This window comes from Dasypus novemcinctus, chromosome 9, assembly GCF_030445035.2.
Source record: "Dasypus novemcinctus isolate mDasNov1 chromosome 9, mDasNov1.1.hap2, whole genome shotgun sequence".
NCBI classification, from domain to species: Eukaryota; Metazoa; Chordata; class Mammalia; order Cingulata; family Dasypodidae; genus Dasypus; species Dasypus novemcinctus.
Genome location: NC_080681.1, coordinates 21,558,912 through 21,847,269, shown reverse-complemented (window position 1 = coordinate 21,847,269; position 288,358 = coordinate 21,558,912). Strand labels below are relative to the sequence as shown.

The 288,358-nt window shown below is 34.1% G+C and overlaps 1 protein-coding gene across 2 annotated transcripts; it reads right to left on the bottom strand.

The window, feature by feature from the left end:
• Positions 1–67,844: 67,844 nt before the first annotated feature.
• On the bottom strand, positions 67,845–274,156 carry COL11A1 (collagen type XI alpha 1 chain). 2 transcript variants are annotated; one of them, XM_004481221.4, is made up of 67 exons: positions 273,612–274,156; positions 254,395–254,562; positions 250,773–250,986; positions 247,044–247,206; positions 216,905–217,033; positions 211,336–211,452; positions 210,639–210,731; positions 208,402–208,656; positions 207,741–207,803; positions 205,706–205,747; positions 204,748–204,810; positions 203,211–203,285; positions 200,103–200,186; positions 197,982–198,038; positions 194,340–194,393; positions 191,806–191,859; positions 191,636–191,689; positions 191,067–191,120; positions 189,834–189,887; positions 189,675–189,719; positions 188,481–188,534; positions 188,009–188,053; positions 187,751–187,804; positions 187,239–187,283; positions 180,968–181,021; positions 179,794–179,838; positions 178,586–178,639; positions 178,461–178,505; positions 174,934–174,987; positions 173,399–173,506; positions 170,718–170,771; positions 165,380–165,433; positions 165,214–165,258; positions 165,032–165,085; positions 164,875–164,919; positions 161,051–161,104; positions 156,107–156,160; positions 153,863–153,916; positions 150,953–151,060; positions 150,462–150,551; positions 150,024–150,077; positions 139,891–139,998; positions 137,482–137,589; positions 136,499–136,552; positions 132,950–133,003; positions 132,338–132,445; positions 114,940–114,993; positions 113,269–113,322; positions 112,022–112,075; positions 106,775–106,828; positions 106,052–106,159; positions 105,728–105,781; positions 104,742–104,795; positions 103,655–103,708; positions 91,925–91,978; positions 91,686–91,793; positions 91,170–91,223; positions 80,862–80,915; positions 79,920–80,027; positions 79,345–79,398; positions 79,214–79,249; positions 79,064–79,117; positions 77,661–77,910; positions 75,030–75,142; positions 73,643–73,711; positions 71,081–71,314; positions 67,845–69,512 (listed from the first exon to the last, which is right to left on the bottom strand). In XM_004481221.4, exons 1-67 carry the CDS (start codon positions 273,715–273,717, stop codon positions 69,366–69,368), a joined length of 5,421 nt encoding a protein of 1,806 aa, XP_004481278.2. In that variant the 5' UTR covers positions 273,718–274,156; the 3' UTR covers positions 67,845–69,365. The 2 variants fall into 2 exon arrangements, with proteins under 2 accessions (XP_004481278.2, XP_058159093.1); XM_058303110.2 differs by lacking the exon at positions 211,336–211,452.
• Between the last annotated feature and the right edge of the window lie 14,202 nt (positions 274,157–288,358).

The window sequence follows — 288,358 nt, the reverse complement described above, 5'->3', positions numbered from 1 at the left end:
CCTCTTATTTCTAGTTTTTGTGTGTTGGACATTTGGTCCTGAAGGGTATCAGGAATGAGAGAAAGAAAAAAAGGAGAGCGAAAGAAAGAGAAAGAAAGAACAAAAAAGAAAGAATGAGAGAGCTGGGATCAGAGGGTCTGTGAGTAGAGATTCATTAGACAACTTTATTGTTTACAAGGGGCTCTCTATATACCCCAGTCTATGTGACAAGAAGCAGCAACATGCAGTTAACTATTAGCATTACTAAGGAACTCTAAATAACTCAAAAAATCTTATCTCAAGGTACACCCAAGTCTAAGTGTTCTATTTACTACAAAAGGTATGTGCTCATCTTTTCTTTTAGCCTTTAGCAGCTTCATCCTGTTTGCCGGGAACTCTTAATTACTGCAATTCCTTAGGTTGCCAGCGTAGCTATGGAAACCACAGGTCTCTCCTTGTGAGGTCGCTGTGCCTCAGTTTCCAACATTTCTGGAGTCCTGGGGTTGCAAGAGTTTGTAAGAAATTAATGGAAATTGATGAAGGGATCTCAGTAATTGCTACTTACCACCCAAAGGCTGTTTTAGCTTCCTGGCTGCTAAAATAATAACCTCCCAATGGGTTCACTTAAAGCAGGAATTTATTGTATCATCATTTCAGAGGTAGAAGGATTGCTTCTCCCCGGGGGTAGGTATCTTCTGGTTGGCTGGCAATCTTTGGGGTTTTGGCTTTTCCTTCACATGGCAATGCACATGGTGCAGTCTTCCTTTTTCTTGCCTGGGTTCTGTTGATGTCCACCTTCTGGTTGCTCCCATGGCTTTCTCTCTCTCTGTCCAATTTCTTCTGCTTATGAAGACTTCAGTCTTATCGGATTAAGGCCCACCCTCATTCAATTTGGGTACACTTTAACTAATAACATCTCCAGAGGTCCTATTTACAAATGGGTTCACACCCACAGGGCCCGGGGTTAAGACCTAAATATGCCTTTTTTGGAGGGTTATGATTCAATCTCCAACAGAGGCTTAAGGCATGTACATTTCAGACACTTGAGAATTTCCTTTCTGTTATTTAAAGTACAGCTATATATATTAAATTACTTTGGGTTTTATTTTATTCTGTTTTCCATATTGTGACAGGAGAATTTTTGGCATTATTTCATCTACCATATTTCTCAAACAGAATCCCCAGATATTAATACATTCTCTTCCAGTCTATTTTCAATGCAAGAATAAACACACACATTGTGGATTTTATTTATAAAAGCATTTTCCTGTATGATTGTAGATTTTTTATCCATTATCTTGAATAACTACAGAAAAACTTTGTCTCAAGTCAGATTCCTTAGAAGCAAAACCCTGAAATAGGATACGTATATAAGAATTTATTGAAACCATGCATCCAGAAGAAATTGCTAAAGAAATGGGCAAAGCAGTAAAAGGAAGAAAAAATTCCAAGCAAGTGTGATATGTCAAGCAAAATCCCAGCTTGGGCTTATCCCACGGTGAAGTATAGAGCATAAATTATACCACAATGTTTGACTTGCCCAGAGAAAAAAAGCTGTGTTTCGTATTCACTCACTAGTCAGTCACTGATTGAGGGTCACCCAGAGGAAGATAAACTTCCAAACTCCCAGACAGTTCTGGCTTTCAGTGTAATACAAGACCAGCACTATGGAGGAAGTTACAGATGCAAGCTTAGAAAGAAAGCACACGGAAGCTGAGAGAAAGGCTTATGTACCAAAATATACTGTGGCCCATGTTTTCTAAAGATACTTTTAGATTTCTTAAACTGATGAAAGTGAAAATTGTGGATTATTATCTATGTAATACAAATTGCAAAATTTTTTTGATATTTGTAAGATATAATAAAATTAACATGCACTGTAAATATGATCACTTGTTCTCCAAATGATGGGAGTGATGTGAACTGCAGAATATTTTGGAGATGAGGGTACAGCAGTAATTTGAGGATCTTGTTTGCAGAGTGCCTAAGGAGAGGATAAGCACTAGCACTAATTGCTCGGGAGGATTCGAATAAAAAGAAATTGTGATTTCAGACACAAAGTGGTAGGTTTATCAGTACATAATTGACTGACAGCAGACTTTGCTGGGAGTCCAAAATCATAGGTGACTAGTTAGTTACTTTGCTTTCTCTACTAAGCTAACTGAAGGTCCATATGTATCTGCACACATAATAGAAGTTAGGGGATTTGCTCTTTCAATTTTCATAACTCAACTAAATCAACAGCAATTAATTTTGATGCTGAGAACTTTTTCTTCTCATGTATATCTGTAGACAGTTAAATAAAAGATGATAAGATGGAGGAAAATGAATGCTATTTGCTAGCAACACCGATTTAGAATTAAAATGGTGTCATTACACACAAACTCACAAACGTGAGCTTGATAATTTGATGAAGTTTAAAATTAACAAATGCTATTGGACAAATACCCCTGGTGGTTATGATTTATATTTGTTTTGGAAAAATATTTTAAAGAAAATTTTCCCTTATTAACTTTATATTGAGAATAAGGACTATTTGGGTCTTAATTCAGTATCTTCCATTATGTTCTAATGAGACCAAAGATATGGAATTTTCTTCTATAAAACTAAGCATAGTATTGACATTTAAATTAATAGTTGAAATTATCAAAGTTTCAAAAGGAAACTATTAACTTTAAATCTCTGGGGTTTTTTTCTAGTAGTAATACATATGGTCTCAAATAGATTAAATGGCATAGAAAATTAGAATTCTAAACTTGTTTTCAGTTCCTCCAGGGTTCCAGAGAATCAGACCTTTAACTAATAATAAGAAAGAGGGGAGAAGAACACACCCATAATTTGCTTCTTGATTTCTAAATGTCTAAGTATTTAAAAGGAGAACAATGTTTTGAAATGGGACAACTGATAAAAAGTCTGAATTGATTTTTAACTATAAACTTTTATTAGGTCATTTATTCCAAGGTTACTCAAAATTATATCTTGGAATATTAAGTATCATATTTAATCTCTTAAGAAGTCTCAGACCACAGCTAACATCATACTCAATGTTAAAAGACTGAAAGCTTTCCCTCTGAGATCCAGACCAAGACAATAATGCCCACTGTCACCATTCTTATTTAACATTGGGTTAGAAGTTCTTGCTTGAGCAATTAGGCAAGAAGAGGAAATAAAAGACATCCAAATTGGAAAGGAGGAAGTAAAATTTTCACTATTTGCAGATGACATGATCAAATATAGAGAAAGTCCTGAAAAAATCTGCAGTAAAGGTACCAGAGCTAATAAACAAGTTCAGCAAAATTATAGAACATAAGATCAACATGCAAAAATCAGTAGTGTTTCTATACACTACAAAAGAAGTAATCTGCAGAGGAAATCAAGAAAAAAATTCCATTTACAATAGCAACTGAAAAATCCAATATCTAGGAATAAATTTAGTTAAGGTTGTTGTCCTGGATTGAGACATTTGTGGATGCCAGAAAATCTTGTTCCTTAAATTAACTCATTCTGTGCCTTTGCACCCATGTGGATGGGGCCTTTTGATTAGAATAGATCTCTTTTGATTAGATTGTTTTGGTAAAGGGCCTTTGATTAGATTGTGGGACCTAGGGTGGGTCTTAATCCCTTATTGGAATCCTATATAAACAGAAGATAGAGGAGAGGAAACACTTCCATTTTACCCTGCTATGTGAGAGGGACTCTAGGATCATGGGCAGCTGCAGAAAGAGAAAAAACCAAGAGAGTCTGAGGGAAAGGCTGGAGGGGCTGGGCCCACTAAACAATTCATAGCTGAAAGAGACAAGCCCAGAGAGCAGAGAGGAACAAGTCAACATTATGCCTTGCCATATGCTTGAACACCCATAGCTGAGCCCTGACAGAAAGCATCTTTACATCAGGAATTCTTAACCATTTTTGTTCCATGGACCCCTTTGTCAGTCAGATGAAAACCATGGACTCTAAGCCAAATTCAGCAAATAAACTCACTACCTTTCCCCTAATATGGGACATGACTCCCAGAGATAAACCTCCCTGGCACTGAGGGATTATTACGAAGTAATAATCAGCAATGCATTTGGAGATAGCCTTGACCATAAGTGGGAAATATTAAATAGAGTTTCTATGGTTAAGAGATTTCAAAGTGGGCTGGGAAGTCATTCTTGAGTTACACTTATGCAGATCTCAGGCAGACTTCACAAAATGCCACAGAAAACAAAGTCTCAAAAGTGCTTCTGAGAGCCCTAGGGATGTTCAGATACCATAGGCAAGTCACATGGCCTCATCAAATCAGCACTCCCTCAGTGCACCCTATCTGGGAATATATGAAAATCTATTTCCCCAATATAACAGAGTCATATTCAATTATAAATCCCCTAATCATGATTCTTCTACTTCCTTTATCAGACAGTATAATTTTCAATTTATCTGTTAAGTGTATTTCTTAGAGTCTTAAAGTCTTCAGATAGCTCATATGCCACTTGAACCTTGAAACCCAGCAGACATGAAGCCAACTCCTATTCTCCTGTTAGTCAGGGTTGCCCTGGAAAACTAACAATATGATGATGATGGACTAGTCCCACCCTAAAAGCAAGAAGTATCTTCAATTGCAATCAAAACACTTCCCTTCCACTGCCCTATAATATCTTCATCCTTTCTCAGCCTGAAGCAGTTACGGCAGACATAAATCCAAACTCCTCAAGATTGAGGAATGAACAAAAATCTGACCAAAGCAGATTGATTGTAATTGTAGTTATCTTGTGTTAACTGTATACCTTGTACATTGATGGAAAGAATATAATTTTTATATTACAAAAAATAAGAAAAGAAATCTCAGAGCAGATCCTTGTTATTGCCTTTGAGGTAATTTCTTAAAGCTGCAGTACCCCATGGTTGAAATTGGTCTACCCTTTCTGGTCAGCTTCTGCAGGAAGTTTTGTGCCTTCTGCTGTCAGTTTTTAAATACCTAATTCTGCATTTCAAAGTATCTTCCTTAAACCAAATTTGTTATGTTGGAATGCACACATTTAATTTATAAATATTTTATAAGTTGGCAATAGTCTAATCATAATAAAGTTATAGTTAGCAATTGCTGGTTCCTTGCTTTCCTGTTATCTCCCATTTTTAATTATCTTATTGATACTCACTGGCTTTGAAATTTTTTATCTCAGAAATAAACAACTTCCCATTATTTATGATTTCCATATTGATGAGTATGGATTATTGTAAATTTTGGACACAATGAAGACACAGTAGTTATCAGAATAATTCATTTCTTTTTTTTTTCAGCACATTTCTATATTCCTTGAAAACATGAAAGATAAACATAATAAAAAATGACTGATGATATGAAAAATTACCATTTTTAAAAGTTGTGCATTAAATAGTTGCTTTACCAAACAAATAAAATAATGTCACTGATAAAGCAAACAAGGAAAAAGCAGGCTATTAATATGAATAAGCAGTCAATTGGAAGAATTTTAAATGAATATGACTATAAAACTTATCTAAAAATGTATTAATTAATCATATCCATTCAGAGAATGGAATTACTGAAGAAAGATACCAGATGGAATAGTGTTTATTTTTAACAAATAAAACAGAATTTTGCATATTAACATCTTAAATAATATCAAAAATAGGGCAAAGATAATTTTAGAAGGTTTTAGGAAAACATAAAATGAATAAGGAATCTGGGCAAATCTAAAATTAACACTATTCTCTCCACTATCATCAGTAATCAGTACCTGACAGGTAAAATGGAACTGTGGATCACTGTTACAAGGGAACCTACTTGAAATTTGAAATGTTCCTTTTGAAAATGTGTACCTAACCAAATCAGAATATCTCTAGTTTTCCTTTTTGATATCAGAAATTATTACAATAATTATACCAAACCTGTTAAAGAAAGTATAAAATCAACCCTCTATTCAACATGATTTTTTGAGGATCTTAATTTCTACACCAAAATAAATGAAGAAAATTCATTTCTAAAAAGATTACCACATTTTCAGTCAACACACAAACTAAAATCCTAGCCAACATATCATGATTTAATTCAATAATTTATACTACAGGGGCTGTAAACCATTTTATTGAAATATCTTCAATTAATTAAAACTCATACCAAAGATATTGGTTAGAAATATTAATGACAATAGGACACACGCAGAAATTCCTAAATTAAAAATGTATAGATCAGTAGTTATGAAAGTAAATGATTCTAGAATGAAATAATTAAATACAAATGAATGAATTCATTAAAAATCTAGAAACCATGACTTCTGTGTACAACTTGAAGAAATTTAAAGTGAATCTTATAAACAAATTTTACTATGTTCACTTAACATTAAAAAAATAAAACATCCCACTTGAAGCATCAATTAATTAATATTCAAATCCTATTCCTGAATGTTGTATTTTTCCTCAGGGTTCCCTTAGGATGAACAGGCAGTTGTTATACAAAAATGCTAACAAAGTATTATGATAAACCCATCTGTGAGAATTCCTCAGTTGCTAGTACAAGAACAATTAGAAGAGCTCATGTGAGCAACTCTGCATCATTTCTTGGCTTAGACAAGTAGCAGTGCTCACAACATTTCAACAATATCCTCAGAGGGAGTCATCTCAGGAACAACTGGGAAATACCAAAGATGAAAGTCTGGCAAGAAAGTAATCCAACTCATGAACTTACTGTTTTGAACTTTGGGACACGAAAAATTATAGTACTTGTTTAACACTATAGCATTAATGAACATTTAAAGCTAGGGGGTGGGGTGGGGAATGCACAATCTCTGATTAATTTAGTTTTCATGTTAAGTTGTAAATTATTTATTTTAAAATACATACAATAATAAGTAGAGAAAAGTATGTCAATAAAGAGCTTTTCCTAAAAATCAAACTCAAATTGTGATAGAGGTGTAAACAATAGTCTTTATGAGTAGGAATAATGCATGACATAAGAGTGAAAAAAGAAATGAAACAATACTTACAAACAAAATGTGTTTATGGGATGATTTGGAAGAGGTAAATGAATAATTTTCCTTAATCTGAATTATTTCCGCTGATTTTTTAAAAACATTCAATAAAGTTGCTAATCTTCCCCCCACCCCTACCCAGTTTTCTATGCTCTGGAGTTTGCATTTTACTAGCATCAAGAAAATCATCACCACAATCTTGAGATAACAGTAATTTTACTCTGGAGTATAAAATAACATATGTATTTCATAGAGGATAAAGAACAGGATCAATTTTGTACTATATCAAGAAGACAAAGAATCATAGACTCCTAGATGTTTAGTTTGAAGGTCAATAGTAGCATTAATGAATAAGACAAGAGGTACTAAAATGAGCTCTCAGGAGGGTGACAAGGAATATTATGCTTGCCAAATTGTCTTATCTAGGTTTTCAGAAACCACCTTAGTCAAAAAACAGTATTACAGAGGAGGAAATAGCAAATTTTTTAAATCATGGGTTTTCCCTAGTTAGTCTCGCATGAGTGGCTTCCTGAAATGTTCTATATGAAATAGTTCATTTTGTTTTCCACCTGAAAATTTTAATGAAACCAATTTTTATCTTTTATTTGCATTTTTCATTTCCAATGAGACCAACTTTTATCTTTTATTTGCATTTTTCATTTCCATGGTATCTTCTTCCATATTTTTTATGCATTTTATCTCCTTGGCCTCCACACTGACTCTTCCTGATCTCTTTTAATAGTGGATTAAGGTAGCCTACATTCTTTTTAACAGTAATGTGTGCTAAAGGCATTTAAATAGAGCTTTAAATGAAGATAGAGAACCTGTGAGAAAGGCAGTGTTTATATACTCTGCAAAAGCAAAAGACTGTCTTAATGGTTCAAATTGAAATAAGGAAGCTTAGATAATTTCTCTGCAATCCAGAGAAAGGAGAACTGACTGATTCATTTTAGAGTTTAAAGTATATATAATTATCCTTTGAGTTAGGATGACATCCTCAAAGGTTCATTGCATCCAATATCTATATAACACTCATGTCTGTAAATCTAATCTAATCTCTGGATATTAATTTATTTCCAGTAGCATATGTTCAGTAAAGGAAATACATATATCATATATTTGGTTTATAACTACTTTTGCATTAAATTAAATCTCTCAAAACTACTGTAAAATGTATCAGTCAGATAGCAAATAGCATCCAAAATTATTTTCAGTACCATCTAATATTGCAGTATTTTCATTAAATCAAAATGGAATTCCAGCTGTTGTGTATTCCTCAATTTCACTACTTAAAACACTAGTAATTCAACAGACTAAGACATGAAAAAATATGGGTTTGATTTATATTACATATTTTTAAAGAAATTCATTATGGAGATCTATAGTAAAATGCAAAAACTAGAGGCAATATTCCTGCCAATCTACAGGGTAGGAAAATACAAGCCGAACATTTGCCAATTACTTAGCTGATATTTGGGGAGAAGGATAGGAAGAGTTTACTCTGGAGATTAGCACCCTAACAAAGATAAAATATAAAATAAATCAGAATGGAAAGCAAATTTCCAGCAGTAAAAATGCTGATATATTGCTATCTTTGGTATGATCAAAACTGCCAACTTAAAAGGTGCAATAATTGATAAATATACATTAAATATTTTGGTTATATGCAGTATTACAAGTTATTACAGTGCTTAATGGTAATAACTTTTAATGTATTTCTCAAACTTCATTTTGAAAATGATCTCATTACAGGTAGATATTATTGTATATACCATGTCATTTGTTGGATATGATAGTTTTTCAAACCATAAAGAGTCATTTATCTCTCTTAGGAAATAATAAATTTAAGAGATTTTCCAGATTGCTGAAGAGGTAGAAAAACAAGATATAGTCATGCAGCTAAGGCAGAGAGGTATGCTATCATCAAAAATTTAAAGTAAATCCGGAAAGCAGATGGATATTTAGAATTTAGGTGAGGAGATCTTGAAGAGTATGAGTGGGATTATATTTTTCACAATATACAGAAATGATTTTTCAGTGTGTAGTTTCCAAATGTTGATTAACTGTATCTAGTCTGCACCATGTCAGCTCAGCTGGAAATGGTTTAAAAATTCTGAAGCTACTTAATATATATTATAGGATTAGGAAAATTAATAAATACATTGTGCATATTTAGAGGTAGATTCTCAATATTGGGGAAGAGAATTGCAGATATGGGAAGGAAAATGTCTAGAATCTTGTACTATTGGATATGAATTAGAGGTATCAGTATGAACTTCTGGTTATAGATATAAATATAGAGATAGAGAGAGGGAGCTAGAACTAGAGCTAGAACTAGATCTAGAAATAGATGAATATTATCCCTTTAAAATAAATAGATTTTATTTAAAAATGGCTGATTCCAGGCCTGGGGAGAGAGAAGATGTACCTGAAACATCTTGTGGTTTCAGAAAGCAAGGAAATGCTCAAAATAGGATGTCAAAATGACACAGAAACCAACTTGAAGGGGATACCATTGCCAAATCTGAAAATATGAGCAATGAATATAAAAAATTTTAGTGGCATTTTATAATCTGAGGAATAAAATAAGTATCTGTGAGTCAGTATTAGTAGAAAAATAAATGGGGCATAGGGAAAACTCTTGTAGAAGGTATGGAAATAGAAAATTGCCATTTGGAAACCACTAAAGCAATCAATAAATTTTTTCATTTAAGGGAATATGATGCTAAAATTTGTGGGGGAAAAAAAACTATGCTAATAACAAAATATTTGCATAGTCTCAAAGTATCAGCACACAAAAATCATCTAATTATAATGGGAAACTAGCAGTTTTACACTGGAGACAGCAATCAGACACTGTAACCAAGTGATCAGATTTAATATTTACCAGTAACGGAGCAAATCAACCCAATGTGCTTCCAGACATGAGGCACCAGAAAACAGATACACTACATTGCTTCTTTGGTATTCCTGGAAAATATGCAACAACTGAAACATCAAACAAACCCAAATTGATATTCTACAAAATGCCTGCACTGAACTCTTCAAAAATGTAAGTTCATTAAACACAAAGCAGTGAAGAATAACTGTTTAGGATTTAAAGATACTAAAAACACAAGATACCTAATGTAATATATTATAATGTTTTGGGTTTTGAAATAATTTGCCTGTAGATAACAGTAATGTATCACTGATAATTTCTGGATTTTATAATTTTGCTGTCGTTAGGTTAGAAAATATTATTTTTTTAAGGAAATCTATAATGAAGTATATAGAGGTAAACATGTTTGTTTGCAAATTAAACAATTAAACTAAAATTTTTCAGAGAAAAAAAGCAATATCTACACAGAAAGCTGGAGAATGAATGATAAATCAAGCATAGTGTTATTAGCAAATCTGGGTGACATACATCCATGGATTCTTTGTATTATTTTTCTAACTTGAAATTAGTTCAAAATAAAAAAATTAAAATAAATCACAATCCTGAGAAAGTGGAAAAGGTATACATTGGGCCATGTTCCCTTTGCAGAGCGGTGAGGATAAGGTTGGGAGAGACAGTTGGGCTGTCTCTGCAAAGCCACATCAAATGAGGAAGGTATAGTTTCTGATGGAACATACATGGTCTATCATCAATGAGAGGAAAGTGAGATTTTTTTCCAGGTCAAATGGAAAGAGTTTCTTGATTTCAGATATTTGATAACATTCTCAAGGTAAACTTATAGACCAGATAAAGAAATGTAGTTACCAATCACAACTGTATATCTATAGCTAATGAAAAATGTAGTTGTGTGTCAATTCTTAGAACAAATTTTAATCTAAATTTATAAAGATATTCTTGTAGTGTCACAGAAAACTCTGAGTTTGACATAGAGCAGTTCAAACATGTTTACCATGATTTTGGTATCGAGAATGAAGATATGACTATCACAATTGTTGCTGACAAAATTTGGTTGAGGTTCCTAATATCTCTGATAACACAACAAATTTGAAAGGATCACCAAAGATTGACATGTTGAATGAAAAAATATAAAGAGTTATGATTATGGAGATAAGTACAGCTTTTATATTTAGGCTTGCAATAAGAATTAAGGAGTAAAGAAATAAGGATACACTCAGACCCATGCTGTAAAAATGACTCAGGGGGAGAAAGAGGTTTTGAAGAAATTAAGTATGCACATATGTCATTTTACACAGGTACAAAAGAATATTGCCTCTTAATTTCTCTTATGTGTACCTAAGACCCTCCTGGGTTCCTAGAATAGCTAGAGGGGAGGAAATGGCCAGTTGGTTTGCTGATGTGAGAAGATTTTCTTATTCTTAGCATTTCTACTGACCTCATGGAAAGAAGATATTTCAGAATGCGTCTGTTTACATCAGAGTTCAGATGGAGCAAACTTAAAACCCTCAGTTCTCATTTCCTCTTCACCATTCCCGGGACTGCTAATTTAAGACCTTCTGTCACTGACTGTCAAAGCAAGGGGTTACAAATTCAGATGCAATATATGAAATAGAAAACAGGTTGTGTAATTTTCTTCCTCCTATCTTATTTCTGGGCCTTAGCCCAGTATTTCCAAGATTTATAAATATTTCTGAGGTAAGAAGGGTGGATGGGTGATATACAACAGAATAAGCACTCTCCAAATATTTGTTTGGAGAAATTATTGATGAGCAGACTTGGCTCTCAGCAGGAACAATGGGATGATCAAGGATTCCCTTTACCCCATCAATCAGCATGGGAGATTTATGCTTCAGATGCATATTTCTTGATCTCAGAAGAGACAGTATGAAAGACAAACTGGAGTTGAGTTTGCAGACTGCAGCATTTTGTCCAGGACACCAAATTTTGCTGCAAGAAAGGAAGCCACAGTGAAAGTAGATTCAGGGTTCTAGGGATGGCAAATAATTTTTTATAGATATAGAAAGAAATTTGGCTTGATTTCTATTGATTGGATGAGGGCATGTGGGCTTTATTTTTTATTGTGTCAAAGGTAATAATCTAAGGACTTGTGGTAGTTTGAGATTGTATGTAACCCAGAAAATCATGTTCTTAAGGCTAATCTGTTCCTTTGGTTATGAACTTATTGTGGGTGGGACATTTGGAACAAGTTACTTAGGTTAAGGATCTTTCAATTAAGTTACTTCAATTAAGGCATGGCCCAGGGTGAGTCTTAATCCTTTCACTAGATGAAGTAAATGGATGAATATGGAGAATAAGACAGAGAGAGAGTTAGGGAACTGAGAAGCTGAAAGCAACATCTCAGAAGAGAAGAGTGAGTCCAGCAAACATTGCCATGTGCCTTGTTGTGTGACAAAGTTCAGGATCACTGGCAGCTGGTCTTTGGGGAGAAATCATTGCCAGATGATGTCTTGAATTTGACATTTTTCTCAGTCTACAAACTAATCAATCCCTATTGTAAAAGCCAGCCCATTTCTGGTATATTGCTTTTGGCAATAAAGAGGGCTTGATTAGCTATCTGGGTCAATTACTTTGTAGGGATTACAAATTTCATCTGCCTTGGTGGGGAATTCAAATCTCAAAAGATAAAAAGGAAACTCAAGAGGGCATGAGATTGTGTGTGTGTGTGTGTGTGTGTGTGTGTGTCTCTGAGGTGTCCCCAGGGCTTTCTGTATGTAATTTTATCAAGGAGTGATGTAATACAAGACATGAATTTTTAAATTCGCTTAACTGTTAGCTGTCTTTGTTCATCTTCAAGTTTGTGTGAAAATATGGCCCTATGTATTTAGCAATTAAAACATCCTCAGACTTTGAATAATATTGTCCAGATTGGTATTTTCAAAGATAGTAATGCTGATTAGGTCAGTCCAACATGTTAGTACACTATGGTTTGTTAGCATTACACTATGCCTTTTCAATGTACATTTATTCCTAAAATATTCATAAAGTTAAATTTAAAAAATATACAAATACAGATCCCAAATAATAGGATCTTGGAAAGAAACATGGTTCCAAGATGGTTTTTTAAAGAATATAGGGCATGATCCTGAAAATCTGAAAAAAGAAAAGTTTACAAAGGCATTCCACTTAACAACAATTCACTCCATCCTCCTCTCTCACCATTCACCAAAATAAGCAGAGGGATATTATCAGAAGAGAAGGAAAGAGTAAGCCTGAAAATATGATCTTCAAACTCAATTTAGAAATAACTGTCCTTGGAGAATACATCTGTGGATATTGGCATCCTTTTTTGGTTCTCGGACCCTATACTTCTCAGCATCAAATGGGTACCTGAGTAGATATGACTGCACATTGATTACATCTATGTTGGCCCATAGACCAGCCAATACCCAAGTCGCTTACAGGGACATGAGTCTAATCCAAGAGATCAGCTTAAACATTTCTCATCCAGTTTACATAACAGCATTTTCAGGGGAAAGAACATTCAGACTATACATGCCTTTCCACAGGAATTGAGAAGCTATCCCAGAGGCCAGACTTTCCTTCCAACACAGTTAACAGACCTACTGCTTTTCCATAAAGAGATGGTTGTCCTGCAATAGATGGAATTCTGTAAGTCATTTGACACAGAATTAACCACCCCAAAGTTTCTACAATTAAAAAATGTGGGAACAGACTTTGGCCCAGTGGTTAGGGCGTCCGTCTACCACATGGGAGGTCCGCGGTTCAAGCCCCGGGCCTCCTTGACCCGTGTGGAGCTGGCCCGTGCGCAGTGCTGATGCGCGCAAGGAGTGCCTGTGCTACACAGGGGTGTCCCCCGCGTGGGGGAGCCCCATGCGCAAGGAGTGCACCCATAAGGAGAGCCGCACAGCACAAAGGAGGGAGCAACCTGCCGAGGAATGGCGCCGCCCACACTTCCCGTGCCGCTGACGACAACAGAAGCGGACAAAGAAACAAGACGCAGCAAAAAGACACAGAAAACAGACAACCGGGGGAGGGGAGGGGAATTAAATAAATAAAAATAAATCTTTAAAAAAAAAAATGTGGGAACTGTGACTTGAAAATAGGCAACGCCTGAAGAACCTTTGACCTGAAGCAGGATGTTCAATACAATTCACTCTATCTAGGTTTAACTATTTCTCTGTTAAAGCCTGTGTAAATGCACTCAACTGCATGAATGCACGCATACACAGAAACACACACACACACTGCAAACATGGAAAGAAAAACTTTTCTAGAGCAAAGAAAACGTTCTTCTATCACACTGAGACCAGACATACCATCTGCCACAACAGGCCTCTTTAAAGGCAAAAATCTGCTTCAGGCTACCTGCACTGGAAATAGTCGCACGGGTCCTGCCATTATCAGTCTTTAGAAGCAAACATCTGTCAGCATACTTTAAGCATTTGGGAAATACGTTAGCTATTAATTTCTTTCCTTTATTTTTTTCTTCTGCAATGCCAGTTGTAGCATCTGATATATATTATCCTATCAGGCAATGTTCTTTGCCAAGCTAGTGTTTATTTTATTCAAATTAGATAGAATAAAGAGACGAATTATTTCTAACTCCTTATACCCATGAGGGACCAGGTTACAACCATGTTGGAGAAATGAAGGCCTGTTAGAGCCAGCCCTGATCTAGCATGTTGGCAAATGTTCGCTGACCCCTGAGACCTGCAGGCATCCTGGTAAATGATTACCAATTGCCATTTTGAATTTTCTCTGCTAAATCCTAACCTATATTTTTTTGCATTTCCTAAAAATTTAATGTTCTCCTTCCCCTTCTTTTATACTTTAAGTTCAATTGGAAACTAAGATTCTAACAGTCATCTTCTTTCTCTCAGCTGATGAGGTGTCTAAGGTAAGAGAGTATGACTCAAAAGTAAACATTGAAGAACTCATAAAGCAAATTTCTATATTTTTTCCAAAAGGCATGCTGCACCTGGGTGTATTAGAATATGATGGAGTTCGTCCTTAGAACATCAATCGTTGTACAGCACATTTGGTAACATTCTACCTGATTTCAACCAAGCATCCGTAGAGATGGAACATGGAGCACAGACTATGTATGACAGTCAGAAAATGGTACAGAAGATATACCTCTTCATATATCATCTATTGTCTGCTAAGAGCCCGTTAGATTCTAAAGAGTATTATTAATGTTCTCAGTTTTGAAGGAATGTGGTGAATTCAATTTCAAGGTATTTGAATTCTGCAAATTAGAGGTATTTGATTCTGCAGTTTGTTGTCCAATGGATGAGATTTTTAAAAATCTATTGTCTGACCATTTATAGACATTAACATTTTGTGAACATTCAATAAATAAATACCTGGTTTAGATCTGAAAAGGGCTCACCATTGGAAACATAATTTATGCACACATTGCAAGTATTGAAACCTACTTGTTTATCTAGGAACTAATTAACAGAAGTAATATAAGTGAGACTAAAAAAAAAACTATATTATTTTAATATAATGCAATACAGGGGTCCACTCAAATCCATTATAATTTTTTCCACACTAAGAAAATACAATCACAAAATAACACAAGTAAAATAATTATGAGGAAAAGTTATTTCTGGGATTACATAACAATATATTCTTGTTTTGCTTGTAAATAAAAGATAATATGGCCCAGTTGATGCTTGTTTAAATTTTGCATACAAATACGCATGATGCCAACTGGATTCAATTTATCCTGTCTTAATTTGAATTAACTTGACGGGTCTTTTGACACATGCTGAGCAGACTAATTGTTGCTTATTTGGGTGCAGTGAATCAGTGAACATGGCAATCAGAATCCAAGCAGATGTTCATAGTTTCTTTGATTGCCCAGAGTCTGAGGTTGGAAGAAGAGAAGGGAGAATAATTTTGCTGATTTACTTTTGTTAGTATATGTCAAGGCACTGACTGCATTACAAATACAACTGTTAAAATGAGCAGGCTCTTTGCTAAAGAGTTGTGAAGAAGAGATATGAATACTAATTATAATTTTAAGTTTTGACACATTTGAACTTGCAGAGTTCCTGTAATCAGGTAAAATTGCAGCAGCATATTTATCTTCTAGCTTTATTTTTTTAAAGTGTCTTTATTTACTTTCATGTTGCTATTAATTTATAATGATCTAGAGTATTATATCACCATCCCAGAAACCTCAGGATTGGGGAATGAACTATGGACTAGAGTGGACAAACTGATATTGTACTGTAGACTTATTGTGACTCTAGCAGTGGAAGAACTTATGTCATTGATGTGGAGACATTAGTCACTGGAGGTTCTGAGGTCAGGGAGAGGGAAAACAGGTGTAATTTGGGGGCATTTTCAGGACTTGGAATTATCCTGAATGGCATTGCAACGACAGATACAGGCCATTATATATCTTGCCATAACCTACAAAATTGTGTGGGAGAGAGTGTAAACTACAACGTTAACTAGAATCCATGCTTAGTGGCCATGCTCCAAATGTGTTCATCAATTGCAGTGATGCACCCACTAATGAGGGATGTTGTTAATGTGGATAAACGTAAGCAATATGGGGAGCGGGACATATGGAAATCCTCTATATTTTTTGTGTAACATTTATGTAATCTAAATATCTTTTGGAAATGAACATTTGGAAATGCTACTACAACAGAAACACCAATGAATCTCACTTATTTCAAAGATGCCAAACAGAAGAAGAGTTTATATATTTCATTTCATTAATATAAAGTTCAAAACTGGCGATGGAACTAAGAATAACGATTATGTGGTGGGAGTGTAGGGGTTAATAACTGAGACTTGGAATGGTGTGGTTTTCTCAGTACAAGTGTGGTTTTACTCTTTACTGTGGTTGCTGGTTTTTCCAGTGTTTGCCCATTGTAAAAATTCATTGCAGCGATATCTATGAGTACAGAATAGTTATTTATAGATATGCACTTTTATAGACTTTATCACAGAACGTTTTTATTTTTATAAATATTAAGAAAGGTGACACATAATACTTTCACAATTGTCTAGAACAAGGGTATATTAATTTTTTAAATGCCTACTGTTCTTTGACATCAATATTATGAGTATGTGTGTTTGTGTGTGTGTGTGTGTGTGTGTGTGTATATATATATATATATATATATATATACTGAAGGTGAAAATTTGTTGATGCCAGATGATCTAGTTCTTGGTAAATCTTAATACTTTGATTTCCCATAAATAATAAGAGAAAAAGAGAAGATAATTATATTATGCTACCTATTTCCAGGTAAACTATAAGAGAAGGCAAAATTATTTTCCATCGAATTCCTATGTGTCAGCATCAAATCTGATAAGTCTTTTTCTTTTAAAACAGTACTACTGTTTTAATTCTCCCTTGGGATTAGAAAACAAAGCCTTTGACCTATATGAATTGGAGCCCTTGGAATGCTGTGAAAGTACACTATTAAAAGTTGACCTACTGGCTGAAGAAAGCCACAAACACAACTTCTCTATCTTGATTTGGGCTCTGGAAAGTTGACCAAAAGAAAAAAACAAACAAAACTCTATGAAACTTTTTAACCATGAATTTCTTACTACAAATTCATTAATATCAAGTTGTTCTAGATCAATGATTCAGCTATCCTGGCATAAGTAAAAGCAAAAACAAATATAGTACTTGATTGGTAGGAAACATTTACAACTCAAGAACTACATGACTTTCACAGGCAGTGAGTCCAAAGTCAGAAAAAAATCTTGGAATAAATCAAGATGAGTAAGGATGAGTAAGACGCAGAAAGTAAATATCAAAAATTAACTCAACAGGAAATGCATTATATAATATTTTAATTATATACAACAAGGGTAAATAAATTTAAGATATGCTATATCAATTCCTACATTATAGAGCAAATATAATAATCATGTAATATAGAAAATATTTGTTGTATTCTTAATAAATACTATAGATAATAACATATATATTATTTTACATAGATATATTCAGAAAACTTTATGTACCTGTTTTGTAGGTATATGTATATTATATATCTAAAGTATAGACATATCTATAATGTTGACTTTCAAATTTTCTCGAAATAGTTAAAATTTTTCATTACATTGAATCTACCACTCACATAACAAAATTAGGGAGAAACTCATTATTTCAATAAATAACAAAAAAATGTTCCAAATATTTAAAATGTATTCATGATTAAACCTCTTATCAATCTATTAACAGAAGATAACAAAATCCTCCAGCAAGATAACAAAATCCAATTAATTACTGAAATATTTAGGATTTTCCCCTTGTGATTGAGAATGTACCTACTCTGACCACTTTATTTCAACATTTGGTAAAGGTTCAAGTTGATATAATAGAAAAGTAAATAAATTTAAAGGATTGGAAATAAGAAATAAGACTCATTATTCAAAAAGTGAGAGTTTGGCTATGGTGTGGAACACGGGACATGGGGTGCAGCAATGCCCGGAGATGTACTCACCAGACACAATGGATGTGACATGATGATGGTGGAGAGTGTTACTGTGGGGGGAGTGGTGGGGTGGGGGTGGTGGGAGTGAATGGGGGCCTCATATTTTTTGAATGTAATATCTTTTTAAAAAATGAATAAATTGAGTAGAATTTGGAAAAAAAAGTGAGAGTGTTGAAAATCTGAAGGATTATACTGAAAAATTCTTAAAATTAGTAAATGAATTTAGACAGGTTACTGAATAAAATCCAATACATAAAAATAAATTGTGTATCTATATTAAGGTAACAGGCAAAACAACAATTAAGATAGCATCTAATATAGCAATAGAAGAAATATATAAAATGAAATGTGCAAGAAATCTGCAAAAATTGCAAGACAACACAAAAAGAAGTCAAAGAAGACTTGATATATATATATATATAATATATGCTTTGCCCATGGATTGTAAAATTTAATTTTAGGGAGAATTGATACATTTCCACAGGAAATAGAGTTGATGGTAAAACATTATAGTGAGTAGCTGCTGATTTATAAATGGGAATGTGGCTGGAAAGGGTAGTCTAGAGATGTAAATGTCATTTGAAAGAACCCTAGAGAATAATCTAGGGAATGAATAACACAGTGAACTCAGAAGTGGGTAAGAATCATGGTTGATGGTACAGATGCAAGTGTCCTTCTGTGAGCTAGAGTGAATGTACATCACTCTTGCAGTGTGGTGGGAATGTGAAGCATGGGAAATATACAACTGGAGTGACCTGTGGACTGCGGTTAACAACAATACTGTAATACTCATGCATCTATGCCAAAGATATACTGTGTTGATAATGGAGAAGTAAGGAAAATTATGCCAAATATATGCTATGGACCATGGTTGGTGGCAATAGTCTGATGATATTATGTTATCTCATAATCTATAGCAAATGTTACAGCATGGTGTGGTGTGTTGGTAAAGGGGTGTTATATATGGGAATTCTCCACATGTGTACCACTGTTTTGTAAGTTCACAACTTCTGTAATAAAAATAAATTTTAAAAATAATAATAGGGTGGGTTGGGGAAAATATTCCTTTAATGGTTATACCTGTGTACCTATGTATTTACCAGTGCTAACAACATATGCCCCCCTGCCGATTAAAGGATATTGTGGCTGCTTTTGCTATGAATATTCTCTTCACATATCTTTTAGTTTCCATATGTGTGTATTTCTGATGAGTATATACCTATGTACATATTTCTGATGAATGTATAACTAGGACAGGAATTACTGGATCTTAGGATATATGAAGCTTTAACTACATCAGTTCAAATGATATTCTGAAGTAGTTGTACAGTTTATATTCCCACCAGCGATGTAAGAATTTGATCAACATCCTCGCCAACAATTGATATTGTCGGCTTTAAAAAAATAATCAGCTATTCTAATTAGTGTTCACAAGTATTTCATCATGATTTTAATTTGCAGTTCAGTTGTGATAAAAAGTTAGCCATATTTTGTTGTTTATTGGTTATTTGCGTATCTTTTTAAGTACCTTTATAAAGGCTTTTGCTTATTTCAAAATTGGGTTTTCTGTCAGTGTCTTATTGATTTACAGGAGATCTTCATATATTCTCAAAATGAGTAGTTTGTCAGGTATTAGAGATACCTTCTTCCAGGGTGTTTCCTATTCATTTCTTAATGATTTTTATTATTATTATTGAACAGACACCTTACTTTTAATAAAATCTAATTTACCAATCTTTGTCTAAATATATTTTAGGTCTTTGTATCATGCTCAAGAAAATCTTTGCCTAATACAAAAACAAGTCCACAAAGATAGTCTCCATTGTTATATTTCACACTATCTAAATACCAGAGCAGTTTGTGTTTCCAAACCTACCAAATGCCAGATTTCAGAACTCTGTGCAATCCTTTTCATTGCTGCTTGCAAACTAGACATTTCTTGCCTGAGCTATTGTCTCTCTTATAATTCTTTGTTAAAAGCAATAAGGATCTTCCAAATTATATTATTATTCTGGCTCTTTCAAGTGGGAAAACACTTATGTCTTTTGGAAGCACTTGGTTAGGTTTTCAGGTTATTTCAGACAGCATTTTATAAAACAAGTTTTCACTGTATAATACAGATCGCCAGCCTTCAGCTTGTTAGATTGTAGGCATCACCATGCACGAAACAATTACAATGTCATAGACTCATACTATTAGTATTTGTTTCTCCGCTCTTCATTCTGTTAACAGTGTTTGGAATTGTTTAGGGTAAGGATAGCTTCCAAAACAGACCTCAAACAGCATAATGAGTCAAATGGAAATTTCCTCCTTATTATTAGTCCCAGGCAAGTTGGTAGAACCTTTCCCCACTTGCTGATTTACCGATTCAGGCTTCTCTCTTGTGGCAAAGTTATCTTCTAGGAACTTGTCATTTTATGCATCCAGTCTGCAAAAGACAAGGACAGTATGGAGGGTGTACAACATTTGTTAAATGTAAGTCCATAATTGACATACATCAATTTTGTTCATATACCATTGGTAAGAACTGGTCACAGAGTCACAGCTAAATTCAGAAAAGACCGAAAAATAGAGACTGTATGCCCAGAAAGAAGAAATGAATTTTATATGAATGGTAATTTCTTCCACAGCTATCGTAAAGGAATTTATTGTAGAGTTGGTCCTTTGCCACTATTTTGCAATACCTCATTTGTCCTATATAAAGTATTTATACATAGATAGGCCAGCTTCATGGATCCTCCTTTATTTATATATTTGTTCATATCTGAGCCAAAATCACATTATCCTTGTCATTATACTATTTATTAGAAGTCTTGATATCTAGTAGGGTACATTTCTCTATTTCATCAAATTCTGGGTACTCACATATCATTTGTTATGTAAATTTAGAAAGATATTTTCAACTTACACATAAATAGAATTGAGATTTTAATTGGGGTCACACTGAAACTCTAGATTATTTCTAGAGAGTTGAGAAACTTAAATTTTGAATCTTTCTTGAGTAAGCATGTTATAATTTTCAATTTCTTTAGGCTTAATTTCTTTTATTTGAATAAACTTCTATAACATTTTTCCATAGAGATCTTGCACCTCTGTTGTTCCCTTTCTGTCTAGGAATTTCTAAATAAAAATTATTTTATTCTCTAATTGTTACCAAAATCTGAAATGAAACATTTTGAAAGTTATTTTGTATAAAATAACTTATCATAATAATTTAACTGTGAGTTCATTTGCTTTTTCTAAGAAAAAATCATATCATTTGAGATAATGAATTTTATGTCTTACTTATTGTCTGTCATTCCTCTGTCTATTGATTCATTTGTTCATTTATTAATTCAGTTATTCATTTAATTTATCATTACTGCTGTACAAAATAAATTTTATTGTATACACCCTTTGATAAATTAAGCAATATCATTCTTATTTTGAGATAATTATTATAAATTGATTGTGAATTTACATTAAATTATTTTTATCTAGTGAGGAAATGAATTTATATGAGCTTAACACTGAATATGTTAATGTTGTAGATAGATATAGATATTAATAGACAGATTGATAGATGATGATAGAGTATTCTAATATATTCTTAAGGATTTTGCATTTATATTCATAAGTAAGTTTTATATATGGTTGTCACTTTAACAGTATTTTTGTTGAGTGGTGGTATCAAAATAATTCTAGCAGTTTTTACTAAAATTAGAATATTACTTCCTTGTGTTTTGGATGATTACTCTGAAGGTTTTTGATTATTTGGACTCTTGACTCAGTTTATTTAATGGTTACTAGACTATTTTGCTTTTCTATTCTTATTGCATCACACAAATGTATGCATTCATAATTATTTTGGAATTTAGTTATTTTAAAATTTATTGGCATAAAGTGTTTCATAGTATTCTATCACTGAAAACTGCAACTTTTTTTTTTTGGTCCTGCCCACTCTTTCCTGATATTGCTACCTGAGGTTTCTTTCATTTTCTTGATCAAAACAACGATGTAGTGATTGCTCAATTTTATTCATCATTTAAAAGATCCAACTTTTGCTTTCATTGAGACTTTTAAAAAATTAAATTGTTTCTACATTTTTATGCTCTTTTTCTAACTACTTAGATATGTAGTTCATTAATTTTCAATATGTTTTCAAATATGCCTACTTAAGACTATAAATGTCTCTCTAAACACAGCACTACGTGCATCTCACATGTTTTTCTATGTAATATTTTAATTATGACTCAATTCAAAATTATAATTTTGATTTCCTTATTAAATTTTTATTTTGTTCAATAGGTTATTTAGAGGTATGCTCTGTTCCCAAATTTATCTTTTACTAGATGTCCTTTGTTTTTCATTCCCACCCAAATTGCATTTTAGTAAGAGAGTATGCTCCTATGCTCTGAAAAAATTACACCCTTTTTCCTTTTTTGAGAACTATTTTATGGCCCGATATATTAGTAATTTCTATAAATGTGATAAATGTGCTTGAAAATGAGTATTCTGAAAATATTGCCTAGGTATTTTATAAATACTCATTAGATCAAATTTTGAATCAGGTTGTTCAAATGAATGTATCCTGAACTTATGTTTTAAGAGAGGTCTTCAGAGTATAATTATGGATTTGCCTAATTTTATTCTTTCTCAACTTTTTCTTGATAAATATGTCTTACCAAAACTGACATAGGTGAGAACCCAAACTGAGAAAATTCCTTAGACTTATCATCTAGAGTAATTCCTATCTATCTTACTCTGGGCCCTGGATGATTTTTCTCTCATAAGACTTAAATTTTAAGCAAAAATTAGAGTATTCTGTTTTCTCACTGATATTCAAACATTTTTTATACATAATGTATATTTCCTACAAGTGGAATTGCAATAAAGTGCAATTTCTTATAAGCACTTTCTATTTTCAGAGCACCTCAAGTTGAATTCTTATTGCTTTGTAATCTCTGCACAACCTAGCACCCATCCAACTGGTAGTCATCTTAGACAGAGGTGTTTCCTCAAAAACTTCATGAGTAAGAACATAAGTCTGGGAGTAAGTCAATAGGAACTGGTTTCTTGTAACTAAAACATCAGGAACTCATGATTTAGAAGATTGACCAGGGAATAAAAGTCCTATTTTATTTAAGGTAAGAGCTTGCAGTTCCAAGGTTGTGAAATATCCAAATCAAGGGATCAGCAGAGATGCTTTCTCAGGGTCCTGTCGCAAAGCAAGATGACCACTGATCTCTGTTAAGAATCTATGCCTTTCCCTCCAGAATCTACTGTCTCCCAGAGTCAGCTGTGGGAAAACAGGTATAGGGCCTAGTTAATCAGCCTTGATCTGCTCCATGGTCCTAGGACCTTGGAGGCCTCTTTCCATGCCTCTGTGCTCTGCTGGCTCCAGACCCCAGGACTCTCTAGGTCTCTCAGGGTTTCTCTGTTTTCCTGCAGTCCTGTTCCATGGCAGGACCAAATATGGCAGCTCCCTTTCTCTGTTCCTATTTCTTTCTCTCTGTCTCCATTTATACCAGACCCAGCAAAATAGAGACCCAAGGCATTTCACAAAGGTAGTACAATTAAACACAATCTAATCAAGTGATCTAAAGTGATTTTTAGAAGCCAAGGAGCATGTTCCCTGAGGAAAGTCATCCTCATGAACCCTTCAGATCTCTCTACTGCTCTTCCCCCAGCCCTAGTGGCCCCAGTCAGCTTTGTGCAGACTTGACTTTACTACCTTGTCCCTCCAAGATATCACTGCTATTTGCCCAGAGCCTCTGCGGAGGTGTGAAAATACAAAGGGGTCTGGAGTTGATGGATAATTGCTGACCCCTTCTGGTCCCAGAGTGGTTGTAGGCTCCTCAGAAGGTCCCATGACATAGAGAATGATAGAAGCCAATTTAATATCCCTCCTTGGGTTAGCTTGCCATCTTCCCTGTTTCTCTCCCTTATTCCTCCCTCCTGCTCTCAGAATCACTCCCTAAATAACTTACCTACACACATCTAATTTATATGGAAAATTAAGGAGTTCCAAATGGCTGAAGCCATTCTGAAAGAGAAGTATGAAGTTGGAGAGCTTACACTTCCAATCATAAAACTTACTACAAAGTCACAGTAATTAAAACAACATGGTACTGGAACAAAAACAGGAATACAGACCAATAGAATAGAATAGTGAGCTCAGACATCAACCCTCTGAGTTTTGGCCAATAGATTTTTGACAAGGTTTCTAAGACATCTCAATTGCGAAAGAAGAGTATCTTTAACTAATGATTCTGTGGAAAGAAGATCTCCGTTAGGAAAAAAAAAAAAAAAAAAGGAGGAAGAAGACCCCTACCACACACCATATAAAAAATCAACTCAAAATGGATCAAAGACCTTACGATAAGAGGTAGTACTATCAAACTCCTAGAAGAAAACTGAAGGAAACATCTTCAGGAACTTGTTTTAAGCAATGGTTTCTTAGAACTTATACCCAAAGCACAAGTGACAAAGAAAAAATAAATAGATGGGATCTCATCAAAATTAAAAACGTTGGTTTCTCAAATGATTTTACCATGAAAGTAAATCATCAACCTATGCAATAGAAGAAAATATTTGGAAATATATTGGAAATATATATATATATATAGTATACCATATATGCCAATATATGATAGAGGATGAATATCCAGAATATATAAAGAAATACTTCAACTTAGCAACAAAAAGACAAACAACCACCCACAAATGGGCAAAATATCTGAACAGAAAGCTCTCCAAAGAAGATATATAAATGGCCAGATAAAAAACATGAGATTCAGAACTATACTACCCATCAGGAAAATTCAAATCAAAACCTCAATGAGATACCAATTTATATCCATTAGAATAACTGCTATCAAAGATGGAAAATAATAAGTGTTGGATAGCATGTAGAGAAATATGAGCACTCATTCATTTCTGGAAGTAATGTAAAATGGTGCAGCTGCAGTGGAAGACAGTTTGGAGCTTCCTCAGAATGTTAAGTATAGTACTTATAGAACTCTACTAGCTATATACACCAAAGAATTGAAAGCAGAGGGTCAAAAAGTTATTTGCCCACCAATGTTCATACCATTAGTTTTAACAATTGCCAGAAGATGGAAGCAACCCAAGTGTCTATCAACTGATGAATGGATAGATAAAATGCAGTATATACATACAATGGAATATCATTTAACCATAAAAAATAATTAGGTGACAACATGGATGAACCTTGAAGAGAGCTTGTTGTGAGAAATAAGCCAGACACAAAAGGGAAAATATTGTCTTATCTTACTGACCTCATAGAGTCAGAATCTAGAGAGTAGATTGGCAGGGAACTGGGTGGGAATAGGGAATGGGATATTAAAGCTTAAATGTTCAAGGTTGATATTTGGAATGATGAAAAGATTTTGGTAATGGATGGTGTTGATGGTAACACAACACTGTGACACCAAGGGAAGGCCAGACTCCACTGAGAAGAGATAGGGGCACAGGAAAAGAATCTCAATGCTAAGATTTTGAGTTAAAGCTGCAGCTGCTTGTACTTTTCCACACACATACACACACACACACACACCCTGAAAATAGATAGCTTTGAATTCTCCAGTCTCTGGCCAGTAACTATAGACAGAGGGGGCTATAGAGGAACAAATGAAATATCCTAAAGAGATACAGGATTTAAGACAATGATAATCACACAACTCTCATAAATCAATTTAAGAGTAGAAAGAAAATGTGACTAAAGAGATAAAGGATATTAAAAAGACATTGGGTAAACATAAAGAACAATTTGAAAGCCTGCAAAGAAAAGTAACAGATCTTATGGGAATGAAAGACACAATAGATGAGATTAAAAATACTTTGGAGGTGATAAGAGCAGATTTGAGTTACTCAAAGACAGAATTAGTGCTTTCAGAGACAGAACATCTGAATTGGAAAAGACATGAGAACAGAAAGAGAAGAGAATGGGAAAAAAAAATGGAGCAGGTTCTCAGGGAATTGAATGACAATGCAAAATGCAAAAATGTACACATTATTGGTGTCCCAGAAAGAGAAGAGAATGCAAAAGTGTGAGAAAGAATATTTGAGGTAATAATGACTGAAAACTTCCCAATCCTTATGGAAGATATAAATATCACTATCCAAGAAGGACAATGCACCCAAACAAAATAAATTGGAATAGACCTACCCCCAGAGACCTACTATTCTGAATAACAAATATCATAGATAAAGAGAGGATTCTGAAAGAAGCAAGAGAACTGCAAATTATCACATACAAGGGAACCTTGATAAGATTAAATGCTGACCCCTCATCAGAAACAATGGAGGTGAAGAGCATAGTATGATGTATTTACAGGGCTGATGGAGAAAAATTGTCAGCCAAGAATTCTGTATCTGGAAAAATTGTCCTTCAAAAATGAGGGTGAGTTCAAAGCCTTCAACAACAGAAAATAAACAGAGAGAGTATATGACCAAAAGACCAGAATTACAAAAGACATTAAAGGGAGTGCTGCAGCCTGAAAGGAAAAAAAAGAAAACGAGGATGAGAGACTCGGAGAAGAGTGTAGAAATGAAGATTATTAAGAAGGGTAAATTAAAGACTATAAGAAGAATGTAAGATATGACAACAAAAAAACAAAGGGCAGAATGGATGAAGTAAGTAATGTCTTTACAATAATAACATTGAACGTTAATGGCTTAAACTCCTCAATCAAAAGACATAGACTGATAGAATGGATAAAAAAAAATAAGGGGCATCTATATTCTGTCTACATGAGACTCACCACAGACATAAGGGCACAACCAGGTTAAAAGTGAATGGTTGGGGGAAGTGGCTGTGGCTCAATCAGTTGGACTCCCATCTACATGGGAGGCCTTGGGTTCACGTCCCAGGATCTCCTTGTGAAAGCAGGCTCACCCACACACCATGGAGCATTGCTCGGCCTACAAGCACCACTGAGTGCCACCTGACCCACAGATGCCGCAGAGCACTGCCCACCTGCAAGTACCACCCAACCCACAGACTCCATGGAGAGACAACTCAGCAAGGTGACACAACAAAAAAGGGAGAAAAGAAGAAACACAAAGGAGTGCACAGTGAATGGACACAGAGAGCAGAGAGCAAGCAAGCTGCAAGGGGGAAGGGGATATATAAAATAAAATAAATACAGACACAGAAGAATGTACAGTGAATGGAAACAGAGGGCAGACAGCACACAAAAAGCCACAAAGAGTGGGGAGGATAAAAAAAAAAAAAAGCAAATGGTTGGAAAAAGAAATTCGATGCAAGTAGTAACCAAGAAAGAACTGAAGGAGCAATATTAATATTGCAAAATATATTTTAAATGGGAAACTGTTATAAGGGTGAAGTTCATTATATATTAATAAAAGGGGCAGTTCATCAATAAGAAATAACTATACCAAATATTTATGCATTTAAGCTGAGTGCCCCCACATACATGAGGTACACACAGGCAAAACTGAAAGGAAAAATAGATGTCTCTACAATAATAGTTGAAGAATTTAATACACCAGTCTCAGTATGAGATAGAACATCTGAACAGAGGACTAATAAAGAAATAGAGAGCTCGAATAATATGATAAATGAACTAGACCTATCAGATATCTATAAAGCATTGGACCCCAAAACAGCAGGCTATGCTTTCATTTCAAGCACTCCTGGATCCTTCTCCAGGATAGACCATATGTTGGGCCACAAGACAAGACTCAATAAATTTAAAATGATTGAAATTATACAAAATACTTTCTCTGATCATACTGGAAGGAAACTGGAAATCAATAATGAATGAGAAGATGGAAAATTAATAAATATATGTAGATTAAACAACACATTCTTAAATAATCAGTGGTCCAAAAAAATTGCATGAGAATTCAGCAAATATCTTGAGATGAATGAAAATGAGAACACAACATATCAAAACCTATGGGACACTGCAAAGGCAGTACTGAAAGTGAAATTTATAGCCCTAAATGCTAATATTAAAAAAGAAGAAAGAGCTAAAAGATCTAACTGTGCACCAGGAGGAACTAGTAAAATAGAAAATTAATCCCAAACCAAACCAAAGGAAAGAAATACAAAAGATCAAAGCATAAATAAATAAAATGGAGAACAAATAAAAACCACAGCAGAATCAACAAAACCAAGAGTTGATTCTTTGAGAAGATCAACAAAATTGACAAACCCACAGCTAGACTAACGAAGAAAAAAGAGAGTAGATGCAAATAAATAAAATCAGAAATGAAGGGTGGGAAGTTACAACTGATCCCCTAGGAAAAAAAAGGATAATAAGAGGATATTTTGAGAAACTGTGTGCCAACAAACTAGACAGCCTAGATGAAATGGACAAATCCTTAGAAATGCACAACCTACATTAACTCTACAAGAAATGTAAGAACTCAACAAACTCAGTCAAATTTAATGAGATTGAAACAGCCATCAAAAATTTCCCAACAAAGGAAAGTCCAAAACCAGACAGCTTCACAGCTTAATTCCAAGAAGCATTTAGAGAAGAATTAACACCAATCTTGTTAAAACTCTTCCAAAAATTGAAGAGGAGGGAAAATTAGCCAACACATTTTATGAAGCCAACATCACCCGAATACCAAAGCCACATAAAGATATTACAAGTAAAGAAAATTAGCAACCTATCTCTCTAATGAACCTAGATGTAAAATTTTCAACAAAATACTTGCAAAAAGAATTCAACAGCATGTCAAAAGAATTATATACCATGACCAAGTGGTATTAATTCCTGGTATGTAAGGGAGATTCAATACAAGAAAATCAATTACTATAATATACCACATTAACAAATTTAAAGGAAAAAAACATTATCACCACAATTGATGCAGAAAAGGCATTCAATAAATTCCTACATCCTTTCTTTTTTTTTTTTTGCTTCTTTTTTCTTTATTTTATTTTTAAAGGAACCTTAGATTGCACAAATGTCACATCAAAAATATAGGGAATTTCCATATACCCCTCTCCCTCTCCCACCCTTTCCACCATTAACAACATCTTTCATTAGGGTGGCGCATTTGTTATAATAGAACACATCGTGAAGCATTGCTACCAAGCACAGTCTATAGTTTACATTATGGTTTACACTTTACACCACACCATTTTATAGGTTTTGACAAAATGTATAATGTCTTATATACACCACTGTAAAATCACGGAGAACAATTACAATGCCCAAAAAATGCCCCTTGTTACACATATTCTTCCCTCTTCCTCCCCTCAGAACCTCTGGTGGCCATTGCCTTTATATCAATGATACAAGTTCATCTATTGCTAGAATAATGATAAGTCTACTTTAGTCCATATTTGCATTCCTCCCTTATGTTTGTTCATTCCTCAGTCTTCAGGATTTTAGGATGATGATGCCTACTCTGTTTCTGATTGAGAGAGGACTTAGATCCCATGGAGCAAATAGATGGAACTGTCTTTACTGCAGTTGTACATACTCTCCGTTTTTTGGGATGAACATTGTCAGTCATCATCCTTTTGTTAATTGTCCTTGGTGAGTCTGATGAATTGGAGAGTAGGAGTTCATTGCATCTCTACTGAAATTCAGGGTTCAAATAGCATATGAACAGAACAAAGATTTAAGTCTCTTGGACTTATGTACAATGGGTATAGTGCTAACTATACACTAAATGATATATAGGAAAATTATGATTGACTCTAACTCTGATACATTAGGGAGATAGGTTATCATATTTTCAAGGTAAGGCCTACTGACAGGTTGCTGATTTCCTGGGGTTGTCTGCCCTACCTATAGTGTCTAGATGTCCCTAGAGCTTCAGGAGCACCCCTCCTTGAGACATTGTTTACTGTGGCAGTCAGTGAGAGCCTCTTGAGACATGCATAAGCCTAACTTCTGTAATTACCTGCTGACTCACTTTGAAATCTCTTAGTCATAGAAACACATTTGTATTTAATATTTTCCTTTTGGGTCTAGATCTTTTTCCAAATGCATTGCTAGTTGACATTAGTAATAATCCCTTGGTACCAGGGAGGCTCATCCGTAGGAGTCTTGACCCATGACAGGGAGAAATGTAGTGAATTTCTATGCAGAGTTTGGCTTAGAGAGAAGCCACATAGCAACAAGGAAGCATTCAGGAGATAATTCTTAGGCAATATATATTACTAGGCTAAGTTTCAATTTCACAAGAACAAGGTTTATAAGCACAAGTATCAATATAAAGGGCCTGACATGTTGGTCTGTCCTACTTCACTTGGTACTGTCCATGTACTCTAGAGATTCTTACCACTCTATGAAAGAATGTAGCAGGACTCACCAGAATGGGAATTAAATATTCTGTTGGTTATTTTGTGAGTCTCCACCCACCAAGACAATACCCCATGAACATATAAACACATTCATATTCTATAGAGGTATGTCCCAGGTGTACCCTTCCCCACACATCTTTTCTTGATGAAAACACTTGAAAAGAAAGGAATAGAAGGAAAATGTTTCAGTATGATAAAGGACATAGATGAAAAACCCACAGCCAACATCAACCCAATGTAGAAAGATAAAAAGATTTACCTCTAAGATCAGGAACAAGACACAGATGCCTATTGTCACCACTGGTTTTCAACATTGTGCTAGAAGTTCTAGCTAGAGCAATCAAATATCAAAAAATAAAAATAAAAGTCATCCAAATAGGAAAAGAGGAAATAAATCTCTCACTCTTCATGATAACAAAATTCTATATTTTAAAAACTATGAAATGTCAATGACAAACTACTGGAGCTAATAAATGAGTTCAGTAAAGTGGAAAGATAAGAGATCAACATGCAAAAATCAGTACTGTTTCTATATGGAACAATCTAAGGAGCAAATCAGGAAGAAAAATTTCATTTACAATAGCAACAAAAAGTTTCATATACCTAGGAATCAATTTAAACAAAGATATACAGGACCTATATTCAGAAAACTACAAAACAATGCTAAAAGTAATCAAAGAAGACCTAAACAAATGGAAAGACATTCTATGTTCATGGTTTGGAAGACTAAATATTGTGAGGATGTCAGTCCTACCCAAACTGATTTACAGTTTCAATGCAATACCAATCAAAGTTCCAACAGTCTACTTTACAGAAATAGAAAAGGCAATGACCAATTTTATTTGAAAGGGAAAGTCACCTGAATAACAAAAGCATCCTAAAAAAGAAGAGCAATATGGAGGACTTGCACTGCCTACCTTGAAGCTTATTATGAAGTTACAGTGGTCAAAACAGCATGATATTGTCATAAAGAAAGACACATTGATAAGTGGAATAGAATTGAGAGTCCAGAAATAAACCCTCTACCTCTTTGGACAATTGTGTTTGTGTGGTGTGTGTGTGTTTATTTGATGACTTTTCATTTTATTTTGTTTTATTGAAGTATCATTCGTACATGAACATGTATAAACAGTATGTGCATAGTAAAAGTTGTGTACTTACAAAATAAACATGAATGATATCACACAGGGGTCCCGTACATCACCTCACCACCAAAACTTTTCAATGTTGTAAAACATTTGTTACAAACTATGCAAGAGCATCATCAAAATATTACTACTAAGTAGAGCTCATATCTTATATTCGGTGTATTTTCCCCCAACCCACCCTATTATTTTTTATTATATTTTTATTACTGTTTTTTGACAAATCTACCAAGTCTATGTTACCGGGGAAAAACAGTTTCTTCAACAAATGGTGCTGGGAGAACTGGATATCCATAACCAAAAGAATGAAAGTGGATCCTTATATCACTCCCTATACAAGAATCAACTCAAAACTGATAAAAGACAAATATAAAAGCCAGGACCCTAAAACTACTAGAGGAAAATGTAGGAGAATATCTTGAAGACCTTATGGTAGGTGGTGGTTTCTTGGCTCTTACATTCAAAGTATGAGCAACAAAAGAAAAATAGAAAAATGGGAACTCTTCAAAATTAAACACTTTTGCAACTCAAAGGACTTTCACAAAAGGGTGAAAAAGCCTACTGAATGGGAGAAAATATTTTGAAGTTACATATCCGGTAAGGGTTTAATATCCATGATATATAAAGAGATGGTACGACTCAATAATACAAAGACAAATGGCCCGATTAAAAAATAGGCAAGAGACTTGAATAGACATTTGTCCAAAGAAGAAATACAAATGGTGAAAAAACACATGAAAAAATGTTCAGCATCACTAGCAATTAGGGAAATGCAAATCAAAGCTACAATTAGATATTATTTCACACCTATTAGAATGACCACTACTAAAAAGTCAGAAAGCTGCAAGTGCTGGAGAGGATGTGGAGAGGTAAGAAAGCTTATTCACTATTGGTGAGAATGTAGAATTGTACAGCCACTGTGGAGGACTGTTTCATAGTTACTAAGGAAGTTGAATATAAACTTTCCATGTGACCCAACAATACCACTACTAGGCAAATACCCAGAAGAACTGAGAGTAGTGACCCGAACAGACTTCTGCACACCAATGTTCATAGCAGCATTATTCACAATTGTCAAAAATGGAATCAAGATATACATCAACCAATGAATGGATAAAAAATTGTGGTGTAGACACATGATGGAATATTATGCAGCTGTGAAGAAATGAAGTCTTGAAACATATGACAACATGGGTGAACCTGTAGGACACTATGTTGAGTGAAGCATGCCAGACAGAAAAGGACAAATACTGCATGATTACATTATTAGGAACTCAACAAGTTGTGTAAACTCATGGAGTTAATAATGAGAATATAGCTCACCAGAAAATAGAATGAGGTCATAGAATGGAAAGCTGAGGGTTAATCCATGCAGAATTGGTAAAAAGATTGTTTGTTAATCTTTGGAAATGAATAGAAAAGATGAAAGTACATTATAGTGTTTGTAACTAACAGTGCTATTATATGGGTATGACAGTGTTAAAAGGGAATTTCTAAGGTCATGTGTATTACTAGAAGGAAAGCAAAAAAATATATAACATGGGATTGTATAGCATAGTGAAACCTCATGAGAAATACAAATATGGATAGTTGCATATATGACTGTTTTCCTTTGAAATTGAACAAATGTATGTTAATGTTAGAAAATGTTAATACCAGGCAAAACACAACCAAAACAAACTATGGACAGTAGTATATAGTAATATATTAATAATCTTCCAGTCATGGTAAAAAAAAAAAAAAGAAATATACTAAGGGAATGAAACTAGACATAAGGTACTACATTTTGCTTCACTCTATCCATACAAAATGTAAATACAAATAAACTAGAAAGATAGAAATAGAATAGTAGCTATGTACAGCAGGGGAAGCATAGAGAAACTGAGTGGTTGATGAGTTTTTGTCTGCTTGCTTGTTTTATTGTATATTATTATTATTGGAATAATGAAATACTCTAATAATGATTGAATTGATGACTGCACAACTATGTGATTATACCAAATACGATTGATTTTACACTTTGGATGATTTGTGTGCTTTATTAATTTGTATCAATAAAATGGATTTGAATAAATAAATAAATAAATAAGAAATGAAACTAATGATCAAACCCGAGGAGCACTGATTATTTTATATTTCCACAAGAATTTCTGTTAGGAATTAGATTTCAACCCTTTAAAGGGTATTTCTGATTCTGTATGCAACTGAGACCTAGAATGTACTAAAAAATTAAAAGTTGCTTACCAATGTCCATGCATATTAGAAATTGGGAAGAGGAGAAGAAATAAATATCCCTCCCCAATAGACCACAGTATGTGTCATCATATTCTTTCCAGGACTAAATGGAATGACTGTAAAATATTGTCAAATTTTTATAAAAACACTAATTTTCCATGCATTGCTTGGATTCTTGGCTTATTATCTCAAGGAAGGGTCTTACTCCTCTATAACTCTTTATGTACAGAATTTTAACATTATATTTAATGTTATATTACATTACTCCTTTTAGAAAGGGACCACATCTTGCTCATAATTGGAGTTACCCCCACTCCACAATACTTATTTTAGTACTGGCAGAAAGCAAGTACCAAATAAGAGTGTTGTTTGAATGGGGAATTAAAGAAACAGGGAGAGGTAGAGAATAGTGTCTGAAAGTCTAGCGAAAAGGACAAATAACTTTCAAGGTAGAGATCACTGTTTGCAAAGGCAAGTATATATTTTCATTGATTCAACAAATATTTTGGGGGCCTATCATACCACTAGACAATTGGCACACAATGAGGTGCAAAAAACATATACAACTCCAACTCTCATGGAGCTTACAGTTTATGAAGGAAGACATGAAGCAAATAAATCATTCAAAAATGTATTTCTATAAACTGATATAAGTGCTATAAATCAAAATATGTGTATATAATGAAAATTCTTGCATTTTCCTGAATTAATTGAACATTTTTATAATGCTAATTTATCCTCACTAAAGACTTATTATTTATATATATATATGTTTAAATTGTGGTTTCCCTAGTGTTTAAAATACATATCTTTAAGAAATCAGTGTATACATATAAATAAAGTGATATCACTTAACATGTAAACTGCTTACAATTGATTATACCAATTCTATCCTCCCATCCTTTGTGCTATTGTCACACATTTTTACTTGAACATATGCTTTGAGCTTTAAATACCACTACCATTTTTCCTTAGCAGACTGTTGTCTATTAGAGCAATTAAAAGTAAGAAAATACTAATCTTCATTTGTTCCACCTTCAGCACTCTTCCTTCTTTGTTGAATATCCAAGTTTTTGTCTGTTATCTTTCTTTTTGAGGAACTTCCCTTAATACCATTTGCAGTACAGGTATACTGGCTGTAAATTATATTAGTTTGTGTGTGTGTCCTCCTAAGAAAGTAATTTCTCTTTCACTTTAGAGAGATATTTTTGGAGACTTAGAATTCTGTTAGTATTTTTTTTTCTTTCAGCACTTTAAATGTAACAGTACATTGCATTCTAGATTGTGTGATTTCCAATAAGTCTGCTGTAGTTTTCTTATCCTTAGTCTTATCTATGTATTGTGTCTTTTTCTCTGAATGCCTTCAAGTTTTACTCTTTTTCACTTATTTTCAGAAGTTTGAATATGATAGATCTCAAAGTATATGTATGTATGTGTGTGCATGTTGTGTTTGGTATCTGTCACTAGTTTTGGAAAATGCATGGCCATTATTTCTTCAAATATTTCTTCTCCTCATTGTCTCTCTCTTATCCTTCTGAGATTTCAAGGTTAAGTTTATTAGAGCATTTTATATTGTCCCACAGCCCTTGGATTCTCTGTTCTATGTCTTTACTCTGGTTTTGTTTTTGACTTATCTTTGAGGTCAATGAATCTCTGTTGAGTCAATTAGTCAATTAATGAATGTGGTGAAGACATTAATTATCTTCACTACTGGTTTTTGTCTTTTATTAGGAGGTACTGGGGATTGAAACTGGGAACTCATACATGCAAAGTGGGTACTCAACCACTGAGCTAAACCTCCTCTGTACTACTGTTTTATATTTGTTTTTTTTTAGCATTTTCATTAGTTTTTCTTAAATATTCCATTCTTCTTCTGAAATTACCCATCTGACCGTGCATGCTGTCTACATTTTCCATTAGAGTTTCTTAGAATTTTTATCATATTAATTATACTTATTTTAACATTCTACTTTGACTTTCCAAAGTATATGTGGGCCTGGCTTATTGATTTTTTTTCTTAGCTATATTTTGTTTACTTCCTACTTGTTCATAAGCTTTGGAATATTTTGTTAAAAGAAACCAGACACCCTATGTAAGATGGTAGAGACTGAGCTACACAAATTTTTTTTATTAGCTTATTTTCCTTCAACTAGACATCTAGTGCAGGTGTTTGCAATCAGCTAAACAGCTTTTAAGCTTCCTTTATATTGTTTTGTTGCTATTGGTACCCTCAGCATGTGATGGTCACCAAATTCCTCTAGCAATAGCTTATGTTTTGAGCAATAGCTTATGTTACAGGATTTTTATCATTTCTATTCTTTCCTTTGTGTCTTCCTTAGTCAAAAGCTGCCAATGCAAACTATCAGAAATGGGTTGATTTCTATAATTGGAAATTAATTAATGGTTAAAAACTTGCAGTTCCAAGTCTGCAAAAATGTCCAAATCTAGGCACCATTAGAGATGCTTTTTCAGCATGGTGAGGCAAGATGGCAGCTGTTCTCAGCAGAGGTCCCTGCCTTCTCCTCAAGGCTCACTGTCTTCAGAAGCTCAACTATGGGTGATCAGGCATATGGCTTGCCTCTTTTCCAGCCTCTTCTCTGGGCTGCTCTGCTTTCTACCTGATCCCAGTTCTGGGCAATCAGGCATATGGGGCATCTCTTCAGCCTTGGGCTTCTCCATGGGCCAAGTGTCTTGGGAGCTTCATGCTTCAGCTTTAGCTCCTATTTATCTTTGAGTCCTCTCACATGGCCAGGCCAAAATGGCAGAGCTCCCTTTTCTGTGTATTTCTGTTTTCAGTTCTCAGTTTATATAAGGAGACCCAACCTGAGTCAGGCCTCTCTGAGGTAGTCCAATCAAAATTAATAATTTAGTGCAATCTAATGCAATCAAAGCATCTCACATCCACAGGAATAGATTAGTTCAAAGACGTAATCATTTTTTAGAATTCACCAAATTCAGACTGCCATACTTTGTAATGTGCATTAGACAGTGTTCCTCTCCACAGTCTCATTTTTACATTGTTCTTTTCCCAGGAGTAGTACTCTGCTACAAATATTAATATTACTCATTAATTTTTAGTCTGGTAGTAGAATATAGAAGGGCATTCTCTGTTATTTTTTTAAGCCTCTTTCCTAGACAGTCCTATACAGAGACTGTATCCCGGGCCTCACTAGTTGGATATTCTCAGTGTCCCAACCCCTACCCAACCTGTAGTTCTGGCACAGCATGCAGTTCCTACCCTTCCCCAAAAGGGTCTCTTTATCAGTTTTCACTAAGCTCCTAAAAGGCTTTATTGCCCTCCCCCCACAGTGGGATCTGTAGGGAGATAGTACAGAAGCCCAGCATCTGAAGGCACAAGGCCCCTCCTGCATCAACTACTGTTGCCCTCTCACAGGCCTGACACTTTCTCAAGTTATTCACCAATCTTTTAGCATTATCTTGTGAGAACCACATCGAAAAGCCTTCAATTAGAAAAATATGTGAAGCCTACAAAGTCTCCAAACTCTCCCACTAATGCAGCCTCCACCAGTTTTAGTCACCCAAGGTAAATTCTTCTTACAGGTGTCAGCTGATTCATCCCAGGTAAGGATGTGTTCATGTTCTCTTTCCCTGCAAGTTACAGTCTTTATTTATATTTTAGATTAGTTGGTTGTAACGACCGTCGTTCTCTGGTTTATAAAAAGTCATGACCATTCAGTTTGTTTGTTTTGTTGTTGTATGGTAGCAGTGCTCTTTCAGTTTCTCTGCATTCCAATCAGAAATCAAAAGTCCATAGGTCTTTTGTTTTTTTTTTTTGAGGTCCCAGGGCTGGATCTCATATGTGGGAAGCTGGCACTCAACCACTGAGGCACACTGGCTCCCCTGAGTTTTTTTTTTTCATTTGTTTGCTGGTTGCTTATTTTTATTTTGTTTTTAGGAGACACCAGGGGACTGAACCCAGAACCTCCCATATGGAAAGCAAGCGCTCAGTGGCTTGAGCCACATCCACTCACCCAAAGCTATAATTTTTGCATTGATTGTTGAAAGATAAATAAGAGTCAACTAGATAAAGCAGGTAGGATGGAAGAATATTCCAATTAGATGAAACATCATGATAATGGTATTATGAGAGAGCATGATATTTTCAACAAAGTGTAAAAGGATCAGTGGAAACAGTGCAGCTGAACATAGATAATGAGGATAAAGATGGAACTAGGTGAGACTACATATTAGGGCAGGTCACATCATACCATGACCTTTGTTGATCTTTAACATATGAGCAATTAGAATTCTTTAGTGTATTATAAGCAATTTTGAGATATTTCCTTTGAAATGTTTACCTTGACTGCACTGTGAAACTAATGGAAGAGCCAATGGGTAAAACAATTGGAAGCTTCTGCAGTAGCCCCAGTAGAATAAGATGGACCCTCATAATATGGAAAGAGCAGTGGAGAGAATGGCAGATCCCTTGTTTGAAATTTCTGAGACAACAAGAGAAAAAGTGCAGAGTGACATTTATACTGGTTAAAGATATCAAATTTAGTATATTAGGCAAAAATGGGTTAGGTAAAAGGCCACACAAAAAGCCTATAATTATTTACTCCAGACATAATCATGGCACACAATAGGTTTTAAGGTGACCATGACATGATTGTATTTGATTTAGGAAGAAATAATTTAAGTCATTAAAATATGATATGTAGATGGGATATTGTTATAGTTTTAAGCTTATGTTAGAATCAATATATATTAATATTGTAAAACTAGGCAAAATTGTCTTCAAAATGGAAATAAACTATTAAGACAAGGAAATTTTTGTTTCATTGCCAACTCCTACAGTAATTTCTTTGTAAAGTATATTAGCCATGCAGTAGGAATCATAGTCCAAATAAAACTTCATTTGAAGATGATGAAAATGAAATCATTGAATGATGCAAAAGAAGTCACATTGACAGTTTATCTTTTTCTTTTGTGGTATAATAAAACTGCAAATGAAAATATTATATATTTCATAATACAGCAAATTTAGAAATCCTGGTTTACAGGTAACCATGCATTTCATGTGCTTTTCATAAAATTTCAAATGTATGTTCCTAAATAGACTCAACTATTCTACCACTTGTTTTTTCAAGTCATCACTGAGAAAACTGGGTACTGCATTTTGTGCTAGCTACTGAGAGTGCAGGGATTTCAAAAGATTCAGTGGCACATTGTGTCCTCTGAGAGTGTTCACAAATGAAACAAAGACTACGCAATGCAGCAAGGTTATAGGCAAAAGAAGGTAAAGTTAGACTGGAGGTAGCAATGTGAGGGGGCAGAGAGGCAGTGCAACAAAGTAAGTAAAGCTACATTTCTTGATATGATGTGTGATGCATTTATATGAAATCAATTCATCAAAGCATTAATATATACCATGTACCAGTGCCTATGTTCATTGCTTAGGGTACTGATTGATAAGATACAATTGCTGATTCCTTGAAACAAATAATCTCTGAGAAAAACAGTCATATTCACAGCCAACTGTAATACCAAATTCTAATAACAGCATAACCCAGTTGGAATTGAAATCCAAAATCAATCAGATCACACATGAATTCACCAATAATATAATTAGGAATAAGATTTGAAGGATGACTAAAACTTCACCAGGTGTGTGATGGTGGAACAATACTTCCTAGAAGAAAAAAACACGTGAAAAAGGACACCAGAATTATCCAATACTCTGTGTTCATTGGAGTTAGACACTTGAATAGGTGCTCAACATAGGCTACCACAATTCTAGGGCATAAGCTATACTGCTGCCTTTCAGAGATGTGAATCTTTGGCCCAAAGAGGGTATGTAACTTTTCCTAGACTTCTCAGGCTAACTACCTAAGGCTAGCTTGGCTAAACACCCATGCTCTTATTGTGACTCATATAGCATATCAGGAAACTGTAAGTAGCTTAGCATGCATGAATTGTATTCAAGTATATGCATATCTCTCTTTTCTTCATATCATATCAGCCTCAGGAAAAACCCAACATTTAGAGTTTTTTGTTTCAGCATCTCACCACTTCCCTTCCTTCAAGCTTGCCTTTGAAACTCTATCTCCACAAACTGATAGGTCGCAAACCTTACATATCTGCCTTCCTCAGAGATATAATGAATTTGGTTAAAATGCCCCAACAGGACTGTCTTAATAATTGCAAGTGGCCACATTATTGCTTTTGGTGCACCTGGAAGTTGCCTCCTCTGTTATTGATGAAGCTTTACTTCTTAGCTAGCTCAGGTACTGGGACCCATTTTGTTACTCTTTCTATATTCAGATCATTTCCTCACTAATCTACTCTGGTGGCATCCATTATCTACTACAACTGGAAAAAGATTCCTCCTCTAATTCTGATATTTCAGTAAGGACAAAGAAAAAATTCCATGTCTTTAAGCCATGATTTGATGTTGATCAATCCAATTCATCATTTTCTTTATTATCTTCTCTTTTATTCATATACAAATCACACTTTGGTCAGTAGTTTTAATATCTCATCAACTATATATTATGAAGGTAAAGAGCATTTTTGAGTTACAATTTGCCCAAAGAGTGATGTTATCAACATAGTAACATAAAACATTTTCTGGAAAATTCTTCCCTCAGAATCAACAAATAAAAAGTCACATACCATTTTCCTTGGAACTCTGGAGGATGATAGAGACTGTAGAAGGGCTCCACAAATGCTGAACTGATAAAAAAAAATACTCTCCAATAGCAGATAGGAGGTTTCTGAACTAGATCCACCAGTCCTGAACCATCCTTCTCACTCAGTTGCATGCAGTTTAGGAGATGTACAGAGGCTATGGAGCCACTTCCAGCCCTGAGTTAGAACCTCATGCATATCCAGGCAAAAGGACCGATGACCTCAGAGACCAAGGGAAGAATATAAGCCTTTTAAAGGGGCTGCATACCAAAGGGCTCCTAGGGGGAAAAAAAGAGATACTGTGGTAGAACTGTTAACAAGAGTTGTGCACACTCAGTCAGGATCTGTTGAATGACCCACCTGAATGTGAAACAGACATTTCTGGCTTGGCCCACCTTTTTAAATGACCCAATCTGGGTCTTCAGGTGTCTTAGTTTGCCAAAGGCTGCCAATGTAATATATCAGAAATGGGTTTGCTTTTATAATGGGATTTTTATTAAGGTAAAACATTACTGTTCTGAGGCTATAAAAATATCCAAATCAAGGCATTATCAGAGATGCTTTCACACCAGATGGTGGCTGTTAACAGACCCTGAAGTTGTGTCATGTGGCAAGGCAAGATGGTGGGTCTGCCAGTTTCTCTCTACTTTCTCCTCAGTTCAGCTGTGAATAATCAAACATCTATCTCTCCATGGACCTTACCTCTCTGCCATTCTTAAGTTGTAGGTGAAACTGGAATTTTCCCTCTTACATGGCAGGGTCACAATGGCAGAACTCCCTTTTCATGTGTTTCTTCTTTCTCTCTGTATGTTCTCAGTTTATATAAGAGCCAGCAAGAGAGCAGAGACCCTGGATAATGCCTCACTGATGTAGTCCAATCAAGAGTCCTAAAGCAATCTAATCGAATGATCGAATCAAGGGTCCCTAATTGAATTTAATGCAGTCAAAGCGTTCCACACCCAAAGGAATGAATTCTTTCAAGAACATAGTCATTTCTTGAATTTACAAAATTAAAGCTGTCACATCAGGTCAGGATACCCTAAAGGGAAAAAAGAAACCAGAGATTAAAAAAAAAAAAGTCTCAAGGGAAAATAAAAAGAAGGAGAGCTGAACTTCTTTAAGACAAGAGAGTTCTCAGGCTGCAAAGCACAAGGAAAAGTGGGCATAGTGTGAGAGACAGAATTTAAACAATCATAGGAGCTGACAGAAATGTCTGCACAAAAACAAACAGAAGAGATTGAGATTCTCAGAGAAGGAATAAAGTTTTCTCATGGAGGTGAAGCCATTGCACAAAAATGCAATCTTAATAATTGTACCACATATCCAGAGAAAGAATCAAATGAAGTAGAGCTAAGAAAATCTGAATAATTAAATATGTACTACTTTAAAGGTCTGTATTAAGTTGGACTAAGCATCAAAGAAGAGCCTTAAGACAAAGCCAATCAACAATAAAACTGTAGATAATAGAGAGGAACTGATCTTCTCAGTTAACACATCAAAATAATCAGATGCCCAGACATCAGCAAAAATTACAAGCCACACTAAGAAACAGGAAGTTATAGCTCAGCCAAGGGGAAAAATAAAATTTCAGAGGAGACAAAGAATTTGGAACTAATTAATGAAAAGCAAACAAATCCCCTAAAGTGATTCAAGAAGATGAAGGAAAATGTGCATATAGAGCTAATATATATTAAGAAAACAATGTGGGAAGTAGACTTGGCCCAATGGATAGGGCATCCACCTACCACATGGGGGGTCTGTGGTTCAAACTCTGGGCCTCCTTGGCCCATGTGGAGCTGGCCCATGTGCAGTGCTGATGCACACAAGGAGTGCCCTGCCATGCAGGGGTGTCCCTGGCATAGGGGAGCCCCACATGCATGGAGTGCACCCTGTAAGGAGAGCTGCCCAGCGCAAAAGAAAGTGCAGCCTGCCCAAGAATGCTGCACACATGGAGAGCTGACACAACAAGATGATGCAACAAAAAGAAACACAGATTCCCAGTGCCGCTTATAAGTATAGAAGTGATCACAGAAGAACACACAGGAATGGACACAGAGAGCAGGCAACTAGGGGGGGAGGGGAGAGAAAAAAAAGAAAACAATGAGTGAGCATAAAGAAGAATACATAGGTAATATGGGAATGAAAGACATAGTAATATAGATAAAGGCATACAACAGTAAATTTGAACAGGCAGAAAAAAGATTTAGCAAACTAAAAGATACGATAACCTAAATTTTAAAGTCAGAAGACCAAGAAAATAATAGGAAAAAATTGAGCAGTGTCTCAGGGATTTGAATGACTTTGTGAAATGTACAAATATATGCATCATAAGTGTCCCAGAAGAAGAGATGGGAAAATGAGCAGAAAAAGAATGGCCAAAAAATTGCCAATTCTTATGGAAAATATAAATGTACATGTCTAAGAAATAGAACATACTTCAAACTGAATAAGCCCTAATAGACCTACTCTGAGACACATACTAAACAGAATGACAAATGCCAACAATAAAGAGAGATTTATGAAATCAGCAAGAGAAAAGTGGTCTGTCACATACAAGGGATCTTCAAGTAAACTAAGTGCTGATTTCTCATCAGAAAACATAGAGGAAGCAAATTAGTGGTATGAAATATTTAAGGTACTGAAAGGGAAAAACTGCCAGTCCAAAATTATTTACTTGGCAAAATGTTCTTTCAAAAATGAAGAGCTTAAAACATTCACAAATAAACAGAAATGGAGAGTTCATAATCAAAAGACCTATCCTACAAGAAAGACTAAAGGGAATCCTGTAAGCTGAAAGGAAAATACAGAGAGAGTAGCTTGGAGTAGTGTGAAGGAATGAAGGTCTTCAGAAAGTTAACTAAAGGGTAAATGAAGTGTATCCTCAGTATAAAACTCTAAGAGTTAGAATACTATTAAACAGGAAAAAGTCGTATTTCCTGATAATGGGCATGTGAACTATAAAGAGGTAATGCAGGGGGAAAAAACCAACATAGGTAGTATAATACAAACCCCAGGGTAACCACAAAGAAAGTATTTAAAATATATACAGAAACAAAATGAGAAAATATGCCAATCATATACATGACAAAAGACCAACTGTATAGAAAAGGAGGTTGCCATAAAGGAAAAGAAAGACAAAGATATGACCTATAAAACCCAAAGGACAAAATGGCTGAAGTAAGCATTGCCTTTACAGTAATAGCAATGGCACGCTAATGGATTAAACTGCCCAATCAAAGTTACAGATTTGGCAAATGGATAAAAAAAATCCTGATTCAACTATACATTATTTACAAGTAACTCACCTTAGACACAAAGAAACAAAAAGGCTGAAAGTGAAAGGATGGACAAAGATATTCCATGCAAAGAGTAACTAGAAAAAAGCTGGGGTGGCTGTACCAATATTGAACAAAATAGACTTTAAGTCAAAAACTGTTAGAAGACATAAAGATGGACACTGTATATTAACAAAAGCAATGATCCCCGTGAAGAAGAATCATACATATTTATGCACCTAACCACAGTGCCCCCAAATACATGAGGCAAACATTTGCAAAACTGAAAGGAGAAATTGACAACTCTACAATAATAGTTGGAGAATTCAATACACCATTCTCACCAATACAAAGAACAACTAGACAGAAGATCAATAAGGAAACAGAGAATTTGAATAATATGATATATTAAAGAGACCTATAGAGAACATTTTATCCCAAAACAGCAGGATGTACATTCTTCTCAGATTCTTCAGGATAGATCACATGGGCTATAAAGCAAGTGTCAAAAAATTTTAAAATATTAAAAATATTGAAAATATACAATGCTTCCTCTCTGGCAAAGATGGAATAAAGTTGGAAATCAATAATGGGCAGAGAACTAGAAAATCCACAAATGTATGGAAGTTAAATAATAGACTCAATCAGTGACCCAAAGAATAAATAAAAAGGTGTATCAGTAAATATCTTGAAACAAATAATAAAAAAAAGAACCCAACATATCAAAACTTATGAGATGCAGCAAGGGTAGTGATGATAGGGAAATTCATAACCCTAAAGCTTATAAGAAAAGAAAGAAAGAGAGAAAGAGAAAAAGAGAGAGAGAAAGAGAGAAAGAGAGGGAAAGAAAGAAAGAAAGAAAGAAAGAAAGAAAGAAAGAAAGAAAGAAAGAAAGAAAGAAAGAAAGAAAGAAGAAAGGGGGGAGGGAGGGAGGGAGGAGAGAAAGAAAGAACTAAAACCAAAGACCTAACTTCACACTTGGAGTAACTAGAAAACAAATAAACAAACAAAAAACTAGTAAACTAAACCCAAAGCAAACAGAAGGAAAGAAATAATAAAGATTAAATCAGAAATAAATGAAACAGAGTTAAAAAAAAAAAAACAATGGAAAGCATTAACAATACTAAAAGCTGACTCTTTGAAAAGATCAATAAAATCAACCAAACTTTAGCTAGATTGAGAAAGGAAAAAGAAGAGAAGCAAATAAAACCAGATATGAGAGGAAGAACATTACTATTGATCCCACAGAAATAAAAAGGATCATAAAAGGACATTATGAACAACTGTATGCCAGCAAATTAAAAATCCTAGATGAAATGGACAAACTACATTGACACACAACCTACATTGACTCTAAATAAACAGAAGATCTCAACAGACTAATTAAAAATAAACAGATAGAATCAGACATCAGAAACCTCCCAACAAAGAAAAGCCCAGGACCAGATGGCTTCACAGGTGAATTCTACCAAACATCCCAAGAAGAATTATTACCAGTTGTGAAGGTTAGGTTAATGTGTCAACTTGGCCAGGTAATTGTGCCCAGTTGTTTGGTTAAGCAGGCATGGGACTAATTATAATACAAGGACATTTATGTGCTTTAATTATCAGAGAGTTGATTGCACAGATGGCTGATTTCATCTACAATAAACCAAACAGATTGCTGTCAGCAATGAGTGACATTTTACCCAATCAGTTGAATGCCTTAAAAGGGAAAGTGATTTCAGCATGCAGAGAGACTTCCCAGCTTGACTTCGGACAGCCAACATCTCCTGGAAATTCATCAAGGATCTGCATTGGAGCCGCTGATTTGCAGGCTGCCTGTGGAATTTGGACTTGTGCATCCCCACAGTAATGTGAGAAAATTTTATACGATCTCATACTACTTATAGATAGTCCTGTTGATTCTGTTTCCCTAAGAAACCCTGACTAATACACCAGTCTTGCTCAAAAACTTCCAAAAAAAGAGCAAGAGAGAACACTAAGTCATTCCATGGCGCCAACATCACCTTAATACTAAGAAAGATAAAGAAACTACAAGAGAAGAAAATTATAGATAAATTTCTCTTATGAATAAAGATGCAAAATCTTCAACAAAATATAAGCAATTTTAATCCAACAGCATATGTGAAAGAAATATACACCATGATCAAGTGGGTTGTATCCCAAGAATGCAAGGATGGTTGAACAAAAGAAAATCAATGAATGTAATATACCTATACTAACATAATAAAGGTAACAAAACCTTTCAAGATCATCTCAACTGTCACATTGAAGGCATTTGACAAAATCTAGCATTCTTTCTTGATAAAACACTTAGAAAACTAGGAATAGAAGAAAGTTTCCTCAACATGATAAGGGGCATATATCGCATTCAAATAGTGAAAGACTGAAATCTTCTCTCTAAGATCTGGAACAAGACAAGGATGCCCACTATCATCACTGTTATTCACATTGTGCTGGAAGAAGTAGCCAGAGCAGTTAGGCAAGAAAAAGAAATAAAAGGTATCCAAATTGGAAAAGAAGAAGTAAACCTTTCATTATTTGCAGATTACATTATCCTATATATAGAAAGTTCTGAAAATCTACATCAAAGTTACTAGACATATTAAACAAATTCAACATAGTGCCAAGGTATAAGATGAACATGCAAAAATCAGGAGTGTTTCTCTTCACTAGTGTATTACTCAGATGAAGAGGTGCTGATGCAAAGTACCAGAAATCTATTGGCTTTTATAAAGTGTATTCATTTGGGGTAAAAGCTTTCAGTCATAAGGCCCTAAACAATCCAACTCAAGGTTACTTCCTTACCAAACTCTGTTGCCACATGTTGAAGCAAGAGAAAGGGCAGCATCGGCAAGCGTTCAGCCTTCCTCTTTCTCTTAAGCCTCCATGGTCCAAGCTATTTCCTGATCTCAGCAGTAGGCTAGCATAAGGCTTGTCTCTCTTCCCAGGGCTTGTTACTTTCTGGGCTCAGCTGCCCTGTTCTCTTCATAAGATCATCTGTAGTCTATCAGACTCATCTCTTCCTGGGCCTCTGTCATCTCTAATAAACTGTCTTTCTTCCTCTTTCTTCTTCTTCTCTATGTATCTACTTCCATGTGAGATTCTGTTTTATCAGTCCACCAAGAGGTTGGAGGACTTAACCCTGAATGCCCTAATCATAACATAATTTAATCAAAGACATCTCAGCTGAATCTAATACAATCAAAGAGTATCACCCCAGAGGAACAGAACAGTTTACAAACATGATCAAATATCTTTTTTGGAATTCATAAATAATATCAAAACACCACAACTAATAATGGGCAATCTGAGGAGGAAATCAAGAAAGAAAAATACATTTACAGTAGCAACTAAAAGAATCAAATATCTAAGAATAAATTTAATCAATGATATAAAAGACCACCTGGAAACTACAAAATTTTTGCCAAAAGAAATCAGAGGAGGTCAAAATAAATAGAAGTATATTCCATGTTCAGAGATTGGAAGATTAAATATTTTTAAGATATTAATTATATCCAAAATGAATTACTGAGTCAATGCAATCCCAATCAAAATTCCCACAGCCTACTTTGCAGAAATGGAAGAGCCAATTATCTTATTTATTTGGAAGGAGGGACCTCAAATAGCCATAATCAACTCAAAAAAGAAGAACAAAATTGGAGGACTCATACTTCTTGACTTTATTACAAAACTACAGTGGGAAAAAGAGCATGATACTGGCACACGGATAGATATACAGCAATGGAATGGAATTGACAGTTCAGAAATAGACCCTCATATCTATAGCGAATTTATTTTTGACAATGCTACCAAGTCCATTCGATTGGGAAACAATAATCTCTTCAAAAAATGGTGAAAAGGGACTAGATATCCATATGCAAAAGAATGAAGGATGATTCCTATCTCATTCCATATATAAAAATTAACTCAAAATGGATCAAAGACCTACCTAAATTTAAGAACCAAGACAGTAAAACTCCTAGAATAAATTGTACAGAAGCATAATTATGTTAGGCGATGGTTTCTTAGACTTTATACCCAGAGCAGAAGCAAAAGAAAAACTAGGTAAATGGTACCTCATCAAAATTAAAAACTTTTATGCATCTAAGGATTTATCATGAGAGTGAAAAGACAACCTATTAAATGGGTGAAAATATTTGGAAACCACATATCTGATAAAGGTTTAATATGCAGAATATATAAAGAAATTATATAAATCAACAATAAAAAGACAACGAAATTAGAAAATGGGGAGGGAGTGTGTGTAACTCAATGCATATTTCCTATGTTTTATGTCCTGGGTCCAATCCCTGGAACATCCTAAAAAAAATGGGGAAACACTTGAATAGGTATTTCTCCAAAAAGGACATTTGGCTAAAAAGGACATTTAAAACATGCTAAACATCATTAGTTATTAAGGAAACACAAATCAAAATCTCCACGTGATACAATTGCAAACCCACCAAAATAGCTACTGTTCAAAACAATACAAAACAAAGCTCAGAAAATTACAAGTGTTAGAAAGAATGCAGAGAAATAGGAATACTCATTCTTTGCTGGTAGGTATGTAAAATGTTGCAGCTTTTGTGGGAAAAAATTTGATGGTTTTTCTGAAAGCTACATATAGAATTACCATATGATCTGTACTAGGTATATACCCAAAAGAATTGAAAGCAGGGACTCAAACAGAATTTGCACACTGGTGTTCATAGCACCATTATCCCCAATTGTCAAAGATAGTAGCAATCTGAGTATCTATCAACTGATGAATGGATAAACAAAATGTGTTATATACGTACCACAGAATATTATTCAGCATTAAAAAGGAATGAAATTCTGTTTCATGCAACAAATGTTGTATGATCTCACTGATATGAAATAAGTAGAATAAGCAAAATCCTAGAGTGAGAATCTAGAATATAGGTTAACAGGGGCTGAGTTGGGGGTAGAGAGTGAGGAGTTAATGCTTAATTTTTACAGAATTTCTATTTGAGATTGTTGTAAAATTTTGGTCCTTTGATGGTGGCTAGTAAAGGGTGCTTTTTGAAAGGTCAAAGGGCAGAAAGAGAGAAAGAGAAAAACAGAGAGAGGGAGAGAAAGAGAGAGAGAGAGATTGAAAAATATCTGCCATGAGGACAAGAGTTTTGGGCATAAGTTGAGTCACAAAAGGATATCTGATATGGTAAATGTATGTATATTTTTTAAGTCCTCAAAACAATATTATACATTTGCCTATGGACCAGGGCTGATGGCTATTGACTGCAAAAGGGCCAAAGAATTTTGTGCAATGATGGGTATATCTTGACTGGACTGGTGGTTGCATAGATTTATTTATTTATCAAAGCTTAAAATGAGTGTATCCTTAAAACGAGTGTATTTTATTGTATGAATCTTATGCCTCACCAAAGTTAATTAAACAAACAATATATAAAATAAACAATAGTTTGTGGTTATCTATATTTGTAAGCATATGTATTCACACGTGTATCAGAAAGATATCACCAACTTAGAAAGAGAAATGTTAGGGTTATGCATTTTGCTATATCTGCTGTTTTTTATTTCTCTATCGTATGAAATTATTTTAACATGTTAAATCTTGTTATTAGACATGAGTATCTTATTTTCTATAATATTCTTTTCATGAAATATTTAAAAATTTGATTTTTCTCTTTTTATTTTGAAATAACTATAGATTCATATGCAATGTTAAGAAATTATACAAAAGATCTTGTGTACAGATGGCTCTGGAGTTCAGCGCCTTTCCAGTGGGCCCTACTTTGAAATTTTTGCTCCTGAGTGTAATGGAGTTGGACTCAGATGTGACTTCTCTACACATGCCTCTTCTGTTATTTTTACTGAACCTATGGTTGGCACAGGGGATGGTGTATGCTCAGCAGACTTGAATCTCTGGCCTGTCTATATGCCAGCTGGGCCCTGAGCCTCAGCAGAGTTGCAACACCTACTCTCCGGTTCTTTGGACTTACCTGGTCAGCTAAAAGGGAGGTGAGGATGGTCAACCACCACACCATGGAACAGAGAGAGTCAACATCTGCAAGCAGGAGAATTCCATCCATCAGCCTTGTGGGATCTAAGCCCCTCTAATTTAGAGGTGGAGTTGGCATCGCCATCCCAGAGTCCTCAGGATGGAGGAAAAAAATATGGATTAGAGTGGACTTACTGGTATTTTACTATAGAATTATTGTGACTCTAGCAAAGGAAGAAATTGTATCATTGATGTGGAGACGGTGGCCATGGAAGTTGCTGAAGGCAGGGAAAGGAAAAAGAGGTGTGATATGGGGGTATTTTTGGGACTTGGAGTTGTCCTGAATGAGATTGCAGGGGCAGATGCAGGACATTATATATCCTGCCATAACCTACTGATTGGGCTGGAAGAGAATGTAAACTACAATGTAAACTATAATCCATGCTGTGTAGCATTACTCCAAAATGTACTTATCAAATGCAATGAATGTACCACACTAATGAAAGAAGTTGTCAATGTGGGAGAAATGGAGGGTATGGGGAGTGGAGTATATGGGAACCTCCTATATTTTTTATTGTAACATTTTGTGTGATTTATGTATCTGTTAAAAAAAGATAATAAAAAATAATAAAATGCCTTCAAATGATAAAAAAAAAAAAAGGACTTGCACATACTCTTTATTCAATTTCCCCCAATGGTAACATTTTGCAAAACTATCATACAATATCACAATCTGGATATTGATGCTAAAACAACACAGATACAGAACATTTCTACCACCACAAGGATCTCTCATGTTGTCCTTTTATAGTAACAACTATTTCCTTCCTGCTCTCAACCCTTCTCAACTTCTGACAAACACTAGTATTATTTTCCATTTTTGTCATTTTAATACTGTTATATAAATAGAGTCATACACTATGTAACAATTTGGGATTGGCTTTTTTTTTCACTTAGTTTAAGTCTCTGAAGATTTATACAGGTTGTTTTGAGGATGAATGGTTAATTTCTTTGTTTTTGCTATACTACCAATGCACTCCAGTTTGTTTAAACCTTCATCTGGTGAAGGACATCTTGGTTGTTTCCAGTTTCGCCTATTTGAATAAAGCTGGATAAACATCTTTGTATGGGTTTTTGTGTGGGCATAAGTCTTCATTTCTCTTTGATAATGCCTAGTACTATAATTACTGGATTGTATTGTTATTGTATATTAGTTGTTTTGTTTTTGTTTTTGTTTTTAATGAAACTGCCAACCTGTTTTCCAGAGTAACTATAATCAATAAGTATAACCAGTTGTTCTGAGTCCTTGGCAGGGTTTGGTGTTGCCACTACTTTTTATTTAAACCATTCAGAGAGATGTGTCTTTCTTTCTATCTTTTTTCTTTGTAAGTTTTGCAAGAGATTATTGTTATTAATCTTTTGAAAAAACAAGCTCGCTGTTTCATTTATCTGCTTTCATGTTTTACTGCCTTCATTGCCATTGACTTCTGTTCTTATCTCTACTCTCTCCTTTCTGTTTCTTTTGGGTTTATTTTATTCTTCCTTTTCTAGGTTCTTGAGGTAGGAGCTGAGATTATTACTTTGCAAATTTTTGAATTCCTAATGTAAGCATTTTGTCTATAAAGTGTTCTCTCAACACTGCTTCAGTGTTCAGTGGGCAACACAAATTTAGATATGCTGTGGTTTCATTTTCATTCCATTCAGTATATGGATTTTCCCTCAGACTTCTTCTTTGATCCATGGATTATTTAGAAGTATGCAGTTCAGTTTCCAAATGATTATAGATTTTTCCATTATATTTCTGTTATGATTTCTAGTATGATTCCTTTGTGGTTAGAGAATATACTCAGTGGTTTAAATTATTTTACATTGGTTGGGGTACATTTTATGGCCTGAGATATGATCCATATAGCTATATGTTCTTTGACAGCTTGTAAAGAATAATATTCTGTTGCAACTTGTTGGAATGTCCTATAATGTTTAAATCCTGTTTTTGTTAATGGAGTTGAATTCTCCTGTACCCTGGCTGATTTTTTGTCTAGTTATTCTATCCATTTTTATGTGATAGAAAGGTGTTGAAGTCTTCAACTACAATTCTGGGTTTATCTAGTTCTTCTTTCAACCTTATCAGATTTTGCTTTACACATTTTGCAGTTCTGTTGTTTGATGCATGCACATTTAGACTTGCTGTCTTCTTGGTAGGTTGACCTTTTATCATATAGAATGTCACTCTCTGTATCTGGTAATTTTATTTACTCTTAAGTCTATTTTGTTCTATATTAATATAGTCACCCTTGCTTTCCTTTGACTTATGTTAGCCTCATATGTCTTTCCATTTCTTACTTTGCTTATATGATTGTGCTTGAAATGAGTTTCTTTTAGACATCATATAATTGAATCATATATTTGACTCCACCCTGCCAATCTCTCTCTTTTCATTGGTGTATTTATAAATTTACATTTAATATGTTTATCAATGTATTGCAATTTAATCTGTCAATTTGTCTTTTATTTATTCTTTCTGAGTTTCATTTATCTGTGCCCCCTTCACTTTTAATATCAAACTTTCAGGAAGGTTGTATTTCCAATAGGTGATGAACAGTTTTTAGAATTCCATTTTGATTAATCTATAGTTTGTGAGTTTATCATCTCAGAATGTCTTGATTTGTCCTTCCTTTCTGAAAGATATTTTCATTGAGAATTGAATTCTGGGCTGACAGTTCTTTGGCTTCCACATCTGAAAAATATTGTGCCATTACATTCTGGCGCTCATGTTTTCTGATGAGAAATTCAGTGTTATTTTAATTGTTTATTTTTTTCCCATATAAGCAAGATATCACTTTATTCTCACTGGTTTCAAGATTTTTTCTTCTTCTTTGGTTTTCAGAAGTTTAATTACGAAGTGTTGGTTTAGATTTCTTTGGGTTTATTTTGTTTTGTGTATGCTCAGTTTGAGCCTGTAGGTTTTTGCCAATTACCAAATTCGGAAAGATTTTAGCCATTAATTCCTCAAGTACTCTTTTAGCCTTGCCCTCTTTCTCCTCACTTTCCAATACTCTGAAGACATGAACATTAGATATTTTATTATAATCCCATAGCTCCATTTTATAAGTCTATTTTCTCTCCGCTTTACCTGCTAGGTATTTTCTATTGTTCTATCTTCCAGTTCACTGATTTATTTTCTTCTTCCCCCTCCATTCTACTGTACTTTATAGTTCTGAAATGACCATTTGGTTCTTTTTATAGCTTTTATATCTTTTCTGAACTTTTCTTGCTGAGGCTTTCAATTTTGTTTTTACTTGTTTCAAGCTTGTACTTATTGCTCATTCAATCATTTTTATCCTGGTTTCTTTAAAACCTTTGTCTGATTATTTGAACATCTCAATCATCTTGGTGTTGGCATATATCGATTGTCTTTTTTCATTCAGTTTTACATTTTCCTGGCTCTTGATATGGTCAATATTTGTTATTAAAAAACCTAGAGTATTTTGTTATGTCATATGACTTTGGATCTTATTTAAATTTATCTATTTTATTTTTCTAAATAAGTATTTAGTTGTCTTTCTCTTATGATGCCACTCTGACAGGGCAATGAGAAGATGCTGCCTCATTACTACCAGCTGCAGGTAGAAGTCTAGGCTCCCCATTCTGCTTCTTTTGACATCCAAATGGGGGTTCCTAGCTACAGCTGGATGTACTTAAAGTTTAGGCTCCCCACATGGTCTACACTGACCACCCAATGGGGATGGCTTCATTATTGATGGTTGATGCTGACAGTCTTGACTTTCCTGTAAGCCTCTTCTGGCACCATTACTGCATGGAGGGAAATGGGTGCCTTTTTTGAAAACATTTTTTAAAAATAATTTCAAACTTACAGGAAAGTTGCAAAAAACCCATAGAGAGAAATCCAACATACCACCCCAACCAAGGTACCAGATCCACAAACTTTTAACATTTTGCCACATTCCCTTCCTTCCTTCCTTCCTTCCTTCCTTCCTTCCTTCCTTCCTTCCTTCCTTCCTTCCTTCCTTCCTTCCTTCCTTCCATCTTCCTCCCTCCCTTCCCTCCTTCCTTCCTTCCTTCCTTCCTTCTTTCCTTTCTTCCTTCCTTCCTTCCTTCCTTCTTCCTCCCTCCCTTCCCTCCTTCCTTCCTTCCTTCCTCATCTCTATGTCTACCCATCTATTTTCTAAACACTTGTAGGTAGTGCTCCTTGAACACGTAATACTTCCATGTACTTTTTTAATGCCAAGAGGGGCTAGAAATCCAGGCTTCCCATGTAATCTCCACAGATGCTGCAAAAATAAAGGGGAAAGGAGAGTTTATTAATGGTGTTGAAGGTTCCCAGCTCCCTACTTGGGCCTTGTCTGAAATTACTCCAGCAAGGGTGTTGGGGCACCTCATTATAGCCTCATGAAGATAGATTTGAAGCTGCTCATTCAACCTTTCCTCTGGCAATAGGGATAGGGTCTTAAATTTTTTGATAAAGTAAGGAAGTTACTGTCTACAGTTTTATGTCTTGCTAAGTACCCTATTCCTGGTTCTTTGGGTGAAGAGAAAAGTGTTTTTTTGGGACATTTTTTTTTTTGCCTGCAGCTATTGGTGTTTTGGGACTGCCAGTTTCCTCTGTACCAAGTCTGTGATAAATATGGCAAAAAGAAAGCACAAATAACTCATTTCCATGTATTCTGTCAGGTACTGAGGTTTCTAGCTGGTCTGCCTTCTTCCTTCCACCTCTCATATTCTTTGTATGTTTGTTAATAAATATCATACAGAGTTTTTCAATTGCACGCAGCAGCAGGAAGAGGGAAACATATCTACTTCATCTTCCCAGTAGCAGAAGTCCTACAAAATTTAATCAAGAGGAGTTTAAGACAGTTTGCCATTTAAGTTCCTATTTCAACATCCTCAAGAAATCTTTAAGAAAGATATGTTTTTAAAAATAACAGTTGATGGCAACATTATAGTGAGTAGCAGCTGGTTTATAAATGAGATTGTGACTGGAAAGGGTAGTTTAGGGATGGAAATGTCAATTGAAAGAAAGATAAAGAATAATCCTGGACTGAATAACACAATGAACCCAGAGGTGGGTGAGAATTGTGGTTAATGGTACAGAGTATCCTTCTGTGAGTAGAGAAGATGTACATCACTATTGCATGAGAATGTGAAGAACCATGGAAAGAATATAGTTGGCGTGACCTATGGACTGTGGTTAACAATACTGTAATATCCTTGCATTAATGACAAAGATGCACCGTGTTAATAATGGAGGGGTATGGAAAAAGTGTGCCAAATGTACACTATGGACCCTGGTTGGTGATAATAGTCTCATGATATTATCTTATAATCTGTAGCAAATATTCCACCATGATGTGATGTGGTGGTGAAGGGATGTTGTATGGGAACTCTACAAATGTGTGTGATTGTTTTGTAAGTTCACAACCTCTGTAATAAAAATATATTTTAAAACATAATAGGGTGGATTGGGGGAAAAATACACCAAATAAAATATGGACTATAGTTAGTAGTAGGATTTTGACAATTCTCTTATATAGTTTATAACAAATATTTCACAACATTTGATGGAAGGGTGGTATATGGGACTCTTGTAAGATGTTATACATGTTAATTTTATAAGTTCACAACTTTTACAATACACTTATTGTGTATGCAGGTACGAATGATATATTTAATTTTAAAAATGAAAAAATATAACAATATAGTGAACTGAATGCCAAACTCTTTCCAGACCTTTAGCACAGGCGATCAAGTGGAACACTGTTCCAGTCCAGCTACATAATCATCAGTGTCAAGCACTGGAGCTCAGTTTCTACCATTGTAGGAAAGGTCAGTTTATATACTACACATTGTCTGTGCTCTTTCCTTCTTGGGCAGCTCAGTCTTCCAGGATGATGAGTGTTTCAAGCAATTTGCTCTGGTTTTCTTCAAAATCCCCATGAGATCCTATGAGAGTGAGTATCTCTCTGCTTTCTTACGGGCCAGAGTTCCAGGATTCCAAGGATTTTTTCAAATTGGAGTTTGTATTAAACAAGTTTAGAATGTGAGGCAGCATTCATGGGCAAACATTTGATTTCCTTTTTACACTGACTTTACTGAAGGAATAGCTGCCATTCAGCAGTACCACTCTCAAGTACAGTGGCTCAGGTGAGCCCTGTCATACGTAGTCATATTTCCCCTTCAAGATGTCAGTTTTGCTTCTGCCTCCAAGACCTCCCAAATTCTTATTCAGATGTTTGATGTGGAGTTAACTAAACCAGGAAGGCCCAAACTCTAATTACTCTTCATTTCATTTGCAAAATGTGGAACCTTACGGTACTATTAGTACATGGGGAAACCGGAGAGAAGATTGTAGGTATAGAGTAGCTTTTATGGAGACCTTTACTTTGACAGATTCCTTCTCAAATCTTCACTGCCTTTATTACAGTGACTAGCAGAATGCAAACATTCCCTAAATAGAGCCTATTTTGTTTCTTACTTCTCATGAGATATAACTCCCTTTCCTAGATAATTGACTGATTTGCACAGTTCCTTCTTTTAGGACTTTGCCTTTTTCTAGACAAATAACTCCTTCTCTGATCAATATTTCTTAATCTTCATCCTCTTGGCCTCTTATTTTGTTGAAGGTATCAGTCCTGCATTTACTACCCAAATACCTACAAGAACCAACCAACATGAAGCAGAGTAGATATGAACAAATCAAGAGAGAGTGCTTAAGGGCATACATTTGTTTCTCTTTTCAAGACGCCAGAAATGTGGGTTTTTAAAGGTTAGCAACTAATTAAAAAGAGCGGGGAATAAAAAGATTCTGTGTGAGCCAACATTATTCAGGACAAACAACATTGGTCTGAGGGTCAGATTTGGTTCTTTGGTTCCCAGTTTATGACTTCTTCTGTAATTGTGTTAATGATTACTCCCAGGAGTGTGAGGGATTATTATGCAAATAGCCTTCCTATTTCTTAGGTGGCTATGGAGAGCAGACCAATTTAAGGCCTACTTATGTTGGAATTACATCTCAGGTCTTTATTCAGCTCCACTGGGCCAACAGCTCCCCCTGGCTCATGGAGTAACTACCCAGCTGACTGCTGGCAGTTAGGGCAGTGCTCTTCCAAAGTACAAGACCAGGGATAATTACCCAAAGCCCTCTGTCCTGAGAATGAGTGTCTATTCTCACTAGTTTATTATGCCACAAGCCGGTATACAACTCTGCAGTCACCTCTGCTGTGGCAGCTGTGTGCATCTGTCAGGCAAAATCTGCAAACATTAATGCTATTGTTATCTTAAACCCTGGGATTTTATTTTCCTCAATATTTTACTTCATTGAACAATATCGAACGTTCTTCTTCTTGAGTTGAGTTGTGGGTGTAGATTACCAGCAGGTGCTTTAAACTGCTCTCTTGATGATTGCTTGTTTCTATTTTAGGTTTATCTCTGAAGCACTGCTTTGGATTTTCAGTTTTGGTGATCAAACATGTGTTTCTTTTCACTGAAGCAGTTTAAACAAGTCTCTGTGGCATGCCTTACTATCTTATTCTTTGTTTCTAATGTGGAGCTGCAGCCTGTTTGACAGAAAGTTTCAGAACTACTCTGTAAAGCTTAGTTGTGTGCTATGATATGAAAAGGCTGAGGAAAACAGGCAGTCTTTTAATAATACTCCAAGAGAAAAAGAATGGTACTCAGTCTTTTTGTTTTCCAAGATTTTTTTTTTTTTTTGGTCCAGATCCATTTCCATTATCTAACACACATTTTCTCTCTCACTATCATTATGTTGGAAATAAATGTTCTGGGACAGGATTTTTGAAAGTCATGATTCCATAATTTGTTAATCTACCTTTTGCCTGTTATTTTATATTTTGAAGTTGAAATAAAGTTTAAAAAATAACAATGTGTACTGGTGCACCTGAGACAAGTCAGATTTCAATAAAATTATAATTTGGATAGATAAAAAGATGTAAGATATATAAGGTAGAGGATATGGTTGATAGCACAAAAGCAAGAATAATTAAAAATTCAAGCTGTATACATGTCAGAGATAAGAACATGATATGACTCAGGTAGAGGAAGTATATTAAGGGAAAGTAGAAAAGAAGGTTAAGTTAGATGGGAAATGAAGGTTAGGTTAGATAGAACCAGTTTGGGGGTTTGAAATCTTGATAGCAGTATTTAAACATGACCACAATATAAAGTAGGTACTCACTGACTGTTTCAAGTTGGAGATTACCCGTGATTATGGTAGTAAGAAAAAATTAACACAATCTTTCACTCTTTGCCATGAAAATGCATGTTGTAACATGACTTTACAGTTCTTCCCATTATAATTGGAGAATATTTACTGAATCCAATGAATCTGGGTGACCTATGACTTGCTTTGGATAAGATTAGCAGACTAGTTAATAGTCTAGCAGTTATGATTCTTGGCTTAAAATGCCTGTGCACAGTTCCTTTCTTCAGATCTCTGTCTCTCTCTCTGTCTGCCTCTTTCTTTGTATCTCCTGTGAACACTACTTGAATAATCCTGCTGGTGGATGAAAGACAAAGTGGAGAAAATCTATCCAACACAAGGGCATTCTAGACCACCAGGTCCCAGCCAACCCTCTAATTTCCTGCAGGCACATGCACAAGTTCAGCTAAGATGAGCCTGAACTGGCCCAGAACATAACAACTGCTCCCTAACCCATAGATTCCTGAGCGATAATAAATTGTGTGGTTGATTGTTAGGTGGCATTAATATGGAAACAATAACCTAAACTGAGACATTTCGATAATTAAAGATAAACCTGGCAGCAGTACTGGATTGGAGTTTCTGTGTATGCATGTGGGAAGATGGGAGCGACTGTAATAAGGAGAGACAGTTAGGAAATTGGTATAAGAAAGAGCTCATACTAGGATTTTAGTGATTGATTTACAAAGAAGGGGGCTGGCCTGACAGACAGGATGGCCGAAATACAACATGGCCGACAGACCACAGGGTCTGCTGAGGCCTTGGCCTTGACCTTGAGGACACAGTTCCGACTCTTTCCAGGCTGAGGGGAAGCCCTAGATATTCCAAACAGGCATCACCGTCGACCTCCACCATTGGTGAGGTAACCAGTAACACCTGGGGCCCCTCCCCTTAGCATTAGCAGAGGGAAGGGATAACCAATAGTTTAAAAAGTGACCACACAAGCCAAAACTCACTCTCTCTGTCTAGAGGCGCCTGCGATGAATCGTGGTACAATTTCCGTCCTTCTCTCTGATTTCTCAGCAAGCTCAGCTCTTTTCCTCCATTTCCCATAAATTTGTTTTACTGGCCCAACTAAACTGGCATGTTCTTAAATTCTTTTATGCATTTCCTCTAGCCAAGAACCTAGAAGAATCCAACAGTTTCCCAGATTCATAAGAGAATATGTATAAATATCACAAGGATTTTTTTTTTCATTAAATTTAATGACAATGACTTACAGGAAATGAAGATAAAATTTTGAATATTTTAACAGTTTAATAGTTATGGATATATGTTTGTTAAGTATAAGAGAGCTGCACTCTTTATTTTACTTAGGTTTACGTTAGTGTGCATACCGTAATCAACAAGTTTTCATAGAGAAATGTCGTTTGGTTATAAAGAGCTCCTCTCAGACAAAGCACCCAGTGAAACAGAACATATCAATTTTAGGTAGAAATTAGTGAGTAATGAGGAATGGATAAAAAATAAATGGCATCTTCTTTCTTGGGATTCTCCAAAGACTTGTACATCAGCTTTCCTTTTGTTGAACAGATGAGTTACTTAAAAATGACATGGAGACTCTAGGAACTCTAATGCTTCAGATGACAAATAGATTTGCATCGTTGTGAAAGATTCTTACTGAGAAGTCTTGCATAACTGACACCTGCATACAATACTAACCTGTCAGTGTTTCTGCCCCCAGCTGCTTTTTTTGACTGAAGTTACTCAATTGGCTTAACAATCTTCTGTTTTAATACATTTTTGATGCTTATTTTTTTAATTCATCTCTTCCTTTTTGTTAAAGTTGAGAATTTTATATGGACAATAACTAATTGGCATGCCTGTTACTGATGACAGAACTAATATTTCTGCAGCTTGTTCCTGAAATGATTTTTTTCAAAATTTGGAGCAAAACCTATGCAAAGTTACTTATAAAACTAAGTGTTTTCTAATATTTAGACCTCTTTCTACTTAAAAATAAATTAGGCATAACATGTCATGTCATTAAAACATCTTCTGAAGCTGATTTTTAACAACTTTAGCACTCAATTTATAGATGTACATATCATTTTTAAAAAACAGTTTATAAACAGCAAATATTTAGGTTGTTTGTATTTTTTAAGACATTGGATAGAGTATTGCAATGAACATGCTTTTAGGCAAAATCTTTGTGCATGTAATAGAGTCATAAAATTTAACTCATATTGCAATATCAAGTCACAGTGTATTAACCATGCATGTGAACTGAGAGAATTAGCTGTGGATAGACCTCAGTTATTTGTTCTCCCTGTACTCTCAGATGGCAGAACTTTGCTCTTTAGTGTGAATTTATTCAAGAATGAGTGGAGAAAGTAGTCAGGAAACTATCTACAAGGACATTACTCAAAAAATTTAAGATTTTTGACCTTTATTCTGTAGGCCAATATTTATAAGGGTGAGTTATTTTTCAGTTTAGGGAGTACAATTAAACTTTTCTAAAGTGAAATACAGTGTCATAGAATGGAATGTAAAATATCAGGATGCTTCACAATCAATATGAGTTTGCAGAATTTTGTTTCAATTTTGTGTGAATTGCCAGTGGATGAAAGAGAGAAGGGGAAGACATTGTGAAGTGTATTTCTAACATGTGGTAAAACAACCAAATTAAAGCTAAAGTTGTAGGTGATGGTGTAACCAATAGGCAAGCATTAACAAATAATTAGTGTCATTATACAAATGCCTTTTTACTTTCAGTATATTATAAAATAGCTAAAGTTTGCTATCTGAAATTGCTGAAACTGACTGGACTGAGCTCCCCCTTTGTAAATGGTTGTTTCCAACAAAAAACCTGCCATTATGATGATTATTCCAGAAGGCTCTCACCTTTGTATATAGTCATTTCTATTATACCTGCTATTATGATGATTATTCCAGATGGATCTTACCCTTGCATGTGAACTCTTCTAATGAAATGTTAACTGCTCTGCTCTCCTCTGTTTGAAATCCATAAGAACCTTGTGGCTGACTCCCTTTCTGTCCCTAGTTACCTTGATTTCTGATTGCAATAACCTTGTGATTCAAGGTTACCCACCCCCATCCTCTTCAGCCCCTTAATTTTTATTAATGAAAGAACCTGAGCCAGGCCCACCCTAATTGCTCATTATCATAAACTGCTAAACCTGGATATTATAAAGTATTAGGATTACTGAAGTTCTGAGAAGCAGTTTTGGTGCTGTTAAGATGACTGTTTTCCCTTGCTTGTGCAGAAAAATAAACTTTCTTTGAAACTATGGTGTCTCAGGAAATGATCTTTCGCTCAGTATCAGTGGGAAGTCACTGGAGAATTTTATATATGGGAATAAACTATTTGCATCTGCATTTCTTTTGGACAAGTCTTTCCTCACTATGGAGGTTAGATTTGGGGATAAAAGCATCTGAAGTTTGAAAATAATACAGGACTCTATTAAAATTGTTGAAAAAAATCATTACAACCCGAAGTAGAGTAGTGATAATGAAGATTAAAAAGGAAGGAGGAGGTGTGAAAGATACTTAAGGAGTAATGATGGAAATGGATTTGAAAGACAATGAAAATTTGGTAATTACTATAAATATATTTGGACCAAGGCAAAACTGTGTTTGGGGTGCCAATAACTAATATAAGTTGGACAGAAATGTGAAAAAAATTTTAACACAATGAGTTCTTTGTGGAATGCTTAATTTGAAGTGCTGATGGGACATCCTACTTAGATATTCAATTAATAAATAGCTGGCTATAAAGATCTAGGACTCAGTACAATATTGTTCATAATATTTTATGCCAAGTTCAGAACAATATTATACTGTGGAAGGAGTAATAGAAGGAGTTGTATGATATCTGGATTAACGCAGGAAACATGCATTAACTAAGAAGAAAACGTCTTGAGTAATTAACACTGAATGGGGGCATGGCAAAAGAAAAGCCTATGCTTATGAGTCTGTGTGCTTGAAATTTGGCCTAGAGCTTCTGGGTGCCGAAGAAGAGTTACCTCCTGAGAGCCTCCATGTTGCTCAAATGTGGCCACTCTCTAAGTCAAATTCAGTATATAAATGCATTACCTTCCTGCCATATGACTCCCGGGGATGAGCCTCCCTGGCACTGAGGCATTACTACAATACACTGGCTGGTGATGCAATGAGAAAAAGACCTTGAATAAAGGGGGAAATGGTAAAGACAAATGAGTTTATATAACTAAGAGACTTCAAAATGAATCGGGAGATCACAAGAGGGGTTGTGCTTATGCATGTCTCAGCAGAATCTCAGAGACAGCCAAAGTAGATACAACCCCAGGTAGTGGTGCTCCTGAGGGCTACAGAGACACAGGTTCTACAGTCATGGTGGATGGATCCAGAGTTCAGTGCCTTGCCAGTGGGCCCTACATTGGAATTAATGTTTCTGGATGTGATGGAGTTGGACTCAGATATGACTTCTCTACACATGCCTCTTCTGTCATTTTTACTGAACCCATGTTTGCTGCTGAGGTTGGTGTAAGCCCAGGAGACATGAATGTCTGGACTGTCCATGTGCCAGCTGGGCCCTGAGCATCAGCAGAGTTGCAACACCTACTCTCCAGTTCGTTGGACTTACTAACAAGGAGGTGAGGATGGTCGACTGCCACACCAAGGAATCAAGTCTACAGCTGCAAGCAGGAGAATCCCATCCATCATTTATATGGGATCGAAGCCGCCTCTCAATTTAGAGGTGGAGTGGGCATCTACATCCCAGGTCCTTGGGATGGAGGAATAAAGTATGGATTAGAGTGAACTTACTGGTATTCTACTACAGAATTATTGTGACTCTAGTACTGGAAGAAATTGTATCATTGATGAGGAAACAGTGGTCACAGGAGTTGCTGAAGGCAGGGAGAGGAAAAACAAGATGTAATATGGGGCATTTTTGTTACTTGGAATTGTCCTGAATGATATTGCAAGGAAAGATGCAGTACATTATATATCCTTCCATAACCCCCTGAGTGGAGTGGGAGAGAGTGTAAACTACAATGTAAACTATAATCCATGCTGTGGCTCTTTGGAAATGCTCCAAAATGTGTTCATCAATTGCAATGAATATATCACACTAATGAAAGAAGTTGTTAATGCAGGAAAAGTGGAACCCCCTATATTTTTTTATGTAACATTTCATGTAATCTAGAAATCTTTTAAAAATAAATAAAAATTATATTTAAAAAATGAAATTTTAGCAGTTATTTGTTTTTAAATGTATGCTTTCTGTGGTTGGTAATACATAAGAATCTTTTTTTATACAGGAGACAGGCACTTTACTCATTTTTATAAACTTGAATTGTTAAGCACTCATAATTTATTTTTCTATCTAATCTTTATAGAAGAATATGAGATACAATAAGAGATACAAAGCCTACTGTAGAGTTGTGACAAATTTTATTCACTGAGACTTGGCAGATCTTTAGATTTCAGTAAAAATAAGATTTCATTTATGCAGTGTTTTGATATATACTCATAATGGCTAGAAAACTATAACCCATTTTAAGATACATCCAGTCCTTGTCTTTGAAATATTTTTAAATGGTAGAGGTATTTCTTTTATCAAATTGTTTTATTCTTGTCCCTTCCTCTTAAGTCATGTCATGTAGCTATTATACCCCTAATACAAATCCATATTATCTCCTACTTAAAATTTTTCGATAACCTCTTAGCACTTGGTTTCCCATTATCTAACCCGTCTCAAAGATCCGTTCAGGATAAACTGCCTATTATGTTGGTTCTGAGGACGCTGCCAAAAGCCATTCTAAGCATGAGTTTCATCGTGACTTTGCCTTACTTAAAAATCAAAATCCATTCCTTAATTATTATCTGTTGTATTTTACTCAGACTTCTTTGCCTGATTCAAGTCATTATAACCCAACCCTAAACACGAGCCTTGGCAATATTGCCAACCCGTGATTCCACTAATGGTTCTTCATCAGATCCTTGTCCTCTTCAGGTCATGTCCACATATGCCTTCTGAATTATTTCATGGGTTTCCTATTTAAAGAAGTCTTGTTTCCTTCTTCCAAACACACACACACACACACACACACACACACACACACCCCTAAGCTCCATTAATTCTTAGAGACCTACTCCAGTTCCATCTTCTTCATGAAACATTCTTATAAACAGCACATACTGCTTTCAATCCTCTGTGCTGCTATACAATTAGAATTTTGACAATAAGCTGTTTTTCAGATGTGATAACTTTATCTCTTCTACTGGATTCTAAAGCAGAGCATAGTGCTTACACCCCTTATAGTAATTCTTGTGAAATACTAACTTACTTTTTGGTAGAAACCAGTTCTCATGATGGTGCTAAACCACAAACTTGATCGAACTTTTATTTAAATGGTCATCAAGTTTTCTGGCATTGACATTATATGATTCAATGTATCTTCACATTGAGTTTTAATCTCATTAGCTCAATCTAAACATCTCAATATCTCAATTTAAATATCTTTAGAAGATCTTCATTAAAAATTGAGATGAGATTCTTAATTTAACCAAAAATCTAAAATCAGAATTCTACTTACACTAGTTATGTTGCTTTCTCACTTCTTGCTAATCAGTTAATATTTTCATGTTTTGTTGTTATTCTTTATTTTTTTCCACTTATTTTTTTCAACAATGATGTAAAAATCTCTACAGTTTTGCAGGGGTGACTAGATATTTATGTTATTTAACAAATCAATTTAGTTTCTTCCTATTTAGTTGAGACACTACAAAGCTGCATTAAAACATATTTCAGTAATTTTATATACATTTTATCTTATAGAATGGTTACTATAACAGCAATTTTTATTCAGTATATTTATTTTTCCTGAAATAGGTAAGATGTCCAAATCCTTAAGGAATTGGCTTTTGTTATGTGTTGCCCTGAGGGATCTACAAATGTGTTTTTGCATATTTTTTTGGTAATCTGTTTGTTCCACTTAATTCAAACTCTGGTCATGTCATATAGAATTGGGCACAGATTACATTTCAGGTGAATTTTCCTTTGTGCCTGGAAAATACTCATTTCCCTCTGTGAGAAAAAATAAAGCAGCAAAACATTTCTTTACACCAGAAGGGCCATCATATGATGGTGAATTAAGCTGCGAGACTCTATGGACTTACTTTTTCCTAGGTTGTAATTGGAATCAGACTTGCTACAGGGACCAAAGTGTTTCCTTTTTAATTTTGTCAAGAGGCAAATCTTCCCATTGTGGAATAAAGACCTACTTCATTATTTTCTTATAGACATAGAGGAAATGTAAAAATAGGATTTAAAAAATTTTTGACTTTATGTAAATAGTATTATAAGCATGTCATTATAAAATTATTATAGGCTAAGTTTCAGTTCCTGTTGCATAAAATGCTTCTAAAATTATTTTAGTTTATATTTGCAGAGGCAAAGGGTTAACAGTGGGTCTATAACTCTTTTCTCTTTCTGTTTTGACCTTTCCCAATCTCCTTAGAAATACTGACTGATGGATTTACTAGATAGAGTTGAGTAGAGATCATGAAGGGGTTGCAACATACTGATTATTGAACTTAGAATGCTTTTAGCATAATATTTTGCTAGGAGATTTTTATTGTAAATATTCATGCAATCTATGGATTTATGGGTTGCAGCTCCACTCAAGAATGGAAATTAGTCATATAGCCATTTATGGGACTATCAAGGCAGAAAAGTTGAAAGATTCCCAAAACTACTAAACTCATCTTTATGAAAGCACAACACATTCCGATACATGGTAGGGGACTTGAAAAGCTGTATCTGATAAATTCTAGGATCTCCAGATATTATATATGCTATTATGCTTTGTTTTTTCCTTTGCAAATCATTCATAAAGCTTATTTTATGTCCCTGACTATACGGGCCTTTGCGATCACGCAATTTGTTAGTGTTTTATTTTTTAAAAATTAAATCGTTAAGATAGGTAACATATGTGTTATTATCTTCAATTTAGAATGGAAGGAACTTTCACTATGGGGATAATAGTGACAGGAATCTAAAGCAGTAGCAACTATATATTTAGTTCATAGTATATACCAGACAGTGTGCTAGGCCCTTAAGTAACTCATTTATTTTGCAATTAATCATCTACCATGCAGAAGACAATTTAATGTGAAACTAATAAAGCTTAAACTTTAGGACCCTTCATTGCATGTGCTCCATCTAAGACTTTGAGAGAGTTCCTAGAATTATGATTACATGATCATATGATTTGAAAATATTCTCAAAGTAAGATATGTTGACCATGATCAATTAAGCACATTGTTTTGCCACTCCAAATTCTCTTTGGCATTCTTCTTGTTTTGGGGGGTGCTAAATGAGACAGCAAGGGGGAAATTCAATTAGAAATGCAGTAATCTTGGGTTTGAGGGGTATATTTGAATGTTGGGATATATAATTTTATGTCTTGCAGCCAATTTTGCATATAATTATCGCCAGCAATCCCAGTGTAGGAATGGCTTTCTGGAATACGCCCATCACCCATAAGCAACGATGACAAAAAGGTACAAGGACATAGTTTGTGTCACAACATGCACATGTCTTAACAGTGCCCACAACCTGAAATCCATCAGCATTAGAGGAGAAACAAGATTTGAACTAATGCTTGCTAATGAAACAATATGAAACCGAAACATCTTTAAGCTACTAAGAAACATTTCTATTTAGTTTGTTAAGAAACTTATTCTTTCTACAGAAAATTAAATTATAAAACTTTCATATGCAAAGTCACTCAAAGAGATTTTCAGGCAAAACAATATAGGATCCAAATATCACAAAGGCCCTTGCAAAAGTTAGTAAAACCAATGTTATTTTCCTAGATTTTTGCTATTTTTGGTACTGGTATATTTTATAAATTAATAATTTTTTGTCATGGATTTACCCATTTTAATTAGGTATTCCTGTATTTTATTTTTGAAATTTTGCATTATTTTCTTAAATGGAGTTACAACAAATTTTATGAAAATTCAGGCCTAAGACCCACCCCTAATTGTAAGGTCAATATTATTGTCCATATTTTATACTTGAATAACTTATATATACATTGGACAGGCCTAGAATGTCTTCTACTGGCTTCTACTCAATTCCATAGAGCTGCCCTTGCCCAAATTAAATCAATTATAAGGGATTGAGAAAATATCAAATGCTATAAAGTAAACCATATCCACATGTTAAAAGAATTGAAAAGGATAGTTCATTACATTATTTGTCCATTCTTCCTATTGAATGCCAAATTTAATGTTATTTTATTTAAAAGCCCACATAACACTGCTTTCCAAAAAAAAACTAATTGCTTTATGGAAAATATTACTCCTTGTTGACATACTTTTACTAAAGTAAATTATCCAATGAATAGAATCCCTTTAGATGAAAAATACTGTTGTATGTATAATTTACAGCCTATAATTCAAATAAAATTTCTAGGACTATTTTTACTTCTGAAATTATGAAGCAGATGTTTGAGACTTTTTAAAACGTTTAATTATAAAAATATCTTTTTGAAATTTTAAATAAAATTTACATTTGTTTAGTATTTCCATAAGGTGTTTACTATTTTACACATGTGGGGAATTAAAACAACTTATCATTGAAGGGTAAAATATAAAACTTTTCTAATCTGGATGGTCAAGAAACAGAATTGAAAGCCTTTTCTGAAATAGAGAATAATTTGGTATTAGTTAAGAAAGAGAATGACCAATCCAGGTAGACAGATTTGAGTTTATTTATACGATTCATATCTTCTTTTTGGAAAGGACATTTACAAACGTGATTTCAAAAATAAAAGAAATTCTGAATGACAACTGTTCACTTTTTAATTTCAATATTACAAGCTTGCTCTTTTGTGATAAAGGTTCCAGTGGAATCTGTTATCAATTAATTTAACACTTTATATAAGAAATTATAAAACACAATTATTTTCCAGTCTTACATATATTACTTAAAAATAGATACAATGGTTAGGTTGTAATTTTAAAATTTTACTTCTATTTCAAGCTACCTGAAAGAAAAGACCTTAGTTGAAAAAACTGCTTTGTCTTGAAAAAGTATGCCTTTTAAAACAAGCACTGTTAGTAACAGTACACCCATATGTTATTTAGCAATTAGGTAGGTTAAAAGATGTATGAAATTATCTTGAAAGAAAAGAAGTAATATTTATGCGGTTCATAAGATAATATTTGAAACTATTATTATATGCAGCTTATTACCAAATTCAAGTTGATTAAAAATCTGACATTGCACAAATTCATAAATAATTAGTTTCCATTTTTAATATTAATCTCCATTATCGAAGCGCACTAAAAACACTGAGATGAGATAAGGCAGAGAAAAATTTTCACATCTGTTTGTTTGCTTGATGGAGGCACTGATTTGTTAAAATAGCTTCTCATTCACATTTTCCTGTCCAAAAATATAAAGTTGCTTATTTTCCACATATACAATTATTCTGCAAAATCCTGGATTCTGGGAAGAAAAAGTTTGAGGTATAGCATTGAAAAAAGCAATATAAGATATGATACTTTGGCTGATGACTGTCAGCAGTGAAGAGTTTCTCTGAGTGTGCTTCTGAAAGTCTTCAGGTTTTTGCCCTCTGAGATTTTTGTTGGCGAATTCAAATAACTGAACTCTTCAACATCAATATATACAAAGGCATTTTATTATAAATCAAAGAAAGGAAATTAGAAGTCTTCAGAAATTACAACTTTATTTTTTCATAGTACATATATTTATTGCCATCATAGTTCTGTCAATTTCATAAAATTAGAGTCAGATGGAATTTAGAGACACGTGCAAGTTTTGGAAATGGACACATAGATAACAGTATAGAACTGTACATAAAATAATTACAATTTATTAAACACAATGTTTTAGCACATCCTTAATGGATGGTAGTGAGCACCATATCTTTTATGAATATATACTTTTCTCTTATATTTTTCCTACAGCACCAAAGAAATCCAAATAGAAAAGGAGAGATGAGAACTGGGGAATCATTAATCAGCCCTGTTTTCTAGTTCAGCCACACTATCTTATAAACTTTATGATTTTCATAGCCTTAGTCATGTGTTTCTTCCCCTGCAAGGGCATAAACATTTCCTAAGTGGTACATATGTACCAGGTTGCTTTCTATACCATCCTTACTCAAAACTTGCATGTGGCATAAAATGGGTCGGTGGCACCAAGGTAAATTTTTTGTTGGTTTTATATGTTCTTTGTACTAATCTTAGCCAAGAAAACAAGCAGCGCCAACTTCAAATCCAAACTTCTGATTCTGATCACCAAAGTCATTGATCATTACATCAACGACAGGTACTTGATCAATTTTTGGTGTATTGATTTCAATCACAGTCTTTCCATATCCTTTTCTGGACTGTAAAATTAAGCAGAAATAAAAAATTACACACACGGCCATTTCACATTTTTTAAACACATTTTTTTTTTTCTAAATCCTCTAGGCAGATGAGGGAGAAGAGAGTTAAATTTTCCATCATCAACCTATTTAACTCTAGTTATAAAACTGATGTTACAAGCATTTTAAAATGTTGAGTAACAATTACATTTAAAACTTAACTGTAATTATTTAGGGTTTTTTTTTTTAAGATTTATTTTTATTTATTTAATTCCCCTCCCCTCCCCGTTTGTCTGTTCTCTGTGTCTCTTTGCTGCATCTTGTTTCTTTGTCCGCTTCTGTTGTCGTCAGCGGCATGGGAAGTGTGGGCGGCGCCATTCCTCGGCAGGCTGCTCCCTCCTTCGTGCTGGGCAGCTCTCCTTATGGGTGCACTCCTTGTGTGTGGGGCTCCCCTACGTGGGGGACACCCCTGTGTGGCACGGCACTCCTTGCACGCATCAGCACTGCGCATGGGCCAGCTCCACACGGGTCAAGGAGGCCCGGGGCTTGAACCGCAGACCTCCCATGTGGTAGAAGGACGCCCTAACCACTGGGCCAAAGTCCATTTCCCTATTTAGGTATTATACTTGAATGTTGTCCACAACTGAAAAGAATTCTATTTGGTTGATAATATATTTTAATATGATAATTGATATTGTACTGGACCATACCCTAAAGTAAATACTTACCATCATAATTATAACTAAGATATGATGCATTCAAATTTTTACAACAAAAAATGAATACAGTATAGGAATTATAATTGAGGAGTTCAAAAGTCAAAACATTTCTGCTATATATTAACTTTAAGAATATTTATCAATACATTAATATTAGCAAATTCTTCAAAAACGCTTGACCCTTTAATACTTTATTTTCTTTGTTCTACTTGTATTCCACTCATTTTGTTGAAAGCATGAGCCTCCTTATTTGTAAGTGTAACTTTTATTCAGCCCTCTATATTCATCTGAAGGAATAAGCTTTTTAGGGTATAATGTGTCATTTTCTTATATGAGTCATCTTCACATATGTGTGAAGAAGGTAGACTAAAAATTACAAAACAATAATAGTAGCTCCCCAAAACTGATACAAAATATTACCAATTCTACAAACTCCTTATAAACAAAGTTCAGGGATGAAAATTATCTATGGTATAACATTGATCCCTTTATTTTTCAGTTCAGCATCTTAGATTAAGGTGGCAAATGAAGTAGAGTTTTTGTTTTCAGTACTGTTTCTTTACATTTCAAAAATAAGTAGTTATAATAGTATTAAAGGCTAGAACAAACTCCATAAAATAACACATGATCTAAAATTCCCTTGTATTAAAAATGTGTCTGCATATGCATTTCAGAATTTGTTTGTGTGTGTGTGTATGCACGTGTGTGTGAATACTGGTAGTTTCTAATATGTTAATTTAGCAATTAATGTCATCAAATCTTAACAACTGGTTCATTTCATGAAAGAAATATGGCTTAAACTAAACTGAGATGGTCACATGCTACTGTAACTCTCTGTGAAAGGAGAAAGCAAGCAGAGATTAAACTCACCGCACAGCCATCATATAGTGCTTTGATGTAAGGGTTGTTGTCATAAGACATCTCCTCATCATTTGATCCCAGGAACCGAAGTGCTTTGTCATAACTTCCAGATGACATATCATACCACGCTGCTGACTGATGACAGTGGTAGGTGAAATTTTGCCTAGCAGAGGCAGTCAGCAGTTTCAGGAATGTCATTTGCACCATATTAATAGAATTGCCTTCAACATCTAAATATGAAAGCTAGGAATAAATGAATAAAAAAGCATGTAAAAATTCTTTTCCTTTTTTATACTATAAAAGAATTAAATCACTGCTGGCAGTGAACTGTGATCCCAGAAGCATGTATAGACCCAGAATCAATAGACCCATTTTTACTTAAGGGGAAAAAATGTGCATTTGAGGTCAGAAAACCCAGAGATACAATTACATGAAATCAGGATTGTCTCCCCAACAGTTACATAAGTGCTGTTTCTATTTGGAAAAGTCACTTTATCTCTTCCTAACTCATAAAAATTGGAAAACCTGTTTTTATTTTCAAAACAATGTTTCATTATAATTGTGTCTTAAAAAATATAGTGGTAAAATAGTGAAACAATGAAAACTGGATCTCAGAACAATGCAAAGGCTGTTTGTGTTTTTGTTGTTGCTTTTTCCTATTTTTTTGAAACTGCATAACTTACCTATTCTAACCATTTTTTTACCTATTTTTTTTTTTGGTGGGAGGAAGGGGACAATGGTGGGTTGAATGTGGTCCTCACAAATGTTATGTACACGTATGTCCTAATCCCCGGGTGTAAATGCTACTTTATTTGGAAATAGGGTCACTGCAGATGCAATTAAGTTAAGGATCTTGAGATGGGGATATTATCATCGATTATCAGGGTGGATTCTGAATTCAATGACAGGTATCCTTATTAGAGAAAGGCAGAGGGAGATCTGAGACAGAAGAATTTAAGACATAGGCACAGAAAAGAGAAAGTGATGCAAGGATGAAACAGGATATTGGAAGGATGTGGCTGCAAGCCAAGGAATGCTAGTGGCCACCAGAGGCTGGAAGGCAAAGTATAGGTTCTCCTCTAGAGCTCTGAAGTGAGTATGGAACTTGTGACACCTGGATTTGGGCTGAATGGCCTCCAGACCTGAAAGAATTAATTTATTTTGTTTTAAGCTAAGAAGTTTGTGGTAATCTGTAATAGTGGCCATAGGAAACTAATACAGGGGCCATGGTCATCTAAGGTCTTTTTGATCTTCTGAATTTCAGGACAGACTCTGCTTATTTGCCTTCCCCTCTTAGACAGTGAGTTTATTCATCACCAAACCACTGGCACCAGGCATAATGTCTGAGACAACACTAGCTAATATTTCTTGACCTAATCAAAAATTATTCTTACTCATAGCAGAAAAACAGCCTGAATTGTAAATTATTAAAAATATGTCTCATTCCACCCTTTTCATAAATTGTTTTAATTGGGTATGACAAACATCTGGAATTAGCTAAAACATATGAACCCAAATTTTAAAAGGAAAAAATTCACCTAGTTATAAATTTAGTCAATATAAAGGTTGTTATCTGTGACTTTCTTCCTTAAAAATGATTTTACTTAGTCCTTACAGATTAACAGATCATATGATGAGGATTTTGTGAGACTGGATGATAAAATCTATTTGGAAAATGCATTCTAAGGAAAACAATACAAAATTTAAAAATAATTAAAACACACACAGTTCTATCTTTTTATGCATTTCTATTTCATGCACAGATAAAACAAACATAGCTATTTAATATGCAACTAGAAGACTGAACTTGAAAATTATAGGTCAAACAGAAATTCAACAAAACACAGCAAAACATTAACTAATGTAAGTAGGTTCATGTAAGAATAATAACTGGATAAATAGTTGTTAATGGAAATGAAAATTGACTTTTAAAGAAAACTGACTTCCTCTAATAAAAATATTTTATATTTTAAACACATGGATCTTTTTAATAGCTTTTAAATATTAATTTATTTTTGGCATATAATCTTAATATATGTCTAGATAATTATTGAGAGTGAACAGGCAATTATTTAGAAATAGCTAAGCAAAAGTGCTGGGAATACAAATAAAAGGTCAATAAATTCACTGTATTTCCATATCTAACAATAAGCAAAAACACAGCACATTACCAAATTCTTCATTGAAATGGCGAACTAAGGTTAAATTAGGTTTCAAGTAGACAGAAAATAAAATAGTTGGAGTTAGAGATCCTAAATGGATATTATTTCTTCCACATCTGATATTTCTAACAAAATCCTTTTTATGATTTGTATTTCAGAAACTTAATGAACTGCATACTTGAGCATATTTTTTTCCAGTAAATTTAACAAATTTGCATTTACTTGATAGAAAAATTTTAGCCTGTTCTAAAATACCACAGTAGTTTAAGAGATATAGATGGCGCAAACTTCAGAACATATGGAATCTTGCTTAGTACAATTTAGACATTCACAGAATCTAGAGATTAGTAATATGAGTTTCATTTATGAAGTACAAGGTAAACCATTTCATGTTCAGGTAATAACATACCAGTTTTCCTCTCTTAAATTCACTAAACCAGCTTCCTGGTTTCTCTTTTGGCCAAGATGAAATCCTTACCTGTCACGAAGGAACAGGAAAATTAGGAAGTTAAGTAAACATTCTGAATAGTAATGCTTATGTGCATATTAGAAAATTTCATGAGACTGAGAAGATGAAGTGTTTTTATGATGATATCTATCCTGGATTACACAAAATGAGATAACAAAATCTGAGATAGATTGTGTAAATTCCACTTAGTGAAGCTTGAGGCCTTTCTTTCCTATTTTCACAAGTGGTTCAAAAAGGAGGATGAGAAAATAAAACCAAGCTGGTCGACATATCCCAAGGGCATGGTGGAATTCCTTGCCAAAGGAACCCTCACAGTGCCAATCCTCTTCATCCAGCAAGGCTGGCACCCTCAGCATCCATGGCCAAGGGAGGCATTCTGGGAGTATCTAGCCAGTTGTTAAGGGTAGGATGCTATGGAAAAGACATTTTCAGGGAGCATGACTCACTATTCCCTGCTGGGCAGAACAGTTAGGAATTTTTAAATAGATCTGCACTTATTTTGACTTACAACAACCAGCAAAAAATAAGGTCCATAAGGCCTCATTGTGGGGAATTATAGTAATCAGTGTAAGGGGAGGTGTTTTCCATTTCCCCACACTCCTTCAGGGGTCCTTCGCACACTTAATTTGATTCCTAAAAAGATTAGCTACACAAAAAGCAATCTTGCTTTGCCTGAAGGCGTTTCTATGGCTCTGAATGCCCAGAGCATTTACTAAGAAGAATGACATTTATTATAATAAAAAAGACAAGATTCCCTACCTATAGTATGTTTGGATAACATAATTATACTAGTGAAAAATCTTTTATTTTAATAATTTACATTTAACTTTCAAGGTAGAGCTCAAGTATATTGATACTGCTTGCTGGTAATCAAGTAATCTATTTGAAAATACCAGCACATTTAAAAAACATGCAAGCATGGTGAATATTATTATTTTAGATAAAAGACCACTTATTTATAAAATTATATATTATGATCATAATATGCAGCTGTGATCTCTACCATGTGGTATTTGGGCAGAATACTATACATGCACTAAAATTTAAGATTTAGTTGTGCTGTGCCGTGGAAAGCCATAGAATTTTGAAGAGCAAGCAGGTGCATAACAAACACATCTGAGTAAAAAAATAAAGGAGATGAGTATTTGTTAACTCTGTGCATCACATTGGTGCCTTATTCATGTTTATGCAGATGAAATGCTCTAATTACCCTGTAAGAAAAGCAGATAAATGAAAATATGACAGTATAATTTTCTCGTTTAGCTCAATATTGCAAAAACATGGCAGGAACTGTCAACAGTTACCACCAAAACAGATTGGTACTTACTCCTTCAGATTTTTTGTCTGGATAAATGCAAGTTTCACCACCAGATGTAAAATTACAATAAACTTTGAAGGAATCTCCTGAGCAACCTTGGTTAGGATCAATCCAATATTCACCTAAAAGGCAGGAAAAATATGCTATATACAAATTCAATTCTATCAAAAACCGAATGCATTAGATATCAACTTTCATTACAAAAAGAAAATCAAGAAAATTAATGTTCATAGATTTTTTTTCCCCACACAAATCCCTTTTGTGTCTTTGGGCATACTGGAATATATGATGGCTAAATTCATATATTAACTTGGCTAAGTTACAGTGCCCAGTTATTAGGTTAAGAGAGCTCTGGATTGACTACTCCTGGGAGGGTCATAAATGGCTCTGCATCTATAACCAGGTAATTGCATTTACAGCTGACTGCATCTGCAATCAACAAAGGGGACTGCCCTTGGCAATGAGGGGAGTCTCAATCTGAGATTACTACTCTTAATTTTTGATATTTTATATGGTATTAGGAATATATAATTTTGAAGCACATGATAAGCATCATTTTTATCATTCTTTATTCAGTACCAATGTCATTAAATATTTTTTCAGACAATATATTGATATATTAATTATCATACACAAAACTTGGAAGGATATCTTTGTTCAATAAAGTGTTTCAACATTTTATGGATATTATCTCTAATTCATCCCTCTCCCATTCCTGCTGCCATATCCCTAATTTAGTCCATAATCATCTCTTGCCTAGATTTGTTCCATAACTTCCTAAACCTGTTTCCTGGTTCCATCTTGCAACTTTCCAGATCATTTCAAGTCATTATCTAGTTTGTTCACTACTGTTCAATCACAGCAACCTTTTTTTCAGTTCCTTAAAAACACCAACATCTAATCTGCTTCCAAGCTTTGCAAATGCCTCATAATCTTTGCCTGGAATACGCTTTGGATTCTTACTGTGTATGACAAACTTTCTAAGGTGTCAGCTTAATTGTCCCCTCCTTAGATAGTAACATACTATTTATCCAAAATGGACTTACACCCTAATTATCCATGTAACCAGTGACTTTCATATTATCTGTCATAACATACTATTATTATTTTTGATTGATTGTATTTTTTCTTGTCTGAACCATTATATCATAAACAACTTGAGAGCATTCATCCTCTGTTCATCCATGAATCTCTGCATGAAAAGCAATGCCTGGCAAATGTTCAGTGAATAATTATTTAATTATTAATAATTGATGGCATAATCAATTAACACATTAAATAATTAATGAACTAGTTATTGTCCTGAGAAGCACTGGGAACTATAGTTCACAGCGCAACCAATTCCATGGTTCACTGTCTTTTTTTCATGACTGCTATATTCCAATTAATCATATGTTGTTTCATAACTCAGCACATGTGGTCATCTTTTACATTTGATTTTTAATTATGAATGATTCCCTTTCTCATCTGGACCAGAAGTTTAGAAGGTATATAATATAGATATAACATATTCTTTGTATTTTTTTCTGAAATCCATATAAATTCAATAAGAATTAGTGGATTGATCAAGTATATTTAAATTTGTGGTGACTAGAAGGAAAAATTTTCTGGCACAGGCTTACACTAAATTATCTAAATCCTGTGCACACCAGTGTCAGTTAAAAGTAAGATTTTCCATATATATGACTGAGTTAATATAAAAAAATGTATATTCATAAAACATATTATCAATTCAAATACCTTGTATATTAGTTTGCATAGACCTTTAATAATTGCCATGTTTTAGTTTTAACAAGCTTTGCCTGATAAAGATAATGAAATTATTGACATTCTTCAGTTATGGTGGATGTTTCTGATTTGCACTAAACTTTCCTGTCTGTACTGAGTTATTTAGCCCTTAATTCTATCATTCAAATAAGTATTCAGCAGATTATCCTGATTACTATTAGTAAGCAAGCTGCTCAGTTTTTCTGTTTATTTGTGGATCCAGGAAAGGCAAATTTTTGCCCCAAATTATTCCAATTCTTAAATAATTCTTTTCACCAAAAATCATAGCTAAACTGATGGGTGAAACATGATTCGGTTATGCTATTTAATCATGTGAATTTTACTCATATCAAGTTAAAATGAGTTTGGATGTAAATAATAATTACATGGTAATATACGCATAGGTGAGTACACATGATACCCGTTCTGTGGAAGTTACTCGGCAAAATACATTTCTGTAAATTACAATCATCTAAAAATTATCTTGTCATAGTTTGATGAAAATTTACTTATCTAATATTTTCCAGAGAATATCTTGACTCATGCAGAATGTAAATATTTTTTTCTATGAGGCTGGAATTAATAATTATTTGTTTTAATTTTATTTAGACTATATTAAGCATTTTAACTAGAATTAATGAGCTGACAATGTACATTAGTAACTTAGAGGTTTAGAATATTTCTTTTTTTTTTTTTTAATCTTTCTGAAGGACGAGGGCTGTTGGAGGGGCAAAACTACAGGCACCTCTATAGATTTCAGGCCACTAAACCTCTCTCAGGAAACTTCTCTGACTCCTGACCTCGCTAATTCTTCCCCAGCTGTGAGAGGACTCTTCCCCAGTACATTTGTTTTCTTGTGTACTAATAACATACCATCTGGGAAGTCAGGATGGCTAAGTTGCAGATCTTTGCAAGTTCGGGCTGGATTGGTCTGAGTACCCATTGGGAACTTCATATGCTCAATATCTTGTTTCAGAGAATTGAGAGAACCAAATATTTCCTCCATTCCATCCGAATAATCAAGAATATTGTCACCTGCATCTGCTAGCATGCTTTCAGCATGCCTTCTTGTTTTTTTGGGTGACAAGATTGGCAAAGGTTGAATGACTTCACCAGGTGGACCCTGTAAAAGAGATAATGTATGCAAACTTGTTTCCTAAAGTAAAATATTCTGCAGATTTTAGTTGTTTTGAGTTAATCATTGTTCTTAGAAATCAAAGTTGGTTTATCTTTGTGATGTTTTCCTTAATACCTATAAACTCTATGTATAAGACATGTGCACATAGTTTATGTGCGTGTCTATTCTTTATAAGGAACCTACTGGGAAATTTTGAGGTAGTTACACAAATAGATGATTTCTAGCCATGTATCTATACAAGCAATATAGCACAGAGTTGTAAAGTGCAGATATTATAATGTTACTCTCTTATTTATTAATTAGTCATTATTTACACGTTCTGTCTCTGCAACTAGATTTTGAAATCTCTGAGAATTAATACATTTTAGACTTACCCTTTCAACCACTGTCATACCCACACAATAGCTCTGCTATTTACAAACACTATGATATGCTTTCACCATTTCTATTCATTTCCAAAGATTTACAAACAACATTTTTGCCAATTCTGCACAGATTAACCTTCAGCTTTCCATTCTTTACACTCATTCTACAAATATTTATAACTTAATGGACTTAAAGGCAATACAGACTTGAATTTATACTTGTGCAATAATAGAGCTAATCTAAATAATTAAACCATATAGCTGGAAACACTTAAAGAAAGGAGACTGACATTTCTTTACATACAGATCAGTATTTTAATTCTACCAATTAGTAGTTATGTAATCGAGGAAACATGTAAAATGTCTGTATTAATAATTGGAGGTTATTATTATCACTATGTGCAATAGGATATAAATGTCAAACACCTGAACTTTTGTCTTTATTCCTATTATCAGATATAAATATATCTTTGTGGGCTACAATCATTTAGCTTCATTAAAGAATGACATACAATTATATGATTCTTTTGAAAAACCAATACACAAGACTATTATATAATTATGGTATCTTCTAATTTAAAGGGTGAAAACAATGAAAACATAAGTATTGGCTGGGCAACCTGATCTCTTGATAGATGGAGTTATCATTTCCTACAAAGTTAGCACTCTTGACTGAATGAACTTTTTTTATTCCATCCAGGAAATTCAGAGAAAGCCTCGGCAGTATCAGGATGCTATTTGTTAGAACATCACATTGGTTAACATGCACTTACTGGAGGCCCAGGAGGCCCTGGAAGACCACCGTCACCCTTCTGGCCAGCAGGTCCCTGCCAAAAAGAGAAAGAAACAAGACTTAACTCATGAAAAAAGCCTTTGACTAGATGTCATCGAAAAATTAAAATGCCAATGGGTGATGTACTTACACTAGAACCTTTGTTACCCTTTGGACCTTGAGGACCCTAGAAAATGCAAAGAAAGAGGTACAGATAAAAATCTGTAAATGTGCATCTCTTCGGTATATTTGTAAGTGGACTCTCTCTTGTCTTGTACTTACTGGTAAGCCTGGAGGACCAGGTGGGCCCAAGGGACCAGCAGGACCTGGAATTCCCTAAAGAAAAAATTGTCCAATTAAAGATTTCATTACCACGACAGCTTTTTCAGGTTTTACATAAGACAATAACACACACTGCAAAATTCAGAGAACTAAAGAATATGTGGAATAGCCTAAGAACTTTCCATTATGAATCTGAAAAGCAACTTTTGCATAGTAAAGAGAATTGTGTTTTTCCCAGTTTGCTGCAAAGCTTTTTTGTTTTATATATCCTTATGTCCCTTCATTCCTCAGAATAATGACTTATATGTGATGGGAGTCAATAAATGGTTGTATAATGATTTATTGAACTGCAATTTTTATGACTACCACTTTAAATCTTATTTTTCATTTACTCTAATGTTAAATAAAATTCCCTTTTTGAAAAATCCACTCACTTAACAAGATCAGAATAGAAACCCTCAGAATTACAACCTTTTTCATGCCTCAAGTAATATGTGCTGTGTGCATGTGTGCGTGTGTTTGTGCGTGTGAATTACTGGAAAGGAGTAGGAAACAACAGCTATGTTGTTGCTCACCCCATCCCCCTTTGCTCCGGGAGATCCTTGCGATCCGGGGAGTCCTCTGTCACCCTTTTCACCTTGTTCTCCCGGAGGGCCAATGAGGCCAATTAAACCAGGATGACCCTTTGGGAAGGCAGAGAAAATGTCGTAATAACATATAAAAATAACCATGCCATTAAGATCCAGTCATCAAATTTCTGTGCATTAAATCCTTGAGACATAACATTTTTAAAACCATAAATAAGAAATGTTTGAAATAAGTCCTTCCTGAATGGAAGGGACGGTTAAGAACCTCACACTTCCCTTCAGCAGTAGCATATCCTGCTATTATTCAGTGAGGCCTTGAATTTGGGTTCAGGGTATGATGGATCAAAATGCTTTTCCAAAAATATTATCTTCAGTTTTGCAGTTACTTAATTAGAACTCCCTCAACTAATAAACCAATAAGGAGCATATGCAATATTGGTGACATAAACAACCAAATATTCATTATTTTAATAAACATTATACTTCATATGAAATGATTTCTAATTTTCAGAGACTCTGCAATCCTCATAGACTTTTGAGATTTAAAAATAATCCAAACAATATTAATACCATTCTGAAAATGGCTTATTTTCTTTATTTTGTTGAACTCAGCATACATTCTGGGAGATCATATTTATTTTCATGTTTAAAAATGTAAAAATGGGCATTTTGTTTTCCCATCTGCTTATTTGCTGAAGTTATTTTAGTATAAACATATGCTATCTCCATATGGTTCCTATGTGGAAACATTGACAAGATGGTACATTTTTACCTATTATTTTGCATATTTTCCCCTTGAATACATCTGGGACTCTGAAGATTGGCAGCTTTTTTCATCATTTGAAATTTCCTTTTCAGCGATTCTGATCTGCAAAAATCCTTGCCTCTGCTACCAGAAAATCAAAATCATAATACATTTTTTTCTCTCACCTTTTCACCCTTGGAACCAGGATCACCTTTGAGACCAGGTAAGCCAGGAGGTCCCTAAATGATGACAAAAACAAACATATAATAGAGCAGGTATGAATTAGAGAATTATCTTGTTATTCATGGGGCTATTTTGTTTTTGGAAATCTGGCAATGTTAAAAAATAGTAATGATCAGCATTAATTTATTTTTCAGGATTCTAAATAACATTATACATTAAAACACTCAGGTTTAATCTATCTGTAACCAAATATTTGTACCCATATTTGCATGTCTGTGGATTTTGTAGAATAAGAATATAACATCTGTGCATACTAATTTGAAACTGGGGCTCTGTAAGGCTGCTAGTCTGTGATCATTTTTTTTCCACATTCTGATCTCAGTTCCTAATGCCTGTTCAATGGAAAATAGCTTTTACTATTATTCCATGAAAGAGTACACAATAATCAAAACAATGTTTTAAATATATGGTGTGCCTCACAGTCTGCAAGATTATTTTAATGATGCATCATCAATATTCACAGTAATGTTGATGAACTAGCTATTTATGTCCTTTCTACTTGTGAGAAATTTACTCATTTAATTTCCAAGGGGCATGGCTGGGATGGAAACCTGGTCTCTGGTTTCAAGTCCAAAAATTCTTTCATGGTATGATATTGAACTCCTTAGAATGACAGAGTAGACCAAAGAGAAAATGGTGCTACTCAGAGAGGCAACTCAAAGGACATTCCAGAATAGCAGTAAGGCAATTAAGCAAAAGACTAAACATGATGCATCTCAGAGGTTATGGGTTGATTGAGATGCTAAAAGATTTGAGGGGGAAATGATTCTATGCAGAAAACAGGAGAAATCACAATACACATAGTTTAACTTGGTTAGCAGAAGAGTTGGGGACAAAAGAGACTGTCAAAATTTCTAGAATTTTTAACCCAAATCCCTACACAAGAGTCAAAAATGACCTCACTAACTGATACGATGGAGGCTTTTGATTATCATTATGTAAATATTTCAGAACATGTCATTTGTTGATTTTCTTTCTTAATAATTATTGCTTGAATGTCAAGGATGCCAGAAAGATCAAGCAGACCAAATAATTAGGTTTCCAAGTAGATAGTAAGAACCAAAAGGACTGGGAGAAACAATTCATGCTATAGATTACCATATAATTATAGATTACCATATAGACTGGGCTCATTACCTAACATTGACTAGGCTTTTTCAGTAAAAGGAATGTGACATCATTCCTTTTATTGAAAAGAAGCAGAAATCCAGAAATTTATTAACTTTTTAAGATCACAAATCTTGCCAAAGGAAAAGCCAAGAATTTTAAGCCAAGTTTCATGAATTGGCCCAAGGCTCTTTCATCATATTACAAAATTAAGCACATTAAAAGGTGGTTTTTATCTGATTAATCTTGTGTGGTGTTCCTTCCTGGCTGCTCACTGGACTTTTAAACAAAAATTCTTAAGTTTTAGAAAACCTTGTAATAGTTGGAGCTTTTTAGTCTTTTCCTAATTAAACTCCCAACATGGTATTTTTGGCCATAATGTCTGAACAAGATTTCTTATCTAAATGATTCAAAAATTTAACAATAAGCCCTCTTACTTTTTTCATGTAAATGAAAACTCTATTTTAATAGTTTAACTGTTGTTATATAATCTAAGGTAAAGGCATTTAGCCTTTTATATAAATTATATTTTTGTGAAAAACATAACACGATGTAACAACTAATTCCTAACGCCACCCCCACCATAGAAATATCCATGTTAATGACTTTTTAATAAACATTTTCACCTACAACTTAGCGCGACCCAACTTTTCTGAAGGTAATACAAAATTAGGTCCCTGTTCTGAAATTATACTGAGTAAAACTATGTATGCAACAGCTTTCAGAAGAAGTGTAACTGACATTAAAAGATGATTTTTAAATATGTGGTTCATGGAATTAGGGGGAAGAAAATGTTACAAAATGTAAGCGACTATTGCCTGCAATATGTAATGCACTAAGCAACAAAGGCAAAATATTCATACAGTTTCTCTGTGAGTTACAATATATGAATTAAAATTTCAACAATACATTTGAACATATCATTTGGAAAGCAAATTGCTTTAAAATCTGAGAAACACTGCTCTGTGGCACAGCGTACCAAATCGGTAAAACTATTCAGTAAATTAGAAGAGCAAACAGAATCTCATTTGTGTTAAAATAAAACATTACCTACAGAGTACTATTAGCTTAATAAATTTGCAATTAAGGAAATACATTTTGCATCTACATTTTTCGGGTATCTTCAGAATGCCTTGTATCATCATTTGGAAAATGATGTTTCTCAATAGCATATATGTAGTGGAAAATAAAAATGAGTAATGGAAACAATCAAATAATTTCTTGAAGTCATATCACCACCAGTGTTGAAAAAAGCATGAAAAATATTTCATATAAAATGTAATTGAATTAAAGGACCATATCTTATACAGGTAGCAGAAACCATTCTAGAATATTGATTAAAATGGACATATGTCCTAAAAAATAAATACATTTTCTAGATTAAAAATATGAAACTATTTAAAGAGGCTGGCCTTATTCTTTCTTCACTTGTTGTATTATTCAACCTCTCGGGCAAATTATAACATTTTATGGAATTTTTGTTATAAGTGGGAGAACTGACAGGGATGTTGCTTGCAGGGTATCAATATATCAATCACTATTTCACTCAGACTCTCAAGTCTACCACTCACAGGTTGGATAATCTTGCATGTATTACTTATAATCTCTGAGCCTTATCTATAAAAGTACTCTAACAATAATGTCTCTGTCATAATATCGTTAGAATGATAAGAAACCATCAATATAAAAACACTGCATAATCAACAAAGCATAATACAAAGGTTATTATTGCCTTTACTTTTAGATATGCTGCAGAGAAATAACTATCAACTTTCTTATCTCATTCTAATAGTATATGCTAAAATGGCAAAAATAGAAGAAAGACTCTAATTGCTCTGGCTTAATAAGATATATACTAGACATCATTTACGTTGGTAATGCATTCTAAAATTGTCTCTGTAAGTATAATTCATGAAGGAGTTAGAGGAAATAAGTAGTTAATTTCTCTAAAATAACAATCTCATGATATTACAAACTATTTCTAAGAAAGAATTAGCCAAGCAGAATCAGTTTCTTAGCATTTTCTTAAGCTGGAAATAGAAATTGGTATAGTAATGATATTGATAGCTGTTATAAATAATTTTTTGAACTGGGAACAGATCAAAAGCATCAACTCTGCATATAAAAAATTGTTATTCCAGGTATAGTTATTTTCTATATCCTTTTTAGGATATTGTAAATTGAAAAACTCTAGGGAAATACATAATTCATAAGTCATAAAGTGAAAAGGAAAACTGGGATGTTGCATTCTTAAGTGTCTAGAATACACAATCAAACATTTTCCTCTGCGGCATTAGACTATAGACTATTTTCTCTGATATACACCTCAAAACTTTAGTGCTTGAAGTTTAAAAAGAGTAGAAGAGCTGCATTTTATTTAGAATGAAAATTGAGAAATAATGTTTAATTTTGTGAAAAGCAAAGGTTCTGTGGTTGAAACTAGTTTAATCATTGAGAAATTCTACTTTTTACAATTATGTTTAGAGAAAGTTTAAAAGTCCATTAAAGAAGAATACAAAACTGCAATTCAATAACTCATCTTATTTTTTATTCAAGTTTTTATGGTTTCAAAACTAATGCTATCAGGTATTTCATTTATCGGTCTGAAAATACGTATGATAAGACTAAAGAAAAGTTGCCCAAGATAAGTGCCGATTAACTTTTCAGTGATATTGGAACAAAAAGAGTCTTAAAAGAATGTTGATCAAAAGAATATGAAAGTTTACAAACTTTAAAAGTATTAAATCATGTTAATTTTGGATTTGCAGCAGAGGGCAGAATTTAGCCACGATTACTATTCCTTAATACTTTAAAACACTCAGTCGTATTTCCATTTAATATGTGTTGACTATCTACTCAAAAAAACAGCAATTTAACTGAAAAAGAAAAACTCTAATAAAACTCTTCATATAGTCTTATCGTTGCCTCAGATTTCCTTTAGCTCCCACATGCACTGTTTATCTATGCTCAGTTCCATAAACTGATTCTGATTCATATTTGTGTGTGTGTGTTGAAAGAATGCATATATAAAGTTTAAACTAATTTTTTGCATGGAATATATTCAATTTTTAAAAATAAAAAATACTGTATCATATCTAAACTTTCAAAGAGCTGATAATATAGGCAGATACCAAGAAGAGATAATTTCAAAAGTTTTAAAAGGTCTGTTTGGGAACTGCTATGGCTCAATCAGCTGGGCTCCTGTTTACCATATGGGAGGTCCTGGGTTCGTGTCCCAGGGTCTCCTTATGAAGGCAGGCTGGCCCACGCGCCGTGGAGAGCTGACGGCCCGCACACTGCAGATAACTGATGCAGCACGATGACGCAATAAAGGGATACAAGCAGTCACAGAAAAATGCACAGCGAATGGACACAGAGAACAGACAGAAAACAAGCCACAAGGGGGGGGGAATAAATAAATAAATAAATAAATAAATAAATAAATAAATAAATCTTAAAAAAAAAAGATCTGTTTGTTTCACTCTACCCAAAGAACGGCTTCTCCAGAAGGTGCCTATCAAATTGTTAAACTCTTACCTGTGTGGGTAAATGGGTCCTCTGTTAGAAAAAGTTCAATCTGCCAAGCTAGAAGGATGAGGGCAGGATAAATTGTATTTATTGAACAATTGTATTGTATTTGAAAGTTGGGGAAAAAAGGAATGTCTCAGTGGCTCTTACTGTCCAGTGGAACTTTGCAGAAAGGTACAGGCTTCTATCCAGTTATAAACCAGCTTTAGCCTGTGCAGACTTGTGTGCAGGTGTAAATACATTTATAATATGTATTAGTCAGCCAAAGGGGTGCTGATACAAAATACCAAAAGTCTGCTGGCTTTTATAAAGGGTATTTATTTGGGGAAGCAAAATGGCTGCTGATGTCTGCCAGGGTTCAGGCTTCCTGGATTCCTCTCTTCCAGGGGCTTGCTTCTCTCCTCTGTGAGCTAACTTCCCGGGGTTCTAGCTTAAGGCTTCAGCATCAAACTCCAACATCAAAACTCCAACATCAAAATCCTGTGCCATGCCTTTTAACTGTGAGTCCCCACCTGCCAACGGATGGGAACTCAACACCCTACTGACATGGCCCAATGAAAGCCCTAATCATAATTGAATCACATCCAGGTACAGACCAGTTTACAAACATAATCCAGTATCTTTTTTTGGAATTTATAACTAAATAAACTGTTACACTCCACCCTCTGAATTCCACAAAAACATTATATATTTTAAGAAAACAAAACCTTAAATCAGTAACAATGCAAGTACTAAATCACATCACAATCAGTTTAAAGAAATACAGTTTGTCTTCGGGCAAAGTCCCATCTGCTGCAGACCTCTGAAACTTAAAAAACAATTTATCTGCTTCCAATATACAAATGGACAGACAAAGGATAAGCATTTTTTTTACCATATGGGGAATCTGGGAGAGAAACATGAGTCATGGGTCCTCTACAGTTCGGTAAACCTGCAGGGCATTCTCCATTCGATTTCAAAGTCTGAGAGTAATTCTTAAGACTATAGTTTCTTCGCCTTGGGGCTTTATGGGAGCCCAACCTTTCCACAAGCTTGCCCAATGTCATTTTCTTGGATCATGCTCATCAAGCATCTGGGTGTTGACCAAGCTCCAGACATCATCCTCAAAGAACATTGGGGTGATTGTCACCCCTTACCCAATATTTGGGTTAGAGCCTTAGCACCGCTGGTACAGTATGGTTAAGGCAACATCCTTCCTAACCTTTGGCATATAGGCTCAACCCTCTCAGAGCCATGAGTTAACCATTTGGCCTTCCCTAATCCATGGGGGAAAGGCCCGCCCCTCTCAGGCCTATGGGGCTTCAACCTCAACCTCCCTAATCTTTGAGGAATGTGCTCCACCCTCTCTGTACCCTGGGATGACATAACCTCCCCAAACATCAGGGTGGGAACATCCACCCTCTTCAACTGTTGGGGCAAACTCACCCTCTCTGTACATATGAGTGGGGTCCCTCTCTTGGCTCAAGGCAATGTCTTAATTCCAGATCTCAGCTTCCATGGTTTTCGTCTTAAAACTGCTTCTCTTTTAATCTCTCCTTTCCATGTTCCTTTTAGTCCAGGCTGACTGTTTTTTTTCATACAGCTCTCTCAGAAAGCTTGTTGGTTTAGCGTGCAAGAGGCAGGGATCTAAGCCATCAGACAGTAAGACTTTCCACAAGTCTTTCTGAGATAACTCCATCTACAAGTGCCAAGTTTCGTTAAGTCCTCCAAGGGGGCCTTGTCATCTGGGAGCTTGATTTCCAGAGGCTTGGACTTTCCAGAATCAGTTTCTTTTTTCTTTGTTCCGAACAGTTCTGTCCTGATCTTATCTCTCTCATCTAGCATTTTGCTATAAGCTCTAAGCAAAAGCCAAGCTGCATTCTCCGGCTATACTTTGGAAAGTTCTTCAGCTAAATGACCGGTCTCACCATTTTCAGATTTGCCTTCCATACAACACCAGGAGATAATCTTGCTAAAATCTCTGCAATTTTAAAACATGGATTGCCTTTCCTTCAGTTTCCACTAATAGTTTCATCATTTACTTCTAAGCCATCATAAAAAGTCTCGTTAGGATCTATATTGCTATCAACAGTCTTTTCAAAGTGATCTAGGCCTTTTCCATCAAGCATTTCACAATTCCTCCAAAAAAAACCTCCTTACTCATTTAAAAAACCATTCCAGCATTTTGGTAATTGCAAAAACACTAACCTACTCTCCAATACCAAATTCTGTACTAGTCAGCCAAAGGGATGCTGATACACTATACCAGAAGTCTGTTGGCTTTTAGAAAGGGTGTTTATTTGGGGTAGGAGCTTACAGATACCTAGTCATAAAGAATAAGTTACTCCCCTCACCAAAGTCTATTTCCATGTGTTGAAGCAAGATGGCTGTTGACATCTGCCAGGGTTCAGGCTTCCTGGGTTTCTCTCTTCCCAGGGCTTGCCTGTCTCTGAGCTCAGGGTTCCTTTCTCCCAGGGGCTTACTGCTCTTTCCTCTGTGTGCTTACTTCCAGGGGCTCCAGCTCAAGACTCCAGCATCAAACTCCAACTTCAAAACTCCAACATCAAAATCCTCTGCCATGCTTTTTATCTCTGAGTCCCCACCCACCAAGGGGCAGGGACTCAATGCCCTACTGACGTGGCCCAATCAAAGCCCCAATCATAATTTAATTACATACAGGTACAGACTAGTTTACAAACATAATCCTATACCTATTTTTGGAATTCATAACTATATCAAAATGCTCCATAATATAATGTAGGAAATGCATTATGGACAAGATATTATTCAGATGAACTTCATACAGATTAATTTCAGAGATTAATGCAGATTCTAATGAGTTTTCAAATCTCTGTTAATCAATTTCACTTCCTAATTTTTATAATCATGTAAGCCTCTCTTTCACTTCCTTAATAATCTTACCATATTTCTAATCAGGGAAAGCTCCAGAGGAGATGACATTTAAACAGTTTTCCTCTGAGCATACCTAGTACTGTCTGCTTGATTCCATTACAATATTTATGCTCTATTCTAAGTGCTATAAGTAAGATAATTATGGTTGCCCATCTTTTTCATTCACTTTAACAGTCAGTGATTTGTAATCAGTTTTATTCATGGTATATATGTATAAGTGAGGTCAAATTCAACTACTTTTCACTATGAACATGAAATTTTTTATTTTTCAAAATATTTATCATTATTTATTCATTCAGTTAATAATTTTGTATATGGCCCTGCTATGTGTCAAACAATGTTTTGAACTCATTGTAAATATTAAATAATTCAATTAACATAAGAACCTCATAGGCTAGAGGATATTAATATCTGCATTTACCTCATTTAATTTTTGCAATGCCCTATGCGACAGATATTATTAATATTCCCATTTTATGGATGAGGAATCTGAAGCTAAAGAAATTAGGGAACTTTTCTAAAATCAACCAACAAATAAGTGGTTGTACTTATTTTGTACTAATAGGTTTGGTCCTATAGTGGATGCCCTTAACTAGTAACCATGATATCTACTTCTTGCTCGGGAACAACTGCCTACTAAAATAAATGTTTTATAGCCTAGTTGAAGAGCCCATTAAATTGCCATAGAAGACATTCTGGACATGACTTAACTGCAGAAATGACATCACTGGCTTCAGACCCTCACCTCTTGAGGACAAAGTAGCAATTTCACTGAGATTATATATCACAGTCAAAATGAATGGGAGCTACAAAAAAGCTACACTCCATTCATATTATAAGTGTTCCCCAATAAAACAAGCTACCCAGAGAATAGAATGAGACCCTGGCTACTCAGCTGCACAATTCTGATGCCTACTGTTTGTTCAGCACTCTCACTATAAACTCACACTTATCTAAGAGTCAGAAATACAAACATCTGCAAGCTGGAAGTCAGTGATACATCTGATGGTTTTACTTTTAATATTAACTGGAGGAAACCTCTAGCATGGTGCTTTTTATTCTATTTGGAGAAAGGTCAGAATAGTCATTGGAAAATATGAAATAACAAGGAAAATATATCTAGCAAATTTTCGGGTTATATTAAGGCAAACAATTTTTTTTCTGTCAGCTTCTGTCTTCATGCAGTTAAGGGTTTACCAAATCTAAGGAGAAAATTCTCTAAAAATAGGTCTACACATGGAGCAGATGCTGGCACCTGTCCAGATGGGATAATGTGCAGACTTTGTGATTTGTTAACTTTTATCCAAGTATTAAAATAAATGATCCTTAACTCCTTGAGTGGAAGTTTAAAAAAGATGGTCTCCTTAGGAATGCTAAGCAGTGTGGAGTCTTCTTTTTGGAGTAAAGAAATCATTCTAAAATTTTTGAGATGATGAATGTACAACATTGTGATTATACTAAAAGCCATTGATTATACTCTTTGGATAGAGTAGCCAGAAACAGCAGCTATGTACAGTGGGGGAAGTATAGAAGGATTGAGAAGTGCAGAATATTCTTGTTTGTCTCTTTTTTGTTATTATTATTACTGAAATAATGAAAATGGTCTAATTCATTGAAGTGATGAATGCACAACTATGTGATTACAGCAAAAATGATTGTACATTTTGGATGAATTGTATTTGTTTGTTTATTAATATGTATCAATAAAATTGATTTGCTAAAAAATGGTCTCCTTAACATTTATGAAATTTTGGAGAGGAATAGTACAACGAATTATTACGGCATTTTTACTTAAGGAATGGCTAACTTTCTTGTTGAATAATTAATAATGTGAATCCCAGTTTTGATGACTTTCTGAGTAGGCATATATCTCTGAGATTACTAATATATTCATGAAAAGAGATATTTTATCATGACTAAAGTTCAAATTACTATAGGGAAGCATTTGACTATTTAAAACATGATGCACCTCACTTGCACAGTTCTATATATCTTTACTCTTACTAGTTTTGGACAATGATGTTATATCTCTACCAAGAAATGGAATCTGTTTATAAAATGAACAAATCTCTTGGGATGCAATGATTTTAAAAAGCCAAAGTTTTATTCTTTCCACTCAATTTTTATAGCAAGGAGAGCCTCTGACCCTGTAATAACCTATATTGTATCTCTGAAAAGTATACTGGTCAACTAAAATGCTTTATTATATTTCTCAGGCATGTTGTCTGCACATAAAATTTATGATAGTGACTAAGTTACGGTGTTGTGGTAATCATACCTTTCCTCACTAATGGGGTTTAGTGTTTTATCTTTTGGCCTGTTTGACTCATGAAGAGAATATTTTGTCAAGGAATCACCGTATGTCTCTGCCAACATTACTCCTTTAAATGAGAGGCCATGAGGCTTAGTGTAATTGCATGCATTGTGGGGAAATGTCCATGCTCACGAAACAAATGACAGAGCAATTCATGGCATTTTATTCGTAGTGGAATTATTTTTTCCATCCAATGGATGTAAGAAACAAAAGAGCCCCTAACCACGTGGGGCTTATTTTCCAAATTACCTAGGTTGGATTCTTTTCTTCTGAGTAGGTCTGAGTATCCATCGAATACTGCACAAAATATAAACTAATTTCTACACTGAAGTTTCAGGAATTCTATCTTAGAAACAGTTTCATTTCAGGAATTCTCCTTTGGTTAAACAGTGGAAAGGATGCTACTCACCATAGGACCAGGTGGTCCATCCTGGCCTGCAGCCCCAGGAAGACCTTGTTCTCCCTAAGGAGAAAAAAAAAACAAGATTGATTTTTTTTTTTTAGCTAAAGAAGAATGCAGATTACTTTTCTTATGTTTTGAAAATGCAGAAAGGAAGAAAGCAAATATCCCATATGAGTTCCACCACTGGGGAGCATCTACAATTGTTGTAAACTTTCTTAAGTTTTTTTATACTTACGTCTGTGTCCACAGGTATGTATTTACGTATAGATGTGAGAATACACATTTTACATCATTGAGATCTTAAGGTCAAGTTTTCTATCTTGCCTTCATAAGTTAGAATTTCACCCTCCCCTTATTAAATAACGATACACTTCAATATTTTGAGAGTATCTTATATTTGCGTGATATTTACCATTAAAAACCTCTAAATTGTAATTTATGAAATATCAGTATGCTGACATAAAAATTTTCATTCATGACTTTTTAGAAATAAAATATAATTTTCAAATTATATATGCTCACCACAGGGCCAGGAATTCCCCGAAGACCTTCTGGACCAGGCTTTCCGGCCGGTCCTTGAGGACCAACTGGGCCAGTTTTCCCAGGAGGCCCTTCTGCACCTGCTTCTCCCTGTTAGAAAATAAAATACAGGAATACACACTAATAGTGAGAAAGTACATCTTATTATATAAAATACTGAAATAAATGTTCAATGTATCTATGAACTTTTCAAAACATAATCTCTCTCGTCTATCTTTTACCTTAGCACCTTTTTCACCTTGTCTTCCCTCTGCACCTGCAACTCCAGGAGGGCCCTATAAACACAAAATTGCATTTGAAATATCTATTGCATTGACAAATAATGTCTTTAAGAACTTATTTATAAATATCCCAAATTAACCTTTAACAGACTCAAAGTGTGGTTTTGTATAGCTGTCTGGTTTAAAGCAAGAGGGGAAAAATAAAAATCGTTTTGGTGTACAAACTGCCCATTAGAATATTAAAAATAAATGAAGCACAGATTGAGCAGAATACTGATAATCACATCACACTGATGTAAGGAAATAAAAGAAAAAATGTAGAGGATCACAAGAGGGAGATATTTTAAAGTAACGTTGATGACTTGAAATAATCACCCTTAATGTATAGAATACTCAGATATAATTATGTTGTGATATTAGATATTAATTTAATGTATCAGAGTTCACCTCCATCCTTATATGTATTATAATAGTGATCTCTTTCTTAATCTTAGAATATCTATATGTTCATGCATTCTCATAGGATCATGTTCAAAACAGGGAAAAAATATATTTAAAATCTTGACAACAGATGTAGTCTTTGTATTTTCTGGAACCATGTAATTTACATAAATAGGAGGCATCAAAAAGACTATCACTTTTTAAAACCTAGTAATAGAGAAAAAGCATAGAAAAATATTTGCAGGCAAGATGTGATCCAAGAACAGAGATATTCTGGTATTTGTATAACTTTTGTATAACTGCATGAATACAGAGAAATGTTAATTATATTTATAAATACATTAATAATGCTGTACCCTTTTTATATAAATTGTGCCTCTTTATAAGGTATTGGTTTACCTAGTTCCCAGTCTTTAGCTCTTTTTTAAAAATTTTTTATTGAAGTATATCATTTATACATAAACACACATAAACAATAAGTGTATAGTAAAGATTGTGAACTTACAAAATAAACATACATAACATCACACAAGAGTCTCATACATCACCCCTCCATCAACTCTTTATATTGGTGTGAAAAATTTGTTACAAACTATGCTAGAGCATTGTCAAAATATTACTACCAACTATATTCCTTATTGTATATTTGGTGTATTTTTCCCCCAACCCATACTATTTTTTTTAATGCATTTTTGTTACAGACATTATGAACTTACAAAACAATCATACAGATGTGTAGATTTTCCATACAACTCCACACACACCCTGGTGGAACAATTTTAATTAACTGCATGACTTGAACAAATTACTTAGATATATCTGAACTTCAGCTCTTTCATCTATAAAGTGCTTTCAATAACAATTCACTTGCTATAGAATTATTAAATTTAAAGGATACAAGGCATTTAATATATTTTGTGAACTTTTCAGTGTAGCAGTATCAAGTAAAGGTATGGGATATAGTGCTTAATGGCACAGAGACTGCCTAGGTTAGTGTAGCTGACACTAACAGGATGTATGATCTTGGACAAATTTAACACTCTGTAATGGGGATAATAATAGTAGCTACCTCCCAGAGTTATTATGGGAATTCAATGAGTTGACAAATGTAAAGTGTTTCGAATAGTGCCCAGGACATAGAAAATAGAAAATACTTTAACTATTAGCTATTGCCAATATCTTTGCTAAAATTATTAGCTATTATTGTTCTACATTAAAGTATTTTATCTATACATTTCACCATGTCAGCAGCCTGAGTCAGGTCAATCAAAATAGGCCTTCTAAATATATTTTTATATACCACATCAACAAATTACTTTTCTGTGTATGATGTTTATGTTTATATTGTCTTAAAAATATTATTTGTGACTTTGAAACCACTTGTTTTAAAATTTTAAGCAACCTAAAATATTCTATGATATAACCCTGTAATCTATAATGAGATCTTGATGTCTGATATACACATTTATTTCACACATTGAAGTAGTCATCACTGAATTATGACACTTGACAATTCCACCCTAATAACAACATTATGTAAAAAAACGATTTATATTATATAATACTTGATATTTGAGAAAGCATAACAGTTTTTCAGGCTATAAATAATATATAATCCTACGATATGTAAATTTTGTTCCTTTTATATTCCATTGAATCCTTTATATTTCCACTTATGGCATTTCATAGAAAACAAACCTAAAGAAAATAAAGGTACTTTCTGCCTACAGAGTTTTACTATTCATGTTCATGGGTAATTTACTTTCAGATATATAAAATTTAAAATTTTACCATTAAAATTTATTTCATCTTCTATTAATTAATTGGATTTTTATTATTAGTTAACAAACACTAAGATTCAATTCCGTGTTAAGCATATTTGGCAGGTGTTAAGATATAAGAAAAAAAATTTAAAAATAAACTTATAGATCTCTAAAAAATTGCTCTTCTTTTCTTCAGACTCTCTATTACCATTTGTTTACTCCTATTTTATCAGTGAATTGTACCCAGAGTCATTAACTGAGATTTAGGTTTGGTAGTTGAGGAGGATATTAAGGTGTTTTTGAAAGATGAACATAAGGTAGTTGAAGCAGGAGGGTAAAAAAAAGGAATACATGCCAGCCTTTATATGGTCTTTTAAATCCATATTGAAAATGCATATCATGCACTCATCAAATTTAGGAAGTTCCATGAACTCATTTAAATTTGAGAAAATCAATAAAGACACTACTAGTAATCATTGCAACTTTATCTATTATTAGACATTCATTGTACCTCAAACCGAAGGTAAGTAAATTTATATCTACAAATTCTATAAGCAGTCTCTTGAGGTGGCAGCAATATGCTAATAATTATACATACTTTGAAACATCAATGTATGATTTTTTAAATTTCATGATATTTAGACAAGAGGATTTGTGTATTGAAACATAAAATTCAAAATTTTCCTCCTTTTAAATGGTGAGTCATAAATTTTTTGCTTACTGATAAAATATTATACTATGCAGATTAGATTATATATTTGAAGCAAGCATAATGGCTATTATTTTGGAAATATAAATTATGAAAGCCAACTTAATAATGGGCTTTTCCTTATACTATTAAGGCTTTTCATTAAACTAGTAAAATAGAGTTATAGGATGTTTATCTCAAAATATATTTATGCACATTAACCTTATAGTAGAAAAGATTTATGAGAATCCATTTTTTAAAACATGGTCTAAAAACATAACTGTCTAAAAACAAAAGAAAATTTTGCCTCTTCTCTAAGAGATATAAAAATTTCAGTTTGAAAAGGTTAGAGAATTTGACCACAACTGAACTACAACACAGTTGGAAAATTATAATTAAGTATTTTTCTACCTCAAAGTTTTTCTTCCCTCTTTGTATAAATGCCTAATATCTGATACGCTGGAAATCCTTATTAAGTGGTTTTGTTTTGTTCTTCATGTCATATGAAAGAAAAAACATTCACTGTTTATAAAAGACTAGGAATTTCCTTTGAACAACCTCAAAACACCTATGGACAGGTTTTTGCCAATCATTCATTTCTCCTATGTTCGCAAAAAAGAGAGAAGTAATTAATCCAGTGAGCTGTGCTTGCTATACAAACGTGAGATAATAAGTGTTCTGACTGGGACATACCTCATTAGAATATGATACTATAAAACAAACCCTAATTAACTTTCCATCAGTACTCACTGTTATAACAGATTTTCTTCCCTATAAGAAATATACCTCATATACAATATCCAGTATTATATGTCCACTGTTGACACTTTACAATATGATTGTATAATTTAGCCATTCTTTGTTTCATTTTGCAAACTTTTCTTTTTAAAGTATTTCCTAGGTGCTAGAAGTATGCTATGCATGGAGAATATAAAAGAAAAAATACAGTTGAAGACTTAAGGAATTCATGCAGTTTAGTTGAAAAGACAAATATAAAAATCAACAAGCAGTATATACTGTCAAATACAAGATGAGGGATATGTACAAATAGGTACATCAAACCAGTTCTTTGACTTTCCAAAGGACCTAATCTGTCATCGGAATTATATAGTATGGGTAAACCTAGGAGGGATGTTTCCTCCCAACATTTTATCTCTGACCATTCACATGCATGCCTACAGACATAACAATGGAAAGAATGTGACAATTCAGCGAACTACTCTGAGTTCAGTCTGGCTCTGCATGTGTGTATTGGTGTAATAAGGTAAATGATTATGTGATGGGTTGAATGGTGTGGAGGAAAGAAGTTATGGCTGAAAAGGAAGAAAGAGGCCAAGAGCTTGGTGAGAAAGGCTTCTGTTTTAATATTAGGAAAATAAACTATGAGAAATTTAGCTCATAAATATTTGGGCAAACATTTTAAAATACATTAAATGAAAAATTCTTCTAATTTTGCCCACTTAAAAATTTCTGACCAGTTTTGATTAAACAGTTTTGAAAGAACACTAATATTTAGAATACTTTAAAAAGAAAATTCATCAAATTTAATTCAGGATTTTTCAGAACCTTTAATATCCTTCTTAGACCATATTTCTCCAAAAGGTCACTAATCTATAATAGTGCCAACTTAAATCCAGATCTTAATTTTTCATACTGTAACATTCATTACAATCTTGATGGATGCTAATGTTCCATCAAATTTAAGTGGAAATAAACTATATTGCCACAATGTATTTTCTGTACATACATTTATATAAGATAGAAATTTTTTCAAGGGCCTTAGTAAAAGCAAATGTCTCTTTGAAATTTGAATTATTAGAATATATATATATAGTATATTTTGTGCATATATATAAAATACTAGGCAGGCACCTGTATGGTAAATTTATATACTATATTGTATGCAGAGTGTATATGAAATATAAAAAGTTAAAAATTCCTCTTTCTTTGTAGGTAATAATATCAGTTATGTTTTAATACTTTATTGTGAATTTTCTTTGGGAACATGTGCTAGACTCTTCAAAATTCCATTTTATTATATGCATTTTCAGGTTATAATATTTAAATTATTTTAGGCACTCCAGAATTTTTTTTCAATAAAAGTACATGGAACTAACACTTGGTTTTAAACAACTATGATAATTTGAGTATTAAAATTTCATGGCTTATTGACCCAAGATGCACAATCTTCTATTGCCTTTAGGAAATATATATTTATTCACAAGTATTATAAATGTATGACAGAATGCATATTTACTACGAATGACAACTTCATTTTCCTACTTGTCCAATAACTGTTAAAATACTGTTTCTCAGTATCACTGCCACTAACAACATGTTGAGCTATATTCTATTCTCAAAGTTTTATTATCTTTCATTAGTAGAAGTCATTCATTGAAAAAAAAGTAACACTTTTAAATATAATTGTGGTGATTACTACATCTGCTAATAAATGCTACAGCAAAATGTTTATTGGTCTCCTTTTCTGTTGCCTCTAATGTGGGGAAAATAAGCACAGGAGAAATGTTAACTATCACAAAAATACAGAAAACTTTCTGAAGACTACAAGTTTATACATGTATGCAAGGAAATAGATATTAAGGCAATTCTGGATTCTACCAAATCATAAGCCTAAGATCAACCAAACACATCGCAATGTAGGAATATGTTCCTGATGTTTCTGCAAAGGTAATTTTAAATACACTATGGCCTCAAAGATATTGCTGCCTTCTGCCTAAACCAGAGGTTGGTAGAGAAAGAATTCTCCCCGTCAGTTCTAATTCACAGACTTCTACACCATATTCCTGTATGTTAAGGTGATTTTTGTTCACCGAATATATAAACAGTTACTTCACATTTGTACAATATTTTTCAACTCCAAAGCACTTGTTTCTCAACACATTTTAATTACATTATTTCTCAATTCCTGTTGTTTGGAGAAAATCTATTTTATTAAAAATACATGCAGTTATCATGAGTTTTGGAAATAGTTCTCCTAAGAAACTTCTTTAGCATTTATGTTACATGAATTTACATGAAGGAATAAATAATACAAATGAGTATCAACTTCAAAATAATAACTATACTGTAGTTTGAACATGCAGTTAATTTAGATCCTATATACTGTTCTTTTATGTATCATCCAGCTAGAACACTGCTTATCATGGTAAAGCTATAATGACAAAGCAAAACTCAATGATAAACAAAATTAAGTTTTCTGTGGAGGTATTTTGAGTTTATGGCTAACAAATTTTCCTCTTATTTATACAACTGGTTTATTGGAAGAAAATGTCTTAATCTTGATTTTTCTTCCTATATGCTTTATTACAATAAGTTTATTACATTTATAAATAATGCTACAATTTGAAACCTTTATTCACATCACTAATAACAGCATTCATTGCTTGAGCTCCTGATAAAATCCAGCCATTACAATTGCTGTTTTAAATATACATATTATTGGTGGCAGACTTGTCCCAGTGGTTAGGGTGTCTGTCTACCACATGGGAGGTCCGCAGTTCAAACCCCAGGCCCCGTGTGGAGCTGGCCCATGCGCAGTGCTGATGCGCACAAGGAGTGCCGTGCCCCGCAGGGGTGTCCCCCGCGTAGGGGAGCCCCATGCGCAAGGAGTACACCCCATAAGGAAAGCGGCCCAACGTGAAAGAAAGGTCAGCCTGCCCAGGAATGGTTCCGGACACACAGAGAGCTGATACAACAAGATGACACAACAAAAAGAAACACAGATTCCTGTGTCGCTGACGACAACAGAAGCGGACAAAGAAGACTGCAGCAAATAGACACAGAGAACAGACAACTGGGGTGGGAGGGGAAGGGGAGAGAAATAAATAGATAAATAAATCTTTAAAAAAAATTCAAAAAATAAATATACATATTAATTAATGGAGTCCCCATTTGAGCCATGAAAATTAGTTATCATACCCATTTTATAAATAATAAAACTGAAGTTCAAAGAAATTAATGGGTCCCAGCCCATACTTCTTAAGTAGCAAAACAAAGATTTGAAACCTGTTCTGTTTGATTATAATGTAATAGTATTTTGGCCTACTTTGTCTTGATGTTAAGCTTATGGAGTACATTAACTTAAAGGTTGTGAAAAACCAAAGTAATGAACTTCTCTTTACAATTTTTTTCAACTTAAATACCAATTTGCTTGGGTTAAGGTACAGCTATTGAATAAATTAAACTAGTTTGGTTGCAATTTGGAAAAATGTAAACGTTAATTGCTAGTGCTAAATCAGAGCAAAGTGTAATATAGTAATAAGATTGTTCACACTAGAGTAATCTTTCACACCATTATAAATATACTTACTCTGATGTAGAAAATATATTATTGTGCTATATTAAAATGGATGTGAATAGCTTTGCTAGCGATGCACTCATAACAATTCTCATCACATTAATAATTCATGAATTCAGTCTTCTATTTTTGTTTACAAAGTCATTAGAATAGATTAAAATAATTGAACCTGTTTGTTTAAGTTGTTATTTTAAGTAGGCTAGAACATCCCCAAATTTTTATGAAAGTATTTACTTTTAAATAATTCATCAAAAATCAAAGTGGGAGAATTGCAGTTTGACCCTATTTAACTATACCAAAGAAAAATAAAGATGGGATAACTCTTAAGTATTTTAATATCTTAGGCTCTCAACATATAAACATATTACATAATGCAGTGCAAATAATACTATTAAATGAGAACCATGTGTTCATCATGTACCTTCAGCAAATGAATACTACCAGTAATTTTAAAATTTCCTATGTGTCCCTTTCAACTATTGCAACCCCCACCCACCTCCCTCAGGAAAAACGACCATCCTAATTTTTTTGTTCATCAGTATCTTACCTGATTTCATAATTTTTACCAATTATATATGAATCCTGAATAATACGTTATTTTCTTGTTTTTGCATATTATATAAACAGAATCATGCAATCTATATATTCTCCAGCTCAACACTATACGTATTTTTGTTTAACATTAGTTTTTGAGGGTTCATTTTCATTGCCATACAGTTTTTTAGTTAATGAATATACCTGAATTAGTGGTTGTAGCAATCCCTTTGTTTCTTGAAAACATCCTTTGTAACACTTCCTATGTCAGTTTTCTAAATTTTGGTAAAATGATGGAAATAGTTATCTTCATGGGCTCTTTACATGCATTTCCTAATTTTTACAGATAACTTTTTATGCATTTGTGGGTCACTTTTGTCAAATGCCTTTCATATCTTTTCCTGATTTTTTACTGGATTGTTTGAGCTTTTCATTTTAATTTGTAGGAAATATTTAGATATACCGGAAAATCATTCTTCTAAGTTTTATCTATGTTGGAAATATTTATTTCTTATAATTGGGTATTTTCTTTTCAATATCTTTTCATTTGGATAAACAGACACTCTTAATTTTGGTGTATTTGACACATCAATCTTTTCATTTCTAGTCACACTCATGTGATTAGAATTTATGTTTAGAGGTCATAAAGTTATTTTCCAATAATTCATACAAAAGTATTAAAAGTTTCCTTTCACATTAAAGATTGCCATCTAACTGGAATTGAATTTTGTAAATGGAGAGAGGTAAGATCCAATTTCATTTTTTTCTTATAATCAATTGTCTCAGCGCAACTTATTAGTCTGTTTTTTATCCATTGATCTGCAATGTCCATTTTGTTGTAAATGAAATTTCTATATATTCACGGGCCTTTTCTGGGCTCTCTGTTCAATTCCATTGGTCTATATAGTTAATTCTGTTCCATTATAACTATGCTAACACATTACATTCATTCCTTAATTTTTTTCCATCTCATTGACTCTTTAAACCTATTTTTGTTTTTAATTCATCAAGATGTATTTCTCTTTTTTATCAAGAATGTTGATTGTATTGTCTAATTAGAAATGCTGGCCTAAACGGGACCAACATGAGTTTTCTATTCTTTTACTTATCTGATATTTAAATGTATGAGAGAAATTTACCAATTGCTTTTTAATTTGCCACAACTGCTTAATATTAAATTTTAGATTGAAAACAGACATTCATTTAGTTTCAAGTTCTTAAAGCAATAACAAGTAGCTAATACTTTCTGAGTGCTCCTTAAGTTCTCATTAATACACTAAATATTTCAAGTACCTACTATCTCTCTCTTAAAAAATACATTATTTTCATCTTATAATCATTCTCTTTATATTGAAAGAAATTACAAATCAATTGGTTTTCTTAAGTTACACCACATTTAAATAGCAGATATAGAGCTCAAACCCAAGTGTGAATGAATGAGAAGGCAAATATGTGGGCTTTCCAGTACATGACACTACCTCAGTACTGTAGAATAGAAGTATAAGTTAATCTTTATATTTGTTCCTATCTTTCCATGACATTTTCTTAATTATAGAATTACGTGTAGACCTTTCTAGAAATCTGTTTGAGTTATCCATTAAAATTATAATTTTTGGTAATCATCCATCCCAAATTATTCAACACAAAACATTTTAAAAACCTCTGCTATTAAAAAAATGGAACACTTGTTATATTGTATCAGCAGATTTAAAAGTAGTCAATCTGAATTTAAATATTTTGAAAGTTTACAGTTGTGCCAGTTGTCTCAATATTACCTACTTGCTCCACATATATACGTTTTCGCATGGTAGCCTGACAGTTTTAAAATTATATTTTTCTCTATAAAATATATTTTTAAATATATTTCTAAATTTTTGGTCATATTGTTAACACAAAAGAAGCATGGAATAAATTGATCCACACCTATGTTTCCTAATTTTTTTCTGTTACATATTTCCACTGATACTCTAATAAATTGTTTTCATTCACTTACTTTTTTAAAAATTTCAAAATCATTCACTGGTTTTCAAAATAAATAATTCACATGAATCACCATTGTATGACTAAAGAAATGAATTCATTCCCTTTCCAAAATTCTGTCACCAACTTAAAAGTATTCACTTCAAATATTAAATGGTGATTAATTGAAAAAAGATTGCAAAACTGAGCAATTTGTTGAAAATATATTTTTTAATTGAAACTAAACCAGATAACATTTGCTGAGAGTGTGCCTTGAGTAAAGGAATGAGCTGTAAAGCTGCCAATTTATATAAATATACAAACGTTCATGATTATTTCTACAAATAGAATTTGATGTAGCCTATCCTCTAGTGGCTACCATACCTTGAAGGGAGGTGAAATTTCATCTGTATATAAAGTAACATAATTTAAACCCATGTAATGATCATACTTGTGCTCATAAATATTAAATAACCATTTCATAACTAAAGAACTAACACTTTAAACAGTTTCTATACCAATATTTACTTTGGTATTCCTCATATTATTTTTTATATTACATTTTCAGCACAACCCTATGAGGTAAGTAGAACCTCTCTAAAAAACAGAGCCAGCAAGTATGTTGCCAAAGGTAACACATAGGTAAATAAGTGGAACCGCTGGGTTAAGAGCCTAGTCTGAATTTCATTGCCCTATTAACCACTACATTGTATAGGATCTCATGATTTCAGTTTGGAGGAATTTTTTTTTAATGGTTTCATGTTTTCTTCAGTAAAGATGTCAATGCATTCTCAAGGATATTTTATAGGATTTCTGCCCATAGCACCAAATAAGATTATGATTTATCTTCCAGAAGTTCAGAAATAACAGAATAGATTATTGAAGGGCACTCAGGCAGCATGTAGCAATAGGCAACAGATCTCAGTAAAAGAGAAATCTTGCTCTCTTTGTAAATACTACCTAAGAATAACTGTCTACTGGTTGTTTGGGGATAAATTAATTTTTTTAAGACCATGCTTTGGGTCTACACACTAAAGAATATATTTAATATAATATAAGGTAAAAAGTCACTTGATCAATGAAGTAAAATTGTATTCAGAGAAAGTATTTACTATTAACAAAATTCATTTATGGTGAAGAGAAATATTTGCTTATATATATTGACTCAAATTTATATTGTTCAAAGTCAGAACCGAAGTCCTTATATACCCTATGTTCAATATAAAAAGTCTCCCTAAAATAAAACTAACATTGGAATCAACAGTGGCTCCCACTTTTCTGTGCCTCTTGCATACTGACAGGAGGATTGGCCTAAGAAACACATTTTGATATTTACTACATATTTTGTTCATGGATAAATTGTAAAATATAATAAAGGAAGCACACAGAACATTGTAAATCAATATACGTGTTGCAAGAGACATGCCAGTAGAGATTGTTTCATTAGGAAAATAGTGCAACAGTAAGAAAAGGAGGAGGGTAAAGTTAAGCTCCTAAGGTGTACTTCAGTCAGTACTTTAAACAAGTTCTCTATTTATATTTTTCTATAGTCCTCTGGTGAAATTGGGCCATTGTTTCTAAGGCAGAAAAAGTCTGACAAATAAAGCAGGCTTACAATATATACTGATTCCTGAGCTCATTCTTTTGATGCTGCATTCAAGTTTTTTCAATTTTGTAATCTTTCTTTGGGTGTTTTATCTCTCATCCTCCCGTAACATGCTATGAATTGATGTTCAGGTAAGAGCTGGAGTCTATCAGTGTTTGCAGGGACAACTAATTACAGAGAAGGAGGAAACTCAATGAGTAGAGATTCTTTTGCATATTCTCATTATGACAGTGAAATGGTTAAATCTAGTCTCATTTAGCAAGAATTTTGACACTTTTAAGAATTGAATCATTTTCTAGGATTTAGGATTTTTTTCAGTAATCCTTATAACATGCTGCCAACAATTTAGATATATTCTATTAATTTATACATATGGTAGATAATGAATAGATGCTTTAAAAAAGTAACTTAAGAAACTTACTCTTTTCCCAGGAGGACCTGGTGGGCCGGCCTCACCAGATGGACCAGGAGGACCCTATAAATTGTGAAAAATGCATTTTAAGGAATTGGGTATTATTTTAAGGTCAACAACATTTTTTTTTCAAAATTTGGACTGAAACCAGCCTTCTTTCTTCATTTTCCTATGTCTATCTTTCCTGGAAAATCTAAATCTTATTTTATATACATAAACCTCTTTTAGAGCTGGTAAATTCATATGGAAAACTTTCTTTATAGCTAGAAGAAAGTGAATCAAATTCACTCTATGCCATAAAACCATGTTCCTTTTAAAAGTGCTGACTTATATCTGGCAAGCATCCCAATAGACATAGTAATTAATAGAATCATATGGTTAATAGTTTTACTCACCTTACATAAATTTAAGAAACCATATAGTTATTACCTCTTAATTTCTTCTTATGTAACATTAATATTTTTATCTCAAAGTGTAGGCATCATTCTGGAATGTGAACAAGTCTTATCTATACACAATGAGCTTAAATCTATTTGACTGAAAATATCCTGTAGGGATGGCTCTAGAAACAAAATTAGATTATAGGTGCAGTTTGTCTTTGGTTTTACTTAATTTGCTGATGTTCCTTACATCCTCTTTAAATAAGCATATTTGGCCAAATCATGCTGCTGTGCAATTAGCTAATAAAAAAAGTCATACACTATGCAGATCTCATTTAGGTGAGTAATTAAAGTAATTCACGCTAATATATATAGGCTAATAACCTGGCTTTCTTCCACTCAAACATATTTGTGCCTTCCAATTAATTTTTCATTTAATACAAATAGATAGATAATTGAGGTTGATACGGTATGACAAAATGATAGGTATGCTATGACTACGTTTTTTATTATGAAGGCTTTGCTTACATTTCTTAAGGTCCTTCAGTCTGAAACATTCTCTTCCTGTAAGACTATCAACTGGAATTCAAATATTGCAGATAATCCTTTTAGTAATGTATGTGGGCTTTCGAAATGCTCATCCTTTCCAATTATTTCTTTAAAATTGTCTTGAAACTATGTAAAGATTAAATAAAATAGTAAGAGTTCTTACTTACCGGTTGACCAGGATCTCCATCTTCACCCTTGTCACCACCAACACCATCTTGACCCTATTAAGGGCCACAGGAGATGAACCCAGAGATTTGTTACTACTGATTAACTTTTATCAGATATAAAAAAGATAAGGTAGACTATCTGAGCAGGTTCTTGAGACAAACTATTATAAGACGGTTAAATAACATAATGATATTCTCCCAGGTTATTTTATAGATTGTGGGGACTCTCACCCTCTCCATAGAGATTTGACAAATTACGACAGTAGCAGATTTATAATACTATCTATTTTAGTGGAGGGAAATTTAGGTTGTATATATCATACCAGAGTAAAAATTTAAAAACAAACATAGGACTATTCAACACAAAGAGTGAACCTTAGTGTAAACTATGGCCTCCAGCTAATCAAATAATAATAATAATATTATTACTTCATCAGTTATACCAAGGTACCACACTAAGGAAAAGGGAGAGTAGTAGGGATAACTGTGTGTTTGGAGCAGGAGTATAAGAGAATTCTGTATTTTCTTCATGATTTTTCTGTAAGTCTACAACTTCTCTAAGAAACATACACTATAAATATACTTTATATAAGAAAAAGAAGAGGATGTAATGAGCAGTCTAAGCCAGTGTACCCTTCCTCTATGTACAAAGGAGTTACACAGTTGAGATAGGATTTGCATTCTAGAAGAGAATGAGAGAGAAGCAAAGGGCCTGCAACTTTGAACTAAGAATAATGCTGCCACTTAGATCATTTATGTTTGTACAATCCAGCAAAATGTATAAAACTCACCCAAATAAAGAGAATAATCATGTCCTAAGTCTTATAGAGTCCATGCAATTGTTGTGACTTTGGTTTATGGGTTTTTTTTTTTTCTTTGACTTTTAGGGATCTAATTGAAGTAATTAATCATTTTATTTCATTATTAACAAAAGAGACTATGGGAACATTTGAAAAAACATTCCTGTCTTTTCCCATGATACTTACTGCAGGGCCAGGTTCCCCAGAAGGACCAGGATCTCCAGGAAAACCAACAGGTCCCTAGAATGAGGGTTTTTTTAAAAAGGAAAAGACATAACTTAAAAATGGATTTTGGTTAAGTCAAGATATTCTGATGTTTAAGAGGTGAAAGTCATTGCAGAAAATCACGTGAGAATGTTTTACTTCTCATGTTTTAAAAGAAACAAATTGAGGATGCTTATGAATATACGAAATGGTGAAATGTCAGTTTCACCAGCTGTGGCCCTCCCTGAAAAGCTCCAAAGAGAGTTTGGCATAGACGTCACTTTAAAGGGGAACAAGCTCACTTACCGGGTTACCCTTAGGGCCATCGTCACCTGGTGGCCCCTTTGCACCTGGAGGTCCTGCAGCACCAGGAGGGCCTGCTTCTCCTTTCTCTCCTCTCTCTCCTTTGGGGCCCTACACAATGTAAGAAAGATGGTGATTGTTTGACAAGCTTTAAATCAGAGTTTCTCAGCCTTGGCACTGATGACATTGGGGCCAGATAATTCTCTGCTATGAGGGGGCTACCCTGTGCATTATAGGATGTTTAGCAACATCCTGGCCTCTCTACCAGCTAGAGGCCAGTAACCCATGCTCCCCCAGTTTGGCAATCAAAAATAACTTCAAGAATTAACAAATTTTTTGGAAGGGCAAATTCACTCCTGGTTTAAACCAATCTATGTTAGAATGATATTAACTAACACCATTCATAAGTATTTATTTGATGTGGCATGATTTGTTTCTTTCTTTCATGGACGGCCCACCAAGGAGAATGTATGCAATAAATGGTTTGTGGTTTTAATGCTCTCAGTTATGCAACTGTGACTTTTAGTCAGTTTGTGAATAAAAATATTCAGAAGATATGCAAAGATAGTAAACAATAGGGTACTATATTTGCAATTATTCTTAATGGGTTGGAAAAGGAAAGCAAACAAGTGAATTAGACCTAAGAGCTAAGTGACATATTTGAAATGGTCTTCAAGTAACCCCTGAATCAGTCACACTCTATATTAACAATAAGAATCCACTTACCCCTGGGCCTGCTTCCCCAGGAGGCCCTGGGTTCCCTGCTTCTCCAGGTTCACCCTGTAAAGAAAAGAATAAATGAGCATTAGAGCATAGAAATGATGTTTTACACGTATAAAATAAAACAGTCTTCAATTACGGCCTTGCAATTTTAGACTAGCCCTTAAGTCATTATATTGTTTAAAAGACACTGGGGAACTTTAAGAAGAAGGAACATTATGTGTTCCTAAGCTCAGTATGTTTATTTCTCAGGTGAAGTTTCAGTATATATGTTTGGTACTAGAATTTTCACTGATTAGTTAATAGCACATTAACCCAATAGGTTACTCTCTCCACAAAACAACACATAAGAGACATTGGCATGTTTTCCAACAAATTTTTTGAATTTGTACTGTATCAATATTCATAATATAATCATGTTTATTGAATTAAACAAATTCAGCTTGATTTTTATTAAAATATGAATTCACCTTCTCTTTACTATAACAGATAATAAATAATTACTAGTACTAGGACTTTTCTAGAATATGTTTGTGGAGGTCTAAAGAATATGGACAAAATGCTCTATATCTATACTTGTAAGAAGGTACTGCTTTTGTAAGAAGGTACTGATTTTAAAAAGATCTATACATTGTAAGATAGCTTAAGACACTTGCAATACTAATTAAAATTGGTCTTTGAGGATATACATGTTATCAATTTGATAACCTTTGTCATTCGTCTTCTTAGCTATGGCTGGCCATTTTCTAACTCAGGGGACTAATAAACAAATCTCCAAGACTGGTAACCTGTAGTTATGAAAATATGCTGCTTTCTCACACATAGAAATGCATAAGCATATAACATCTTATTCGAATAATAATTCAAGTGTAAAAATAGAATAGATTCCGAAAACATGTTTGCACTCAAAATCAGTAGTACAAGCAATTATGAAACCAGTGGTACTTACAATTCTAAAATGAGTGGTACTAATAATTCTGAAATGGAAACTGCTCTTCTAAATTGAAAAATAAATAATGTGTGGCCTGAATTTTTTTTCATTTTTAACTCTTTTATTTCTAACAGATGTTATAGACCTGGAATAAAGACTGTGCTGCTCCAAAATTTGTTTGAAATTTATCATATTAAACATAAACATAACTCAGGGGTAGAGACTATTTTGTGCACATAGTTTTTCTGCACATAAAATACAGACATATTTTAACTTCCTGAATTTTCCTCATAATAGTCTAAGACATCAAGAATAGTCTACAAATTGATTAGTATATAGTATTATTACTTGTAAATTATCTCCCTCAAAATGAAGAGTAAATATTTCCAGTATTTTGGAAAAAGAATACAATAAATATTGTATTTATGTTATTTACATAGTGGTGAAACATTCAGCTATCTCAGCAGCATGGAATGGTATATAAGTATTATTTTCACGAGCTCTTATATCTTTTAAGTAAAACTATGCATTTGGTTATTCAACTGAATTCTAAACTATCCACAGTAAGTGCTTTATATGATGTATATCTACTATTAATTTAGCATTACAGGAAATCTGTGTACAAAATGTTTTCTTTTTTTACCACTTTAATCCATGGTGATGTCATAGAAAATTAGAACAGAGAAGAAATAGCAACATTTCAATCACCCTATTTATGTTTTGTTTTTCCCTGTTCATCTTCCAACTACCAGTTAAATTTAAGGAGATTCAGAAAAAGTTATTTCCATTTTTATTGTTTTTTAATGGGAGAAAGATAGCTGGGAAAAAGAAGGGAATAAATCATTGTCAAAATCTGATGAAGAGCAGTTAACTACAGTCATTTCTTTTTAAGAATAGTGCATTAATACTCATTTGTCCAAAAATACATATGAAAATTACCTGTTTGCATATTAGAGTGTCCAATAAAATAGCAACTATGTCAGATGAAATTAATATTATCAGAATCTCACATTTCAAATCTTTTAGAAGATAGGGCAGATATTAAATAAATTGAAAATCAAATATTTCAGAATAATTATACTTGAAACTGTATTATGTAAATTAAGTCTGCATCACTAGTATCATTAAGACTATGCTATATTCATTCTGAAGAAGAATAATTGACATAAAAATAATATACACTGTGTGACAGAGCACTGGAATATGAAGGCAGAGCTATATTATAACATTATTATTACATATTTTGTAATTGTTTTATTCCATTCTATGACACACTTGTTCAGGTCAAAGTTTGCTTCATAAGGGACAAATTATTCTGTATGTCCAAAATACAAAAGTGATGTAAAGCAAATATACATTACATGGATACTACTTGGTTAAATATATTTTAGCCAAGTGCAGAATGACTAAAGGATATTTGTTATGTTCTTTTTTTGTTGTTGAATTTGGGGCTGGGGATACATTTTCCACAATGGGAATGGGGATGCAATCATTCTGAATCAAACTGATGACAGAAATCTGTAATCCACAGCAAATGATAATATTACAAAGATTTTAAAGGAAAATTTAAGATGAGAACTCTATTTCTACCTTGCCCTCTGTTAATAGAAAATGCCAAAACAAAATAGAGCAAAATAAAATTCATTTGTTTTTCAGTATAATAAATCTAGAAGCAGATACATTTTAAATGTAAAAGAACCAATTCACCAACCTTGCTTGATTGTATCATTCTCAGAAGCCTCAAATTTTACAAAGTGTGACTACTTTAATAGGTAGACATTCAAGGAATATATACAATTTCTTTCACTGCATAATATTTTATGGTGTGAAATTTAACGATCCCCTTAAGACTGGTAACTAATTTATTTTTCAAAACAAAGCAAATATAAAGGCTTTAATCAAAATGGAAACAGTATGGAAAAGGAGTTTCCCAAAACTCCAAACATCTGGCATCCATGTCTATCTTCAGGAGTAACATAAAACAAAAGCATTAAAGAAACCGAAGTATTAAAAACCGTTTCCTGTACATGCAAAGGCTTTATGAAACAAATATGATGAAGTGAAAAGGCTATTAAAAGGTTTTGCTATTTGTTACATGGAGAAAATTAAACCTAAGAGAATAGTTCTCAGGATTCTCTACTCAGTAGTGATGCAAAGGGAATGGAAAAAGGTGTGTGATGTCATCTGTCTAATACAGTTAAACCATCAGACACAGAGTTGTCTTATGCTACTCATTGTGTGGAACTGATCTCAAAGAAAAATGTTCTCAATTCCAATCCCAGCCCAACCACACCATAGCAAAATATAACTTTAAAATTAAGTATGTTGGGAGTGGACTTGGCCCAATGAATAGGGCGTTCGCCTACCACGTGGAAGGTCCGTGGTTCAAACCCCAGACCTCCTTGACCCATGTGGGGCTGGCCCATGGGCAGTGCTGATGCGCTCAGGGAGTGCCATGTCATGCAGGGGTGTCCCTGCGTAGGGGAGCCCCACATGCAAGGAGTGCATCACATAAGGAGAGCCGGCCAGCCTGAAAGAAAGTGCAGCCTGCCCAGGAATGGCGCTGCACACATGGAGAGCTGACAGCAAGATGACACAACAAAAAGAAACACAGAGTCCTGGTGCGCTGATAAGGATAGAAGAGGTCACAGAAGAGCACACAGCAAATGGACACAGAGAACAGACAAGTGGAGGGGAGGGAAGGGGAGAAAAATAAATAAATAAATAAATAAAATTAAGACTGTGAAAAAGATATTCATTAGAAGAAACAAAAACTTTCTGCAGTAACAACTAGATATAAACTTTTAAAATTTTCTAAATCGGCAATGACTAAATTATTTTGAATACTTAAATATATAGGATAAATTGTAATCAATATAAAAGAATGGGGGAGTCAAAGGGAAGTAAACATCAGAATGATACATTTTAGGAGATGTTTCCTTTTCTGAGGGTTAAATCCTCTAATTAAAATAAATTTAAGTACAAGATATAGTATATTAAAAAAGACTAGAGAAATACAGTATTTTTAAGATTAGTTTTAAGAATACACATCTGATATTCATTAGTAACTGGCAAATTTAGGAAATTTTTACATGTTTTTTGCTGCATAATATTTTATGGTATGAATTTTTATTATATTCTCAAAACCGGTAAATCATTTATTTTTTTTTAAGCAAAGCAAATATAAATAATGATTTCCTTGAACATTCTAATAAGTAAGGATGACTGCATAAGAAATCAGAGAAGCATTTTGACATTTTCATAAAAAGGAACTGTAAATTTATTAAATTAAATCATGTTCATGAAAAAAGAAGCTACTCTGAGCCCTCATGTTATGGCATGTGTCAATCATTTTAAAATATACCAAAGACAGGTCAAATTATTAGCACCGAGAGGTAAAGATTGTACAACACATGGGCTTTATAACACATTGACACTTGTGGTGGAAGATGGAGTGTTTTAATAGAACAAATACAAGAACTTTCTCTCATTAACAGTAACAAATATATAATATTAATACAAGGTGTTAACAGTAGGGTGGGTTACGGGAAAATACACAGAATGTAAGAGATGGACTATAGTTAATAGGAATATTTTGGTGATGCTCTTTCATAGTTTGTAACAAACGTTTCACAATGCAAGGTGTTGGTGGAGGGGTGATATATGGAACCCCTGTATGATGTTATGCATGTTTGCTTTGTAAGTTCACAACATTTACTATGTACTTATTGTTTATGCATGTTCCCGTATGAATGATATACTTCAATAATTTTTAAATAAAAAATTAAGTCAAAATATGACCAAAGTAATGATTAATTTTCATATGGTTTGAGATTTCCTTTTTTCCCTTCTAAGTCAGTTATATCAATGGATCTCTCCTCTTGTCAGGAATAAGCAATAGAGAGACACTAAGTCAAGTCAGATATACATGTGTTGGAGTGGATCCTGGCCTTTGTTGCTTGCTAATGACAAAACTTTGATGCAATTACTGAAATTCTCTAAGCCTCAGCTTCCTCAACTTAAAAACATGAAACATAATGATACAAAAATTATGAGGTGGTTGTGATGATTCAAATGATATAGTTCATGAATATAATTATACACAGTACCTGGAATAATGAATGACATCTTAAAGTAATTTTAACCTCATTCTTTCACTACTGAGCAGATTAGTATACGGCACATGTTAAAAAGTGAAGATAGAAAAATACAAGTTAAATTCTTAGAAGAAAATAATCTTAGAAGCATTTCAAACATTAGCCAATATTATAAAAAGTCCATAATTCTTGCTGGTTCAAACTGTGATTCACTAAGCTACTTACCTTTTCACCAACACCCCCAACTGAACCAATGGACCCTGAAGGTCCTTGTGGGCCCTGCAGTACAGAAAAAGTAATAATAGTTATCTTTTTATTCCTGTAACAAAATAAAAGTTCATTAGATACATATTTGCTTTTTTTTAAGACATAGAGAAATATATGCAAGAATATTCTGAGTCATTTGAAGTCTGGGACAAACTACGCTCTTTGTTGAATTCCCAAATTTACTGAGTAGCAAATAATTGAAGTTATTACAGTGATTTAAAAATTCACCAGTATTTTGAAGATAAAATAAGAGACTTTCCAGCTCCAGTCATGCCAGTTGACACCTGGGACATAATTTCAATCTTTCTGCCCATGTACTTGTCATAATTTTATAGAGTGTGCAGTGGATTAAAAATATGACTCAAGAATTATACCATTTATGCCATATCACAGCCTTTCCATTATTTAAGAGAAATTGAAACCTAAATGTTCTTTTAGATCAGTAACTGGTGTGTTTTACCCAGTTTGGGTCTTCCAGAATTGCAAGAAGGCTTAACAGAAGAGCAACAAAGAAGGGCCAGAAGAATGAGATTTTAGTCTTCTTTATCGTGAAAAGGTGAAGTCAGAAAGAGGGATATGCTCAAAGCCATTCATTCAGGTTTACAGTTAGAAATATGGCATTGCATTTTGAAATCCTATAATGGAACGAGGAGACAATTTTCAAGCTTAGTAGAAGCAACGGAAAGGAAACATTTTATAAAATAAGAGGTACATTTATCATTCATGTCATGCTGTAATATATTTTATAGACTGAAAACATAAAATATAAAGCTTTTACATAAAAGCCACTGATGGCAGATGAATAAACAAAGGATTTTGGAGTACAGATGGAGGCCAACTACAGACCTTCTCTTCCTGCCATTGACAGTTAGAGAGCTTACATTTGAACAATTCAGCAACTATTTATTGGATAGCTGTTATACACAAACATATTGATCTGAAAATGCAGTTTACTATATAATACAGCTAAAATTTCTCACTAATCAATAAATATGTATTTGTTGGCTTGTTCCTACAAAGCCAGTTTCTTTCCCCGTAAGTGAAAGGGGAGTGTGCAGATGATCCTTGACCTGGTTTCCATCTACCTCTAACACGGGACAACAGAGTAATTATTATCTTCATTGTAACTCAGACAGCTTCTACCCTTAAGCAACACAGACACCTACACAGCTTCAAAATAGTTAAACATATTTCCCAATTCTTACATCAGCTCCATTGGGACCTTGAGGGCCTCTTGGGCCTGGAGGACCAGGTGGACCCTGTAGGAGACAAATAATAATTTTTATGAAGACCAAACTCAATGAATTTCTAACATTTTCATTTTGTGATGAAGAAAATTTTAAAAAAGCATAACCTGAAAAATCATAGTGAGTGAAGCCTATCAAAGTTACATGCCATTCTTTCAGGAAAAAAACATTGTTTAACCACTGACCCTTTAAACATAGCTATGGGGAACTTCAGGACTGCAAGAGAAACAATTTGATTAGAAAAAGTGTCATAAAGGTCTATGGCTACTCTCTGGTACACTGTACTCATAACACAACCAGAAATACATGCTAGAATAGGAGGGAAACTTAAAATTGGAACAAGAAATGAATAGATTTAGAACTCAACTCAAAATGTTTTTTGTTTTTTGATTACTTGTATATTTGGTTTAATAGCAACTGTCATGTTCTTTGTATTAGAATCACAAATAATAACTAGTTGTCCTCCTAAAACAAATTTTCTCTCTCCTGGTTGTGCATTAAAATCACCAGTGGGCACATTTTATAAATTACTGGTGGTCACAGGCTACCCTCTATGTTCCTAATAATTTAGTATATAGTGAATTCCAGGGCATTAGTACTCTTTTTAAAGGTCACAGTTTATTTTTTTTTTTTGCCATGGTTGAAAAGTGTCTCTACTATTAGCTATTACCATAAGGTCGAAGAGAATGTATCAATGCTTCAGATAACAACCACAATCATATCTAGAAAAGTATGTGCCATTTATCTGATGCTGCTTGGAAGTATGAATCAATTATTTGAATCAGCAATGTTTATTATGCATACCTTGCATTTAAGTTTTACTCTGATGATATGAATGTTTAAACAAATTTAATAGATCTGTACTTGGTACTTGAGAATAAAATCTAACGTGAACACGTAAAAATATCAAAATATATATTCTGAAGGAAGCAAAAATTGGGCATAATGTTTACTGAAGGGAAGGAGCAAGTAGGAAATATACTAACTACATTTCAGTATTGATTTCAATTACCTTGGCTAATTAATTCCTTATCTAAGGCAGTGCTTAATAAACAAATATAAATATTTCAAATTTTTGGTTGAGGAATTGGCCCTATCCTTAGAGCAGAAAATCAGAATTAATAAATACAAATAATTATAAGTCACAGTATTCTGATTAAGACATAATTCCTAATTAAATTAAAAATATGTTTAAAATATTACAATTAAGAATTTAATACTGTGTTTAAATTTGTTCATTATTAAATCCTGGATGAATATTATGCATTCATTACCTATTCCACATTAAAGCCTGAAGATTATATCCAAGAAATAACTAATGCATACAAATTTATTATATACATTTCAATAATATGAACAAATAGAAATGAATAATATATAATAATATGCAGGCTAGTGAATACTGCTTTACATGCATGCACGTAAGTCCAAAGTGTGAAAGAAAAGATAGATATTCAAGATGAGACTTCAGTGGTTACAGATGGCAACTGGGCAGTGGGGGAAGGAAGTGTCAACCTGGGAAGTATCGTAGCTGTAGGACTACTCTGTGCATACTAATAAACCTGAAGAAAAATAATAATAATGTGGTTGTACACAGTATCTATCAAACACTAAAAAATAAAAACTTACCATGGGACCAACATCCCCATTTTCACCTTTTTCACCAGGTGGACCTGGCAGACCCTAAGGAAATATAATAGAAAAACAATAGAAGTCACTCAGCTATTTAAAAACATACTTTTAGGCGGCGGACTTGGCCCAGTGGTTAGGGCGTCTGTCTACCATATGGGAGGTCCGCGGTTCAAACCCCAGGCCTCCTGGACCCGTGTGGAGCTGGCCCATGCACAGTGCTGATGCGCAAAGAGTGCCCTGCCACGCAGTGGTGTACCCCATGTAGGGGAGCCCCACTTGCAAGGAGTGCACCCCTTAAGGAGAGCCACCCAGTGCAAAAGAAAGTGCAGTCTGCCCAGGAATGGTGCTGCACACATGGAGAGCTGACACAACGACACAACAAGATGATGCTACAAAAAGAAACACAAATTCCCGTGCCACTGACAACAAAAGAAGTGGACAAAGAAGACTCAGCAAATAGACACAGAGAACAGACAACTGGGGTGGGGGGAGGAAGGGGAGAGAAATAAACAAATAAATAAAAATGATTTTTAAAAAAAGAGTAATAACCTTAAAATACTCTATAAAAAATAAAAACATACTTTGTCATTTCTAATATAATACCAATAATTAAATATACAGTTAGATATGTAAATTAAGATTCAGAAAACAACATTTGTAAAATACACTAACAACATTGCCTACATATGATAAAAACCTTATACCTAAATTTACAAGTAAAAATTGTGCTATGTATAATATTAGGCTGTTGGATTTTTAGGTAAAATAAGTAAATACATATTTGTTCTGGGAATTTATGAACATCATAGTATTATATATTTTATGACCAGTATATAGGACTGACATGGTAAGATTTTGTTAAAAATCTTGTCTTAAATTGTTTTAGACCAACCTGTCCAGGTGAGCTTTTTTGTTTTGTTTTGTATTATAATTAGCTACTCCATTTATCAATACTCTCAAAAACAAATATTTCAAAACCTTAGGAGGGTCATACATATCTTCTGAACTTTGGATCCAGTAATTCCACTTATGAATCTTAAAAATTAAAAAAGCTATGTAACCTATCAAATCCTTTTCCATATATCTAGTCACACCACAATGGGCATGGAGGGGTTCCACGTTGCAGCATAATGTCAGAACCGGCTGTGCTGAAATTTCACCTGATTAAGTCTTTGTGGGGAAATTACTACCTCTTGTTCACTTATTTGAGTTCTCAAATTAGTTTCCCCATGGTTTATATTTCTTCCTTTGTATCACAGTACACTGCACAAGCTTGAATTGTAGATTTAATAAATAATATTATAACACATATTTATATGCTTATAATTATGAGTACTTTGCCAAAGTGGTCTTTTAGTTGTCAATTTTGTATCTGTCTCAAATAGCAGAAGTCAAGGCAAAACCTAAGATCTCAATAAAATGTTCGTTGAATGAACCCTAAAATATAAGACAACAGACAAAGCTGCATACAGCAAAATATGCAACAATAGTTTATTTTTATTGCAACAATATTTATAATAGTGAAAACTATCAATGATTCTAAATGTTTAATCATAGAAAAACTAGCTAAATTAATTTTGTTTTGTTTAAATGACAAGGAAATCTCATGGAGTTATTAATGTGTTATTTACTAATATGTAAATGTGGACAGTGCTTATGATAAGTAATAAAATCCAAATACAAATGAATATGAATGGTATGAATGTAACTTTAAAATATATATGTAATCTGCATCATAATTATTAGACAGATAATAAAAAAGGAAATAGTTTTTAAATCCGGTAACATTATGGGCTGTTTTAATTTTTTAATAACCATTAATGTTAATCATATACATCTTATATACTCTACACATATTTTATCATTAATTTTGTCCAATAGTATTTCAGATACAATTTATTTAGGAAATAAAAATGCAAATAATACAAAACCTCTATAGTTCTGCTGGTACTTTAGTAAAATTATTGATTTCCTGTCACTACACTGTAGCAGCTGCAAATTATTTACTATGACCAGAGCAAGTACATTTTAGTTATTATCTGCTAATCATACACATGTAAAACAGCTACAACATGTTTCATGAAATAATATGTACCTTTTTGCACAAATGATATTCTTTTATATTTTAATTTTATTTTAGCTTATCCTGTTCTACTTCATTTTTTAAAACAAAATTGCTTTTATGACCTTTCAGTTTTGAAAGACAGTGATGTACTACGTATTTGTAAAATTTTCCTTTTTATTGGATATGGCATTAAGTCATCTTGATGATGAAATCCTAAGGGAAACTATATATCAAGATTTTTTTTTTCTCCCAAACATCAGTTAGATGTCTGGGAACTTTGCTTCCCAAACAGTTACCATCATGATGGTAGTTTCTAGAATTACAAGAGGCGTTCCTGGGAGGAAATAACCAGCCAGTATTCTCTCAGGTTTTAGTCTCCCTAAATACACTGGGAGATGGCTAAAATTTTAGATTCCAAGATCCTCAGCCTCAGAGATTTTAATTCATTGATGGCGCACATGTATTTAAATTCTTAAACATTCAAAGACATTTTGACACAGATGAAATAAAGATTTTACTTTAAGACCATTTCCATAAGGAGAATGTATTGCAAATAAACATAATTAAGTTCTTGTCAACATCATATAAATTAGTAATCACATTTTTTATCCTTTATCCAGATTTCCATCTTTTTTTAATATAGAGTGAGTACATCTGATTTTGGATCCCTAAACTGATTGTTACATCTAAATTAGATTACAGTTTTCTTTTACTTGGTTTACATGACCAGTTCTACCTGGCTGCTTTATATTTTCCTTTTTTTGTTTATGATTATTACTAATAGTCATAGAAAAAACTGAAATATTTATTTCTTTTTTGATGAACTTTGATTATAGTTTGAGTTGATTAAGACAGAATGTTCTCATTATTATAATTCATAGGGACATAATGAGTCAAATTTTCTTGTTAAGCATGCTTGAAACACACTCCAGTGTTAATCAGTTTTCATATACCCTAAATTCTCTTGAGGAGTAATTTATACATGGAGAGATTCTAAGGTTTGTCAGTTTAAAATCATTTGCCACTTAAGTAGTATATCAAAAATATGAATTTAGCCCAAGAAGTCTCATCAGATACCACTCCTGCATAAGGACATGAAGGGTAAATATTGAGTCAAAAAATCAAGTTATTTAACCCGAATATTAGTTTATTATTATTTATATATATTGTAATTGCTAACATCTATCTGCCATGAAAACTGAATTAAAGGTTGTAAACGCAATTGTTAACATGGTAATTACATTAGCATCTTTTCAGATTCCTGATTTGAAGAGGTAGCTGTGGGAAAATATAATCAATTTTTTTAAATGAACTGATTTCTTGAGTCATCCTCATCAAAGAGAACATTTCTTACTTTGTGGAAATGAAGATAATTTCTAATTGAATATTTTATAAATATAACCTACAAGTCACCTTCTTTAATCATGAGAATTAAGTCCAAAATTACTGCAACCATATAGAATTCAGAGCAATCAGTTAAATGGAAATACAGGAAACAAATAGTAATACAGTAATATATCCATTAGCCATCTATTTTTGGAGGGAGGGGACTTCTATTTAATTAATACTTCAGAAGTTGTGGGTTTAAAGAACAGTCATGCATAAAATACAGTCTCCTATACCACTCTGTTATTAATACATTGCGTTAGTGAGGTAATTTTTTACAATCGATGAAAGCATATTTTATAATAGTGCTATTAACTACCATCCATGATTTAACACTGTTTATGTTGTGCCTTACCATGGATGTTTTTCTATTGCCATGGTTATAACCTAATAGTTACCCCTTTAAACATATTCAGAGATACATTTCAATGCTATCAATTATGTTCACAACTTTGTGCTATCAACATTACCTTCCATAACCTAAAGGTTTCCTTTGTCCCAAATAAACACTCTGTATATTCTATTAACTTAATTTTTCCCTACCTCTATCACATCCTCTAGTAACCTACATTCTAGATTCTGACTCTCAGAGATTGCTTATTCTAATTATTTTCATCTGAGGGAAATCATACAATACGTGTCTTTTTGTCTCTGGCTTATTTCACTCATGGTATCTTCACGGTTTATCCACATTCTTGCAATGAATAATATTCCACTGTGTGTAAATATCATTTTTTAAAAATCCACTTATCTGTTGATGGGCAAGGACTGCTTTTCTTTTTTGTGACTAATGCTGTTATGAACAATGGTGTGTAAATACTTCTTCAATCCTCTGCTTTCAGCTCTTTGGGGTATGTACCAAGGAGTGGGATTGTAGGGTCATACAGTAATTGTGTAATTAACTCTCTGAGGAAATGCCAAACTGTCTTCCAGAGAGACTGCACCATTTCACATTCTCACCAGCAATTAGTGAGTGTTCCTGTTTTTTCTACTTCTGCCCCAATACTTGTAATTTTCAATTTTTTAATAGTGCCATTCTAGTAGCATGAAATGGTGATTTTGATTTGCAGTTCCCTAACGGCTAATGATACTGGGCATCATTTTGTGTGCTTTTTGGCATTTGTTATTCTTCTTTAGAGAAATGTCTAAGTCTTTTGCCCAATATTTAATTGGATTGTCTTTTTTGTTGAGGAGTTGGAGGATTTCTTTAGATATTCTGGATATCAAACCCTTCTCATAAATATGGTTTACATATATTTCCTCCCACCATGTAAGCTGTCATTTTACTTCCATGATAAAGTACTTCGAGGTGCAAAAGTTTTTAATTTTGATAAGGTTCCATTCATCTATTATTTTTTTGTGTTGCTTGTGCTGGAGGTGTAAAATAAAAGAAACCATTGCCTAACACAAGGTCCTAGAGATGCTTGCCTACATTTTCTTCAAAGAGTATGATAGTTCTCTCTTGTATATTAAGGTCCTTGATCAACTTTGAATTAATTTTTAATATGGTGTAGGAATCTACCTTAATACTTTTGCAAATGAAGATCCAATTTTCCTAGCAAAATTTCTTGCAGAGTCTATTCTTTTCCAACAGAGTGGTCTTTGCATCCTTGTTAAAAGTCAGTTGGCCAAAAATGTGAGAGTTGATATATGAGCTCTCAATTCAGTTGCATTGGTCTATATGTCTGTGTTTGTGCCAGGGTGATGGAGTTGTTTTGTTTTTGTTTTGTTTTTCTTTTGTTTTAGGACATACTGCAACTCAAACCTGGGACATGTATATGTGAAACAGGTGCTCAACCACTTGAGCTACATCCGATCCCCAAAGTTTTGATTTTTATGGCTTTCTAATACATTTTAAGATCAGGAAGTATCCATCTTCCAACTTCATTCTTAGTTTTCAAGATGACTGACTACTTGGGGCCCCTAACTGTTTCATTTAAATTTGATGAAAGATTTTTCTATTTCTGCAAAGTTTTTTGGGATTTTGATTGGGATTGCATTGAATCAGTAAATCATTTTGGGTACAACTGAAATCTTAACAATATTTAGTCTTCCAATCCATGAGCACAGATTGTCCTTCCATTTATTTAGGTCCTCTTTGATTCCTTTTAGCAATATTCTGTAGTTTTCTGTGTATAAATCCTTTGTATAATTAGTTAGATTTATTCCTGGCTATTTGATTATTTTAGTTGCTATTGTAAAAGTTTTTTTTATTTAATTTTCTGATTGTTCATTATTAACTTATAGAAACACTACTGATTTTAAGCATTGATATTGCATTCTGCCACTTTGCTGAATTCATTTACTCAGGAGCTTTGTTGTAGATTTTTCAGTATTTTCTGTGTATAGGATTAAGTCATCTGCAAATAGAAAAAGTTTTACTTCTTCCTTCCAATATTTTATTTTATTTTTCTTCCTAAAATGCTCTGGCTAGAACTTCCATACAATGTTAAATAACAATGTTAACAGTGGGCATTCTTGTCTTATTCCTGATCAGGGAGGGAAAACTTTCTGTCTTTCACCATTAAGAATGATGTTAGCAGTAGGCTTTTCATATATGTCCTGAATGATGTTGAGAAGTTCCTTCAGTGCCTAGTTTTCAAATTGTTTATATCAAGAAAGAGTGCTGAATTTTGTCAAATGCCTTTTCTGTGTAAATTGAGAAAATCATATTTTTTCCTGTTTTCCTTCATTCTGTTAATGTGGTGTATTGCATTAACTGAATTTCTTACGTTGAATGACACTTGCATCCCTGGGATAATTCATCATTGTGTATGATTCTTTGAATGTGCTATTGAATTCAGTTTGATAGTATTTTGGTGAAGATTTTTGAAGCTCTATTCATAAGAGATAATGAGCTGTAATTTCCTTTTCTTATGATATCTTTATTTGACTGTAGTATGAGGGTGATATTGGCCTCTTAGAATGAATTAGGGAGTATTCACTCCTCTTCAATTTTGTGGAAGAATTTTGAGCAGGATTGGTATTGATTCTTCTTGGAATGCTTGGTAAAATTCTCCTATGAAGCCATCTAGTCCAGGGCTTTCTTTGTTGGGAGGTTTGTTTTTGATTACTGATTTAATCTCTTTATTAGCTATCAGTTTATTGAAATTTATTTCTTTTTGAGTCAGTGCAGGTCATTTATGCATTTCTAGGAATGTGTGCATTTCACCTAGGTTATTTAATTTATTGGCATATAGTTGTTCATGGTTTCCTCTTATATTCTTTTTTTAAAAAATGGAAATGTTTTATTTTTAAAGAAGTTTTAGATTACATAAATATTACATTAAAAAAATGGGATTCCTTACCTTTGAACACTGTATGTAAAAACCATAGGTTTATTATTACTTTTTAGATTATTTGCATTTTCTCATCTGTAGAAATACATATAAAAAAAATAGAATACAATAGTACTTGAATTTATAATTTCCCAAATGGTTACCTTTACCAGAAGTCTTTTTTCTTTATGCCACTTTGAACCACTGTCTAATGTTCTCTCCTTTCAACGTAAAGAGTTCCCTTAAGCATTGCTTGTAGGACAGCAGTTCTAGTACTCATGAATTCCCTCAGCTTTGGTTAATTAGGGAATGTCTTAATCTCACCCTCATTTTTGAAAGAAAGTATCACCAGATAGAAAAATTCTTGGTTGGCATTTTTTCCCCCCAGCAATTTATTTCAACCCATTGCCTTCTTGCCTCAGTAATTTCTGTGGATAAATTCACACTCAATATAACTGGGAATTCCTTGTGCATAACATGCTTCTTTTCTCTTGCAGTTTCATAACTCTCTTTGTCCTTTTCATGTGACAGTTTGATCAGTATATGATAGGGCACTTTTTTTTTCCTTCAAGTTTATCTTGTTTGTTTGCTATGGTCTTCTCAGATGTTCATGTTCATGTCTTTTGCCAAGTTTGGGAAGTTTTCCTTCATTATTTATTTGACTATTCATTGTTCCACTTGCTCTCTTTCTTATTCTTTTGGGACCTCCATAACACATATATTGGTACATCTGATGGTTTCCCAGAATTGTCTTCAGATATTTTTGCTTTCTTAATTCTTTTTTCTTTCTGTTCCTCAGCCTGACACATTTCAATTTCCTTGTCTTTGAGTTCACTAATTCTTTCCTCTGCCAAGTCAAATCTGCTCTTGAATCCTCCAGAGAATGTTTAATTTCAGTTATTGTGGTCTATAACTCCAAAAGTTTGTTTGGTAACATTTAAAAACTTTTATCTCTTTATTGAGATTCACATACTTTGCTTTCATTGCTTTTCTAATAACCTTTGTTTCTTTCTCTGTTTTGTTCTCCTTGAGCATACTGAATTAAAGCCTTTGGTATGTCACAGTCTGGTCTTTTCCCTGTTGCTTTCTGTATTTCTACCATCTTGGATGGGCCATCATTTCCTATTTCTTTGTTTGTCTTGTAATCTTCTGTTGCACATTGTACATTTTATATTTTAAAATCTTAACTCTGGGGTTTAGTCCCTGAGATGTTTGCTTCCTGAGTTTGTAACCAGCAGCTGATAAAACATATTCTCTTGAGGGCCAGCACTCCTATCATGAAAGTCCACATGAGATGGATATTGCAGTTGGACTTAAATCAGGTAGGCCTTTTCCCCAGGCCATCTGCCTCAATTGCTTCCTACAGTGCTTTCATTTTCTCATGCAGCTTTTGCCTGGACGGCAAATTCTGGAAGGGGATCTTATTGGAGAGGAGTCTCCCAAACCAGTCTTTCCCAGCCTGAACAAAGCCAAGGATCCACAAAGGGACTGCTAGCCAGTTCCAAATTATCCTGGAGAGGGAAAGGGAGAGCTGAGAAGGGCACAAGGATCTTCTTCCACATACTCCAATGCTGTACTTTCCTAACATGCCCAGCAAATACAGCCCTTCAAATATCCTCCACAGCTCTGACAAAGCGCCTGAAATTAAGTCTCCTTACTGCTTTTGTCGGGGGCAGGTTGGAACAATGGCCAAGCTCAGAGCTGGGCCACCATTGATCTGAAATACCTAATCAAAAGCAGTGCTCAGTGATCATTGTTTGCTTTCCTGCCCCAGAAACTCCAAGATCTCAGGAAAGTGGACTTTTATCCCCTTCCCTGATATCAGAGAGCTATGTCAAGGGACAGATCCCACTGCTAACTGCTGCACCTGGGGGATGGGCTCTGGTAACCACTGCTGGGATAGAGCAATTTACTGGTAGTTAACCATAATTTAACACCCCTTTCTTCCTGATCTTCCCTGGATGCTATACAGTGTTTTTCTGGATGCCTGAGTTTTGAAGTAGTTGATTCAGATATTTCCTGGCTGTTTAATAGTTGTTCTGGTGATGTGGGCTATGGGTGGGAGACTCTTTGTCTCTTCAGAGATAACCTAAACTATCTGTGACTTGTGGGTGTGGGATGATGAAAGGTTGCAGTCCTGCCCTTGGTGAGCAGGAAAGAGTTTAACAATGCAAGGTCTATAAACTTTAAGTATTCAGGGGAAATGCAAACCAAATATGCTAAAAGCTTATTGAATGCCTGAGGTCCATGTTAAAAGCTTACCCAAGATGTGGAAATATATGCTAATTCAAGCCTATTGAGAACTGAAACAAAAGGACCATTTGGCCTCTCCTCTCTGTATAAAAGGGACTGAAAAATCTTGTTTGGGGCTCGGGATTGAAACAGAAAGTTCCCGAGTTCGGCCGGCCGTCAATAAACCATTTTTCCTTCTCAAAATCATTCCTGAGTCCTGACCTCTCTATACTCAAATAATTGAACTTCTCTCAAACTCTACAACATTTTTTGGCAACCACGGAGGGATAACAAACGAAGGCCAGAGACGGTGGCACTTTGCTGCCCCTTCCAAATCCCCGAGGAAGCCGGGAGGACTCGGGTGAACCCCAAATCTGGGTGCCCCTGGATTAAATTTAATCCAGAAAAGATGTGGGCTCCACCAGAATCTTCCTGACAAAAATTGAGGGCAAGGGAAGGTCTGAAGAGAAAGATTCTGGGAACGAAAAGAACTCCGAACATAGAAGAAGGTAAGACTCCCCGGGTGAGCACAGTCTGGAAGGCCCTAGCTTTAACTGCTAGGAAGGGGAGGCTGATCATCTCCCGAGAGAACCCTAGTAGCCCCAGAGAGATGGGGGGAAGCCGTTCTCTCTAGGCTTGGGAAAAGGAGAAAAATCGGGGAAAAGCCCTGGTGTTTTGGGTTTGTCTAACTGCATGTTAGAATCTGGTACTGGTCTTATATCCATAAAGGAGTGGAGTCTTGATTTAAAAGGAAGGCTGTTTATAGGTTCGAGTCCTAATATCCTGGAAATTGGTCTAGATTAAAAACAAAACAAAACAAAACTTGTTTACAGGAAAATGAATTGGCTTTTCTGGTGGAGCTTGGTCTGGGTGTAAAGTTTAAACAGTGGAAAAAGTCTAGCTGAAATCTTTTGTTATGGTGCTAAATTGTGAATGAATTCGCTTTATACCAAATGTTAAGTGTTCTGAGGTTTGTGATGGCTGTGGGGGCAGCCATGGTGAAAATATATATATAAACTTGTGGATCAGATTAGTGACCGTTGTGCTTCTGTCTGTGTCAGCTCAATGCTAGGGTTGGAGTTGTGTCCTTATGTAAAGTAGAATTACAGCTGAGCTGGAGCCCTCCCTTGCCATTGGCAAGGGGGTGAAATGATTATGGGGCAAAACTGAGGAGTCTGGATGTTTGCGGAGTCTAGATGTTTGTGCATGCTCTGCTGTCTTGTCTCTGGTCTGGCCCTTTGCTGGCGCTTGGAGGCCATCTGTGTCCATGCCATGCACCCAAGTTTGTTGGGGATGTCCCAGTCAGGGTGGCTGGGTCCCTGGGAGAGTTGCCAAATTTGAGTAGGTTCTGTCTGCCCATTTTGGCTGAAAGCTGGAAAGGGGGGAGCGGCTTGCCCCTTTCCAGTGAGTCCACACCTTCTATTCATAAGCCGCATTCCTGTTTGATTGTTGTGCACCCGACTGCCTGGAAGGGGGGGAGGGGAAGTGAAGGGGGTGAAAAGCAGAATCAGAATAAATGCAGTAAAGTTTCCTCCATAGGGTGTCAAAGCCAAAATACGTTTGCATTCTGCCCAGGTTCTTAGAAGGTACTGTAGTAACTTTAAGTAAGATAATGTGTTCTGTGAAGGTAAAATTTGTCTTAAAGGTATAAATAATTATAAAAGTTTTACAAAGCATTGTTTAAATTAAGGTATTTAAAAGGCTAATTGCAGAAAGTCATTATTAAACAAAAACTGAATTGATAATAATAATAATAAAAGGTAATTTTATAACAATTTATTTGGCAGCCAGCCTTCCCTACCAACTTGCTTCCAAAGAAACTGTTTCTGGTATTACATGCTTCTAAGTATTTAAAGTGAATAAAAGTTCATTATTTTAAAGAGCTTGTTTAGTATTAATGGCAATTATATGTTGTAAGAAGTTTGCCTGGTAACTTAGTATGTGGGATATATGGAATGTGTTTTTATTGTGAAGGAAACAGAAGATGATTTTGTCCTAAGATAAAATGATTGATTATTGGAAAGAGTAGAGTGTGGGACAAAACCTGAATGAATACTGAAAGTGTAGAAGGTTTGTGGAAGGAAAATTTTATGATTAAAATTGAGTAAGATCACTATACAAAGAAAATCTGTTTTATCAAAATAGCTTCTTGTACTTTAACCTCATCATTTCCTCAGTGTTTCAAAAAGAAGGGGTCTTCTCTTTTAAAGAACATTATATTCTAGAGATCAAATTCTGAAAAGTAGCTTTTTATTTCAAACTAACTGCAAGAGATTTATTCTTATACCTTAAAAGAAAAACTAAAGTAATAGTTAAGTTCATTTAATATGTTATAAGTCAAATAAAAGGTGTTTAAAGGTGTAACAAAATTAACAGTTTTTAAAAAAAAATTAATAAAAACTGTAACTAAGTTAAAATTATTTATAAATGCATTTATATTATAAAACAGTGGAAAGATAATAACTGAAATTATAGCTGGGGGAAGTTAGCCTGAAATTATTATTTAAGTGTAAACTCTAAACTTAACCTTTCCTTAGTTTATGGCTACTTCAAGCCTAACCTCACCCCTTGCCTTTGCCTATGGTTATTTCATAATAGCTTCTGTCCCTACAGGCCAGAGAAGAGCTGGGACATCACTGTCTACTGTCCTGGTATTAGTAACCCTTTCTCTCATGAATTCAAGTTTAAACTAAGTAAATTGCTGCCTGATGGAATAAGGTTAAATGACCACTGGAGTTTTATTATCTCCAAAATCAAAAGGGGGGTGGAGGGGGAGAAGCCTCCTGCCTTGACGGTCAGTGTTCCTAAGACTGGCAATTCATGACAGAAACCAGTTTGTCTACCTGAGGCTTCAAATAGCCTCAGTAAATATATATAAAATTAATCTTGTTGCTTATCCAAAATTCTGCTAAATTCAAAGTAAAATATAAAGTTCTGAAACAAAAAAATAGTGCTAAAACATTGAGAACATTTTGGTTACAATCCATTAAGAAAGAAAATTCTTGTGTAAAACTGCATAGTCATAGTATAAAACTGCACAGTCATAGTGCAAATTAAGAAGAGTTTCAGGAGTCTTTGAAATGTTTTGCAGTCACACTTGTTTTTGTAAGAATTAGAAGTTTAAAGTAACTAAAGTTATGTTGTTGTGTCAAACTATTCATGTCTGCCTATTTGCTCAAATTGTTGAGGTTAAATATGCAGTTATAAGTAATATATATTTCAGGACCCCAAATTAACCTAAACAGTATATAAAATAATGCAAATTATATATAATATCAATGAGTTTTGTTTCTGTGTCTAACTCTTTGTGTCTGCCCATTTACTCAGTGTATGTCCTCATACATCAGGATAATATCAAATTAATGAATGAAAATTCTTAAAAGAGCTCTATTCAAATTGTTAATTAAATATGCAGTTATATATGTAAATAAATATTCTTAAAGCCCAAATTAAACTAAGCAGGATGAAAAAGTCATAGAAATCTGATTATAGAAACAATTGGGAAAGGGCCTCCTCTTTGCAAGAGCTTTAAAGGCAAGACTAGGTGTGGCAGATTAAACCTATCTACTAGGCTAGGGAATTAAGAATCAGTTTGCCAGGTAATTTCCCAGTTTAAACCTTTTGTCAGCCATAAAATGTAAAAAAACAAAGATTAGGTTAATTTTCACATAAGAAAAAAAAAATGTTGATGTAACCTGGTGGCCTGCTGCCTCAGTCTCCCACTCCCAGGTTGGACAGCAGTGGAGGAGACCAGTTTAGGCCAGTCCTATGGGCAGTGGAAGGATTCCCAAGAAGGAGCTAAGTTGGTGCCATTTCGGCACTAAATTCTATTCCTTATTTGACAAAGGGGAGCAGGTGAAAACTAAAATGGTTGGAATGTGATAGAGGAAGCAGCTAAATTACAAACTTTTGTGTGGGAAAGTTAGATCTCAGATAAGCTGTAATTCTGAAGTATCCAATCTATGGAAAAACAGAGGAAGAGCTTGCATGCTAGGCTTAGGGGTATAAATTGTGTCATTTTTCTTTGTTCGGGGCACCAGCCATATCTGGCTCTGCGCCCCTTCTTGCAAGATTGAGAATAAATTCTTTTCTTCTCCACAATCTTGTGAGCCTTATTTTCTTCCAGTAGATTTCTTTCCAACAAAATAAAGGTAATTAGTGGCTCTATTAACAAATTTCAGTAAGTAAAGGAAAGTCCATAAAAACTATGGAGAGATCTTTCCTGGGTTATGATTAAACAAATTAAGTAGTTGTGTAATGTGTTTTAAAACCTGGTAGTCAGTATGCTTTTAAATTATTAATTTTCATAACTTAAACAAAGAAAAGAAGTTTTTACCTTCCTGTAAGGGAAAAAGAGAACATTCCTTGCATAAACTATAATGGTTTCAACTTTATTTAACTTGAGAGTAATCTCCCATAGTTAATTTATAAACTAAATTAACATTATGTACGAAATCTTTAGAATAATGAAAATTTTAAGTTCACATTGGTGAAATTAGGCTAAAGGAAAAAGATTATAGATATGCTCTCTTAAATAAATAGAGTAAATTTCTTTGGTAAATGTAATTTAATAAGTTTATTTAAACATGAGGTGTCTAGTCAATGTGGTTATAGTCAATTATAAGGAGATTGTAAAACATCTGCCAAACTGAAAATGTTTAAATAGTTCTAGTTCTAGAAGTCATTGTTAACTAAAACTTAGATTGATATTGGTAGCAGAAATAACTTAATGATAATAAAACCTGTCTGAAGGCCACCGCAAAGTACATATTTAAGTAAATGGTAATAAAAAGTTATATTGATTCTATTGGAAATCTTCTGTTTTCATTTTAACAATGAAAAATAATATTTTTCTTTTACTAAAGTAAAGTACCTACTGTTATCTTCATAGTAAAATTGTGTAAGTAAACAATCATTTGATATATGTGTTGCATTAAGTTGTTTAAAATATATATAAAAACAAGGAATAAACTTTAACATTGTCAAACTCTTGTGCATTCAAACCAGGCCTTGAATACATTACAGGTGGCCTCTCCATGTGAGTTATTGGCTAGGCTGGTCACTGAACCCTCAATTAAAAATATTTGCTATATCAGCCTCTGGTTCTGCTCCTGAAGTCGATGGAAACTATGTTGCAGTTTCCAGCTCCTGCAGTAGCCAATAATGACTCGGTACAGCCAAGTGTACAATGGATATCATCTCCAGACTGGCACTGTTCCATAGTGCCAGAGAGCACTATGCACCAGGCTAGTAGAATACTGGAAAATCTCTCTAAGATCAAGGATGCTGCAACTTGCTCACTGCGTTGAAGAACATGCTAAGTGGAGCCATGATACCAGGATACTGTAAGTGAAACTTAAACACAACTGGCATTATGGCCTGCTCTCATGGAGAGATAACATGTAAAGTATTACAAACCTGAAACTCAAAACTAATAATTGCAACTCTGAATCCTTATGCATTAAGTAATACATTAGTTAATATTAAGTGCTGTACTTTCATCCTGTACTAAATATATGCCTAATAATTATAACGGTATCTTTTCTATTTTGGATCAAGTGCAGAAGTATATTAGACATGTTAAATTCCTGGTAAAATCATTTTCTAAACAGTTAATAAACATGTCTATAGAATAAGGTGGCAGTCTCAGCCAGTCTAGTCAACTTCTATATTCTGCTGTACTCTGCTGTGTAGCAAAGGTGAGGCTTGCTTGCTGATGGTGAGTCACCTATTGAACAAGTCAAAATTGCTAGAAATTGTACAAAGAAAACCAAGGTGTAAAAAAACCTTTATTCTGTAGTTCTGATCACTCCCACAGGTGAAAACTAAGAGAATTTCCATTTTAGTGTTCTAATCCTGAGTGAAGCCAGTTGCCCAAGGAGTGCCAGTTCACCAGGAGCATCTGACAGAGCGAATGAGTGCCAATCATTGAACAGCTTGGAATGTGTCTTCAGACAAAGCTAAGTGTCTGTTGCAATTTCTCTCTGAAGATGAATAACTTAAAAAAGAATATATATGCTGTTCCCACCAGCTTTTAAGGAGTGCCATCTTTATAGGCACCCAACCTTGTCTACCTCTGTAATCCAATGTTCTCTTTTAAAAACGGGTATTCCGAATTTTTAATTAAGTTTGTTTCTTTCAGAGTGAACATCTTATTAACCATATGAAAACTTCATCCAACATCGTACAGAATGCCAGATCCTTCTTCCTCCAGTTAAAATAAATTAAGAGTTTTACACCTTATTAGGCAATGACTACAGCCCATGGCCAGCAGGAAGCAGTTACAGAAAAGAGATCGTCTCCCTTCAGCGCCCCTTTTAAATTAAAGGTGTAAAGTCTTCAAGGGTAAAATAAAATTAATAGATGGATCTGGAACCTGACTGGAAATCCACGTGAGAGCCGGTGGCCGCAGGATGACTGCAGGAGGCCCCCACCCCAGGATTCTGCTGTCCAGAATGAAAACTTCCAAACTTTTAAAAACAGTCCTGGATGCTACACTAAAGATTGATAAATAATCAATCAAAACAACAAACAGCCATCCACCTCATAGCTCCAACAATAATTATGCCAAAGCTTAGCAAGTTAAACTTTGGCAAAGGGGGGAAATGATGTGGGCTATGGGTGGGAGACTCTTTGTCTCTTCAGAGATAACTTAAACTATCTGTGACTTGTGGGTGTGGGATGATAAAAGGTTGCAGTCGTGCCCTTGGTGAGCAGGAAAGAGTTTAACAATGCAAGGTCTATAAACTTTAAGTATTCAGGGGAAATGCAAACCAAATATGCTAAAAGCTTATCGAATGCCTGAGGTCCATGCTAAAAGCTTACCTAAGATGTGGAAATATATGCTAATTCAAGCCTATTGAGAACTGAAACAAAAGGACCATTTGGCCTCTCCTCTCTGTATAAAAGGGACTGAAAAATCTTGTTTGGGGCTCGGGATTGAAACAGAAAGTTCCCGAGTCCGGCCGGCCGTCAATAAACCATTTTTCCTTCTCAAAATCATTCCTAAGTCCTGGCCTCTCTATACTCAAATAATTGAACTTCTCTCAAATTCTACAACACTGGTAGAAGGACTAATTCCAGGTGCTTCCTATTCCACCATCTTCCCACCAGCAATGTATTTTTGTTAATGCCTTACGGTTTTCAAATGTGTGTACTCCTCATACATACGTATACATAATAGTCATGATTGCTTATTTACTAATTTCTAACAAGTAAAAGACTAGGCATAATGAATATGATAGCAAATGTTTTGTAATTTGCAAGCATAAAAAGAATTATTTTATTATGACAATAATGTGAAAACAAAAAAATTAGAATATCATGTTCACTGGTAGACATCATTGGGTATTTATAAAAATAATAATTAGAATAAGATATTCTATTCTATTATGCTTATAACATATCCAATTATGTATAGAAAATATGATATATCTATTTTTAAAACATACATGCATGAGTATTTGATATTTTCATAATTATTTTTCTCAGAAATAAACTACCTCTATTTTTGGTATGTTTGCAACTTTTCTCAAAGTATTTCAATAACTACATCTCATTTTTCAAATTTTGCTAAAAATGTTGTACTTTAAAATATTGGTCCTAAACAATTACATAGTAATTTATAGAATTTTAATGAAGTATTATTTACTATTTTCTGAATTAACCAACAATTTTTGTTGGTCTTATATAATCAAACATCTCTGAAAAAGAATGGCATATTAAAATATTATTTATAATTATTACGTTACTGGAGTAATTTCTGATATAATATTGTAATCACTTTAAATCCTGAGTTTCTATATAATTAATCAGGAGAAAATAAAGATAGCTTTTTATTTAGTAAATGGGAATTTAAAAATTCCATGTTTTTTAGTGTTTAATGTCATTTATATTTTCTCTAAATTTGGGGGTAGATTTGGGAGTGAGTGGTAAAGGAGGAAAAATGATTTTTAAAATCACATTATAATTTTAAAACAATAAACTCTTTTTATTGTTGAATCATTTTTTATTTTACCTATTTTTTTTTTTTTTTTTGGCATTTGCTGTTGGCAGTTGTGGTTGGCAGTTCATTATTTCTTGAAATGCTTTTAATCTTTTTGAGCCATCTGAAGTATTCTCTTTTCCTGCTATGACACCTAAAGAAAATTCTTCTGACATCTTACTTTAATCTTCCAGACTTAAATAAGATTTAGTTCATTTTTCAAATTAAATGCAAACGAAAGACCAGGCACCAGGACTGATACATCTTCAGAGAAATACTAATTGCTAAGAAGCAGTTTGTAGTTCAAATTTACATTTAAACAAAGCAGTCATTGTATGAAACTGTACCATAGCTCCGACATAAAATGGAAAAGCTTTGTTATCTATCTCCAGACAGCTAAGTGTGAGAAGTAGGTGGAAAAGACAGGGTAAATAGGGCAAAGCTTCTCACCTGAAGACCTATGGGACCAGGAGGGCCTGGGAAACCTCTTGCGCCCTCATCACCTTTCTGTCCAAACATGCCCTGCTGTCCTCTGGGACCTGACTCTCCATCACCTCCCTAAAGAAAAACAGTAGAAGTTACCACCAATGATAAACATGATATTATGCTACAAACCATTATAGCAACATAGCAATTTCATTTACTCAAAACTGGTCAATTTGAGAATCGCCAAATAAAAAGTTGACAAAATTCCATTATCTGCAAATAATCTGCCATTCTTTGTTCTGCTTACATTTTTTGCTTTTGAGGTGTTTGATTGGTTTTGATTTTACCATGTATACCAAACAAAGTAAAAGCTGTCTAATAAGGGAAATATAATGTTCAGAATTTATTACATATTAAGGTTGTTCTTGACCAGTTATTAACTACTCCAAAGATACAGTGTTTTTGTTTATAAGGATCAGCTTGATTAGCTACATTAGATAATTTAAATTTGATTCAACATTAAGTATATGAACAAAATGAATTGTTACACATAATCGAATGGTTACTGTGACAGTTCCTGAATTTAATCATGGAGCTGTATGGACTTAGATTTGCTGGTAAGAGTGGAATACTTACAGCTATTCCAGGGGCACCAACTGGCCCTTGAAGACCTGGGGGCCCAGGAGGTCCCTGCAGCGAGATAAAAATCAGTAATTTTGAAACAGAAGCCAGAAGATCATCAACTAAATAAAGCAGAACATTTGCCTTATCAAGCTCTATTAAATATCTCCAAAATCCTTCGGAAAAAGATAAGAAGAATTAATCAAAGTCTTTTGTATTATAACCTTAACTATTATTTATTTCACTCCTTGATATTTGAGTTTGCATACTGGCATAATTGAAACCATTATCATCTGTAATATTGTGGATTTTTAAAAATGGATTTCCATACTAACATAAATCAAGTTGGAAATTTCACATTTGAAAAATTTCAAAATAAGCAAGTATCTTTAATGAGATATATATGACTGGAAGGACACATAAAGGTGAGTCATGCACTTCTATGACACAATATGGATTTAAAAGCAATGTTAAAACACTAAACAATAGAATGTTTTTGCAGGTCACTAAGTGAAACTTTTATTTTAACACTGTATGCCAATAAATGTACAGTAAGATGTTGGAGATTCTATACAGCTAGAGTGCAGTGAGATACAAAAATGAAGAATTTTCTTCATATGTGAACCCACACAAACCCAGTGTTAACTATTAAGGATATATACAGAACCTCTTATTTTTAACAATAGATTTTCAAGAAGCAGTATGAGTCCTATATGCATAAATTTTTCTTCATAATTATATTAAATTTTTACATTAGTAAACAGATTAGATTTTATAGTAGACTTAGGCACTTTTTAAAAAATGATTGTATTGTTCTCTATTATAACCTACCTTATGTTAGGAAAAGTGCTTAAAGCAAAAGTTCTGAAAGTGTGATCCGTGGACCACTAGGGGGACCTGAGATCTTTTTCAAAATTTCCACTAGCTCAGAATTCTTTTCATAATAATACATGACATTATTTTTCTTTTTCACCATGTGGAAATTTGCATTAATGATGCAAAAGCGATGGTGGGTAAAACTGATGGCACGTAAGTACCAAGCATACACGTAGTGACAAGTAATTTCATTGTGTTCTTCACCACCATGTATTCTCAGTTAAAATGGTTGTTTCACTTAAGAATGCCCATGATGAATTATTAAAAATGATTGCATTAAATCTTGACCTAGCATATGTGTCTTAGTGTTCATGTGTCAAAATGGAGAACACATACAATGCACTTCTACTGAGCAGTGGAGTACCATGGTTGTCTCAAAAAGGGCACGTGGGCAATTGTTTTGAGTTGTGAACTGAACTAGCCTATTTTTCATGGAATACCAGTTTTACTTGAAAATAGTCTGTCAGGCAAATTGGGATTACTTGGATTTGGATATTGGGGAAAACATATTTTAGAAAATTAACGAAGGAAACCTGAGATTTGACATAAATACTGAGACTGCAATAACAATTGCCAATGAAAAAACTGAAATTTTCAAGCAAAAATTAGAATTTTGGAACGCCTTTAACTACCACTGCGAGTTCCACAGTTTCTCAAATTTAAAGAATAGTCTGATCATACTGACATTATATTAAAAACACTGTCAATTATTTGAAAACCCTACTAGTGAACCAATAATTTCAAAATGACCAGTCATTGAACAAATAATATCCAAATGATCAATGCAATATGTTATGTTTGAGGAAAAGATTTGTTCAAAGTGCAAGACAGACCAATGGAATTTAATGTAATAGTACTAAGAATTGATTCACCTGATGTCAGATTCTTACTGCAACTGACCTTCAAGAAAAACTACCACTTATTAAGTTTTTATGTAGAATCAAAGAATATCCACAATTACGTGAAAAAGTAATAAAAAATGCTTCCCTTTTCAAATTGCATGTCCGAGTGAACCTGGATTTTCTTCACGTGTTTGAAACAAAACAACATGTCACAACAGAGTGAACTGAGAAGTAGATATGAGAATTCAGATTCTTCTAATAAACTAGGCAAAAAAAAAAAGTCACTCCTCTCACTAATGCTATGGGGGAGGGAATATAACTATTTTTTCATTTAAAATGTTATGACTTTTTAATGAGTCAATAAATATTTTAAATTTTTCAATTTTAATTTAGAGTAAAATAACTCAGATACACAAAACCTTTTTGGAGTTTTCACTTAATTTTAGGAGTGTAAAAGGTTTCTGAGGCCAAAAAACGCTTGAGAACTGCTCACTGAAATGATAGTCACACAGTCATATTTATGTATAGCTTTTAAGGAAGAACTACATTTTTTCAAATACAGCTTCTGTCGAGTGCATAAAATATTCTAATTCAATCAACAGCATGTACCTATTTTCAAGAAATTTTTTCACCAACTGAATCTAGAACAGCAATTTACAAAAATAGACTTGACAAATTTATAATGAATACCAACTGCACAAAACTTATGCTGTTAATTTTCTGCTCACAACAATTGGCATAATTTTACAGCATGGATACAGGGCATCTTTCCACTTATTTGCCGAGTATTTGTTCTACTGGGTAAAAAGGAATTCAGTAGTCTATTCTAAGTTAAACATTTCAATAATTTGTATGCTGTTTCTGTTTTGATTCTGGATTTATCTTTTATTGAGAAACTTTCATCTCACAGGACTCTGGCAACCATTCAGTTTGGGATTCAGTCAATTCTAATAAAACCTCCGTCCAAATGTATGCATTAAGGTATATGATAATTCAAAACCAATAAGCTTAGAATGTCAGCTGGATCATAGGACAGAAACAGAGTAGTATATTAAAATAAAATTCCAGAGATGTTGTATAACACGTTTTCTATTCTAGTTGAACTTAAGAAATGGGGAACACATCTCTGTCCTCACCCAATTTATATTCCTATTGCAAAATAAATACATGTACACTGAAAGACTGTAAAAAATGGAAATAAAAACCCAGATTCCAGTAGATGTTCCCAAAAGAGTATATGAACTAATAAGTGTTGAAGTGAAGTAAATGAGAGTACCATTATCTAATGTATTTAATCAAATAAAGAGGGAAGTTTTCAAAAATATAATTTGAAGATGATGTAAACTGTTAGATAATGAAAAAAAAAGTCATAGAAGAATGAGCATGTCATTTGAGAAACAGAAATTATTGTGACACTTTCATGATTCAGTAAGAGAAACACTTCAAAGAATTTATAAAAGAGCAGATTTATCGATTTTTATAGAAGTAGAAAGTAGTAATCATGTTTATCTCGACATATACACACATTCTTCTCATATTCATATGGATAAGGAGACTATCATTATATGAGATTTTAACTTGCTGTAGAGAATTTAAAATGCACGCATTAGAATAATGACAAGCAAATATCATTCTGGTGTCTTCAACCTTATTTAATCACAGATGTAGAAAATGCCACAGAATTTTATAGAATTGTAGAACTGTAAAATCACAGAGGTTTTAATACTATAATATTGATATTATTATCTTTGGATAGGTAAATAAGTAATAGTATGAAAAAGTACCCATGGTAAAGAGTGAAAACATTAAGTGAATAATGTCCTTTCAATAACAACAGGAAACTCACATTTTCTCCCTTGTCACCCTTGCTGCCTTTTTGTCCTGGTTCACCAATTTCACCCTGTAATTGAATGATCTGAGTTAAAGTTTATCTCCAACATGCCATACTTGTCACTGCATTGCCATCATTATAATCGAGTTATTAAACTTTACCTTTAATATGTGTTGTGTTTAATAATACTGCTTAAAATATAAAAGCCTGGGGTCTTCTGCTTCTAACTTTCTAGTATTGAAAGTTTATAGACAAATACAAGTCAACAGAACTTTGAGAATATCACAAGTGGAACTGAGACCAATTTGTTCTCAGTTATCACCTCTATACACTAACAACAAAAGTACATTAATTCATACAGAAATATAAGTACATATTAATCAACATTTGCTTTATTTTTTTATTCGTTTTCCAAATGTTAAAAGGATGCACATTTTCAGAGGACAGGTTCACAAAATTCTGTAGAGTTTTACAATAATATTAGAAAGTATATTGAATTCAAGCACTTAATACAACCACACATCTGGAATCAAGAACTTAGAATCTTTTCTTATACAACAGTAAAAGAGAAGACCATGGTTACCAAATAATTACATAGTTCATTCTCAAGTCTAACTGTGCAATATCCATAATACATGGGTTAAATATATACAAGTAATAGCTTTTCATTTTACATTTATTTCAGAAACCATATATTTTTAAAAAATTATTAGCCAACTTTGTCAGCCATTATTGTTTCTCATTGTCATTGTTCCTTCATTCCCTTTTCCTGTTAACATGCTGCATATTTCCTGGAATAGATTCTAATTACCTGCCTCTAAAATAGAGCTTTTAAACACACGGAAGGGGTACAAAAGTTTGAAAAAGGTCATCTTTGATCTGGTATACTATATTTGATCTGCTATCTAATTTTAAAAAGCATAAATCCAGAATTCTTGAGAAAAATTAAACTTTTTTCATAGGATGTACAAACATGAATAGAAAAACAGAACACCTACCTTGTCCCCATCTTCTCCAGGTGAGCCAGCAGGACCAGCAGGACCTGGAAGGCCCACAGGACCCTGTACACCATCTCTCCCGGCAGGACCCTGGGGACCTTTCTCTCCCTGTATTGAAAATCCAGCAGATTATTAATGTCCTGTAAGAAATCTAAAAATTAGCCATTTGTTACAATTTTTAAGCACAGTCACAATAGCTATATGTTGGTTTCCACTCGACAAGGAAAATGTTAATGTTTCTAAGAAAAAAAATTCAAGTAGTAAATGATGGCACAAAAGGTCCTTGTTGGGGGCATATATGACTCAAGCAGTTGAGCACCCACCTCCCATAAGGGAGGTCCTGGGTTCGGTACCCGGTGTCTCCTAAAAAAGTAAAAACAAACAACTAACAAATGAAAAAACCAACTTAGGGGAACCGATGTGGCTCTGTGATTGAGCGCTGGCTTCCTACATACAAGGTCCTGGGTTCAATCCCCTGCCCCCAGTACCTCAAAGAAAAAAAAGATCCTTGTATTTTCTGGTGACTTAGAATACTATAGTTATTAACATTTTATGAATCATAGTTTGTAGTCCATAAAGACAATTAAGATGCAATTTAGATTTTTTCTATTAAACACATAGTTTTTAAGCCAGAATTATATATTGATAAATTGAATGTTTATGCTTATTATGAAAATCTTACTGAGCCTTTATTCCTCTTTAGAGACTCTATTGAAATACATGTGCATAAAATTTAAGAACATTTAAATATTCTGCACCAGAAAATCATAACATCTATTTGCTCATGTTCAATTGAAAAATATGTTTTATATACTTTATATGTAACTCTTTTTCATTTTAAACAAACATTGCATGGATTTGCCTTGATTTGGGTATTTTAATTAAGTGCTGCTTTATGACTTGTTTAAATTTTTGAAAATGGCAATTTTCCTGTTTTTTTAAGTTTTCTAAATTATGTAATTTCAAAAAACACTTTTCAATTTATATTTCCCATAAAGATTTCCTTCTAGAGTATAAAATTAAAAATTCTTAAAAGACAAGAATACATCAGTTTTGTACAAGACAGTATTCCTGATTGCCATCAATGAATCTTTTATACTGTTATACAAACTGGGAATCTACAGGTCATTAGGATCTATCTTTGCACTACACCCTTCTCCCTACTTCCCTCATCACCTTCTATCCCTTTATAATGACTAATTTTTTCCTCCTAAAAAATCTATTTCATTTCTATTCTCTTAATACTGTTTAGTATACTATAAAGTTATTTGGGCAAATCTTTAATTTCTGAGATTGAGTGGAGATTATGAAAGCTATGAGAGGGGAGAAAAAGAATTTTCCCCCAATTTTTCATTAGTAACATTTCAGAAAATAATGTATGAAATGCAACATTTTAAAATTTTCAACAAACTTATTTAGCAGGAAATTTATTGTTTTAAAGAAAAATTCTCCTCACATTAAAGATGCTATCCTCAGGCATCATAAATCCTTACCAAAATTGTATCTGTTTTTGAAAAATAATGGTTTTAAGGAAACACTTTTTAATTTGGTGACATTTGCATATCGCAGAGTAATGAAAGAAAATTCATGGGCAAAGAAAACAATGAATTTGGTCACAGAGAAGTCTTAATGACAAAGAAGAATTTTGAAAATCATAAGCTTAAATTGCATTTTATATGTCAAGACTTGCATATATAAAATTATTCAGCTTACATTTTGCTGTATTTATAGTCAGCAATTTTACCTACATTTTCTTAATGAGTTTGTGCTATACTCTTGGAGGAAGGAGAGAATGCATTGCTTTCTTTTAAATTAATATGTTTAAATCAAAAGCAGGGGTAAAAACAAGGGGGGATAATCCTAATAAAGAAACATAAATTTAATGAATAGAACATATTCCATCACTTAAATATAAAAAACAAGTCCAGTAAATATAAGATAATTGGTTAGCTGTTTCCCATCTCACTTACTGTAGATCAAAGTACAAATTACATGGAAGGGCAGCTACTTTCTATGGGTTTCATTGACAGACTATGGAAATGATTAGAAATGAAGTTGTACTACAAGAGGAGTGAAAAGTTCACACATTTCTAATACAAAGCAGCAAGGTATAGTTTTAATCAAAACTCCAATTTTATATGTTAAAAGGAGCAAATTCAAAAGCCTTTTACATTACTAATATCCAGCTCCCTCATAGGTATTAGGGTCTCATAAAGTGTAGGAAAATGTCATCTCCTTTAATTGAATTTGAAATTTTCTCTATTATAAATATAAAAAGACATGTTTATATGCCAGGCACATATGCAGAGAGGAAATGCAGTGGGGTATGAAAAGTTAATATTCTTGAATGAAAAATAATAACTTGTGCAGGGCAGCAGCATAATCTATCGTCTCCTTGAAATTACTTACAGGAGCACCTTTCTCTCCAGCTGGGCCGGGAGGACCCTGTGGTCCCGGACGCCCAGGTAAACCAATTGGGCCGGCTGTACCTGCTGATCCACGTTCTCCTGGCGAGCCCTGGTACAAGGGAAAATAAGTATTTTGTTATTTTTGAAGGAAAGAGTGATACTGGCTTAAGAGTCATTCATTTAATACTGGTATCTTATAGTCTAATAACTAATGTAAAAATAAATTTTGGACAGTTTGAAGGTCCCAAAGAGGAACAGTTGTACTCACTGTTGGAAAGATTCATTTTTAGCACCAAAATTAAGCAGAGATATTAACTTTAGAGAACAAAGATGAGAGGAAACATATTTCAAATTTATTTATCTTTAATATTTTATATATTTTATCTGTTTTTCATTTAAGTGTTCACAGTTGTTCACAGTGCTTAATTATACACACACACACATACACACAATAAATACCTCCCACACAATTTTCTCTCTGTTATTATGGATGTGCAGAATATACTTCATGGAATACTATTTCTCAAAGTGAGTCCTGGGCTTCTCCTTAAGCTTACTGAATCAAATTTCAAAACCCAAAAAATGATTTCAGAAAGAGTCATTGTATTAGGCAACACATGTAATTTTTATATAATAAATTGTGATAATCACTATGCCAGAGTTCAGATTTTTCTATCTAGAGAGTAAGTCCCTAAATTTTTCTTAGTGACCTGCGGCTACCATTAAGTCTTATTTTAAATACTGACAAGATAATTCACATTTGATTAGGTACGTGCAATTGAGTTTCAGAGAAAATGCGGAACATTTTTAATTCATTTGCTTTATACAAAAATCACTAATATGTGAAAATTTCTGAAAATAACAACGTGGATACTGCCTACACATTAATTTTCTAAATCAACAATTTAAGAAAACACTAATTAAAGCAAGACTGAAAGAAATGCAGGCATATATTTACCAAGTGCTATAAAGCTTAAGTACAACATTTACTATTTCTAATTTTGTTTAATAAAAGATAGCAAGGGTGTTGTCTTTGGATAAGATTCCTGGGTGGATGTTTAAGTTATAATTTACAATTTTCTTCCAAGATTGAACTAAATACAGAATATTAAGAAATATGATTATTAGTGCTTTTCCTAGGTAAATAAGATTTTGAGATAACATCATTTCAAAGCTCACAGGGTAATAATTTACAAAAGCTTGGAATAGTTATTCTCTAGCTTAGTTCCCATAGATTTGGGAATCATTTTATTATACAAATGTTAATTATTGAATTTGATAGTGATTTATATTTTATTTGCTAGAAATCTAATTACATGTGACTACAGCCAAAACAATAATAACAACATCTTATATATACCTAGCGCTCTACGATTTACAAAGCTGTTTTACACTCATTTTGTCATTTTCTTCTCAAAAAAATACCATGGGTTTGGTTCTGAAGTTGTAACATTTCAGTTTTAAAGATGAGGAATGTGTGGCTCAAAGAGGTTAATTGTCCTTCCCATAATAGTCAAGGGAGAACCCTGACTTGATACTCTATGTCCATTGCATTCTCCACAATACAAATGACTGCTTCTTTCTAATGAGGACATCAGTGACTCTCCTTACTTGAGATTTCTTTAAATTCTAAACCAATCAATTATATTGAAACAGTCAATCACTGAAAAGAATTACAGGTAAACTTACTACTTAATTTCCTGACCTTTTTCTTTTCTGGCTAAATTTACAAGCTACATTGAATACGTTTTAGTTAGCGAATTATCTACAATTAAAATAATGGGATGGTGGTAGAGATAGCACACTATCGTGAATGTAATCAACAGCCCTGAACTATATTGGTCAATGTAGTTAAAAGGGGAAACTTTAGGTTGTATTTATTACTAGAATAAAAATTAAAAGATAAAATATAGGACTGTACAACACAGTGAACCCTATTGTAGACAACAGACTATTAGCAGTTTTTCAAAGCACTAGTACTAATACATGTTGAATTATACAAATGATGACAACATATTGTATTTCATTATTTCAACACAAAATATTAATCTCTACAGAAATATGAGAATTTTTCTCCTCTTTACTCTAAAGTGAATATTTACTTGCTTTTACTTGGGGTTCTCATTTCTCCATTTAGTTAGAATTTCTTTATTATTACATTAAGTTTATCACCTTCTATAGCCTCTTACCTTTTAAACCTTACAATAGTAATGAAATAAGAAACAAAGTATTGGTTCATGTTCTTAAAGCAATTAAAATAAAGAATATTTCTTTAATTCTAAACACAAAACAAATATGTTCATAGTTTCTTTAGCTGGGTGTTTCATATTCTGAGGAACATTTGTAAATTAAATGAAAGTGATAAACATAGACATCATCTCATCAATGTTCAGTTAAAATGTAATCCACTCGAGAGAAGCAGAAGAACAAAATGTGTTCTTATGAATTAGAGCTGAACAAGTAGAAGGCAAATTTTTTTAAAAAATCTGCCCCTTTTTTAAGGTCAGGCTAACCTTCACGGCAAAACTACCATGAGGTAACTCTTATTTTCCAGATGACATATAGTTTAGATGATACAAATTAAAACTTCTAATGAAATATCAAGCATCACCAGAATTTAAAGCAAAACTCTGAACAACTCAAACTTTAGTATCTCTATATTTATCCAGATTGAATACAATTAAAGTCCACTGAAATTTATCTGGAGCCCAATAAATAAAATGTAATATATCTTTAAAAATGTAATATATGACCCACTAAGTGAGTAGATGCTATCCTTATAAAATCTTCCTATTCCCTTATTTGATGAATTAGTAGAAGCCAGTGTAAAGAAGCATCTCTGGAATATAATAAAGGATATTTTAAAAATAAAAATTATGATAGGAAGGTCATGTGAATTCCTAGGGAAAGAATGACAATAGAAAGAAATAATAGCAATAAGAAAATTATACCAGAAGCACATGGGTATGGTCAAGAGAGAGGAGTCAGAGATAAAGACTGCCCTACTGAACAGTTGGGGCATAGTGTATTTTTATCTTTCAACAGTTATCTGTCTGGCCCCATCTCATACTTTCTCCATATTAAACCCCACCACTCCCAGGAGATAAAATCAAATGTGCTAGAGGGCTTTTACTAAGTACACTGCTGTATTTGTTTCAGTCTCCTCTGGTTCTTAGGCAAATAATTGTTAGCAATGAGATGCTTTCATATCAGAGAAAAATGAGGGGTAATTATTTAGAGAAAACATGTTTCTTAAATTTGTTTTATGAAAACTTACTGGTAGCACAAGCTGAGAATTTGCTTGCATGATATATTTGTATATATGGCACATTTAAATAAACATAACATGTTTACCCAGTTTATGTACAGCATGTAAAAAAAACAATGTATCACCTTCCTCTCTTGCTGTTCAAGCCCTTGGCCCATTCTGCCTTCTGTGTGCATGCATGAAGGCATCCACTTAGTAGTAAACCCCCTGGGATCAGAAAACATGCCTAAAGTTTGACTGGCATCTATTACCTGTTCTTGAATCCAGCATCACACACATAGTAAGTGCTTGGGTTTGCCAGAACATTAAAGGCCTAAAGTCACAGCACTCTCTTGGGTCATTTTGTTTTTCTTAAGTGGGAACACTGAAACGCTCCTCAATTCAAATTCACTCTTAGTAGCAAAACCTTTAAAGAACTATGATATTGAAATACCAATTCTTTACTAAAATGACTAAAACAGTGATGAGTCCTTCAAGACCAAATATAGAGCAAAAATTGTTTTTCATAGATAAAACTAATTTTTCTTTAGAGCTCTGACCCCAATGCAATTTCTTTAGGCAAAAAATATTGTTCTCACATTTATGTTCCTTGTTCTAGCTCTCAATATATCACTTATTAATTTACTATGTTGTTTATCTATTTCTCAGTTGTCTTCTTCAGTAAATGGTTAGTTCTTTGCAGGAAGTATCCATTTTATTAATCTGTATTAATAAAATTCTAATTTAGTAAGTGTCTGGGTAATTTCATATTTATTTATTTATGGTCTTTCCACAAGAAAAGACTTACGGCAGTTTACACAGAATATATAAAATACAAAAGACTATAAATAAGAAATAAGTAGGCAAAAAAATGCATATAACTTTTATTGGCATAAAATGGTGCCAATAATATTACTAATCCAAAATACATACTACAGACCAACATTTTCAGTGATAGTTTACTCATTATTATTAGGTTATAAAATAAATTCAATGAATCCAGTCCAGCATTTAAAAAATTAACTAGAATAGCATACAACAGAGAATATCAGATTACATCATACATAAAACATGTAAATATCATTTATAGTGAGTTGTGTTCAAAGAGTTATGAAAACAGAGCCATAAACCAAATAGTTATCTTTGCTAGTATCACAATTTGATGGTTTCATCCTGCATAATGACTACAGGAATAAAAAGAGTTAACTATGCAAAAAATTACAAATATTTCTATTTATGATTAAGAAGAAATTTCATCTGAGGACCTTTATTAAGAGGCCCCTGCATAGAACAATCTCCTGTATCCTTAAACAGATCCCTTTGGTTTGTACAATTCATCATAGCATAACGTCTCTAAACATAAAGTTCTCTGAAATTTAGTTTTTATTTCTTCTACAAAATGTCATTTCTACAATTATTTGAGAATGTGTACCTATATTTTAAAGAAATTTTATTGAGATATATTCACATACCATACAACCATCTAAAGTTTAGATTCAATGACTTTTGGTACAATCACAGAGTTGTGCATACATCACTGCAATCAATTTTAGAGTATTTTCATTAACTCTAAAAAAAAAAAACCCTAATCCTTAGCAGTCATCTTTCAATCTCTCTGTATCCTTCCCTTGTCACTTATAACTGCATCTACAAGATGGTTCACTATGCCTTAAGCTTTCCTTCTAGTGACATATCCAAGCTTAAACTTTCCCCTTCAACCATAATCACACCCACATATCAACACAGTTAATTACACTCACTATAATATGCTACCATTACCTCCATCTATTTCCAAACATTTACAATTAACCTTATTATAAATTCTGCACAAATTGAGCATCAGCTCCCCATTCTCTACCCTTATTCTATCTTCTGGTAACCTATATTCTAGTTTTTAACTCCGTAAGTTTGCTCATTATATTTAGTTCATATTAGTGAGAACATACAATATTTGTCCTTTTGCATCTGACTTACATCACTCAACATCTGTTTGGAGGGGAAAGGGGCTCTGAATGCCCTTAAACATCTTGAAAAGGAAAACCAAGTTGGAGGACTCACACTACTGACTTGAAAGCATATTACAAAGCTACATTCGTCCAAATAGCATGTTTTTGGCATAAAGATAGACATATTGCTCAATGGAATTGACTTGAGAGTTCAGAAATAGACCCTTACTTCTATGGCCAATTGAATTTTGAAAGTTGCCAAGCCCACTCAGCTGGGACAGAACAGTCTCTTCAACATATGGTGCTTGGGAAAACTGGATAGCCATACCCAAAGAATGAGAGAGGACCCCTATCTCACACCTTACATAAAAATTAACTCTAAACAGATTGAAAAGAAACTAAATACAAAAGTCAGGGCCATAAAACTCCTAGAAGAAAATATAGGAAACAATTTCAAGATCTTGTGATAGAAAGTAGTTTCTTAGACCTTATACCCAAAGCACAAAACAAATGGGATCTCCTCAAAATTGAATACTTTTGAACTCAAAGGACTCTGTCAAGATGATGAAAAGGCAGCCTACTCAATGGAAGAAAATATTTGGGAACCACTTTTCTGATAAGGGTTTAATATCCATGATATATAAAGAGATCCTCCAACTCAATGATAAAAAGAAAATCCAACTTAAAAATGGGAAAAGGCTTGAATAGACATTTTTCCAAAAAGGAAATACAAATGGCTATAAAACTCATGAAAAGATTTTCAATATCACTAGTTATTACGGAAGTACAAATCAAAACTGTAATGAGATATTATTTTTACACCTACTAGATTGGCCACTATTAAAAAAAAAAGAAAACTACAAGTGTTGGAGAGGAAGTGGAGAAATAGGAACACTTATTCACTATTGGTGGAAGTAGAGAATGGCACAACCCCTGTGGAAGACTGGCAATTTCTCAGGAAACTAAATATAGAACCACCATACAATCCAGCAATCCAATCCTGCTATAGACTAAGAATACCTGGAAGGGTCACAACAGACATTTCCACACTGGTGTTCACTGTGGCATTATTCACAGTTGCTAAAAGATGGAAATAACCTAAGTACTCATCAACCAATAGATGTGGTCTATACACAGGAAGGAATATTATTCAGCTGTCAGAAGAAAGAATTTAGCAGATAGTGAGAGATCTACAAAACTGGAAATGAAGTTATGTATGCGTTTTCATGGGTTTTGTCTTCAAAGGATTATGAACTTGGGCTTCAGATCCCTTGTCTTAAAAGTTTAATGATAATAACTATCCTGACAGATTTTGAGAATCAAATAAAATAATGAATATAAAAAGGCATTGCATACAAGTTGAAAGATAAAATCCTCTTAATATTTATTTTCCTTTCTATTTTCTCTACCTTTCACATTCTTTACATTCTCTCCCTCAAAGAACTTATCACTTTCAGTTTTTTCTTAATACAAAAAGTTCTTGAATCTCCATTCTTCCTGTTCCTGTGAATTCCAGTCCTGCACGTGCCATTACTTGGCCAATATTGCGAAGAGGTTAAGTTGGGGTTGCAGTAAACTCAGATTATCTACTCTAGAATCAAGAATAATCTTCTGCATTTTTCCTTAATGCCTTACAATTTCTTGGCCTCTCCTTATCAACCGATCAGGTATTTTCCTCTGATATTTTAATGCCATCGTTGTGATTAATAGTGCAAAAACATAATGTGTTATCTTCCTTGCAAAATAGTCACTACTACTTTTTTTACTTACAAAGTGTAAATGACTTTTTAAATCTTTTGCACTACTAAGGGGTTGTTTTGTTTTTTTTATGTATTTTATTTTGTATTGGTAGTTAATGTTATTCCTGGAAAGGTAAAATTGTTCCAGGCATGGAAGGCTTCACTGAAGTACTATTCCCACAAGGACACAATTTTGGAATTATCATTGTCTCAACTTTCCTCACTGCTCATATCCATCAGTTAATAAATCCTACAGTCCTACCTTCCCAGATGCTATATCCACCCCATCTTTCAACTATCCATTACCCTTATCTTACATTATATGGCATTGTCATGGAACTTTCATGACTTCTAATTGATCCTGTCTTTGTTTGATATTTCATCCTAATGATGGATGTGTTTTCCTCAAACTTCATTTCAATTGTTTTATCCTACTTGCTTCCAAAATTTTGTATCTTCCAGTTACTTCAACTTTCCATTTTAGAGCTTCAATAATCCTATCTCATAATATATTTCCTGCCTTAATTTTACATTATGTACAGCACATCAGTGTGCCTTGTTCCTACCAAGTATTTAGCAAATTTTAGTCCTTCTCACAAGTCTTGTTTCTCTTTAGATTTTTCCCTAAATGCAATTATCTCCCTTTCCTCACATCATTTTCTTGTTCTGAAATAACCATTGTCATCCTCTGTATTCTGTAAAGTTCAAGGACCAGCTCCTACATCACCCTTCCTCTGATTTCTGCTTTTCTACTTTAGAATTAACATTTATTGTTAGTATGCCATTGTTAGTATTATCACCTACTGTCTCACAGTGCTCTTTAGACTTTCATGTTTCTTTTCAGAACTTCTTATCCTATTTCAAATCTCTTAAAGGAATATCTTCTGTGATGCCTAATAGTGCATAGGGAGGTAAGCAGTAATTGTAAAATAGTCATTGAAGCCAAGTGAACCAATAACATTTTAGATTTTGTACCATTTTACGGTTTACAAAATGCTATATAAAATTAAGTATTATTCTTCATGTAACTGGATAATTTTTATTAATATTTTGTTAAATTACATCTCCTTGAAATATTATGCACTCTACGCATAAATTGGTTTCAACTATTTTAAACACCCAGGATAGCAATGCTTGATTGGACCCTAAAAATAACTTAATTCAATCTTTGTAGTCATGATTCATATTTCACTGGGGTGATGACCATTGATCTTAAAATCACCTATTTCTACAATAAGATTACTTTAGAAACTGAAAGCCTGCTTAAATAAATTATATAAATCACATCGTAATTAAAACTTTTTGAATTCTATGCCAAAATAATACCGTTTGTCTTATTCAACTATTTTTTCTGCTAACATATAAGGATGCTAAAAATATTCTATATAATTTTATGAATTCTGTGAATTCAAAACTATTACTAAAATATATTATCTTTCCCTTTTTAAAAATCTTCACCAGATGACCTTCCTTCAGCACTGTGATATGACATTTGAGTGATCTACAGATTAAGTATAGTTTTAATCAACCTGCCAAATATGCTTACTATTTTATGCTATTATTAGCTACACTACCAGATTTTATCAGTACTAGCTATGCTATGCAAACTCTTCTTTAATGTTAGGTTTTATGATATGAATACTAGCTCAATTAATTTAAGTTCAAACAGGTAAGTATATATGGAATTATACTATGCACATATGGAAGATACTATGCTGTGAACAGAACCAAAATATCACAGGGAACTCAATCAAATGAGAGAGACAATCAATTGTAATTTAATATACTTTTTAAATAGAAGTCATATCAAAGAGAAGCAAGGGGAAGGGCAGGAAAATGTGGAGGTGGAAGAGATTTCATTAATAAATGAAATGAAGACAAAGGGTCTAAAGAGAATTTTAGAGTATCAATATTTAATCTGGATTTGTATGGATGAGTAGGATTTTTGTTAAGTAGAGAAAAGAAAAGAGATTCACAGATAAAAGGTAAAAAATGAAGGATATTCTCTGCAAAGTATAAAATACCACTGTGGTTTGAGAAACAAGAAATTCTATGTATTCGAGTGAGTATAATTAGAGAATAGGAATTAAGTAAAATAAAATAGACATGAGTATTGGGATCAGATTTGTGAACAACTCTTTGGCTTTGATAAGTTTGGCTGAAGGTGGTGAAAGGCTATGAGATAAGTAGAAGCTGAAGGATGACAGCAGTAATAGTGGGTTAAAGTTATAATTCTAGAATCAGTGGACAAAACTGATGAAGAAGGTAAGGAAACAGAGTCAAGGAAATGAGTTAAGACAGTATTAATGAATGGGAGAAAATTAAGAGTCACCACAAAGATAGCGACAGTAGAAATGTAGAAAGAGGGACAAATAAAAGAAATGTAATGCAGGCAGAACCAAGGTAACTTATATATGTTGCATGAGGAAGTTGAGAGAGGATTTCAGGCAACTTTAGCTTTTTATGTTGGTGAAATAGGAAGACAAAGGAGATGATCACACTAAAACTGTTACAGTTAACCTTTCAGGGTTAGATGGGAGCAAAGGCGACTTTATGATAATGAAGACTATAAACAATTGTTTTCTGGAGGATCCATATGAATCTCAAGAAAAGGAAGTTAAGGTGAAAATCTGTTGTTTACTTCTTTGCCAATTATTTCATAAGGCTGCACTGATTAAATAAAGCAATCTGGATCATGTTTAAGATAGATATATACCTTTCAGGCCTATGGGAAAATTTTTATACCATTGACAGAAGTCAAGCTTCTTCAATACTTTCAAGCATTTCAGAAATAAGTGAATGATAGCATATAATATATAAGGAAGTAAATTTTTAATTTTAATCTGAGAAGGAATTGATAAATCTACTAAAAACTACCCAAACTACAGTCTCTCCAGGACTTCCAGGACCATGAGTATCTGCTACTAATAATAATGATTCATTTCCTTGGATACTCTAAGATGAAAGATAGTCCCTTTAACTTCCCTACAGCAGTGGTGAAGCAAAATATTTCCAATGCCTGAAGCTTTCTGTTTCTGTACTCATTAGTGCATGTAATTAGTAGAAAACAGACACTGACTGATTTGGATTGACATGTGTTTATTTTCTCTCCCACACACTGTGGAATCACAGCACGTGAGTAATGAAATAAGAGATGTAATTTGCTACTATGGATAGCATGGCTATTTATTATCATACTTACACCTGGACCTGGTGGGCCCTGGGGACCTTCTCCTCCTTTCAGTCCAGGAGCCCCCTGGTAAAAATGAAGAAAGCACAGAAAATGAATAAATGTGAATTTATTAAAAATAATTTATTAAAAATAAGAGGGATTGGGAACAAGTGTAGTTCAGTGGCTGAGTGCCTGCTTCCCATGTACTAAGTCCCGGGTTCATTCCCCAGGACCTCCTAAAAAAAATGAAACACAAAATAAAAAGGAGTAATCGTATGATAAAAAGGAGATGCTAAAAAATGATTTTAGATGCAAATACATATTGGTACATATATATTATAATAATCATTTGCATGCACATGTATATTGCCTCTTACTCATGAATCTTTATTAAGTTAAGATGTGGTAAATATGCTCCTAATTAGTAAGAAATGTCATTCACAAGCTGTATTTATACGTTGATTATACCTGAGCTCCAGGAAGACCTCTTTCACCTGGGAAACCACGTAGTCCTGCTGGTCCATCTTTCCCTGAGATACCTTGAGGACCTGGGTCACCCTAAAGAATATTATATACATCCATCAATGGAGAAGAATTTCTGTGCATGTTTCTGCAAACAAAATTATGATTATCCACCTACCCAGGAAATAAAACCTTAATATTAGTTAATTAAGAGAATATTGCATGGACTGTCACACACATTAGAGTGAACTAATCATCACATTTAAGAGTTCATACAAATTGATGATTTCATAGTCAATGGAGATAACTGGCCTCGTGCTATTGTTCAGTAATGCCTTACAGTACAAAATAGTCACACTGAATATTTTCCTGACATGTTTTTGACACTCATTTAAATACTGTAACCACATTCAGTGAATCCATGGTTGTATACTGAGAAGTTACAGTGGAAGTGAATAGATATTTTCCACCCAGAGAATTCCTTAAGCATGTCTTACCTTTGCACCTTCTTTTCCTGCAGCTCCGGGAAGACCTTGCTCACCAGGGGGTCCAGGAGGTCCCGGATGCCCACGTTCACCTATCGGACCCGTCTCACCAGTCGGACCCTAATTTAGAGAAGTGAAACCTAATTACACTGCTTTTTTATTCTTGGCAAAGATAACACAAATTCTAATTAAATCTTGCTCCTCTCACAAAATGTTTTCTTTCTCATATTGTTTTCATCATTTCCTACAATGTATTTCCTACAAACAATGAAAGCAGAGTTATCTGGCTGGAGTCTGAACAGATATATGGGATGTTAGGTAGAATCTGAGTGTTTAGGGGAAATATCTAGATAAAGTCCAAAGGGATAGTTCCTTCAGTTAATACCATAGTCTTCAGATTGATGTGAGTTCAAGAACTGTTAAAAACTATGTCAGTTACATCTCATCCCTTGTTCTTAGGTGTAAGCAAGCATTGGTACCATAATGGTAGTTACTCAACAACTCACTGCCTAGATTCCTGAAACCAAAATGACCAAACTTGCTTCACCTTGGAATTTCCATGCCTAGAGACCTCCCTACGTTTAATCGACATTTGTTTGACAAAATCCATTGAATGATCTAGGGGGATCTTGAAGGTAGGTATTTGGACTGGCAGTTCCTCCAGGATGAAGGCTATAATAAATAGCTAGCTGCCTTAAATTGCCACAAATGGCAAAATGAAAAATGTTCAGATCATCTATGTATCCCCTGTGTGGTGCTGTTGTGTATTTGAGTTTAATGAGCTTTCACGTATAAATAAAGAATGGTGACAAGTTGCTCTATATCGTCACTTAAGTGAAGGATTTAACTTAAAGACATATAGAGGGAAACTTTCCACATTCTAAGGTTATTAAAGACTGGAATGTTTTACTGAAGTTGCTTACAGAATATAATTTCCTGTCATGTTTTTCTTTTAAGTGCAACCAACCTTACCTCTTAGCGATGGATAAAGAACATACCTGCCCCAAATTTTGGTGTGCATTTCTAGGTCTAAAACCCTTTAGTTATATAATTATCCAAATCCTCAGTTTATCATTAATGTGCAACCTCCCTCCCCCCAAAGAAGTGTTTCTTAAATATGGACACAAAAATTTCAACAGTAAGAAAACTGATCCAAATTGAATGGCTATCAACAGAGAAACAAAAATGAGATTCTCATAACAACACAGTAAAATCAATATTGGTCCCATTAAAGCACATCCTGTGTCCTAACAAGAAAATATGATTACATTTGAAACAGGCAATTGGATTTTTTTTTTCTTAAAAGGAACAATGAAGATTAATAGTTCAATGAAGATACATATACTCAAATAAAACATGTGGTATTTTTGTGCCTTAAAGTACAGGGGGGAAGAGAACACAGGTCTCAGAAGCTGTAGATGCCTGCATTAGACAGATAAATTTTCGAATGTTGGAGATTCTGAAATGCTATGCCCGATGATGTTTACTATCCAGTTGGACTTTATTTCCATTTCTATTCATGGATATTAAATTTTAAAGGAAATATACTTTTTTTTTTCATAGAAAACAGTTTCGGGGTCTTTTGAAACAGAAAAATACTTTTTTTGAGTAAATATTTTTCAAATAAAATCTAATAAGCAATAAAGAGGAGGCCTTCAGCACAAAAAGCATGCATGTTTACATGTTCCTATGTTTCCTTTCTAAAGGAGCAAATAATTAACATTTCCCTTCCCCTTCAGGATACTTCCTCAATAATCAGAACATTTCCTACAGATATATTTTTTCTATTTCAAACAATTTATAATCATTTTCTATGGAAAAATCCCATCAAAAGTATATTTTCATTTAATATCCATGAACAGAAATTAAAACAAAATCCAACGAATTACAAAATATTCTAATTTTTGCTTCTAACATATATTTTTTTTAAAAGATGAAATTTTTGTTTTTCTAGATGTGTATGTTTGGATATGTGTGTGTGAGAGAGAGAGAGAAACTTATATAGAGTTAAATAATTATAGTCTCAGAAATGTCTACTTAAAGCAACTGAAAAATTAAAACACTTACTCAACTGCTCTTTCTCTTTTGCTATAATTTGTTTTTAGAAAGGATAAAATTCCAGATGAATAAACTCAATATGTCTGTCCCCTCTCAACATGCTTTGCCAGGAAATAAAATATTATTTTCTATTCCCATGAATTTCTCTTTACAAGTAATTAATACTTACAATTCAAGGAATTGCACCAATATCTGAAACTCTTTCTGCTACCTATCTTGAAAGTGTGTCTGTCTTTGACATTATTTCACATATACCAAAGAATCAATAATAATGTTTCTTAGGAAAATTGTAATGCATTACAAATATACTTTTAGAATGTTTTGGTATTTAAAGCTTTGTATTATACTTCTAATATCATTATACTTCTAAAGTAATAACAATTAGAGACCCAATTATTCTAAAGTAATAACAATTAGTAATAACAATTACAACTTGAAATTCTCAGAAAATCGATAAAATACTTTGCTTTTTTAGCAGACAGTGCTTTAGTAAGAATTTAGTGTTAAATTCATTGTGAATTCTCTAACTTATTTTCATTATTTATTTCACCTTTCCTTTCTATTAACACAGCTGAGAAATAACTTTAATAATAGCTTGCTGAAGTTCATTTGAGGTAGACAAGCATATATATAAATGTGATCTGTAATATAAAAATGTATCATATGACATCATATTAAAATGAGGGAGTTCTTGTACAACCTAGAGAAGGTTAATACATAAAAATAGAAATATGGGGGGAGAGGGGAGAGAAATAAATAAATAAATAAATCTTTAAAAAAAAATAGAAATAATTCTTGTTACAGAAAATAAAGTAACAATTCTTAAATAGTAATAATTCTTGTTACAGAAAATAAAGAACATACCTGTGGTCCAACAACACCCCCTGGTCCTGGAGGGCCAGTCTTGCCTTGAAATCCCTAAAGAACCAAAACATAATCTGTTGTAGCTACTCAGGACATAAAAATAAACAAAAACCATGAAATGACTAAATAAATCACATTAAAAGGAAGTCACACTTCAGCAAGAAATATTTGTTTTTATATCCTTAAATAGAGTTATTATGTTCCAGTTGTCTTTAAAATTCCAAATTAACCATAATATTCATTTCATTCTGTGGTCCAGTAATTTTATTCAATAAACTTAAATAAGAACATAAAATAACAGGTTGAAGCTGGAGCGAAAATGCCTCCTTAGCCTTGTTGCACTGGACAAACAACAGGCAGAAGTTTGACTTAGCAATGTTCATGAATGAAATAAAATGAGGATTTAAGCAGCCTTTGAAAGAGTCCACCCAATCTGTATCCAGAGATAAATCTTGATATTAAACATTTCTCTTTAATGTGTTCCAATAAGCTCATAAATTAAAACAAGACATAAAATTTATAAAGAGTGTCTTCATGATGAATAAGCATCTCAGCATTTTGTTAGTATGTTCTTTCTTAAGATACACCATGTAAATGATGCAGTCAATAAAATAAAGTCTGGTAGGTACAAGCAGGTTGTATCACTAAACAAAGCCTTTGGACATATATTCTGGTGTCCCCATTTAGTAGGGTCCTGGAATATTCATTTTGCATCACTGTATTCTGGCTCTGGTACAAGTTAATCTTTGGAGTCAGAAATCAGAAATATAATTTTCCAGAAATAATTTGTCCTTTGTCTATGAGAAACTATTAGATGGACACATCCATCTTAGAAGCATTAGTTAATATGCTATTTCCTTTGTTTAAATTCAAATGTAAGAAGCTTTAGATTAAATTAAAGACAAAAAGGATATTATAAAGCTATTCTCTAGGTCTCCCTTCCTCATAGAGAAATATTCTAGATTTAGTCCTAGGAAATTGCACGGTAACTTAGTTAAAACAATGATTGGCTGTGAGACTTGAATGATAATACACATGCATGCTTGAGTGTGCATTCTCTTTTAAGAGAGGTAATTTATGCTTACTTACAGGTGTCATTCCCAAGAGAAAACTCAAACAATTTTACTCTTTGGGTTCAATAAGTCATTCTTGATTCTGTTTTCGAGTAAATCATTCTTGATTCTGTTTTTGAAATCCAATGCCTTAAAATTTCCAATCTGACTAAAACTAAGAATTTGCCATTGGAGAGAAATAGGAACTGGGTTGATACCAACAGATTTTTTTTTTTCCCAGCAGAAAATTTGTCATGTTTTTAGATGTCTTCATATACAGCACTGTAACCCCAAATATGTCAATGTTAGCAGAATGTTCTAAAAATGATTTTTAAACACAGTCATTGGTCGTTTTTGCTATGATTTTCTTAAGAATTCTGGGTAAAATGATCATTGGTGAGGACCTAGAGAATTGCTTCCAAGGAAACATGCCTATCTGGAATGATTTCTGATTAGACTAACAACCTTCTGGGATAACCAGACACAGGTGTTGTTATAGTGGTAAAACAAATAAATAAACTTTCATGATCCTTAAACAGCAGTTGAGTTGCCAGCAGCATGGGTTTCTCATTCTGCCTAAATCAGTGTTATATACTTTTTGCATTCTTTAAGATGTTTAAATAACATTCAAGTACATTTTCCATTTACATTTTCCTACTTGAGGTGAGAGGATACATTTGATATTTGTATCAGACCAGTTATAGCCTAACAGGTCCAACCTCAGCAAATCCTTTATCTTTTGGTTGAGGATGGAAGTATGCTGTATTATCTGTAAGGCTTATTGTAATGTGTTTTTTTTTTTTTTGGACAGCAAGGGTGGGGTGCAGTGACATGGGGTGGAATATATCTGTGAACAAAGACTTCAGTGAAGCAGTTTAAAGGGTCAAGGAGACAAACTTCTGGAGATTTCTAAAAAATAACAGGGTCTTCGCCCTCAATTCATTCCTAAAGTGCTGCTAATAATAAGACTATTCATATCAACTAATATCCTGTACCCTCAAGTATATTTATTTGGGTACAAACATCAGTCCATTTATGTATATATTTATATATTTTAATATAAAGTTAAATGAATTGAATCCCTGTATAATCCTTAACGTGGTAATTGAACTGTTAAAAAGCAAGGAGCTTGCTGTGAATTCATAAGGTGTTAAAGATGGAAATTTTCTATCAGAGGGATGGGGTCACTTACAGTCTCTCCACGTTGCCCAGGGTGCCCTGGCAGTCCATCTTTCCCAGGTGGTCCCTGAAATCAGAAACATTAAATACCACATATCATAAATATTCCCTGCATTATTTTACACACTAAATGTAATAGGTTGGACAATTTTCCGATTTCATTTTATTTAAGCAGACACCGTATTTTGAGGTTCTGTTGATTTTATATATGGTAATACAAACATATATCTCACTGGTATAACTCTACACTTACACATGGGACCAGGAAAATATGGTAGAACTTTATTCTGCGCATTGTATGTTTAAGTCAATTTATTTTATTTGCATCTGTATTTTTAAAAATTATAGTTGTAGAGCTTTAGATTTTCATTTTTGCAAAAATATTAGTCCTTCATTTGATAACAAAAAAATATTTTCCCTTCTCTTTGTGATTGGTTCCTAATTTAGTTTCCTGTGCATCGAGACTTTGATAACAGAGAAAGATAGTGTCCTCTAGTGGTGATTCCAACCCCAGACTGAAAAGAATGGGAAAGAAATACAAACTTTTTATAGAAACAGTGGCACCTTTCCTCTCGATTGTGTCAAGTATAGGAAGCAACAAGTTTTGCTCAATACTAGCAGCCCTCTGGACCAGTCATTCTCAGCAGGTTTTCTTCAATATGTTCTTGGAAGCATAATGTTTATTAGGAACTGGAGAGCAAATCTACTACACTAACAGTATCTTTAAAGCATGTGTTGTCATAATGAAGAAATAAATGAAGCAATTAACCAAGATTTAAAGTAAATAACTTGCATTAACTAATATGTTTTAAATACTTAGTAGAAATAAATTGCTTCTTCAGACTGACTGAAGGAATAGCCATCTTACTCAGAAACTATTAAGTATCCAGTTGAAATTTCAAAACATGTTTAACATTTATAGGCAGAAATAATCTCACCTTTCTGAATAAGTGAACAGAAATAATTAATATAACATTTTAAATAACAATGGATATTCCTCTCAATATTTTTTGTTTAAATAAATCTATTTTCAAATATCAATTATTTTAGATACCTATGTAGATTGAGTTTGAACAAAAAGCTTTGTTTAGCTATAAGATAATTACCACAATAGTTTTGCCCCCCCTCAGGGTAAGATTTTTTCAAGTTGACTGGTATTCATAACAGTATTCTTTTCCATGTAGTCACTATACTATAATGCATACCAGGGTAATTACTAGTTCTAATTTAAAACTCTTATGATATTTCACAAGGTCATTGCTTGCTCAGTGATTCAGTTACATTTTCCATGACCACATCGGTGATCTAATGCCATCCTCCCCAAAAGATCAAAACTGGAGTGTTTTTAACCAAGGGAAGAAAATATTCTGGGAAGTAATTTATTCATTTCCTCTTTCAAAAAATTATATTTTATGTACGTCCATATAGAGCATTAGGTGTACATTATGAATATCACTGCCCTTAGTTCAGTGGTGACACATAGAAATAAGCAGTTAATTGCTTATAGACCACAGCCAAGCCCACTATTTCAAACCAGCAAATAAAAAGAACTTGTTTTTTGATACATATGGAGATAAATGTACAGTTAACTGGGGGCAGTAATAAAAAATTTACAGAAAATCATAGAGAACAGCAGTTAAAAGATAATGGAAGTGAGCTCAGCTTTCTTTCCATCACTAAAGTGTCTTTCAGATGATGTGTTTTGCCATCAATACAAGCTATTTACTCATTTTCTAATATATCTGTAGGTAAAAATTGAATATGTCATTACATTTGTTGATGTGAGATATACAGATTATACTTTTGTTGCACATGTTATAATCCTTTAAAGCAGCGATCTTAGATCTGAATGATGTCACCCTGGGATTAATGCAACATGATTTTTAATAGCATTCCTAGATAGTTTGAGGGAGCAATGTTAACAGACTACATAAAGGATTCGTATCATCATCATTTTTATTTCTTTAAGCATGTACTTGTAACATTAAGCAATTAAACCCAAATTATTTTTAATGGCTCCACACTACTACCCAATAAAATAAAGCCAGTTAATGAAGAATTTTATGGCATTTATTTAAAACTAAAAATGTTATTCATCTAAATAGACTGCCCCTTTGATCTACTTGCTAAAGGGCAATGGAACAAATTCATCTAAATGAGATGTACGTATATGACAGAGCAATTTGTGAAGAGACACATGAATAAATGTTGAGGATGTTTTTCACTTCCCATTGGCACTGACCTTTGAATTTTCCTCTTCTGCAAACAGAATATAGCTCATAATAGGCTATAAATCTTAATCACTTCAATTTACAATTGTATCTTAAATGGTATAGTTATATTCTTTCAAAATATGCTGACATTAGCAAAATACTAACAGAATCTAAATGTTAACATCCCACGCATTAAATCCCTCTAAGTATATGTATCTAGGTGGAGATTTTATATTTCTTTTCCTCATTCCAATTAAGACAAACCAATTAGTTTGTAAGAGGAACCTGTTCTATCCCTCCACCCTTATTTCATCCTTCATTTTCAAAGAGATGAAAGAATTTCTTTCCTAAACTTTGTAAAATGGCATGCCTGAGAAATGAGGGGTATTTTTAACTTCATGCTGTAATGTGTCAATTGTCAGAGAGCTAGAGTATAAAAATCATTTTTTTTGGCAGTGAAAACAATGCTCCTTAATAGTGTCATGTCTCTCCAACTAGAAGGTATGCCTCTCAAGTACAGACATTTGTTATACCCCTCATACGTTGACAAAAATGCATGCACAATCAATGTTTCAGAATTTGTTGAAAGAAATACCTAAGAGAATGGACTGCAAAGTCTGAAGAAAATGGGTCACATGATTTCATTGTCAATAAAATTGTATTATATGAGGAAAACAATTCTTAACAATATTTACAAATATAAATGGTATGATAATGTTGAGGTTATACATATCCCAGGATTTTATGTTTCTACAGAATTATCTAGAATTATCATGACTTCAAAATATTTACAAAAATGCTTATAAAAGGGTCTTAGGTATACAATAATTATTGAAACTGTTTTCATTTCCCTGTGAAACTTTATACAAAATAGACTTATTGTCACATTTGGAAAATTATATGCAGGTATTATCAATATTATTCTATATTTAATACTAGCTATTTTTATTGCTATTTTATAGCACTAATGTAGAAATGATCCTGATATTAAACAGTAATATTTCAAAACTTTTTAGAGTAAAATAATACTTTAAAAACAATAGCTAAAAATTATTGCAAAAGGTAGGCAATTGCCTCAACATTGAACAACACCAATAACGCAGCTACACAATGAAACATGATTTATTCACAATAATTAACTTTGTAATATATGACCTAAAGTCACATTTGAAAATGGACAGTGAAATAAAGTTAATTAATATTAAAAAATGTAATTACTTTTCTGTTATTCAAGAGTTTAAAAGTATAATGTAATCAGACGTAACTTTTACTAAAATGTTAACATATTATTTCAAACTTTCCTGAACTGTTCCTTCATCAAGATGTTTATTGGACCATACTTAGCTAATTATAATTACCCAAAATTAGAAATTAGGCTGCATATATAAAGAGCCTCAAATAATTTCCTCATTCAAGTTGCATGCTTTTATGGTTTTATCAAAAAGGATCAGTTCAAAGTCAGTGTAAAAGCCTCACCTTAAAAATTTATATTAAATGCCTCGAGATAAAAATATTCAGTATGTGAATAAAAATGGTAGTAATGCTTTAATGGAAATGAGTTATTTTTCTTACTGAAATGCAAAAGAATTTTGTTCTCAAAATCATGGACTAAGATTTTAAACTATATCGAGTTTCCTGGAAAATAGATTATATTCAAGCTATGTTGTTTTTATTTCCATCAAGATAGTCTAGAGCTTTGCTACTCAAAATTTGGTGCACGGACTGCCAGCAATGGCATCACCTGGGTACTTGCTAGTAATGTTGAGACACAGGACTCACCCCAAATCTGCAGAATCATAACCTTGCTCTTAAGAAGATATCCAGGTGAACTGTATGCACATATAAGTTTGGGTACCATTGTGTAGTCTCTACTATAGCAGTGGTTCAGAAATTTTAGCGTGCACCAGAATCTCTTGTAGGATTTGTTAAAACAGACTGCTGGGTACCACTCCTAGGGTTCTGATTAGGAAGGCAGGGACAGCTGGGTGAATTTTGCATTTCCAACAATACACCAAGCGCTGTTGATGCAGATGGTTCAGGGACCACACTTAGAGAAAAACTGCCCCTAAGAGATGGGTAATCAAGTCTGACTTACACTAAGAAACTGAATACATTAAAAAAAAAAAAAAATGAGACCATGCCTTCACTATGTTCCCATTAATACTGAATACGAAAATAAAGGATTTCAAATAACGTTGTGAAGATGTTTCATGGAACTACACAAGAGTGTTACTCTGAACAAATTTCGCAAAATGGAGATGATCCAAGAAGGTTAATTACATTGTCTAAGAAGAATACATTGAAGTGACAAAAACAGTTTAAAAAGTATGATGTAATTAATATCAGAATGTCGGAGTGCATTTAGGAAGTGATATTTGAAGAATATATTTGATGACAAAAAAATAAAAGGGAAATTCTAAGACACTGAACCTTTAAGATTGGTCATAATTTTTAATGCAAAAAATAAAATTTACTATAGTCGGAAAATGACTGAGAAAATAATATTCATGTTGTTTGAGTCTGATATACTTTGAAAAAATACTGAATAATAATTTGGAAATATTTTACAATGTTCATAAAGTGAAAATATATATGCAATTTGATATTAATTTGCAATTTTGTTTTTATAAAAGAGGCTTTGCAAATATTTGTAAATAGAAAATATTTACAATACGAAGTAGGACTATGAAAAATTAGAAAAGATTGTTAAGTGAAGAAAGAGAATTAGAAACTATGACACTTACAGGAGGACCTTTTGGTCCAGGAAATCCAACTGGACCCTGAGGTCCTTGAGGTCCCTGAAAAAAAGAAGCAGTGAGAACACTCTAAGAATAAGCCATACAAGATACATCTTTATAGTTTGTAGTCTATTTCTATAGATAAAATACAGCATGGTAGACAGCTTTTGCAACATAGTGCTAGGACTATGGCAATACAACAAAATAATTGTGTGCTAATCTGAAAGCAAAATGGATGATTTTTCATGCTAGTCACTATAACCTCATGCATGTCAATATTCTTAATTCAAGAACACTACACATATTTAGAATTTGTGCTAAAAGTGAATCAAACAAATTTATCAGGAAGTTAGTGGCTTCTCTAACTTTAACACTGGCTAGACATATTTAATTATTTATAGGAGGATATTTCAGTTCCATAATCCAAAAGAAAAATTAAATTCCATAGCCCAAAAAAGAAAACTTATTTTTAAAATTGACTCCATAAATGCTCTAGCTTTCATAATACAGAACAGAAGGGAAGATGTATAACTAATTCAAAAAGACCACAGAGGTGGCTTTTAACTAATCACTGTATTTTTTAAGCTATCAATATCACATTTTATTCAAGAACAAACTTCCTTTGTAGAGGAGATGAAAAGAACCTTATCATTTAATCATTCTTCTTAACATTCAATCCAAATATACATTTATAATATCATTCTGGGCTTGATTCTTAATTAACTGTATTATTCAACTCTCAAATTTACATAAACTTAAAATGCATAAAGTAGACTATTAAAGTTACTGTGTTTATGACAGAACAAATGATTGGTAAAAGATAATCCTTCAAGTCCTAGGAACAGGTTAATTAATTTTAAGAGGAATAAGTACAAAACGGCAGATAATGTAAATAAAATCTTTTAAGTAATACAATTAGGGTAGATTTATCTATTGTTAAACAAAAAAGTAAAGTTCATTGAAGTGGATCTCTAATAGAATTTACTCATTCCAATTTATTAATTCAGCCTTCCAAGGAAATTTATGATCATGCTGTGACCAATGCTAGTTCAGAAATCAGCACAAGTTATTGCTCTTACCAGCACCTTATCTTAAAACTAAAAAGAAACTTTAAGGCTAGTTACATCATTAAAAACACACATATAACATGCAATTATCAAAAGCACTGGGCTATTTTTAGGAAATTGTATTTTTCAATATTCTAACTCTAAAATTATGATTTCTTAGAAATCTAGCATGATAATTTAAGCAAACGATAGACCAAAAAATTAATTTTAAAAGCAAAATTTTAAAAATTATGTTCCTTTAGGTTATGACTACAAAGATTTCCTGCTTTCTCAAAACTTCATTTCCTAGCTTCCTACATTTTTCCTTTTTCAAATAAATAGATGAACTTTTAAAATTTAATTTTGATTGTGACTCTTTTAAGAAAGTTTCGAGAAACTTAAAAATCACAACTATGAAAGGCAAAAAATTTTAAGTGGGTCTTTCCTTATAAAATTCCACAAAAAAATGTTTGATTTATTATCTTTGTATTAATTAAAATAGTTTCCAATTGATGCAGAAAACACAAAAAGATTTAGTGTAAATATGGTGTTAGGGATCAAATTAGGTTTGCCAGATAAAAATAGCAGGTGCTCAGTTAAATTTAAATTTCAGATTACAATGAATACCTTTAATTTGTAACAAATATTGCAAGGGACATACTTATGCTAAGAATTATTCATTGTTTTTCTGTAATTCAAATTTAACTGGGTGTTCTGGGTTTTGTTATTGTATTTGTTTTATTTCTGCTAAATCTGGCAACCCTTGATCCAATCAACATCTGTGCTAATTCTTTAATATTAGGCATCCATGATCTGCAAATCATGAGTTTGAAGGCTCACATTTAACTTATAAGATATCCTTAAAAGTGTTACATATATATGGAGAGAGAGAGAGAGCATTGAAATGGGCAAAGGCAAAAAAAAAAAAAAAAGTATTTCCATTTCTAATCCAATGGTGCCACAAAATACTCTCCCTGGAATTCCCAAATCATATATTTTGAAGAAAGTGTTTTTGTGATATTATATCTGTCTTTTTGTCATTTTTCAACTGTGTGCTTAAGACACAAATTTAAGAATTCACAATCCTTAAAAATTCTTGACAAAAAAACAGAACATATTAGGGGGAAATTGTCTCATCAACTACATAGAATGTACGTAACACATTCTCACTATGTAGAATTTGAAGCACCAGTAGATGTTTATTTAAAATATTTTTTGCTTACTAAAAACAAACACTTTACATTTATTTTCAAGCTGTACTTTTCTCACTCTCAATGAGTAATCACAACTACAAGTAACCCACTAATGGATCAAACAATTGTTCCAAAACAAAATACAATATCAAAAGGGTATTCAGGGAAGCGGATGTGGCTCAACAAATGGGCTCCCGTCTACCATACAGGAGGCCCTGGGTTCACATCCCAGGGCCTCCTTGTGAAGGCAGGCTGGCCTGTGCCCGTGGAGAGCTGATGGCCCATGCCTGTGGAGGGCTGGTGCAGCAAGATGACTCAACAAAAAGGGAGACAAGCAGACACAGAAGAACGTGCAGCAAATGGATACAGAGAGCAGATAGCAAACAAAGCAGCAAGGGGGGGGTGGGTAAATAAATAAAAAATAAATTTTAAAAAAGTGTATTCATATGTAAAGATCATGAAACTTTGGAATGAATAAATGAAATGTATAAAAAGAGTATAGTTTGTGCTTTAAAAACAAAGCTCCTTGTGCTATAATTTGTTAAATGGGTCTACTCTGTGTAATGATTCTGCCATTTTAATTATTTTTAATGCTATCCTATTAAAATTACTTTGACAGTAAAATATTTTAAACTATATTCTACTTATAAACTCAGAATGTACATGACAGATTCTATTTGGGATTAGACTATCAATAGTAGGATTTAATGGAAATTTTTAAGTTAAATAAATACAAGCCAAAGTCTTAAAACAACTTTAATTGAATATTTATCTTGAGTCTTATCACAGATATTTTTGTCACAAATAGAACTTATGTATTACTCATTGTTCTCAGTTTTAAGTTATACATCAAATCGTTTTTCTATTAAGAACACCTAATATAAAATTTGAAACATAATATACAGATGCCTTAATATATAACTGCATAATAAGTAAAATTATAGAAAAATTTAAAATAATTCTAATTTCTTTGACAATAATAAGGATTTTACTTTTTTAATGTTCTTGCAAGAAGATAGCTTTAAAAAAAATTGGCTCTCAAAATGCTATATTTTGCCAAATCAACCCAACAGAAGGCATGCTTGCTCATCTGTACTTTGCTTTATTTTATATCAATTGAAAATCAATTTACTAAATAGTTTTTCTATTTACTGGAATAGATGCTTTATCTTGATTTGAATGAATATTGATTGTGGATTAAAGGCTATGGCTAGTTTACATTTTACCAGCATAATGCTGCTGCCTGCTTCATGGACAAAATGAATATCATTCTGGAACGTGGATGAACGGACACAGGTGTTTTATGCCTATTTAAAGAAAAGAAAATTTTGACTTGAATTTAAGAGTGACATTTTAGGCCAAGTATATGCATTATTACTCTCATTCCTATAATAAAATTAGTAACATAACTGATTAAGCTTTTTCTTCAGATGAGTGAACTACAGAATTAGGATTTGTTATGTAACTCTAACTAGATTTTGTGGATGACTGTTTCCAGTATTTATAGACATATGCATCTGTCCCCATAAATTTCAATATTAACAAAAAATTATTTTTTTATTTTTATATAATGTGACTATAGCATACATACTCTTTCACCTGGAGGGCCTGGAGGGCCATCACCTCCTGATGTGCCCTGGCAACAACAACAAAAGAGAAAAATGAGATTTGATTCCTTCTCATGGCATTCTTTCTCTGTGAGAAGGAACTGACAGCAAAGCTCAGAATGGAATAAGTGCCAACAATACCTTCGCACCAGGCTTCCCAGTGGGACCTCTTGCCCCTCTTGAACCTCGGGGACCCTGTGTATGAGAGCAAAAGATGAAACTTTTTTCAAAGGTACTGAATCAATTTTAATTTTTGAAAAAATAAAAGGTCTTGAACTACCAAATCCAAAATGAAACACATTATTTTAAATCAAGGCACTCACTGTTGGACCACGCTGACCCCGCGGGCCTGGCTTGCCAGCTACACCCTGCCAAAGAAAGTTCAAACAATTTCATTAGGACTGTAAATTATGGGTCTGGTGCTGAGAGATGGATGCTCATACAACATTTATATTAGATAGACCAGAACAAGGTATTGATGTAGCATACCCTTGCACCTTTCTCTCCATTGGCACCCGGGAACCCAGGAAATCCTGTGGAACCCTACAATAATAATAATAAGATAATAATAAATCAATATGACAATTAGTTTTTAGAGAGATAAGCTATAACTCTTTAAGAACAGTAATTCCAACACATCTGATTAATATTTAAATTAAAATATAATTTTTAAGTTACCATGCAACCTCAATTCATGTATTTGAAAATGAACTTACCATATCTGAAATCCTGAAACATTGAAAGCTTGAATTGATAAAACATATTTTAGTTTTAACTTGAAAATTAAAATAATTAAACAAATATTGTACTTTGTACTAATATAAAATAGCAATTAAGGCTATTTTATGCAAAAATATATTTTTCATTTATCATTCTAGATACTTGCTTCAACTCTAAGAAAAATCCTATTTTTTACAAGTGCAAACAATAAAAAATATTTATAAAATGATTTTATAGAATGTTTTTATTGAATTAAAATTATTGTATTTGTATACTTATTACTTTTTAAGATGTTATTTGGATATTCAGGTGTAATACATATAAAATGAAATTTCAAATAGCAAATAAAATATTTACTTTGTTCTTTTCCAAATACCAGTGTGCATGATTATCTTAATTTTGATTATTTACCAAAATAACCACTATTTGAAGGATAATAAAAGGCAAGCATAATTTCACCTATTTCATTAGAAAACTTGTTTTTACTTGAATATTTTTATACATTTAAAATTGGAACAAATCATATGGACTAAAACCTTCTTTAGGCATTTCTGTTTGGTGTTTGAATGTGGTTTGCTTTGGCTAAGTGTCCAAGTCAACCTAGAATTTAAATCCTTTTATTTGGAATTCCAAAGATACAAATTAAAGACTTATGTTTTTCATGCATCAGCTGTGTTAAATTGGGTATGTTATTATCCTCTTTGAAAATAACTTTCTCTTCTGCAAAATTAGGATAATATCTCACAGGTACTTAGAAAATTATGGAGGATTGAGATAAAGGAAGACAGGGTATAAAGTGAAAATGAAAAATAACAATAAATAACGAGTATTTGGAAATGTGGCAAGCATAAGAGGTAGTTCATTTAGTTCAAAAATGGACACATTTTACAGATGGAATGTAATATAATCCCCAATAACTAAATTCCCCTATTTTGCCTTGCGCATATGGCCAGATTTCCATCTGCTTAGAGATTCCTTTGATCATGACTGTGATTGGTTTCTTCATCATTATGTCATGAAACTGAGAATATTAGGATTTAAATTCTTACTCCTCAACTTCAAAACCATGACACCATGGGAGAAAAAACCCAAAACTTCCAAATACTCATTATTCCTATTTAGATCAATGTATGGATTATTAATACATCCAAATAAGTTCAAGATAAACAGCAGAGAGTAGCAAATGTAAAGTTTTATATACTTCCTATGAAGTAAGGGAGACATAACAAAGTTTTCTTTGATTTGAATGGATTCTTTGACTTTTCCTCCATTCAACTGCATTGAACTGCTGCTTCAAGTGATCAATGGTTCCCCTATATCAGAACCACCTGCAGAGATTACTAAAAATATGTGAAGTTCTATTCCAGACTTACTGAAACAGTCTACCTGTGACATCTTTAACAACCCCCCGCCCCCACCAGGTGACATGTATGGTGAAGTTTGAAAAACCAAGAAAGTTCTTAGTTCAAATACCAAATGTAGTCTATTAACTACATACAGGTATTAACTCGCTGGGCCTTGTGGTGGGGAGCTGATGCACCCCATAAAACATGTCCCAAACTTCAACCATTCCTGTGGTTTGTGAACACATCTCATAAGGAGGATCTTGTGATGAGTCACTTCAGTTAAATCATGGCCCTCCTCAATCAGGACAGACTTAATCCTATTACTGGAGTCCTTTATAAACAGAATGAAATGAAGGCAGAGAGAAGGTGACTGGAAGCAAGAAGCTGAAATCCAGTGGAACCCTGAAGATAGCCAGAGGCCAAGAGAAGCAGCAAAGTACATTCCCATTGACAGTGGAGCCAGAGACCATGAATTGCCTGCAGCCTGCCTGAGAACGTGTCTTTGAGACTAAAACATCGCCTTGATGATGCATGATTTGGATTTTTTTTTTTCCCAATCTCAAAACTATGAGCTGAAAAATCCCCATTGTTTAAACCAATCCCTTCCATGGTATTGGCATGAGCAGCCAAGAAATCTAAAACATTCCTATTCTCCCCTTGAGGGTTGTCAACATTACATAACTAGCAGGCTGGCTAGGTGCTTCTAATATAAATTGGTATTAAAGCAGATCAGGAAAATTGTATGTGAAGCCTTATGTCAGCTGATGGCCATAATAATAACCCAGTGTATGCATCACAAAACTTCTTATTATGGTCCATTTCCCTATATAATCTGATTCAAGGCAATTGAACTAACTGGTGATTGACACAAGGATAACTCTTAGGATGCTTATTATTCATTAAATGTCACAGAAATAAACTCTGCATGCTACATTTTTTAAGATGGTTTCAATGCCTCTTCTATTTTTCTACAGAGAAACGGATGGAGTTACATCTGATAGAATATTATTATGTTATTTTTCTAGGAACTAGACAAGTGTGTATAATGCAATATGGAAATAATTTACTTTTACTGTGCTTTACCTGGGAAGAACAAATATTCATTTCTGTCCTGAGAACAATGGATAACTAATCACATTTATAAATGTACTCCATTAAACAAATTTCTCTTGTGCATGAAATTTATGTTTAATAAACTTAATTTTATTATGTAGTTCCTACTCTAAGAAATTGAGGGGGAACAGACAAAAAAGTCCAGTCCATCAATTAAATAGTTTGTAATATAGGGCATAGTATTTTTCTTTTTCCACATAAGCAATTGTCACCAAAATATTCAATTCCATGGAAAGGTAGTACCTGCTTAAATATGGAAAAAGCTAATAAGCACAAAGGCTAAAAAGTCAAAGGTTAATGTGAAATTGGCTTGGTCAATGCATGTGATATTTTCTAAATGATTTTAAATGCTGTTTTAAATATATGAATCTTACTTTAAAATACATTTTAATTTTGAAGTAACCATCATTTTATAGTTCATAAGGTGGTGCTTTCAGATGCCCTTTACGGCTTTTATTACTATTGAAACATTGGATAAATTATAGTGTATAGTTTTGGTCCTAGATTAGCACTAGTCCTAGTGCTAGGAAATGATTAGTTGTCAGATTTCAATTTTAGTATAACAGATTTAAATCTATTAAAAATTCATTGGCTTTCATATAGGAAAAAAATGTGGAACTATCTTTGGTCTTTGATATGTCCATCATTAGAACTTAAGAGTTGAAAAGTTTTTGATCATAGCAAAAAAAGGTTATGAAGAAAAGAAATATGAAAAGTAAAGGCCAATATTTCAGACATTTAGATTAAAAACTAAGGAAAAATGTTTGATTCTTCTAGGAAGAAACATTTATCTTTAGTCATTCTGTTGCATTTTGTTAATAAAGAGAACTCAGTGAATACTGATCAGAGAATGTACCTAAGAAAAATAGAAGAAAATAATGTCAAACAAGCTTATAAAGAATTTTTGGTACGTTTATGTAGTATTATGACAGTTTTCTATGTTTTTAAATCCAAACAACAAAACATCACAATTGCAATTGAAATTAGTAAATGGGTGAAGAATTCATGAAATAATCTATGGATACCTAAGGGTTCTGGGTAGTGCAGCTAATGTTTTTTTTAATTAGAAATATTTGTGAAAATGCTTGAGGTTTGAAAGGAAGGTATCTGGGAGACAGGGCATTTTATTAGACATGAAATTTTAAAATGTCTAATCAGTTTTCTAAATGTAGTCTGAAACATTTAAATGATGCTTGTATTATTTTGAATCATAGACAGCATGAATCTCATTTTGGAAGGGCTCAAAGCATATTTACCTTCTACACAGGGGAATAAGTATTTTCTGGAAAGTCAATGAAAAATTATAAGACAAAACTACATGGCAAGCCTCAAATCATGTCATCAAATGACAATGAGTGGAACACAAATCCTTTGCAATTCTTGTTTGTCTAAAGGGAGAAAAATTGTTTCTTCCTTGAATATCTATGAAACTTATTAATAAATATATGTTCAGGGATATTATATCATCAGGATTGGTCCATATCTACCATAGCTGTGATGCCTGGCTGGGTCACACTTGGGCAGATAGATATTAGACAGACAGATAGATGGATAGTCAGATTATCTTAGGTATATATAATTAAAAGAATGGCATAACTACCCTAAAACTAATAATCAATATTTATATATTAGTTCATTTAGCCATCTTAATGCAACTAGTCAATGCATTAAGTGCAGCATTAACAAAATTTTATGATTAGTTTAAGGAAAAATAGTACAATGTGGTAAACATGCATTTTTTAAATCCATCTGTGTTTATGCTTGAAACATATTTCAAATAGTCAAAAATAGGATTTGGGGAGAGTAGTTGGTTGAACAGTGGCCTCACAATAGATATGTTTACATCCAAATCCCAGACACCTGTGTGTGTTACCTTATTTGAAAAAAAGGGGTCTTTTCAGATATAAGTAAAACAAGGGTCTTGAGATAAGGTTATCCTGGATCCTAACTCCAAAAACAAGCGTCTATGTAAGTGACAGAAGAGATGACACAGGCACACAGAGACAAGTTCACATGAGGGTGAAGTAGAGAATGAAGTAATACAGTCACAAACCAAGGAATGCTTGAGCCACCAGAAGCTGGAAGGAGCAAGGAAAGATTCTCCTTTACCAATTCAGAGGCTGTATAGTCCTACAAACAACGTGATTTCAAACTTCTGACTTCCAAAGTTCTTAGAAAATAAAGTTCTGTTGTTATAAGCCACCAGTTTTGTGGTAATTCACTATGGCAGCCACAGGAACCAATTACAGTGGGAATGAGGGTCAGTAAAAAGGGTATACAATATATTATAATCTTTTTTACAAAAATATGAAATGTTCATTCAAACACTGGGGATTTTAGAAATGAAATAAAAAGCTATTAGCCAGTACTATACATCCACTTTTAAAATACTAGACATATGGATGTTTTTCTCTGGAACGGTCCTTATTCCACTGACTATGACCTTCTTTTATGACCCTATCTTCTAAAATACTCAAGCCCATAATCACCTGGGTCCTCAGAAATTCCTACATTCTAGGCACCCATGCTCCCTATGATTTTCCAGCTGTTTTAACGCTTTGCTACAAACTATAAGGATACATTTATGAACAATTTTGAGTATCTTTACAAAATGTTGATAAACTATAAAATCAAGCAAATTATTTTACCTTTGGACCTTGTCTTCCTGGATATCCTGGTAATCCTGGGACACCAAGTTTCCCCTAAAGTTCAAATAGTAATAATAAACATTTTACATTGAATTAAAATGGCAATGACATTTAATAATTTTTCTAGATGCTAGAACCATTTATTTTCACACTCAAAAGGAATAGAATAATTTGTATAGAAAAAAATGTTGTTTTGGACTATTACTACTACAAGTGCTATCATGTTGGTTAAGTTATCCTCTGTTGTGAAAGTGATGGTGCCAACTTTGGGGACATAGAAACTTAAGCTAAAGAGAACGCCATGCCCCTTTGTGAATCTAAATCATGACTAAAGAAAACCTCTAAGATTTTTCAACATTAAAAATCAAGTTAGTTGATGTAGTTGGAACTACATTTAGACATTACTACAAAACGTTTTGGATACAATCATTTTATTTTTTCCAGTGCTAATGTATTGCAAGTGATCTTGAGTTTAACTTTTTCCATAGGGTAAGTAAAGTTTAAATAACTTTGAACTAAATTTTGAGCAAAATTTCTTTTCATTCAAGTATCCAGGTAAACATGGGTTAATGAATACACTGAATGTTGAGAGCAATAGCTAAATAATGACGATTTTTGTTGAGTATTAATACCTGAAGATGGGTACTTGAATATGCAACTATTTTGTTTCAATTCAATAATGTTACCTCTTAATGTGTAAGTGCTGAAACAAAATGCAGTTTATAACAGATTCCAAAGATGTATACCAAATACCAAGAAGTTCCAAATACTATGCTAACAAAATTAGTCCCCTGAAATTTCTTTCTGAGCAAAGCATGCATAATAAAATTCAGGTAGATGGGGAGATAAATTACTAAATGAATGAACTGAATAAAATATGTTTATGGTATTTTACTTTGTTTCATTTCCTATAAAAGTATACTTCATAGGTAAAATATTTTGTGAAATCTTAAATGTTAGCAAGCACATAGTATCATTAGTTCCAACATACATAAAGAAAATAAAAAGAAAAAGAAAACAATAATTACTATATTCAACCATGAAAGATGGGCAGTACTTTCTGGGTAAAAACAAATATTTTACTGGAAGAAACAAGGCAAGAAATTAAGAACATAGATAGTTTATGACCTTGTTATTAGTCATTGTGACAAATAATTGTATTATTCAAGAATAACACTGCATAGGTAAGTAGTCTTAGGATTGAAAACATTCAAACAAGCTCATAAATGCTTATTTATAATGATGTTCCCTTATATGCATTATGTTATTATAGCTTAGTTTGTGCCATCCATTTCAAGGTTAATGACACTCCCTAAATATGATCATAAAAGTCTTTGTGTTATATGTTAAATTCTACTTTAGAAAGTATATTCAAATTAATTTTAGAGTAATTTAAAAGTAAATCCAGACAGAGCAATCCATTCATATTTATATGCAACTTCAATAAAAGGAAAAAAGTAATGAAATGTTAAATATGAAGAATCGTGAAGTAGTTTTAGATATCTGATGACTCAGAATAGTTTGTGAGATCATCTTTTAAGAATGAAGTGGTGCTCAGATAAGAAGACAATCCCAGAATAACAGTAAACTACTGTCCATTGAGCACTTTTAAGGAGAAGGGTGTAACAGTCATTTAAGCCACTGGTTCCCTCCAATCTTTTAACTCACCATCTCAACACTATAACATTGGTCACAATTCACAAACGGAAGCTGGGATTGTGAATCTATAGAAGAACTGCCACATCAGATGATTCATAATGACTTAAGGTATTTTTTTTTCTTGTTTCCTCACAATCTCTCTATATATTTTCCTTTGGGACTAGGTGGGGATGTCAGGTGATTATGTTCTCCTTAACTAGCAGGAATTTTTTTTCTATTATAAAATAATAGCTTGGTCTTTTAGAAAATTAGGAAACAGACACACATATAAAAATGAAGGAAATCATTCCAAATTACTCCAACAAGAAATAATTATTATTTATATTTTTTTCGTTACACAATGTTTTAACATTTGTCATGGAATCTTCTAGTTTTTCTTTTTTAAATTTAATTTTCACACTATATTATAAAAAGTTTACCTTATCACTAGTCCATTAAGGCATAATTTTAATGTAGCCAATAATTAAATTTAAGTGTAAATGAATTGGTTGAATAATATCTTTAAAATAATACATGAAGTCTAGTGGCTCTCAATCCAAAGAACATTAGAATTAACTAGAGAGATTTTAAAACATTCTGATGCCTGGGTTGATCCCACATCAATTAAAATCTCTTGGATTTGGGAATGATCATCATTAATTTTTAAATACGAAAATATAAAATTATGTTGGAAAAATTAAGAATGTACATTTTGGTTTGAGGGAGAAACTATGATTCTCCTTGTTCCAAAACAAAAACTAGGCCATTTTCATTGATTCTTTCATCTTTCTTTAATCACACTCAAATCTTAACTTCCAATGTGGAAAATGATCCTGCAATGGTCAAGGATAGCTGAGGGGGCTAGAAAATAAAAAAGGGTGGAAAAGTACAAACACAGTCATAAAATGATTGCCCTTATAAACAGTATAAGAATATGCTTGAAGACTCTTCTAGATTTATGACATGGGTCATTAAAAATATTTTAAAATGACAATGCAGCTTCACTTGCAAGAGGAACTGTGAATTTACAGTTTTTTACTGACCTTCTCTCCAGCTTGACCTGAAGGGCCAGGGTCTCCAGTTGGACCTGCTCGACCTTTGGGCCCCTCTGGGCCATCTTCTCCTCTTGGGCCTAGTTGGCCAACTTCTCCCTGAAAAACAGAAAAACAACATACGCATTTGGAGATTGAGTGGCAGAGAATACAGTCTATCAAAAAATCATATTCAACTCTTGGTTTGTTTCCTTATGTTTGTTTATGACAAAGAGGCTTAAAAGTGATAGAGTTTATTCATCAATCCATTACTGAGCAAACAGAGGAATGCTGTCTGACATTTCTGAAAATCTACAAGACATATATTTTCATATATCACATAAAGTTGCTTAAACAAATTCTGTATTACAGAAAGAGATAAACGTCAGACTCAAGATGAGGGAGCAAATTTGGAAATCACTCATTGATTGGAACACAAAAAATGCTCCATTTTGTATTACGTATTCAGCTTTAAGGTATCAGGGTATCAGTTACTGAAATATGTAATTTATTACATCTTTCACTGGCACAAGCTTTACATACACTTTAGGTAAATCAAGGTTGTGGCAGTTTGAAGATATGTGGATCCAAGAAAATTATGTCTTAGGGCTAACCCATTCCTGTGCAGGTAAACATACTGTAGGTGGGAGCTTTGATTAAATTACTTCAGTTGAGGACCTTTGACTAGATTGTGTGACCCAGGGTTAGTTTTAATTCTCTTACTGAAGTCCTTTATAAATGGAGAAATAAAAAGTCTCAGAGAGAGAGAGGACCCCAGTAGCTGAGAGAGAAGGCCCTGGGAGCCAGAGGCTGAAATCAACAGAATACAGAAGCTGAGAGGAAGTCACTTTAGGCAAAAGATGAAAGCAACCAGGCCCAGAGGAGAGGGGAGAGAGGAGCAGAGGCCGCCATGTGCCTGAGGGAACGCAGCTGCAGCTCAGGGAGGAAATATCTCCTGATGTCTAAGATGCCTTGATTTAAACATCTGGTATATTGCTTGGCAGCCTTTAGCAAACTAAAACAAAAGTATTCCACTGTATGCTTTATTAGCTATTATTATATTAGTTATAAAACAATTCTTCCTAATAAAGGAAGAATTTCTTTATGTTCATATTTTCTTTGTTTTTGAGATACCCTTTACCAGTAAAGAAATATGGTATTATTTCACTCAAACACTCAAATCCCCATATAATTAAAATTCATGAAATTCTAGCCATCATAGCTCACTCTATACAGAAAACATTTTAGAACAAACCTATCAAATTATTTCTCTTAACTGAACCATTTTCTAAAACTGTCCAAAAATGATAGGATAAGTTATATATGTGTTATATATGTGTGTATGAGTGTTATGGGGTATAAGGAAATTTAATATAACATATAAAAAGTAACTGATAATAGGTAATTTCCACAAAAATCAATCTTCACATAAAAATCTAGGTGAGCAATATCTCAGTACAAATATATTATTTATCCTGTGCTTCATATACACACACACACACACACATATAATTACATACACTTATGCAAATTTTCTTTGTACTTACTCTGTCACCTTTAAGACCCATGTCACCTTTGAATCCTGGAAAACCATCTTCACCCTAAAAAATATAAGTAATAAATCAGACACTTAATTAGCCATGTGAATGAAACTAAAATATGGCTAAATAAATTATGATTGCTATATACAGAAAAATTATTATGAAAAATGTGAATTCTACTTGTAAAACCTCCTCCCTTCACTCCCTTACTCCAGTCCTCATCGTACCTCACATACTTTTTTATCCGCAGCATCCTCCTATTTTTCCAAAATTATTAGCTAAGGAAATACTTCTTACCAATCTTACTGAAATCTGTACTTTTAATAAGTAGGCTTCAAGAGCAACTTTACTACTTCTCTTAGTTTTAAGAAAAGAGTTAAATTCCTAAGGAATAACCATTCATACACTCAAAAGCATTAATAAAGCAATTACTTTGCTCAAAGTACAATGGGATATTTTGAGAGTTTTGTTTTACCAATATAATGAAAGTAGAAAAATTTCAGTAATGTTGGTACAGTTGAAGTAGAATGTGTGTTCAGAAAATAAAAAGATGATGGTGATAATTGATCATGATGGTAGCAATGTTGGTGGTGATGATTATTTTGATTGATATGTTTGGGGCAAGTAATGTATAAGAGAAAAGTTTGACAGAGGAATTGTTATTTTAGTTGGTAGTTGAGAATGGACATGACTTTCAGACTTAGAGGAAAATATAGACATTTCAGTTTGAGAATGAGAACAGAGCTAAGACAAATAAGCACATGTAATTCCACACTCTGCCTCTAATATTCCACACTCTGCCTCTATAATGACCTCTATAAATACAATACTGATCACATCAATTTGTACTTTAACATACCTTAATGTCTCTAAATTGCTAATGATGAATATAAGACCCAAACGTACCCCCCCCCACCACACCATGACCTTGCTTTTGTTTTTAACATCTGCAGCCTTATCTTTTGTCATTAATCCCTTCCACTGTCTACTCAAGACTCTGGGTTTGAGTTCCAACAAAACTGAATTATTTGCATTTCCATTCATAACTCTTGTGTTGGACACTATCTCCTATGCACACTCAAAAGCCCTTTCTTTGCCCTACTGGCAATATTTTACTCTTCCTCTTTGAAGACTCAGCTCATGATTTTGCTATGAATTTTTCCCTGACCTCAATCCACTTCTCCTAAAATTAACCTGTGTCCTGTCTTTCCCAACAAACATTCATCATTGTAACAATATGGCATACTGCTCTTAGTTGATTACAGTTCTCTTTCTTTCTACTACATGGTAGCGGACAAGGCTGATTCCTAATTCATCTCTGTGTCTCCAGTGTCTAGTACAGGGTTGGCCTTCAATAATCATAAAACTAAAAAAAGCTTTATAAAATGAATATTTGGAAGCTGTCCATGCTTCTGTGTGTGTCTGGCAAGGTATACTGAAGGCCCCAAAATACAAGGTAACTATGGAATTATGAGACTGAATCCTGGAAAGGGGATCCAAACTTATGTTTTGTCTACTCCTAAGAATTCTGACAAGCTTAGAAATATTCATCTTCAAGGAAAAGCATAATCCTTTCAATGGTATGGCCATAAAGTGGTTTTGTAGGAGAGGGCTTTTCTCTATACTGAGTACCACTGGATAAGTTGAAAATGACCACTTAACTTCCTATTAACTATTGTATTCACCACTTTATCCCTAGAGAGAAGGGTAATTACACAGTTGCCAAGTTTAGTTTAAAGAATACTGCACACTTTATCTAAAAATCAGTAACAAGTCTTATAATTGCTTGAGGCAGAGAGTTTTTTTCTTTTAGAGGCAACTCAGTAGACTGAATGCTATTCAAGTCTTTGTTTTCAATATATTAAAATTAAAGAAAAAGACAGCTATCAAATGTACTAGGTATATGCTTACAATAAATAAGACTTTTAACAGACCTAATTATCAGTCTGAATTCATCTTTAAAAAGGAAATAGTTTTAGAAGATGTGAAAAGAGAAATCCATCTACATTTGTTTCATCAGGCTATGTGATTTGAGGTCTAAGTAATAAAAATGAGTCTAAAAAATGGAGAATTAAAATTTTTTTAGAGTATTAACTTGCTATTTTCCTTTAGGTGAAAAAGCTTCAATTCTCTCGTTATTTCTTATAACTTAAGTAATAGATTATAATGCATATGCAGACAAACAAAATAAACAATGCATATTAAAAATTCATAAATGCTTGGTGGGCACTAAGACCAGAGGGGGAAAAAATTGATTCTTAAACATCTTAACAAGAGAATTCCAAAATAAAATAATGCTTTTTAGCATAGTCAACCAACAAAGGATTACAAGTTCAACACTACTCGAACCATCACTGTGTTCAGTTTCATCTCAGCAAGACACTATACCATGAAGTTCATCTGTAATGATCAAGATGAACAGCTATCATCATCAAAGTATCTGAGTTAATTCAAACAGCATGCCTGATTTTCCATACTAATTTCCAAAGTGCATGACAGTATACCTGCATACCTTTACTGTTTCAGTGGTTCACTTTTTTCAGAAAAATATATTACAATGGACATATTAAATCCATAGCTTCTTGTTATTTATTTCTAATTATACCAAATCCACTCAAGGTCCTTTTGGTACCATTATGTCAATGAGAATAAATGGTTGTCCTTGAAATTAATAAAGTTAACATTCTGGATACCTCTCACTAAATCTACCAGCATTTTATAACATAAACTTCTGTGTTGTTTTTATTTTTCTAAAATAATTCTGTAGTAAGAATTAATCTGATACTGATTCTGAATAATGCCATTCCCTTTGCATAATCTTTGAACAATTTGGGGCCTCTATACTCATGTTTAATATTTCCTATGAAGAAATGTGACTTTCATATTGTTCATTCAAAAGCAATTAAACTATAATCTATCCTATAAAAGATACCTTATTCTTACCTAGTATGAGACATTCCTTCATCTATATGCCCCTGGTTCTAATCCTTATCTCCTCCTTATTAATCCTTTTGCTTCGCACACAATATCACAGAGGAAGACTTGTCCTCCAATTGATCAGGGTACTTCTTGCTTTCATGTTTTGCACTGCATTCCATTTATGATTTGGAAGGGAGGGTTGGGGGAATTTCAATAGAGGATAAAGAAAACAAATATTCCTCTGACATACATACAACTGGATATTGTCCAACACCTGCAGTCAAGTCATTCATGAGGAGAACCCCATGATTTACAGAATTTTAACAGATATAAGAAAAAAAGCAGGGCGGGGGGGGGGGGAGTTGAAGGATTTATTCTGTTTATGACATATTCATTTCTGTGCTATAATCCAACCCTCACCCCAAAATACAGGACATTATTATTGTTATAAAAAAGTTTCCATGATACAGGACACAGAATTAGACTAGCACTGTGTGGTTGCAGTCATCACTCAATGTATGTGTGAGAAATGAAATACCTGTTAATAAATTCAAATTTTGTTATGACATTTATACAGTAAATTAAAATCCCCTCAAAGGTTATTAATAGTTTACCTTTTCACCTTTAGAGCCCTTGAGACCTCTGACACCATCAGCTCCCTATGGAAGAAAGTAGAAGGATTAACTGACAATAACATTTGACATTGAAATTAAATAATGAGAGAAAAATTAAGATTTACCTTTACTCCACGGGGCCCAGGGTAGCCAATAGGACCCTGTGGACCTGGAGGACCCTGAAAAAGACCCAGCAGAATTTAAATATATAATACATTGGAAGTGCGACTCATTCACATACTTTAATTTCACCAAGTAATCTGCAAATATATGGTATTTTTTACTACTAATATTTGGTAATTATTTCTTGGATGGTTTATCATTTGTTCATAGGAGCACATATGGTGAATTGGTCATATAACCAGCACTACCCACTTGAAATATTTTACATCATATATTCATGCTAAAAGTAAGATCCCTAGATAGACCAATAAGACAAATGCCAATAAATACATAAAATATGTAGTAAACCATTAGGCAATTAATTACAATTTTCCACACCTGAAAAAATGTGATGTTATAGGCTTAATGTGTGTTATAGGCAGTTATAGATTAACTATCTGGATCAATAATTTCTAATAAAAAAATCTTATGTAAATTCAAAGCAGCCATATCATCAAGAACATGATCAAAATTATATATTTTCTACCCCTGGCTTGATTTCACTATTCTACCCAAAGGAATAAAATCCATCATAAAACAGCGTTTCCAATTCCTATAGTAACACTGAGAATTTTAATACTATATTAATAAGAATGCAAAACTAGCAACTCTAAACATAAATGATCCTACCCCTGCTCCTGCAATCCAAATAGCATGAACATTGAATAAGCTTTTATTTTGGTATTTTATTTAGATATTTTGATAATCATTGTTCTTAAAATGTAAGCTCCTCCTAGTTAAAGGGTTCCAGAAAGAAATATGTACAGATAAAATTAGGGTGACAACATTTTTGTTGAAATTTAATAATTCTTGTACAATTTTATTGTTATTATTTATGATACTATTCCATATATGGTATATATGCAAAATGTGGGTCTTGCCCCGACCATGAGAATATTTTTTAAAAAAGGAAATTTAAATTATAAAACTGCTAAGAAACAATTAAAAGTTACATATCCAAAACATGCCTGCTTATTATACCATAAAGAAAAAAAATAACTAAATGTGTTTGATTTAGATTTAAATGCTAGCACAAATTCTTCAGAAAATAAATATTAACAGGTAGAGATAAACTATTTTCTGGTATTTATTTTCTAATACTCATAACTTTAAATGTATACTTAAATGAGTAGGCACGTTAGAGTGATGACCACTCTACTTTGTAACATACCAGAGCACCTTTATCTCCAGACTGGCCTTCTTTTCCAGGGTGACCCTATATTTAACAAAAATAAATACTGGTTAGATGCAATTTTAATAGTAATTTACACACTACTTTTATTCTTCTTTCCAAACTACTGAGATCTTACTCTTTATGTTTGAGAAAGATTGAACATTTTGCCTCAGTGCACATGGTTTTAAATAATAGTAGAAGCTGTGGCATTTGGAAAGAAACATAATAAGCTTATATTTGACAGACAAAATTTTCATCAAATACATAATACTTATTCTTCATCAAAAATTCGACCCCAGCCTCAAATAAGGTCTTAGTTGAACGTATTTTAAATTTGACTTCACTTTCACATATTCATCGAATAATCATACATGCATCTTCAAAAGGCTTTTGGGGTATGCATATGAGGCATGTAAAAATGTAGCAAGATTAAATAGATAACAATAGTGTTAATAATCAGGTTATTGAGATTCAGTAAATAGATATGTACAGCTACATCACAATTATACTCAATAAAAACAAGCAGAGACAGGATGAGAAATCTCTTACCCTGGCCCTTATAAATCTGAGAAAGTAGTTTGAAGTAAGAAAAAAATCATAAATAACAGAAGTTAATAAAGCAACTGTAGAGATTTCATATTTATTACTTCTTAAGGGGAAATAATAAACAGTATTATGCAACCAGAGAAGAAGGAAATCCCTGAAATCTGGGGAAATTACATGGGAGATGTCTAAGAAAGTTTGTAAATTGTGAGGAACATTAAAAATCATGTAGAATTTGAAAAAGGGGCAAAGATGGAGAAGTGCTTTCTATCAAAATAAAATTATATAATGCATAAGCACAGCTCTAGGGCTAGAAAAGTCTAGAGCCTGCTGAGAAAAAGTGAGTAGAGTTGCTTGCCTAGAGTTGATGGTTCATTAAAAGGTAGGAAAATACAAGGTTCTGCCTGGCAGTATCAGAATGAGTTTATACAAAGGTCAATGTGAGCTCATTAAAGGTTTCACAAAATGGAAGTGACAAGATATCAAAATGGTGTTATATAGAGATCAAGGTTTTATTACTGGATAATTTGCTTTTATTAGTGACTTTAAATATAGTTTCTAAAATACATGTAAAATCAATTTTTGAAGACAATATAGAAATTTTAATGATCAGGTAATTAGTACTTACAGGAGGTCCATCAGCACCAGGAAGGCCACTTAGCCCTGGTTTTCCTTGCGGTCCCTGATCAAATATAGAAAAAGGATATTTTATTTTTAAAAATATGAAAATGATGAAACCTCTGACTTTGTATATAAGAATAATCTACTAATAAATTATTAGCTTGAGTCAATAGATTTTATCTACAAGTAATAAATGTTTATATTATTTTAAACATACTATATGGAGGAAATGTTAAGTAAAGATAAATGAAGACCAAATTTAATAGATAGCAATAACATGCAAATTTTTGACCTGCTTAATAGTCCTGAAGGTCTAAATGAGTTAATAGTTCTAAATGTCATTTCATAATTAACAAAATAACTTTTGCATTCCACAATAAAATAGAGCTTATAGAAATAAAGAGAACGATGTGGTTAGGAATAAAAGGAGGTAAAAAAAAATAAAGTAGTAAACATTGAATATTTTCATCAATAATTAGTGCCAACTCAAATAAAAACTGAGCAACATTGATAAAACTCTAGTAATTATTAAAATATTTAAGAACTATAAGATAAAGTATGAAAGGGATTCTTATGACATGATGAAAAATGCACCTAATACTCTGATGTAAAGTGGACACAATTTAATGTGCATCAAACAAGTAATAAAAACTATTAAACATATTGCTATAATAACTGTGTAACTACTGAAGATTTAAAATCTCATTAAACTTGAACTTAACTAAATTTAGAATATGGGAAGAGTCACACTGCAAGAAGTGGAGCTTTTCTTGAGAAAAAAGAAAGATTCTGCTGAGAATTATTAACTTTATCAAATCTCCAGGCTAAAAGCCATCATGTTTACTTATCACATCATTAGCCAGGATTTGGAAATATTTGAAAGAACAAGATACATCGGCAAGGCAAATACTTGGTGTAGTCTGAGGCTTTTCTCAGAGAATATTAGGATAAGCATCGTGTTCATGTTGACAGGGATTACAGCTTTTAAAAGAAAACCTTACTTACTTAAATCACTAAGGGAACAACAAAAAATAAAGATAACCTTAAAATTGAGGCAGGTTAGTATAGGAAAGGAGGGAAGGGCCGGGAAGGCCGCAGGTCAGAACAAAGCCAGGAGACCCTGCCTGGAAACCCCCTGAGGGGAGGCAGCTGCTGGAGAACACAGCTGTAACCCTACAGCAGAAAAGCTCCCCAAGACCTGGTCAAGAAGTCCCATTTGAAACTCCCAGGCTCAAAAGATGCCCCGGATAAGGGCGAACAGAAAGGCCTCCCTATTGGTTCCCTGAAAGCTGGTAGGTGAAGGTCGAAAGGCAACCGATCAGGACAGCAAGTAGCTGAGATCCCTCCTTAATATGGAGGAAGAGGAAAGGCCTTAAAACACTTTAAAAGTTACCCCGGCGCCCCATGTTACACATCTCACCCTGCAGCACGCTCACGCTCGTGTGTTTATCAATAAACTTTTTACTGGCCTCATTTTTTTTAAAAAGTCGAGTCAGTGATATCCTATAATTGACATTAATTGTTATCTCATTTAAAGGATTTAAAAGTTTCAATTTCTTTCACCACTCTACAAAGTCAGATTCAATCAAGTAATTTAATATTATGTAATAATTATTATAAAGAACAAAGTTTTTTTGGCAATATTCTGCCTGTCACTTAAATGATCTTTTACACTCAAGACAATGGTCTTATTTCTTTAAATCAAAATATATAGCATGAACAGAACTACTACATTAATTATCATCAATATATGTGATATTTCCGTGATAATGATCTTCTGGGGAATTATAAACGAAGTTTTTGGTTGCTATATATCTGAAGGTAGAAGAGAAATATTGAACTCTTACTATAAGATGGTAGTTAAAATCAAGTTAAAAATCAATCCTTTTCTTTTAGAATGGAATCTCTGTGAGAGCAAAATGTGTTTAACTGTTTTTGTAATTGCTTGTTTTCTCAGGGGAAAATAAAGTCAAATGCATAAATGTGACATTGTTCAGATTTTAATACAATATTTATAATTTATTGAGTGTTTGCACCTTAAGCAATTTATATGCATTTGTACTTTAAAGCTCAAGCAATTATATGAAATCAAAGAGTTTGGGTAAATTAACCACTATCAGTACATGACAGAATTGCAATCTAAGTTCAGGTCTGTAACCATGTACCCAAAGTCCTTCCCTTTAAACAATATTTATTATTAATTTGTGTCTTGCTATTACATACTGAGCCCACGGAGTAATATAATACAATTTGTTTTCTGTAAAGCAATTAATATACGAGTGCTATAAATATTGAAATCATACGTAAATTAAATCACAGGAAAGAATATAATTAGGTTACAAAATGTCAAAGAAAACAAAGTTTGTTGTTGTTTTTTTTAGTTAATAAACTTTATAAAATATTTTGGAGCAAATGAAATAAAACCAGAGGTTTTAAAAACTTAGTCTCTGGGACATATACTTAACTAGTATAGTGCTAATTATAGGTTCAAATAAAAGGGGCAGGACAGCCATGAGTAGAGAAACTATAAATGAGTCTAACTCTGTTACAATGAGAAGCATAAATTCCAAAGTAAGGCCCACGAACAGGATGCTGAATCCCAGAGCTTATCTGTCCAGCCTGGATGTCTGAATGACTCTAGAGCCCTCAGGAGCCCCGCTATTTGAGGCACCCTTACTGTGGCAGCCAATGGTCCACTCATGTGCCAGTTGAGTACTGATTCTCAGCAGAGTTGTAACACCTACTCTCTAGTTCATTGGATTCACTCAGCATAACTGACCAGGAGATGACGATGGACAACCCAGCCCAAGGAACAGAGTGTCTGCAACTGCAAGCAAGATAGTTTCATCCATCTGCCCCATAGAATCTAAGCCCCCTCTCAATTAGAAACAGAGTGGACATCACCACCCCAAAATCCTCAAGACTGGGGAATGAACAATGGACGAAAGTAGTCTTACTATTGTTCTATTGTAGACTTATTATTCTAGCAATAGAGGAACTTTTATCATTGATATAAAGGCAATGGCAAATAAAGGTTCTGAGGGGAGGGAGAAGAACAGGTGCAATATGGGGACATTTTGGGGATACTGGAATTGTCCTGCATGACATTGCAATGATGGATACAGGCCATTATACATTTCACCATAACCTACACAGGATAGAGCATAAACTATAATGTAAATATAGTCCAAGGTTAGTAGCAATGCTTCAATCTATGTTCATCAATTGTAACAAATGTATCACATTAATGGAGGATGTTGTTAATGTGGAAAAGTGTGGGAGGGGAAAGGGATGGGGTATATGGGAATCCCCTATATTTTTAATTTAACATGTATGTAATCTAGAGCTTCTTTAAAAATAAAAATACAAAACTAATTTTAAAAACTTAGACAAACATATTAAATTTCTTGGAAATTAAAATAATATATGACAGTAATCAATCCATATTTAAATATTATAGTATGATCTGACTGAAAAGTCATTATTCACCAAGTTTTTGGGGATAAGTCTGCTGAGCCAAAAGAAATAGATAGCAGTATATCATGAGAAAAAACTTCTGTAGATGCAATATAAAATATATACTAACATAAAAGCAATATAAATGAAATGTGTTTCCCTGGTGTTCTTTGATTTCTCTCTTCTTTTGATAGAAAGAGAGTGCTTCTAAGCCTATGAGTTGATTAAGTGGAAAGTTCAGAGCAGAGACAGAAACAGCAGGTACTTAAGACAGTTCTCTTTTTACCATAAGAAGTGTGGTGAACCAGAACTTACATTTTATTTGGCTCAGCAAAGGAAATTCAGATATGCCAATTTTCCTTAAGAGCATTCTCCTTTTACAAATCAAGAGTACATATAGTAAAATCTTGATAGAACATTTAATAGTAGATGTCTCAAGTGAGATTCTTAATAAATAGAGTATATTTAAAGCAGGACAAACCAAAATTTGATGAGTGGCCCAGATCAGAACCTCTAATATAAACTAAAGAATGAAAATGACATTTGGGACATAACATCCTGAGTCTAAGGGTCATTTTCCAGTAAACACTCCTATACAGGCAAACATATAGAAAATAGTCACAGAAAAAAAGACTTCAAGGCCACTTAAATTTGATATGTTCAATCTTACAACTCAATAATGAGACAAATAACCCAAAATGTCCAAAAGATGTGTACAGGTATTTCACCAAAGAAAATAGAGAAATGTACAATATGCACTTGAAAAGATGCTCAATATTACTAGGGATTAGGGAAATGAAAATTAAAACCACACTGAAACTACTTCAAACCAACAAAAATGACCATAATCAAAAAGACAGACAATAAAAGTATTGATGTGGATGTGGAAAACTTGGAACCCTCAGTCATTGCTGTTGAGAAAGAAAAACCGTGTAACCTCGTGAGAAAACTGTTTGGCATCTTAAAATGTTAACCACAAATGTACCATATGATGTAGAAATTCCACTTCTAGGTATCTGTGGCAGTTTGATATTGTTTATGAATTATAAAAATAGATATTTGATTATGTTTGTAAACTGGTCTGTTCCTCCAGGCATATTAGATTGTATTAAATTCAGAGTTTTCACTTTCACTTGATTAAATTATGATTAGGGCTTTGATTGGGCCAAGTCAGTAGGATGTTGAGTCCCTGCCCCTAGGTGGGCAGGGATTCACAGAGAAAACTATACAGCAGAGGAGGCGAGTTGGAGCTTTGAACCCTGGGAAGTAAACACACAGGAGAAGAACATAGAGGAATAGATAGCTCCATAGACATGGCAGAGGCCCCAAGAAAAGAGAGAGCTGACAGTCTATAGCTGGTTTTTGGAGAGAGAAGAGCAGTTGAGCCCAGACAGAAGCCCCAGGAGAGAGAGAGAGAGGAGACTTCTCTCAGCCTACAGCTGATACTGGAAGAAGCTAGAACCACGGAGTCTTAAGAAGAAGAGAACCTGAACCCTTGCAGATTTCAGTAGCCATCGTGCTTCAACATGTGGCAACAGACTTTGGTGAGGGAAGTAACTTATACTTTATGACCTGGTAAATGTAAGCTTTTACACCATGTAAATACCTTTTATAGAAACCAATAGATTTCTGGTATTTTGCATCAGCACCCCTTTTGGCTGACTAATACAGTATTGACCAAAAAGAAATATGAAAATGTATGTCTACAAAAAAACTGTTTGCAAATATTCATAGCAGCACTCTCCGTAATAGTCCCAGAGTAGAAACAACCTAAATACGTACCAGCCAATAAGAAGATAAACACAAAGTGCTATATCTAATCAATGGAAAACTGTTCAGCAATAAAAAGGAACAGTGTACTGCTATATGCTACAACGTGGATAAACCTCAGAAATATTATCCCAAATGAAAGCAGCCAGGCACAAAAGGCCACATGTTATCTGAGTCCCTACACATGAAATCTTCAGAAAAGGCAAATGTATAGAGACTGAAAGCAGATTAACTGTCTAGGTCTGGGCAGTGACTGCAACTTGACACAAGGTTTCTTTCTGGGTTGCTACAAATGTTCTAAAATTAGATTGTGGCAAAAGTTGCTCAATTCCACAAATTTACTAAAAATCAGTGACATACACTTAAGAGGGATGAATGCTTAGAGTATATAAATTAAATCCAAAGAAAAAAACCTTACGTTTTAAAAAAAATTGATATGCTCAAATAAATAAGAAAAAATAAGAAAAACAAGTGTTAGAATCAGTTCAAAATTGCACTATATCTACAAGGGACAGGAAATATTACTTGGGGAATCTGGCAGAAGAGATTAGGGAAAAAGTCATCTTCTTAATTAATGATTTATTCTTGCTTTAATCCAGACATTGAGTTATTAGGGGAATAGCATTTGTGACTTATACATGAGAGAGGGTGGCAATGACAGCTTCCCAATTTTCCCTTAATCAGATCTTGCTATAAACCTTTTATCACAAGCAAACCTAATTACATTTTTTTTTAATGAGAAAGAAAAGAAGAATCAAAATAAAGAGAAAACATTCACTCATCCCAGTATGTTTCTGAAATTAATATAGCTGATAATGTCACATTTGGAAGCTGTCCCAATGGAAGCTTTGCGAAATTTTATCACACAGTTCAGAAAAGTCTGAATGAAGTCTCTTCCCCATGATTCTCATGACTTAACTCCAGACTAATTCCTTACGTACTGGTGGAATCTAGATATTTTATGAAAAACAAAAAGGCAGACCTTATACCAGCCTAAGGTTGTTAACCCAAACTTGTTGGCCAGGCTTTACTAGAACAATAGAGTAACTTACTTTTTCACCAGGGGGACCAATTGGACCTTGTGGACCTGGAAGTCCCTGTTTTAAAAGAATTTATTTCATAGGTCAGTTATCACATCACAAGATTATTTTTTTAATAATAAATTACTAGTCTCTCTTAGACATTAAGTGAGTTATGAGCATATGCGTGTGCGTATGTGTACTTTCTTCCCCCCCCCCCCCGAAACTGTTGGAGCACAGTAAGGAGTTTTGCACAAGCTACTTTTTTGGCAAGGGGATTGTAATGTGATCCTATTCAGAGCCCTCCTGCAGGTGTGGCAGTTGCTGCTGGCAATCTGTGAACAGTGAATGACTCATTTTTCTCTTGGAAGAAAGAGGCCTCTTCAACTTTGCTCAAATTAAGGGGAAAAAAAAGGAAAATGTTCCTACATTAATATCCTAAACATCTTTAGCTCTGTGAGGAAAATTCTGAGGCTGTGAATTTGCTTGTGGAAAGATACCATCTTACCCTATGATCTCAAAAGAACGGCGATGGTTCGACTTACTTGAGGGCCTGGATTTCCTTGCTGACCTGGCGGTCCAGGCTCCCCTTGGGGACCCTGCATAGGAAAATACAGTCTTTAAAAGGACTGTTTTGTGTAATAGGTTTCCCCCCTTTCTGAAATGAAAAACGGTCCCCAAATCAGCTTCCTTCTTGGGAATCTGGAAAATCTTGCAAAATATTAATGCTAGCAGAAGCTTATTAACTTAGTGTAATATTATAAGGAATCTTTATTTTAGATCTAGTGGTATTTTCTACATACCATGTTCCCTTTTGGACCTTGAGGGCCATCTACCCCAGCGATTCCCTTCAAAGGAGAAAAAAAGAGGTGAGGATATTTAACACATTTGGATTTTACAACAGAAAATGCAAAAGGCTAACCTAAGAGCATGACACTTTGTAACCAAGGATGAGTAAAAATCATTTTTGAACTTAATGGAAAGGCAGAAAAGGCAAAACCTAAACTCTCTATAAATTTCCACCATTAGGGCAACTTTGCATCATTTTTTGTTAAGAAAAGAATAAAACAGATAAACAAAAAAGAAGGGAAAAGAGAGAAAAGGAGGGGTGGGGAAAGACAACTGAAACTGAGAGGCAGCCTCATTAGATCTTAGGCCATAACAAGGTTAGGTAAGTATCTGGCTGTCTGTTGAAAGATTTCATGGACTCTGGGCTCTGTAAAATCTGGCAAAAGTTTTACCTAGAAAGCTCCTAATGTTTCCAACAATACATACAGGCTGCCCTGTAGGTCCTGGAGTTCCTCTTGGTCCCAGCAAACCTCGCGGGCCCTGGGAGGGAATAAAAGCAGGTCTTCAGAAGAAATGCCCTGGAAATAGGCCTCTCCCTCTGAAGAACATGTAACGTAATGTTTAAAACAAAAACACTTGTATTCCCTTCCTTCATCACACAGAAAGTGGAATTTAAAATAGCATTTTTATTAATAGCCGGTGTTTATACTGATCCAAAAGCCAGACAGATAACTGAGTCTTTAATAACAGACACTGTGTATCTTTGATTCTATAAATTTACATATAAATCACTTGGGAAAATTTAAAAATAGGCAATAGTTTAACACTTTACATAAGGTGCTTTTGTATCATTTTCTGATTTGAATGGCTACACCGAATCTTATCATTCAATCAGAGAGACTATACAAATAGAAGAGTCGGATTCTCATTTATTTTTCATTTAGGTAAATTTCATCTTGAGAAAGAGTATTCACTGATGGAAAGAAACAAACAGCTGGATAACTATATGTGTAGAATAGAGGCACCAAGTTTTTTTTACTACTCTTCCTTCTCCTCCCTCTGCTCCTTCCTTCTCTTTCTCAAAAAAGTCAATATAGTCATTTATTTTGTCTCCTCTTTGCTTGAACTATGCCATTTGACTTGACAGACTCTGAAAATGGCAAGGACAGAAATCAGAGGTCTGCTTATAGCCTTTGGTTTACTAGCTTTGGGTAAACCTACCCAGTTCAGTTTCCTCATTTGTAAAATGTGATTGAGAACAGTGATAAAATCTAGCATAGTTTATTCTTATATCTGGTATGTACTAAGTGTCTTCTTTTGTCTTCTGGCTATAAGCTACATTTACCCTAAATACATAAATAAATTATAGAGCTACTGATGATATATAAAAAATAAAACAAAATAAAAGCAATAGGAATAAAAACCGGTTAGATTCGTGGCTGACAAAATGTTATATTCCGTATTTTGTTCTGTTGCATAAGATTTTCTATGTAACAAAAGAATGGCTTGATTTATCCTTTGCTTTTTTTGCTTTTTAATGAAAATTACCTAATTATCTTAGGTAAGATTGTACGAAGATTGTAAATATTTGTCAGAGTTTATTATTGGTTTTATTTATATGTATATACCAGGTGCTATTGTTCAAAAATAAGTTATAAAAACGAAAAGATAGTTGCTTACAGCTTCACCTGGAAGACCCCTTGGTCCTATTTCTCCATCTTCTCCCTGTCATTGACAAAATGAATGGGAGGTTAATGTAACTGGACAATATAGTTCAATGATTTCCTTCCCTTATGCTTTAATATTAAATTTTCTTAAAGAAATGAAATCTTACTATACCCTCATTCCATCTTCACCAGGAGGGCCAGGAGGTCCTTGGGGTCCTCGTTCACCCTATTAGTGAAAATAGGATTAAAATATGAAATAAATCTGAATATTTACACATCTGTAAGATAACCATCCTGACTAATATGATTGGACAAGTTGGCAAGGGCAACATGCATTATTTGCCTTTCTTAGAACACATCACACAGATAAATCACAATTTTATAATTTAATCTGCTTTACATATTAGCATGCTAGGGAAAATGTTTCCTCAATTTTAAATACAAAAGGTTTAAATAAAAACCTAAAATAATTTTTAGACAATAACTATCAGCTAAACTTTTTAGGAAATTATTTTATTAAAGATTGTTTATGAACATGTATTCCCTTTTTTTTTCTTTTTCTTGCTTCTAGCAAGATGTATAATAATACAACACAACTTTGGAGGACTAAAAGGATTTTGGAATTTTTATAAAAATGAAATTATATGTTAATCTTACATGTGTTAGGCTTTCATGAAATATTTTGCTAGACATTCACATGGTTCTGTTTTCTTTCCTTTTCTTTAATTCTCCAATATACCTTCGGTCTGTCCTACCTTAAATCCTCAAAAAATGTAAGGCTCTAAAGCTAATCCATTCTTTGAAAGACCCCTCTTTGCTTAATTTCCCACTGAAAACATCTATCTTTTCAGCAGGGAGGTTTGTTTAGCCTTAGATAATTATAAGCTCTTGAATTGGATTCAAAGCCTGTATCATCTCAAAGATATAATTTGTGGTATCTTTACTTGAACCATCTAATTTATTATAATGAAATATAGTGCCCAGTATACTATTATATTAATGATTTACAGCCTGCAGATGTTTTCTTTTGAGTATGTTTACTCACTCAAAATTTAAGGGGAAATTGAGACAATTTTGGTAAATGGAGAAAAATTAGATCTCCATCATTTGCTCTTCTATTAATCTGATGTTTTTCAGATACATGCACACAAATTTTAAAGTTCAATTTATATTTGTATTCAAGGAGTGTTTTAATGTCTGAAAACAATTAAAAAGTTTACATTGTTGTCATTTGTGTAGTTTTATCTATTTTTCTTAAAATATGTATTGGGCCAAACAATTTACTAAATAGAGTAAAATATTTTATATTAGCTTTCTTTTGATTTCCTAAAATACATCCATTCTAAAATGTTTCATAAAATTCCTATTATTCCTGTATTACAAGTAATAGAATGATATATCTTACCCTGTGACCTTTGTCACCTGGCAAACCTGGAAGTCCATCAAACCCTCGATCTCCCTGTAAAAATCATCATCATCATCATCTGCATTCCCAGCTTAGCTTTTTTTTTAAATATTTTATTTTATTTATTTATTCCCCCACCCCCCTTGTTTGCACTTGCTGTCTGCTCATCTTCTTGCCTTCTCTTTAGGAGGCACTGGGAACCGAACCTGGGATCTTCCATGTGGGAGAGAGGTACTCAATCACTTGAGCCACCTCAACTGCCTGCTTTGTTGTGTCTCTCATTGTCTTTCCTCTTTGTGTCTCCTTGTTGCTTGCTGTGCCTGCCCATTGTGCCAGCTCACTGTCTTGCTTGCCTTCTCCAGGAGAAACTGGGAACTGAACTGGAACCTCCCATGTGGAAGGTGGGAGCTCAATCTCTGGAGGCACATTTGCCTCCCCAAGCTTAGTTCTATACTTAAATTTAAGGTGCAGTATTTTTTTCCTAACAAAATGTTTAATATTAAAATATAAATTTTTCACAGGTGAATTGATATATGAGATTGAAGGTAATAAATACATGAATTCCTGACCTTTGACCCAGGTTCTCCTGGCATTCCTCTTCCCCCATCAGCACCTGGACGACCCTGATAATAACAAGAGCATAATTAAACAAAAGAGATTCCCAACACACAGAACAAAAGGAAAAAAGACACCGATCCATTCAGATACTCTCAAAATACACAATATAAATCAGATATACCCTTTTTCCAGGTTTTCCAGTTGGGCCAGGGGGGCCTTGGACACCTCGAGGGCCCTATAGCAAAACACCATATATAATTAATTCAAATACGCTCAGTCACATTGACATTTTAGGAATTTTAGAAACTGAGGTCTTTTTAGTTTTACCATTGTTTTCATATACATGTAACTATGTATTTCAATACAGAAAACAAGAAAAACAAATTACCTAAATATTTTCTTGGAAAAAAAGCCACATTTTAATTAAATATATATGTAGGCACATGGCTACATGTAAACAAACAAAAAAATATGTTATCTTAAACTTAAAAAAAAGTTCAATTGTTCATTTTATTCTCAGAAGCTTGAGGTTTTACATTTTCTTTTGCTGCCAACACCCTTGATTCATCTACTTCCCTTTCCAATCCATTTTCCTTCACTTTTCCTTTCATTATTTTAATAACCTCTCCTAGGTATTTCTTCTTTCACAGCATTTATTACATTGAACTGCAATTGCTTTACTACAGTTGAATTCCCCATTAGTGTGTTAACTGCTGAGGTCTTGTACCTACCTACCTAATATGTTTTTGTTTGTTTGTTTTTCAACATTAGATTCCTCAAATTTAGCATATTGCCTGGTACCTGTTTCTTCACTATTCCACAAAATGCTGGAGGATGAAGTGGCAAATCCAAAAGCAAAAATATTCAATGGTACCATGTCATGTCAGATTAAAGTTAAAAATTCTTGATATATTTATCTCTAGAAGCAGTACAACATAATGATATTGTCATTTGCGGACATTGATACACATGTTATAAAATAAATAAAATTAACCAGCTAGCAGTTTAAATAAGCCTTTATAGTCAAATAACTACACTCAGTTTTTAGCTAATGTAAGCAATGCACATAAAATGAATATAGCAGAAGTATATAACACACATTTGAAATTTGTAAATAACTTTTATGATCACCTTAAAAGGCAGATTCTATAAATCATGAAATTTAGGAATGTCTGATAACTATAGGTTAAAAGAGCTTAGCTTTCAAAAACACTATTGCAGTGAAAGGGTTCTACCTTGAAACTTCTTCAATACAAGAGATAATAATAACAGGGAAATCTTGCTTGTTTTTAATAAAAATTATCCTGCCCTTGATTTTGTGTTCCTTTGGCCTGAAGTATGTTTTCAGATTGAATTATTTCATTAAGAGGGCAGTTTGACCCAAAAGTTCATAAATGTCACAAAAGACTAATCTCTCCAGATTTCCATGTAGCAATATAATTTTAATATTTTTATGCAATTCCCAGTTAAGCTGCGAATGCTTTCCATCCCTCACAGTGGCATAAAATAAGTTTGAAAGGAAAGGCCACCATGTCCTGAATGACCCAAATGTACTGCTAGTTTTCTTTGGAATTTTTCTCTTTTCAAATTAGCAAATTGGTTGCATCCTACAATCAGAAAACGGCTCTGCAGCCATGAACTATTGATGCTTGCATCAATTCAGCTTAATCTCAAAGGCTGAGGGAAAACGCTCATCTCAAAAGTTATATAATATATGATTTCATTTATATGAAAGTTTTGAAAAGTTAGAACTGTGGTGATGTAGAAAAACTCCGGAGTGAGGCATGGTAGAGGGCGTGACTGTAAAGGGGTAGCTCAAAGGAAGTGTTTGGGGTCATGGAACTCTATCTTGAAGACTGTGGTGGAGGTCACCACGCATGAATATGTACGGGTGTTAAAATTAAATTTTACTTTATAATAATTTAATAAAATTCATTATAAAAGAAAAAACTATAAACAATTTTAATGGATGGCCACTTGGGACTTCCTACAGCCCACTCAAATTTTGTATGTATTGAGTATTCAGAGAGTATTTTCATTTAGAAGTGAGCACATTTTTAAAAATGCAATGTCACTTTTTATTTTGTTGATTTTGAGAATATGTGTATTGCTTAATGTGCTTAAATTTAATGCCCTTATCTACTTATACTAATTAAAGAAAAAATAGTATTTTAATTTGGTACCGTATAAAAATAATCTAAGACCTTTTTAAAAATGTCAGTTTATAGGCTTATAATTTCTCCTAATTTTCCCAATTCCACAAAAGTCTTGAAGTTGGCTTCTTCCATGTGTTTAAATAATCTTCCTGAGAGAATATATTAGATTTACTCTCCATAGGAAACAACATGAGCGAGCATGAGGTAGGACCACAGTAACTACAACTGCAACTGTAATTGCACTACTCTGCCCCAACCTAAGCCAACTGTTAGTAATTATTATCCAGCCTGCTCCCATCCTGGTTTATCTTCTTTTAATATTTTCAAACTAGCCAGCCTTTGGCAATCAACTGAGCATTCAATTAGAAGCGGTGATGTGAGCTTGAAAGTGATGCACTGCTTATTTATGATTGTTCTGTAACCCAGAACTTCTCTAATTACAAAAAAAAAGTGATGCAGTAATATCTTTACTCCTAGAATACAGGGGATACAACTCAATTACCCTGCTAAATAAAATAAAGTAAAAACATAATACATGAAGTAAATTACTTTTCTTTACCTGAGGACCTGGATCGCCACTCTCACCTTTGGCCCCAGATGATCCAGGCCCTCCCTATAGAGAAAAAAACAAGTATATAATTCACTTAAATTAGCAAATCTGTAACCACTTTTATCTTACCATATTCCCACTGAAATAGCAAATATACAAAATGTATTTCATCGAAATTCATATGATGTGATTAACAGTAATATTTCAAGTCCTTTGAATGAAGTGCATCTCTTCTCAGCATACCAGTGGTAATCCAACATGTAAGATATATCTAAATATCTGTATTTTGGATGTGACTGCATAGAGGCAAACCTCATGAAATCAAACTGAAACTTCCTTTAATATGTGCACCATCTGAGAGCTTGCGATGTTACCTAAGGAATTACTCATCACTACACCATAGTGGTGTACAAAAAGCAACATATTTTTACCAAATCTGCTGTGCACTAAATCCATTTACACAACAAGCATTGCTCATTTACTCAGAAATCTCTTTGGTACTAGTTTCTATAGGAAAGGAATGTCATGAACAGATGCTATTGCTATCAGTATAAGAAGCATTTCCCCACCAGATTGGTTTGTCTTTTTCTCATGAGAATAAGTCGTTATGAAAAACACATCCTATAAACATTCACATAATTCAGAGAATGCAACAAAATCCTGGTACATTAACTGTAAAAATAGTATAAGATTGCTTTATAAAGTTGACATTAGTTTAAAAAATAAATACTAGACCATTTTTTCCCTACAAGAGAAGTTTTAAAACATTAAAAATTAAATGTTGCAATGATAGTTACTACATGCTGAAGTACACCTTGTGTGTTTAAGAAGTTTCTGAGTTATTTAATTTAATACATACCCAATTAAATAGTGCATTGAATCAAAATTCAATAAAGATTAAAATCATGCTAAGACTGAAAATGTTAGTTAACTAGAGCCTCCTGGTGGCTCCAAAGTAAAATAACTATAAGACTCCCAAGAAATATGAAAAGTCAAGTAACATGACTATTTCAATCTTGAAAATACAAGAATGATGATTTTCATGCTTCTAATTTAGAATTCTCGCAACTGAATTTCTCCAAGAGAAAACTGAGTTTCTGCAGTAAATCAGATTATTAATCACTGAATTGAATGCAATTATAGAACAGCTAGTTTATTTTTAATTTACTGCATTATCCTCTGAATATAAGCACTAACTACTCAATAGATATAATTACTTTGCTCAAACACTTATTCTAAAAATTGTCACACAATAATTGACACACCAGGACAGGAAAAAGAATTCTCTGTTTCCTGCCGATTTTATAATATAAGCCTCTAGGTAATGCAAGTCAACTATATAAAAGCAATTGTATAAAAATATTTATTGGAAGATTATATGTATTTATGTCATAAAATATGAATGAAGACATCATTTTCTAAATAATAGTGTAAGGGATGCCTCTTTAGACTCACAATTAGCACATACTTGAAAATCTATAACTATGATATTATGAAGCAAAGACAGTAGATAAGAAAATGATGAAAAGGAGCAATTTTTTCCTCTCAGTGCATCCTGGAATACTTCATCAGAACTTGACATTTAGAACTCCAAGAATGTTTAATATTAATAAAATAGGTATGTGTTTCTTTTGCCCTAAAATTCTTAAAACACAACCTAATGATGAATTTCCTCAGTCACGTAAATCTCATTTTCACTAACAAGCCACTAAATGCTAAATTCTATTTCCTCCTTTATTAAGTGTCATAGACCATATAACTTCCATATTCCTTTATTATATTTCGAAAGGCAAACAGTAAAAAAAACATACTAAATATTTGATAATTATGGCAGTTTGAGATTATTTTATCAATCCCAAAAAGAGAAAGATTATGTTTATAAACTAATCTACTCCTCTGGGTGTGATACTCTTTGATTGTATTAAATTTAGTTGAGGGAATTTTTTACCAGTTAAGATTGCTTCTAGGGCTTTTGATTCGACTGTCAGTAAAGCATGACTCAGTCAGGTTGAGTACCCACCCCCTTGTCTGATATAAACAGACAATCACAAAGACATGCTCTGTCATTTTTGATGTCATGTGGCAGAAGGGAGAAGGCTTAAGCAGTCCCAGGTAGAGATGAGCCATTTTACCTGATAGCTTAAAGTTGGAATTGGGAAGAGAGCAGAACTGCTGAGATTGATATAGACGGCCTCAAAAGAAACAAGCCCTAAACCAGAAGAAAGAGGACTACATGAACACTTAAGCACGAAGCCTCAAGAGGCTTGGCCCACCAAACTTACAAGGAAGAGAATGCACTGGGGGAAGGAGGGACCAGGCAGAGATCATCCACCATCTTGCTTCAACACATGGCAGCTGACTTTAGTGAGAAAGCACCTCTTATGGGGCCTTGAGTTGGAATTTCCATGGCCTTGGTACTGTAAATTTTTAACCTGAATAAATACCCTTTATAAAGGCCAACAAATTTCTGGTACTTTTCATTAGCACCCCTTTAGCAGACTAATATAATAATGTATAATACCAGTTCTCTGGAATATATTAACAGAGCATATGTTTCACATGAGATCACATATTTGAATGTATAGTCCTTCAAAATACATCAGGGGTTATGAAATTTCAAGCATGAATTTTAGAGATATATAAATTTATGTAAAACTACATAATGAAATTTTGAATAAAATGCATGAATCAAACTATTTGTTACTAATCTGACCATGGGAACATATTAAAGGATTAGATTAGCAATTACTTTATTCAAATTTGGTTAAAATTGATTTGATATAATTATCTGCTAAGTACATCAAAGATAAGATTTTAACTTTCAGAATTACAAATTCTATAAATAGATTTACTTCAATATAGCATACTGGAAGCATATAAATCATATCGAAGCATATTATAGACAGTTTTTATATTAAAATACTTGAAATAGAACTTATATATTTATTCTGTTAGTTCTAAAATTAATGAGAACTCTGGTTTGGGTCTACAATGTTCTTTTATGTCAAGAAAAATATAATCTGAAAATTATTTTCATGTTTTTCTTAATTGCTACAATGTTTAATATTTATTAACTTTTTAAAATATTTTTAAAAACATTAAAAAACTATTTGAAATATCTTCTTAGCATAATCATACGGGAAAAAATAAAACACTGCTATTTTTCAAGAGTGTCTAAAAGATAAATGATTTTCTATGATATCTGAAGCACCTCATAGAATAATGGAGGCAGTCTGCAGTTTAAACCAAGTACTATGTTCAGTCCTAACATTGTCTAATACTCTTTGCCGGACTCTAGTAATTTTTTTATTTTGTATAATTTAAAATTATTTTCAATGTAGAATTGAATCTCAAGAGTTTAAAGTAAAATTGAATCTTAGTAACTGTGAATATTATGCAAACAAATTATATTTTGAGAAATTAATTGGATATGTGAAATTCATATTTTTTACTTTATATGAAAACTTTTCATCAAAATTGCTCAAGATTCAACTGAAATAGATTTTTTTTCAACAGACACAAAATCAGGCATAAATAGGTACATGTATTCTATTTTCACCATTCAGAAATATGAACAATGCCTGGCAGAAGTTGCCCAGGAAACTGGTAATATGGGAATTTAGACATGCATTATCTCTTTGCATAACCTACCACAGGACCCGGTCTTCCAGTTAGACCCATTGGGCCAGGTGGGCCTCTCAAAGCAATCTAGAAAGTAAGATACATAAAGTTCAGAAATGCTTTCCAGAAAGAGCATGTTAAAATTCAACATTCTTTTGTGCAAGTTACTCCTAAGCAATGTATGATCAACACAGGCATAATAGCTACATGTTAGAAAGAATGCCAGGTTATTGAAGAATTGCAAGTTTCTAGAATGTCAGAAGGTCTGCATAAGTATCAGACACTTTTTAAACAGTTGTAATTATGTACAATCTTGTGCCACGTATTAGTAGGGTTTAGTCAATGATGAAGGTTAAAAATACATTTCAAAACAATAAACTTAATACCTGAATAATTCTCTGCTCTGAAGTGTACTTCAGGATAATGTATAGACTTCTTTTAAATATATAGGTATAATTCCCATTAAAAATACCTTTAGAGGTGAAAATCTGATGTGCTTTAATTAAAACCTTTCTAACAACATTTTAGGAAAAATTATCATTAAAGCCAGAAAGCAAAAAGCAAAATGGATCAGGAAGTACTATGACAATACATTTATTTGAACAAATTTGGAGTTTGAGGGATTTAATGTCACACAAAACATTTATTTTGCATAATCATAGACATATCGGGACTGCTTACATGCACTATTATTGCACTAAATATTAGAAATGTGAAATTAGCATTCTTGAAAAGCTGGATCACTTAAAGTACAAAGAATAAAACTTGATAGATGTTAAATTAGTATGGTGTGCTATTTTTTAATATTAGTGAGTCTGACAAATGAATACTTAGATTTATCACAAAAAAAAACACCAAAGATAATAACAATGTAATAGAAATGAATGCAAAAATCATATTAGAAAAGTGCACGAGACAAAAACTGCAGGATCCCCAAGTTTTACTGCTGACTCACCATGAGATTTTTGACAATATACTTCTTAATCCTTGAGATTAAATATCTGAAAAATTGGAATTATAATGCTTGCTACCTATTTTCAAGAGGTTAAGAGGACTAATAAAAAGGGATTCAATGGCTACTTAAAATATTTAAATGTAAACACTTACCATAAATTTATTTAAGGTAGTATAATTTATAAGATAAATTGTAGGAATCAGTAAATTATTTTGAAAAAATTTTAGATTTGTAGTATCACATCAAAGTAAACAAATATTTAAATTTTTCATTATTTTTACAGAATGACTTACAACCTTCACTTATATTTTCAATTATTTCATACACATGCAAATTTATGATAAATTAAGTTACCATAGAACTTAATTACTTAACTTAGGAAATGGGTAACCATATACATATTAAACATAAGCACTTTATTTTCTTCTTCATTAAAAGGGAAATTTATTACTATTATTAAAAGGACCTATAACTTCCAAGTCTTTCCTGTTCCATTCTCCACATTTCCATGTATATATTTTAATTACATTGTGGCTAATTAAAATATAAATGTAATTATATGTTTTATAAGTCTGAAGATAATGAAAGGTTTCAGGTAACAAAGATTATGAGCTAAAAATGTGACAATATTAAGTAGATTTTGAAAAAATGTTAAAAATTATAAAGATTAAACTTCAGAACACATATTTGAAAGTTCTTTCATATGTTTCTTTCATATAAAAGAATCTCTAAGAAACTTATTTTTCAGGATTATTAGGGATATCAAATAATTTAGAAAATTAAGAGTGTTATTTATTTGATATTTTATCATCTTAATTGAACCCATCAATCACTGTTTATGCCTTATGGAGGAAAACTGGATTTAAAAGAGATGGAGTGCTAAGTGTAAATCCATGAATCCTTTTGAAAAATATATATATAAATTTGTGTGTTATAGTGATAGATAGCTAGAATTATACATGGCCATATTGCAGAGGTCAGTTTTAATATTCAGTTAAAGAAAATGTCACTACTGGAAAAAATACATAATTTTAATATTTTTCTATCTAGATTTAATATACACTTAAGAAGTATATATTCTATTCATTATGTTAGAATCTGCCATAATGCACATGCTCATACAGTCACACACACAGACACAGACACACACTTCACACAGAGTTGGTTTAGGGGAATATGTGAGTATCCTTTCTTACCCGAGCCTGCTGAAGAATTGCCTGAGCCTGAGCTTCCTGAGCAGAGATGGCTGGTCCTTTGGAAGCATCCCCACCGTAACGAAACTAGGAAGAGACAACACAGAGGGACTCAAGTTAGTGTTTGCCAAATAAGTTGAATTAAGTACTTTAATTACAAGATAAAAATGACTTACTTAAAATAGAGTGACTGTACAAAAGTTCAAATAAATTAACTCCAAAAGAAGTCATGACACCCGAATTTTATTCATTTTAACTCTCGTTCTTCCCACGTGGAAGTTCTCCAGAGAAAAATTAACTATTTTTAAGGGGAAACAGTCTAGAGACTCCTTTCCAATTCTAAATTTTATCATCTCTGGTAACTCTGAGATAAACCACCAGGCACTTTTTACATTTGCAAGAAAATATTCATTTGTAAAGAAAAATATTTATTCATTTGTAAAATTTCTAAGTGTTTTAAGTTCATTGGTGATTACAGATCAACAGCTATCTTGTTTTGCAAACTTTTTTTAATCTGCATGTCCAGAGAGATATATCATTTTGCTTACCTGTTCTTAAGTAATTATGCAAGAAGAGTGACTGTCCGCTACACTCACCCATAAAATTCTAAAGATGTTTTAATTTTAACTTAAAATACAGTACGTTAATTTTTCAATCTAATTATTCCTTGAAACTCCATTTGTTACATTTAAGTTGCTAAATATAATTTTTAACAGCACTGGTACAATTAACTTTAAAAATGAATCTTTTGGTAAAGCAAAAGATGATATATAATGACTCTATAGGCTTATCATCATTTAAAATACTCTATATGGCAGTAAATATAATCATACTATTATGTTAAATAACAAATAACATGAAATGCACATTAAAGATAAGAATCAAGACCAGCTATGTGATTGGAACAGTTAAGAAAAATCCCTAAGCTTTGTTGTGACAAACATAGGCATACCTCGTTTTACTGCACTTTCCTTTATTGTGCTTCACAGATAATACATTTTTTCACAAATTGAAGGTTTGTGGCAACCCTGAGTTGAGCAATACTGTGGGTGCCTTTTTTCTAATAACTTGTGGTCACTTTGTGTCTCTGTGTCACATTTCGGTAATTCTCATAATCTTTCAAAGTTTTCCACTATTATTATATCTGTTATGGTGCTCTGTGATCAGTGATCTTTGATGTTCATCCTGTAATTTTTGGGCGCCATGCACCGCACCCCTATCAGACAGCAAACTTAATTGAAAACAGTTATGTGTGTTTGACTGCTCCACCAACTGCCATTCCCTCACCTCTCTCCCTTTCCTCTGGCCTCTCCATTCCTTGAGAGAAAGCAACATTGAAATTAGGCCTGTTAGTAATGCTACAATGGTCTCGAAGTGTTCAAGTGAAAGGAAGAGTCATATGTCTCTCACTTTAAATCAAATCCTAGCCATGATTAAGCTCAGTGAAGAAGGCATGTCAAAAGTCAAGTCAGGCAGAAAGCTAGGCTTCTTTACTAAATCGTTAATCAGATTGTGAATGCAAAGGAAAAGTTCTTGAAGCAAGTTAAAATTGCTACTCCTGCAAATGCTTGAATGATATAAGGTGATACAATGTTATTGCTGATATTGGGAAAGTTTTAGTGGTACCGATAGAAGATAAAACCAACCACAACATGTCCTAACGTCAAAGCATAATCCAGAGCAATGACCTGACTCTCTTCAACTTTATGAAGGCGGAGAAAGATGAGGAAGATGCAGAAGAAGAGAAGAAGGCTATAGCTTGCAGTGATTGGTTAATGAGCATAAGGAAAGAAGCCATCCACATAAAATAAAAGGGCAAGGTGAAACAATAAGTGTTAATGTATAAGCTATAGAAAGTTATCCATAAAATCTAGCTAAGATAATTGATGAAAGTGGCTACTCTAAGCAACAGATTTTCAATGTAGATGAACTAGCCTTCTATTAGAAGAAGATGCCATTTAGGACCTCTGTCGCTAGAGAAGCCTGGCATCAAAGATTCGAAGAACAAACTGACTCGTTTGTTAGGGGCTAACACAGCTGGTGATTTTGAGTTGAAGCCCATGCGTACTGTCCATTCCACAAATCCTTGGAACTTTAAGAATGATGTTAAATCTACTCTGCCTGTGTTATAAATGGGACAGCAAGGCCTGGATGCAAGTACATCTGTTTAACATGGTTTACTTAACCAGGATGTAATGACTATTGATACAGAAATAGCAAGAAAACTAGAATTGGAAGTGAAGTGGGAGGTAGTGGCTGAATTGCTGCAATCTCATCATAAAACTTGAATGGATGAGGGTTCGTTTCATAAGCATGGGCAAAGAAAATGGGAGATAGCTTCAACTCCTGGAGAAGGTGCTGTAAACATTGTTGAAATGACAAAAAAAGGTTTTAAAATATTAATACAATTAGTTGATAAGGCAGTAGCAGGTTTGAGAAGGTGGACTCCAATTTTGAAGGAAGTTCTAAATTTGGATAAAATGCTATCATACAACATCACACGCTACAGAGAAATCTTTCCTGAAAACAAGACTCAACTGATGCATCAAACTTCATTTTTGTCTTATTTTAAGAAATTTTCTCAGCCACCCAAACCTTCAGCAGCCATCACCCTGATCAGTCAACATCAAGGCAAGACCCTGCATCAGCAAAAATTTATGACTTGCTGGAGACTCAGATGATGGTTAGCATGTTTTAGCAATAAAGTATTTTTAATTAAGGTATGTACATTATTGGGGGGGTGCGTTACGCTATTGCACACTCAATAGACTAGAGTATAGTATAAATAGAACTTTTATATACACCGGGAAAACAAAAAATAGAGCAAAGATCCTTATTGAGATCTTTGCTCTATTGTGGTGGTCTGGAACAAAACCTGCAAAATCTCTGAGGTATGCCTGTAATCAACTAATGAATCCTGTTTCTAATGAAGAGCTTAGTATTTACCAGAATTTTAAGGTTTTTAAAAATTTTTTTCTTAATTCTCCAGGATCTTCCTGATTTCAAGTATCTTAAATTCATACTATGGTCCGATTGCTCTGTAAGAGGTTCAGCAATATTTTTCAGCAAAAGATGGTATTAAGTAATCTTTTTAACAATAAAAAGACATACCGGTAACATTAACATGGTTCCAGGAGGACCAGGTAGACCATCAGCCCCTGGCAAACCAGGACGTCCCGGTGGGCCCTAGGAAAGTTAGTAAGATATTCAAAATAAATGAATAAGTAATAAAATAATAATAAAAAAATTATAAGTGGGAATAACTTTTAATAACACAACTAATTTCCTTTTAGTAAATATACTTAGCATATTTCATTACCCTAGTTTTAGATGCTCTTTAATAATGCTTGCTCATTCATGAATAAGCCAATTAAGATGATTTTTGTATAAAATAAAGGTTTCACACATATTTTGCGGGAAATCACAGCAGGAACCAAGTAAGTGAATCAAGTTTGGCTCTTAGAGTTGGATAAGATATAATTAAGTGTTCCTTATCATATGGATAATTACTAATTTACTTTGAATTTTTACTGATGAAATATAACTGATGTTTGTGTTTGCATGTGTGTGAAAGCACACATACACAATGTTGAAATTTATGTGTGACTGGTGCCTGTTTGGAAATACAATACACTTACATGATTATGGAGGATGTTAAATATATAAGCTTCAGGATATGAGTAGGTAACTTTTGGGTACAAGACCTATGTCTATAAGCTTTGATAAAACAAGGCTTATTCTTGACAACCAAGTACCACTTAGGGATGGGTGCAAGTAAATTTTTAAATTAATCAATAATTAGATATAAAAAATACAACTCAAACCGAGAGCCCAATATAAAAAATCCACAGCAGCACATTTCAAATACTAATGTCTTATAAAAAGTTAACAAATCTTGACTATGATATTGACTTTAGAATACAACCTTGACTCTAATTTTAAAGAATTATCTCAGTGGAGACTTTATAGGCTTTAAAGAACTTTCAAAGTAAGGTCTAATAATGGCTTCTATAAACAAATCACTATTTCAAATCCTAGCAAACCTAGCTTCATAGATATACATTTTCCTTAATAAAATATTTTCTAAATTAATTCAATCATTTGCATTTCTGTAGCTTTTAAAGTGTGGTATAATGAAAGAAACTTATAATCTGGAATAGGTTTCTTAGGCCAATAAATTACTGAAATAAAAAAAAGGTCTTGGAAGGCGGTGGACTTGGCCCACTAGTTAGGGCATCCGTCTACCACATGGGAGGTCCATGGTTCAAACCCTGGGCCTCCTTGACCCGTGTGGAGTTGGCCCATGTGCAGTGCTGATGCGCGCAAGGAGTGCCCTGCCACACAAGGGTGTCCCCCACGTAGGGGAGCCCCACGTGCAAGGAGTGTGCCCCGTAAGGGGAGCCGCCCAGTGCGAAAGAAAGTGCAGCCTGCCCAGGAATGGCGCTGCACACACGGAGAGCTGACACAGCAAGATGACGCAACAAAAAGAAACACAGATTCCCATGCCGCTGACAACAACAGAAGTAGACAAAGAAGACACAGCAAATAGACACAGAGAACAGACAATGAGGGTGGGGGCGGAGGGGAGAGAAATAAATAAATAAATATTAAAACAAAAAAAAGGTCTTATGAAAGATATTTCACTTACCCTTTCCCCAGGGTCCCCAGGGGGTCCAGTGGGGCCTTGTAGACCTGGAGGGCCCATAAGACCCTACAGAGAAACAAAGCGTGATTTGAGTCAGGTGCCTAATCCCATTCATATCCAGGCAAATCCATCCTACTAACATCAAAGAAGAGCTCATTTGTATTTCAAAATAAGTACTTGTCTCCAAAACAATTTCCCTACTTATCCTCTTTGGAAAAGACAACATATAGGCAACACTTTGTATTAATAGCAAGTTCCTCTGTTCCTCTAGGAAGCTGCTACCAGGGAAGAGGCAGCATTCCCAGACAGCATAGAGGAAGTACCAATGTAAAGTCCCTGAGGTAGAAGTTGGTTCCTGGTTCTTACTGAAGAAATGGTATATTCATAAAACTAGACCTGAAAAGCATGATAGTGAAGTAGAAATCACTTAGTTTGGGGCCTTTCACATTTACATATATTATTTCAGATGACAAAAATTTAATTAATTCCACAAAGACAGATGATTAGTGCAACTACCTGAGGATAAAAACACAGAGTGTCATCAGTCTTACTGGAAACAACAGGAACTGATAATTACTCCATTCAGGAGTACTTAAGGCAACTCTAGTCTACCTAGAATTATCAATTCCATTCTTTGAGATACTTCTGTACATCTTGAATTTAAAAAGGAATAATTTTCTTTACTTGCATAATTTTCAGTTAGAAAGTTGAAAATGAGTTTAGAAGATGCAGAGATTTGTAGCAATTACAACATTTAAAACAAAATTTAATTACAGATCTTTCAAAAACATCAAGTAGATAGCAAATAAGAAGACAGTTCAAGGCCACCTGCTCCTTGAACAAATGCTTGCCTTTATATTTCAATAGTCAAATTAGTAAGAAATAAAATAAAAAAGGCAATGTAATAGAAGTGTAATAATTTTTTTTAAAAACAAGGAAAAAACTTCAAATATTTACATACCGCAGGTCCTGCTGGCCCTGGTGGGCCTTCTACAAGCATACCCTATAGTAGAAAAGATAGAGAAATGATTACCAGGAAAACACAGCCTTCAACCTCTTAACCAAGTAACTATAAGAAACCACTATATCACTGAATTTTAAAAATAAAAAGATCTCCATCCCTATCATATAGTCATTTACAAACAGCATGGGAAAGGGAAGGAGCTCAAAATGACAGAAGACAGTCCTTGACGTCAAAGAAACTGCAAACTGATTGGAGAGAAAACAAATATATTTAGACAACCAATATTACAAAGAAGAATATGCTAAGTGTTCCAATGGGAGGCACAAAACAGACAATTGATCAAGTTTTCCCTAGCACCTAGAATAATGCCCAGCACAAACAGGAACTGAGTGAAAGAATGAATGGAAGTAAGGTGCACCAAAACATCTTAGTTCAGGAAAGACAAGAAAAGTTCAGGGGAAAGTTATAGGGAAAAATATGAGAAAAGCTCATAAATTAACAAGAGAAGTGAGTTAGTATTTCAGGATAAGAATCTTAAAAAATATGATTCTGCTAAGTTTTGAAACACTAAAATATGTAATCTCATTTAAAAAGCTGGTTGTCATGTGGTTCTAAGCCCCCTCTCGATATAGAGGTGGAGTGGGCATCACCATCCCAGGGTCCACAGGATGGAGGAATAAAATATGGATTAGGGCAAACTTACTTTTATTCTATTATAGAACTATTGTGACTAGTAATGGAAGAAACTGTAGGATTGATCTGGAGAAAGTGACCACGGTAGTTGCTGAGGGCAGGAAGAGGAAAGAAGAGATGTGATGAGGGGGCATTTTCGGGAATTGGAGTTGTCCTGAATGCTATTGCAGGGACAGATGCTGGACATTATATATCCTGCCATAAGCCACTGAATGTATTGGGGGAGAGTGTAAACTATAATCCATGTAATGTAAACTATAATCCATGCGGTGCAGCAGTGCTTCAAAATGTATTCACCAAATGCAATGAATGTACCACGATGATGAAAGAGGTTGTTGATGTGGAAGGAGAGTGGTTGGGTGGGGGGTGGGGTATGTGGGACCCTCATATTTTTTAATGTAACATTTTTCATGATCTATGTATCTTCAAAAAATACAATTAAAAAATAAAATAAAAAGCTGGTTGTGTATTCTTATGAAAAAAAATTGTTTTGAAAAAGTACTTTTAAATCCTTTTCTGGGCATGTGGTATGCTTCTCAGATTTTGGAGCTATGGAGTAGATGGTCAAGTATGTCCTTAAAACTATGTCATTTTAAGTTTTATCATGTTTTGTTTTGTTTTTAATTTTCATTTTCTTGCAGTTTCTGAAATGATATGTATGGCCCTGGGGCAAAGAGTTAAAAATTCTGCCTATAATTCTAAGCATTAGTTCTCCCAAGTTTCTGATTATGGGGAAAAAATGAGTAATTTGCCTTTCAATGAGAATTTGCTCCTTACCAATATCATGAACAGTAGTAACATAAATTCACTTTTGGAATGAATTAAAGCTCTTTTTGCCCTCATGGAAGAAAAGGAAGTGAATTTTAAAAAAAAATATTTTATATTATTACATGACATAATTTGGATATGACAAAATATTTTTCTGAAATAATATATATTCCAAGTCATAGAAATTGGAGGAAAAAACTTTGATTTGGTAACTAGAATAGCAGTGTTCCTATTGTATCTCAACCACCAAAATGTAAAACCTTTGGAAAGTTACTTAAAACTTTGAGACCAGTTTTCTTAGAAGCAAAATGAAAGACTGCAACTAGACAAACTTCAGCTATGTTTAAATTCCAAAATTTCCTATCTCAATACTTTTTTGGTTTACTGAAACTCCACTTGCCAGAAATGGCATTACTAGCTTACCAATTTGTGGTAAAGTAAAATTATCTTGGACAGCAAGATATTCAAGTTTCAAGATTTTCAAAGGTTTTCAATAATTTAAGGTAAATAGCTCATAGTATAAATGAAATAAATGTACCAAACTTTAAAATGTATTCACATCAGTACTCACAGGTTCAACCACAGCTGGTTCTCCTTTTTGTCCTTTTTCTCCATATGCACCATGGCCATTTATCTGTAGAGCAAAAAAAATTCAATGCAGTCAAAATGTCATTAAAGAAATAAGCAATTTCTATTTTAGTGGAACATTATTCATCTAAGTACATTTAAAACAATGTATTTAAAATAGGTTTTCTTAAAAGGAGGCTAATAAAGCTTTAAATAGTTCAAAAACAAAAAAACATAGTAACTATTAATACTGAATCATGAAATGAGTTTGATCTTTGCTTGTTGAAAACATAGAAAGGTAAATTAATTATCCCAAGACATTAATGATGTGTTGTTAAATTTAACAAAATATTAAAAAATCAGAAATCAGACTTACTACTGAGAATAATATGATACTATTTCAATCTTGTATATGGCAAGAAACTTTGGTTACAATTCTATTCAAGATTATATTTTCAAATAAAGTTTCCAGATGTGTGGTGAGCAGACACAACTGCTAAAGGTGCCGAGAAGGAAGAGCCTATCAGGGTGTCCCAGTGGTGGGCTAGTATTATAATTTCCATAAAAACAGAAGCTGTAGTTGAAACTTGAAAAGATATCAAGATGAACATTAAAACAGCCCAGAACTAAGAGAGACAATGACACAGAGCCTAATACCGACTTACGCTTGTTTCTGTGATATCAGTTTCTGCTGGTACACCTGGGCCAAATTCTTCATTAGTGGGGCTTGTTGGTTTATCTTCATATTCCTTATATTCATAAAAATCATATTCGCCTAAATCTCCATCTACCAGAAGATCAGAGTCCCTGCCGTCTATTCCTTTGTTTTCATATTGTGTATCCTCAGAATTTTTCCTCTGGGAATCATAATCCTCTCCAGTTAGATATTCTTCAGTAAATACTTCTTCAACTGGATTTGGCTATTAATTTAAGTTGTAAGGAATTTGAGAACATGAAGTTAACTGTTAGTAAAGCAAGGTAAGCATTTGCAACTACAGTTTGATAGGATGTCATGGAAAGCAATTTGAGAAATACTAAGCAAGTCATTTTATGAACCTGAAGGCCTGGAAAGCTAGCCTTTCAGGATTAATGAAAGAAATATATCTGTACAATGCAATGTACCAAGAAATATTGCTTTCAAGGCATTTTCCCCAATAAACTGCAAATATCCACATGGAGTCAACATGTGTATTTGCTTGCTCCATTTAAAAAAATCTTCTTAGGCAATTTGATTTTTACTTGACAGTTGAAGATTTGAACAAATAAAATATGCATGTAGTTAAAGCTTTGCCTAGTTTAAAAATCTCACAGAACATTTTTATGAAATATAAGTACTCCCTGGATAAGCCATGTAACTTTGACTGTCAATTCAATAAATAAAACATTAATGCCCCAAAGAATCAGGATTTATTACTGCAATGATTATTCAGATTTTTTAATGCAGGGAAGTATTATTTCACCAAGAGTTCTTTAATGCAAATACAATATTAATTGCAGTCTGCAAAATTTAAAAATGAAATAGAAAGTATCACTGCAAAATCTCTTAAAGCACAGAGTATAAATATTCACTTAAAAGTAAAAGTTACATCAATAATACTTCCTCAGAAACAGAAAAATAAACCAGGCATAATTTTCTTTTTCTGGTAAGTAATTTCTCATTAATGACATAAATTTTAATCATATCTATTATAGAATGGTTTGGTTTTAGCAGGTTGTGGTAAGGTTCAAATTAAATATTTTATCTTATAATTTTTGAATTACACTTTTAAGTAACTTATTTTTTCTATAATATCGAATCTCCATGATAGAGTATTAATGGATAGACAAGTAGTATTAAACTGAATCATATAAATGAAAATTTGTGGATAAAAGATCAGTGTAGCGGTTTTTTAACTGAATTAATATGCCCAATCATCCTAATATTTGGAATCACAGACAAGCAGAATATACTGTCTATAGAGCGTGCAAATTATCTAGGGTCAAACTTTCATTATATTCATAGCTGTGAACTAAAAAACTGATTAAATTTGGGTAGGTAAATAAATACCTTGAATCATGACATCTATTTTTAGAAAATGATTATTTGGATTAAAAGCACCTTAAAATCCATTCACTTCCTAAAATTTCATTATCTTAAATTATGTGTGTGCAGGTAAATCACCACTTAGTCTATCTGTCACATTGGACACATGCTATAAATTTTTTAATAGCTAAATTACTCGAGCAATACTCATATCTGTTTTCTGAAAATATAAAGAAAATTTTGTTAGGTATTTGTACAAATTTAAATTGAATTTAAAATTTTCATGATCAGAATGCAAATTTTTAAGATGAAATTCAGGAAGACTGCTTGGTTTATACCTCTATGTATTAAAACACCTTCATTGAAATGAATGGGAAAAGTTAAGATATATAATTGTAACCATAATTAGTATCATATTCTTAAGTTTGAAATGTAAATAGTTATTGAAATGCACTAACATTACATTTTCTCACAACACTGGCTGTCATAAAAATGCATGATTTTTGGTCAGGTGGAAGAAAACTCAAATTGTATCATTTGATGATACAATCATCATTTTAGAGGATTTTAGTCTACACACAGATCATGTTGTGAATATCCATTGCCACAACATGTTGAGGAACTTGCTCAATCCCAGGAGGAATTATGAATATGAAAGCTGCCAATTCAATGTGAACAGTTTAGCACTTGCATGAAGCAAAGTATCATGCAAAATGTGAATTGACATTGTTTTGAAGTGAACTGATTTCAGTGATAGCAAACCAATGCTATTACTTCTCTTACTACAGTGAAAGAATGCAGAGAGAAGTATAACAAGATATACTACACATTTACATTTTTAAAAGTTAGTTTTGATTTAATATTGTCTATATGCATTACCTCATTTGTTCCAGGTACATGCCGAGGAGCTTCCGTCTGATAACTTTCCATTGTTCCATAGTTGTATTCTTGAAAATAATCTATGACATTTGCCTAACGATAAATTTAAAACAAACAACTAGTGAAAATGTAAGGCAACTTCAAATACATGAAAAACATGACTTAACTGGGTTATGGTATTAGCCAAATGGCTATTTATCTAGATGTGTTAGGACTATAACTCATCATCAGAGATCTTCCATCTTATCTAGGATAGATCTTGATTGTTTTTCTTTGCTACCTTTACCCCTATTTTGGCTTTTGCTGCTGCTTGGTAACTTTTCTTCTTCTTGGATGCAATTTTTTCAGATTTGGGGGGTGTAAACTTTTTGGACTTTTCCTTTGACTGAGTGGCCACTGTCCTCGTCTTCTTTTTGAAATTGGATTTCTTTTTCTGTAAAATGTGGTGAAAGATGGAATGGAAAACATAAATAAAGTGAAAGGGAAATAAAGAGTATGAATGACAGGAAGAATAAGCAAAAGCAAAATGAGCATCATTCCTTCTGGACAGCTTCTGTCAAATAAAAAGAACAGTTACTGGTTGGTAGAAATAGGCTGAGGGAAAGGTTTCTGGTAAGGATGAGGAACAGAGGACATGAGAAACCACAGGATGATGGACAGCAGAACGTCACATACAAAGGAACCACTTAGTTTTTACCTCTGTTTGTGCTACTGTCTCCTCAGTTACAGTGGGTCTTTCTGTTACACTTTCAGCCTCTTTATATTCTGCTTCCCCATACTCATAGTCATACTCGATTAAATCCTCAGGTGCATACTACATTGCAAAGGAAGACATATTAGGCCATTTTGTTAGTTGCAAGTAATACTATTAACAAAGTGGGAATATTCTTCTTAACTTTTACTTAGAGTAAAAGTTAAGAGACAAGGGAATACTGTCATCCTTTAAAAGGTATTGTGTGTATAAGATGGAAGTAGCATACTTTCTTATACAGAATACAATAACAGGAGTCTAAAAGCAGGTTTTCTAAGAGCAGGCTACTGGTTAGGATGGTAAGGAAACTAAAAGTTTTGAATACTAATATTAGCAATTATATCCATAGACATAATTGTTAAATATTCACATTACTTTTGATTTATAAAAATTGCTGTGCAGTGTTCCTCAAAAGACTTTTACAGTAATTTGAATGGGTGCACAAAATCTTTTTCATTAAACTACACCTTTAAAAATAAAATACCAAGAGTAATCTTCCAGAATATGAAAGGACCTTCAGGTCTCTTGTGAGACAAGAAAAGGGAGAGGAGGGCAGTGGAATACAAGGAATAAGAAATGAGTCTATAATCTCTCCAGAAAATGATGACTAATGAAATAATAAAATTTTAAAATTATTTAGAAATCTCTGATTTCCGAGGGAATCTTCCAGGATCAAAATGAGCCAAGATATTTGTGAAGTGTAAAAAGATTAAAAATTAGATCTGCTTATAATGAATAAATTATTTCAGTTTTTTAAATTACTGCTTATTTCTCTGTAAAAGCAAGAGTATACATATAAATGTCTTAAACTAATTAAACTGAATTCACATTGGAAAATAGCATTTTAAAGTAAATTCTAAATTAAAAGGATTTAATTGGGAAGTTTCTAATAAAGGGACATCTAAGACACCCATACATACTGAATAACAAGGAAAAGAATGTGCCCATCTCTAAGTCAAAATATCACTATGAAAATTTTAATTTTCAGTCAGGAGTACAGGTATTTTGAAACATATATTAATAAATGGTTTCAATCAAAATAACTGCAAATAAACTAAGACCATCTACACCATGGAAAATTCAACAGAAAACCGAATAAGCTATAGCTCTGATATATATATATATTAGTTAATAGTTATTAATAGAGTTAAATAGATATTAAATATACAGTTAAATATATTAAATACAGGTATTTAATATATTATATATTAAATGCTAATGGAAACCTATTTGGAACACCTTAGGTTTTATTTTTGGTAACATTCCAATTACATCCCAACTGGACCTGTCTTAGCATTTCAATCAATCCCTGTTAGTCTACCAGCAAAAGAGCTATTGACCCAAGTCTGTTAGAGAGCTGTCATCCCTGTGTCCTCTAATGTACTCTATTAGCTATAGCAATTCAAGTGAGTACAAATAAAAATGACATATAATAAAGCACTGATTCCCTAACAGTAACATAAAATCTTGTCCTTATTGAAATACCTTCACTGGAGAGAATCTTTCTAGATGGTCCAATTGAAGACCACAATGTAAATACAAGACCTGCATTTTCTGTTCTTTATCATTGTCAAACCTCCAATTCAATATGATTAACTGAAGCAGATCCATAACTATATCCCTCCAGCAATAATTTCATTATCAATAAATATACACTTGATGCAATTCAATAAAATTTTAGTCTAAAATTTTGAATTTATACAGAATTTGGTAAAATACAAAAAACGCATATATAAACAACACTTTAGACACTTTTGAATTTTCAGGTCACTGCCAGCAAGATGCAATGCCAACTATTTCTAGGAAACTTATTATCAGCCTTATTATTAAAAACATTAAGTAAATAATAAATACCAATTTAGCTCTGTATTAATAGACATGAGTGGAAACTGAAATTATCTACTTAATTTTTCTGCAGTAACCAATACATATTCTGGAATGAGAAATAATTTAAATATTTGATTTTTATACTTACTACATGCCAGCTTGAAGTAAAACATCAAACACAAACAAGCAAAAAAATATTTGCCACTCTATTTTATACTTCAGTTTTTAGAATCATGTGCATCTACAATTAATTGTGAAAGCAAGAAGCAATGCACAAAAAGTATGAAGGGCTAATGTTAAAAATGGACAATTTAGATGCATCTTCAACGAGGCCTTTTATTTAAATCTATACATCAGTCAGTACCAATGAAACCAGGACAATGTATATCATGCTTTTTTATTGTAATAGGAAACCTTTTCAAACTTCCATATTTCTCTCCTCTGTTCGTACTCTTACAAATGGAAACCAACCAGATTCATTGTGGAACAGTGGGGAAATTAGCATGCTCACCTCCTCAGGCCTAATATGCACATTTTCACCTTAGAGATTATTCAGGAGCCAGTCATAATCACTACTTCTGTTCTCCTTATTTCATTGTCTCCACAACACACAACTTTTGGGGGTACTGAGTATATTTATCAACTAGAGACTGCTGTTCTACATGAAGCCTTACAAACTATATTTAAAGAGATGATTCTCCCTTCTCACTTTGGGATTTTGAGGATGCTTTGAAGACAAAGGAGAAAGAACTAATTATAATCATTCAGATTAATATATTTTTAAAAATTTGTTGTGATGGAATGATTTCAACTTTGATCTGTGACTAGCATAGCAGACACTACAGTATATGAAGAGAAAGGGACTTCTGGAAATCTTATGAAGTCTGTTCTTAATTTGTTTAAATTTAGTGGTATCAGTAAAAACCTGTGCATCTGGGAGAACTAGGATATATGAGATATACAGAATCAAAAGAAGATTGAAGTAATAAATCTTACAAAGTGAATTTTTTTAAATTCCTTTATAGAAAAATCTTTTCAATATTTCATTTCCTTTTTCAATCATTTATAAATACAGTATTAATTGTCTACAACATATAAGGCATTTATACTATGTATGTAGTAATATAAAGAGTCTTATACAGATTTAATATCTAACTTCTTGGAAGCTAGGAAGGCAATTTAACTTGATGAAAAAAAAAACAAAGTCATCATAATTTTAATATTTGCAATGCTTCTATGTGGCTTCAAATAAAATTAAAATTTGTATTATTATTCAATTTCAATTGTCCTACATTATGCATCTCTCAGTCTGCCAACTATGATGATGACGATGCAATGTCAAGCCAAGCATGTAATCAATTGAATTTTATGAATGAATTAGCATATGTTATTCAGATATACTAAATAGACACAATTACAGGTTGGAAAATGCATACTCAAGTTAATTAAAAAATGAAATTGATATACTTGTTAATCCAAATTAGAATAATAAATTTGTCATGTCACAAAGTTACTAATAGAAAATTAAGCAATATAAAGTCCAACATGCACGATTAATGGTCCATATTGCACTTTATATTCTCTATTCACTGGAAAATAACATTATATTCCTATTTTGTATAGGTAGCACAACTGTTGATCAGTTACTAAAATAATTAAATGCTATTATTAAGTATATCATTAAAATATTCATGTATTAAAATATAGTATTAAAATAATTGAAATAATTGGTCTACTGACTTTCTACTTACATGATTATTTGTATGTATATTTGTTTATATTTGTTATAGTATGATAAGTAATGCATGCAGTTCAAAAGTAATATGAGGAACTAGATCTCTTTTCCAAACCACTACAGAATGGCTCTCTCATTTGTATGTATATCTGTATATATTGTATGTATGTATGCACATATTGAAGTATCAACTAATTTGAAGTTAAGGAGGAAACCTAGATCTGATTCTTCTTAAAATGAAATAAAACGTTTTATTGTGACACATTCAATTAAAAAATGGGAATCAATGCATTAACCATCCAAATTTTCATACAGTTTCTATTATATCAGTGTGCTATTTTTCTATAAAATGCTTCCAGGAAAAAGCAAGTTTGACATCTCAACTGTATATTAAATATATGCATCAGAAGCTAAAATAGTAAAAGGCAAGTTCACTTTTAAATGAACTTAAAAAAAGAAGATGGATAAAAATGATTACTTTGCTTTAAAATAACTCAGCTTACCTGACAGACTAGCATTAAAACATGGAACTAATCCACCTCAAGGTAATATATTAAGAATGCATACCTTCATTCTTCCAAAAGTCAGGGCCATATCTGTCGCTAAAAAGAATAAGCCTTATCTCTCTTAAAACAGGAATAAAATAAGTTTCATAAATCATGAACATATAGCCTGAAATGCTACAAATTTTAATATTGTCATCACATAACCCCATGGACATATAAGCACAAAACTTGATGAGTATTTTGCCTATCCTTTGAAATTCACAGTAAACTTTGAAGAAATCATGAGGAAACAAAAAGAATGAAACACTTAAGAATTGTGAAAGAAGCAAACACAAATATCCAGGAAATATTCCTTTCCTTTTTCATATTTTCATTCCTCTTAGCTTCTTAAGTATTTATCCTGCTTTACAAAGCACTAACATTAAATCATGCATAGAATTACTATAACATCTTAAAAGTGATATCAAATATTATATTTCAAATATTTGGATCATAAAATCTAGACTGCATTCATATGAAATAATAAAAATGCTATTTGATCTGTGCTCTAACATAAGAACAGTCTTAACATTTTCAAACTTCCACATGCCCTCTTTGAAAATTTAATGAATTCATCATGAAGAAAAAGTCTAAAAAGATAGTTTTGCTATAAACCAAAGTCTTAATCCCTTCCAGTCAGGTTATACTAGAGTTGGGACATATTTATTCTTTGGGATAACCAAGTATAACAAAATGGTGTGTATTATGCTAACTCAGAAAAATGTATATTTGGTCTAAAGTGAAATTTCATTATAATGACTCTTACTGCAAAAACATACCCTGAAAGGATGGGTTCACACTTGAATTTTCAAATAAAGTGACAAAAAATAAAGTGGCTAGTTTTATCTGTTACCATTAGTTCACAGTTTTTCATTTCATCACTCTTTATAAAAATTTTGTGCAAGAAAATGAAAAAGTATATCAATGTTGCATAGCCCTGTAGGAAATAGAAAACTATCTTTCTAAATATTCAACACAACTTGAAACTCCTAAGAAAGCTCTAGTTTACTTTTTTTCATTTGCATGAGCTGTCAAAGGCCTGCGAACTGCCAAGAACACCAGAAAAGTTGTAACCCTAATCTTAAGGCTGCTTTATAATACTTATTTAAATGCTAAGTGCAGAAACATCGTTTTTAGAAATTATTTCTTTCTCATATCCCCCCAAAATGGCATATGCTCATATACATGGAAAACACATGAATAACCTCTACTTAAAGTAGGAAAATATATTTAAACAAGAGGAAAAAAAACAACAAAATTTTTGAATCACTTCTTCCTAGAAAGATTAGGACACTACTAGATAAAAAGACTCTTGAATGAAAACTGGAGAGGTAGGTATGAATCTAAAAAAATGGAGTCTGAGGCCGTATCATTAAATGAGAAAACCTGCCCTGATTTTGCTCCTCACCTCATCTATCTGAGGTTCCTGAGCTTGAGCAGCCCTGGGAGCTGAAGAATCACAGTCTGGACTGTAATGCTCACAGTAGTCATATGCTGCTTTGGGGTCACCTGTGATTAACAACTGTTGAATGTCCCCCTGTAAAGAAACAAACAAGATTGTAGTCAGCATATTCAAAAACACAGAGCCAGAGCAAAATTCATCCAAGACAATGTAAGGCTGATTTTTAGATACCTAAAGAAGAAAAATCAATTATATTTTAATGTTAAGAATAATCTCATTTGATTAAGAGAGCAACTCACATTTATTTTACAAATTACCTGATAATATTAAGCTGCTATTCTATATTATTAAGTGATTTAATCTACACTACATGCATCTATTTGTGAAAACTTGATTCCACTGCATTCCCAGTTTATGCTGCATGGTACAGTTCACATAAAATGTTAAGTAATAGATAAAATAAGCAAATAAACTAAAAAAATCAAAATAAATATACAAATACAGAAATGTTGGTTTAGTGTTAAATAAAGGACTCTAACTGAATTATCATGGTAAAGCAAATTTACATGAGAATTTTTTAAGTGAATGTATACCTCTATCTATTGTGTTCTATTAGAAGAATAAGTATCAAAAGTTTGAAATTCCCACTTACAAAGATGAGTGAAAAATGAAGAGACTAGAAAATAAAATCATATATCAAAAAGTAAGGGTTTGGGAAATTTTCATTAAGGAAAGATCAAGAGAGCTGTGTCTGTAAAGAAGACAAATATCAGAGATAGAGAGAGGACTCTGAAAGCAGCAAGAGAAAAGCAAAGCATCACATATAAAGGAAACTATAACATTAAGTGCTAACCTCTCATTAGAAACCGTGGAGGCAAGAAGAAAGTGGTATGATGTATTTACTGTACTGAAAGAGAAAAACTGCCAGCCAAGAATTCTATATCTGACCAAAAACAGTCCTTCAAAAATGAGGGTGAGTTCGCAGACTAACCAGATTAAAAAAAACCAGAATTACAAGAAATACTAAAGGGAGTACTACAGACTGAAAGAAAAAAAAAAACATTATAAGGGATGAAGACGGTCATTATATATTAATAAAAGGGGCAATTCACCAAGAAGAAATAACTATACTAAATATTTATGCACCTAACCTGAGTGTTGCAAGATACACTGGCAAAACTAAGGGGAGAAATAGATGTCTCTACAGTAATAATAGTAGACTTCAATATTGGATAGAACATCTGGACAGAAGATAAAGAAATAGAGAACTTGAATAATATGATAAATGCACTAGACCTAACAGACATCTATAAAGCATTACACCCCAAAAGAACAGTGTGTTTGTTCTTTTCAAGTGTTCATGGATCCTTCTCTATGATTGAACATACATTGGGTTAAAAAAAAAAGACATAAATTCTGGAGTTGAAAAGTATAATTGAATGAAAAATCCACAAAGAAGCTCAACAGCAGATTTTAACTGCCAGAAGGAAGAACCCATTAACTTGAAGACAGATCAATTGAAATTATCCCATATAAGGAACAGAAAGAAAAAAACAATGAAATAAAAATTGAACAAAGCCTCAGAGACCTATGGTACACCATCAAACATATCAACGTATACATATTGAGAGTACCAGGAGAGGAAAGAAAAGTGCAGAAGGAATGTTCAAAGAAATAATAGTTTCAAACTCCTCTTGAAACACAATAAAATATACATCCAAGAAGCACAACAAACTCTGAGTACAATAAATTCAAAGATACCCCTACTTATAAGCACCATGATGAAATATTCAGGCAACAAGGTTGCCTTTTGTTGATTCTCTCTATGATATTTTGTGCACAATTTCATTTATTTCTGCTCTGATCTTTACTATTTCTTTCCTTTGGCTTGGTTTGGGATTTGTTTGCTGTTATTTTTCTAGTTTCTCCAAGTGTGCCATTAGATATTTAATTTTATCTATTTCTTTTTTTTTTTTTAATGCATGCATTGAGGTCTATATATTTCCCACTCAGCACTGCCTTTGCAGTGTCCCATGGGTTTTATTAGGTTGTGTTCTCCTTTTCACGCAGCCCAGGATATTTTCTGAATTCTCCCACAATTTCTATTTGACTCACTATTATTTAAGAGTGTGTTGTTTAATCTCCATATATTTATGAATTTTCCATTTTTCTGTCCATTATGGAATTCCAGCTTTATTTCATTGTGATCACAGAAAATGTTGTGTATTATTTCGATCATTTTTAATTTATTAAGACTTATCCTGCAACCCAACATCTTTTTTTTAAAATAATTTCTGTCTTTACTGATATTCTTTATTTGGTGAGACATCATTTGCACACTTTCCTTTATTTCTTTAACCATGGTTTCCTTTGTCTTTGAAAATATTCATACTTATTTACTTTAAGTTTTTATCTAGTAAATCTAATGTCTGTGCTTTTTCAGGGACATTATCTATTGATGACTTTTCATTATTTGTCTGGACCATACGTTTCTGTTTCTTTGCATGGCTCTTTTTTTTTGTTGTTAAAAATTGAGCATTTTAATTAATATAATTTATCAACTCTGGGAATCAGATCCCTTCTCCCAATGTTTGTTGTTGTTTCTGTTTGTAGTTGTTACCGCTTATCTAGTGAATTTCCTGAAGAAATTCTGTAACTTCTTATTCCTTGCTGCTTACAGCAACAGAAATCTCTGCTTGGTCAGTTTAGTATTTTGCAAATAATTAGGCAGAGATTTCCACAACTGAACCAAGAAGAATCCCAGAGGTTGTGTACTGGGGCATGTCTGCAACACTCTGACAGTTTACAACTCTGTCTTGGTTTTCATGTCTTGCTTGTGTAAAGGATCAAGATCAGCCAGACATGAAAGATTAGGGCTTTCTCAGGTCTTTCTTAGACACTTGCATAGGCTATCTAGATTCCCATGAAGAATATGTTGAAGCATTTCAAAGCCTCAACAGACATAGCATCTCCAAGCCATTTCATTTTAGATTTTCAGTCCACTTCTCATTTGGCCCGTACCTTGACTTTTACATGAACACTACCAATTCCCTACTAAAGATCTTCATCTAGAAGTTCTCATTATCACCATAGAAACAAAAGATGTCCATAATTAAAACCTTAAAAACACATATCCGCAAATATAAAAAAAAAAACAAGAGCGAGAGATTTGGAGAAGAATTTAGAAATGAAGATTATTAGGGGTAGTAAACTAAAGAATAAGAAGACAGATAATAGAACGATATGACAACAGAGAGCCGAAGGACAAAGTGGATGAAGTAAATAACGAATTTGGAATAATAACATTGAATGTTAATTAATTGAACTCCCTAACGAAAAGACATAGACTGATAGAATGGATAAAAAATATACGAGCCATCTATATTTTCTCTACAAAGACCCACCTCGGATATAAGGGCACAACCAGGTTAAAAATGAAAGGTTGGAAAAAGGTTTTCTATGCAAATAGTAACCAAAAAGAGCTACAATCATGATTCTAATATCAGACAAAATTGATTCCAAATGCCAAACCATTCATTGATGTGAAATTTTGCCCTAGTTTGTCTTCAGTGAGACAGATTTTGTTGAATTCAGAAATGTCTCATAGATTCACAATTTTATTCAGGTTTATTAATTCCTTCCTTCATTTAAAAAGTGCTTAAAAATTGCAAATCACATGCTAATATGATCCATAAGCACCCAAACGAGGAAACACCTACTTTATCTCCCAACAACACAGAGTGATTACAACTGAAAGTGGGAGGATTGCATCCAGCATCCAGGTGGAATCTGAGCCTCCTCTTGACATAGAGGTGCAATGGACACAACCAATCCAATGTCCACATAGAAAAGGTGGCATTGGATTGAGAAAAGTGGACATGATGGCTGATGGGTATGGGGAAAGGCAGGAAGAGAGATGAGAGGTGGAAGCGTCTTTGGGACATGGAGCTGCCCTGGATGGTGCTTCAGGGGCAATCACCGGACATTGTAAATCCTCACAGGGCCCACTGGATGGAATGCAGGAGAGTGTGGGCCATGGTGTGAACCGTTGACCATGGGGTGTGGGGGTGCCCAGAGATGTACTTGCCAAATGCAATGGCTGTGTCATGATGATGGGAGGGAGTGTTGCTGGGGGGGGAGGAGAGGTGGGGTGGGGGTGGTAGGGTTCAACGGGACCTCATATACATATATTTTTAATGTAATATTATTACAAAGTCAATAAAATTAAAAAAAAAACAAAAAAAAAATAAAAAGCAGAAGTAGCAAATATCCATCCAGAAAATTGTCTTAAAATAACCGTAGCATTAGTAGTATTTCCAACTTGAAAAATATAATATACACTTCTCAAATACCAACTTATCAATATAAAACACTTGAATGGCTTCATCTGAGTTATTGTAAAAGTCACCAATAACAAAGAAAAATTAGAATGCCCAATTCTTCATTCTGCAATACTAAAAGGAGCATAATGAGGTATCATTGAGTAAAGGAGAAAACACTCAATTAGAAATCATAACTCCTGAATATTCTTCTGTCTTTGCCATTAACTACCTGGACCTGTGCAAGGAATTTAATCATATTTATTAATTGAAAAATGAAACCATTGAGACATTAAGATCCTTTCTAGAACTAAAAGTTTTTCAGTTCCATTCTTGATTACATAGGGGATATAGTGAACCAGTGAAGATGCTGTTGATACACAAAAAATTTACCTATCTCATATGTGTACTATATTTTTGAAAAGTATATTTTGGAAAAATATATAATGGTTCTTTAAGTATTCATTATTCTAGTTAAGACACTTGGCTGCATTATATGGAATCCTGCCAACCTTTCCACTATCAATTCTTATTTCAAGTGCTTAATATTCAATCCTATAATATACTACTGGAAAGAAACTGAAAAATTCACTAAAAAATCTTACAGTGCTATTTTCCCCAGAAGGCATTTTACAGTGTTTTATGTTAATCATGAGGCATATGTTGTAAGACAGGTGAAGATAAACAAAAGGATCGTGAAAGGTTGAAAAAACTGTAAATATATAGATTCAATAGTGTCATAAAATTTTCCACAGCTAGGACAAGTTTCAATTTCCAAGTAAAGTCGGCACTTGTGGCATGAAAAAGATATCAACCTTCTCTCAAAGCTCTAAAGTCAAGATGAAAGGTAGACGATGCAGTTACTTTGGTATCTACTTGTGCTAGTTGGGTCTATGATATAGTATTTGCCTATAAACAAGTCTAGAGGGTGACAGCAAAGTGAATGTAAGAAAATCAGTAGAAACTGTCTATATAGATAAGCTCTTCTGAATGTCACATTCCTAGCAAAGGATCCTGCTACATATTTATGAAGACCAATTTAAAAAGCTGAAAAGAGAGTACTTGTGCTAGTAATTTGAAACTTTGTTCACTATTATTTTATAGAAAATTATATATGTACATATATATGTATATTTATAAAGTCTCTGTTAGTCCTAGCTATTCTATTTTCTGTGCTATGAACATAAATACATAATTCACAATGAAGTACACAAGTTAAAATAAATTTAGCTTCTTTTGTAAGGAATAATATTTATTTGAGTGTAGTACATGAAATTTGTTTAATATCTTGTCAATGTTAAGTGTCTGAATTTTTAGATTCAACTCCTCACCCTCTATGAAGCAAACCAGTGCTTGCTTAAAGTAAGTTCACAGCCAGATTATCCACTGAATCATACAGCACAGCAGCAGACTCTAGAGAATAAGCAACAGAAAACCAGGCTCTGAGCAGTGGGCAATTTCAACCCTATCTAAGGCAATCATGAGGCATGTGGATGGATTCTGTGCTTGGGAAATAATATCTCAAGAAACGTAGGAGAAATTCTGATAAAACCCAAACATTTAATGCAGCTGTCACTTATAAATGAAAAACAAGGGTCTGTTTTGAATTCCAAGCTAGTAACTAGGAACTGTGGGATCTCATAATGTTTCAATTCCACTCTGAACCTTGGTAAACCTAACTTGGACATATCTAAAAGAACAATTTACTTTTGGTAAAATCTGGAAAAGAAGACTGCAAATACCTGCCCATGTATCTCACTAAGTATCAAAATTTTCTAAAATTAGAAATTTTATCTCCTCCATTGTTGGAAGTAAATCATGCAGCTGAGTTCTGTCCAATAAAGTTATCTAACCTTAAACTTTCTCCTAGCACACATTCCAGTGTCAGTTAACTCGCAGCATGTGCTATCTCAATAGGAATGACTGCATTCATTAAAAGTTTGTTGGGAATATCTTGATGGAATAGTATGAGCAAGAAAAAGTTGCATTGAGAAAAAGGGATGGGAAAGAGCATTTAAAACCTGTACTAGCATCTTTGACAAAACTTTTGAGGCATGAAACTGTATGACAAGGTCAGTTTAAGTGCTGCATAGTTGGAGAGAAGCACAATTATATGGTGATGGTATGAAGTAGAAGTGAGAATGGAAAGAAATAAAAAATAAAACAAAAAATAAGTCAAGAACCAATTTTTGAAAGGCTTGTGTGTGAACTGAACCCTGAAAGTTACTGAGAGCCATTTAAGGACTTTGAGCAATGGAGTAAATTGGTCAATGATGCATTTTACAAAATCACTTTGACAGCATAGTGGAGGATGACTTGGAAGCGGCCAGTTTGAAAGCAAGGGAATTAGTTCGGGTTCTACTGCAATAAAGTGTTGGGAAACTAAACCAAGTCAGAAGTATAAAGAATAGAATAGTGGTGACATTGATTGGGATATTAGGAAAAACTATCTGTAAGATTTGGAAGTGGACTATATGTTGGTGGTAGAGTAGGATGGGGATTACTAGGAAAGATGAAAGAAAGTGTATCAGAGAAGATTATTAAGTAATTCTGCAGCTGCTGAAGTAAGCAATGGTGGGATGGCAAAACTAACTACTCAAATCAGAAATATGATAGAAGTGGTATATTTTGAAATTAATATTTTAAGTCAAAGCAGTGTAATAATTATGGTAGTTTCCACATTAAATAAAATTTTCTTTTTGTTTTTAAGAAAATAACCTTTGTTTATTTTTTAATTGTGTCCTGCCTCTGTCTGTTGGCTGTTAGGTTGCTTTACCAATGCTAAATCAAGTTACAAGAATCAATGAGAATCATTAGAAAATTTCCCTTTAATCTAACAGCCTATACTTCCCTTTCCTGCAGCAGCCTCAGACCATTTTTTCCATTGATAACCAAGGACAAGACGATCTTATAATTTGCTTGGAGTGAACTAACGCTAATTTGTTTTATTTATACCTCTCAAGGATTGTTTTATTGACCGATTAAAGGGCATTGCAAAAAACAAGTAGTTTTGTTTATTTGTAAAATGGATAATGATTGACTTTGTCCAGTGTCTGGTGTTAAGTAGATGTTGTAGAAATACTGGCTAATTTAATTTGGTGTATATCTGGAAAGCAGAGTAATTAGATAATTCACTTAAAAGCAACATTATGTATAAATTGTTCTTGGTTCATTGGAGGTAACAGAAAGTAAGAAGGGATAAGAAATATTTAAACTCCAAGAATAAACAAAGATTTCAAAAGGACTAAATTTAAGTACACCTACCAGATGTTTAAAAACATATCAATTTTTTTTAACCTAGAGTTGATACTGAGTTTAAATAGCAAATTATGTGACTACTTTTTAAATGCATTTATATTCTCCTAGTAAATAAGTTAAGCAACTCTTGGTTCTATCATTGAGTTCATATTGACAAACTTATATTCTAATTCTTCATATAAACAGTGAAAAAGAAGGAAAATAGTAGAAAAATATATCTTTTTAATTACTGATTACCATTTTTCTTCCTTTCTCAGAATTATATATTTTGTGGTATACATTTCATCTGTTTATATTAATACAAATCAAGAGTGAAATAATACATTTAGTTCCTTCTGGATTTAAGAAAACCCCCATGTAAAATTTTCAATTACAAATCTAAAAAACTACTAAAAGATGATTCTCAAATTCTCTTCTTTTGGTACAAGAATAATTCAAAGTTTCTTTAATAATAAACATTTAATATATGTGTCACCACAATTTGATATCCTTCCCCAAATAAATTAATCTGATACATTTTATCTATTGTCTATTGTCAAAAATATCTATTGTCAAAAATAATATGTTTGATATATTTAGAACAGCATTAATAAATCTAAAAGTCTTTAAAAACAAAATTGAAATCATTTTGAGACCTTATTTCTAAAAACTAGTAAGAAAAAGATATTTTCATGAAAGGAAATATTAGGTATTATGTAATACTTTTAACTTGTAATTTAAAACTTGGTCTCAAAGGACAAGTTCATATAGCTAATGTTAGCATGAAAGTCAACTAGGAGCTTCGCATATAGCTGTCACACAAAGTATACAGCAGAATTTGGCATTTACTTTATATTTCATGAACTTTGTCTTGGCAGAAAATTTTGAATTTATTTTTAAATTGTCTTTTGCAATATTAAAAAATTAAGGACAGATTATTTTTTTCTTTTTATACATAGTTTCAAAGTTGAACTTGAACATTTACTCCTCTAACTCAATCAAGTAAACTAGATATTTGAGGATCATTTTTTACATATCAATTTGGCATCATCTGTTTTGCTGCCTATTTTTAAGTCTAGAGAAAATATCTGTTCGAGAATGAAAAGAAACATTATCTTAGCATTTCTATACATTATTATTCTGGTTTTAAAAAATAATTATAGAAATAACAAATCTTTTAAAACTATTTCCTTATTTTTACTGTTTCACTACTATGTAACAATAAATAATACTTTTCCTTTAGTGAAGTGAATCAAAATTGGGCATTTTATGAAGTATATAAGCTTATTTGGATGTAAGAAGGATGCATATGCATAATAAATACTTGATATTTTACTATTTTCGTTTAAAAAAATGTTTTTCTAACAATGGGAGAACCTTTCTGCCCATAACAGAATATGGTCAGTTTGTACATATATCTGTTGAATTGTAAAAGATAAGAGAAATGTTCAAAGTTGAAAGCTTAGAATTTCCTATTGAAATGGAAATATTTGGAAAGAACTTTATTTTTGTTGAAAGCAAAAGCAAACACATTCTCCAACATTCCTCATTTCAGGAGACATCATCATATACCTTACAACTACAGGGCAAGCTACATTTTTCCCCAAATAAAATATCCTCCTTTCTTATATTTTATCACAAGATCTTTTTTTGTTAATAAATACACAAACATTATAAGTCAGATAAAAATTATATTTCTCCTAACATGTTTAATTCTCACTTGAACAAGAAACTGCTTTCCAGAGTCTCTGCTTCTGCCTCTGTTTACCACTCATTTATCTGTTCATTCATTCAACAAATATTTACTAAGGCCAAGCATCATGCTGACATTTTGTAAAGGGGATGAGAAATAAAGCGGTAAATCAGGCCCAGATCCTACTCTTAAGTAACATATAGGTGTATAATGTATAATTATATACAAATGCATAGTAGATAAAAACATATTTCTTTAGTATCTACTGTATGTTGATAATGAGGAAGAAAGAAATTTAGAGGGAATTGGAAAGAACTCTTATCTGGGAATATCAGAGGATTACTCAGAAGGGGATTGGAATAAACGAAATAATTTATGAGAAAGTGCCCAGTTTTTCTTTTAAATATAGTGATGCTGGGCATAATCTGACTGTCCCCAAATCCCATTATTCACATTTTTTTCCTACTACATACCCATAAATTCTGACCCTTGTAGCCTGCTTCACCAGATTCCTCTGCAGTCTAGTTTTCAGTAGAGGTAATGGAAGTTACTATTAGGAGAGGGATGAAAAAGAGTTGGTAGTTTTCCCCATGCTTTCCTGGCTGGCCCCAGTGTTTCTGGCAGTGGCTTTGCCCCCTTTCTTTTGGAACACAACCTCCAACTCCCATTGAGCTCTGAACCACTAATTTTACTGCTTTTACCTGAAGCCCTAGTGAAGGTAATGCTAGTTCCCAGGTTTCTGAGCCTCTGTTAATGATTCCACAAACCCAGATACACCTCTAAAACCATTTAAGTGAGTTTCTGTTTTCTGCCAGAACCCTGAATGAATTCAGAGGGTAGTAAATGTGAGACCTGAGGACCCTAGACTAGCAAAAAGCATCTTCCTTTTCTATATACTAAGTTTAAGGATTCAAATAAATAGTAGCACACAATTTGCCAAGAAAATGTTGTGTCTTTACTAGAAAACACAGGCACAGGTTATAGCGTGGGCTCCTCTGCATAAATAATCTAATTGACTCATTTAAATTCACAAGAATATAAATTTCTTGAGAGCTCAAGAAGCTCCTCTGTTTTGTTTCCTGATGTAGCCACAGTTTCCAGAACTTAGAGGCACACTGCATACGCAACAAATATTTGTTTAGTGAAGGAGTCATCCATACAAATAATTTACCATGGGGAGACTCTACTTCATCATCTGTGAATTAAGAATACTATTTATTACTTATCTGGTCTTCCTTAAAGAGACTCTAAAATACACAATTAAGCAGTTTTTAAATGGTAATATAAGGTATTATTAATATTATATTTTGGGACAATTAAAGAACACAGCTTTGAAGTGTTGACTAGACAACATGCATATCATCACTATAAAATTTAAGAAATGCTGCTGTAGAATTCATTTGCAGTTTTTCCAAAAATAAATTCCAAAATATGTTCAGTTTTAGGACTCTTATAGTCATCATTCCATAAGTGAACTCAATCAGGAAATAATACAGTAGAATAGGAAAAAAAGACATTTAGCTAAGGAATTTCCAGCATATGCTCCTGAAAATCTAATAGTTTTTCAAAATTCTATACTCTTTCCATAAGGTATTCCTTAGACACTAACATGATTTTAATATTTCACATTAAAGCTTTGTTTTAAAAATATGATGGGTCTTAGTAGAGATATTTTGCTGCATAATCAAGCACAAGCCTGACATTAAATATTAAACGTGGCATAAACTTCTCATGAAGTAGCTTCCGTTATCAGAATATTAATAAAAAACCTGTGCTTTCTGTCTACTCAGACAACTGAATTTGCCAAAGCACTCACTCTCATAACAGTTTTTCCAAACATTCCATAAAGTTAATGATCCTTTCTCAACTATTTTGTGTGGTAAAGGAAAGCTGCCAAAATGCTTAGAATGCTAGTTTAATTGAAAAATGCATCAGAGATTGGATTTGATCCATAATTCAAAGGAAAGTATGAGGGAAACCACACAATTACAGAAAGCACTGCTACCCACTTACTCTTATATTTCATTGTATCCCCCAAACCAGCTTAAGCAACCAATTTTAAGAATATGAGAAGTGCTCCCATGTTACTTGAATGTACTACTAATTTAAAAAATATTTAACAAGGGTTATAGAAAACTCCTAAAATTGTATAAAACACTACCAAAAAAGGGCACATTTATCTTACTTTCTAAATTATCAGTGTTAAACAAGGGTTTTCCCTGAAGGGTAACTATTGATCTGGATCTATTCTACGAAAAATAAAATAAAATAATAAGATACAATTTAAGGGTTAGAAAAAATTATAATAGGCCTTTCCTCTAGCTTTTTTTCTGCTATAGATGATCTATACCACTTGAATAAATTAGTGTTAGAAAGTATATTTATTTACTCATTAAGCAATGTTGATTAAGTATCAAAGACTATTTTAGACACTGTAGATAAAGCAGTGGATAAAACACAGAGCCCCTGCCTTTTCTGGGCTTACATTCCAGGGAGAAAGAGAAAATATGTAAAATTTAGTATATCAGAGGCAAAAAGTGTTGGGAAGAAGCAGAATAAGAGACGGGAGTCAGAAAGTCAGGTGTTAAATTACCAAGTATGATCCGGGAAGGTTTCACTGATAAAATGGATGCTGATAACTGAAGGAGCAGAGGAACTGAAAAATGTAGCTATCTGGGGAACAACCTTCCAGCTATCTTCTTCCAGGAGAAGCCCAGGCCCAGAGGTGGTAGCATGCTTGATATGTTTGAGGAAGGGAAGCCTGGCTGGAGCAGTGGGAGCCAGAGGGAGAGGAGCCGAGACAAGATCAAAGAGAAGGGGCAGAGAGTATGGTACAGATGGCATACAAGCCTTCAGACCATTAAAAGAGCTTTGGCTTTTACTCTACACGAGATGAAGAGCCACTAGAAAGTTATGAGCAAAGAAGTGTCATTCTTCTATTCATTCATTAATTCTTTCAACCAAGATACTTCTTGACTGGAATGCCTGCTGCTTAGAGAACAGACCAACAGACAGGAAAGATAGAAGCAAAGAGATCACTTAAAAGGCTCTTGCAACTATCCAAGAAAAATATAGTAATTAATTTGCATTTACTCTAAACTTGCCGTACTTCTAGGAAATTTATATTTTCATAGTGAATGTGTTTTAAAAATATCTAGTTCCTAAAATAGTTTATTTATACCATAAATTAAATAATCTATAACACTGTTATCATACTCATTTGGGCTATTAATAATAATTTCACATTAACTGAGTGATTACTTTGAAACTCTGGAAATGTGGAAAGGCTAGAGAAATAATATAATTTTATCCAGGATAATCCTATGGCCTTTTAGCTGATTATATTCTTTGCTAAAATTACACAGTTTAAGAAACAGAGTTAAGGCCTTCTAAATTTAGCTGCAATACCCAAAAGTTCATGTTCCTGAGAAGTAAACCTCACCTGTTCGGTGCCTTTCTGTCAATGCTAGAAGCCTGTGATCATTAAGTTCCTCTCTGCCTTAACCCCACATACCCAATAAGTTCCCAAGACCTGCCAATTGTACTCTACATTGTCATACAGAAACAAGATCCTTCAATCCATTTCTTCTGCCTAGTCTCTATTCTAAATATCTTTTGTTTGAACTAATGTGTCAATACCAAATGTTTTCTTCTTTTTCATCAGGTTCTTTCATTTCCAGACCAACTGCTTCACTGCCACAAAAATTATTTTTTCAAAAAACGAATCTGAATGTTTAATTCCTCTACATAAATTTCTAAGGACCCAAGGGTTAAAGTTCAGACTCTCAGCATGGTGTAAAGGCTGTTCACAAACAAATGACCCTGACCTGCCAAGCAGGTCATCTCCAGAATGCCTCCAAACCACACTACATTTCTCAAGCCAGCTTTGCTTACTCCGTACTTTTGTACACGTGTCCTTATCTTTAAATGATCTTTTATTTTCATTGTTCTGGATTCAGCTCTTACTCCCTCCTCTGTGTCCCCACTGACCATTTGTATTTCTTTAATATGGAACACAATCATGTTTTATTACAACTATCTATTAATATATATCCCTTATTTAAGCACAAACACAGTGTTTGGCATGATATTTATTCTGCTTCAATAGGCAATAATTACTTAATAAGCACCCAACTTCCAGAGAGCTTTCTTGGCTCTCTGATCCCTCTAACAAAGCCTTAACTACTACTACCAGTTAAAACACACATTGATACAATCAATAATTTTTCCTGGCTATCAGCATTGCCAAACTTTGTGCTTGATGCAACTGCTGGAATACCTAAACAAAAATGGTATGAATCCTGTTATCAAAGAATTTACAATCCAGTGAGAAAACTACACGTTACTAAATAATTATAAAGCAGCATATTAATAGAGATATGAAAACAAGAATGCAAATGCAAATTGATTAACTTCTTTAAAATTTAGGAAAATGGTACCTAAAATAAACCTTAAAAGGGGAAACAAAATAAAGGAGTCAAGTATAAACTTTAACCAGGGTACTCTATCTACATAGAGACAAGATTTATAAAAGGAATGAAATGCAATGTATGATACTTGATTGTGCATTCTTGTCAGCCAGTGGTGCGCTAATAATCGGTGAAAAGGGGAGAAATGAATCAAAAGGGTCAATGCTCCTTTTAGAGGAATAGCAATATTCTATACACAATAGTACTTCGGATCCTCTGTTAAGCTCTGAAATCTGAATTTATCTCAAATGCCACATTGCCTTTCTTGAAAAAGTTACGTTCATAAATCCTGCTAAATATGAAATATACTAAAAGATCACATGCAACAAGGTCCCAAAATATACACTATTTATCTGCATATCACAATACAGTGGGATAGATCTGATCCCATGTAGTCTGAATGGCAAGAGGACATCATATGGCTGTCGATGATAAAGTACAGTGACATCCAGAAAGAACAGAGAAAGTGTCCTACAGAGTCACTAAAGCTTGGTCATAAATAATGTAGCAAATTTTTGTGTGTTGTGCCTCACCACACTTGTCAGACTCAGTATGCAGCGATAAGGAATGCAATTACAAGTCAAACAGCCAAAAAACAGATGCTCTTTTCAGACAAGGCTAATGATAACTCTCAGAAAAGGATTTAACCAATACTGTGACTCAATCTACTTCTGCAGAGATGACTTGCATCTTCACATTTTTTTGTATGATCAGTAATAGAACTTATCTCCTCAAAACAGAAAACTCAAATAAGAAAAATGTATATTTGGTTTTACAAGTTTGTAAATAATTGATGATTAGTCACCAATCTTAAATGGAATCTGACAATTTCTAAACTTGTTACAGTAAGAAAAAAAATGTACGGCTTATAAAACTACTACTACCAGATATTATGTAGATACATTTGACTCTGCCTGAAAGCCATAAGTATGACACATATATTATGTTGTTTTATGGAACAATTCAACAGGCCTGTGCCAGTGAGTCTAATATGCTATTGTTGTTGAGTCCTAATATTACACACTTGAAAGGTGACCCTTAAGATTTTAATACCAATTTTCATTGAACTTGTGTTTGATACACTCCATTTGGATTTGGGCTGTATTTGACCATCAACTCTACCAAATGTGTTCATCATGTGTGGTATCTATGATTTGTTATTCTCTTGCCTTTGTATCATTTAGTGGAATTTTAAAAATAAAAAATTTATGTTAATACATTATACAGAATGTAACCCACTGGTTCCACACCCACAATTCCAATGACTAAAAAAGAAAAAGCTACACTCACATTGCCAAATACATTTGTTAAACAGAAGATTTATGGAACTCTAAAAACTCAAAGCTTGCTTTGTTTTCTGTTTTTTTCCCCAGAATAAGTAATAAAGTCCCAAATCAGAATAAAATTTTACATTTGCTTTCAAGGAATGAAAAATTCTCTAAAATAATAAGCTAAAAGCTTAAGAGTTTTCCATAATCAAATTGAACTACCATGTTAGCCATGTTGTTTTTGCCTACTTTCAGAAATAATCAATGGAAGAAAGTTTTTTTATTGAACACTTATGTAACACTCATTATGTCAAGGCACAAATATAAACGTTTAATAAACATTAATTCATTTAATTCTCGAATGACTCCATGATGTAGGTAGCACTGTTATCTAATTTTATTTTATTTATTTTTTCTATCTGGTTGCATCATCATCTTTTTTTTTTTTAAGATTAATTTTTTTATTTATTTCTCTTCCCTCCTCCCGGTTCCCTCCCCCCAGTTGTCTGCTCTCTGTGTCCATTCGCTGCGTGTTCTTCTGTGACTGCTTCTATCCTTATCAGCAGCACAGGAATCTGTTTCTTTTTGTTGTGTCATCTTGCTGTGTCAGCTCTCCATGTGTGTGGTGCCATTCCTGGGCACCCTGCACTTTCTTTCGAGCTGGGTGGCTCTCTCTCCGGGGCGCACTCCTTGTACGTGGTTCCCCCATGCGGGGGACACCCCTGAGTGGCATGGCACTCCTTGCACACATCAGCACAGCGCATGGGTCAGCTCCACACGGATCAAGGAGGCCTGGGGTTTGAATCGCAGAACTCCCATGCGATAGGCAGATGTCCCATCCATTGGGCCAAGTCTGCTTCCGCATCATCGTCTTTTTGGTGTGTTGCTTTGCTGCATGGTGGTCCTTTGCCTCACTGCACATGTCTAGGATGGCTTTTTACTTTTTTTACCAGGAGGTGCCTGGAATGGAACCCGGGTCCTCCATATGTTAAACAGGAGTTCATTTGCTTGAGACACATCCAATTCCCTGTTATCCCATTTTAAAGATGAGGAAAAGGGCACAGAAAGGCTAGGTATCATGCCTGGGCTCTAAGCTGGTAAATTTCAGAGCCATACATCAAATCCAGCCTGTCTTACTCTACAGTCAATAGTATTAAAAACTATGTGTATGGTTCAAAAAGGCAAAAACAAAAAACAAAAAAACAAACAAAAAAAAACACCTTAGTTATAATCATAATCCTAATCTTTCATGCAATTATTCTTGCACTTGTTAAATGATGATTGATACTTTTGTATTCATATTTCACTTCCCAAGTGAAACAGTGAAAATTATTTTACAATCTGTGCCCACTCTTCCTCCTTTCTTTTCCAAAAATTTCATATTTTATGAAAGACTTCTACCTATTTATAAAGCAGACATAAGATTAAAAATGATAAGTTAATTCAGCTTTCTGTTTTAAATGCTAGATTGAAAGATAACTTTTAAAAATAGCAATAGCATTTTTTTTTTCCTGTTCTTTAAAAGGTTTAAAAAGACCATAGAGAATTCAGGGAAAGAAGTATTTTCAGATCAATTTTGCAATAACATTATCCTAATTTTGAACATTCTGAAAATGAGACTTTGGCCAAGTATCCTAATGATGTGTATAGATGTGTATGTATATACATGTATTATAATAAGGAATTATCATTTTTAAAATGTTTATACCTTGGGAGTTCCTATACTCCCTACGACAGTGTAAACCCAATACAATCTCCTGTTGATCACAAATTCAAACTCTGAGCAAAGTACAACAAACAACAATGTAAGAACTTTCAAAAGTCAACAAATGCGAGCAGAATGTGGAGGAGATTCAAAACAAGAGGGGTAGGTTTCCAGTTTGTTTGTTTTTATCCCCCTCAGAGTTTTAAGATTTTGCCCTGAGGGCAGGACTCATTAGCTGAGCAGTGCCACAGTTGGGGCAGCTTAGACTTTGAATGAGACCCTGTGTTTTTTCTAGACATAAAAACCAAGAAAAAATCAGGCAGGTCAGAGACTGTAAGGAAATCCCAGAGGAGAAGGAGCTGAAGAAGCAGATGCCCTAAGTTTTTATATGAACCAAACAAATCTCATACCATCTCCTGAAACAAGCCTGTGCAACAGACCCAAATCAATATTGGAAAAGTTTAAAGACAAACTTAGATTAAAACTACTCATAGAAGTTCAGAATAACTCCTGAATTTCACTTATTTGGGGAAGAACAAAACCAGAAAAGATATGCTTAGAGAACTGAAATGAGATTTGAACTACAGCCCACAGAAGGCAAGGAAAAAAAAGAAAAACAAGAAATTTATGACCTCAGCTGACCTAGATTAACTGTCCACTAAATCTAAAACAACAATTTTCCAGACGATTATAACAGGACCCTTATTATATATAATATAATACTAAAGATGAACAGGATATAACCCAAAATTATGCTACATAGAAAGAATCAGGAAATTGTGACTAATTGTCAAGTTCAAAGGCAATAAACGATTGCCAACCTCAAAATGACCCAGACTTTAAAATTTTCAGAACAGGGACTTTAAAGCAACTATTATAACTATGCTCCCTGTGGTAAAGGAGCTGTACACTTGAAATGAATGAAAAGACAGGCATTCTTTGCAGAAAAGTAAAAACAACCCCCCCCCCCTCAAAAAAAAGAAAATTTTAGAACTGAGAAATGAAATATCTGAAATAAACAAAACAAACTGTATGATTCAGTAGCAGAAAGGACATGATAGTAGTCAGTGAATTTGAAAATAAATTTTAAAAATCCAATTTGAAAGCAAATAGGAAAAGAAAAAAGAAAATGTCATATGGGACAAAATCAAAATTATAACATGTCTGCAGTTGGAGTAACAGAAGAAGACAAGAAAGAGATTAGGGAAGAAATGTATTTGAAGAAATAGTGGCTGAAATTTATTAAAATTTCTAAATTTCTTGAACAACATTCAGATATTAAAGGAAGTCAATGTATATCAAAGAGAAAAACTCAAACAAAACTAAACCTACATGCCTCATAAGGAAACAGCTAAAAATCAAATATAAACAAAAATTCTTGATAGCAGCTAAAGAAAATGTCACAATAATTGCAGATGAATAATTATTTGGATATGGATTTTGCATCAGAAAGCATGGGGGCCATGAGACAGTGAAACATTTTCAAAGTGCTCAAAGAAAAAAAAAGTCAACTCAGATGTCTAAATTCAGGGAAAATATTCTTCAGTAATTAAGACAAAACAAAAACGGTCTCAGATTTAAGAAAACTAGGAGAATTCATCCCCAGCAGATAAACTGTGTATGAAGAGATAAAGAACATTATTCAGATTGAATGAAAATTATACCACAGGGTGTTTTGGATCTTCAGAAAACAGAGATGAACAGAAAAGACAAATATTTGAGTAAATATAAAAAATATTTTCTTTTAAAAACCTTTAAAATACTTGCAACAGTTTAAAGCAAAAATTATAACATTGTTCATGATAAGGTCTAATAACACTAATTACATCATGAAAGAGACATATATATATATATATATATACAGTAATCCCTGAGGTAATGTCTATATATAGACAGAAAGAGATACAGCAAAACATCCAATAGATAAACTGGAATAAGATGGGATACTAAAAGTTATTGAATCTATCTCCAGGAAAAAAGGCAAGAAAGGGAGACAAAGGATTAGGTTTTAAAAAGTGCACAAAGAAAACACAAATAATAGAATAATGACATTAAACCAACCATATCAATAATTACATTCAATTTACAACATCTAAAATAACTCAGTTAAAAAGAAGAAATTGACAAAGTGGATGAAAAAATAAGACCTTCCAGTAGATTACCGTCAACGGTCACATTTTAAATATAAAGACACAGATAGGTTAAAGGTAAATGGATGGGAAATACATATGCAGGAATACTTCATTTTATTGTGCTTCACATATATTGCATTTCTTTTACAAATTGAAGGTTCCATAACAACCCCGAATCTAGCCAATCTATTGGTGTCATTTTCTCAACAGCATGTGTATATTTCATGACTGAGTCACATTTTGGTAAATCTCTCAATACATCAAACTTTTTCATTATTATTATATCTTTTATGGTGATCTGTGGGCAGAGATCTTTGATGTTAGTATTGTACTTGTTTTAGGGTGTCATAAATCAGGCCCATATAAGATGGTGAACTTAATAAATGTTCCACCAACCAGCCCTTCCCTTATCTCTCTCTCTCTCCTCAAGCCTCCTTATCCCCTGAGGCACAACAATACTGATATTAAGCCAATTAATAACCTTACAATGGCCTCCAGGTGTTCAAGTGAAAGGAAAGGTGTAAGTCTCTCACTTTAAATCAAAAAGTTTGATAACAGCTTAACTCCAATAGCACACCCATATTCTTTTCCTATCCTCTTCTTAATGAGGCTCCCTACCTCACACCATATATAAAAACAACTCAAAATGGATCAAAGACCTAAATATAAGAGCTAGAAATATCAACCTCCTAGAAGAAAACATAGAGAAGCATCTTCAGGACCTTGTGGTAAGCAATGGTTTCTTAGACTTTACACCCAAAGTATAAGCAACAAAAGGAAAAATAGATAAGTTGAATAGATTTAAAAATTTTTGTTAAATGTTGTGCCTTAAAGGACTTAATTATGAAAGCAAAATGATAACCTAGGCAATGGGAGATAACATTTGGAAACTACATATCAGATAAAGGGTTAGTATGTAAAATACGTAAAGAAATCCTTCAAGTTAACAAAAAAAGACAAATAATCCAGTTAAAAAAGGCAAAAAAAAAAAAAAAAACCACAAAAACATGAATATACATCTCTCCAAAGAAGACATACGAGAGGACGAGAGGCTAGAAAGCACATGTAAAGATGTTCAACATCATCACCCATCTCAACCATAATGAGACACCATTTCACACCCATTGGAATAGCTGGTATTAAAAAATAAATAAAATAAACAGAGAATAACAAGTGTTGATGCAGAGAAATAGGAACACTGATTCATTGCTAGTGACAGTGTAAAAAGGTCCAGCTGTTGAGGGAGATAGTTTGGTGGTTCCTCAGAAAGCTAAGTATAGAACTGACATATGGCCTGGCAATCCCACTGCTCAGTATATATCCAAAAGATTTGAAATCATGGACTCCAACAGATGATCACAGTGGCATCACTCATAATTGCCAAAAGACAGAAGTATCCCAAATGTTCATCAACCCATAAATACATAAATAAAATGTGGCATATACATAAAGTGGAATATTATTAAGCTATAAAAAGGACTGCAGTCCTGATACATGTGACAACTTGGATGAATTTTGAAAACACCCTGTTGAATGAAATAAGCCATACACAAAAGGACAAATATTGTACAAGCTCACTGTTTTGAAAATAAACTCGTGGAGTCAGAATCTAGGATATACGTTATCAGGGGATGGGATGGGGAAAGGAATTGAGAAGTTAAGACTTAAAATATACAGGATTCCTATTGGCATGGAAATGTTTATGTAACAGACAGTGGTGACAGTAGCACAACATTGTGAATGGAATCAACAGCACTCAAGTAGACATTTGGATATGATCGAAAGAGAAAATGTTAGCTTATATATATTGTAACAATAAAAATTAATAATCAATCAGTGAACCCTGAAACAATGGACTATAGTTCATAATGTAATTATAAAAATGTGCTATCTTCAATTGTAATGCATATTCCATACCAATGCAAGGTGTTGGTGGTGTGGTGATACATAGGAATCCTGTATTTTATACTTGATTGTTCTGAAAACCTACAACTTCTCAACTAAAGTAGCAAATAATAATCAAAAACTCGAAATAATTAAGCTTCATTAGGAAGGCATGTTGAAAGCTGAGACAGTCTGAAAGTTAGGGCTCTTGAGCCAAACAGTCTACTTGTAAAAGCAAAGAAAAGGTTCCTAGAGGAAATTTAATTGCTACTCCAATGACCACACAAATGATAAGAAAGTGGTAGAAACTTATTGTTGATATGGAAAAAGTTTTATTGATCTGATCTGAATAGAAGACCAAACAAACCACAATTTTCCCTTAACTCACAGTCTAATCAAGGGAAAGGCATAACTTTTTCAGTTCTATGAAGGCTGAGAGAGGTAAGAAAGCAGCAGAGGAATAAAGCATGAGAGGCTGATGCATGAAAATCAAGTAAAGAAGCTGTCTCCTTAACTTAAGTGCAAGATGGAAAAGTGAAACAGTAAGTGCTAATGTAGAAGCTATAGCAAGCTATCCAGAAAACCCAGCTAGAATAATTGATGAAGGCAGTTTTGTAATGTAGATAAAACAGACTTCTTTTGGAAGAAGATGTCATCTTAAATGCCTGGCTTCAATCTTCAAAGGACAGGGTGACCTTTTGTTAGGTGCTAATACAGCTGGTAACTTTAAATGGAAGCCAGTGCTTATTCACCATTCCAAAACTCCTGTAGCCCTTAAGAATTATGTTAACTCTACTTTTCCTGTGTTTGATAAATAGAAACACAAAGCATGGATGATGGCATATCTGTTTATAACATGGTTTACTATATATCTTAAGCCTGCTCTTAAGACCTGTTGCTCAGAAATAAAGATTCCTTTTAAAATATTACTGTTTGTTGACAACAAACTTGGACACCTAAGATCTTTGATGGAAATGTACAATGAGATTAATGCTGTTTTCAAGACTGCTAACACAACATTCACTCTGCAGCCCATTGATCAAGTAGTAATTTCTACTTTCAAGTCTTGTGACTTAAGAAATACATGTTTAAGTCTACCATTGACACAGACAGTGATTGCTGTAATGGATCTGGGAAAAGTGAATTGTAAACCATCTGTAAAGGATTTACGATTCTAAATACCATTAATAACGCTCATGATTCATGGGAGGAGCTCACAGTATTAATATTAACATAAGTTTGAAAGAAGCTAATTCCAGTCCTAACAGATCACTTTGAGGATTTCAAGATTTCAGTGGAGGAAGTAATTGAAGATGTGGCATAAATAGCAAGAAAATTAGAAAAGGGGAGCATGAGGAAGTGATTGAATTGCTGCAATTTCATGATTAAACCTCAAACGATGAGAAGTTTCTCCTTAAACATTAGGAATGAAAGTGATGTGATTCTTGAGATGGAATTTTTCCTCATGCAGATGCTGTGAACACTGGTGAAATGACAACAAAGGATTTAGAATATTACACGAACTTAGTTGATAAAGCAGAAGCAGGGTTTGAGTGGACTGACTCTGGTTTTGAAAGAAGTTCTACTTTGGGTTAAATACTATCAAACAGCATCACATGCTACAGAGAAATCTTTCATGAAAGGAAGAGTCAATTGATGCAGGAAATTTCATTGTTATCTTACTTTAATAAATGGCCACAGGCACCCTATACTTCAGTAAACACCACTGCAATCAGTCAATAGCTATTAACATCGAGACAAGACCCTCCTCCAGCAAAAAATTACAACTTGCTAAAGACTCAGATAATGGTTAGCATTTTTTAGCAATAGTGTATTTTTAATTAAGGCATTGTATTAGTCAGGGTTGTCTAGGGAAACAGAACTGACAGGAGATATTTGTAAATATTATGAGGTTTTACAAAATTATATTATGTGACTGTGGAGGTGCATAAATCCAAATTCTGTAGGCAGACTGCAAGCCAGACTCATCGATTAAGGTTTTCCATGAATTCTCCAGAAGCTGACTGGCTAAAGTACAGATGGAAATTCTCTCTTCAGATTGCTGAAATCAATACTTCTTTGAAGGCCTTCAACTGTTTGTATGAGATGTCTCTCATAGCTGAAAGGCATGACTTCAGTTGATTATAGATTTAATCAGACATCAATGCATTCAATTTACTAATTAGTTACATCCATGAAATGTCCTCACAGTAACAATTAGCCAGTGCTTGCTTGACCAAACAACCAGGTCCATTACATGGCCAAGTTGACACATGAGCATAACTGCTTCAGTTTAATATTATTTATGAATTCTGAAAGGAGATATTATGTTTATAAACTGGTCTGTTCCTCTGGGCATGATACCCTTTGACTGATTTAAATTCAAAAGTTTTAAATTTATTTCATTAAATCAAGATTAGGGCTTTGACTCAACCATGTCATTAGGGCAGGTAGGGTTGAGTCCCTGCCTCCTTGGCAGGCTATATAAATGGACATTCAATCAAAGAGAATAGGAGATACACAGAGGAATAGAGAGAGCACCACAGACACAGAAGAGGAATGAACTTTGATCCTGCAGTACTGGGAAGAGAGATGAGCCATTCCCCTGATAGTCTGCCGCTGATCTTGCGAACAGACCAGAGTGGCTAAGCCCAGAAAGAAATAAGCCCTCCTGCCTACAGCTGAGATTGGAAGAAGCTGGGCACACAGAGCCCTAAGAGGAAGAGGAAGGCTGAACCCCACAGACATTGCCCGCCATCTTGCTTCAACACATGGCAATAGAAATTTGGTAGGAAAATATCCATTATGGTGCCTTTAGTTGGACTCTTTAGAGCCTTATAACTGTAAGCTTCTATCCCAAATAAATATCCTTTATAAAAGCCAACTGATTTCTGGTATTTGTATCAGTACAGCTTTTGGCTAACTAATACAATAACCATCACAAGTATGTACATTTTTTTAGACAAAATGCTGTTGCATATTCAATAGACTATAGTATAGTATAAATATAACCTCTGTATGCACTGGGAAACCAAAAAAATTGTGTGATTCGCTTTATTGCAATATTTACTTTATTGAACCAAACACATATTATCTCCAAGGTATGCCTGCATGAAGATACAATGCTATAGTAAGCAAAGTAAAGCTGAAGTGACTATGCTAATATCTCATAAAATAAAGTGCAAAACAAAGGATATTATCAGAAATAGATATTTCAAAATAATAATAATAATGTGGCAAATAGAAAGGTATAGCAGTTACATACATGGATTCACTTAAGAACAGAATATATGAAGCAGAAATTGCTAAAATGAAAATAGATAATTCCACAATTATAATAGGAGATTTTAACACTAACACCTCATCTCAACAATTGATAGAACAAATAGAAAAATTATCAGAAAAGAAATAGAAAACTAAATTACATTTACAAAACATTGCATCCAACAATTTAATAATGCACTTTATTTTCAATTGCACATGCTACATTCACTAAGACCATATGTTGGGTAATTATACAAGTCTCCATAAATTTAAAGGGACTGAAATCATATCAAATGGATTCTCAGACTATAATAGAATTAAATTACAAATTAGTGATAACAAGCTATCTAAATATTTAAACATTAAATGACACACCTCTAAATAATTCATGGGAAAAATTGAAATAAAAGCTAGAAGATATTTTAACTTAATAATGATACCAAATTGCATATTTAAATTTGTAAGATGTGACTCAAGCAATGCTAATGGATAAATTATTGACTTCAACTTCTTTTACTGGGAAAAAAATATTTCAAAATGTTAACCTACGGCTACAACTTTACAATAGAAATAAATAATAATGAAATACAAAACTATCAGTCAAAGAGAAAATTAACAAAGCCAAAAACTGGTTCCTTAAAAAAAAAATTTACAAACTTCTAGCTCAACTAATAGATTTAGATTCGGGGTTCTTAACCTTTTTGTTCCACGGACCCCTCTGCTAGTCAGTTGAAAATCATGGACCCCTTACTAAGTCCACACCATACTGTATATTATTTAATAAACATACCACAAGACTAATGCTTTTTTGAATTTCAATTCAAGCTCATAGACCCCTTGTTAAGAACTCTTGATTTACATAGTAAAAGAGAGAGTACAGATATTAAAAGCAGGAATGGAAATGTAGTTATCACTAGAAATCCTAAAGACATTCAAGAATATAAGAAAATACTACATACTACCTTATGCCAGCAACTTCTAAAACATGGTTCATCTAGAAAAATTCCTTGAGAAGCAAAACTTTTCAAAATTGAAGAAGAAGAAAATGAAAACCCAAATTGTCCTGTATTTATTAAAGAAATTAAATTTGCTATCAAATTTTCTAGAAAGAAAACTCCACCTCCTATTACTTTCATTGGTGAATTCTGGCCAATATTCAAGAAAGAGTATTTCAGAACCTTTTCAAAAAATAGAGAAGGAAGGATCACACCTGGCTCACTTCACAAGACCAGCATAAATCTAATATCAAAACCTGACAAAGACATAACAAATATTTCTATAGACTAATATTTCTAATTAATACAAACTTAAAATCCTTAAAGACTGTTATAAACTGAATCCAGGAATAGAGAAGTGGTTTAATATATCACACACAAGTGAGGTTTCTGCAAGAAACAAAAGTTTGCTCTTAAATATTTGAAAATCAATCAACATACTTCCACATATTAATAGAAAACAAGGAGAAAGCCACAAGGTAATTTCAATAAATGCATTAAAGTATTTGTCAAAATTCAAGATCCATTTTTGTTAAGAGAATACACAGAAAACTAAGAATAATAGAGCACAGGTTCCAAACTGATCTTTCAAAAACTTAACAGCCATCAGTACACATAAAACTGGAAGACTGAATTTTTCCATATGAGATCAGGTAAGAAAAATGAAAGGTAAGAATTCTGCTTTTACCACTTCAGTTCAACATTGTATTGGAGGTCCTATTCATTGCAATAAGGCAAAATAAATAAATAAAACTCATAAAGATAGAAAAGTAGTAACATATTCCCTAAGTGCAGATGATATAATTCTTGACATTAAAATGAAAATCTACCTGAACTCTTAAGTGAATTTAACAAGATTGTAAGATAAAAGGTTAATATACATAAAGAAATTATATTTCTTATATTTGTTAGCAATAATTAAAAATAAAATTGGAAATAAGTTTTATAGTAGAAACCGAAAAACAATATAAAATATCTTAGAGTAATATAAATTATATAATATTTAATATTTAAATTTAAAAAAATAAAAATATCTAGGAATAAGAGACGTCCAAGACCTCTACACTGGAAACTAAGTAACATTATGAGCAGAACATTTACCCCACTTGATTTCAAAAGTATCTATAAAAACTATAGTAGGGAAACGGACTTGGCCCAGTGGTTAGGGCATCCGTCTACCACATGGGAGGTCCACGGTTCAAACCCCGGGCCTCCTTGACCCGTGTGGAGCTGGCCCATGTGCAGTGCTGATGCGCGCAAGGAGTGCCGTGCCACGCAGGGGTGTCCCCCGCATAGAGGAGCCCCACACGCAAGGAGTGCGCCCCGTAAGGAGAGCTGCCCAGTGCAAAAGAAAGTGCAGCCTGCCCAGGAATGGTGCCGCCCACACTTCCGGTGCCGCTGACGACAACAGAAGCCGACAAAGAAACAAGACGCAGCAAATAGACACAGAGAACTGACGACCGGGGAAGTAGGGGGAATTTAATAAATAAATAAAATCTTTAAAAAAAAAAAAAAAACAATAGTAATCTAGACAGTCTGGTTTTAGTGAATATGTAGACAAATAGAACAGTGAAAAAGATAGACAATTCAGTCATAAATCCCTTCATATAAGGAGCCAAGATAATTAACTGGTTGAAAGGAAAGTCATTTTAATGATGTGTGCTAGAAAAAACTGGATATCCTTATGTAAAACAATGAAATTTTTACCTTTCCCTCATATCATATACAAAATTTAACTTAAAGTTGAGCAGTGTGGCCTATATATAAAATTTAAAACTATCTTGTAAGGTAGGGTAATGTATAAATGTGATTGCACACACTAAACAAATAAGCAACTAAATCTGAATGACACCAAAATTCCAAGTAAATGACCTTTCTATTTTTCAACCTAGTGAATCATTGGTGTTATTATATGATCTTCATCATTTAGAGTTTATGAAACTCTAAAATAGCGTGCATGTGGTACCAGTCCTACCTCCTATAGTTTTTAGATTAATTGTATATATTCATGTGCCTAAATTCAAAGGTCTACATAGGTAACAGAATTTTAACCAAAATGAAAGGAAAAACATATTTGAATAGATCTGGGGGGAAAAGTATAGTAATGTCATATTCAGATAAAGTGAACTATTTACTTGAAAATTGGAATCAGAATTTTTTTTAATTTTCATATAAATTCTGTATGTTTGCATCATTTTTCATGTTTTATTTTCAAATGGGAATAACTGAATTGTTCTAAAAATTTTATATACCCATTCAATAATACAATTTAGGAATAAATTCATATTATTCTGAACCACAGCCCTGAAGTTTATGTATGATGACTGTTGTCATATATACATTAGACAAATACAAAAACCCATCCAAATCAAAGATTCTTCTTCTAAAGCTTCCTCAGTGTTTTATTAATTAAAAATATTTCCCTCTTAACTGGTCAACAATATTAAATGATTAACATGATAGTAAATGCTCCTGCATTCTTACACACTTTTAAAAATAATTACATTTCATATTAAAGAAGTGTTCTATGTGAAGCTTCATACACAGGGTTTCAAGAAACTTCAAGAGGTGGAGGAGTTTATTAGTTATTTCCCACCATTCACTGTCATATTCATCAAAGTGTCACTAAAGGGGCTTTAAAATATATATATATATATATATACATTTAAAAAATATACATATATATTTTTTCTGTAATCTTTAAACAGCTTCTCCACATAAGCAGCTGGAGTCATGCCAGGATTTAGAATGTGGTGTATGGAAATAGAATATTTCTGGAAGCAGACTTGGCCCAATGGATAGGGCATCTGCCTACCACATGGGATGTCCACGTTCAAACTCCTGGCCTCCTTGACCCATGTGGAGCTGGCCCATGCCCAGTGCTGATGGGCGCAAGGAGTGCTCTGCCATGCAGGGGTGTCCCCCGTGTAGGGGACCCCACGCGCAAGGAGTGCACCCTGTAGGGAGAGCCGCCCAGGGCCAAAGAAAGTGCAGCCTGCCCGGGAACGGCACCGCACACATGGAAAGCTGACACAGCAAGATGACTCAACAAAAAGAAACACAGATTCCCCGTGCCGCTGATAAAGATAGAAACAGTCACAGAAGAACACACAGCAAATGGACACAGAGAGAAGACAACTGGGGGGTGGGGGGAAGGGGAGAGAAATAAATAAATAAATAAATCTTAAAAAAAAAATTTCCTTCTAAAACCTCTGTCATTTATGATTTGTTAGAAGCCTCTTAGCCAAGAATATTTTGGTTAATAGTAGGTGAAAATATATGGAAATCTTTGTGGAAAGCAGTTTATATACTGTAACAGCCAACCAGCCTATGATATATATACAAAGACTTTCACTACATATATTTCAATATGTAGCTTCAGGTTTGAATATTTATTTTGCAAAGAATTTAGCGTGATCATTTTATACTACATTCAAAAACTCTAAACTGGAAGACAGTGTGCATCGGTATATTTTACAGGGAGGAAGGTGGAGATTAATGTGTGTGTGTGTGTGTGTGTAAGGAGAGTAACAATCAAAGGACTCTTCATATAGAAGTAAAAATAAAATAACTAAATGTAATCAACATAGAAATTCAATATGTTTAAATTCAGATAAAAATAGAAGTTTCAATGGTGTGACAATATATGAAAGGTTAATCTAACACCCATTCATACGAAATGATATCTTTTAGATCAATACATTTATCAGATTTGAGAATTAATTAATTTCATTTAGATTTGGATTTTTTCCTCTTCTGTTTTTCCTTGTTGCGTAATCTAATCATATATAATGAAAAAAGTCCCTTAATTTCTATTTTTTAAACTTCCACACAATTTCTGAATACCTATAGTTATAGACTCATGTAATATATGAAATGAAATAATACATTAACATTAATCTTCAAATTTATGTTCCTAGAAAATAAGGTTGTAATAAGGTTACAAAAAAAAATTTAGCATGTGAAACAAATGATTAGAAATAGTTTTATTTTAAAATAGGACTTTGAAAAAATACAAATTATATTAATATGTTCCCTTATATTCATTATTCTAATAAATATATATTTATTTTTTAACATCTTTCATGTGCAATCAATGCCCAACATTGGATAATCAGAGAGTAATTATCATATATATTACCTGAATCAGTTTATCATTAACTTTAGTAGGATATAATAGATCAAATTATTTTACTTATAGTCAAAGACATATGTACACACTAGTAGAGGAGATCTGAAACAAATCATTTCCCAAATAGATAACCTCAAAATGTCACAAATGTGATGTATTTTTAAAATTATGCTATAGGTTATATTTGCACAAATGCAAACAGTCTAGCAGATGTTCTGAATTAATGTTCTTCATTTTTTGAGAATATATACTGTGTGTATGTGTGCATATATATATTCACACATCTAAAAAATACATCTCCAATTGAAACATGTATATTAATCTACAATAAATTACACAGCCTTACATTGTTACACTTTGAAAAATCAAATTATTCAGAAATTGCTGGAAAATAGTCACCAAAGTAAGAATATTTGTCAGGAGCGCACCCCTTTTGAGTCAGAACTCAGGTCTGTTTGTTCTGTTAATACTTGGTTAAACAAAAATTAAAGTTTGATTATCAGGTCCACAGATGAAAGGATTAAAAGAAAGAATGTGACTATTTTAATTGGTGAAATATAATTGGAAGGACTCCTTTTACCATGGAAAATTCACATTATTTAAAAAATGTGATTTTAAAAATAAAAGTTATCTTCTGCAATATGATCTTTAATTTGCTTGGAAACATTCACAAAGAGCAGAGAAAGGCAAAATGTCTGACTTCTACATTTCTCTAAATGAATCTCCCAGAGAAGGAAGTGAAGAAAATGTTCTTTTCTCAAAAGAAAATAATACAAAGTACTAGAGAGAAACCATTTCTCCTTCCCAGGAGAAAAGCATGCCTGTGTTCAAATCAGCCAATCTCTGTAAACATTTCCCAGGTGTTACAGTCCCCATTGTCTGGTCATTCTCATATAGAACAATAGAAAACATCACCACTGCACCCACAGAGAAAGAAAGTAGGTCATCCTTTGGAGCTTTTCAACTTTCGTTCATAACATATATTAATTATTACTGTTAATTCATCTGATTTAAAAATATTCAGCTTAAATAAAAGTTTATTTTTACCTCAAAAACTTCTTCATCCAAAATCCTTGTTCCAAATACCGTGATTCCATTGGTGTCAACAATTGCTTTCGCACTTCTATCAAGTGGTTTTGTAGTTTTCTTCTTACAATCAACAATCATTGTCACAGTTTTCTTCTCCACACTGATTGCTAACCGATGCCATCTTAAAAAGTCAAGTAATTCTTTCTGTTAGCCTTAAAGACATTGTCTGTCAAACATTATTTAGATTAAAATACTAGAGAATTTTAAGTTTTAAAAGTGAGCTGAAATAGTAAAAGAATTGTAGGTTCCCTTTATTAATCAAGTAGTTAACAAGTGATCACCTACCGATTACACAGCACAGTGCTACTACTCAAAGGCACACAGGCATCACAAGATGCACAGGAGGATAGGCTGTCTATGCTGATAAGGAAATGCCCATCCTTTGCCTTGCTTTGTATTCTAGCAACAAAGGTTTAATCTCACTGTGTCCTGGTGAGGGTATTTGATAGAGATTAAGGTGGGATAGGGAGTAAGTAATAGTTTCTATGTACGCAAATGCTTTCACCCAAAGTGAAATCCCACTTAAAAAAAATTCTCTTCTGGGGATCCCCTGAGATAGACTCTAAAAGGTTATGTCTACTAACTGAATGACTATTCCACCTGGAGAAACCCAACATCCTAATTGTAAAACACAATATGTGTCTCTGTCTTTATTCACATTGATTTCAAGTGATTCCGTTTTCTTTTGCCACTTTAATTTCAAGACAGTTATAGATCACTACTGTGAGCAGAATCCAAGCCTGAGACACAATATCTCTCCTTCTTTCCAGAGTTGGCAGGAAGTGGGAATACTGAAAGAAAGCATAGTCAAGGCATGTGTGGAGTGACAGTCTGAATTCTCTCTGCAGCTACTCTTCCAGCTAACTCAGGACAGTGATGACAATTTCAGGAAGGAGACATAGCCAGCCCTTTGGAAACATATATACCTTAATCATATATAAAATAGCAGTTTTTATTAACAGTTTCTGGTGCTAAAACAAACTACTAAGCAAAGCTCACTTGGATTTTGCAAACCACTTGCAATTTTTTTTTCCAATTGACAAGTACTAGATTAATATTCCAGAAGATCCATAAAATAAAGTACCCAAAAAGTTGCTGGACTGTTCTAAAATCTCTGTTTCATGTGACTTGGCATGACTATTGATGAGGACCAAGAATATTTCCATATACACTTAATCACTGGTCTTTCCACTAGCACTCTCAACTAGCATGGGCATCTGCTTGGTTTGAAAAATTTATACAAGGAGCACCTAATAGGGTGAGAGTAAAATTTACACATAGTTCTGCCAAGGACCCTGTGCCTTAACTTAAACCAGTTCCAGAACTTCAGGTATGCACTTTTCTTCAGCCAGAAAATAAAAATGATTTAATTATAAAAATGGATGAAAACAAAGTACTAACCTTTATATTTTTGTTGAATTAATTTAAGCACTGATAATAATTTTATGTCATTCTTATGGTATCATATATAATTTTCAAAACACAAAATTAATAAATTTGGAGTCATTCTTAATTATTCTTTCTCTCATACTGTGCATATAGATCATCAGAACTTTTATGCTTTAAGTAAAAACCGAACCTAATCTCTCTCAATTTAGTCTGAGTTGCCATCCCTCTCATCTAGACTCTCATTTAGACACCTAACTGGTCTTTCTACTTCTACTCTTATGTCCCTGTGGTAGATTGACTTATGTACCCCAACAAAGACACATTCTTAATTTTAACCTGCATTCCTGTGGGTGTGAAACTATTTGTAAATAGGACTTTTTGAAAATGTTATTTTTATTTAAGGTATGGCCCAACTAAGTCAGTGTGGGCCTTAATCCAATTACTAGAGTGATTTATAAGCAGAAAAATTTGGACACAGTTAGAAAATGCCACAGAGGAAGAAGTCAGAAGTCAGCAGAAATTGAAAGAGCAGACACAGGAGAGAGAGAGAGATTGCCATATGATGCTATGAGATAGAGATATAAGCCAACAAACCCAAAGGATTGCACCAAACCAGTGCCAGAAAGCTAGACTTCTGGGAGAAAGCATGGGCATGCCAACTCTTTGATTTTCATCATTTAGTACTTCAAACCATGAACCAATAAGTCCTCATTGTTAAGCCAATTTGTGTGGTATTTGCCATAGCAGGTTGGTAAACAAAGGCAATCCCTAAAATCTTTCTCTCCAGAACAAGAAGAATGACCATTTAAAAATATGTCAGATCAACTCTCTGCCCTGCTGAAAACCATCCAATAGTCACCGCGAAAGCCAAAGTCCTTACCCTGTGTCAGAGGGTCATCTCCCCTGCCTCTTTGATCTTTAAGTCCAACATCTTGCCTTCTGACTCCCTGCACCACAGCCACACTTCTGTTCCCTGCTGTTCCTTAAACATGTTCTTCATTCTGCTAGGAATGTTCTTACTCCATATTCTACCATGGCTCACTCCCTTACTTCTTGCAGGTCTTTGTTCAAATAACCTAATTCAAGAGAACTACTCTATCTAAAAGAGTACACCATCCCTTACCCTGTTTTGTTTTCTTTCATAGAACCATCAGCATTTGGCATTTTAAATATTTGTTTATTTACTGTATGTCTCTTCACCCAGACTTTAAGCCTCAGATATGGAGAAACTTCAACCGGGCTAACAGTTTCAACCAGTCCCCTGAAGACTGCCAGCCACATGGTAGGTAGCTGATAAATATTAATGAAATGAGTGCATTGATAATTGTTCTTAAAAATTGAACATACGATTAAATAGTATGTTTTTGTATTTAAATTTAGTTGTTGTGCCATGTATTTGTGCTCCACAAATATGACACATTTTAACAGTCCTATGTGACTGGTACATTGGAGGCACTTGGTAAATTGCTATTAAATTGTTATTACTAAGAAAATTAGAAATCTCTGATATAATTTATATAACCCCTCTCTTTTTAAGAAATGCAAACCCTTTCTCTGCTACTTTCTAAATAGATGACCTTTGCCAAGTTACTTAAACTCTGTGATTCATTTCCCTTACCTATAAATGAGTTTATCACATTAGTTTCCTCAAACATTTTATCATTTTATGGAAAATTGCATTAAATAGGAATACAGAACTTAGAAGGTATATCGCACATATCAAATATTATATCAATTTTCCTGTGATCATCATCATTAAAATTATTGGTTAAAGGTAAATCATTCCTCCACTCAGAAAATCTACAGCAACTTTCTAAAATGCTTACAAGCCTCCCCTCCTTCCCCACAGTGCTTTACATCATCTGGCCTCCTACTGCTTCTCCATCTTCATCTCCCTGCTCTGCTCCTGACATGCTGGCGTTCTTGTGTTGCTTGGAACAAATCAGCCACCCTTTGGCCTCAAAGCCTTTGTATTTGCTTCCCCTCCCCTTGAAATATTATGTTCTCAGACAACAGCAGAGCATGCACCCTATCCTATCCTCTTCACAGCTCTCTTTTTCTCACTTATCACCAACTGACATATTACTTATTAGCGGTTTTATTTTTTCATTGTTTGTATGATCAGACTATAAAGAACACTAAGTTAGGAGGAGGATATATTGTTTTGTTCATTGCTGAATTGCCAACCCCTGGAAAAGTTGGTTCACATATAACGAATATTTGTTGAATGATCAAATGAAAGGATTTCTTTTGGCACAGAGCATTTCACTAACCTACTCTGTTAGTGAAGTTACTTACTTCCCATCGGCGATGTTAACTGTTCTGAACAGGGGATAGTCTTCTGGGGCAGGTTTTCCAGTGTGGTCTTCAAACAGGAAAACAGGTGATCTCCCAACCTCAACACCAATCTGCTGAATACCATGCTCATTATAAATAGATAAAAGGAAAGACTGGATTCCTTTTTTGGGTTTTACTGTAAATAATATTGAAAAATCTCCTGGAAAAGTTCCACCTGAGAAGAGAAGGACAAATTCAGAAATTCAGAATTTCCAAATTGTTTCTGGACCATCGCAGTATTCATGAACTTTCTGTTTGGCTTTAATAAGTCAACTAAGCTCAAGAGGTAAAAAAAAAACAGATTAAAGAACAAATGGGTTGGGGGCTCTATTAAAGTTTCTCTACAATACTGTTTCAAACTATAGTGAAACTTGAAAGCCATGCATTTAAAGCACAATGGTTATGTGAAACTGAATTCAAAGTTAGGAAACAAAAGCATGGTACCAGTACAGTATCAAATACATAGTAAGCACTCTTAAAACACTTGTTTAAGTATGTTTTTGTTGTACAGATTTTATTTCCTGCCTTTGCCTATTTATGGTTATATACCCTCTCTTTAAAGGACATTATAATGACACAATATATGAAGCCATTATTCAAAACATAAGGAGTTTTTTAAGTTTTTCTTATCACAGTTTCTTTAATAAGAAGTCTATGTAATTATAAATCAGAACTAATTAGATACTTTGCCAACTAGATTCTAAGTTCAAGAGGTCAGACTGGGTTAAGTTTAATTTTTTTTTCTTTCCTCCTCACTATCATGATTCACTCTGAGCATATCCAATTTCAATGATTTTTAAAATTCAGTCTTTTAAAATCAATAGATATTGCAACCAAGAATAAATGTGATGTGGAAAAGGCACAATAACTTTTGTTATTTGATTTTAATTTTTAAGTCAAGAACTTCCCATGTAGAATATATCTCTCCTAAACTAAAATCTCTCTCTGATTTTAGTGTTGCAGTAGGATTTTTAAACTAGGGGAAAAGCCCTCAACAAATCGTGTTTAAATATTCCCCTTTTCAGATGTTTATGAAGATAAATATTTACACAGAGTACCTTGAATAGACTGTCCTACAATAGGTGTTCTAAACAGGGCAAGTACTATTAAGATAGAATTTGCAAATTACAGTTTCTATTTTGTACATTTGCACAAAGTTTTCAGACATTTAAATTAAAGGTCTCAAATTGGGAGTGTGGAGGACACATAGCTTAAATTCTACCAGAATATTATAGTGACTGTATTTAAATTACAACCCCCCTCCTGTTACTACCAAGTGATTACTGTTGGAATTTCCAAGGCTACTGTCTACTTCCTTCATTAGGAGAGGTTGCTTTTATGTCTTTCCACATGGGAAGAAAAGATACTCCAAATGCATTTTTCAAAGTTCTTTTTAAAATTATTTTTCAAAAGAATATTCACTGTTTGGATTTTTTAATGGTAGACTTCACATTACAATTTTGTAATGGTATTTCACAATATTTCACATGAAGCTCTACCTTGTAGGAAGGCAAGCTTATAAGTATTTATGGGGGAAAATATCAGGTTATCTATCATAGGTTTCTCTTCCTACCTGAAATAAATATTTATTAATAGAAACAAATGTATTAGATACAATGATGTGAGGGGGAGGGAAATTTTGATATAAATGATTTTTGTTGAGGGGAAGAAGATCATAGAGGCCTCCACTGTAGTCTCTCTCCATGAATAAAACAGCAAAAATAACCAAATTTAGTGAATTAACTAAATACCACATTTGAAGGCACAATAAAATGATCCTGAGATGATGAGCCAAACTATAAGAAATTATAAACTCTAACTTCTTGAGTATTTCTAAAACTTTTCCACTCATCTTTTTTCCTCTGTTTTTCACTCTTGAAAAAAATTTCCATCCTCTTTTCTTACTCCTCCATTAGAATGCAGATATTGTTAAAAATATGTTATGGGGAAGCAGTTGTGGCTCAACTGATAGAGCAGGGAAGCAGTTGTGGCTCAACTGATAGAGCATCCGCCTACCATATGGAGGGTCCAGGGTTGGATACCCAGAACCTCCTGACCTGTGTGGTGAGCTGGCCCATGCGCCGTGCTGCCACACGCAAGAAGTGCCATGCCATGCAAGGGTGTTCCCCGTGTAGGGGTTCCCCATGCGCAAGGAGTGCGCCCCGCAAGGAGAGCCTTCCCGTGCGACAAAAGCACAGCCCCACCGAGGAGTGGTGCTACACACACGGAGAGCTGATGCAGCAAGATGATGCAACAACAAAAGCGACACAGTTTCCCCGTTCCGCATGACAAGAACGCAAGCAGATACAGAAGAACACATAGCAAACGGACACAAAGAGCAGACAATATGGGTGAAGGAGAGAGAAATAAATAAATAAATAAATCTCAAAAAAATACATGTTATGAATTTAATAACTTTTTCATTTTCTAAGTCAGAAAATTTGTGCGTGGACAGTACTTATATTTGCTATTTTTTACTATTATCCACTACAAATGGTTTCAAAACAGAAAATATACTGGAAGAATAAATGAATGAAGATTATTTTTAAGGTTCTTTCATGGACAAAATTGCTCTTGCTTTGTCATTTTTAGTCTCTTGTTTAATACATTTCTGTTGTTAAAATACAGCTTAATGTAATAGGAAATTCAAAGCTCTGCAGATAGAGAGGATATGGAACAAAATGAAGCATTTGAAAAGTTGCTTCTGAGTAACTTGAACAAGTCAGAAACTTCTGTAAACTTCAGTTTCCACTTCTGTAAAAAAAAGACGAGGATACCCAACTCAAAGTAAAGTTATAAAGATAAAAAATGTAAATATAGCCACTGACAGGCAAGAACATGGGACAAGTTCAGTGATTAGAAAATGTGATGCTCAGAAAATACAGGTTCACCTCTCTACTCCATTCCCCACATTATCATGATTTCTAGATAATATGTTATTAGGTCAATTAGTGTTTTCATGAAAAGAAAGAAAATACCTGCCAAATATTTTCATTGCAATTATGAAAACCTGTCAGATAAAGTCTTACAAAGTATCCAGTCATAGAAATCTCAATAATATGTCAAATTGTTTTTATATTTGAGGTAAGATAGCAGCCAAAACTAATACAAAATAACGCATTTTATAATATACACCAGAGAAATACCTCTTTCAACAGAGGACTTTTACATTAATTTTAGAAAGACATTTATTAAGTATTTCTAAATCCACATGCCCATTCAATTAACCTGAGTAGTCATTAAGGATAATATTGCTGAGTTTCACCACAGTAAGCCAGTAAATTCTACCTGATTATATGCAAAACAGGGTTAGAAATAATCTCACCTTCATTTTGTCATCTTTAAATAAAATGATGAATTATTAAAATTCCATATAAGCATATTTTCTGTGAGAATGTTAATAAGCTTTGCAGTTCTTAAATTTTTAGTTATTTGATTAGGACATCTTGATGGCAACAATGTGTTTTTTAATCTGATATACAAAGGAATTATATTTGTACCCATAATTGTACATTATATAGAATGATAAAAAAAAGAAAATAATAATATTTTTTAAAAAACAATACTAGTAAAGTGAACATACCTGGAAATAACTGTTTTGTTGGGGCACTGATTTGTGCTTGCTTTGAAACTCTGTAAGCAATATCTGAACCTTTTGAATTCTTTCTGTTTGTGCAAAATCCCGTTGTTTTTGATATTCCTTCTGGAGAATTGTGAAAATCTAGTGCTTTTAATACATCAACTGGAGCACCTGAAAAATAAGTAAAAAATAAGAGTAAATTGACTAATCTAATAAGTATGGGTATTTTTAACAGACAAAATAGTTTCGTCATTCCACCTCTTACATCCATTTATCACTTGCCATTTGTCACAGGTACCTGATACATGGGTCAGGTTGGGAGTGGGGAAGTGGAATAGCAGGTAAAATTATAATCTGTAACAATGGTCCCAAAGAAAAAAGCATCTCAAATCTGGAATCAAATTAGGGAAAAACAAAACAGAAAGCATATATAAATGAAGCTATGTATATAAATTGCCTAGTATAGCATAAAGAATGCACTTTAATAACAACAGAGCCTGTCTACCTATTTTACAAGCTTCTGAAAAAAACTTGATGTACCATCCAAGAGACTACATGTTGTGCTAAACTATTAAAAAAAAAAATTAAAGGAAGTCAGACATTTTTTTTGTCTTTTCATTTTTTTTATTTTTTAAAACATACTTAGATTGTATAAATGTTTCAGAGAATATATAGGGGTTTCCCATATGTCCTGCTCCCCACATCTCCCACATATTCCCACATTAGCAACATCTGTCATTAGTATGGTACATTCAATGTAATTGATGTACACATTTTGGAGCACTGCCACTAGGCATGAATTAGAATTTACACTGTAGTTTGCACTCTCTCCCACTCAATTCTGTAGGTTATGCCCAGGAATGGCGCCACACACATGGAGAGCTGATGCAGCAAGATGATGCAACAAAAAGAAACACAGATTCCCATGCCGCTGACAACAGAAGCAGACAAAAAGAAGAACATGCAACAAATGGACACAGAGAACAGACAACTGGGGCGGGGGGTGGGGGGGAGGGGAGAGAAATAAATAAAAAAAATAAAATCTAAAAAAAAAAATTCTGTAGGTTATGGCAAGATATATAATGGCCGGTATCCATCATTGTAATGTCATTCAGGAGGATTCCCAAGTCTTGAAAATGCCCCCGTCACACCTGTTTTTCCCTCTCTCTATCCTCAGAACCTCCAGTGGCCACTCCCTCCCAGCAATGATATTTCTTCCATTGCTAGAATCACAATAAGTCTATAATAGAATATATATATATATTCCAAGGAACCTAGAGTGTCTACAACTGCAGTAAGAGAGCCCATCCATCAGTTGTATGGGATCGAAGCCCCCCCTCAATTAAAGGTGGAAGGGCATCACCATCCCAGAGTCCTCAGGACTGGGGAATGAAGTATAGACTAAAGAAGGGATTATTAGCTCTATCAAATTTGGTACTATTTCATCTTGGAACATTTGAAAGAAACATAAAGGCAGTCCACATGTCTGCATTAGCTTTGCTTGCAGTGGCTAAACTTTTAAGGCCAGTAGGATAACTAAACATTTTTATTTTCTAATTTTTTCTTATTATAAACTTAGTAAAATAATAATTATAATATATGCCCAGCACTGGGCTGAGTTATTCAGATACCTAAACTTGCAAGGTGTGTGTTCTTATTTCTACAGTGCATGTGAGGGAATTGAGGACCAGAAAACAAACTAAATAAAAGCCTACAAAGTAAAAACTTAAGAGAGTTTATATTAAAATTATTTTGAGCCATTTGTTTGACCCCTGCTGTTTACAAGTTTTAAATTATATTTGTTATGTTTCATGATATAAAATTACTCTGAAAAAGAATGTTTCTAAAGGCTTCAACATCTTATCTTTCAAACAAACAAAACACACAATGTTTTGCTCAGTAATAGTTGTCCTGCCGTTTATTGCATTCCTGTAGGTTTATTAAGTGGGAGAATTGGATGTCGGAGTCCACAGCGTTACTACAATTGTCTGTGCATGTCAATCTCCATGCCATCGCCTGACTGAGCTTCCAACCCAAACATAATCATGCCACACTGCTGCTTAAATTCCTCCAGAATACCCCCTGCCTTCCAGAGGATATCCACATTTCTTACATGTTAAATCATCGTGATCCAGATACATCTATCTGCCTGGCCTCCCAGCCTCACACCCACCACTACATCTCCACCCTTCTCTTTCATGACCCCCTAACTCCTTCTTTGTGCTCTAGCCACACTGAACGCAGACTTCCCTGAATCCACCATGCTCTTTTTCCAGCCTCTGAGTCTTTATAAATCCTACTCCCATTGTGTGAAACAATTAGCAAATTGACTGATATGCTATCTCCTACAGAAAGCATTCCCTTTCTCCCAGTGCTCAGTTAAAAATAGTCGTGTGTATCAGAGGATTTACTACAATTGTTTTTAATTATTTGCCTATACTTGACTTTTCCCCAAACCAGAAGGGGTCAAAGTATTGCATACTCACACACATACACACATGGCAATATAAAATGGTGGTTAAAGGAATAAAATAATGATAAAATACATAGAAGTCATTCCTCTGCAGTCCCTGGCATTCTCTAGTCTTAAATCAGAAAAATGTCGAGAGAGAAATATGTTCTTTCTGTTGTAATCGGTTGGCCTCTTGAACATCTTTACTCATTCATTGATCACTTTGTGGCCTGGTATTTGATCTTTCCTCCCCTGATGCTTGCAGCATCCACATGGCTTACTGATCTAAAGGCCCTCAATGCTATGACCAATTTGTCTCTAATGAATTCCTCCTCTAACCGTCTTCCCCAGGCATTCCCATAACCAGTAGTGAAAAACAGCATTACATAGGGCTGCAAAGCCTTGACTCCAAAGTCAGACAGGTTCTGAATTGCACCTGTGTCATTTAGCATCTGTGTTATCTGGACACATTACTTAACTGTTCTGTACCTAAGTTTGACACATTACTTAACTGTTCTGTACCTAAGTTTGTGCATCTGTAAAACAAGAATAATAAAGTATTTAACTCAAAGGACTTCTGTGAAACCTGAGTTGATACTGTGATAATAACTTAGAATGGGGACTTGGTAAATTTTGCTTATGTGCCAAAACTGCATTGCTGGATACTTGTGAACAGCAACAAGATTATAATTTTTTTACATGTTTAAATGGTTTGAAAAAAATCAAAAGAAAAATATTTTGTAGTTGGTGAAAATTAAATTAAACTTAAGTTTCACTGTCCATGAACACAGGCATACCTTGTTTTATTGTGCTTCACTTTATTGCTCTTTCCAGAGATTGCACTTTTTACAAATTGAAGGTTTGTGGCAACCTTGAGTCAAGTAAGCCTATTAGCAAATTTATTCCAATACCACACACGCTCATTTCATGTCTCTACATCACATTTTGGTAATTCCCGCAATATTTCAAAGTTTTTCATTATTATTCTATCAGTTATGTTGTAATAATAACTGTTATATTTGATGTTAATTTTGCAGTTGATTTGGCGTGCCGCAAACCACGCCTATATAAGAAAGTGAACTTAATCCAGAAATAGGACTGCTCTAACGGCCAGCTATTCCCGTCTCTCTCCCTCTCCTCAGGCATCTCTATTACCTGAGACACAAAAATATTGAAATTAGGCCAGTTAATTACCCTACAGTGACCTCTAAGGACTCAAGTGAAGGAAGAGTCGCCCATCTCTCACTTTAAATCAAAAGGTAGAAATGATTAAGGCGTGTCAAAAGCTGACATAGGCCAACAGCTAGGCCTCTCGTATCAGTTAGCCAAGTTGTGACTGCAAAGGAAAAGTTCTTGAAAGAAGTTAAAAGTGCAGTTCCAGTGAACATGAAAATGATAAAAAAATAAAAAGCTAAACACTTTTTATTGTTCATATGGAGAAAGTTTCAGTGGTCTGGTAGAAGACCAAATCTGCCACAGCATCCACTTAAGCCAGAGCCTAACCAAGAGCAAGGCCCTAACTCTATTCGATTCTTTGAAGACTGAGAGAGGTAGGAAAGCTGCAGAAGAAAAACTTGAAACGTGAGAAGCTGATTCTTGAATTTTAAGGAAAGAATCCATCTCCATAACAGAAAAAGGGCACCGTGAGGCTTAAGTGCTGATGCGGAAGCTGCAGCCAGTGATCCAGGAGACCAAGCTAAGAGAATTGATGAAGGTGGCTACAATAAACAATAGACTTTCAATATAGATGAAACAGTCTTCTATTGGAAGAAAGTATCTAGGACTTTCCTAGATAAAGAGTAGTCAATGACTAGCTTCAAAACTTGAAAGAAGAGGCCGATTCTCTTGTCAGGGACTAATGCAGCTGGTGGCTTTAAGTTGAAACCAATGTTTACTTACCATTTTGAAAACCCTAAGACCCCTAAAAATGTGGCTAAATCAATTCCGCTTGTGCTCTTATAAATAGAACAAAGCCTGGATTTGAGTACTTCTGTTTACAACACAGTTTACTGGATATTTTAAGCCTGCTGTTGAGGCATACTGCTCAGAAAAAAAGATTCTTTTCAAAATATTACTGGTTCATTAATGATGCACCTTGTCACCCAAGAGCTCTGATGGACATTTACAATGAAATTAATTTTGTTTTCATGTCACTAACACAATGTCCATTCTGCAGCTCATGTGATTTCAACTTTCAAATCTAATTATTTAAGACATGCATTTTGTAAAGCTGTAGTTGTCAAAGATAATGAATCCTGTGATGGATCTGGGCAAAGAAAATCTATTAACTTCTGGAAAAGATTCACCATTCGAGATGCCATTAAGAACATGCGATTCACGGGAGAAGGTCAAAATATCAACATTAACAGGAGTTTGAAAGAAGTTGATTTCAACCCTCATGAATGACTGGGGATACATGACTTTAGTGGAGGAAGTAACTGCAGATGTGGGGGAAGGATCAAGAGAACTAAAATTAGAAGTGGAGCCTGAAGATTTGACTGAACTGCCGCAATTTCATGACAAAACTTGAATGGATGAGAAGTTGCTTCTTATTTTAATAGATCAGCAAAGGAAATGGATTCTTGAGACGGAATAGCTACTCTTGGTGAAGTCACCACGAACATTGTTGAAATGACAACAAAGGATTGAAAATATTACAGCTTGTTTGATAAAAGAGCAGCAGGGTTTGAGAGGACTGACTCCAATCTGGAAAGAAGTTTTATTACAGTTAAAATGCTATTATACAGCATCGCATGCTACAATGAGAGGAAGAGTCCCTTGATATGGCAGACCGCATTGTTGTCTTATTTTAAGAAATTGTCACTGCCACCCCAGCCTTCAGCAACCACCACCCTCATCAGTTGACAGCCATCAACACTCCTGAGGAAGATTCTCCACTGGCAAACTACTATGACGTGCTGAAGGCTCGGAGGATGGTTAGCATTTTTAGCAATAAAGTACTTTTAATTTACAGTGTAGATTGTTTTTTTTTTTTAATACATAATACTTTCGTACACTTCAGAGTCTGCATTATAGTGTAAACATAGCTTTTACACACACTGGGAAACCAAGAAAGTCATGTGATTTGCTTTTCTGCGGTATTTGCTCTTATTGCAATAGTCTGGAACCGAACCCTCACTCGCTTTCAGGAATGCCTGTAAAGAGCATAGCCCACTCATTTACATATTGCCTATGGTGCTTTTGCACTGCAAGAACAGACTTAAGCAGATGCAGTTGCGACATAGACTTTATGACCTGCAAAGGCTAAAATATTTACCAGTTGGCGTTTTTAAGCTGAGTCCTAAAAGATAAAGTGTAGTTCATCAGCCAAGAAGAGGGGGAAAGAAACAGCTATTAGGACAGCACAGATTCGGGAGCACACGGGGTTCAAGGAAACGAAAACAGACATGCTTGCCTGACCAGCACTGATTAAATTCAGCTGTCTAAATTATCCCTGGGTACATCATGGCTAGTGAGGAGATCTGGAGAAAACTCATGAATTCACTGCCATGAAATCCAAATAAGCCCTCTACACTAACTTCTACTCAATCCTCTAACCCCCAAATCTGATGATCCAGCTAAAGTAAACTTCTTTCAGTTTCTAAAACGTATCATGCTCTTCCTTGGGGGATTTTCTTTCTATCCTTCTTCAACCAGCTGCGAACAGGTGAACGATCATTTTTTAAACCTTAACTGTCATTAGACTTTCCTAAAGAGCTTTTAAAACATGGATGCCTGATTCCCCCTCAGAATTTAAAAATAGAACCAGACATACCTATGTTTTAAAAGTTTCCCAAGCCTAAAGTACAGCTAACTTTGAAAACTTTTCCATCTCAACCTAAGTATCACTACATTCAGGAAATCTTTAGACTTTCCTCCCAGCCTGGGGTATGTGAGGCTATCATATGATCCCAAGTGCCCTATATTCTCCTCTGATAACTCCACACTCACAGCTGGGGTTCTTAACAGGGGGTCCATGAGCTTGAATTGAAATTTTAAAAAACCCATTATTCTTGTGGGGACATGTTGGTGCAGGTGTGATATATTAATTAAATAATACACAGTATTATTAATAAGGGGTCTTAGTAAGGGGTCCATAGTTTTCACCTGACTGGCAAAGGGGTCCATGGAACAAAAAAAGTTTAAAAACCCCTACTCTACAGTGTTCTTGTTTTCATTACCTCTTTCTTGCTCTAGGCAGCATGATCTCAGGTACAGTCTGTGTTTAACTTATGGCCATGATTTCCCTGTTCCATTCTCATATCACCTAATATGTCTTTCTTTCCCTTTTCAATATATTCTAAGCTGGTAATTATTGCTTATAATCTGCCTCCCCCAATAGACTATAAATTCTATGGCAGTGAACGTCAGAGTTATATTCACTCTTGAATTCCCAAGGCCTAGTGACTGACACCTAGTAAATAATCAATAGAGATATTTTTAATGAATGAATGAATGAGAAACTGGGTGCCCACCCAAAGTGAAGGCTCCTGTCCCACAGGCTGATAAAGGAAAGGAGGAGGGCTGCAATTGGCTTTTAACTATAGCTTCCCAAGTTGGCGTTTTACATTGTTTGTTTTGGGTATGACTGGCACACAGGGATGAACTGGCCTTACTAAAAGTAAATGCTTTCCCCACTTTTAGGGAATACCATTATGCAAGGAAATAACAAATAATAATAATAATACAAAAAGTGTGAAAACCATCTCACAAAGTGGTGCAATGCTCTGCTGCTCCAGGTGAGTATCAAAAAATCAAGAAGGCTTCTGTGTGTGTGTGGTAGTGGGATAAAGGACAAAAGAGGAAGAGAAGTGACTCTATCACAATTTAACTACAATCAATTCATTGCTATATTTAAAAAATCAAAAAAAACTTTTAATAAAGAGTGTAAAACAGAACACTGAAATAGCATATACAATGATTATAATTCAGTTTCTGTAGTTGAAACTAACCACTCAACGTTTTACCCAAAATCAACATTGAACTCTATGACTTTCAGTCATAAGTTACTTATGGCTCTAAGACTTAGTTTCTTCAGGTTAGCCTCATTTTGATAATTGAATAAGATAAAAGCCATTCTAATAGTTTAGAACAGTGTCTAACACATAGTAAGCACTCAATAAAAACATACAAAAGTATTATTCCCTGAACATTTCAACTATTCTGAGCCTCTCTAAGAGTTCTAGCAGGCACCACTCATGTTTCCCCAGTGCTATAATTCACTTGATTCTTGTTATCCATTTCCTCTGACTACCTTGGGAAATCTCTTTCCAGTAGAATGGACTACTGAATCATTTTTCTATTTCTGAAGCTTCATGAGAAGCTATCCATAAAAATTATATACTGCTTAGCAGTTTCTGCAGAATGTTCATATATTACCCAAGGTATTTACAACCCCAGAAGGCTTCCTGGATCTAAGTTCAAGCAACCAAATGGGTGTCAAATCTATACTTTTCATGATTAATATGATTAATATGACCTGAACTTAATACACTGATATCATCAGCATTTTCCTCTTTTCATCATTTTTTTCTTTGTATTGCATAGACATTGTTTAACTATGGTTTAAGACACAGTAACCCTAATGTGAATTTTTGTTAAAAAGCTAAAAAATCTAATATTTTAGTGACCATTCTCCACATTTAGATTCCGTTCTTTCATTTCTTTCAAATCATGTATTCCACATACTAAGCTTGTATTATAAACCAATATGAAGTATCAGATAATAAAACAAATTGACCTAGATTCTGCCATATTTAAATGGTTTGGAAGCTTATCTTTAAGTGACTATATAAATGATGTTAACAAAAATCACATCAATTATCTAGGTTCCAACACAACCATTTTTAGCTAAAATTATCAGACATTATATCTATATTCTGCAATCTAATCTATGGAGTCACAGAAAGTACAAATGGAAGAAATGAACTGCTTAAGCACATTTAAGAAATTTTAAGATTATATAAGATACTTTTATAGTGTGCAGTTTACAATTAAATATTCCTGGACAGGAGAAGTCTTCCATAACACTATTTAGAGTTCATTTTCTCCCAAAGTGTTTCTAAGACTTAATTTCCCCAAAATGTTTTGCAATTAATAACACTGTATTTACAGACTATATTTTCTTATGAAATAATGAATAAAATTAATATAGGCATCTCAAAGCCCAAGATTTTGATGGCCATCTTATAAAACATGGGAATTTGATATTTACACAACAGTCTGCATTAAATTGAGAATGACATAGACAAAAATCATATGAAATGGTAGCCTGGAGTTTTAGCAATTTTAAAATTAATTTCATCAAAACAAATACCTAACAAGCCTACTGGTACCAACTTTACAGAAAACAGAAACTCAATGATCAAATGTAAATATGTTTGTTCATAAATCCATGAAAAATGATAGTTTATAAAATTCCAGTTGCACAATGAAATTCATATTTGGAAAGGTGAGGAAAAGTACATAGTGGAACATTCATGCTGAAATGAAACAAATAGAAAAGTGTGACACATAAAAATCAAGTACATTCCCTTACCACTGCTGACTATTTATTATTTCAAATTTTGACCTGTCCATGAGCTGGGAGAAATCTATGACATAGGATACTGGATTGAGCCTTGAATTAGGAACACTAAATATATCTGTTTGAAAATCAGAACTGTCTGTATTTCTTCACAATATCTAATCTCCTTTCTAGTTTTCACAGTTGGGAATATCTTCCATCTACTTTCTAGGTGACCACAGATCCTACATCATTGGTCTGTTAAAACAGGGAACAAAGCATAGACACCCATTATCATTTCCACACAATTATAATCTCTTAGAACAGCTGTTTCAATGCCCATGGTATGTCTTCCATCAAATAAGTAAAGTTTTACTATTTGGGATTTGGCCAAGACATATAGACTAGTGTAAATGTAAACAATAAAATGAGAACTATTGGAATTATTTGGATAAATATGGCCGAGAACACAAACAATTTAAGGCAATGTATTTACTTTAAAATGATCTAATTCTACATATTGTAAAGCATTAAAACAAAATCGCCCCAGCCCCATCTAACATCATACCCTCCATTTCTTCTCCTCTAGACACACTGCTTTTCACCAATTCCCCTCCTCAAGTCCCTCCTGGTACCTTTCTCTCTTCTGCCACAGACATTTAGACCTATCACTGCCTGGACTGCTCTTTCCTCTTCATGGCACTTGCTTATTCAGCACTCGATTGCTACTTTCTCAGGGAAATCATCTCCGAGCTTCTGTTCTGCATTCTTCTAGAACCATACACCATTCCTTCAAAACATCTAACATAGTTGTATTTTTATGTTTATTTATTGAATGATTGATGACTGTCTCCGCAACTGGACCATAAGCTCCATGAGGTAGAGTTGTGTCTAACTTTGCCCAGCAACTACTAGCCTAAGCATATTATAAACCTCTAATAGGTACTGGTTGAATATGTGATTAAATGAATAAAAAAACAAATGAATGTGCTTAGCAGCTAGCATGAACACATAATAGGGATTACTATACATTTGTTGGATGAATAATGAATGATTGAGTTTTTTAATTAGCTTAGCACTGTGACCCTTCTAGTAAACTACACTGCTTGACAATAAAGACTGACATACTGCCTTTGTAGGCACAACACACACAGTTTAGCACATAGAAGACAGTCATTTAAGTTTTGTGATTGACAGTCTGAATCCTGAACTTTACCAGACTATAAAAGCTGATGTGAACCGAAAGTTGAAAGTAGAATTAATTTCATAACACTGAAGATGGTGAAAAAGCTCATGACACTTAAAAAGTATAGTATTTCTGCTTTACAAATGGCCAAATTTATTAAAACAGGTTTTTAAAAAAATAAAATATTATATTTTCAATATAGCCATTTTACTTTAATTTACGATCAACATAATCAGTTGATCTTCCCAAATCAGCTCTGGCAGAGCCCCTGCTATTTGGCAACATGATATTCATCAAATGATTTGTACATAAGCATTTAAATAACCTTTCACTTGAGTTCCAGTGCCTTATTAGACAGCTAAGCTCATTTCCATTTTCAGATAGATTTATTTCCTATTGCAGAGATTTATAACCCCTGGTTGTGCATCAAAATCATCTGTGAAGTTTTATCAAGCTCATATGCTTGGATACCATTCAAATTCTCCTCAATCGAAGTCCCCTGGGTTGGGATTAGAAATTATTGTGATACTAAGTCAGGCTTATTACCCCTATCCATTTGACTATGGTGAAATTTCCTTGTGCATGTGTTCATTCATTCATTCAACAAATATTTATTGACCATCTATTATGTTTCATATATGGTGTTAGCTCCCAGTGTTTCTTAGAAATGTAAAAAAGGTGCAATCTCTGTTTTCACTGCAGCATCAAAAATAGTCTATGATAAATATTAAGGTTTGGGATAAGTACAATATGCTTTAGGATGTTATACAAGGTCAACTATCCCATTCTCCGTGATCGAGGAGAGGTATTTCTAGAAGAGATTGTATCTAAATCCTGAGTAAAAAGCAAGCAATGTTCAGACAATCTTTAGTTGGGTTATTGAAAAGCAGTTCAATAGAGCTACAACCAAAACCCTCTTTTCATTTAACAAAGATTTATCAAATGTCTAGTGTATGACAGGCTCTGTGCTCAATGCTAGAACATTATAAATAAAACAGATAAAGGTAACTCCCTCAGTGATTTTAGTGTTACTAAAGCATACAATGGATAGGGAGAGATTATAAAAAATATATAACCATTTTTACAAATGATTCTACTACTATGTATTAATCTTATTATGCAGACTCCTTTCTTATGTCATAAAATATTAATAATTATAATATATGGGCAATATATGTTACTTTCTAACCTGGAAAAAGAATGTTTACCAAAATAATCATAAAGTAATATTAAGATATAAATATGTAGCTGATTATTTTTAATAATTATTCTAGAAAATTCAGAAAATTAGTTCCTTAATAGCATACAAAACTGAGATGAAAGGTTAAAAAAGGAATATATGGAAGGGATATTTCCAAATATCACTTTTTAGGAAATATCATTGTTTGATTAAACTGTCCTTGCTTATTCACCAGAAGACAAGTGAAATAATGATTTATACTAACAAAGCAAAAATACCCTTCAAATGCTATTTTTCTCTATAATGTACTATCTTAGGGCAAACCACAATTTGAGAGGTCACAAAATCAGTAGTTCCAAATATTCAATGGCATCTTTGGAGAGATGTGCAAAATTGTTTTTCAGATGAAGAAAATTAGGGAGCGTGTCCCAACTCATTAACTTAAAGAGAGAATAAGCAAAATAAAAAAGAGGCCCACTCTAATAAAATGATAGGAGGAGGACCTCAAACTTTCTTTTCATACTACTCCAAGTAACTAGATTTTAACTTTGTTGCAATCTTCCAGATGAAGTAAGAATATAATTAATAGACTCAGTAGTACTTATCATATACTGTGCATTCTGGCACATAGCAGGCACATAGCAGGCACACAGGGATACTAATAAATATAGATTATAGTTATCATCTTCCAGCAACTCCAGGAGAGAGACTTGACATATACATGGGTAATTTCAACAGCTTTCACAGCCAGAATAGAAGCACTAGAAAACTCCACAAGCAAGTATGGGGGAGGGATCAAAAAGAAGAGCCCTGGAACAAGATTGTTTGGGTTTGAATCCTGGATCCACCACCTACTCACTGTGTGGCCTTAGGCAAAATACTTAATCTGTAAGCTTTCAGTTTCTTCTTGGGTAAAACAGGAATTTTGATATTAACTTACCTCCAGGACAACGGTGAAAATGACATGAGATTCTGTAGGAAAGATGCATAGAACAGAACCTGGTACATAAAGAACATGCATTGGGTGTTAGCTCATACCATCTTAACTGCCTGGAGATAGAAGGGAAAGTTTTATGAAGGTGTGACAGTTGTGCTAAATCCTGAAGTATCAGAAGATGTCTGCTCTATGGTCAAGAAGGGAGCAAATATTCCTGGGAGAGAGAAAAGAATGTGTTCAAAGACAGGGCTAGAGGATTTAACACGGCTCAAGAGCAAGGTGAATGGGAATGGGAGCTGTGGAGGTAGAAAATGGCTAGTGTTGAGCCTGGACAGAGAGAGGAGCAATATCCCAAAGGGCACTTTATATCATGTTAAGAGTTTTGGACAATAAATTTATATGTAAAGCCAAAGAAGGATGTTAAAGATTCATCAGTGTTCAAAGGGAAGGGTGATAGCCAGTAGTAGGTGGTGCTCCACCGTCAGGCATCATTTTAAAATTTACAGCTTTTCTTTCCCTACAGAGCTGAGAGTAGCTACTAGAACTTCTTAGTTCTACCGGGATTGCAACTACTTCTTTTTCTGGCAATTGCCCTTTTGGGAAACCAGGTTGTATGTGAAAACTGAATGAGGAAGGAAAGCCAGCTACCTCATACAGTCTAAGGAGCATTCCTTTAAGCCCGGATGTCAGTTTACCAGTCAGACAGAGGAAGGAAGCATCCACTGACACTCTATGCGCTCAGGTTCTATGAATAGAGACCTTCATTTGCCTGTACAGTACACAGCCATTGAAAAGCAATTAAATTTGGTGAAAATAAGAAAGAAATGCTTTTTAGGAAAAAAAAATAAAAAGAAGTTCGAGGGGATTGCAAAAGTTGATTGTGCTAAAGCACTTTTACACAGGTTTGTTTTAGTTCTCAATTGTCAAGTCGTATTTAAACCGGTCTCTTACTCTGAAATATGATAACCTTTCTTTTCTCTGAGTTCTTTCTCCTAAATTAATAGCACTGTCTCTAATTCCATGCGCAGCAAGCAAAGAGTTTATTTTACCAGATAACAGTAGGTCTGGTGATCAGCCAATGTCTAAAGAACCACTAGCCAAGTCAGTAGTAGGCCAAAGACTGCAACTGATAAATAGATATTACTCGTTAAATCACTTAAAAATTGTTCATCTTCTTTACAAAGCTAATAGTATACATGTTGAGTTCTGACACAACTGATGGTAGAAAAATAAAGTTACCTACAAAAATAAAAATCATGTTAGAGAAATAAATGTATCAGATGCATTCTAATATAGAAGGCAGATTGAACATGAAAACAAAAACAAAAATTAAAAAAAAAATCTTTGGTTTTGAACTAAAATTGCAAGGTGAAAGGACTTAAGGGAGGTCATTGAAGTTTACTAAAAGCCACACTGAAAAGTGCCTTTAAAGTTGACTCCGGGGAGAGAATTTAAAGAACACTGCAACTTTTTATAACATCTGTGTATACCTCTCTTTCTTGTTTGCTAAGGAACAAAACTTCAATGGTCAAAAAAAAAGGGTTTCCTCTCCTCATTCCCAGCTCAGGTCACATTTCCCCAGTATTTAATGAGGGAAGTGGAGGAGTAAAAGCAGAAATTCAAGAAATTCAAACTGGCTCTCAAGCCCCCACTCTGCAGTTGCTTTGAATGCCTAATGATTACACCAACTGTCCTTAATTTTTTCTCCAATACTAGGAGGAAAGAAAAGCATATCTAGGACCTAATAAAACTCTGACTTTTGAATACCTAACTATAATTATTAAAAATTATATAAAATGCTGGGGCTAGCTCAGTAATTATAAAATACCATGTTTATATAAATTGTTAGAATTAATCAAGAGTATAAATATTAGCTTTCACAGTATCTTCTTCACCACCCTATCAACATGTACTGCTTTTCCCTAAAGATGGGAAGACCTATAATTTGATAGAAATACTAGCTCTTGATTATAGGACTTCTAAAAATATTTGAGAAATAAAAAATTGAATTCTTCCTTCTTCAAAATGCCACATGGTAGTAAAATTTGGCATAGTTTTTGACAGCAGAACAAATGTCATGGTAGCCCATTAAGAAAGTATTTCCCCATAAATTTATTGCCAGCTTATTCCCAAGGTAGAAGGTATTTATGCAGTTTCAGATGCTTTGATATTTCAAAAGAAACTTTAATTAGACCTTATACTATTAAGTTCTCTCCTACTTGTTTTTCAAAATTGACCACTTATTTGGGGAAAAATGTCTATTAAATAAATAAGATATATCAGATAAGAGTTAATTCATTATCTGGTTTATTAATAAAACAATATAATATATATCATCCATTAATCCAAAATTAACATGAAAATCACATAAATTTGATTTTATTTGCCGTATTTTAAAAATGTATAATTTTCTTAGTTTCTTGAAAATTCTGTCATGCTTGATTCTCTATTAATAACTGCTAAGAGAATTAAAAATCTGTTCTTAATCCAGCAACAAATGATACAAAAAATATTATTAAAAGCTATTATGCAATCTATATTGTTGCAGATATTGTTACATCACATAAATAGATATATCAAGGATACAAATGATGAAAAATTACCTTTCTCCAAATTAGAATTCTGAAGAATTTAAAAATTCATCTATACATATATTTCCCACATGATTTTCTAAAAACCAGGCATTTCCACTTAATCTGTCTTCTCACTAATCTAAACTCCAGCATAGATCAATTTAGGTGATATTTGTCTTCAGTAATGTTTCAGACATCTGTTATAAAGATATTTTTCATCACTATTGCAGATTTTCACCCTTTCCACTTGAAGAAATTTTGAATATTATAAGAATATTTTTATGTTTTTAGAATAAACAGTTCAGCTAACATTTCTGTACCTTGGTTTCTTCAGTAAAGTGATAAGAAAGGATGATGAGTAATTTCCATAATAAATTCTAGCTCTAGTTTTCTATTAAAAATCTCATCTAAACACCATTTCTTTCTTTTCCAAATTAAACTTTTTATTACATGTACACTGTCAACAAAGCTTGATTTGGTTTGAATCCATTCATTATCACTAAATAGACAGTGCCTCAATAAATTAACCAGTTTGAAGAGGATCTGTCTTAGAAGAGAAGCATTTTTGTTTAGAAAATAAATATGCCTACATAGACTTTTTTGTCACTGGAAATTCCACCCAAAAATCTGAAAAGCAGTCATGTTTACCTTGCTGTATTTAAGGGATAAGTCACTGGAACAACAATGTCGTGGTTATATTTTAGTAAAAAATGGAGGCAAAGACTGAACCTGAACAAATTTAGTTAAATAATTTGTAAAAATCAACACACTATGTATACACAATTTTCATTTTGCAACTTCATAAATTCTCTTAAACTGTGGAAATAGTGTTACCTCAGAGAAAGTTAACTTTTATAAAGTAACTGCTCTGTTAGTATTAATTATGAAACAAACTGTCACCTTAAGATATTAGTAAACAATTTCAAAAATAATAAAAATTTAGGTTATGGTGTATATATATATGCCACCTAAACTGAGGCCATCTTTTATAAAACATGCAGGAAGATGCTACTCCTAAGCTATCTATTTTTCTTTACTGTCAATCTGTTACACAGCTTGCCAATTTTGAATCAATAACCCAATGGGAAGATACAATATTATTAAACCTAATAAACTGCAAGTTTTATCAGAAACACCTCTGATCTTTTAGCTGATTTCTGATTAAGTGACCAAAGGGACAAACTTTATCTCTTTGCAAGCTTGGATCAGCATATGCTCTGGAGGCCAACACCATTTCACCTGCTGATCCTGGGGACTCAAAACAACTCTTCAGCTGGGTTCAAACAAATTACTGAAATGCTTTTGAAAGTGCCTTATAAAATTTGTCACCCTTTTGCAAGACTCAGTACTGATACCATTTTAATTAGTAAAAATAGATTCAATTGGATATTATCTTTTCTTAGCACTGAATTATAGTTTAAATCTTACACTCCTACATAATTCTTACTTAAAACTCTTACATAACACCATCTATCTTAACACAATCACTTGTAATGCTATAAATCCCAGGTAAATCCCATTTCTTATCAATAACAAGTAATAGACTAATTAACAAAATTTCATACATTCTTGAGACAAAATAAGGATGACCAGAGTCAAATATTTGAAACATAAAATTGAAGTTTATGTAAATGCATATAAATAGCACCTAATCTTGTTATAGTAAATCATAACAAAGATTGAAATTTTTAAATAATATATTAAATTTTCCCAAGTTCTGGAGTTTGGGTTTTCAAAGTAAAATAATATGACTCTGTGTAAGATAATAAATTTTATTTTAATCCATTCACTTCCTAGAAGATTTCTCCATGAGGTGAGATTCTTCAGGATCCTAAGCTGTACTTTCTTTAGTCTCAACTTTATTATGGACACAGATATTTATAAAGACTTTAATGTGTTTAAACTAAGAAAAACAAATTTTAAATTACTTTTGAGTTCAGCAACCAAACCACATCACTGAACTCAGTGAAATTAATAAGGCATAGTATGATGCCAGACTATAATACCTTCACTTAAAAGCTGGTATGAATCCTACTCATTGTTAATTCAATTGCAAAACTAAAAGCTAATATTAGAAAACGGTGGTTCAGACTTTGAAGCCAGTGTTTCCTTTTTAAACATGAATATACTATAATTTCCTTTTTGAATTTCATTATGACAGAAATGCCTTCAGGAGAAAGTTTACATAAATAAATGACCTCCCTCTAAGCAATAAGCACCAAGCAACCTGATTTTAAAAATAACAAAATCTTACAATATGAGTATCTAAACTATCATACTACTTTTGAGACTTTTCATAAGAAATGACAGCAAACCAACATCATCTGATTTTTATATTTCCCACATTTCTTGGCTTTATAAAAATAGGGAAAGTTATTTTTCCATCATTTATTTGATGGGTGCTGAGATATTTGTTGAAAAGTATTTCAGGTATGTAGTTGATTGACGAAAGAAAAATATGTTGGAGTGCAGATATTTGATTTTTCTACTATTCTTATAGCTTTAAATTAGGTTCTAATGCGGAAAAGAAACAAATATCTTCAATGAAAGGATCCCTGAATTCATACAATGCTGTCTGTTGAGCTTATACTTCATGTATGTCTTCACCGAAGAATGTCTTAGTTTCTATATTTTAAGTAAATAGCTGCAGTTACGATCCTCTTCTGCACATATGCAACATATTAAAAAATATATATGGTATGTTTGTTCTTCCTTAATCGAATGTCTTTTTCACTATGATTGTCCTTAGGAGGATTTTAAGAGGCCTCATTTACTGAGGCAGATGCCCGAATTCCAAACAATAAATAAAACCAGCAGAGGGCAGAACTGCTGACAGAACTGACAAATCCAACTGGTGACCAGGTACTAAAAGTAAAGTGCAAACTTTTGATGGATTCCACTGTCAAGGACTCTCTTATTTATTCTTGCAAACGTAGAAATGGATGCACCAATTCTTTATAAATAATATCACTCATTTCAAAATTCATATATGGTCCTGACGTGACGCTGACTGTGTACACACCAGGATACGTCACGATGCCAAAGAGGAATGATCCAGCACTGCCTGCTACTCAGGAAGCTGAAAGCCATCAAGCCTGTGCAAGGAGTACAGACCTGGTTTGCAGAGTCCAGCCTCGGGGAGCGCTAACTACCACTGGAGAGAACTCAGATCTGGGCGTCTAGACAGAGAGCCAGAGTCTCAGGTTTCTGCTAACGCCTGGGCCTTTGGGCTTGACTATTATTTTCTCCTTTAGTCTATCCCGGTCATCGTCCTTAGTATCCTCCAGCTCCTCTCTGCACTGCCTCTGACAAAAGTTTGTTTTTCTACTCTGAACTGTCTGGGCTCCCTTAACTCCAAAGGCATTCGCCAGCCAGCCAAAAGTCTGCAGCACCTAACGGACAGACCCCTCCAGCCAGATGCTTTTGCGGGAAAGGGCGGGGGAAGAGGACGGAGGAGGCAGAAGGGAGGAGTGAGGTCGCTCTCCCTCCTGGGGTACTGACAGGGAGCTGCTGTCTTCCGAGCAGGTCTGGTCATTGAATATTTGGTAGTGCCACGTAGGAACTTTTCCTTACCTCTCTCCTCCCACTCCATCCCACGACCCCTCCCCTTCCTTCCCAAACCCTATTCCTCCGCCCCCACCCCAAATGCTTGGCGAGTTTCTTCATTCTCCAACTGAACTGCACGTCCAACCTGCAAGAAGGGGCGGAGGGGGGGGGGAGAGGAGAGAACCGAAATTCAGGGAAAAGTGTTCTCCCTATCTTGAACCTGTTCTAATGTGCTTCCTTCTGATCTGCCAATTTTTTCCACTTAAAATCTCTTTAAAATGCCCCTTCCACCTCTCCCCCACCCCTCCAAAAAAGAGTTTTCTAGATTCATCCTCCCGGTTTCTCTTATATCCCAAAGAATAAAAGTGGCTTTTTCACTTTGTTCAAGACAAAGAGCTTTATCAAGGTTCATTTTATACCCTTTCTCTATATTTTCTCCTCAGCTCACCCTTTCGTTAGTAAGAATCTAAAAAACACCAGAATAGGTGTTCAAAGGGCAGTCTGAGGACTGTTCCTCAAACGAAAGCTTTGTACAACTGCCCTTGGGATCAAGGTAATATTTTCTCTCTTTTCAAAGAGGCTGGAAAGTGAAGGGCATTTCAGCAGGATCTGTGCTTGACAGATCTTTTTTCCTGCTACCTCTTCTCCCATTACTGTCCCACCTACATTCATCTCTCTCTCTCCAGTTACTGCTTCTAACCTGGTGGCAGCTTCAATCTGGATTTTATTTAAGGGGATTGTTTGGGGAGGAGTGGGGGAGGGAGGAGGGACAGAGCTGGGGAGGGGCACCGGAGAAAGACCAAAGGCCATCTCCCACCTCCCCAAATCCATTTTTTCTTACCTCCTCTGACCTCTCTAGCCTGGAAGAGGCAAGTCAACGCGAGCGTCGTGACGGTGAAATCCCACAGCCACCGTTTCGTTTTCCACCTAGAGGACCACCGCTCCATCTCCAAGCCCGGCGCTCACCAGTGGGACCTCAACCCACGAAATGGTGACTGCAGACCAACTTCGGCCCTTCCACAGTAACGCCAGGGATGTGTGCTACACAGCCATCGCGGGGGGAGAGGGGCACAACTTCAAAGGGCTTTTCCTTTGGACTTGGATGACTCGCTTCCTTCCTGCCTCTCGCCCCGCTCCTCTCCCTCGCGGACGGCCCCGCCGGCCGGGACCCTCCGATGCGTCCTCGGCTGGGCCCTGCCTTCACACTGAGGGCAGCTGAGGGGCTTCAACCAGAAGGCAGAGCACACTACGCGCCCCTAAAGGCTTCAAGCCGTCAGTGGGCCGGCCGAGCGGCGCGGGGCAGCCCCCTCCCCCGCCCACTCTCCTCCCCGCGCCCCCCTTACCCGCGCGCAACTGACGAGGCGGCTGCGGGGCAGACCCAATCGCGCGCCTCGCGGGCGCCCCGAGCCCGCCCCCCGCGCCCTCTGCCCAGGAATCTGGAGTCGGGGCGGCCCGGCCCACCGGCCTCCCCTGTCTCGTCGCTCGTCTCTGCCTTCCTCTCCTGCCCAAATCCCAGAGAAGAGATGGGAGGGAGTTATGAGGGACGCGTGCTTGGCTCCTGCACTCTGGGAATGAAAGGAATTGCAGGAGAGCCCCGGAGCCCGCAGCGTTTTCAAGGAGCTTCTGTGTTCAGTAAAAGCGGCCGCTTGTCTCCTTGCGCCGGTCCGGTGGGCGCTCGCTCGCCGGCGGGGGAGGGGAGGCGCCCGGCGGGCCCGCGGCCGCACACCCGGGAGCGCGGGACTGGCGAGCGGAACCTCAGCCGTGCGCAGAGAGCAGCTGCTCGCGGCAGACGGGGGACCCGCGCACTCGTGGCTCTGCCTACTCAAAAGTATTTTTATCCTCTTTAAACCGAGAATTAGAAGGAAGGGATAAAGGTGGGAAGGGGGGCCCTAGAGACCAACACCCAGGAGGCGTGTGTAGGGAAGCTCCCCTGTAGGATCTGAAACTGACAGTTGCTATCTTAAATGTTTAAATTCAGCACGAAGCTAATTCAGGGGCTCTTCTTATAAAGAGCTGAACTGTACTCTGTACTCTGAGGGAGGAAGAGAAAGGAATACATAGGAGCTGACGTTAAGGGGGTGAGTAATTTAATGTTTCAGCGGAGTCTGTCCTCATTCCCTTTGGGGGGTTCCGGGCCGGGGTGGGGGGGTGGAGGAGAAGAGGCAAGGAAAGCAAGTAGAAACCCCCAAATGTTTAGGGCCACACTCATAAAGAATCTGGCCCTGCCCTCATCCTCAGGAGCTTCTAAACATGGTAACTCCACAACGAAAATCATGAGGAATTTCCTCTCTACTTACCCCTCCTCAAAGTAATCCCACTAAACCTGGAATATAGATTCCTTGGCCATTTTTTTCTAAGTTTAAGTTATTCCCTCCTATAGCTCTTTTGCTCCTTAGTATTTCCTAAGAAATTTCACTCCAAGATTTTTCTGGAATAATGCCTAACCGAGTGCCAGAATATAATAGGTACCCAATAAAGATCTCTTTAATGAATTAATACATTTCCCTATTGACAAAACTGAGAACTTTGGTTAGGACCCATGTAGAGTATTTAAGTCATGTAAAGGCTTAAGGGTTGTGAATTAGTTTACTTAGCACATAATGCTCAGTTTTGTAGTTGCCACTAATCTTTAGGAACCCAACTACTAATCGTCAAAATATACGGTCTTGACCCATCAGATCCTATCAGATATTCTCTTCATGAAGTTTGAAAGTTGGAAGGAAGGTGATCAGAGACTCAGACTGGGTGCAAAGAAGGAATTGTTGAGTGACTGGAAATACCTTCCACACGAAATGTCACTTACTTTGACAAAGAATCAGGAAAATACCTTCCACATGAACGCCACTCATTTTGACAATCATTCCTTCATTAAGAAGTTTATCTCTTAGAACACAGGTAAAAGTCATTTTATATTAGTAATTCTGCTGGCAGTGAGCTTGGGCTGCCATACAGCCATTGCAGAGAACTAGGTTTTCAGGTTGCTTTAAGATGCAGTTAACATAATTGAATAAAATAATTTAATATCATATTGCATGTGAACCTGGAATATACCTATACAAATTAAGAAGCTTACAATAGAAATGTAAGTCATTACATACATCTTCAGTAGCCTTCATTCTCACAAATTTTTCATGTATTTTCAGTTTCCAAACTTTTCTGAAATCCAGTTTTCCAGCCTGGTATTTTGTATATTTAAATAATTATTTTCTAGGTCTTCTCTTAATTGTTAAATAGTGTAATAAATGCATTCAAAGTTTAGAAATAAGTATTTGTGGAGATGCCAGAATCCCAAATTAATTCATTAGCTAGTGAGAGTTATGGTACTTGAGCAACATGTAGAAATGGTGTTTCAACTTGCTTTTCAATAGGTCTCCTGATTTATTGAGAGTTCAGTAGCCTGATAGGCTCTAGAAGGTGAGAAATTATGCAGTTGGTCTAGCAGGCTCCACCTTCTAGTCCCATCTCAGGTCTTCTCACAGCTGTGAAAGGGTCCTTTCAAGCAAAGTGTCTTGAATGAATAGAGTTATTACTACCTTATGTTTTCTGTACAGAGTTATTACTACCTTATGTTTTCTGTACTCTGTGGTCTGAATTCCTCTGGCCACTGCCCAGCTCACCACAACCTGAGTCTGAATTAATGCCTCTGGAAGGAAACAGTAGTTTCATAGGGAGGAATAATTATGACTAACTCCTCTAACCTGCAGCTAGTTGCCAGATCTAGAGTCCCCCAGGAAATTGTCCACGGATTTACAGGGTATGACCTCCAGTAAAAAGAAGGATAAAATGAAACAGCAAAAGGAGCACAGGGAAACAAGCCATCTTGGTCACCTTAAACTGAGCACTGGGGAACTTCAGTGGCACAGTTTCCTGGGACAGTCCTTGATAATTATTTATACATCGATTCAAAATATAATAGAATATGATGGTATTGTCTGACACACATCTTTAGTTTGAAGCACAGAGGTATGATATTTCCAATTTTGTCAGATTAAAATAATCTGTTGAACTTTGTAGCATTAGTTCCGACTGTAAGGCTCTCAAAAGTAAGGTGAAAAAAGTTTAGAAAAAGTAGTCACTTCCTCACTAGCAGAATTCTAAATTGACCATTTGTGTCTGTTTTGTCAGTGAAACTGAGCTAATAATTTAATAATTGCCTGGGAGCTCAGATTAGGGGAACTTCAATGTCCTAAAAAATCTTCAGAATCTATGAGGTTTTATTTAAGATTGTAAAACACTCATAGATCCCCTTTAATATCTTCACAAATCTCTAGGAATCAGGGTACCCAGATTCAGTACCAATGTTTTAAATATTGAAACCTCAGTAACCAAAGTGGAACTGAAGATAACTTATCCATAGCTGGATGTACTTAGTACAAAAAGTATTAGAATATTCAAGGTAGAGAGAGCGCTATAACACCTGAAGTTGCTAAAGGTATAATTAAGGGAAACAGGAAGTTAAATTACATAGCAAGTTTTTAGACATGATGCATCATTTATTAAACCACTCGTCATGTTTACCCCCTTCCTCCTATTGATGTTTTCCCCTTCCTAATTTTAGTATTTTTGTTGCCCTTATATTTTCTAGAATTTTCCCTAAATACTTTACTATACAACTACTCCATCAAATTGACTTACTGAATGAGAAGGTGTTAAAGAAAGAAAGAAAAACAAACCTCTTGCACACACCAGAAATACTCAAAACTTTGGAGAGAAAATTGCTTTTGAATGTAATTCCTCTCTTACTGTGCCTAATGGTTTGCTTTTCTTGCCCTTTTATGAACTTTAGGTCAATTATTTCAAGAAAGATATGACTAAGCACTTTGACATTCATTTTACAATTTTTCTGATACATAGCTAAAGATTAGTAGTTTCTGTTTAAAAATTGAATTAGTCCCTCTTACCACACAGATAGGTCTTTGTATTGTAGAAAGTGGGGGAAGGGCAGGGAAAGAGAAGTTTATTTCCATAGTCTTGCCTAGCTCACAAGAACACCACAGTGAAGATTGGTATTTTTTGGCACTTTTGCTCTGAAATAACTTACAGAACTTCACAAAAATCCAAACTTAGCTCAATTTCCATGATACAACAGAACCTTCAGATGAAAAGTCTGGTCTCTTGAAGGGTTGAACTTCAACAGATGACAGACACCCTTATGGAAGGACTAAAATAAAATCAAATCCAAATAAACCTCAAATAAGCAAGGGATATGGCCTTGTATAGTCATATGCAACTCAGTTAAAGATATTCTTTAGTTAACTCTACTCCTAGAAAACCATCATGATTTATTTATATAATTGTCCAATTAAAGATAGAAGGGTGAAACAAAGACTAGAATGATTTTGGGTAAAAACTTTTATTTTATTTTTTTTTACCTTTTTTTTTTTTTTTTTTTTTAATTTTTTAATTTTTTATTGACTTTGTAATAATATTACATTAAAAATATATATGTGAGGTCCCATTCAACCCCACCCCCCCACCCGCCCTCTCCCCCCCCCCCAACAACACTCGTTCCCATCATCATGACACATCCATTGGATTTGGTAAGTACATCTTTGGGCACCTCTGCACCTCATATACATTGGTTCACATCATGGCCCATACTCTCCTCTATTCCATCATGTAGGCCCTGTGAGGATTTACAATGTCCGGTGATTACCTCTGAAGCACCATCCAGGGCAGCTCCATGTCCCGAAGACGCCTCCACCTCTCATCTCTTCCTGCCTTTCCCCATACCCTTTGTCCGTTATGTCCACTTTTCCCAATCCAATGCCACCTCTTCTATGTGGACACTGGATTGGTTGTGTCCATTGCACCTTTATGTCAAGAGGAGGCTCAGATTCCACCTGGATGCTGGATGCAATCCTCCCATTTTCAGTTGTAATCACTCTAGGCTCCATGGTGTGGTGGTTGTCCTTCTTCACCTCCATCTTAGCTGAGTGTGGTAAGTCCAATAAATCAGATTGTAGGTGCTGGAGTCTGTTGAGGCTCAGGATCTGGCTATTACATTGTCAGTCCAGAGATTCAAATCCCCTAAATATATCTTAAACCCCAACATTAACTGCACCTCCAGCACATTAGCATGAAAGTCTTATGAAGGGAGATCCCATCTGAGTCCAGATTCATCCCACATAAACACCATTTCCAAAGAGGGGCCATCTGCCCTGGTAGTTAACCCCATCGGCCATGACCATAACTCCCATGGGTCTCTTTAGCCCTCAAAGGAACCAATATCTGGGGGTTGTATCTGCTTTATCTGTCTCTCTGACTCTGCTCAGTTGTGCATGAGGGCAAACCTTCTGCCAGCCTCCAGACTCTTTTTTAGAAACTCGTAGCCATATAAACTCATTTCTCCTTTCCATTTCCCCCTTACTTTAGGTCAAACAGCATTTTAAAGTCATGGTATTTTATGTAGACATGGATATTCTGCTGATCCGCATTGAACCTTCCGTATAAGGTCATTTTCCAGTTGCATCATCAGTTGGTAGTTGATAGTGGTCCCTCGTTGCCAGGGAGGCTCATCCCCGGGTGTCATGTCCCACGCTGGGGGGAAGGCATTGCATTTACATGCTGAGTTTGGCTTCGAGACTGGCCACATTTGAGTAACATGAAGGCTGACAGAAGGAAATTCCCAGGCACAAAGTTGCTCTAGGCCTTGTTATTATTTTGGGTTTATCAGCTCACAAGCATAGTCATTAGTATCAGGGGCTCACTGTTGAACCCTCACTCCCTCCCGGTCCCCGCCACTGTACCTGGGAGACTGTCGCTGCTCCCCTAGGGACCACGACAGAGCACCACTGGCCAGGAACCCAGTACCCCCCCTACTGTGGTTTTTAATTGTTGCCACTATGAGTATATCCAAACATTACCATGCACCCTGGACATATGTTCTGTACAGCTCCCTGTCAGTCATATATCATCTGTCATTGGTATCCCATATCAGTATCCCTCCACTGCCATTGTTGAAACACTCTGTGATCCAGAACTCCCCGAAATTTGAAGCCCAATATAATGTCATGGTCCCTTACTAGGGAATGGCATATAGCGATGAGTTTAAAGGATAGATAAAGAACTTGGATAAAGTTAGATAAAGAACTTAGATAAAGAATGTTGACTTGAAAAAATTCCACATCCTATTTTTTTCTTTTTTTTTTTTTTTTTTTCCCCCCCCCCTAATTATTCAGCTTTTCTTCACAGGAGTCCTAGACCACAGCAATGTATATATATAATATACAGCACTCCCACACATCCACCAGAAAACCTTTTCCCTTCCACAGTGATACTCTTACGCCCTATTCATATCATATTTACTTAAAGTGATGTACAGAGTCTGAGACATTAGCTTTCTAACAAGGTGACATCTGTGCTTACATTATGGTGCATACTTTAGGATACACAGTTCTTTACATTTTTAGTTATCCTATGTTTTACATTATGGTTTACATTATCAGTCTGTCATCTCCTATATGTTATGGTGTAATATTACATGTTTTATATCCATCCTTGTGTACTCTCAAGAAACTCCTCTCTTACCCCCCATTTACTTTGGTTCCACACATTTAACGTCCATTTTCCCTTCCACCTTGGTGCCCTCAGTGATAGCCAACCTCCGTTTCCTGAGGAGCCACTTCCAGAGATAGATGGAATAGTGTTCAGGGCCTAACTTGCTCAACTGCCCCAATGCCCTGGGAGCCACCCTTTCTCTCGAGGGATACAGTTCCCTCTATTGGATGGCATTAGTCCTCCCCAGGATGTGGGTCCACCCCCACTCTCACTACTTGGGTTTCTACCCCATGGTGTCACCCACTCTGGCAGAATGAGCATTTAGACATTCCCCAGGAGCCCGTCCTGCATCAGACCCTCCCCTCCGAGCATTCTAAACAGGTAACCCTCTTTATTATATTTTGATATGATTTTCTCGGCATTTTACTCTCCACCAACACCTGACCCTCTCCTGGTTCGTATGCTACCCCTCCCTCCCCCCACTTTTGGGCAACGTTACCCACCCGTCCCTCCCCAGCCACCCTCAAACCCGCAAAGCCCCAAGCAAAGGCAACCCCTTGCCCCCCTTTTATCTCTTCTTTGTGTTCATACTTACCACCATCTCGTCTTAAATTCCACCCCTGCAGACATCGGCTCATATCCTTCCTCCACCCTCCGATTTCCTGCAAGCCTATCGTTCAGTCTCTTGCTATCTAGGGCAGCTTGTTTATTTCATATCATTGAGGTCATGTAGTATTTGTCCTTCAATGTCTGGGTTGCTTCACTCAACATAAGGTTCTCAAGATTCATCCATGTTATCACATGTGTTTGTAGTGTGTTTGTTCTTACAGCCGAGTAGTATTCCATTGTGTGTATATACCACATTTTATTGATCCACTCGTCTGTTGATGGGCATTTGGGTTGATTCCAACTTTTGGCAATAGTGAACAATGCTGCTATGAACATTGGTGTACATATATTGGTTTGTGTTCTTGTTTTCAGTTCTGCTGGGTATATTCCCAGCAGTGGTATTGCTGGGTCATATGGCAAATCTATGGCTAGTTTTTTGAGAAACCGCCATACTGTTCTCCAGAATGGTTGGATCCTTCTGCATTCCCACCAGCAGTGGATGAGTGTTCCCCTTCCTTCACATCCTCTCCAGCACTTGTATTCTTCTGTTTTTTTCATAGCTGCCAATCTTATGGGTGTAAGATGGTATCTCATTGTGGTTTTGATTTGCATTTCCCTGATAGCTAGAGATTTGGAACATTTTTTCATGTGCTTTCTTGCCATTTGTATTTCTTCTTCGGAGAAGTGTCTGTTTAAGTCTTTTTCCCATTTTTTAAATGGATTGTTTATCTTTTTGTTTTCAAGATGTAGGAGTTCTTTATATATGCAAGTTATAAGTTTCTTATCAGATATATGATTGCCAAATATTTTCTCCCACTGTGTGGGCTCCCTTTTTACTTTCTTGACAAACTCCTTTGAGGTGCAGAAGGCTTTAATTTTGAGGAAGTCCCATTTATCTATTAGTTCTTTTGCTGCTCGTGCTTTTGGTGAGATATTCATAAATCCATTACCTATTACAAGGTCCTGTAGATGTTTCCCTACACTGCTTTCTAAGGTTTTTATGGTCTTGGCTCTTATATTTAGGTCTTTGATCCATCTTGAGTTGATCTTTGTATAAGGTGTGAGATGGTAATCCTCTTTCATTCTTCTACATATGGCTATCCAGTTCTCCAGACACCATTTGTTGAATAGGCCACTCTCTCCCAGTTGAGAGGGTTTGGTGGCTTTATCGAATATTATGTGGTTGTATATGTGAGGTTCTATATCAGAGCTTTCAATTCGATTCCATTGGTCTATATGTCTCTCCTTATGCCAATACCATGCTGTTTTCACCACCGTAGCTTTATAGTATGTTTTGAAGTCAGGTAGTGTGATTCCTCCAATTTCGTTTTTCTTTTTCAGTATGTCTTTGGCTATTCGGGGTCTCTTTCCTTTCCAAATAAATTTCATAGTTAGTTTTTCTAGTTCCTTAAAGAAGGCTGCATTGATTTTTATTGGGATTGCATTGAATGTGTAGATCAATTTTGGTAGGATAGACATCTTAATAATGTTCAGTCTTCCTATCCATGAACAAGGAATAGTCTTCCATTTATTTAGGTCTTCTTTGATTTCCTTGAACAATCTTGTATAGTTCTCAGTGTATAAGTTCTTTACCTCTTTAGTTAAATTTATTCCTAAGTATTTGATTTTTTTATTTACTATTGTGAATGGTATTTGTTTCTTGATTTCCTCCTGATCTTGCTCATTATTGGTGTACAGAAATGCTACTGATTTTTGCGCATTGATCTTATAACCTGCGACTTTACTAAACTCATTTATGAGTTCTAGAATCTTCGTTGTAGATCTCTCAGGGTTTTCTATGTATAGGATCATGTCATCTGCAAATAATGAAATTTTGACTTCTTCCTTTCCAATTTGAATGCCTTTTATTTCTGGTTCTTGCCTCAGTGCTCGAGCAAGTACTTCTAAGACAATGTTAAATAGGAGCGGCGACAATGGGCATCCTTGTCTTGTTCCTGAGTTTAGAGGGAAGGAGTCTAGGATTTCTCCATTGTAAACAATATTGGCTTTAGGTTTTTCATATATACTCTTTATCATGTTCAAAAAATTTCCTTGTATTCCAATCATTTGGAGTGTTTTTATCAAGAAAGGGTGCTGTATTTTGTCAAATGCTTTTTCTGCATCAATAGATATAATCATGTGATTTTTTTCCTTCAATCTGTTTATATGGTGTATTACGTTGATTGATTTTCTTATGTTGAACCATCCTTGCATACCTGGGATGAATCCCACTTGGTCGTGGTGTATAATTCGTTTAATGTGTTGTTGAATACGATTAGCAAGTATTTTGTTAAGTATTTTTGCGTCTAGGTTCATTAGAGAAATTGGTCTGTAATTTTCCTTTCTTGTGATGTCTTTGTTTGGCTTTGGTACTAGGGTAATGTTGGCATCATAGAAGGAGTTGGGTAATGTTCTTTCTGTTTCGATGGTTTGGAATAGTTTCAGCAGGATTGGTGTCAGTTCTTTCCGGAATGTTTTATAGAATTCACCTGTGAAGCCATCTGGCCCTGGGCTCTTCTTAGTTGGGAGATTTTTAATAACTGATTCTATCTCTCTGCTTGTGATTGGTTTGTTAAGATCATCAATTTCTTCTTTTGTCAATATGGGCTGTTTATGTGTTTCTAGGAATTTGTCCATTTCCTCTAGATTGTCGTTTTTGTTGGAATATAGTTTTTCAAAATATCCTCTTATGATAGTCTTTATTTCTGTGGGGTCAGTGGTGATATCGCCTTTCTCATTTCTTATTTTGTGTATTTGCATCTTCTCTCTTTTTTTCTTTGTTAGTGTTGCTAAAGGTTTGTCAATTTTGTTAATCTTCTCAAAAAACCAGCTCTTGGTCTTGTTTATCTGTTCAAGTGCTTTCTTATTTTCTATTTCATTTAGTTCTGCTCTTATCTTTGTTATTTCCTTCCTTCTTCTTCCTGTTGGGTTACTTTGTTGTTGTTTTTCTAATTCCTTCAAATGTGCAGTTAGTTCTTCAATTTTTGCTCTTTCTTCTTTTTTGATATATGAATTTATGGCTATAAACTTCCCTCTCAGTACTGCTTTTGCTGCATCCCATAAATTTTGGTATGTTGTGTTATCATTATCATTTGTTTCAAGGTAGTCATTGATTTCTTTTGAGATTTCCTCTTTGACCCACTGTTTTTCTAAGAGTGTGTTGTTTAATTTCCAAATCGTGGTGTGAAATCTGGGCTTCTTTCCCTTGCAAATCTCCAGCTTGACTCCACTGTGGTCAGAGATAATGTTTTGTATGATTTCAATCTTTCTGAATTCGTTCAGCCTTTCTTTGTGGCCTAGCATATGATCTATCTTGGAGAATGATCCATGTGCGCTTGAGAAAAATGTATATCCTGCTGTGTTTGGGTGTAGCGATCTATATATGTCTATTAGATCGAGCTCCTCTAATATACTATTCAGATGTTTTGTTTCTTTGGTGATTCTCTTTTGAGATGTTCTGTCCAGAGTTGATAGTGGTGTATTAAAATCCCCCACTATAATTGTAGATGTATCTATTCTTTCACTTAGTTTTTCCAGCGTTTGCCTGACGTATTTAGAGGCACCCTTGTTAGGGGCATAGATATTTATGATTGTTCGATCTTCTTGACAGATTTTCCCTTTGACTAAAATGTAGTATCCTTCTTTGTCTCTCACAATTGTTTCACATTTAAAGTCTATTTTGTCTGATATTAATATAGCTACTCCTGCCTTTTTTTGGTTATTGTTAGCTTGTATGATTGTTTTCCAGCCTTTCACTTTCAATCTCCATGCGTCTCTGGGTCTAAGATGTGTCTCTTGTAGACAGCATATGGATGGGTCATATTTCCTTATCCAGTGTCCCAGTCTGAATCTTTTGATAGGTGAGTTTAATCCATTGACATTCAGTGTTATTACTATCAAGGAATTATTTGTGTTAGCCATATTTTGATTGGATTTGTGTTTGTCATATTTTGTTTGTATATATTTTTTTGTCTTTTTTGTTGTTGTTGTTGGTCTTATACTCTCCTCCAACTTTGCCTTTCCTGTTTTTTCCTTTCTTCCTGCAGAACTCCCTTTAGAATTTCTTGAAGGGGAGGTTTCTTGTTGGTATACTCTTTCAGTTTCTGTTTGTCTGCGAATATTTTGAACTCTCCATCATGTTTGAATGCTAGTTTAGCTGGATAGAGTATTCTTGGTTGGAAATTTTTTTCCTTTAGTACCTTGACTATATCATACCACTGTCTTCTTGCCTCCATGGTTTCAGAAGAGAAATCAGCACTTAATCTAATTGAGCTTCCCTTGTATGTGATGGTTTTCTTTTCTCTTGCTGCTTTTAGGATTTTCTCTTTGTCTTGAGCATTGGATAATTTGACAAGTATATGTCTTGGGGTGGGCCTGTTGGGGTTTATGACTTGTGGAGTGCGCTGTGCTTCTTGGATATGTACATCTGTCTCTTTCAGTAGATTTGGGAAGTTTTCAGCCATTATTTCCTGCAACACTCTTTCTGACCCCTTTCCCTTCTCTTCACCTTCTGGAATGCCTATAATACGTATGTTTGAGCGTTTTGCATTGTCATTCAGGTCCCTAAATCCTAATTGGATTTTTTCTATCTTCTTATTGACCCCTTCTACTATCTGTTTGATTTCTGATGTACTGTCTTCCACATCACTAATTCTCTGCTCTGTCTCTTCTAGTCTGCTGATATTTGCTGCAAGTGTATTTTTGATTTCTTGAACTGTGGTGTTCATTCCCATCATATCTGTTATGTTTTTGCGTATGTCTGCAATTTCCCCTCCAAGTGATGTCTTCATGTTGTTAACCTCTTTCATTACTGCATCAAATTTGTCGGTGATAAATGTTCTGAGATCTTTCATTGCTTGTGCCAAGTTTTGCTCCCCTTCGTGATTATTGGTTTGTTGATTGGATTCAGCCATGTTTTCCTGATTATTGGTTTGGTTCGTAGATTTTTGTTGCTTCCTGGTCATCTCTTTATTTTGACGAATTTAATCAGTTCCTTAGCTTCTTTGTCTGCTCTTGGAGGTTAATTAGTTGTTATTTTTGCACAGGTGTTATATCTTCTCTTTGTCACTTTTTTCTTCTTATTCTAGTTACTTGTTGTTGGTTAAGTTCACTTTAGAGGAAAGTATTAGTGTTGGGGAAAGGCAATTGTGTAAGCAAGGGAAAAGTGTAAAGTTGTATTGGTGATGTATGTTAATAAAGCAGGAATATGAGATCTGGAAGGATGGAGGTTAGATTCATGTAGATTGTATAGAGTTATAGCTGTAGGTAGAGTACCTTTTATGAAGTTGATGACTGAATTTGGGAGGAATATGGTATGAACTACACAGCTATTGTTTTCATGAGAGAGGGAAAAAGAAAAGAAAGGTAATAGTTTCAAGAGTGGATAATAGACAGAAAACAGAACAAAGGTATTAGAAATTAAGAGTTAGACACTTTGTGGATCAAAGAACGGGAGGTGGGGGGTGGAATATAGGAGAGACAGTAGATGATAGTGGATATCAAGATGCAGGGGAAGGGGGATAGTGTAGGTAGCCTAAATCAGTTCACACAGAAATGAGGCAGTGGAGGATGGGAAAACCCAGCAAATGTGAGGTGTTCCCTGTAGCACCTATTGTATACTTGAATTAAAGTAAAAATAAGTGGAAGATGAGGGACAAGAGGGAAAGAGAAAACCGAAAAAAAAAACAAAAAAAAAAAACCTAATTATAATAAAGAAAAAAGAAAGGCAAGAAGAAAGGAAGAAAGAAAAAGAGGATGGGCAAACGGTGGGGAACGGATAGGGAGAAGAGAGATACAGGTACACACGTGTCACAATTGCAACACTATCTAAAACAACAACTTCCCCCCGCTTTGCCCTAAAACCCCCCCGTCTGTCTGCCCAAATGGGTCTGCAAGCACCTCCCTTCCCACAAACCCCCAATAGGCCGCCCAGGGCCCACGAACTCCCCAGTACTGCAGATGCTCAAAAAAAAAAAAAACAAAAAAAAAAAAAAAAAAAACAGAAACCCCTCCGCAGGCCCGGCTCCGCCCGCCGCGGAGGCTTGGACCGGCTCTGCCCGGCTCCTCACGCCGCCTTGGCCTGGCCTGGCTCCGCCCAGCTCCGCTCGCTACAGCGGCCCAGCCGGCTCCGGCATCCACCTCCCGCCACCGCGGCCTGGACCGGCCCTGCCCGGCTCCGTACCCGCCGCGGCCTGACCCGGGCCCGCCCGGCTCCAAACGCTACCGCGGCCCGCAGCCGGGGCCTGCACCGGCCCCGCCCGGCTCCAAGCGCTACCGCGGCCCGCAGCCGGGGCCTGCACCGGCCCCGCCCGGCTCCAAGCGCTACCGCGGCCCGCAGCCGGGGCCTGCACCGGCCCCGCCCGGCTCCAAGCGCTACCGCGGCCCGCAGCCGGGGCCTGCACCGGCCCCGCCCGGCTCCAAGCGCTACCGCGGCCCGCAGCCGGGGCCTGCACCGGCCCCGCCCGGCTCCAAGCGCTACCGCGGCCCGCAGCCGGGGCCTGCACCGGCCCCGCCCGGCTCCAAGCGCTACCGCGGCCCGCAGCCGGGGCCTGCACCGGCCCCGCCCGGCTCCAAACGCTACCGCGGCCCGCAGCCGGGGCCTGCACCGGCCCCGCCCGGCTCCAAACGCTACCGCCGCCCGGCCCGGCCTGGCTCAGCCCCACCGAGCGGGGCTAGATGCCTCGTCTCCGCCTACCCAAGAAGGGAATCCTCTACAGGTAGCTGGGATCTCCGTGTATATTTCACAGACGAATCCTCTCTGTTACCTTCCCTCCAAATCGATGTCCAGACACCTCCGGACCAGCAAAAATCCCGAAACAATCCGGTCCCAAAGAGTCTCCAACGCCACCCAGCCGATTCCCTGCAGAAGACTCTAACAGGGATGTTCACTCAGCCGCCATCTTGCCCCCTCTCTTCTATTTTTTTTACCTTTGTAGAGATACTTCCTCGCTCTGTATCATTTTCTTCTAAATTAAGTGTTTTGTTATTTAATAAGCTTCTGGGGTGTTCTTGAGATACATGTGTCAACAAAATTTTAACAAGGCTTTTTACAAAATGTTATAGATTAACATCAACTTGCCTAACAGTGAAAGTAGAGAATAGAATCTTAGGGATTTTCGTGAATCACACATCATAGATAAAGGAAGTGCCAAACTAAAAATATATTCACAATGATATTTTATTGTATGTATGGAGACCCAACTATCACCAGAGCAATGTTATCTAGAGTCACATAGCATGTTCTTAATAAAATAAATTTGTGGTGTTGAAGGTAGGGATTTGAGTATCTTTAAAGGGGTTATTTATTCAAAAACGTGTTGTTAAATTCACAAATACTTTTTAAAATTTAATTTTGGTCATAAAATGAAAATATCCAAATATTTTTCCTTTGTCATTTTTTATTTCATAACATAAATAATGAAAGACAATCAGATGACCACATACATTGTTGCTCTTTCTAAAATAAGTAGGGCTCTCTTT

Coding starts and splice junctions, on each gene's coding strand:
- COL11A1 (XM_004481221.4), bottom strand. CDS start 273,717: ATGGAGCGGTGGTCCTCTAGGTGGAAAACGAAACGGTGGCTGTGGGAT. Junction 205,748..207,740: donor AACCAGCTGTGGTTGAACCT/GTGAGTACTGAT, acceptor TTTCTACTATAG/GGTATGCTTGTAGAAGGCCC. Junction 75,143..77,660: donor CCATCCTGACTTCCCAGATG/GTATGTTATTAG, acceptor CCTGCCTTTTAG/GTGAATATTGGATTGATCCT.